The 242,491-nt window shown below is 29.9% G+C and overlaps 2 protein-coding genes across 2 annotated transcripts; one reads left to right on the forward strand and one right to left on the reverse strand.

The window, feature by feature from the left end:
• Window positions 1-1,337: 1,337 nt before the first annotated feature.
• Window positions 1,338-8,408, reverse strand: GlnRS (Glutaminyl-tRNA synthetase). The gene has a single exon (XM_075382069.1). It carries the CDS (start codon window positions 8,267-8,269, stop codon window positions 5,921-5,923), a length of 2,349 nt encoding a protein of 782 aa, XP_075238184.1. The 5' UTR covers window positions 8,270-8,408; the 3' UTR covers window positions 1,338-5,920.
• Window positions 8,409-9,075: 667 nt separating this feature from the next.
• Window positions 9,076-229,819, forward strand: Cep290 (Centrosomal protein 290kDa). The gene is made up of 41 exons (XM_075382073.1): window positions 9,076-9,416; window positions 46,070-46,175; window positions 53,050-53,159; window positions 56,178-56,381; window positions 59,106-59,241; window positions 63,643-63,779; window positions 69,405-69,527; window positions 72,966-73,084; window positions 76,300-76,438; window positions 80,857-81,047; window positions 84,822-84,963; window positions 87,436-87,532; window positions 89,360-89,482; window positions 93,149-93,314; window positions 96,710-96,944; window positions 101,034-101,308; window positions 103,905-104,067; window positions 106,304-106,444; window positions 111,192-111,332; window positions 113,090-113,189; window positions 122,845-123,026; window positions 124,464-124,629; window positions 125,334-125,514; window positions 129,314-129,554; window positions 134,816-134,977; window positions 135,651-135,938; window positions 139,516-139,782; window positions 147,416-147,591; window positions 151,259-151,477; window positions 161,930-162,176; window positions 165,533-165,672; window positions 167,319-167,448; window positions 167,801-167,993; window positions 176,771-176,943; window positions 187,982-188,121; window positions 200,468-200,513; window positions 202,570-202,707; window positions 204,638-204,752; window positions 209,483-209,583; window positions 218,355-218,428; window positions 229,577-229,819. Exons 1-40 carry the CDS (start codon window positions 9,237-9,239, stop codon window positions 218,418-218,420), a joined length of 6,399 nt encoding a protein of 2,132 aa, XP_075238188.1. The 5' UTR covers window positions 9,076-9,236; the 3' UTR covers window positions 218,421-218,428; window positions 229,577-229,819.
• Window positions 229,820-242,491: the final 12,672 nt, after the last annotated feature.

Consider the following 242,491-nt stretch of genomic DNA (forward strand, 5'->3'; position numbering starts at 1 on the left):
GTTAATTGATATAATTATTAAAAATTATTACAATTATATTTATTCTTTATAAACATATTCCTTTTATGAAGTGGAGACCCAATAATACATGTCTACAACTAATTTTTCTTTCATCAGGCAGTAAACACCTCCCTAAAAAAAAAAATTAATAGTTATGGGAGATTAGATTTTAAAGCAACCCGAGAAGAAACAAATGAGAGTTAATAAAAACTGGTGTTTTATTAATATACAAGTCAAGTACTATAAAACATAAGTCTTAAGTTAATGTATTTTTTTCATATTACTGTATTCATATTTGATTATTTATCACAATTATTTTTACTTTTAAAAGAAAATTTCAATGTCTCATGTTACTTTGTTACTTCTAATCGTTGGGATTTAGCACTCAGGACCATCAGTCAGTTGTAAGGAATCACGACTTTGAAATGAAATAAATCATTAGACTGAGTTTTATCTTCCACCATACTTCATTAGAAGTGCTTTTATTTCTAAATTTGACCAATATAATTAATTTTTTTTTTCCAGGGAATAGGATTTAAAACAAATAAAACATAACTCTAAAAATTCTATGAAATGAATGTATATATGAAGGAAAAGTGTGATCTTGCAGAAATTCAGGCTGACAAATTCATTCCAAAGAAATCGGTGTTCAGTTAACTTAATAATCAAAGCCAAATAGTATTAGGCATTCAAATGTAGTTATTAGGAAAAATGTTTGAACACATCAGTAGCACCTTAAACACTAAATACTGATGATTTTAATCACTTAATTACTCTGCCGGCAGGTTAATATGAGTACTTACAAGCTAAGTAATGTCTTAGCAGTGAGTCATGAATTTACCATTTAACAAATAGTATCATTCAGATATATGATTCATTTTATTAAAAGCTTTTATTTAACTCGCTTTAGGAATAATCAAATCTTGAAACTGCTAGCATTGTTTTGATATTGTAACAGATAGCAGCACTGTGCAAATTAATACACAATTTGCATTCTTTCAGTATTTTTATTTTTAAATTTTTATTATGCAGTAACAGAATTATTTCAATCATGACTGAGGACACAGGATCCTGTGTATTTTCATGAAAAATTAAGGTAAGATATGTCTTATCTCAATATTCGGTACTAGGTGGTTTATATATATAAATTATTACCATTTCTTCAATGAAGCACTCTCATTAGATTTAAAATTAAAATTTTTTAAAAATATTTTTGGCCCTGCTAAGAACTGTTAGTAGTAGTTGTACATATACTCAGCACTAAACATTTTTAATAGAAATCTCTGTATTTAAATTAAAATTATAAAAAACCAGGAAATATATAAAAATTAACAATATAAACAAAATATAATTTATTGATAAAAATATACATGTTTAATTTACAAATTTCAAGTTTTATAAGAAACAAATTTCAGATTATTATAAATATGAGCATTTTGTAATCAGATGGATATATTTTTTTACTAGGAGCAAATTTGTTAGAATAAGTAACTTTATTAAACAATAAGTAGTATTCATAAAAATAAAACAGTACTGTTAACTGTATGAGTCGGACAATTGATTTAGAAATTATTTCATGTTCCAGTTCAGACATTAACCAAGTGCAGAATTTTCTGACAAATATTGGTAACTAAAAGCTGAACACAAATTAGACAGCTACATGAATTTGAAAGAGCGCAATCATATGCGATTGAAATACAAGTAATACATAATATAATTAGTTGGTTACAAGTACAAATTATCAAAAAAACAATAATCAACAGTTTACAGAAAATAAATATTAGAGCATTAATATAAGTGAACAGAGAAAATGATCAAGAAAAGAAACTGTATAAACAATACAATTTTTTTTTTAATGTAAAAAACTTTATATTAATTGCAATAGTTATCACTTTCTATGTGTAAAACAGTAATATTCTGTAATACAAGATTCCAACTGACAAGTGATAGAAATTCAATTAGCATACATACCAATGAAAAAAAAAGCTACTTTTAAGCAAAAATTCACAACGTAAAGAAAACCATAGGCAATAGTCTATAACTTGTAACACTCAATAAATACAATACGAGGTACACAGGTCCATGACAAATGTCATGTATTTTCAGGATGTGCATTTAACACATATGCTTATAACAATTTCAGATCTTGCAAGCAAAAACAAGTTCAGATACCTGGAATCTTGTATTGTACGGTATTTTTTACAAATCTCAAGTCCAATGCAGGACCCTGGGGACTTGTTCGGCACTGTTCAATTTTGTAACGTTCAATAAAATACATGGTTGATACTCTGGAAAAGACAAGAATTATCTAATCATACTTAGCCTCAAGCTCATATGGCATAAATATATCAGTATAATTTGTTGTACATACTCAAGAATTGCTTAAGGGTGCTGATAACTTTATCTCATATTATTTTACATAAAAATGGAAATCTATAATTGCAGTAGTAGTAACTACCTATAACAGATTGTATTTAAAACATGTAATTTAATATGAAATATTTAGTGTCTATACATTTTTCACATCACATTACACTGTATAATTATCTAATATTAAGTTTTTGAAAGAAAGTTACTATTTTTCATTTTTGTTTTTTTATGAATATAAACTTTGAAATATTAACAAAAAATCATATATTTTTTTAGTTAACATTATAATTGAATAAAAATAATATATGTTGACTTTTTTTTATTGTCACAATCTAAAACAGTACTAGCGTTAACCACAGAGCATTGCATCTTAATCATTTGTATATGAGTTATACACAAGTATCATATGCGAGTTAATCATATCCATAGTTGATCAACGTACTGGTTATAATTAAGAATATTTTCTGTAATTCTACTTTTACAATATGCATACATGCTTAATAAAAATAAACAAATATTTACACTATATCATGAGAAGTAGATACATACAAACAATTGTTGTCTACTACAGAACTTAAAATCTTATTCAGTCTAGCTTCAATCGTCTATACTGTGTGTTTTACAGAGTTATTTGTGTTCTGTCACATTTTCATCAATTCTTTATAATATAAAAGTAATTTTTTTCATTTTTATTAGCTACAACATGGCTTCTGCAAAAGTTTGTGGATGTTCAAATCACCCACACAATTTTTGTTATATCTGAGGTAAATTTAAGCCTAAATCTCAAAAAAAGACTATTTCTAAACTGATAAAAACAATATATAAATTTTATTTTGATTGTGCACTGGGATCAAGATAAAATCTGGGCACCTCATGTTATTTGCATATTGTGCTTAGTAAGTCTAGTTGAATAGTTGAAGGGGAAATGACAAGATTTGCTACACTGATGGTTTGATGTTAACTTCATCAATCGCTATTTTTGTGTGACAAATATATTTGGATTTTCATTCAAATATAGAAAGTTCATAAAATATGCAGGTATCCTCAGCTATAAAGCCAGTATCACATGGAGAGGAGTTACCTGTACCTCTGTACCATCATCTAATCTGACGCTGTAAGAAAAACAATCTAAAAATGAAGCAGAAGATGTAGAGGATTTTGAAGAATTTCATCCGATAAGAAAGCTCCTCATTTATTTCAACAACATGAACTTACGATTTAGTTTGCAATTTAAAGTTATCAAAGTAGTAAGGTGAACTTCTGAGTTTTTCAGAATCTTTTGGTGGAAAAAACAAGTTACTATGTTTAGAACATGAAATAAAACTCTTTCAACTTATTTTATTATGAAAAATTCATTGTGCACTTGTACTGATGTCGATGACCTTATGAAAGAGCTTGGAATTCAGTATATTCCTGAAGAATGGTGTGTCTTTTTGACTTCTAAAGTTAGCATAACAAACAGCCATCCATTTCATTAGCTCTACAGTCATCATAAAAGAAATGTATGAAATATGGAATCAATAAAATACAAACAGTATATCTGGCAAGTTTGAAGTGATCTGAAATCTGTTGCATTACTTTTTTGTTTACAAGGTAGATTTATGAAATGTTGTTGTTTTCTTTGCCTTTGGGATAGTCGTGATGCAAAATGTCATTGCACAGTTAAAGAACTGGCCATTACAGCAGAATGTGGCTGGTGCAAAAAATGTAAAGCACTGAGTGTGGTAAAATCATACTGCCACCACTCATGTAAAACTCAGACTCATGAAGAATTTTGTAAAGGCACTAGGCAAAGATAGACCACGATTTAATCATTTAAAAATAAGTTTTTCTAAATTCAGTGTTGGTAAGCTAAAGAAGGGTATATTTATCGATCCGCAAAGCAGAAACTACTTAAGGACTCAACTTTTAATGACAAACTTAGCAAATGTGAACTACCTGCGTGGAAGTCCTTCAATTGTGGTTTTTTAGACTACAGAAAAGATAAAAACAAAGTTTTTTTTGGTTAATAAGCTGTTAGAAAACTACAAACACTTAGGATGTCACTAAAAATTAATTTCCTACACACCCACCTACTAGACTTTTTCCGGAAAAATTTAGTTGATTTAACCAAATTTTAAATTAATACATATAAATAATACTTTTTTTTTAAATATTGATTTCAATGATTATGCATTTGTTGGTAAATGAATCGTATGTATCTAAAATGGTGAAGTGTTACACAAATTCTGATAAGTTTTGAATTCAGCACCCATAATTGGTTAAAATCACCATGTACGATTCCACATACAAGAGAAAAATTTTTTTTGTTAACTAATGTTATTATTGTATAGTGTACGTTAATAAAAAAAAACTGCTGCATCAATGTTAAATAGTTTCGTACTGAAGTACAAAATGATTTAAAAAATAATAAGGTACTTTAGACATATGCATAAACGTAAGTAATTTTTCTCACAATCTGCATTTCCTCATAAAAAATGAAAAACACTGCTAACAATAATTAAAAAGTGAAGATTTATGAGAATATTTTCCTAATTATCACAGGTTTCCAATTGTTAATTATTTTCAGTCAATTTTCTATTTTACTCATCTTTTCTGACATTGTTACTTCAAATACCTATCAGTCCTTTAATAAGAAGGATAAGCTCCTTTAAGTATATGTATCCAAAATGAGTAAATATAATGAAGTATAAGTGAAATAACAAGTAAAGTAATGGATAAAAATAAATAAAAAAATACTATACAAAATTCATATCCGAAAAATTTAATTTAAATCTTAATATATGCTGGTAAATTTTATAGAAAACAATATAACAAAAATGAAACACAAATAAAAACTTTCTCAAATGTTGCAAAATACATTTATAATCAACATTTTATTTATTTTAACTATTATTTTAAACTATTAATTTTTAGTGATAAACCAAATTTATCAACAATTTAAATAAATCTTATTCAGTTCATCATTCTGACTACATTTATAAATTTTTATTTTACAAACAGCACGTACTTTTAACTGAAATAAAACAACTATTAAGTGAAATACAAACAACTATTAAACACATGTTGAATTTACCTGTCGTGCAAAGAAAAGCAATTGACACAACAGTTAGTAAATCAGTTGACAGAACAACTTGAATTATAAGTTCAGCAATTTTTTAATTACATCTTGCCTGGGCAAAACATAACTTACAGAAGTTTAAAATAATCAGATTTGTCACACAAAAATTAAAAATAACTAAAAACAACAAACAAAAGTTTCAGACTTTAATAAAACTATATTGTAGAAATGAACGAATTAAAACAGATTATCAGTTATAGAAAAAATTACAATAGACTTAAAGCATTCAAAGTATATAATACTTTTTTAGGATGATCTATGATTGGTAATAATTACAGCATTATATAGTTTACTTTTAAAGGCATACAAAATATTTCTTGGGGAAAACTTAAAAGTTCTCTCAAATAATATGTTATTTTTACGATTCTCAACAAACACAAAAATTTCCTTCTATTTTGTTATGATTAATCAGCCTTTCATAAATATATTTTATAAAACTTTACCAGAATCTTCTTTTAATGTAACAACACGATTGAAAATGATTTTATCAGATGAATCAGGATCTACAGAAAAAAATCCAATTCGTTCAAACTGAAATTTGTCAAATGGTTTTACTTTCAGAATTGATACATCACCAAAAGCATTTAAAATGCTTAAAGAATCTCTGTTAACATCAGAAAGGAAACCATCAGGTACTTCATTTGGATCTTCTGGATTTTTATGATTGAACAATCTTTCATATAAACGAACTTCTAATGAAATAGGTTTTGCGACCCAATGAATGAAAGCCTTTGGTTTATTATTTTCAGAAACTTCTTCAACCTTAACTTTAAGTTCCTCAATTGCACCGGATGAATTTTTAACTACTGTTACTACATTTACAACAAGTCCTGCATATTTTAAACCAACAGACTGGTTCAATGTCAGTCTTCTGTAACCTTTAACAGTATTTTCAGAAAAATCATTATCATCAATGTAAAACACACAATCGAATTGTACGGTATGTGAACCTTTACTGAGATCAGTAGGGAAATCTGGTACTGTCACCAAAGAAGGATAGTTTCCTTCTAAAATTGTAACTTTTAAAGGTTTCAAAACAACCATTATTCTTGGAGCAGAGTCATTTAACACATCTCTAACACAAGCATCTAATGCCATAGGATCAACCACAGACTGTGCTCCTGTAACACCCATTTGGGCACAAAATCTATTTATAGCATCTGCAGGAACACCACGTCTTCTCAAAGCTGTAAGAGTAAATAAACGAGGATCATCCCAATCTTTAACGATTCCTTCTGCAATCAATTTTCCAATCTTTCTTTTTGATACTACTGTGTAATTCATGTTTAGTCGTCCATATTCCCATTGTACTGGACAATAGATATCAAGTGCATTGCACAGCCAATAATATGACGAGCGCCTTGACTGAAACTCTTTGGTACATAAAGAATGAGTAATTTGTTCAATAGAATCGCAAAGGCAGTGAGTATAATCATAAGTGGGATATATACACCATTTGTCCCCAGTACGATGATGGGGAAGGAACTTTATACGGTATGCAACTGGATCTTGCTTTCCTTCCTCAAGAGTAATTTTCATTCTTAAAGTTGCTTCTCCTTCATCTATCTTACCGTTTTTCATATCCTGGAAAAGTAACAGACTTTCTTTTACAGGACGATCTCGCCATGGTGATGGAGGTGGATTGAAACCCTTCATTTCTTCTTGTTTTTGATGACAAACATACATTAACCCCTTATTAATCAAAACAATTGCCCATTCATAAAGTTGATCAAAATAATCTGAAGAGTGTGTTACCTTATATGGAGTGTAACCTAACCACTCAACCATATCACGAATTCCAATAAAAAACTTTTCTTCTTCTTTTTCTGGATTAGTATCATCATAACGAAGAAAACATATACCACCCTTTGCAGCAGCATAACCAAAATTAATATTAATAGCTTTAGCATGACCTATATGCAAGATTCCATTTGGTTCTGGAGGAAATCTTGTTCTAACTTTCCCTCCAGTAATTTTAAGATGTTCTTCAATTAGCTTTGCAGTATGTTCAGTAACAATGTAACCATTGGTTTTAAAATTTTCTCCAGGTGCATGAAAGCTTACTTTATTTATCATTTCAGCAATAGTTACTGCACTGGAACTGTCCAAACCATTCTGTTCAGAACTTTCCGCAAGCTTGCCTTTACTTTCATTTTTTTTTACAGCAAGTTTCTCTTCTTTACCTACTTTAGATTGTTTTGCTGATTTTTTGGGGGCAGGAGCCATATCTGCTTCAGTTTTAGGACCAAGTAAAGTAACTATTTGAAGATCAACTTCACTCTTAACAACCTTACCATCAGCCCACTTTAATTCTTTACGAACAGCTTGCATCAAGTTACCAGAATTGAATTTATACCTTTTTTCAATTATTTCATCTTTATATTTTAATATAAGTGTTTCTACAGCTTGTTCAATCTGTTCTGGAGCCACAACGATGCCTACTCCACAAGCGTCTTCAAATTCATCAATATTCACACTACCTTTTGCGTTAGCCAAAATATATTCCAATGCTGCATCAATACGTTGAATATTGTCAAGTTTCTTGTCGATGATATATTTAATAAGTAATGGTAAATGGTGAATTACCTGATTCTTAATTTTTGTCGCCGCGTGATAAAGAAGCACCCCGAATTCTTCCAGTGCAGCACCTGTTTTCAGAGCTTCATCGATGGCCAATTTCAAATTTTTTGTCACAATATCATTTTTTAAAGTCTCTTTTGCTTTTTGTTCATTCAATCCTAAAGAAATAAATAATTCAACATCTTTTTCTTGCGACATAGCTAAAACTCACATAACCTCAACCTTAACACCAGCATAAACACACTTCAACTAACCTACAACTACATGTGACAAGTTCCCTAATATTCGCTGCCAACGTGCCACGAAGTATCAACCATATGCGCCACTGTTGACAGATGTTGGCAGCTAATGAGTGATGTTGGAATTAATTCACCAAAAAAAATGAATGATTTCGGTAGTCATTAAGAGAAGACATTAATTAACTAATTTTAAGAAAGATTTATTGTTATCAAGTTGTTACAATAAGTTTGTTGATATTTAAAATTAAACATTTACATTACTGATAAAGATAACTAGTATACCTCATAATTAAATAAATAAAGTAAATGCGTTTCAATAATTATTTCGTTCTTATACACATATAATAGAACTTAAAAATTCCAATGCAAAATGTGTCATTTGATTAAGATATATTAGTTATTTTAATGAGTTTGCCGTAGAGATTAAACATTATAAAATTTATAATATTTAATTTTTTTTATTACATAAATAAATAAAATTGGTATACGTAAAATGTGTATAATATAAATTTCGGGAAGATGAATGAGTAAACTTTTGCATTCACCTATGAATTTACGAATGGAATATCATCGTATACAGAAACCTTTGGGTAATGTGGTATTTAAAACTACTAATCAGTTTTATTTTTTCATTTGAAACTTGGATGATCTCAATATTAATGCATAAGTAATGGAGTGAAATATATCAAATTGGCATTGTTATTTTTGTTGACAGGTGTTGCCATAGCAATGCCGCGAGGTATGCTGGTGAACTGGTGAGTAGTCTGTGATCTCGTATGCGTAACTGTGCGTAAAATACTTGTAATGTTAAATAGTAAATCGTTTTTAAAACATAAATGTCTTTATTTTTGAAAGAAAGGTTACCTTTAATGTTAAAGATTAAAATTTTGGATAGTTGATAGAGAATCCGACTGTAACTTACAGTCATGGTATTATTAGACTGGAATAAAGTTCTAGCAGTAACTCCAGAAAATTTAACCGAGCAGGAGAAAGAAGAATACTATGAAAAGGTTGCTTGGCATGAATTGGACCCAGAGATACCTACAGATCATTTGAAGAATTTATTTCTATTATCACAAGAAATTCTCAGGTTCAAAGGAGACCAAGTTAGTATGTGTTTTTTGTGTTTGTGTACACACACACACACAAACACACATGATTTTATTAATATGATATGACAATATAAATAATTCATTCTGTTCAAAATTTACCTTCATTCATAAATGTGTATTTATGTCTCATAATACTTAAGTTTATTTACCATGTCTGTAAATAATGAACTTAAAAGTAAATTAAAAAAAAATCTTTCTTATATTTTTATGTGTTCTTATGTTGTACAAACCTCTAATTGTATTTTTATTTTGTTTGATCAAGGGTGATGGGTTTTCTGCAGATTGTGGTATTTTATATAATACGTACAGGATACAAATATACATAACAGAAATAGGCAAAAATAAACTAATTTATAAAAACATTTTTGTTGAAAATATGAATAAAGAATAAAAAACTTCATTCATTTTGAAAAAAGAAAACAAAGTAAACTTAAGAAGTATATTTATTATTAAGTTATAACTATAGTTGTATAGGTAAGTTATATTAATAGAAGTAGAAATAAAATGTTTAATTTCTACTATATTGAAAACTACAATAAATCTTTTGAGTTAATTAAAGAGAATATTTAAATCATAAGAAATTTACATTATATGACAAATTCAATGGAGTTGTCATTTGCAGAATCAATTATAATGATTGTAAACAAATATACATTGATAAAACTTCTGAACTCCCTTGAACAGAGTTTTTCAGTCCTGTGATCATAGAATATGCAGAAAGGAAGTTAGAAAAGCTATAAATAATCATAAACTTAAATATTTAGAAAAATGCTATGTTTATAAACATTATTATTTTCTCTTTCATTGGTAACAACAGGCCTTTGCTCTAATACTTCTTCTATGATATAAGTTAATTTTGTAGTCTGTAACATAATTCTAAGCATGAGTGGAATTCAAACCCAGATTCTTCTATGTGAAAGCAGAGATGCTTCAATCTATCACAGAACTTAAGCAATGAAGGTAAATTTTGAACATGAACATTTTTTGAAAGTAACCAATATTTATTTAAAGGGATCATGATAACTATCAGTTTTTACTTGCAATGATGATAATGCATTATGTGATGTATTTTTATGACTGATGATGAACCTATATACTTTATATAGCAAAGTTACATAAAAAACTTATGTAAATTGGAAAGAATATATATATATTCTTATATACAACACATATGTGTGTATTACGAAATTCTCCTGACTTTCATAACCTATTCTCCTGAAAATAATGGAATAAGTACATATAAATACATGTCCTAGAATGGTTAGTTGGTGAATTATAGCTAGTGAAAGATTTTGTTCTGATTTCGTCAACCACAATGAAGTGAGGTCGTACTGAAATATTTAGGATGTTAATTAAGAGGCAGAATTAGTGATTTCTTATGGTTTTTTACCTGAAAACATGAATAAAATAGGTTCCAGTATTCAGTTTCATGTCCTCCTTATTAATGTTAAAAAAACTATGTAACTCTTAACTCTTCTTACTTATATGTAAGGTTTATAATAATATTGTTAATTAATTCACTTCAGTTAAAGATATATTAACAATCAATTCATGTACTGGAAGGTACATTTAGGCAAAGTTATTAAAAAATTTTTTTATTGGTCCTCTGTGCCATGGAAATGTGAAGATTTGATTTATTGTGGCATTCTTCAGTTAAAGACAATCCACATTATTTGTTTTACTAATCATTCAACATATCAATCTATGGTTCATCAAAAAGAAGTTATTAAGGTTGCCATTTGTTAAATGAAATACAGCCTACAACTTATATCTTACTAAAAAAATTACTATCAAATAATTTCATTTAATTACTTTTTATTTAATTTTTATTAATATTTATCATTATTAATTAAGACTGTTAATTCATAATGAACAGAGAACAGTTAATTAGAGAGGATCAATTAAATCCTCTATAACAAGAATTGGTACATTTATTGAAAAATATGTCTCTCAAATTAATATTCATTTTTTGCAAATTAAATTAAGAAACCTTCAAGAATTGTAAGGCAAATATGATTCCATTCAAACGCAACTTGAAACAGAAGATGATGAGGATATTTATTCAGATCGTGTACAGGTTGCAGATGATTTATGCAGTTTTGAATGTAAATTACAATGTTTAATAAATAATATTAAGCAAACAACAATTGATCAAGAAATTAATGTAGTTACAGCAACTAAGCAAACACAACTACAACCGATTAATTTACCATTTTTCAGAGTTAATGTTCTTGACTGATAACACTAGGTGATTTAATACATAGTAGAAATGATTTAAGTAATTTACAAAAACTTCTCATTTAAATACCACCTTGAAGGACAAAACGTTAGCTATTATTAAAAATTTACCAATTACGAATGAAAATTATACAATTATACTTGATCTATTAAAAAGGCGGTACTTACGTATTAACGCCACTGCAGCTACAGCTTTATTTAAAAACAAAGTAGTCAATCGGATTTCGGTGGAAAATGAACAATCTCTTTATTAATTCTAATAAATGGTTATTTATATTTATTTATTTTATAAATGTAATTTAACCAAACTTAACCTACGTTCGCTTCGCTCGCTAACCTTGACTAATTAACACCGTAATATTTTGAGTATTTATTTAATAAATTCAGTAATTATTGCAATTATTTATTATTTAAATAATCAAAGCCCTCCTGTTAATTAGTCAAGGTTAGCGAGCGTAGGTTAAGTTTGGTTAAAATATATTTATAAAATAAATAAATATAAATAACCATTTATTAAAATTAAAAAAGAGACTGTTTTGAATCTATGTTAAACTCTATATCGGCCCATTTTCCACCGAAATCCGATTGACTCCTTTGTTTTTAAATAAAGCTGTAGCTGCGGTGGTGTTAATACGTAAGTACCAAAAAGGCATTTTGACCATAGATATTTAATTGCATCTCATAATGCAGATTGTATTTTAAAACCAAGTTCCATAAAGGGAGAATTTTTAGATAATTTATCCAAATTTATTATCAAAGTATCTTTATATGTCAGTGCTCTTGAAGCAATGCATAATTCAATCAATAAATATGAATTTTTTTTGTTGTTCAGTTGTTGACATCAAAGTTAGATTGCAATACCTCCAGATTATGGAAGGAGAAACTTTCAACTCAAAGGTTTCCCACTTTCAAAGTTTTCATAGAATTCCTTGAATTTAGAAGACAGATGCTTGAAAATATTAATGCAAACAAGTCAAACCATCAAGACATCTCAAGACAATTCCAAGGGACAGCAATTCCGCAGGCTTGCATGGTGCTTGGAGAAACATGGCTTTCTTTCTTCGGAACAGTGTGGTTTCCAACAAGGAAGATCTTCCATTGACCATTTAGTGTCAGTGGTGACAGCCATACAAAATGCCTTCCTGAACCACCAACACCTGTTGCTATCTTCTTCAATATAAAAAAGGTGTACTACACAGCCTGGCAACGTGGCATTCTTAACACTCTTAGGAGATGGGGAATCAGTGGCAATATGCTTGCTTTTATCCGGGGATTCTTAAATCGCCGAACGTTTCGTGCTCGTGTAGACGATTCACTTTCAGACAGTGTCGTCTCGGAAAATGGAGTACCTCAAGGTAGTATATTAAGTGCCACCCTATTTTCTGTGGCCATAAACAGAATTACCAATTGTGTACAGGTCTCATGTTCTCTATTCGTTGACGATTTTGTTATTTACATTGCGAACAGCTCAACACCCACTGCAGAGCAACTGATACAGAACACTATATTTCGCCTTGAGGCTTGGTCAAGAACTACTGGTTTCACATTTTCACCCAACAAAACGAAATGTGTAGTTTTTTCTCGGCTACGGAACTCTTCTGTTCTGCGGGTTTTCTGAACAGAGAGCTTATTGCTGTATCTTCTTACGTCAAGCTTCTAGGTTTGCTTTTTGATAGCCGTCTTACTTGGGTCAAACATATAAAGGAATTGAGGACAAAATGTTCCAAAGTTTTAGATAAGATGCGGGTCCTTAGTAACACCAGTTGGGGAGCTGATCGGTCATGTATGTTACGTTTTTACTATTCCCTTGTTTGTTCCCGTTTAGATTATGGTTGTGTCGCCTACACTTCAGCTCGTCAAACCGTGCTTAAAATGCTGGACAGTGTACATCATGCTTTTCTTCGGCTTGCCACAGGTGCGTTTAGATCAAGCCCTATCGCAAGCTTGCTTGTAGAGTGACGAGCCATCACTTTGGGATAGACGAGACCAGCTTTTGTTATCTTATTTTGCCCATCTCAAACGACAGCCAAATCACCCAGCATTTGACCCAGTTCTTAAGAATCCTAATTTAAGGAAGTATGAGGACCGTCCACGCTGTACTGCGCCTGTGGGTGTCCATACCCGACGTCTGCTGCAGTATATAAATGTTAACACTCCCACGTTCTTTCCATTATGTCCGTGCTCATATCCTCCGTGGAGAATAAGCCTTGTAAATTTTACATTTGACCTTACAACATACGATGAACGATCAACACCACCTACAGTTTTCTAGCAAATGTTTCAGTATATTCTCACCAAGACGAACCCGGACGCAGTGATAAACACTGATGGGTCAAAACAAGACGGTACCGTTGGTTGTGCTTTTGTTGTCAATGAAAGGACTAATATGCTTGGCCTACCCGGTATTACGAGTGTGTTCACCGCTGAACTACTTGCTATAAATAGGGCTCTAAATATCGTTAGCCCTAAATATAGAAACATTCTTATTTGCAGTGACTCGTGTAGTGCTCTCCAGGCGTTAGAAAACTTTTATTCCAAACATCCTGTCGTCATTGACATTTATGATGCGATTGCTGAGTTAGGTAATCACAACACAGAGGTAAGTTTTTGCTGGATCCCTAGCCACATAGGGATTCTAGGAACGAAAGAGCAGATTATGCTGCCAAAGAAGCGTGTATTCAACCTCCTTTCACCACCCGAGTTACTACCTTTGATTTTATCAATCATATAAAACAATCACTGAGAGCAAGTGACAGGGCGACTACCGTCGATAATAAACGGATTGAAGATTCAGTGTTGCCATGGGGATCCTCTTGCAGAAAATCTTGTCGTGAGGAAGTGGTCCCCCGCCGGTTACGGTTAGGACAACGAGGATCACACACGAATACCTAATGTCAGGAGAAGCCCCACCCCTATGCACACGATGCAACTGCCGCATGACTGTGCACCACATTCTCATGGACTGCATAAGTTATGCGTCGTCAGTTTAATCTACCTAGAAACATCCGTGGTATCTTGTACAATAATAACGAAATTTTGGACGGGATGTTTCTCTTTTTGCATAGTACCAGGTTACTGCAAAACATTTAATATTATCATATATATTTTTATGCTAGAAGAGTTTTTTTAATAATCTTTAACCTTTACTCTCAATTTTATTTTTTTTTGGTTCTATATTATATATTTAATTTTACTATCTGGGGAGGGAACCTTTTGCACAACCCATCGGAATTAGGTAAGTTTTATATAGTTTCTTTATTCGATTATATTAACTTTTATATTTTAACGACTTCGTCTGTGGTATTAGTTTTGAGTTTTATTTTGCCTTCTTGACTTGTTTTAATAAATTGTTATTATATGATTAATATTACTTTTACACCTTATAAACTATATTATTTTGGAGTTATTTTACCCTTTTATTAATAAAATGCCGAGCGATGATAATGCCGACAAACGTTTAATATAAACAAACGCCTACACTAAACGTTTAATATAAATGCTAACAAGCAATATAAGGCAAATAATTTTAGCCGTTATTCAAAATTTAATTATAAACACCTAGTTTGTAATTCTGATCATTATTTACATTGTAAGAAATTAAAAAATTTTTCTGTTTATGAATGAAAAAACTTCTGGAACATCACAATTGTTGTTTCAGTTGTTTAGTTACAGGTCATTCAGTTAACGAATGTTATTCTAAAGGTGTATGTGAGTTTTGTTCTCAAAAACATAACACTCTTATTCATATAAATAATATGAATTCTAAATTAAAAGACAATAAGTCTGAAAACAATAATCATTCATCATTTAAATTGCAGTCAAACAAAAACATAATTTTATCTACTGCATTATGTATTACCAATGATGGACATGGTAAGACTCATACATGTTTACTAGAGTTTACTAGACTCCAACACTCAAGTGAATTTTTGTACTTATAAATTCACACGAAGGTTGGAACTTCCATTTATAAAAAAATTATATTCCTAAAATAGGAATAAGTAATACACTTTCTCATTCTGAATATAGTGTTGTATTGACATTACATTCTTTATATATGAAATTTTCATTTCAATTGAAATTTTCTATTTTAACAGAAATAACAGATAGTGTACCAACATGTACCTTTGCTTTGATATTTCACATTTTAATTTGCCTCATAATCCGTTCTTTGCAGATCCTGAATTTAATGTAACAAAAACTATACATGATTTTTTTTGCATTGAAGGAGGAAAAATCTTCAATCTGAAGCCAGCAGCCTGTACTGTAGAGTGTATGGGGTTTTCCACTGAAGGTGGGGACCCACTAAAAACCCTCCTCCCTGAAGTGGTGATGGATCACCATTGGGTTTTGCATCATCACCACCTGTGACCTCGGTTACATTGATATCGTCCTCAACAGGCAGCTTTCAGTGTCTTCCAAGGACACCCAGCAGTGACAATCCTGTTGGACTTTCACTGCCCACCCCTGTTAGCTGGCATTCCACCACCCCCTCGAACTGTACACAATCTAATCATCTCACTTCTTCTTCCATCTTTTTAGAGAGGACTCCCCGGAACCAGCTTACACATCACATAGGTCTCAGCCCTCTCTAGAGCTTGTCATGATTCCCATTACTTCTTCAGGAGTGACCACCCAGTCAAATGGTCTTTTAGATTCACATCTGGGGCACCTTAAAAAGGTGTGCTTGACATCATCTGTTTTCTCTAAATATTGACTCGAGGTAGCTACCTTCTCCTCCTGGAGTGGAGGTAGACATTGAATGACCGATGTCCTGAAAGCCATTGGCCCGTCCAAAAATCGACCTCCCCATGTCCTCAGTCGAGCCAGGTCTTTATATATGGGATCAACCTGTACGTCCATCTGCCTGTGGAGGCCGCTTTCCACCTCTCTTACCACCACCTAATCAGTGCAGTCCTGTTCTCTAAGAGCCTTACCTCTGTACCTCAGAGCGTTCCTTGACCATCAAATTGATTGGAGGCAAACTGACCAGCACCAATATAGCCTCAAGTGACTGAGACCAACCGGTATGCCTGGACCACTCTAAGTGATAATCTGCAGTAGATACTAAGCATCCTAACCCTGTTTCTCTGAATCATTAGGGTTTTGACCCCTATAGGAGCCACATATAAAATAGTGGAGAGAACTGTAGAAGCAATCATTCTCCTCTTCGAAGCTCGAGAGCCCCTGACGTTCTTCATTAATGTAGCAACTGCAGAGGACACCCTTTCCATCTTCCTGCACACCTCCATGATGTGAGTAGTGAACCCCTTCATCTCATCGAACCAAATACGTAAGTATTTGACTCTCCTAAAGGGGGGGTTCACATCCACACCCTCCAGTGTAATGGAGAATCGAGGCATCCACCTCCTAACCGTCATCAGGAGGATCTCAGTCTTCTGTGGTGACACCATCAGATCTCATGCCAAGTTGCCTCTACAAAGTCCCCCAGGGCTTGATTTACACGAGTCGTCACTTCTCCGATGGTCCTCACTGTCACCACCACAGCGAGATCATCCACATATGCCAACAGCTCAACACCAACAGGAACACTCCTACATAGAAGGCCATCGTAGACCACAGCAGTTTCTCGACCTGTTGGGTACTTGGCACCTGGAAGCCTTGTGACCAAGGTCCCTACATCAGTAGCACCTTTCTTGCTCCATGTTGGGCGTCACTCTACAGGACACCATCCTGATACGCAGGCACCCCCTCTGCAAAAGCTTCTCCACTTCGCCAAAACTAATGAACACAGAAACCACCTGTGTGCCTGAGTGGACCGGTCTCAATCGTATGGTCTGCTCTATGTCCTATTCCAGATCAACTATATCCCTCACCGCTTTCACCACATCCCATCTGGTGGTAAGGGCATCTAAATCTCTAACAATGATACTTCGATTTCTTGCATTTGATTGTAGGGCAACCTGCACATCCCGAACCTCCTCCTGCTATTTCTTAAGAAATCTCTGCAGGCCCTCCGCCTTGTCTTTAACTCATCTCTGGATCTCCATCCTTGATTTCTCCTTTTACTTCTTTAAGTAGGTCTGTAAAGAATTGTTTACATTGTTTGTCTGTTGCTTTCACCACAAGGGTTGCCGTATCAGCAGGAGCCATAATGGCAGACCTGTCCCTCGTAGTCTGGCACATGGCCGACTGTCAGTTTACACCTTCGGCTACACCAGCTTCGTGTCCCTCCTAGTCCTGCTTTGATTTGTCTTGTCCACATACTCGTTGTCCTATTCGTTCTGTGACCCATGTATTCAATCACCCTCCTCAATCCCAAACACAACATCTTGTTTCGTCTGCAGAAACACCTCTGCCACTCCCTTCCATATGTGGGAAATGTTGGCTTCCCCTGCCAACGAATCTATCACAATAGTGAAGACATCGCCGTTCCAAAGAATCGTGGCAGACTCTGTGCACCTCAGGAGCTGACTCGCCTTCAAATTCCCCTGCAGCGCCAAATCCTTCACCCTCGGGCCGCCCTAAGATCACCACTGAGAATCTGCTCCTCATCTTCACAAGGTCAAGTACTACTGCAAGATCCTTTCCCTTTCCAGAAGCACTGTATCTTTCAGTTCTACCATCTTCTAAAATCGGTCTTTATGCCATCGACCTGATACAAGAGCGATACAAGGCCCGAGTTTATCCAAGTTCTGGCAATTTAATTGTAGATGTACATACAACTAATGGTTCACTAAAGAGACCTATACATAAATTGTTTTTTACCAACTTTTAAAGATTAACATAAATTTTATTATTTAAATAAATAATTAGATAATTTAACTTATGATATTTTCAAGATATATTGTTTGATTTAATACATTATGTTATTGTGATTTCATGTTATAATTGTAATCTAATGTTATGATTTAATTTGTTAACATATTGTTACAAGCTAGATGCATATCAATGTAACTATTACATCATGTTCATATTGCTTTACACTTTTAAACAGTTTACATACTACATACATGTACGACCACATACAACATATACATACCCAATCAGAATATATTCTGATATTTACATATTATTTATCAATTACAATCTTAATAGATTTCTGATATTTATGCATTATTTACATACACTAAATCTTCACTGGAGTGAGATGCTTACCAATGAATACACCTGGATGTCATAAGGACTCATGAACAACACTTTTAAAGAAATCCTTATTTATATATATATATATATAAGTTAGGTACAATGATTTACTCGATGCTTGCCAATGAATACATCTGGATGTCAAGAACTCACAAAGACTTCTAAATCCTAATATCTATATAAGTTAGGTACAATAAGCGGTATAGATTGCCCAAGTTACTAGAAAAATGATTATTAAGATATATATGTAGATTATTTATTACAAAGAAAATATTTCTGATAAGCAACTTATTATATATCCGAGCTCTTATTATTATTATTATTATTTATTATTCATTACTATTTATTATTGTATTATGTACTAACGATGTGAACATAATTTGAAACTATTGATTCAATAATTTAACTATAAGCGATATGTATAATTAATTTTGTTTTCTATGATATTTATATTGTACAATATACATTTAAAACATTTATTTCATGTTATTATCTGTAACTTTCCTTCAATAATCATGTTATTATACAGCATCTTAGATTATCTTACTTGTGTAATTCAAATTTAAAATTATGTTGTTAAACTTGTCGAGATTATAAACAAAGATTATTGATATTATTTCATGTTATCACTTGTATTTCATTATAATATTATATAGGAAAAATCCTCGGGATTTTTGACTAGCAGTTATGTTCAGTTTTATGTCCTCCTTATTAATGACAAATAACCTATGCAACCTTTTTCTTCTTACTTATGTAAGGCATATAAATATGTTAATGTAGTTGAGTTCAACAGCTATTTTATAATATATATTTTGTCTTTATAATACAATTCTTAATTAACTCACTTGAGTTAAAGATGCATTAATAGTCAATTCAATTCAGTTAAAAAAATCAGTTCAATAAAGGATGTATTTAAAGTTAATTCAGTTTTGTTAAAGATGTAACTTTGATGAGAAGCTAAATAAAATATTATAATATAATACTTGTTAAAATATAAATAATGAACAAGTACATCATAAGTAACCTCAACAATGTGAAATAAGTTACTGATAATACAATATTAAAATGTATCTAAATCTGTTATAAATTACATGTAATAAAACTGTAATTGATCACACTAACAAGGTATTTATTGAAGTTATTATTTCCAGTGGCATAAGTTCTTAATACTGGAAGGTCCATTTAGGCACAGTTATTCAAATACCCAGTACCATATCTGTAGTAGCTTTTTTAGAAATCTGGGGGTTAAAACCAGTAAAATGGGGCAAAAAACCATGTTTTTTTATGTGTGATATAAATAACTTTGTTAAATGTGTAATAAACACATATAAAACTTTTAAACAAAATTTGTACAGGATTTAATTCTGAACAAAATGGTATGAGATAAATTGAATAAAACAAAGAAACGTTAAAAAAATTCGAATTTTATTTAGAAATAGTACACTAGATGTGCATTATATGTATCCATTCATAATAAATGTTCAAAAATGAACAAAACATTGAAAAATCATTCAGCACATTTCGTGGCATGCTTCTGAAGCTTTTTCTGTTTTACCCCACATTGGTTTTTTTACATTGCTTATTAGTAATTGCTCATGTTTAAACTAATTAGTCATGAACGTGTCTGGTTACTCAGTACAACATTGCACAATATTACTAGACATTGATGTCGCTGCCTGTAATCAGTCTGCATTGATTTTATTTAAACATGAATCTTCCAAATGTACCTTAGAAGGTTCAATATAAGCCATTTGCTTATAATTATAATCTCCAAACTTAACCTACACTCACTTCATTCGCTAGCCTTGACTAGCGAGCGTAGGTTTGGTTAGATTATATTTATAATTTTTCAGGTTTAAGTAAGTTTAAACATGAGCAATTAGTAATAAGTAATGTAAAAAAACTATTGTGGAGGAGAAACATGAAAGAGACCCCGTTTCTTTACTGCTTTTGTGCTCCTTTTAGTTCTTCAAGGCTGTCCTTAAGTTGCTCAGCTGCATCCATAATGCAGTCAATGTATCTTTCTTTTGTGTACAGTATTTTTAATTCATCCCCAGAAGCAAAAATCTAAAGGTCAGGCGATCTTGGTGGACAGGAATGTTACTTACATGACTGATCCATTTCTCCGAGAAATGATGATTTAAGTGGGTGGAAATGGCATAAGAGATGTGTGGAGATGTGCTATCATGCTGGAAGTATATTCTTTGGGTCTCAGCGTTAGAGGAACATCTTCAAACAGCTGCAGCAATTCTTGAAGAAAGTGCTACTAGTTCTCAGCAGTGTTAGAATTTCTTTGCCTGTTCTTTGTTTTATTCAACTTATCTTACACCATTTTGTTCAGAATTAAATTCTGTATAAGTTTTATATAAAGTCGTAAGTGTATATTAACCATTTAATGAAGTTATTGAAGTCAAACATAAAAACAGGGTGTTTTACCCCAGTGTATTGCTTTTCACCCCAGATTTCCCAAAAACTATTGCAGATACGGTTCTCGGACTTATTTTATTCGATTCTTCAGGTCAAAAATTGTAAGTCGATAATTTTTCCTCTTAATTAATATTCTAAATATTTCAGTACGATCTCATTTCACTGGGGTAGCTGAAATCAGAGTGACATCTTTCACTAGCAAAGCAAGTATTTTAGAAGATATGTTTATATGAACCTTTTCCATTATTTTCACGTGTAGAATAGGATATGAATGTTTTGGGAGAACTTAGTGGTACATCTGATTATGTATATTCTTGCCAATTTACATAAAAAGCTTTTTTTGTATAATTTTGCTATAGAATATATAGATAGATCATCATCAGTCATAAAAATACATCACATAATGTGTTGTTATTGTGTTATTATTTTGCAAGTAAAAACTGATAGTTATCATGATTACTTTAAATAAATGTTTAAATAAAGTGCTCTATATGTGTGTGTGTGTGTGTGTGTGTGTATATATATATATATATATATATACATACACACATGTGTGTGTGTGGTGGGTGGTGGTTGTGTCAAGATGTTACCACAATTGTACAGACATAAAAAATTTTACAAAAATGTCATACATTACTTGACTATATGTTTTTACTTTATTTAAATTGAAAAAAATATTACACACACTTATATGTATTATCATAAACACAATAGTTTGTGGTGGATTCTGTCTGTCTGTCTGCTTGTTTGCAACAGCATCACCCGAGAACCAATCGACCGACTGCTTTCAACTGTTCAGGATACATTCTTGTCATCCCAGGGAAGGTTTTAACCCATAAACTGAGGACCTAGCCCCCTTGGGGGTGAAGTTTGCTCAACAAAGGTCTGTGTATTTACATTTTATCATGTTAAAGCCTTTTATAAACATTTTGTTCATCGGATGTCTTTATTATTCAAGATGAGTATTTTGTAAGAATTGCTAGGTAATGTTTTACTCTACCACAGGCTTTTACTGTAGCACACTGTATAACAGTTTTTAAATTTTTCTAGGGAAGATTGAGATATAAAATCTTAACATGTACAGTGGGTAGGTGTAAGACTATCCTGTCCCATAACAGAATTTGGGATGGGAAAGTGGTGGAGTTAGGAAATAGTTAAATCTCCATCTCATTATAATGGAAATCTCGCTGTAGCACCAAGTCCCTTCACTTTGCTATAATAAAGTATAGTTTACGGCCGACAAAATCCCACTAATCTCTCTATGGTGGCTCTAACGCGACTGTCTCTTCTGTCCAGCCGCCTGCTTTTTTTACGTAAAAGTGAAAGGGTTCACTTTCATTTTGCGAAGGCAAAGAGCGCGAGTGTTGAACCATGGCAAGTAGTTGGCCTGCTGCTACTGAATGCAGTATTACAGAACATAGGTTATTTTTTCGGTATTTTACATTGAAGAACGGGCGATCAGTGTACGGCACTTTCCGCCATTTTGCCTTTTTCAGGAAATACATATCATATCACAACGACTGAAATCAGGTGGTTTGGCCTGGCCAGTTGTTTGTTTTGAACATTAAGCGTGCGTTTAAATTAATGTACGGTATTAGTTTGTAGGTTGTATTTTCTGTTAAATAGTTAAACCGTCGTTACAGCTTATAATTTTTACATCGTTTAATTCAATTTTTTTATCAACCATCTAGTCTAAGCGTAAAATATTGTCTTTGCAAGAAAAAAGTGGAAGTCATTCTTGAATTTAGAGAAAGTTGTCGAAGTTTGGCGGAAGTTTAACTTAGCGCGAATAGTGTAAAAATTCCAGTTCTGGAATAACCTTGACATTTTAAAATCACCCTCACCCCGTTCAAGGTTATACACCCTCGCTCCCCCCACTTTCAAGGTTATATCCCCTCCAACCCCCTATTACGTTATCGGCTAAAAATAAAACATTAAAGCATTGGCCAAAAATAGATTTCTAAGAATAAAGCATAACGTCATCGGCTAAAAATATATTTATAAGAACAAAAATAAATTTCTAAGAAGAAAACGTGACCTTATCGGCTAAAAATGTTTGAAAGACAAATATTAGTAATTAAATATTGCAGCGTGTTGTTGCCACGTGACCGCTTGAACTTACTCACTAATATGAAAAACAAAAAAAACCATACGCAATAATATTAAAATAATACATTGTGCTGTTTGTCACTTAGTCCCATGCATTGCGTCTGTGAATAATGCACTTACGTCACACTTGTTTACTTGTTATTTGAAAAACAAGGAAATAAATAATTGCATATAAAACTTCCTGTGCGTGTTGAATATTAAATGTGTTGTTGCCGCGCGACCGGTCAACCCTTGTTTACTAGTGTGAAAGTCAAGAGATGCATAAAGCAGCATCTACACGTATGTCATACCTGTTTACTTGTTATTTTAAAAACATAGAAATAAATAATTGCATGTAAAAATTCCTGCGCGTGTTGAATATTAAATATGTTGTTGCCGCGCGACTGGTCGACCTTGTTTACTAGTGTAAAAGCCGACCGGTTCATAATGCATCCGCGTTTACATCATGTTTGTTTACTCGTAACTAGAAGGACGAGGTTAACCGTCGTATGTAAATCCCGCGAAATTTTATCGCATTTATTCAACGTTATACTGTGTCACACTCCGCTGTCATAGTGTGTTGCTACTCTCTGCTGCGTTCATTTACGAATTCCGTTTCACTTTCGTATCAGGTGAGTTGAAAGATTATTTTACTTATAATTATTAAAATACTTTAAACATTAATAATATATTTATGTTTTACTTTTAATTATTAAAATAATAATAATAATAAATATATATATTTATTTAGCGTATAGCACTAAAACATAACACCAATAACAGTCAAAATTATAAGCAAAGATTTAACAAACTAATATATGCTATCGATTCTGGAGTGGCCATCAGGAAATCTTCAGGATTTCCTTCATAAGCTGTCCTAGAGCAAGTTTCTGTGATGTGTCTGAGTTTGATTTTCACCACACTCACAAAGGGGTGTCGTGTTTTACCCCATTTATACAGGAAAAAGGCGTACCTACCATGCTGTGTCCGTATTCTGTTAAGCGTTGACCATGTCTCACGTGGCAAGTCAAAACCCAGCGGCATTTGAGTAATACATGGGATGTGGTTTTTCTGCTTTGTGGTCCAATCTCAACGCCAGGCGTCAATTAGGTCAAATCCGTCCTCTGTGGAAGCAATTACTGTTTTGATAGGTGGCTTTCTAGATCGAAGGCGGCCACGATTGGCATCCTCAATGTCCTCATGTATTTGGCAGGTTTCGATTGTCCATAATCTTGTTGTATTCTCTTACAAGAGCGTTCATACGGCGCAGGTTCGGGGTGGTATGTGACTCAATACCGGGAGCCATTCCACGGGAGTAGTCCTGATAACCCCGGCAATCATTCTCATAGTGTCATTAAGTTGAGCATCAATTCTACGAACATAAGGACTGTTAAGTCACACTGGCGCATAATATTCAGCAGCCGAGAAGACCAGGCTCAGAGCCGATGTGCGCAAAGTGGAAGCCGATGCGCCCCACGTCGTTCCACAGAGTTTATGTATAATGTTGTTTCCCGCTCTCTATTTCCCTGCAGTTTTCATTAGGTGCTCCTTAAATGAAAGCGTTCTATCAAGTGTTACGCCTAGGTATTTCGGTGTCTTATTGTGAAAGAGCCATGTATCCTCAAATAGAATTTTAAGCTCCGTATTAGCAAACTTGTTACTCAGATGGAAGCACGACACCTCTGTTTTATTAGCATTCGGTTGGAGGCGCCATCTCCGGAAGTACCTCCCCAGTTTCTCCAGGTCAGCCATCAGGACCTCCTCCGACTCTTCAAATGATTTACAATTTATTGTTAGCACTCAGTCATCAGCGTAGCCATGCTTTTTAGATCTTGTCTCTGGCATGTCCGCAACATAGAGGCTGAAAGGAGAGACGAAAGTACTGACCCTTGTAGCAGGCATTCTTGAGTTTCGGTGAGCTTATATCGGATTCCATGATAACTTAGAACATTCTGTCGTTCAACATGTTATTAAGGAGGCGAGCTTTTAGTTTGCATGGGATTACACGGAGGACCTTACAAATCATGCCTTCCCTCCAGACAGTGTCGTAAGCGGCTGATAAATCAACGAACGCAGTAGAGGTTTTAAGATTTCTTTGGAACCCCGCTTCATTGTACGTTGTGAGCGAGAGAACCTGGTGGGTGCAACTTCGTTTTGGCCTAAACGAAGTATAACATCAATTGTATAATTGGTATAACATTATATAACTTGTTCAATTGGTATAACATCATATATCCTCTTGACAGATTCTGTTGTAGATAAGCCTTTCTAGTAATTTATATGTCACTGATAGCAATGCTATAGGCCTGTATTTGAGACACCGCATTTACAAGTGTAAGTTAAGTTTGATAGATTATTTTTAAATACATAATCCAGTATGCAGTGTGTTATTTCACTCTTTGTTTTACAAATGTTGCAAGATATATTCACACCTGTCGATGAATTAAGGGAGGCAGTTGAAGCGGTTCTCGTTGATGATTCTCCCAGCAGCAGCAGTACAGATATATGTTTACCCGTGTCAAAACGAAATGAAGTAGTGACTTTCATTGTTCGGAATGCACCACTGAAAAAAGAAGACGATGAAGATGAAGATTGCCTAGATCTTAGCAAAGAGGTAGTTAATAGATGAATATTATGGAAAATATGTTTACAAGAACATAGAACGATAGTGTTCATGCCGTGTGAACATTGTTCATATAGAGTATGTGCGTTAAAGTTATTTATGCCCTCTCCAAGTAAGAAGGAAAAGCAGTGACCATTTTGTAGAGAGCGTGTAGTATTAACAAATAGAATCCGTGAATGAATTCGGCCAAGTTGTATCGAGTTAACTGTTTTTTTATAATAAATGTTTCTGTGAATAGAATATGCATTTTATTCTACCATTTCTGTTTTCTTTTCAGTACTACTCTAAAACACCTGATGGGTTATACAATGTGTGTCAAAAACGAAATGAAGTATTGACTTTCATTGTTCGGAATTTATCACTAGTGTATACAATTTTGTTTTACAATAGACGAATTAAACAGCAGATTGCAAGCATTTAAAAAGCAACTGGAAAACAGAGTTTGATTTAAATCTTTATAAATTCGGTAATCGTGTTGGGCAGTATTAATTTCAAAAATGTTTGACCCGTTTGCAACACTAAGCAAAAGAGTGAATAATTTCTTTTCTAGCTTCTTAACGAATGTGGATTAATCCGCGGTGAAAACGGAAAAATAATATCATGTAAGGAATGAGAATGAAATATTTCCAATAAAACTAATTTATTACATTGTGCAATTAATCATAAAATATTTTTATTATAACAACTATTAATATAATTTATTATATTAACAGTATTTGTAAAATTGCTGATGAATTATGTGACTGTTGTAGATTTTTAAAGAAAGTTAAAAATTGTAGAAATTTAAAGAAAGGAAACATTTTCCAAAAGCGGAGTCTAAGGTGAAAGCCGGTTTTTATTTACCGGCATAGTGAACAGTGTTGCTTGTCTCGATTGTCATATAGAGGTTTTTGAATGGGGACACTGATGAAATTCCATTGGATGAGCACAGAAGGTTATCTCCGAACTGTCCAATAGTGACAGTTCTCCGAACTGTCCTTTTACCGTGTACATGGTAAAAGGTGGGTAAGAGATGAGATTTTATTTAGTGGTATATAACGAAATAAGCAAGTATATACTTGCTTACATGAATAAGTATACCTTATTCATGTTAGGTGTATTGTTTCAGGTGTCATCGTGCTGTGAGAAACGTTAAATGCCGCTGTTTAGAATCGGATCTTTGTCCAGCGAGGAAGAAAAAATGGATATATCGTTAAAACGTTCATTCGTATCATCATCGGACGAAGAGGACACGACTAGCAAAGCAAGTCTTAGATCGTCAGTTATATTACGGGTGGAAGAATAATTTCACTTGATCATTTAACCGACATTCTTAAGAGCAGATTCCCAAACTCGAAAATCAATATATTAAACAGATGAACATAATTTAGGTGTACAGAACGGCGTAGTGGAGTTAGAAGTTGAACATTTAATTTCATTTAATGAATTAAGTTTTGAATTAAAAGAATGGCAATATTATTTAGTTTTTTATTGTTGAAAAAAAAGTATGTAAATTAAAAGGAATAAAGCTTAGAAAGTGTTGTATTAGAATTTTTTTCTTTTTCCTGTTATATTTATATCATGTACAAGTTGATTTGTATGGTAGTACACATTCAGCAATGAGTGTGAAACGGGATATAACAAAAGAACTTCACAACCAAGCTCGCAGAAATTTCCCAACTAGATCTGTCGAACTGAAGGGAATACACGATTTGTACCAGGCAGATCTAGTAGAAATGCAACGTATTCTACAGTGAACAGAGGATTCAAATATATCCTTACACTTATAAATTGTTTTTCTAAATATGCTTTTGCTTTCCCGTTAAAGAGCAAAAAATCTGATGATATAAAAGTAGTATAACCCGTAATTCAAAAATACAAAATGAAAAACTTCCAAACGGACGATGGCGGTGAGTGGTTCAACTCAAAGATGAAAGCTTTGCTTTTTAAGTTTAACATGAATCATTATTCAACGTACTCCGGTAAAAAGGCCTCAATAATTGAGTGGTTCAATAGAACCCTTCAGTCTAACATATGGCCAAAATATACCGAACAGAAAAACTATAGATGCTTAAGTATATTAAACGAATTAATCGATAAATATAATAACAGGATGCACAGGACTCGTTTTTAAACCGAGAGACGTTTCTTACAAAAAATGAACGCGAAGTATTGCTAAATATATTAACGGCTGCACGAAAAAACCGAAATAGTACGACCGTCAGCAAGTTAATCATAGGAGATCAGGTAAGGATAAGTAAGTATAAAAGGACGTTTGCAAAAGGATACTTTCCGAATTGGACGAATGAAGTTTTTACAATCTAGAAAGTGAAAATGACACAGCCTATAACGTATGTTCTTAAAGATGAAAAGGTGTCACTAGTAAAAGGAAGTTTTTATGCGGAAAAACTTAGTAAGACTAGGTATGATGATGTCTACTTGGTAGAAAAGGTATTAAAAAAGAGGTAATAAATTACTTGTTCGATGGTTGGCTTTTCATAAGAAAAAAGATTCGTGGATAGAAAAGAAGGACCTTATAAAATAAACTATGCTGTTCAAGTACGCCTAGGTACAGAGATAAACGGCGAAGAGCAAGATTGGAAGTTAACAGTAGTTAATTTTGAACGATTAATAAGCGATTTAGTAGATTTTAATTCGAAGAAGAGATAGTCCTCTTCTTCTAGATAATATCAGATGTTTGGTTGTAGGTCCTTCGAATTCCGGTAAGACAAATGCCGTCTTTAATCTTTTGTTTGATCCTAGCGGGTTGAGGTTTAGCAATATATATGTACTTTCTAAATCTTTGTACCAGCCTAAGTATTTGTTTCTTAACGATTTAGTGTCAGATGTTGAAGGGATAGGTTACTATCCATTTAGCGATAATGATGTTCTCGTAGCACCGGACGAAACAGAGCCGAATTCTATAATGATATTTGATGATGTAATTTGCGAAAAAAATAACATAACCAAGTATTTTAGTATGGTCCGAAACAATAATATTGACGTGTTTTATATGAGTGATAATGCTATTTTTCTTATGGTTTTTCGTCAGGACGAAAGAAATCTAAGGCATATATACCACGATCATGTTACGCCTGATATGACGTTCGAAGAGTAAAGGAATATGTAACGAGGCCTGGAACCGGACAAAAAACGTGTTTTTACTGATCAATAAAGAAAGGGATATCAATAAGGGTCGATACAGATTCAATTTCGACACCTTCATCAAAAAGCGAGCAGACTAGCGTGCAGGCTTTTTTAAAGTGTACTTAAAGGGGGTTAACAGACAGTATCGGTCAGATGAAATGTAAATTGGTACCGTGGAGGATCGCGATAGAATGATTCACTGAAACACTGAATTGACGAGAGGAAGGATTGAAACAGAGTTGAAGCCTCCTGCAAGACTTTAAACCTCTTGCTGAACCTTTGATTAAACTTGCCGAACAAATTGGATCTGAAGAGGGTGAGATAAAACATAAAAAGAGAGAAATATAATCTAAGCCACAGGAAATTTATCCTAAATCACGTCCACCGCCGCGGATGACTACCGAAGAACTGAAAGCGAAAGAAGAGTATAGGGAGTTTGAAAAGAGGATCGGCATGAGTACAATGACGGATCAGTTAACCGAAGAAGATAGGATGAAATATGGTAAGCGATCAGCGTGGAAGCGGTGACCAATCGTTCTTTTGGATAGATTGGACAGGGAGGTAAACGATCGTTCAGCGAGTTGCAAAGAAAGATGGATGCATTAAGCCCGTACCCTCTGGGATAGCTCACCCGTTTGACTTGGCCGAGGATGAAATGGTGGGAGTGAGACGTCGGCATACTGCTAAGAGATACATGCATCCTTATGCAGCTTGCCGCCACGCCGAACGGGTTGACGAGCGCGAACCGAAACCGAGAATCGATCCTGAAGCGTTGTATGAAAACAAAGAAACCATTGTAAAGCTATTGAAGACGTCGGAAGGAAAAATGAAAGCTAGCAATAGAACGAGTATTCGGGAAGGGTTAGTGCAAGAGTACATGCTTGACACTATCAGAGATGTAGAAAATAATATGAATAGTGTGTATGGTATTCCACTTTGATGATAATCTTCTGAAAATCGGTGGTGCAATCGTCGACCTTTGACTGACAGCAATATTATTATAAGAGAAAGAACATATCCTGCGACCCGAGGACGGTACGAGTTGCTTTTCTAGAGAAAACCAGGATTTTATACAAACCCTGGGTTTTTATGTTAAACCGGAGAAAGAGGATTTGGATCAGTACAAACAGATCCTTATGGCGACAAACGCACATACGGGAAACAACTCGGCTATGGAACGGGTGAAGACCCATCCGGAATAATTATGTGGACATAATCAATAAGCTTTTTTCATCGAGTGCAATTAAAAAACTGGGAGATCTGATCATTACCGCGATGACTGTAAACAACCAGAAAGTCGACTACATCTATTTCGACAACCGTAATGAAATTTGTGAAAGGTTAAAACTATTGATCGCTTCAAAAAACTGGTAATACGACAAATGATAATGAGATTGTATCGATAATTGAAGAACTGAAACAGCGAAAATTAATACAAGGAGAAAGTGCACCGTTAGCTCATCATTCGAAAGATGCTAGTCAACAGACTAGAGTCTGACAACAGACTAGAGTCTGACAACAGACTGAATTCGGTGCAAAGTCCCTTTCAGAATCACTGACGAGGGGATATCGACGTTTAAGAAAAACGAATATGCAATCTCGCGAGTGCCGAAAATTATGACCTATCAGTTAATTTAGATGATTGTATGTAAGTCATTGAACAATACATCGAAGAACGAGATATCGTACTACGTGAAAAACAGAACTATTTTAAAATCGTCGATTTTAAAGGGGCTCGCGCTAAAAACTTCTTGACTTCTCCGGACGACAAAAACGATTTGATAACACTAAGATACACTCGCTTCCTTAACCAGGAGAAATTTGATAAGCTTGTCTCTCGAGTTGAACGTATGATAGGGATAAATGTACTAGATTCAACTTCAGGTAACCTACCATTGAACCGAAAATTGAAGCCGAGAAATATATAGATATAAATACGATTGGATTGACTGAAGAATTTTAGTTTAAATATAAAATGAGAAGGGTAAACAGGCGATCAGTCATTGAGAAAATGCAAAGCGGTTTGAAAAGTTCGAATACAAGTCTTCCTGGTAAAGCAGTTGGCGTCATAAGTTACGTTACAGGAACTGTACTTAATCGGACGGTAGACTTGCTTCCTTTCGAAGCCCAAATTCCGACTATCAATACTGCAGTCCTGGAAACAAACTCTAAAAACAGATTGCGAAGAGGAGATCCTGGGATAAATCCCTTAGACAGCCTGCAAGGAACACGATATAACATACAACACCTAAAAGGATTCTCAACGCAGGTCACAAGTGGATAACGTATTAGAAAGAGCTTGGCAAAGGGTGATGGCTTTCGATTTGAGCGTAGCGGAAAAGGCTGCCGCGTGGGCAGTGATAAACGGTGTGAAATCGAAAAGCAAGTTTGGTGGAAGATTAAAGAGACCTTCCACGAGAAGGCAACTATAAGAAAAAGAGGGACGGGCTTTTACCTCGAACCGATAACGTTCAAAAAACAGGATACGGGTTAAAAAGACGTCTCACGGGCCGCAAACGGCACCTCAGGCGTCGTCGTCATGGCGTAAGATGGCGTTAGAACTATTACACCGTCTTCCTATTCGTCCATTGACGGATGTTAAACTGTTACGGTTTGTGCAGTAAGTTAAATTGCCTTACTTTAGAGGAGTTTTCATGCGCGATACTCTGCCAGCCGAAATGGGAATAGTAAACTTAGATAGAGTCATTAAACTTGGTACCCACTGGGTATGTTATATAAAACGGGGGAATAAAAGTTATTTTGATAGTTGTAGCATCTTGCACCCTCCTAACGAATTGGTTAATTACTTTCAGAGGTGGAAAAAAGATCACCATCAGATATAATTTAGACCGCAAACAGGAATTTAATTTAATCGTTTTGCGGACATTTGTGTTTAGAGTTTCTGATATGTTCTGTTTGAACGGAAAGTCATTTACGTTGATGGCTGAATTTTTTCCGCCGATAGAGTTCAGCGATGCAGCGTGGGAAGTCGGTTTAGTCGATTTCATGTCCTACAACAACATCCCCAACGTAGAAAAGGGGAAAAATAACTTGTTTTATTACGGTGAAAATAACGAATCGATATTGCTCGTCCCAGGAATGTACGAAATCGAAGACCTGAGTTTGAAACTAAAAAGACGGGATGAACAATTGCGAGGATGATGAAGACAAAGAAAACATAAATCCGAACATAACAGACGATGAAAAATGGAAACAAAAGCATCGCGGTAAGAAAATACCGTCGAAATGTGAACTAAAAATTAAGGATTGATCCTACGTCAATGAGATCGTAGCTTTTATGTTCAGAAAAAGTGGATTTTACCAAACCTTACTCAATCCGCACCATTTTAGGGTTCAATGAGGGGTCCTGACTCCGAACATGTGGCACACACCCAGTCGACCGGTTAGTATTTCAACTGTGAACGTGATCCGCATAACCTGCAATATCGTCCGCGGCTCATTCTTACGTTGGGAGGAAGGTCACATAATTCACGTATTTTATCCAAAAGTGACACGTGGTTATAAGATAATCGAGGTCCTAACAGCGTCACTTACTTGCCGATCAACACCAACTCCATACGAAACATAACGTGTGCAATCAAGATTCTACCCCGATAAATTTTGGTGACGAATAGCTGACGGTAAGGTTGCATTTAAGAAGACGAAACGATAGGATTGATTTTTATCGATAGTAAATATAAAATTATTTCGGCAGACTAGATCCTTCGCCAGACTATCGAAGGACGAAACTTAAACGGTTAACGCAAGAAAACGTGCGCTTTCTTAAGTCGTTAGGTTTTACAGTGTTACAACAATGAACGGACAAATAATAAATGTAGATTCAGTGAATGCGGTGTTCGACGAAACCATCTCGGGTCAGAACACCACACTCACTACCCTTACTTGGCTTCAACGTTTAACAACAGCGATGAGATAAGAATTCCCGTTCAACAACAAGACGAAGCCGTGCAACAGTTATCTATACATTCACGGCACGTATGATAATGGTAAGGGAACGAGTGCTACAATTTCGGCGCTTTTCTGTTTGATGAAATCCGGTTCGAGATAGCAAGTCAGGAAATTAACAGGGTGAGAACCCTGGATGTAACATCTACAATGAAAAATTCTTTATCCCTTAGGGGTTCGGAAAAAATTAAATCCACTCAGCTGGTTGGTGGAGTACGGGTGTAGACGAGATCAGTACGTCTAGTGGTGGTTATATTACAAATGATATTGGAAAGATGTGTGTTATCTTCCGCTAAAAATGCTGTTTGGATTCTTTGAAGACTACTACAGAATACTGCTGAAAGTGAAACAAGAACTAATCCTGCTTCGGGCCTCAACCGATAATAACGCGGTGGTCGTTCAAGCCGGAAAAACGTTCGCTTTGAAAATCATAAAAATCATATGGAAAATGCCATACGTGAATGTATCCGATGAAAGGCGGTTGTCGTTGCTTATACTTGTTGACAGAGATGAACCTGTATCAATGGCGTTCAGAAAATGGAACTTGTACGAGTACCCATCACTTCCTAATGGAAAGGATACCTATGGCCTGTGATAACACTAGCGGAAAAACTACGTTATGTAATCATCGGATTCCAAACCGGAAGAAAGGGAGATGCCACTAAAAGCGCGTCAAAGTTCGACTCCATTTCTATTTATAACATTCGCTTGTATTTGAATTCAATCTATTATCCTCTTGAAAACATTCAAGGAGACCAAATCGTGTTGTACGAGATTTTTAAAAGCTTTTATCGGTCTTACTTCAACAGAAGGTCTGATGGCACCATCATTGTTCCGGATAGTTCTATGCCATTGATTTTCATAGACTGTTCAAAAAAAAACGATACTCTTAAAACCGGTACGGTCGATATTAAGATCGAGATGGAAACCACCAGTTCCATCCCCGCCAACATTGTGTATGATGATAAGCGATTGCATAATGCAATACACACCTTTACAGGAACAGTAAGGAGCGTTTCTTAACCAGTATAGTTTGTAGTTTGTACAACTCAAAATGTCATCCTTCATAGCCGACTTTAATTGTTTTCGCATATTTGATACCAAAGAAAATGTCATCGTTTCTCTGGATGGGTACTCCAATTCGATCATTATTTATTTAAACCGCCTTTCGATTACCACGATATATTGTCCTCTGCTACCAGAGCTACTATACAGAACCTCCAAAAAGAAATAGGCCGTAATTGGAATTCGGGATTCATTTCATATTAAAGTTGCCGTTCATCCTTAAAGGTTTAGGGCATAATTGTACATTATATGTAAAAGGTGAAGACAAAAAGACTTTGTTAAACCGTATTTTGAATGATAAACGTAACAAAGTGGAGATCTCGACGTGTACGGTTGTCCTACGATCAACATGTTTACCTGTAAAACGGACAAAATCTGTCCTTTTAGCGATCATCACGACTGTCCTATGCACAAAGCAATATGGCTGCACATGTGGTGGAGTCAGCACATCAAATTCTACAATATGCTGGAAGCGGTGGGGGCCGTATGAAAAGAGCGAACGAGTACCGTTTAAACAGTCTCGAACGAGAGGTCCTTCGCTACCTTCCCAAATGGTTCATCATCAACCATTATGGGCGGGCCGTTCCCGCAAGGGTGTACGAAGATCTTCCTGGTTACTACAGCAAGATTCTGACATCAAGGTTATCATCCGTATCTAAAAGACTGTGAAGACGAGTTGAAATTGCTTTTATATTTAAAACAACGCGTACCTGTTTTTACACTGTATCTGTAATTGAAAAAAATAAAAATATGTACTTAGATTTACAATGAACAATAAATTGATTTGTAAAACAAATTTGTTTTCATTTCTAGATTTGATAACCTCGTTTCCCCCAGCGATAAGTTTTGAGGTGTATTTAAATGCGGCGTTCGAGATCGATGAATATTCTTTCAAAACGGTCAGGACAGATCTCGTTTATAATCTGTTCCCAGGAATACCGGCCGATATAGACGGGGTTATGCGTTTTAACAACGGATTGCTTTATTTTTCCAAAACGAAAATTTTTATGAGATCGAGTTTTTCAAAAAAGTGACTGGATTCGGAAAGAAAAGTAATGAACTCTTCGGTTTGTTGTATTACAGCAACACCGTTCTGAAGCAGTTCATCGAGTTTATCTGTAGACATCACGTGTTTCCTAAGCATAAAGGTTAGAGGGGATAATACGCCTTCGTTATAAATAGGATGAAACGTATTGTGTTGGATGCTTTCGACTACACGTACGAAGGAAGAGGACGAAGATTTCATGAAACTGTTAACAAAAGCTTAAACTCGTCGCTTGTAAATACGATAAAGACGTTTCAATTTACTACTAGAACGTAGTTATACCGGACACACCAAGTACTGTATTCCGTTCGATTTACCCGATAGTTTATACAACGAGGTAAATTGCACTTGTGACTTAGTAGGTAATTTAATTCATCAAATGAGACTATTATTAAGAATGCGTACGATGCTATACGTCAAATGTAATTGTTGATGGTATGGTAGTTGTCGCGGAGCGCGGCTTGTAATAGAATTTAGTTATGGACTCAAAAGACTTTCTGCGAGGAGAGTGCCCATTCTACAATAATTTTATATACAATAGCATAGATAAGCATTTGTTGTATTCCTATTAGAGAAAATAAATGTATTTTTCATTGAACTTAATTTTTTATTTACTTGTTCCTTTATCATCACAATCAACATTAATTTAAACCAAAGGTGAAATAAAAAACTGAGTAAACTTTGAAAATATTTATTACTTACATATTAATAAAAGTATTTACAAGCATAATATAAATTAAAATCAAGTATTTATTTACTTAGATTTTAATAAAGTATTTAACAAGCGTAATATAAATTACAATCAAATATTCATCTATTTGTATATTATTAAATTACAATCTGATAAATACTTTAAAAAAGACTGAAACGATTGTTTCACATTTTAATTTTGTGAGTTGCAATTACTAATTTACACGTTCTTAGCCTTGGCTGCCACTCCTTTTGAAATTTTGTGCAGGCTGTCACACCTTCAAACATACTTCGACCTGGCGCAGTAATAACTAGTCCCAATCGTCAATCGAATTCATATCACTGTAATCGTCCTCTGTTCCGGCAGCGATCGGATTTCCGATTGGCTGCAACTCACTGAATTCCGTTTTGAGGAACGGACGTCCGATCATCACATCGATCATTTCATTTTACCGCCCTCACGGATAAAAGAGGCAGGTGTTAAACCGACATCGGATATGCTTCGGTATCCGTCGGCAGCGAGGCGAACAAAACGCTTTACCGTAATCACCTCGCCATATACGCATGATGTAGCCACACGTGGTGATCGTATTTCCTGGTCGATCACAAAGATCACGTGAAAGCAATCGCCTATTGTTCGAGAAATACGATTAATGAGTGCTGATAATGTGATTGCCTCATTATTACAAATTATTCATGATGCGCACCCGTTGCATCATGAAGAATGCTCGCAAAACATTCGAACGATCGGGGCATTTGCATAGTATTACGCAATTTTCAGTTTCCATTGCCGTTCGTTAAGAAGTATGGGCTGAGGGGGTGCTGAATTAGTTGAAGGCTCGGTTTGGTAACCTGCACCTTCTTTTTAACTATCGGCACAACTTCAGCTACCGGCCGCCGCTTTGACGATATGTTAAATCGTGTGAAATTAGTATTTGCCTGCTGTACCTATGTACGAGCGGTTCTCACGTCAACAGATACAATTTCAGGCGTGAGAACCGATATTTCAGTGTCTTTTGTATAAACGGACTTTCGCTTACTGTGATTCGAGAATTCGACTGAGTTTCGCGAATAGTTATTACCCTGTTACCCATTCTAATTTTAATGGTAACCATGTGAAAAAAAAAAATGTGACTTCACTGAAAGATTTTACAGTAAATTAAAAACTTCTAATTATTATCTTGTTTGAATTCACTGTAGACATACATATTGAAACTTAATTCATTTCAATCTATTAAAGAAAAGTGATGTCTCAGTTCATCATCAACGCCATTTCGTCATGTATTATTCTTTCCACCTCTAAACCGACATAATCTACCAGTGATAATGGTTAACGGTTCTATATATTTGAAGATTGACTTAAAATACATATTTCACTGAAAAGAAAAAAACAAAACTACAAATACTTCATATAAATTTTAACATAAATCATGATGATGTACATGTTACGTATGTAATATCCGTTGTAGCTCTAAAGGAATATCAACATGTCCACAGAAAAAGGTTTCGCAACGCGTTTATTAAACATGGTTTCAACCATATGTTTTTTTGAGTGTATCAGCTTCATTTGAACATATTGGTCGCTGTACGTATCGTCGCCGTTCTTTCCTAACAAGTTTTATAGTGATTTAATTGTAATGATTTTTTCACTACGCTTTTCTTTATTTCTTTAGCTTTTTTCGTGATCCCCTTTGTTGTAGTAAACGTATATAATTTCGCCCGTAACCCAATAAACTCTAATACGGATACGATTACATTCGTTTTTAAATTTGCCTAACACCTTTTTATTTTTAGTAGAAAATAAAGGATACAAAACAGGAAAAAAGATACTCTATTATATTTCTCTCTTGTAAATCCCGGTAGAAATTGGAAGTTTCCGTTTCATAAAAAGGCTATCTGTATCCATATATAGAAGATTGATTTTTGAGTTAATGTTTTACTCTTCTAACACAGATAAACTTTCATAAAGGGGCTTTTTGATCTTTTCTTTAGCACACTGAACCGCACACAGATTTTCCCTGTATATTATCCAATCTTTAAATATCGGTTTCGTGATGAGTTTCATCAACCTCTTTTCTAATGAAACCAATTCTAAATTGATACATTTCCTAACATTCTCCATACCGAATACGGCATTACTGATCAGTTTAAAAAGATGTTTTTCGAAATCGTTCGTCGCCGACTGTCGGTTTAGAGTATTCAAATTTATATAACTTTTCAGCCACGAAGATTGAGTAAACTGGAGTACGTTATGCACTTTAGTGCATAATGTTTTAAGTTTACAAAATGATAAATATAATTACGTTTGTTTCTTAATGTTATTAATTTGGAAAGGGATGAGCAAAGAGGAACCTCATTAATCGGAAGAAAAGGAAGGTCACCATGTTGCTTATGAAGACATTCGGGATACTCTACGTCAACTTCAAGAATGATACCTATTATGCCATCTTTCTTAATGGATAAAATATTTTCCGCTATCAATTTTTGAATTTCTTTTTCTTTTTCGATCGAAAATTTTATTTTGGTAAATGTTTGCTCATTGCCCACCTGTACAAATTGTTCGCATAAAGGTAAGTTAAATATTTAGAAGATGAGTTGATATCAAAATAGTCAGGTAAGGAAGGATTTGTTCGCTTTTGCGTACTTTTTAACGTAAACAGAAAAAAAATAATAAATTGCGCAAGTAAGTAAGCGCAATCTAAACCATACTATCTTAAATATAGTAAACGAAAATTTTCAAATACATTTTTTCCAAAAGGACATCGCATTTTAAGAAAAAGATTTAGGTGTTCACCTAAATTTTTAATTTTGAAAATAATCCCATACCGTTTTAGTATGAATATAATCTTCTTCCTTAATGTCTTCTCCCGTAAGTGAACTAAAGAATCTCTCTTTTCGCGGTAATTCGGTCTCTTCTAAGACATACTACTACAGTAATCTGGAACCTGTGTACTCGTAAGGGTAAATTCCTTTTCGAATTACTAGATGGAGATCATATTGCTTAAAAATTTGTTTAAATGATTAAATTTTTCTGTGGGTAACGTCTTAACCAAATAATCTAAACATTATGACATAAAACGAATTGAATCTACAAAACGAACGGACATACGTTTACCTATACTTTTGACGAATGAAATATATTTTTCAGTAGTATTAGGAATTAATCTAATTTTTTCTCATCTCCTTTCCAGCTTTCCAGCTTCTCCAGCTCCTTTACAATAAAATACGAATCATAGTTCGAATTGTTACGCAAAAAAAAAAACGGAAGAAAGGTTTGGTCTTTGTAAATTGCATTTTTTACACAAAGTGGCTCTATATCTACTCGTTAAGTGGCAATGATCACGAACAGATATTATTTGCGAACTAAATTTCTCATTGCACATCTGACAACAGGTAGAGGATTCAAATGAGATTCTTTCTTCATCCGTAAAGATAATTTGTTTATTAATGTCGGCATACTTTTCAATTTATAAACAGATATCAATAAGCACCGACATGAATTTTTGCGTTGCTTTTCCGCTCTATAAAACAGGAGATGAAGGTATTACATCGCGTGTTATATTTGAAAGTAATGAAACTAACAAAATATAAACAAACACTCATCGATTCTATGAAATAAAACAATTCTAACTCTAGCAATATTAAATAAATACATAACTAATTCGCTTAAAGAATAACATACTAATGATCTTTCAACTTGATTCGAAACTGTAACGGAATACGTAAATGAACGCAGCAGAGGATAGCAACACTATGACAGCGGAGAGTGACACAGTATAGCGTTGAATAAATGCGATAACATTTCGCGATATTTATATACGACGGTTGACCTCGCCCTTTAAGTAACAATTAAACAAACATGATGTAAACGCGGATGAATTATGCACCGGTTGGCTTTCACAGTAGTAAACAAGGTCGACCGGTCGCGCGGCAAGAACACGTTTAATATTCAACACGCGCAGGAAGTTTTACATGCAATTATTTCCTTGTTTTTCAAACATCAAGTAAACAAGTACAAGGTTGAATGCAAAGTAGGTAATCCTATAACAACATAAGGTAATATTTTCATATTAAATACGTGTAGGAATTTTTACATGCAATTATTTATTTATTTCCTTGTTTTTCAAACAATAAGTAAACAGGTATGACATAAGTGTAGATGCTGCTTTATGCATCTCTTGACTTTCACACTAGTAAATAAGGTTGACCGGTCGCGCGGCAACAACACGTTTAATATTCAACTCGCGCAGGAATTTTTACATGCAATTATTTATTTCCTTGTTTTTCAAATAACAAGTAAAAAAGTATGACTTAAGTACGCCGGTATTCACCGGCGTAATGTAAGAGGCTATGTGAGAAACAGCAGAAGGCATTATTTTAATATTGCGTATGGTTTTTTCATATTAGTAAGTCAAGCGGTCACGTGGCAACACCACGCGGCAATATTTCATTACTAATATCCTTGTCTTTAAAACATTTTTAGCCGACGAGGTCATGTTTTCTTCTTAAAAATTTCTTAGAAAATGACGTAATGTTTTATTCTTAGAAATTTATTTTTAGCCGATGACGTAATCTTTGTTTTTTAGCCGATGATCAGAGGTGGTTGGAGTGGGTGACCTTGACAGGAAAGATGATGAAGGGGTTGATCTTGAAAGATAAAAGATCAATGTAATTCAGAACCGGCATTTTTACACTACTAGCGAGCTCATCCGTAAGCAAAAAATGGAAAATAAAGAAAAATTCAGTTAGCTTACTGAGAAGGGAGTAATTATTTTAAAATATTTCTAAAACTGGTTTTTGAACAAATTGATCAAGCTTTTTTTTAAAGAGGTTTTGACAAAAACTAATCTTTTTCCCAATAAACTGATCGTTTTTACGAAGTCAAACAGAAAGATCGGGGAACGATAAATTTAAAGCTACTGATGGTTGGGTAGACAAATTTAAGCAACGATACAACATTTCCTCCCTAAAATTAGTGGATAATTAAAAGATCAATATCTTTTAATTATCCACTAATGACTGGTTAAAAATTGCGTGTTCTAAACCTTGTCTCACGAAACCGAAACCTTGTCTCGCAAATATAAATATGAATTCAGTATGTATGAGTAATATCTCAGTAGTAGTTGAGACTGAGAAATTCTGTCACTCCCTTTTGCAAGTGCAGTTACACGTATAATAATGTATTGTAAGCTATCACTAGTTTGGCGCCATGGAATTCTGATGATAGCAATTAAAAATTTTGTTGAGTCTTTGTTATTGATATTTAGTAACGATAACATTTGTAATGCTATATACCATTATTCAGTTCAATAGAAGAAAGTATTTCAGTTATCGTGTTAGTCTGTACGGTACGATACAGTTTTTTAGTTCATTTTTTAACAGTTTATTCCGTATTATTTTCATTAATTTTAATTTATTATGTGTTTTTGTGCCAGTCGGGTTTTAACAATAAGAGGTTCTGTCGTGAGGCAGAACTGGGAAAACCGTTTAGAAACTCTGAAAAAAATAATCAGCAACGTATATAAATTTAAAACAAGAATAACTCTGAAACTACAGTCAGAGATATTGCTCGGAAAGCAAATAACATAAAAACCATTAGCGAAAGAACAGTTTTTAATGTAATAGAAACACAAAACTGATGGCAAAAATTTTAGCCCTAAAACGATTCGTAAAGTTGGACGATATTACTAAAACCGTCATCAGAAAAAAATTCATTCGATTTATTTCAGTAACGAGCTTCGTAACTTAACCAAATTATTAAATGCCTTGAATAACAATTCTGAAGTGTTGGTTTTTTACAAGTATAATATTACATTGTTTTAAAATCATTGATTTTCGTTTTATGTCCAAAAAAAATTCTTTAACCTTTAAATGCGAAGATATTATTTCGAGGCGTAGGGAATATTTAAATGAAATTAAGCGATTTCATGAAGAGGGTAAAATAATTTATCTAGGTGAATCTTGGTTTAATGTGGGACATGTACTGGAAAAGAATGGGTAGAAACCCAACCCGGGGTGAAAACCCCGGTTGGAAAAGGTAAACGATTAATAGAATAACGCACGTAGGAAGTGAAAATAGATTTTTGGACGGTGGTTTATGGATATTTGAATTCAGATCTTCCGAAGAGTGAGTATCACGATGAAATGAATAGTGATAATTTTATGCAGTGGTTTAAACATTTTCTACCCGAAAATCGAAAATTGCTGAATGTTGAAGATAATGTTGAAAAATGTTGAAGATAATCGCATACACCGAAGACGTATTTAAAATACAACTTTTAAAAATAGTAAAATCGGTTAAACAAAAATATAGTCATTATAAACTAGATGAAATCGCAAAAGCAATAAAATGTCTCGTGTTGCGTCTTCTTCCATACTACTGCAATTTTAACCCGATAGAATTGATATGGTCACAAGTCAAATAACACAATATTTAAGTGATGTAAAAAACACGCTTTGCTGCACGGTTTCTTGAGACCAGGTTTAAAAAATGTCATGGTTATAAGAAAAATGATATTCATTGCTGATGAAGCATGACTCCTTTTAAAGCGCTCCCGATAAAACATTAGAATTCAAAGGAGAAAGAAAATGTATAGGCGTATAACTTTCAAAAGAACGAATCACTGTTTTTGTCTCTACTAATATGACAGGGACTGGGAAATGTCCTTTGTTAGTTATCGAAAAATCTATAAAACCGAGATGTTTTAAAAATGTAAAAACCCTACCGGTCAAGTATCGCAAGAGTAAAAACAGCGTAGATGACTGCTAAACTTTTTGAAGAGGAAATTCGTTCTAGGGAGAAAGAATTTATTAAAAATAATCAAAAAATGTTATTGCTTTCAGACAATCTTGCTTCTTATATCGACGTTACGGGTTTAAAACCTTAAAGACTGTTTCATCTACCGAATTAATAAAAGAACGCAATTTATCTTATTTTTTCACTCAACCACGTATAGTACCTTCAGGCACACCGAATTCCGGGGATAAACTGGCTTTCGAACGACCTGCTTTAATCTTTTCAATAATTTCTAATTTTTCCTTTACAGAATACGTTTTTTGTTTAGACTACATGCTAGGAAAATATGAACGAAAACAAATACTACAAATTATAATAAATTAACCAACTTAATAAAACTTAATGATACTGATATAAACACAGTAAAAACAGCTTGACATAAATCACAATACGTTATAACATTCAGATAACTTTTACAGTCAGCACATTGATGGTCTTATCGCTATTACAGGAAATGAGTCACGTGCAGTATATCATAAGAATTTCTCCATTACTGTATTAGAATCGTAATTTAGTTTTATTATATCATGTTTTTGGGAATTCCAAGGCTTTAAAATTGGTTGTGACTGATTGACAGATGTTATATTAGAAGCGTGTATTATTTACAATTTTAAAGGATTTATGGTGGGTTTTATACCGATATCGAATATAGCGGTAAGGTGGATAGCATTTCTTCATCCTATTTTATTTTTTCAGATATTCACATATTTTTTTGGGAACAGGTTATAATCCGCGTTACAGCGGGGCTGTATTGCAGTTAGGTATGACGTTAAACGGGCCAAATAACATCGCTTGTTGTTTAAAAACATACAATTCTGTATCTCTTTATTCCATTCCCTCTGTAACTGAAATTTATTTTTAGCTGCGAAAATTCTGAATCCCTTCAAATCCGTTGTAGAGAAATTTGACTGTATTAGATTTAACTGGAAGGTGTTTGCTGAATTATAGAATAGGAATAAGAATAATAATACAAAATGTTGATAGAGCTTTATGTAAGGACATATACGGTAGAGTACAATAGCTAGTCAATAAAGAGCATATTCTCTTCTAATACTGAATCTTTTTCCATAGAAGCCCAGATTTTTGAGTCTGAAAATTTACCAACAGTTTTTAAAATCTACTTGTGGTACGTGTAATTAAAACAGATAGCACATGAACTGATTCCTTCAGATGAATAAAAATCAATTCTTTTTGTTAGTGAGATGTGATTTCTGGTTTGAATTTTATAATGATGATATTTATACTTTTTCTCACAAGAGTGATTACACTGAAAGAATTAGGAATTGAAGATACTGAAGGAGAGTCTGATGATCACTTCACTAATGATAAAGACGTTGGTGTTACAGAAATTTCCAAAGAAGACAAGAGGTAACATTATTTGAAAATAAATGATTGCTGTCATCTTTATGAGTTTTATATACGTGGCATATTCATAAAGTAAGAACCGTTTGGTGATTAAAAAAAATCTCTCATGAGTTAGAGAAAAGGTTTTTTTTACTTACAGTTTTAGTTTACAACATATCGACGTACTCTTTTTTTGTGTTTAGCTTTGGAAACCACCGTTAGGTATTACTTCATAGGATGACTGAGAATGATATGTATGAATGAAACTAAGTGTGGTCTTGTACAGTCTCAAGTCGACCGTTCCTGATATGGTTGGGTAGAACCCAACCACCAAAGAACACCGGTATCCACGATCTAGTATCCAAATCCGTATAAACGTATCTGCCTTCACTAAGATTTGAACCTTAGAACTCTCGACTTCGAAATCAGCTGATTGGCGATGACGAGTTAACCACTAGACCAGCCCGGTGGGCACTACATATCTACTACACTTTTCCACGTAATCGCCATTCAGTTCTAAGCACTTTTCGTAACGCTGCACCAGTTTTTTTAATCGCTCTGAATAGAAGTTCACCTGGGGGATTGAACCAGTTGACAACGGCAGTCTTGAGTTCCTCGTTGTTTTCACACCGTTGTCCACCAAGCCGCTTTTGCAAATGCAAGATGAGGAAGTCGCGAGGTGCAAGGTCGGAACTATATGGAGGGTGGTCAAAAAGTTCCCATCGAAAATCTTGAATTTTCTTCTTGGTTAAGGCAACGATGTAAGGTCGCACGTTGTCGTGAAATAGGATTACGCCGGACGACAGTTTCCCGCGTCGTCGATTTTGAATCGCACGTCTCAGTTGATCCACGTTCCGTGAAATCAACCAAAATGATGCCCTTTTCGTCCCAAAAAATTGTAGCCAACATTTTTCGACTCGAATACGGAGATTGCTTAAACTTTTTCGGTTTTTGGAACTTGAATGGCGCCACTGCATAGACTATTTCGATTGTGCGTTGATGTAGGAGGATATCCACTTCTCATCGCCCGTAACAATGTAGGAAATTCATCAGTCAGAACACTAATCGTCAATCGCCGATCACATCGCAGTTTTCGCTTTACATTTTCAACGATTTCGTCGGTCTAAATACTGGGCCTGCGACTCCGCTCTTCGTTATGCATATTTGTGCGGCCATTTTTAAAGTCTCCACACCATTGTCTCATCTTTCCTTCACGCATTACTGTAGGTCCATACACTAAGCACAACTGCCGATGAATTTCAGCAGCTGAAGATCCCTTTTGCGCACAAAAATTAATTCACAGTGCCCACTTCACATCTGGCGGGAGAAATAATTGTCGCGAACATTGCAATCTGCATTGCAAGAACATTGCGACCGGCAGGCAAACGACTACTGAATCAAAACACAACTGGAGTGGCTTCGTAAATAGGCGATAGATGGCCGTACATGCATGAAACTTTGTTCAGACCCTCCAGTATTTAAATATAAGCCGACGGCTCCTACTTTATGAATATGCTTCGTAGTTAAGTAAAAAGTAGGTGAAACACTACCAGCCTGAAAACCTTGACTAATTCCATGAAAAAGCATAAAAACAGCTACATGTCCAGATTCTTAACTCCATTTGCATTATAGAAACATGAAACTCATACTAGACCTAGAGATTGCAAAACCTGTGAAAAACTGAACTGTGATTGACATATTAAATATAAATAATTTATTTTATTTTGTGGGTAGTCATGAAAATAGATTTCATGAACATCATATGTAAACACTAAGGTATCTGTATATGTGGTTTGTCAGAGAACAAGTTGAAACTGTTACATAGTTGTGATTGGGAAAAGATCTAACATTTCAACCCACAGTAGAGTAGAACTTTACTATTTCTGATCACCTAAAAGTTTCTGGTCAACTTTACTAAAATCAGCTAAAGAGGCCGGTTACATATTTTATTTAAAATACTGTAACTGCATTTATTTAAACAGTCATTGGTGATGCACTTTAAAATCTATTCTTCATCATTATATGCCCTGAGACACCACTTATTTTTTTTATTTTTTTTTATTTTAAACTTTAATACAATAGTGTAATAAACATATATAAAGCAAATAAAGCTGAAAATTTTGTTTTTGTAGGTTGAATATTTGGTAAATGAACTCGACAACCTAGCTGCTCGACAAGGAGAAGAAGATGCTAGAAAGCAAGATGATGAAAAGTTTGAGAAGCAAAGATCTTCTCACAGTACGTTCTGCTACATTCTAAAGTTAATCTAAAACTTTACTTTTTTATTCTACCTAACCTTTTTGTACATTTTTATTACCTTCATGTTGCACATGAATATTTTAAAGTTGAATTTCCAATTAAAAAATCCAAATGTGCTGTACAAATCAATTTGTCTCACCTGTTTGATAAATATTATTTGAACAGTGGAATATTGTTCAGTAGTTGCTGAATGTGCTAAAAATATCAATCATTCAAAGTCCAGATTACTGGATTTTTACCATTAAATTAAAATTTTCTTATTTTAGCATTTGATTATTTAGGTTTTCTCTAATTTTCAGTCTTTCATTCACTTGTATATTTATTTAGTAGCTATATTATTAAGTTACAATGGATATATTTATCGTCTAATTTTTAGATTTTTCAACTTGAAATATTTTTACATTTATACATTTTTACTTTCCTGGTTATATCAAATATATGTTGATATGGCAGCAGTTATAGCTATAATGGAAAGTATGATGAGTCAAAAAAAAAATTGATGAGTTAAAAAATTGGTCTTCTTTTAAGTTCTGCGCCTTAAGGACACATTAAAAAAATAGATTTAAATAAATTGTAAATAATCTGCAAAAAAAAAGTGTAATCCAATGCTGCAAAGTCCATAACAAGTATTTTTGTCAGACAGATGTATGTGCATATGTACATATGTTTGAATACATACCTGTATTTGGTATTATAATTCTGGACCCCATCTTTAAAGTCGGTAGACGGGCACTACATTTAGGGGGAAATAAGGTATTAAATATTTGTAAAAATTTGAAAAAGGGGTAGGGGTGGGGTGATTTTCAAATTTAAAAAATTTCAAATCTATACTGGGGCACTTTATAAAGATTTTATTAGAAAATTTGAAGTTTTTTTATAAAGATCACAAATGACCAAAAAACCTTATTTAATATTCACCCCATCCCAAAAAATTACTTTTTATATTTTTCTCTTTTTAACTAAATTTTGTTTCAGAAAAGGAGTTAATAGGAATTTTTGCATGTATATACATTTTCTACATCAATAGGTGTTCTGTATAAAAATTGTTTGCCCATCCCCCTACAATGGTCTATGGTAACAAAAAATATTTTTTTAATTAAAAAAAAAAACTTATTTATTTTAAATTTAAATCATTTTATAAGTTATCCATTGCATTTAAAATCTAAAAATCTTAATCTTTTTATAGCTCTTACGAAAAAAAAATTAGCGAAAACTTATCATCCCCTTTGTAGAAAATTACACCTTTGTTTAGAATTATGGCTGTATCTTTGTATTTTTTAAACACCTTTTAAAAGTTCTTTTTTAAATTTATTATTGCTTAAGAATTATTTTCTTAAATATTAAATTTACCTGAATGTTTCCCCTTGAGTTATGGGAGCCCCCAAGATGAAAACAAAACTTTTTTCATAATTTCAAATTCTTTAATGCTCAAAACGTACTTTGTTAAACAATAAAGTCACTAAAATAATTAAATACCCTCCTGACACTCAATACCACAAACCATTACCAGTTAGACTTTATTAACAAAATAAAAGAGGAGTGCAATGAATTGCATAACTTGATCGGCATAGCCACTTTGTGTCTCTTAATGATGCATTATAAATATATTACAATGATTTATTAGAATTTCATCTTTGATTTTAGAGAAGAAACTTCTGTTTCTGGTAATTATTCTTATAACGTAAAGCCATGGCAACGTTGAAGTGATTGGAATTCATGACTTCCAAAATATTATAATGTAAATTTCTTCCGTTTGTATTATATCTTATGCTTGTGAAGGAAACATATGTACTCAAATATATAAAATTTTTTATTTGAATTGTACAGTAAACCGATTTTTCATTGTGATTAAGACCTTTTTCAATAGCTTTATTTAGTTATTGTTTAAATTTCAAAATTTTACTGTAGCATTTTGAAATTTTTAAGATTTAAAGATAAGAAATTTTTAATTCAATGCTCCCAAGTCCAAAACAAGTATTTTTGTATGTACATACATACCTATACAGCCATTATAACAAGACTTGTTTTAGTTTTTTTTTTTTTTTGCAGTATCATGTAAGAAGTTTTTTTTAAGAATCTTATGAGGTTCATAACCTCATAAGATTTGGTAGGGTTAAATGTACTTGTGTTTTTTATAAGCATAAATTTCTGTAGTAGATTATTTTCCATTAATAAATAGTTTTTTCCAAATTCAAATAATTTTTTCACTCTCAAAACTACCCTTTCATTGTCAAGTTTATTATAGGTATTGCCTTAAATTTGAAGAAATCCTTTCTCCTCCTTCATTTATTAAAAAAAACAACAAATATTCACTTAAACAGAAAATGGCTTTTCCTTTAAGGTATACAACTTATTTAAATGTGTTTATTAAGCTCAAAAGACTTAACTGCCATATTACAAAAAAAGATCAATACTAAACAATTATTGAAATAAATTGGGAAACAAGAGAATGCAAATAGTTTATTAAAACAATTTTTTTCCTTAAAATCAAATAATAGATGTCCATTGTGATTTCTGAATTACAGTAACCACCATCTTTTTCCCTTAAAACTAACCCTTACATAATTAACAATTGAAAAGATGAGATTTTACAGATTGGTGTAATTTTGATATCTTTTGATAGTGCAATATCTCAGCAGACCAGTCTAGGAAATTTGGGAGATTCTGAATGATCGGTTGATTACCTAATCTAATAGCAGGCCATTAACACAAATGTTTATATGCAAGGTTGAAGTGGCACATGCCAAATATGCATACAATAAGATATGTCTAAATGATTCACGTGCCATATGCTTGGAGCGCGGAGTTTATGTGTTTTGTTAGTTCATCAGTACATGTTCCATACTTTTTGCATATGTTATGTTTTATATCATATTTCTATACTGTATGTTTAATTGTTTTACATCTGAGCTTGTGTTGTATTTTATGTTTTAGAGAACATCCTATAATATTTTATAATTTCAGAATATAATTTTTATTACATTTATAATACATGTAATATTCAGTCATACTTCATTTAATGAAGAGGAAACATTCCACAAAATTACATTATTAAATGAAACTTTGTTATTAGAGAAAAAAATATTATGTTCGGGATGGGTTCAAGTTCCTTAATAAATAAAATACATATATATCTTTGTAACCTTTAAGGAAAGTAATTTTCATTTAATCAATTTTAAATATGTTAAAAACATCAACATTAAAAAAAATATATTTATTTTAATCTATAAGAAAAATTATCTTTTTTTTGTATATTTATAAAAAAAAATTTGCATCGGAATTGTGTAATAATCACATACATATTTAGGAAGTAATATTATTTATTGTAAAACAATCAGTTATTACAATTGCAACTTACGAAAATACGAATCTAAAGTTGATTGTTTATGTTCCTGTGTTTGTAATTTTTCATTTAATAATTGCTTTTATTGACCTATTACATTTGATTCTGATTTTTTTTGCAAGAACACGTCTATATAAATCTGGTTCATTTTCACAAAAAAAAAAAAAAATGTAAATGTTATCTTCATCAAAACATTTTTTTCAAATCTTTTTGTTAATATTTTTTCAGTAGGAACTTTTTCTACCAGACAAATTTCCTTGCTTTTTTGACTTTGTTATTCACCAGATTTTATAACTCTTAATGTTTATTGGTCTACAGTGTTTTATTTTCATTTGCCCTTTACAAATTTTTTCATAAAATAAGATTTTAAAATAACCAAAAAACATTATAAATTATGGATTTTGTTATATAGAGGTTATAGTTGTTATCAGAGTTAACTTGTTAAACGAGCTATGACTGTATAAATAATTTCAGTTATAGATATGTGATACTGGAATAAAGAATTAATGATGACTATAGTATTTTACACATGCCATCTATGTTTTATGGAAAGTGGGCACTAAAGATCATATGAACCGTAATTTAAAAATCAATAAATATCAGAAACTTTATTACTGGCTAACCATAGCAGACCAATATTTATTGCCTTTTAGAATTTTAAGTTTATTAAAAATCATTTTGTGAAAGTTTTCTGACATAGGAACATTAAAAAACTGCTATTTCTCTTTACATTTTGTTTGTGGAAGGAAATATCTGTTTAATTAATTTGAGGTTCATCCTACCTTGTGAAAGTTTCCAATTGACAAGGCGCTTGAATTTAGGTCATGATTGTCTGTCTGAGCTAGAGATTTCAGTAGTTTACAAGTTTTGAATGTTGTAAGCTTTTGACAGGGATGTCAGAAAATAACAGTTTGTACCTTTTATTTTTACTCTATTAATGCTGTTTGAAATACTCATTTTATAATGTTAAACCCAAGTATTGTTAATTTGATATTTAATATTTATTATTATTCCTTTCATTGATTATTTTTTCATTTACTTTTCTAAATAGTAATTCCTCAGTTTCTTCTGGCTGTGATTGTTTAACAATCAAAATGGCTGTTTAGTATTATATTTTTTCTTTATTATAATTTATTCTGTCTCTCTAAAGAAAACTTCACACAGCTTCTTTACAAAAAAAAAAATTAAAACTGTTTTATTCAGTCATTGCTTTTACCTTGTTTGGGAATTTTTAAATGTTTTGAAAATAATTTATTGAATTTTTGTGATATAAAATTTTGATGTATTATAATGTAATTTTGATGTAATACAAAGCATAAAGCATTAGGAATGCTTTATGCTTTGTATTTTGATATTTATTTGTTGTTTTTAATTGTGTTATTTACATTTAAATAACAAAATAACTGTAATAATAAAACCCATTAACTGCTAGGTATAAAAATGTAATTAATCAGCTAAATAGTTACAGATAGTATATAAAGATAACAACTAAATAATATTGCATTTAATAACAATTCACATCACAAATATCTCAAAAAAGGAAATAGGAACATATTTCATAGAGTGTAATGAATTCCATTGGGCATTGCTGCAATTAAATGAAAAATAGAAGTTATTTAATACATAAATAATTTAATAAAAAAAACAACTGAAAACTTAGTAAGAAAAACATACAGTAAAGAGCTTTATAATGTGTTAATAAAACTTGAAAATCATTTAAAAATGTTTTTGAACCTGTGATATGTTTAATAAATGTGATATGTGTAAAATAAAGTATGATCTATGTGAATACACTTACAAGATTATTTAAAACAATCATTGATACAATCATCATTGATTGTGTAATAATACATACATACAATCATTGAACAATGATTCAGTGATTGTAAACAGATAATTAAAAACAAGATCTTTAGAACATGTGAGGATATACAAAATTTAATTTGTAAAAAATCTACCATAACTTAGGCACCCTCTTATAAAACTTAAGAAATTGCCATTTTTCTTAAGGCTATTTTTTGTTTAATTTTACAAGTAGAATCCGAAGAAGTATATAGTATAAGAAGTATAAGTCTATATAATATACACACACAGAATGCATCATGAAGTTTTTCCGGGACTTTCATAACCTACTCTTGTACTCGTGAAAATAATGGATTAAGTTCACGTAAACATGTCTTAAAATGCTTTGTTTGCCAATTACGGCAAGTGAAAGAATTTCAATTGGGTTTCAGCTATCTCGGTGAAATGAGGTCTTAATGAAATTTTTAGGACGTTAGTTAGGGGCAAACGATTGAACTGAAAATCTAATAAAATAGGTGACAGAACTTTATCTGCAGTAGTTTTTAAGAAAGCCAATAAATTGTTTGACGTACTATAACTTTGTTAAATGGATAATAAACACGTAAAAAGTTTAAACAAAACTTGTAGAGAATTTAACTCTTAAAAAAATGGTGGAAGATAAGTTGAATAAAACAAGGAAAATTTATAAATATTTGATTGAGAAACAATACACTAGATCAAAGTCCATACGTACCAGTTTATAATATATATTCAAAAATGAAATCGCTATTTTCAACACATTTCTTGAGATGCTTCTGTACTGTTTTTTGTTAGTTCTTCAGCGTTGCCCGTAAGTTGATCAGCCGCGTTCATAATGCGGACACTGTATCTTTGTTCTGTGTACAATAGTTTTAATCTATCCCCAGATGCAAAAATGAAAAAAGTGTTAGATCAGGTGATCTTGGTGGCTAGGAATGTGGACCGCCAGGGCCGATCCATTTCTCAGGGAAATTTATGGTTTAAGTGAGTGAAAACGGCACAAGAGAAATGGGGGAGGTGCGCCATCGTGCTGAAAGTATACTTTGCGTCTCAGCGCTAGAGAGATATCTTAAAGCAGCTGCGGCAGTTTTTGAAGAAAGTGCAAGTAGATCTCAGCATTTAAGCGGCCAGATAATATGAAAGGTTGTTGAACTAGCTGTTTATAATAATGTTAAACCTTGCTTTCAGTGTCCTCCAAACCATTGAATGAAAAACTCCGATCCGCTTAAAAAGATGTATGCTGACGCCTGGACTGCGCTGAACTGCATCGATAATAATTTCATCAATAATGGCCTCGTATTGGACAGATCGTTCGTAGCTGGTACGAATACTAGGTAGTGAACTTGTTTCCCTAAGATAGCAAAAAGTCGCGTTAATTGTCTTGTGATCCGGAATCCTGCGATTCATATTCTATTGTAGCATTACCATTATAGATACTCAGAATGAATACCATGTCAGTGTATTCCTCTGTATAAGTACGGCATTAATTCAATGGCAAATCGATCACGTCCTAATCTTTCGCTAGACGTAGCTCGAAAACAAAGCGTTTTCAGACCTATGTCTATATGAACTTTTTCCATTATTTTCACCAGTAGAAAATATTCTGAAAGTTTCTCCCTTTATTTGTGGTATATTTCTGTATAATAATTATAAAAATAAATCTATTAAAACTTTTCCGATTTTTACTAGATGTTAATATCGAAGAGCTGGTTAAACTTGAGGTTCAGAATGAACAGCTTGTGACTGAATTACAAGCTCGGGAGAAGGAGTTACTTGATGAAAAGAGGGAAGTTGAAAAGGTATTAAAAAAATTGAATATTATTAATTGTAGAAAAAATATTCTAATAAAATTTTTAATATTTCTTTTAATTTTAATATATTTAAGTGTATTTTCAAAAACTACCATAATTCAATAAGTAAAAGATTAATATCTGATTAATATCTGTTAAAAGTTGCTTTTAGTTAAAATCTATATTTATAATTATTATTTTATCTTCAGAAATAAACATTGTTTTTGTATGTCTGCTGAGATCTATAATAAAAAAGTGTTTCAAATTCATTTATTTGTAATCAAATTTCTTAAATCATTTGTAGATGTTATAGTATTTTTCATAGTATTTGCTGATTAATTGCGCTTCTGCTTTGTATACATTTCATTGAATTTTTTACTCTTAAGATGATGAATCTAAACTTTCTCTTAATTATTTGAAAATGGTATTTTCATAAACAACCATTTATACATTTTCTTATTTTTTATTACATCCATTACTTTACAAAAATACAAAGGTTTTGTTTTATTTAGAATACATTAGACCAGTGATTAATGACAGACAAAGTTCATGCTTTCATTAAGAAGCTTGATATCTGGATTATTTGCCTTCAAAGCAAAATTTTTTTGTTTGAACTCATTTCCAATTTAAAATTTGGATAATGAAGACAGTAATATTCACCACAGTCTGGGTAGTATGAAGATGAATTTGCATGAACTAAAAATTCAGTTGGTGGAGTATTTCTTGGAAGATAAAAATGATTTCTTAAAGAGATAGTACTGAATCCATTTAGTGAAAATGTTATTGTAGCTGCTGTACCAGTTGAGATTTACAACCAGCTCACTGAAATATCTGCCGATAAAATGTTACAACTACAATTCACGTATGAAGATTAGATACATTTTGGCTTGCTTGTCGAAGTAAATTGTGTGGAATGTATATATTGTAAACACTAAATATATAATGATTTTCAATTAAGAAGCTGCCACAATTGGAAACTATTTTGAGTAAAATAAGTACTCATGTTAATCTTGAAAGGAATCTAGATAATCATGTTTTTTAATTAGTATTATTTAAAAATTCATCAACAGAGTAATATTGTTTCTGTAAAAGAAAACTTTTTAGTTGTATTTTAAATAAATTGGTGGAAAGACTTTTTCATATGGTTGGGATAATTTATTAAAAATGTCTATGAAAGTGTAATAAAGCGTGTTAAATATAATAAGTCTATTAAAATAAATTTAATTTTCTAAATATAGTTCTACAAGGTTCATACGTATGGGTGCCAGATGATGAATGATCTGACAGCCCATTTTTGTATTTTAAAAACGCATTCTAACTTTTTGAGGGCGATGAAACTTTATATAAGAATATAATTATGTAGGATTAATAAATTTAATAATGATGACAAGCTTAGCATTTTATAAGGGGCTTCAGGGCAAAACAGTATGGCTTGATTTTGTTACAGATGAAATCAATTTGAATCATCCCATGAGAGAACTTATGAATCATCCCATGAGTAAAATGAACTTAAAAATTTCACTTTGTGGGCAACAGAAATACTATTATTATTGCTAATGGGAATTCTATCCACATGATCAGCTATGTTTCATCTACCTGAGAAGCGCATTGCGCAATGGTTTATAATGATTTAGATGGTCACAGTCCACCTAAGGCAGGTCCATTAATAAACAATAAAAAAAGCAAGGGATGTAGAATACTTCTCTGAGGCATTCTGCATTCTCTATCTTGAAGTGAGGATCTAAATTTTACATGTGTATTTTTACAAAAGATAAAACTTCAACTACTTGTTTATGATTGGTAATGTATGACTTTATAAGCAGCTCCTCTGATTCCATAGCCAAAGTTTTTTCATCAGTAAAAAATGTGTAACTAAATTGAATGGTTTATATATATATAAATAAGAATTATTGAACTTGTATAATTATGAGTTTGTTAAGCCTGTTTAAGTCTACTAATGAATAAGCTCAGTTTTTAATTAGTGCAATAAGACTTGCGACTGAGTGTGACACTTATCTGTAGAACACTGAATTCTATTGAAAATTAGCAAGAATAGTTAATAGCTAGTGTGTGCATCGCCACGCTTATGTTTCTGAAAAAAGGAATGTTGATTATGTTAAATAGCTGTTAAGAAAAGATTATTACTCTTTTCACACATTATAGAAAAAGTACTTAATGTAATTTTAAGTACTATAGCATAAAAGTAACAAAAAAAAAAAACAAAGGCTCAATTATCACAGGGCCCACTAGTCAGTATATGCCTGGTTATTCTTTTTTTATTATTAAACAATAAAATCGTAACTTTGTTTAAATTACTTTAAAATATTTTTTTTGCCCAAAATAACATTTTTTTGAAATGAATTATGAATAATTCAATGTTCTTATTTCTGTGAAATAGTAATCTGATACACTTTGTGCACTTGATTGCAAAATAAAAGTTTGTGTGAAATAACCTTTACAACTACTGTGATTTCAAAACTACTCAATGTCAGCTTTTTTTCACTCTTCATTTTTCATGAAATATTAATTTATTAAAAAATTAAATATATTGCTTTGAATAATGTTAAAAGTGACATCATTATTAAATAATGTCCGTTTTTTATATTGTTTATCTTCCCAGGGAGTTTTAGAACATTTGTTGGATTTAGAACTAAAAATTTGTTACATGTTGCAGAAAATATTTTTGTAGTAGGAATAGTTCAATAAAGTTTGTGCATCTAATGTTTATTACTTGTTCTCCATTGAAATAAGTTGTTCCTCTATGTTCTTTGTTAAAATGCTTTTATAATTTCTTGTTGATAGTTAGATCAGTTTAGTTGATGATACTTAGCTAGGAATATTATTTAACTAAAACTGCTGAATTTGTGATATGAAACCTATTTCAGAATGTTTTGTTTTATTTTGTACATATTGTATTGCAGTAAAAGTAAGAAATAATTTTTTCTAGTGACTAAAATAATTCATTTAAATAAAAACATTTAAATACAGTTCTGACTTGAAGACTCTATACTCTTTATTTCTTGTTAGTTTGCAGGACAGGTGATGATTTTAGAACAGGAAAAGAATGAGTTGCGTCGAGAATTGTCTGCTCTTCAAAGGGAAGCTCGAGAACAGTATGATTCTAGAATGCATTCCAGTTCTCCTGAACATACAATAGAGAAGCTAAATGAATTGACTGAATCTGTTAAACAAAAAAATAAACATATTACTCAGCTTCTTAATGACATTGAAGTTAGTTAACCTCTTTATTTGTTAAATAAGTATGTGTATGAAATTATAAATAATTTATTTTATTTCAGTTATTAAATATCCAAATGCATCATAAATATGCTATAAACACTTACAAGATACAGCATTTGTGAGAAATATTCTTATAGTTATGATAAATAATTAAGAACACTCACAAGTTAAAATCTTACCTATGTAATAATGTAAGATGTCAACATTAACTTTGCTGTAGCAGATTAGAATGGATTAATCTTGAGTAATAAATATACTCAGAAAATTCAAACAAAATCCAGTATTATTACTAAAATTGCTTTGATTATTAAAAAATATATTTTTTTTGAGTTTGTGATAAAAAAAGTTACTGTAATATTTTTTTTTTTTGTTACTATTTAATTCTAATATTTCCATTCTCTTTTCTGTATTAGTTAAATTCATTCTTTATCGTAACTTTAAACCTCTTTAAAAATGTATTTTTCCTAATTTTGTAGTTTAGTGTTCTGACAATTTATTGTTAAATCATGGTCTGATGTGATTTTACCTTTGCAGTATTTTTTACTAGAATACAAAAACAATTTGAGAATATATTCTGCTGGTGAAAATAAACAAAAAAGAAAATATAATCACAACTCCAGAAATTTTTTCACGATACGGCTAGTAAAATATTTTTCCCTGATTTTTTTCTCACTCAATAAATTGAGATTAAGTTTATAATTGTATATGTTTTTATGTACAGACTATCAAAAAGGGAAATCTAGAACTGTATCTTCAGCAATTTCTTAGAAAATAGTTTTAAACTCAAAAGAAAATTTTTTTTAGATACAACAAATTGTAAAAAAATGAATTTACTTAATTAAAGTGAATAATAAAGAATCAAAAATTAAATAAAAAATATATTAATTAGCAATCTTTAAAGTTAATCACATAAAAATCAATTATGAAATGCTTTCATGTTCAAAATTTAATTTAAAAATAAAGCTATATAACAAATATTTTTATTTTGTAAGTTAATAATATAAGTAGTTCCCCCAGTTAAGTTTTGGGTATTGTATTTGAATGTTTTTAAAGGTTCAGAAATGAATAAAATATAGTATATGCATAACACACTTTCAAGTTGCTATTCCAATTTTTTTAATGAAGAATATGTGAAAGTAATTTTTGTTTAGAAATTTTGTAACCAAGAATTTTGGAAATATAATGACAATTTTGGAAACTGCACATTGTGAATATCAAAAAATATTTTCTTGAAAATCTTTGTTCATTATTTCTGTTTAAATATGATTGGTTAATTTCTGTCGTCTCCCTATCTCAAGTGCCAAGAACAAGCTTTGTTTTGATAAAGAAAACATAATTCAGTATGTTTAATGTGCAAATATTGGCCCGTTCATTTCTAATGAATGTCTTTCAGGAAATATGTAAGTAACTTTCTTTTAAAATAATGTACCACTTTTAGAAGATAAGTCAATGAATAATTTCCCAGTTTGATGAGGCTCTTCAATATCTTTGTAAAAATCCAGGAATTACATGGATACCGAGGAACATCTTGGATCCAAGATGTTCTGGTCTAATATCACTGAACTACTATCTACAATAGGATCATAAAAAAACACTGTAGTTTGTAAATATAAGAAAAGAATTAGTGATGAAAATTTACATCACAGAAATTATATGTTACTACAATACAGAGATACAATACTGAGAGCCATTGAAGAAATTTTGGTAACCACCAATATTACCCTATAATCTGTGTCCAAGAATTTCAGTAGATTGTTACTGTTGGTGCAGATATGAGGGCAACATTTTTCACATTCTGTGACTCAAAAACAGGGAGTTTCCAGACCTAGGTTTGTATGAACTTTTTTTTTATTTTCACCAGTAGAATATATTAAAAAATTATTTAAATTTCTTGATGGGATACTCTGTATTTGATTGCAATTATTATGTTTAATTTTACAAATTCATGATAAATTATATTTATTAAATTTTGAGGATTTTTTTGTTGTTTATGATTAGTTGAAGTTTCAGTATGTGCATTTGTGTTTCTATTTCTCATAATTAGTAACATTATCAGTAGTATTATTGGATTTATATATTGGATACCTATGTGTTACATGTTATATAATTTCAGATTTTTTATTAATGTTGTGCAGCTTTTTTTTAATATTTGGTTGTATACTTGTGTATGTTCTCTGTGTTTCTTTCAAAATTACTATGTAACCATTTTGGGTAACATTACTTTTTAATTAAGATTTATTTCTTTTGTTATTAGTGTAAATAATGGCTTGATGATCGATATTATTTATGTACATGTTCAGATGTTCATCAGTTAATGCTATAAAAATATTTGTGTTATTCTGTTGTGATTTTATTTATTCATTTATCTTGAGATAGTTTCATCATTATTAATTTTTTCTTTTTTTTATTAATATGATCACTTCTCTTTTTTATTGATTAAATTTTTAATCTGTAACACTACTCTGAACAAGAGTTTTTTGTGGTGGTTTTTATCCTATCAAGTGAATGATTGTGCATTTCTCTCTTTATAATATGCAACAGCAAACCTGTCTGTTCTGATATGAATGAAATATTTTTTATTTGTTGTGCTTGAGTTTGCTTTAATGCTTTTGATGATGGACAGTTCTTGTTATTTTAAGTATTAATAAGCTTATTAAAATATGTGTATTCTTTTAATTGACTGTTGTGTGTAGAATATTTATTTATGTTCACCAGCTCTTAGAAAAGGAAAACAAAATATTAAAAGAGAAATTATCATCAGTGCGAGATGAACTTGAAGATGCAACTCGCCAGATGACTAAACTTGCTGGGGATTCATCCAGCTTGCATCATTCAATTCATGAACAGCAAGGTTAGTTCTAAAGTGATATGTAAAAATCTTTCTTTCTTTGAATCTTCAATACTTTTCCTTCTTTCTAGTATTCTGCTCAGTAATATTAGAAATGAGAAAAATAATAGAAATGATCAGTAATATTTAATAAAGAAATTATGAAAAATGAAATACTCAAATTATTTTTGTAGATACTCTTAGAAAACTGTGAGAAAAGGATCATTCGTAGTAAAGTTAAAACAGAATTGTAATAGTCATAAACAGATATTATATAACAATGTTGTTCCACAAATACATAAAAATTATTTGGACCATTGTATTGTATTTTGACCAACTGTGTATGGTTACATATTGACAACATTTTGTTGTAAAGTCTTCATCTATAAAATCTTCATTCAGCATGTATACCATTTGGAAAAACATGATTGCAGTCAGTGGATCAAATATTGTCTATAACTATTGGAAAATAATGCATTAGCCATATAAATTTTCTTTACTGATAAAGCAATATTTACATATAACGATATTAACAACAATAGAAATAGCCATATTTATTCTCATACAACTTCTGAATCAAATGTCCAACGCAATTTTTCAGTAAAATCTGGTGTGGTGTAATAGGAAACATTTTGATCGACCTTCATTTCTAATCATTAATCAGGGGGATGACATCTAAATTTTCTACAAAATGAGCTTCCTCAGTTTTTATGTATTATAATGTTATCATGTATGAATGTCTTCAGTATTCTTAATCTTTGGTTTTTTAATAAATGTGTGTTTATGTGATCACACATGAATTGAATTTGGCCAAGGGGAACAAAGAATGTAGCCAGCCAATCTGATTTGAATCCTTAGCTACTTCATATATTGGAACCTAAGAAACCTTAATGAATGTTCAAAAATGTGGCAGTGAAAATAAAATTTTATACAGAATCATCTTTGAGCTGATGAATGTTAAAGAAAGCAGCTAGCTACATTCATAAATAATTATGCTGAGACACATTGACATTGAAGGTGGATTTTTGAGATGAAATTTGGTTTTGGTAGAAAATTGTTGGAAAGACGTATACTTATCTTTTAACTCATAAATTTTAAGTTAGTGCAAGATTATCAGAATTTTTATTTTATGTTTAGTTTTCAATAAAAATGGATCCTTAAAAATATTATTCTGCTTTTCTTTTTCTTTTTTTAGCTTTAGTCACACCAACATTTTCAGAATTAAATTTTCTACAAATTTTATTGTGAAGTTTTATTTGGTTTGCTGGAAATTAAATTTGATAAATTTTCAATAAAGAAAAACATATTTCTAACAAAATTTGTACAGGATTTAATTCTAGAAAATAATGTAAATAGAAAAATATTACAATTTTCAAAATTACATATATTACAATAAATGTAATATAAAATGTAACATATATATTATTATATATTACATATTTATTTGCTTATAGAGTCTTAGAACACAGAATTTTTCCTGGTAGATTGCTTCTATGTGATTATAGTGCTAAGCAACAATTTTTATATGAATCACTCTTTAAGCCTAACTTTCCACTCTTATTTGATGATGTAGACTCCAGTTCCAGTAAGTTTTCGATTCAATTCAGAGATCTAACTTGAATAATTTCTTTCATTTTTCTTTAGTCTAAAGTAGCCCATCAAGCCCATTAGCTAAAAAAATAAAGTTGTAATTATATTAAGAGAAGTGAATAAATTTGATGTGTGTGTTGAGAAAAGTTCCTCACAAAAATTCTGTTGATTAAACATTTCCATATCTGATAGATGTGATCTGACCCAACTGTATGTAATTGAAATGAATTTCTATTAATACAGAGTGGAAATAAAGTGGAAATATCCTGTTGCAGTCTTGTGGATGAAACATATATAAAAATCTGGTTTGGATGAAATAATCCTAAGAGATTTTTGGAATCAGTATTTTGTAATAAGTGAATTATTTCCCTGTGAATTATAAAATCATTCATTATTAACACTGGACTACAGATTGGAAAAAAAAATTTGGAACAGAAATGCCCATAAGTGAATATTATTCTTTTTTGTGCACTGAATCTCAAAGTGTAGTTTTTCTACATCATCCATCACATTTTTTGTTAATGCACCCTTCAGAAACTGCTAAATAATGAAATTTTTAAATTGATCAGTTTATAGGTATAATAATTTTGTAATGTTATATATTTTCAATACTCATATTTTATTTTGTTAATTAAATTTAAAAAAAAAAACCTTGTAGAATATAATATATGGCTATAACAGATAAAACCTACCAAAAATGTTTGATCAATGGAGCAAGTGAAATAATAAATTAGTTGTTTCGTTTGTCTACTGTAGAATTCTCTCTTTGTAGAAACCAACAGTAGTCACTCATCATCAATTGATCCCATCTACCTTTGCAATGCTGTTCCACTTAAAATGTACGGTGGAAGTGTTCTCGCTGCTCATCACTTACAGCATCCAAATTTTGTGGGAAAAGTCATAATAGAAAAGCAAAAAATGAATTTTTAATGTCATTTGACATTTTATAAATTTTTACAGTTCAACAAAAGCTGTTGTACTAAAAGATCACTCTATTTTCTGCTTTGTTATATTTCCAAGAAAATTATGGACTAAATCCTTAAATGACTTCCATTCTGCTAGTGCTTTACATTATTTTAACTTATTGTCAAAATTTCCATCTTAGAGTAATTTTCTAATTTGTGGGCCAACAAATATTCCCTCTGTTAATTTGGTTTCATTTAACTTAAGAGACACTTGTGTTAAATATTTAAATCCTTCTCCTTCTTTACTTTAACAAAAATTTTTCAACCCCAATTTTATATGTAATGGTGCTAAAATAACATACTGAGTGTTGACTTAAGGAACATATTTAATATTTATTGCCCAGGCATCAAAGTGTCTCTTTTTGGCCACTCTTTAACCACTCAATGTTCACTTGTTGCACAATGTTCCACAAACAATAGAATTAGCTTATTTTGTAAAGCCATCTTGCAGATCGATATGAAGACCAATCAATACATTTGACTTTGCCACAGATACCGCCATAACTGATCATCATAATTGATTGCTTTCTGAATTAATGGCACACATTCATTGTTTTTTCATTCCAACAGCATGTGCTAATGGTACAGAAGGATTCTTGTCTGAATTATGCAGTAGCTTTGCTTTTAAGCTTGCTTTTGCCAAATCAACGAATAGCCATCAATCATCAGCATTATAAGCAATACTAAGATCAGACATCAACCTTCTACATTACAACAGGAACACAGCCTTTCATAGTAAAATATTTCATCAAGTCTTTATTTCTGTTTCTAAAATATGAAATTTTGGTATTCGTAGTCAATAAATTCCATAGGGTGTATGTAAAATTTGTGCTTGCTGTTTTGATAAAATCAACTCACGAACCAAATTGTTCAAGTTCTACTTATGAAATGGAATGTGGGACTGTTGATTTTTCTGGTATGAAATTATCTGTTGAAGCTTATGACACCAAATTATTTTCAGAACTATCCTCTTCAGAATCTGAAATATCCTGCCAGGAAGCTGGGGCTGTTGGAATAGGTAAATCGTCTCCTTGAACAATTGGTTTCATAATCAATGGAATATGTGGGTACACTATATTACTTTAATTCTTTGAAGAGTGGCGTTTGTTTAAGCAGTTGTCATAGTGATTTTGTTTGTGCCAAATCCCAGGTATAGCAAAAAGCAAATGCTTCTTTTTCCCTTGTAATCATTGTGTGAGCTTAAGATAACACCTAATACATGTTGTATGCTATGCCCATTGTTTGTTTAGTTCTCCCAGTGGACAACCAAAATAAAGCCCATATGCAGATTTCATCAGTCTTGAAATTGGCATTTCTCTTTATGGTGAACTCACCACAGACATAACAAAAAACATTTGGAGAATTTTTACAGAAACACGTTTGCTGGCTGACGTAAAAATCCCACTATTTCAACATTTGATTAATTTATGAAAATAACCTAAAACTGATGAACCGAAAAAACTAATGGACAATAACTAACTCAACTTGCACAATTTAACATGTTCTACTGCACAAGTTTAACCATCAATGGCTTTAGCTACACTGCAAGTTTAAATGTTTTAGAAATATTATTTCACGATGATTCATTAGTTAAACTGTGGTTAGGGTGCTGTCATATTTTTAATGCAACTTTTACTTATTCTGCAATTACTTACACTAATCATATTGTGCATAAAAAATGGCAAGATAACTCAAAAATATGACATGATAAAACATTTTTAATTACAATTTCTTTTCAGGATAAAAATACTTTATTAAACTTTCATTAACAAATCTGTTCCAAAAATTGTGTAGACAGCCCTTTTTTATTACTTTATTATTTATGATAACATCATAGTCTATATATAACATTGATTAAAATTTTTTACAGAAAATATTGAACAGCTGGAAGAGCAAAATGTGGCTTTACGTAGGCAGATAGCTGAGCTTGTTGCAGAAAAATGCAGCAGAGATGAACAGCTTGATCAGTTGGCGTTAGCTCTTGACTCCAGATTTGAACAGTGGGAGGTATGTATTAATTATTAGTATGTATGTAATACCTCTTATTACTTAATAGTAGTAGTATGCGTGAATTATTCATGTGGGAGGTATGTACTTGTAATTAATAGTTTTTTCATTATTCAGCAAACAAAAATTAGTACTGGTATCAAGATATTTATAGTTGTAATAAATATTTACAAGACAACCATTGTCAAAACTTTGTAACTTTTTTAAACCAGTGCAATTTGATAATGAAGTAAACTAAACAAACATTATTTCAAATTTTTGTTGTTTGTTATTAATATAATAACGTATATTGAAACATGTGCCTTAAGAATTGAAGCTGATATCAACTTAGTTTTCATGTTGGTTGACGCTTTTCCTTGAGTTTATGTACTGATGTATGAAATTCATTCATCAGTATTTTATTTTCAATTCATACATCGTATACCTGAAAATGCATAACTAGTAATTACAATATTATAAATTAAAATAAATACTATGAATTTTTTATGATTAATTTTTTGAAGTAAAGATTAATTTAATATTAGAACTTATCATATCTGGATTTTCTCACATAATGGGAAAACCAAGAATTGGAAAAAATTATACAATCTTTTTTTTTTGTACCTGTAATTTCTTTTATGTTTTAGTTCTAATAGAAATTTGGAAAACTAGGTACTTAATTTCATTTTGTCATGTGAACAAACGTATTAATTCAGTAGTAGTAAAAGTTTACTGTTTTTGTGATTTATACGTAGGAAAATAAACTAGTGTCTTTAGACAGAGTTGCTTGAATGGCTTTGAGAGAAGAACTGAATCTGACATACATCAATCAGTGTTCTCTGAAAATAGTGAGTGTTCTATAAGTAATTTCAGGTTTAATTCTCATCTGTTCAGTATGATGAGAAGAATAAAGCTGGACAGAAAAAGAAAAAAAAACTTTATTCCCTTTCAGGAAAAATCTAGAATGGAATTAATATGAAAAGTTGTGTATCAATATATATAGTTGTGTACTATATATATAGTTGTGTATACACAACTATATATATAGTTGTGTATACTATACTATATGTGTATAGTATACATGTGTATTGTATACTATATGTATAGTTGTATATAGTTGTACACAACTATATATAGTTGTGTATTTATATATATATATATTTTTAGTATATGTAAAAAAATAAAATATTTTTATAAACAGGCTGTCTCACAAAAAACTGAGAAACTTTCAGGACTTGTTCTACTGATGAAAATAATGAAAAAAATTCATATAAACATAGGTGTGGAAACACTTTGTGAGTTATGGCTAGCGAAAGATTTCACTTTATTCTAGCTTTTCTAATAAAAAAAAGCCCTATTGTAATTTTTGGGACCCAAATTAAGGAGTAAAGTTTGGTGATATCTTATGTAATTTGAGCTGGAAATAGGATAAAACAAGTCCCAGAACTATAACTCCAGTCGTTTTTAAGATATCCAACATAAAACACAAATTTTTTTGTTTTTTGGTGTTGTTCAATTACTTTGTTAAATGGATAATAAGTGCGGAAGACTTTTTAACAAAACTTGTTGAAAATTTAATTTGAGAAAATTAATATAAATACACCCAGTTTAAAGTTAATAAAAACTTGTAAAAATTTGTTTTTTATTGAAGCAAAACAGACGACAAGTAGACAGAAAATCATATTATTTTTTCTGTATCTAATAAACATTCTTTTGAAAGCATTCTTTTTAACCTTTCTTCGGTGTATCAGCATTTATGAACAAAAGGGTCATTTCCAATTCTTCATTTTCTGTTGGAACGCCAAGTAAATCATCGTGTTAATGATGAACATGTGTGATTCAGCATATTCAACATAGTCCAGGCACTAGTACAACTCAAATTTCATGTCGCACTGGTTTGTCAAAAAACAAAGTATGGCACATACTACAGAAAGAAAATCTTCATCCTTTCTGCCTGCACAAGGTTCAAAATTTCTAGCCAAAGATTACCCCCCGCAGTTAAACTTGTGTTAAACTTGGCTTCTAGTCAACACTAATAAGGTAAATTAAATTTTATTTACTGATGAAGTCACTTGAAGTCACTTTTATGAGAAATGAAGTCTTCAGTTCTAAAAATAGTCATTTATGGAAAAAAGACAATCCAAATGGTACTGTGGAAATCAGTTTCCAACATAGATTTCTCATTAATGTTTGCTTAACATTACTTATGTTATGTGTATACATTATATGTTATGTGTAACATTATTTATGTTATGTTTTATATAAAGTTTGGGACCATTTGTTTTCAATGAAAACCGTATGGGAAATGCATATTTTCATTTCTTGAAAAATAATTTGCTGGGTTTTTTGGAGGATGTATCTTTAGAAACTAGATTGCCAATTACTTTTCAGCATAATTGTACAATACCAGATTTATTTTTAATAGCTAGAAATCACTCAATGCTAATTTCATAAACTGGATTGGACATGGTGGACAAATCAATTCTCCACTACGATCACCTGACTTAAAGCCATTAGATTACTTCATTTGGGGTCACATGGAAACAATAGTAAACCAAGAAAAAGGTAATACTAAAGATGAGTTACTCATTAAAATAAGAAATGCTATTGAATTTATATGAAACAATCCTGAGATAATAAAGCCACGGGAAATATTTTACATTGAGCAGAATGCTGTATACATTGTGAAGGAGGGAATTTTGATAATTACTGAAATGAGGCTTGTTATTTTGTTAACCATTTACAGTTTCATATACTTTATTTTTTGTTTTGCTGTATTAATTATAATATTTATTAAGTACAGAAATAATAATTCAATTTCCTGTCTATTTTTTGTCTGTTTTGCTTCAATAAAAAATTTATTTTTAAAAGTTTTTATTTACTTTTTATTGGCTGTATTTACATTAATTTTCTCAGAATTAAATTCTGAACAAGTTTTGTTACTAACTCTTCTACTCTCTTAGTTACTTAAGAAAGCTACTTTACTACAAAAAAACTTTTTACTATAAAAAAACTTGTTTTTCGACACTGAATTTTGTTTTATGTCAGATACGTTAAAAACTACTGGAGTTACAGTACTGGGACCAGTTTTATCCTATTTCCCAGCTCAAATTACATAAGAAACCATCAACTTGACTTGTTAATTTGGGTCCCCAAAAATTTCATTAGGGTTGCTTTTTATTAGAAGAGCTGAAATCCAGGTGAAATCTTTCACTAGCCGTAACTCTAAAACAAAGCATTCCAGTCTTTTGTTTATATGAACTTTTTTCATTATTTTCACCATTTTTTTTTTTGTATTAAATCAGGAAGGGTTGTAATAAAAAATTTTGTTTATATTAATGGATAATTGAAGTGTAAAGGATTCAAGTTTTCTTTGTTGATAATTTATCGTTATATCTTTAGAAATATATATAAATGGATATTAACAGGTGATTTTAAACTATGGAAATGGCTTTTCATAATTCAAAACTGAGATATACTAGGAGGTAGAAACAAGTGCAGATGTATAGTTACAAAATTACTGTACTACTTTATGGTGCGTTTGAAATTTTTGTTTGCAATCTTAGATTAAACTTTTTTCTTTTTTTGTAATTGGATATGATTCTTAATATTAACTTTATGAGAGACTTTTGACAAAAACCATCTCTTGATAAAATGCCTTCATTTTTGAGTGATAAAGATACAAAAACAGGAAACACTGAACCTGAAAACAGCAGTAGTAAAATAAGATACAGAACACTCTATAGTTACTTTTTTATTTCATATTATCTTCAAAATTACAACTTCAAAAAAAAAAAACTTTAAACAGTTAATTTTGGAATAAATTAATTACATTTTTTATATATATGTATATTACTGAAATTAATCTTTTTAAAATCCGTATTATTCCTCTGGTACTATTAAATTATATTTTTAATCCTATTAAAATATACCTCCTAGTACAGAATATTGAGATAAGACATAGCTTCCTTAATTAATTTTACCATGAAAGTAGTTTCATGGCATCCTGTAAAATAATGAAAATGGATAATAATTTATTATAAGAGTGCAGCTATCTGTTGCAGTTTTTATAAGAATTTTAATTTTTTGTAGGAGACAGTCCTACAAAAACTGTAATAGATAGCAGCACTCATTTAATAAATTAATACACAATTTTCATTATTTTAGTATTTTTAATTTTTAATATGCAGTTACACATTTTAACCATGACTCAGGATGCAGTTCCTATGAAAGTCCTTTCATGGTAAAATTAAAGTAAGATATAATTATGACTTACCTCAATATTCTATACTAGGTGGTTTATTTTAATAGAATTTAAAATGTATATATATATATATATATATATATATATATATATATATATATATATATACATTTTTGCTTTTCAACCTTTTATTATAGGGTTTTAAAAAGTGACATTACCTCTGATCTAAAAAAAAAACTTAAGGAAGAATTATTTAGTTTAAATATTGCCACCTTTTCTAGAAACAAAATAAAAAACATATAAACTTACATTTTTGAAAGTTGTATCTGATCAACAGGCTGCCATAGATTTATCTAAAAGATGAAATAATTTTGTTAGGTGGATTGAGATATATCTGAAAATCTTATTGAGGATTTAAAAAAGGGTATTTTAGATTTATGCTGCAATGTCATTAGAGTAGAAGATGCAGATATTATATTAAGATATTGGAATCAATCTAAAATGGAACTCGTCCAAATTTCAGTATCATTTATTATATACAAAAAAATTGACTATCCTTTCCAATGTTAAATAAAGGAAAGCAATATTTTTGTTTTTTTATAATTTAATTACAAAAGCAAACAAAAAGTGGGCAATGGTATTTATCAGAGTAGAATTTTACAAAGGAAGTCATGAAATGGTGTAAAAAGTAGAGAGAATTTAATTATCAATTGTGATCAAAATTAATGTTTGCTTTTAGATGCAGTGGATTATTGTCCATATTTTGGTTTTGAAATCTCATCCTAATCACTACACAGTCTATCTGATACGTCCTTTTAGTTCTTGGCCTTATGCATGTTTGTTTGTTGTGATTTTGTACTAGGGTTTTTTTCAGTTACTAGTTAGAATAGATAGTCAATTAATTACCTCTAGAAAAATGAGAAATTATAGATCGAATTAATATGACGGATAATATAAATTTAAAGAATTTCATTTTCATTAATTAGTCATAAATTTATAAAAGACCAATAAAGGTATCAAAGCCAGTTCATCTCAAGTAAGGAGTGTTTTCATGAAGGAAGAAAAATGAAATTCTTAAAAACATTTTTTGATGGCTTATTATACACTAACTTGGATCATAGGAGATCCAGAAAGTTAAGTAATAAAGGTGTTTCAAGTGTGTAACTGGAAAGTTTTGGAGATGTTGTTGAGTTGATAAAAGTTTATAAGGTTTTGAAGTAACTTGCAGAAAAAGGTGACCTGTAGCAAACTCTTAAAGAAGTTAATTGGTTGATCATTTACTAAGGCAGTAACGATAGGTTAATTAAACTTAGTAGGATCTTGAAAGACAAAGATTAGAATTATTGTTGTAACTAAAAGAAAAAAGCGCATCAGAACAGTCAGTTGATTGACAAACAAGAAGATTTGTTACTGTATTTTTATTTTTTTTTTTAAATGTATAGGATATTATGAAAAAGAAAGATCTCGAATTAGAAGAAATGAGACAGCAACTTTTACATGCATCTGCTCATCCACCAAATTTACAGCTAGATGTACAAAATCAGCAGCTAGCTGTTCTTACACAGGTACTTTTTTTATTTAAGTACATTATAAAATTTATTGTTTCTTGTTCATAAAAATATATACAAAATTCATTGTTTATAAATAATATGCTTTTATAATTAAAATTATTCTAAGTTTTCTGTGTTAATTATCTCTTTATTTTTCAGCTTACACGTTTCTTACCTGTAACTGACTCATGTTCTCATTAGGTAGTTGGAAGTATTGTATTTTTCCAAAAATACTTTCTAGATTTTGATAAAGCTTGATAAGGTTGGAACTATAATGAATTTATATAGTAGATTATGTAATGAATTTTCAAACATTTTTTCCAAATTTATTGAAATTTTCATTAAAGCACTTTTATTTGACTTTTTGCCTATCTTCAGTGACATTGCATACATTGTAGATGCTTCTAAGAAGTGATCTTGTGTAAGGATCTTCTAAGATCTTGTGATCTTTACGAGTCCAATTCAGTAATATATTATTACAGTAACATTTGTAATTAAATATTAATAACATAAGTAATTATTTGGTTGGTGTGTCTAGAAAATTCTACAAGGTCTTAATTCAGAGTTCAAGATATCAAAATTTTATGTTTATGAGTTGTGACATTCTGTTTTCTTTCAGATTATGATACAGTGTTATTCATTTTTGTATGAGGAAGTGTATTGAACTATTTTTTTATCTCTAAATCGCACAAACTTCTGGGATATGTATTTTTTTTATTAATTTCATTGAATTCAGATATTATTTTTATTTGCAGATGATAAATAAACTGAGATTAAACAGGTGATAATATTAATCAATGATTAGGGGGAGTATATTTGTTCTTCTAAGTTACCCCTTTTTTTGCTTGTAACTAATACATGATTCATAAATATCTTTAAAACCTGTAATTCATGTTTGTTTAGTAATATAATAGTTAACTGTTTTACTTTTAACAGATTAGTGCAATTTTGAAGAACACTGCAGCTGTTTTTTCATTGATTAGCATTACAAAATTTGATATTACCTTCCAGTAATTAAAGATTATAATTAACTTTTTTCAAATTCTTTTTTTTATAGTGCTCAATCTGAAGATTGCTTGGCAGCCATTCTTCAACTACTGTTTCTAATGATTTATTTCTTCAGTTTGTATAGCTTCCACACACCCTTCATCTTTCAAACTTGATGAAAATATGTTACTCTTAGCCTCCATCGAGATCTCCTCCCTACAATACTTTAATTCTTTTACAAGTTTCTGTCTTATGTAGATACTGTGGCAATACAGACTGTTCTATTAATTATTATAGATCAGGTAATTGCCACTTACAATTTCCATGAATTGAATTTCCAATAGTATTTTCAATAGTTCTTGACAAAAGTATTTCATCACTATTGCTTACTGAGGTTGCCGAGCTCATTTTACTTCAAAAATATGTTCTAATTGTTTTATTTGTCTTTTTCTACATTTTATCCAGTTTTCATTTTTTTCATTTTTTCCTTAGATATAACTTTCTTCTCCTTTTTTTGACACCTTGATTAATAGCATTCTTTAACTTTATATATTCCATCTGATCTTGCAAGCTAGTGGAATTTTTCAACTTCCTTCTTTCCTCCATCATTAGTAAAAGGTTTTCCAAATCTAATTTTCCTGTTGATTTCAAATTTTATTATTTTCTTATCCACTATTCCTCTGCTGCTTGCAGAATCTAATTTTTAACCATTTCCAATCTTGACCTATATTTCTTACTACTTGTTCTTGTATCTTGTTGCTGTACCTGAAAAGTACTTGTGGTTCATGTTTAAATTATTTCATTAATTTGTGCATATTTTGGTAGTTTTTCTTCAGCTCTTTCTTTAGTAACCTTCTTTTACTTGTTTTCTGAATTTTTTCTTACTATAGTACAGTTCATTTGGTATTTGCATAGCATTTTCCTTGTTCACCTTGAAATATTTAGGTGCTGCTTGAAATAAGTATTTACACAAAATGTTATACAGACAGTAGTGAATAAGTTTTCTCTTTCATTTTTTTTCCCATGTCCATATCTGCTACATTTTCATTTACACCCTTTCTAATAACTGCATCCATATTACCTACTATAATTAAATCTTTGTCACTCTTTATGCTCTTAAAAAATTTCATTATTTCTTCAAACATTTTCTCTATTTCCACGACTGCTTGTCTAGCTTATGGGCGCTTACATCTGAATTATCTGTGCCCTTTGGTTTACTGTCTTAACTTAATTTTAAAAAAAAATTTCACCACCACATAAGCTTTAAGCTTGTTCATGGGTTATGAAAAATGGAATTTTGTATCATGAGAAATGCCATGCCTGATCGGGATTTGAACCCAGGACCTCAGGATGAAAGGCTGAGATGTTATTACTCTGCCAAGGAAGTCAGCAAATACTGTTATTGTGCACTTATACTTTTACCTATTTCCTAAATTTGTGATTAGAACTACTACACCTGCTTTGCCAGGTATTCATCTGCCTTTATAGACAATTTCTTGCCTGAAGAGAAATAGGATGCCCTGAAACTTATACCTGTTCATCTAATCTCCCTGAAAAGGCTGTTGGCACCTGATACCGAGAGACAATTTATACCAGTAGTCACTCAACCATCAGAGTCTTGTCTGTGTTAACAGTTACACTATTTAGCAAGCTTTAGGTACAATTCCAGAAGAAAAGGAAGAGAGTTATGTGAAAGAGATAGTTTGAGATGGTTTGTAAAATCATATATTTCACATCCTTTTTTCAGATTAATCAGTTATTAAGTTTTTTATACATGGCACAGTTTGTACATAATATTTTTTATATATAAATAAATGAGCAATTTGTCCGCAGTCTCCTTTCTAGTAGTTTCGGTCATTCGACCATAAAAATTAATCTTCTTGAAGATTTCCTGAGGATGGTCGAATGACTGAAAGTACTAGAAAGGAGACTGTGAAAAAATTGTTGGTAACGTTGTATTTCATTTATTTATATATAAACAATCAGTTATTCTTCAAAGGCCTTTGAGAGTAATTAATAAATGATTATCAGTACCATCATTTATTATTAAGCGAGTAAGTTATTTACACTTTGTAATATTTTCAAGATTCACCCATTAAATTTTACTTAGTCAAAAATAATTATAAGTATTATTTGTTTATTATAAGTAACTGTATTGTAGCTTTCCTATGAACTCTAACATCATTCTTAAGTATTTATCATATTGTAACAGTGTCAGTGTTATAGTGTCTGTTTATTACTTATTACTATCTCATGTTGTTAGCAAATTTAAAAGAAAAAATACAGAGGGTGATGTGAAAGACTTCAACCAATGACAAACAAGTAATAACAAAACTATTTTTAATTTTATGGGTGTATCAGTTTTTATTTTCTTCTATTGAATTCTAATATAATTTTATATATTTTATAGTATATATATATATATATATATATATATATATATATATTTTTACAATTGGATTGTAGGCTATTGAAAATAGAGATGAACAGATAGAACAGCTGCAGAAACGTCTTACGCAAGCGACAGAAGATCTTAATAAAAGTGCAGACATTCTGGAGGAGTATAAAAAAAAATTAAAAGAAAAGTTGGTATTTTTTTCTTATTTAATATTTCTATATTATTGCTTATTAACAGTTTGTAGTTTATACTGATGCATGATCCTGGGAAAAATTTTTAACTGCATTCATTTACAATATTTTATTCCATTTATCTGAAAAATAGCAGGGAAACTATCCAGAAAATATAAAAGGATGATAAAGACTAATGCCCAATGATTGCAGGTAACGTGTAGAATGATTTCCACAGATCACTGTTAAGTAATGTTTGGTGTAATTTCAATTGGTTGCGTAACTGCATTCAGTAAAGTTTTTTTTAGCTGATAACATTTGTGTCATTTATTGAAAAAATAAAATAAATTGATGTAAGTGTAACATTTTATTATGAATGGATGTATTATTGCCTAATATGCTAAATAGATTAATACTTTATTTAGTTCAAAACATAGTTATGCTGGGTGTACAAAAAAGAATATTAGGACTTTAATTTGTTATAATATCTATTGGATGAGGTGTACAGTATTGATTAAAGGCTTGAGTCAAAAAGAAAACAGGACAGTGTTAGTTGTATGCATGGCCCTCAACTGAATACCTATCTTTTCGTTTGACAGTGCCGCTAGCAAAAACAGCAACTCCTGAACAGAAAGATTTCTGTATTTTGCAGTTTGCTGGATGTGAATCTGTAGTACAGTTTAATGTGTGTTCCATAAAAAGATAAATTGTGGTGATCCAAGTTACAATAGTGTTGGTCAGTTGCATAACCAGTTTGAAACATCAGATTGTCTGTGTAAAGGGAAGAGTATGGGACGGCCAAGGGTGCCTGAAGAAAATGTTGAATATGTCAAGAAAATGTTGAAAGTGTTGAGTCTTTCCTGTATAATTGCAAAAAGTCTGTTAGGAAGACCAAACATGAACAAGCAATGCCAGTGATGATATGTTTTAAGGAAATATATACATATGCATCCGTATCATTTACAGTGTATCCATATCATTTATAGCTACTATAGACTTTGAAGCCTACAAACTGTGCATGCATTCCAACTTCTCTATCAAAATGTTGCAGCATGAAAATGATGCTTAACATTTCATCTTAGTGGAAAAGTTAACACACATAATGTCTGCATCTAGGGATCATAAATCCCCTAAAAATTCTTACTGTAAAAAGGACTTCCCAAAATTAAATGCTTTCTTTGCAATATCTCAATGGCAAGTTTACAGGGCATTCTTTTTCGCTGAAGTAAGCGTAATAGGAGTTTCTTATTTGGATTTGCTGTGTACATGGCTCTTTCCTCAACTGCAAGATGGAGCAGAGAATTTTATTTGGCAACACGATCATGTACCTTCTTACTGGCATTACTGTATGGGGTTGGTTGAATGATATTTTCCCCAACCTGTGGATTAGATTGCTTGACATAATGCTTGTGGTAGCCTCCAAGGCACCTTATCTGATGCCATGTGATTTTTCCTGTGGGATTTGTGAAAGATATTGTTTATGTGCCTCTGATACCTACTAATCTATTCTGTTTGAAGCACAGGATAGAAGCAGCTGTTGGTTCCATTACTCCATACATGCTGGTTAAAATTTGGAGCAAACTATCCTATCAATTGGATGTGTGCCACATGATGAAAGGTTTGAGAAAGAAAGACTTTGATTAATTATTTTAAGTCAAAGTTAAGAGATATTAAATAGCTTTAAAACCCCAATATTCTTTTTTTTATACCTTGTATATGTCAGATTTTGTAAAGAATGATAAGTAATTTTATTCTGTATGTAACAAAAAAGAACTGCTCTAGCATTTTCCAGGAAGGTAAACTGTAGGAAAATCCTAATCCAACTAGTTACTCCTAATGATAAAAATTAATTTTTTAGCTCATGAAAAAATGCCAAACCTGATTGGGATTTGAAATCAAAATTTTCTGGATGAAAGTGATAGAGATACTACCACTTTGCTGCAGAGATTGGCACAATCAAAAGCAAAAATACTTTTTTTTAATGATGGGAGAAATAAATGAATAAAATCAGTACTGAATAAAATAATTTAAAAATTGTGAATAACAAATATTTCAGTACTTATTTAAACAAGTATGGTGAAAATTCAGGATTATATAAACAACTAGATAGAATAAACTATGTTTATTTATTACCATTAATGATGTACAGCATAGAAGTCATTATAGTGCAAATTAAATAGATTGTACACTAATTAATATTTGTAAATGAGATGAAAGCAAAATGTTATACAAAATAAAGTTTTCTAAAAGCATGCAACATTTTATACCTTGTATGCACCGGTAAGTTGAGTAGTTATGTGGATTTTACTTCTCAAAGTAGACATTTTATTTAAAGTCTGTTGGTTTGAGGTTTTGAGAAAGAGTATCTGTTACAGTTGATTGCTTTTGTGAGGGTGAGGTAAAATAAAATCTAATTTTTTGTTGTGTTTATATTCATGTGTGAAGTTTAGTAATTATAGGAAATAAAACTATAATAATAACATAGTAAATTTAATGTATTTAAATAAATCATAACATCCACTACTGTATTTCAAAATTAAATGTAAATTATTATAATATAAATGCAATTAAATTATAACATTTATTAATTTGAAAAATATCTCAGTTAATATTTTTTTTTTTTTAATTAACCTAAACTAATCTGATTTTTATTAAACCAAAAAACTATTAATTAAACTAAAAAAAAAACTTGTTTAGTTTTCTTATCAGACCTTACTTAATATTTGTATACATTAATGCAAACAAAGTGAAAAATTATTGGTGTTGGAGATGACCAAATACTGTTTTAAATGAGTTCATATTTAAAATAACATATGTTTTAAGTTCTTATGTTTTGTTTTGTTAGAATAACTTAAAAATAAAATTAAAAGTAGGAAAATATTAATCTCCAAAGTTTCTAAAGCAAGTATGAGATTTATTTTAATTAGTCATTAACTTATCTTATGATGTGATGTATGTTCTTTTAAACATTTTTCCTATTTTGTAATGATTTGGCAACAACTTTTGTAATGATTTGGAGATCAACAGCACTCATCTAAGTGCTGTTGCCAAATCAGATGAGTGCTGTTGATCTACATAAATAAGTTATGCAGAAAATAATGAATGTTTACTTTTTATTCAATTGTTATAAAAAAATAACATTTTTGAACATAAGAAATCCATCAAAATAGTACTCTATTTAAACTAACATTTCTTTGTTTAGAAATGTGTTTTTTTACATTTTGTGTTATAGGCACTTAAAAGAAGATACCAGGAAGCCATCTGCTATTAGTATATTACAGCATCAACTACAGGAAGCTCAAGGCAAGATAGCTCTTTTGGAAGCAAAGGTTAGAGATGCTGAAGAAGATGCACAGTCAAAAGCTGAAGAGGTGAAAATAATTGTTTATCACATATGATCACCCTTTTCTTGCTTATGTTATTTATTATTATTGTCCTTTATGCATTACTATATATGTAATTTTTTAATTTAAAAGGTCTAATGTAATTTTTATGGCTAGAGCTTATCATTAACATTAAGATATCTCTGTAAAATAATAAATAATAAAATGGTGAATAAGATTCAACTGAAAGTGTAAATTAGTTCAATTATGGACTTATGCAACTTTTGTGCTTGTATAACTTTCTGAAACAGTATTATTTGTTCTATAAATATTTTAATATAATTTTATTCATTTTTTAAAATATGGGTCAGTTTATATGATTATAAAGAAAGAAATTGGTTAAGACACTTTTATATAGTCATGATATATTTATTTTTTCATACAAATTAACAGTAGGCTGACAACTTCTCCATAAAAAAGGATGATGCGTGTGTTTGTTTGTTGTATGTGCTCACATTTTTATTTTAGCTGCTATTTGTGCAGAGCAAACCAATGATGGTGCACCGGGTTGCTGCACGCAGTGCATAAATGATTCATTCATTTATACTTCTCAACGATTCATTCATTCATTCGAACAATTTATATTTCTTAATATGAACAATTTATATAAAATTATATTTGTGTTTTGAGGATAAAAAAGGAAACCATTAGTGTTGAGCTGTGTTAAGAATCACAACTCAAAAAACAGTAAAAATGTTCAGGATTTTGAAGCCTTCATTGCAAAAGATTTGTTGTTGTTAGTAGGATAAATTCACGAACATTAATTTAGTTACAATTTGAAAAAACATTCAACAAAATCATGTGTAATGAAACATAAACCACATAAAATTTTCACAGTTGGCAGTAGGTCTGCTTTTTTTCTAGTCCAATAATAATAATTACTAATGATTTTTGTTTCATGTGAAAATACTTGCCCAGGGCTTGAAACCATGAACTAATGAAAAATAACTATTATATATCGGAAATTTAAAAATTAACATGTTTAACTCAATATTTCATAATGAATCAAGAATGTTTAGTAATCCAAGTGACTCATTAAACATCAGAAGAATTACAGTTGACAGAAAATAAACTGAAGAAATATAAAGTGGCGAATGAAATTTAATTTTACCTAAAGAGAGTTCAAGTTGTTAATTCAGTTCACTTATCAATTTATTATTAGTATTGGAATGTGTTATAAAATGCAACCATAATAATTTGTTTTACATCTTTATATTTAAAAATAATATTATTAAATAATAATATATTTATTATAAATAAGAATATTAATATATATAATAAATATAATATAATATATATATTTAATATATTTTTATAATATAATGTAAATATTTTTGCAAATATTTAAGTTTAATTTTTTTTCTTCTATTTTGTTATTAATTTTATATCATTTTTGTCTGGCAATGATAATTATTATTTAAACTATGAATAAATTATATTTAAATTGTAAATTCCTCACTGAAAATATTGATTTTAGTATTGTTTATATTACTCCATAAGTACTTTTTTTTTATATTAAATATACTCATACTTTAAATCATTGAGACTCAAACTTTTTTACCCATCGCCCACTTTGAGAATCAAAAATTTTCTAGCGCCCCCAAAATGTTTAAACTTATCATCTGTTAAAAATAATAATTACAATTGGTGTTTTTAAGATGCGCTCTTTAAAACAGCAATTACATTATTGTTTTTAAGAGTGGCATATCCTATTTCTAAGTTAAAACTTACATTCTAAATGAGAGCGATTAAAATGATGTTTACTCCTATTTTGAAGTATTTTTGTTAAAATTGCTTTCAAAAAGATTACAATTCAGGTTTCTCACAACTAAATGTTGGTGATGATTGACTTAATGTACAGCAAACACTTCTGGAACTTTATTTTTTAAGTATGCTTTGAAACCTTTGTGACACCCTGTCATAGCCAGCTGGAGCGCCATCAGTAGCAATTGACATATATTTTTCAAAAGAATTTCATTTTCATCACATAACGTTTCCAGTGTATTATGTATGGTTTCTCCTTTTGCATCTGTCTCTAAATTTCTAGTTCTTGCCATTTTCTCATCTTTGATAAACCTCACATATGACAACAGTGCTTCATTAGTTGGTAAAGAGGACTTATCCAACTGGAATGAAAACTGGCAAGTCTTCAGATGATTGCATAATGATTCTTCAATATTTTCAGCCATCTCATCAATTCATCTTTGCACAAAACTATTGTTCAAAGGAATTTTCAGATAATACCTGCCGCTGGTTTATGGAGCACAGAGGTTATTACTTCTTTTACTGCCGGTAAAATTAAAGCTCCAATAGTGTGTGGTTTGCCTGTTTTAGCAATTAACAATGAGATATTGTACGAAGCTTGAAGTCTGTCATTGTCTTGCTTGGAAGCCTCTAAAACACATTTTTATATAATTGGTTGAGCTACGTACATCTTTTCTAGGTTTTGAAAATGGGCCACATCTTTGTCTTTCTTATCTGAGTGGATTTTATTAAAATGATCTTGTAGCCTGGAAGGCTTCATTTGAAAAGGTTTTTTTAAAAAATAAGGCACATTGGTGTTGATGGATTTGTGGGATTTTCGATAAATCTGTATTTAATATATTCCTTACTGTACTGCAATTTCTTTTTTCTTGCTTCTGAGAGGGTTTTAATTTAACAAATATGTGAGTAAAAGACTGACTTTAAAAAAACCTGCTATCGATTGCATGAGAAAATACTAATGAAAATAAAAGAAACAAGTACTGCCTTTATATAGGTTTGAAATTCAACATGAACCGATAGGAATAAACATGTAATTACTCATTTACTGCACGTGACAAAATTCATACTGAGCAAGTTAGAACAAGCACCGATAATCCTGTCAATTCATGCAGGATAGGATAAATCACATTAACAAGTCATATGAAATTGACTTAAACATTGATGACTTAATCATTTTAATACATGTTTGAGAAATTCTACATGATTTATAAACTAAACGGCATTTTAAACAGGATGACATAAGCTGTAAATTGGTATAAAAACATACAATATCCAATAATTGGTTTGTTTATAATTAGTGTTCAAAAATTAAAAATATGTTTTTTTATTTTTTTCTACTTCACTTTTATTTTATGTTGTATTTGTATTTACTGTCGCCCTTTTCTTCATCCCTTTGTTGATAATTGAATAATAATGCTTTGTATATAATAAATACTCATTTGTTTTGACTTATGTATTATAAGTAGTCATCAAAATGTCACATTTGTTGACTGCTACACAGAAGAAAGAAAGGTTGGAACTTGTGTTAGTAAAGTGGCTGTATAACAAAAAATATAAATCAGTTTTTAATTTTTTTATTTCGTACTACTGCTACATTATACACTGGTGCAAAAAATTAAAGGGACTGCTATATATTATGATTAAAAATTATTATATTCAAACTGTTTTAACTTTGCAACCAATGGGCTTAGAGAGATGAATAAAAAAAAAATTAAAGCTTGAATACTCAACTTTTTAACAGTTTACTTCAGATTTCAAAAATCATCAAATTAAAAAAAAATCTGTGAAAAGAAAAGTTTTAAAAGTTTGTAACTTTTTGTTTGTGTTGATCAAGCACAGGGGGGAAACAAAATTTTTTGCAGTAAACTGCATTAAAATTGTTTGAAAGCTTAAGACTTTAGCTTTAATTTCTTTTTTTTATATGTCTACAATTTTTTTAAATGGAAATATTCCACTTTAAAGAGTAAAGGCCACTTTTGTCTTCAATGCTGCATATCTCCTGATCTAAGCTACATATTAATGCAAATAAATATGGAAGTTAAAGGATTTTGATGTACTTTAATGAAAAATTGTGAGGTATTTAATATAGGGTTGCAGTTTTTGGATTTTGTTCAATTTGTCCCAGATATTGAAATCTTTAATGATTGAGTCTGCAACATGATGTTGGGGTAAGCTGAGAGCAGGTGATACATGTTCTTGTAATTTAATTTTTTTTAATATAGGAATAAGTTCATGATCAAATAATAAGGTCTGATCAAATACAGAAGTGACCATGTAAATTTTGTTTGGATTGCAGTACAGACTTAAGGATTGAAAGATTTGTCATTTCATTTATGATTATTGTTACTAATTAGTGTGTATGTCTCTCTCTCTCTTTCTCCTTGCTCTGTGTGTGTGTGTGTGTGTATGTGTGTGTTTGTGTGTGTATGCCCTATATAAATGTATATTACATAACTCAAATTTTATAATGCAGAAGTCTTTAAATTTTACCTTTTTGTGCATTGCATAAGAATGTTATTTCCATTGTTAAAAAATGTTTCTGTTAAATGAAATAAAAAAATGTTGATATTCCTGTATTTAAAATGACTTATAGGAAACCTTATGATTTGTACTTCTTAATTAATTTATTGTTTTATTTGTAGATGAGTAACATGATTATACAACTGAGAGAGTATGAAACTGGTGAATTTGGTTTAAGTCAAGCAATGGAACAGATTAAGGAGCTAAGAAAACAGAAAGCTGTACGTGATAAACACATTGAACAACTAGTCCAAGCCGGTAATCAGTTGCAAGAGGAAGCTAACCAGCTGGAAGAAGAAAACTTGATCTTACGGTATTATTAGTTATTTTCTCCAAACAGAAATTTTTAATATTTATTTACACTTGTGTGTACATATATATTTAAGTATGTGTATGTAATATATATATATATATTGTGTGTGCGTGCGTGCGTGTGTGTGTGTGTGTGTGTGTGTGTGTGTGTGTGTGTGTGTGTGTGTGTGTGTGTCTGTGTGTGTGTGTTTGGGGGGGTGTCTGTGTGTGTTACATATATTTAAAAAACATAAAATGTTATGAAATTATTAAAAAAGAACAAATATGGATAGCATAATTTTTCATGGGCATTATGATAAAAATATGCACTGCCATAAAAAAAGGATATACATTTAACTTCCAAATTTAAACTGCACGTAGTGCTATTTAACATAGCATTTGGAACCTGTTTTCTAAATGTGATAATCGCACATTGTAGCCTTATTTCACACCTTTTTTTTTATTTTTAAGATGCATTTCCGTCAGATGTTCATGGTATTATGAAACTAACAAATTTAGAAGGGATGTAATTTAATACCTTGCTTGCTTATTACTAAAAAATTAAAAATAGTTGACTGAAATTATGCTTGAAATCTTAATATTTTTTATCTGTAATCTTTTATTTAATTTGTTTTTTCTGTTTAATGTAATCTTCAGTAATATAAGTGAAACATTTAGTGATAATTAAAAAAACAAAAAACTACTTCTTTTTTTATGCCAATTTATGTTATTTTATGAACCACAGAAAAAAAAAAACATAATTCGTTTAATTAAATAAAAACTATTGTATATGAAGGATTTATGTAAAGAAGTTAAGGGAGAAATATCTCCTTAATTAATAGGCAAGATAGAAAACATACATTTTTTAATGATATTTCAATTCTTGGTTTTAATTCTTTTACCTATAATATCTAGATAAAAATATTGTACAAAACTTTATACCTTGTTCAAATTCACAAAATGTTTAGAGTAGTTTTTTCTTCATCAGTTTTATTCATCTTTTTGTCTGCGTTCTTTGGCAGTTCATTTCTTGACTCCTGCAGCTGGCTTTATGTGATCTATTCATTTTAATAAATATTTTTATTAATGTAAACTATTTTAAATGTTGTTTTAAATGATGAATGAGAAATTTGCAACATAAATCTATTTAAATTATAATGTGTGCTGATAAGTATATTCGAGTGTACTCAATTTAATGTAATATTGACATTGAATTTACTACTATAAATACTAAACGTTCCTGAGTTTAATCATTATTAACATCTCTTTCCTTAACTTATAGTTCTGACATTAAAATTTAATTTATTACTTGCTTTTCTTCAACTTGCAATGCTTTTTTTTCATGTTTGTCCTCAAATCTTGTATCCTTAATTTAACATACTTCTTGAACTTGCCAGTTGATGAAATTTTTCACAATTACTAAGGTCGGGTGACAATACAATATTCTACCATTACTTTTGCAAACATCCCTTCGTACAGGGGTAAATTAAGGGTGCAAGTGTAATAATTTAACATACTTCACTATAAAACTTCATTATGCAAAAACTTTACTATTTTGTTACTTTGTGTAGTAAATGTTTGATTGAAAATTTGTTTGATATTTTTTAAATATATTAGAAATTTCAATAGATGATGTTATCTTTTGAAATCCAAATTTAACCTACTAATTAAACTCATGTAATATATGATAATAATTTGATGTATGACTAAAAAGTATAAAGTAAATTTTTAAAAATTTTTGTAATATTATATGAACAATAACTGCCAATCACATTTAAGAAAAGCAGTATATTAAAATATAGGAAAGAAATTTTTAATAAAAAGTAGGAGCTAGTACATGTTACCCAAATATACTAATAGACATTTGAAGAAACCAAAAATTTATTTATTCATTTAACATCAAATTATATATTTTTTGATATGAGTAGTTTGTATGTTTACTATAATAATGACGTGTAAAATATGATTATTTATTTTAGTTGAAACTTGTGGATCTTGCAATTTAAGTAACAGTGAAACAAGCAAAGCTGTGTATTATTAGTGAAAAAATATTTATAATCGAAAGAAAACAGAGGATTTACTTTAAAAAAGTATTTTTTAAGTTGAGCTGTTGAATTAAACAAAGGGTTTTGACCTGAACTAGATATTAGTGCAGAAAATTGGCAGTTACTTATAAGGAAGGTTTTTATTCTTGGTATTACAGTAGTGTAGATGCAAAGCTTGCATAAAGTTGTATCAGTAAATTTCACAGATATACTGTTTGTTGTTATTGAGCCTTGTAAAGACAGATCTTTTACTAAATAGAGAACATCTGTAACTGAACATCAGTTCTCTATTTAAAAATAAGAAATGCAGTTATAGATCTAAACTTGTTGAACCCGGGATTATCTTCAATATTCAGAATTTATAGTCCTGGAACTAGTGCACTTTTTCATGACTAATTTACATCAGGCTGGTAATGTGTTAAAATTTTAGTTTAGTAAGCAACAGACAGAAAATATGAGTAGATTGTGTAGATTGTGCAGTTGCTTTTATTCATAAGATGATAGTCTTGTAATGGTTTGTGTGATTTTTTTATTCATTTATAATACCTACTTTTATTTTTATATAAATTGTTGGCCACAACTAACACAGCACCAATGAGCAGACATTTTTGTCAACTCAGGATCATGGTAGATGTCCTGATACTAAATTTTTGTGATCTGTTTCTAATTAAATAACCATCTGCTGATTGTTTTTAATGCTTTATATGATAAAATCATGGGAAGTAACAATAGCAAATGAAAATAAAGTTATTGTCTGATTTCTTATGTTTTATTTATTATTTTTGTTAAAAAATTATTTAAATAGTTTTATTAAATATGTTTTGTTATTTTTTAATCTATTTCAAAAATAACAATGTTTATTAGGTTACTTATTTTTACATTGAAATGAAGATATTGTAGTGGACGCTGAGAGAACCTCCAAATGGACCATTGTGGCGAGATGGAATTGCATTGTAAAGATCACTCGTAAATCATCTGACCTGTGATATTAAACCAATAAAAATGTCTGCTGACTGTTTATGTGGTGTTTATTTTAGGTCAATTATAAATTGATAAAATTAAGCCAAGAAAATTATGCTAAGTCTAAAAATAAACAAAACTTTACAGGAACATGATGCTACAAAGTAATCATGAACTAACCAAAATATCTGCTGATTGGTTCTTTGTTTTTGTGTTGGACTGATATTTTGAGTAAAAAAAAGAATAGCTTGTTATAAATACATAAAAAATCACACAAAACATTAGAGGATTATCATTTTATTATCAATAAACATAGTTGCAAAACAGAATTTTTTACTTATCTTTTCTGTCTCCTATTTACTAAACTAAATATTTAACGCACTTCTGCTATTGTGAATTAGTTATAAAAATGTGTGCTAGCTACAGGACTATTACAGTCGAGAGATGAAATTAATAAATAAATAATGTTTTAGTTGTAAATGGCAATGTTAATAATAGTTGTATGAAAACATACACTTAATTAATTTGCTCTGGTATTGTTTTCTTTTTGCTTTAACAAAATTTTTAATTATAAATATTATTATAATAATTATTTTGATATACTAACCTAGAAAAATTGAAGTATCTTCATTTTTAAGATTTTAAATACTTTTAATTATAAGTTGACCTCTTGATTTTTTTTATTTTAAGTTCCAAAATGTTACATATGCCACAATTTATGGCATTTTATTTATTTGTTTTTATAAGAACATTTTCCAATCACTAATGTATATTTTTTAATGGAATTTCAGAGAAAAATTAGGTTTGGATGTGGATGAAGTTATTCGTGTTGATGGAATAGTTGCTAGACATAAACAAGATAAAGATAAGATACTAGAATTATCTCAACTGGTGGAAAATTCAGAAGATTCACAGATACAGTTAAAATTAACAGTAAGTGAAGTTTTATTTGCATTGGAGAGTGTTAAAAATTAAATTCTTATTAGAAATTAGCTTTGGTTTTCTAATATATCTCTTTTCTTACATATTAACTTAAGTTGTCCCCAGAATTATATCTTTTTTAGTACTTGAATTTTTTTTCTACTTATACTGAATAAAGGCTATTTACATGATACATCTTTTCTTGACAGATCTTTCCATCAAAATGATATATTAATTTTTCAACAATAATGTTAATTTTCTTTCTTGTAGCTAATAGCTTATAGTCCGCTATGCTAATTTTCTTTCTTTTATAGTTATTGTGATTTACACAAAGCACCTGAGGTTCAAGATACACTAAGAGTAGTGATATTTGATGTACAAACAATCCCTGTGGTGTAAAAAGGGAAGATGTCACTTACACTGTTGAAAATTTTCCTGCATTTTGGTATGCCAATGTGCAGCAAAATGTTTGATTCTGTGAAGCAGGCCATAGGAAACCAATTTTCTCCTCACTTTCCTTGTATTAGTGCTTGCTATTTAAAGAAAAGCTACGCTAGTTGTGGGAGTGATATGTATTTCATGTCGATCTCAACGTTTTTAGTTATGGTGCTTAACACATACTCAAGGTAGGTTTAAAAAGTTTCTGGAATTGCATCTTATAATTTAAAGTAATAAGAAAATTTTTGACTTTTATATTGGCAACAGTCAAGGTGTTAAGATATACTTGCATCACATGTTTTCTGTTTGACATACAGCAATAGTAAAGCTGTTTGTTTCATATCAAATAGTCACATTAAATAATGCCAGCAACTGAACAGTACAAGAAATAAAATGTTGTGTTTTGCTCAAAAATCTCTGTTGGAGATATTCATATCAGAAGAATTGACAGTGAAGAAAACAGCAGAACAGCAGTTCATGGTTTGCATTAACATTTTAGTGGTGGTCATGCTAGTGAGAAGATGACATTTGTAGCGAGACCTCAACAAATGAAGAAAATATTGACCGTATTGAAACCGTTGCCTGAAGTGATAGAAGAAATATTTCCTGCCAAGGAGTAGCATCAATAGTTGTCACAGTCATAAAACATAAATTATGTGGATCCCCTTTTCCTGATATGTAGTAATATCAGTCAGAAATTGCCATAATGCTTTCAGTAATGATCTGAACATACATTGCATTGTCAACACATATTCCAAAAATGTGTTGTTTGCAGATAAGAAAGAAACTCACGTAACAATGGCAGGAGACCTTGTCTCTATGGTTGACCAGTCTCTGAGTAAGATCATAAAATGAGACATGGTGCTTTTTGTACGATCAAAGACAAAATACCAAACGTCAGATTGGAAATCATCATCATCTCTGCAATCACAGAAATTTTGTTTGGATAGCAAAGAAAAATTATGTTGGAAGTTTTTTTGGCATCTGTTGTTCAGATTCATTCCTTGCGGGAAAACAGTAAACAAGGAAGTTTATGTCAGTACCCTTATAAGTTGTAGTAGGAATGAAGCATCCTAAAAAATGAGAAACAAAGAATTGGATTCTTTTGCAAGCACCAGAACATCAATCCCTGCTCATCAAAGAATATTAGCACAATACCATGTAACAACTCTGGAGCATCTCCTACACTTTTTTGACTTGGTTCAGCTGTTTTTTACTTGTTTCCTTACTTGATAAATGCTCTGAAAGTAAAGTTACAAGAAAGCAGACAGTCTGATGTTCACTCCAATGAAGTAGTTGAGGGTGATATTTCCAAATGGGTTCCAGAAATGTTTACAAAAACTTTGTAGACATTGGCAAACAACTTTGTAGACATTGGCAAAGGAAACTATTTTGAAGGAAATATACTTTAAAATATTTTTACATAAGCATTTTTTTAAAAATACTAATTCAAAAACTTTTTGAACCTTAGTTGTTGCATACACTTTAAAATCAGTACTATAAGTATGATAATTATAGAAATATCAGCCAAGATGAAAATATAAATTGCTTTACGACATTGTTTTATAGTATGAAATAAATATCTTTGAGGAGGGGGTTCTTCACCACGTATGTTTATAAATTATCTATCTCATTTGAATACTTGAAGAAGAGATTTTTGTAGGCTATGATATCTAATGGTATAACGTATTTTATTTTTTAATTACTTTAAAATAACAGAATCCTGAATTAACTTGATTTCTTTTTGTAAAATTAACAGTTTGGAACAGGCAGCATTCTCTGAATTTTGTGGATTATCTCTCTTAATTCTGATGAAAAAAAGAACAGTGTTGATGAACTAAAGTAGAGTTGAATTTCTGAAGTTGACTGAAGGAAATTATTTTTTAGTCAAATTGACTTTCTACAATACTGAAAAAGGAAGAATTATCACCATAAATTAAATCTACTTTTAATATTTACTTAAATATTTCATGTAATATTCTTAAAATATTTTTAATAAATATATAAATATTTTACTTTTTATAATAAAGTGATATTCTATTTTAGAACAGAGAATTGAACAAAACAATAGAAGAGCTGCAGACTCGTTTAAAAGATATAGGCAACCAAACTAAAATTGAACTAGTTCTACCATTACTTCCAGGTAAATGATATTCATTTTATTCTTATCAGGATTTATATATATCATTTTTTTAATGATGATGTTCTACTTTATAACAACTTATAAACTGAATTTCAGAGCTGGTAGAATATTTTACAGTGCATTTAGAAAATCGCTGTGCAGTAAGCTTCAGAATTATGTGGTGCATTGTGTTCTTTTGGCGTTAGATTGGTCGTCCTGTGGGTTCATTGGGCATTGCTCAGTAATAAACATACATGTCAGTTGTTGAATTGTGATTGAACATGCTCATTTCGTTTTATGTTGTTTTGTTTGTTGGAATTGGATGGTTGCGAGAAACGTAATGCTTCTGTTGGTAGAGGTACACATTTTTTCATTGAACACACCTTTCTTGAAGGTGAAGTATACTGATTTAGTAAAGCATATGTTTTCTGAAAAAATTCCAAATACTTATGTTTCTCACTGTAATAAACGATCTATGGGTTTTACCTATATATATAAAGCCAGATTTTATGAACATTTTAGATATTATAAAAATAAAAAATTGGGCTTTTCTAATGTTGTGGATCATCATCTTATAAATAATAAACATTCTATTTCTGATGTCAATACTAATTTGGAAATACTGGAAATTAAAAAAGGAAATATAAATAAACATTTAGATATTTTAGAAAAATATTATGTATATCAGTACAACCAAAGAATCAACTTAATCAGACAGATCTTGAAGGAGATATACTCGTAAAAGCTGCAATACATAGCAGCACCTTCCTAGATAATACATGAAATTTCCATTTATTTAAATAGCACGGTATTAGTATTTGGCTAGCCACATATAGGTTATTATATACTTTTATTTTGTTTTACTTATGACTTCATCATATGCCTTTGCATATGTATATGTAATTTTAATATTTTATTTTTAATATATAATTGTGTACATATGTTATATACGACTGATGATGCAGAATCCTGCGAAAGTACTATCGTAAAAATTATTAAGAAAAAATAAAAATAATAAAATAAGGTAAGATTTTTTTTTTTTCTGTACTTGGGTGGATTAAGTTGATTTATGTTATGTATCTAAATTATTAGTGCAGAGGTGATATGGGTTTTGAAAGAATTGATTTTAGAAAACTTTCTATATACTTACACATACATATCAATACACAGTCTAAATTTTAACATTATGATTTCCATACATGGGAAGTTTATACTTTTCAATTTTCATTGTTACATATTTAAGAGGGTGAGATAATATGAGGGGGATTGTATAGCATAACATAACACTTCATGGTATTATATTCGGTAAAGTTATGGAAAACACTGCTGATTTATTTTTTAATGCTAAAATGCAATTTGAAAAAAAGGATTGAAATATTGCATTATTTCATGTTCTGTTAATAGAAAATCAGGGGAACTGAACTTGCTGAGAACAAGAAGGTTTGATCCTCTCAGACATCTATACGTTTTTTAATCTCTGAAGATAAAACATATTTTGAAAAATAACCATTTAAATATTGTAATATGCATTTGTAGTTCAGACTTTTATTTTCTATATACATATTACCATGAAAGTGTACCAAAGGGGATGACATTTTGGAATACAAGAGGGGTTATGTATTTACTGTAGCCCATGCCATTTGGAAACATATAAGCTTTAAAACTGTAGAAATATTTTGTGACTTTTAGTAGTCCTCCAAATTTACCCGGAACAAACTCTGTCCTTACTGCTGAAGGTTGTTTGAGATTAATTTAACTGTTCTAAAGATGTGTATAACTGTATTTAATTTTTCTTTGATATTATTCAGTTGTGTTCATTCAGTTATAGTTTTTTTCTTTTTTCACCAGAAAAAGCTGATGCTGATAAAGACATAAAAGAGGTTAATGAAAGATTAAAGGAAGTTATTGATGAAAATGAAGCATTGCGCAAAGGGATGCATGAAATTTTGGATAGTATTCGTCATCATGATGGTTAGTTTCTAGTAGAATTAAATTTTTTTTTAAATGTTAAAAATTTTATTTATGTATAAAAGCCAAGCAGGCCATTGTTGATAAAAAAATTATTTGGAAGGTTGGTCAACAAAATCCCTTCTGGCTTGTACCAGTATTTTTGTACTTTTTCTTTTCCAAACTGAGTTATATGACTTTCCATTCCTGAACACAGTTCAATATTGTTGGAATTTAATATAGAGCATTAACTTCATTACAGTTGAGATTGCATGTGCAATTTAAAATGAAACATATAGATTAAAGGATTTTACTGATGTTATCCCCTTCCTGTTTATATTTTGTATATTTAATCTATGATTAAAGATTAACTCTCTCAAATTGAGAAATTTTGAAACTAAAATTAAGAAGCATTACGCTCATTATAAATATATCAAAGCAAAGAAATGATTGCAGCTCAGCATTTCTTGGAATCTGGTTACAATATTAATTTATTAAAAACGAGTTAAAAAATGTGCATAATCAAAAGGAACTACATAGTTTGGAAGTTATTTTATGAATAATGAAGCAGAAATGTCACTGCTGAATAGTAGTGGGGCCCAAAATCTAATCATTTTTTGGAATTTTTATATTTATAAAAGATATTTTGAAAATTTATTATAAGATACTAAGTGATTATTCCCTTCCGTAAATGTTGTTTTAGGAAGGGTATTGTTCTTTGTTTGGTTTAAGATTTATGCTATCTTTATCCTTTTTGGAATAGATTTTTATTTATCCAAATTATATAAAAGGTGTGCGTTAGGTTATAGTGATCGAGCTGAGTTGAAGATTTCTGTGATTTTTTAGATGTTTTTAATCTATGTTAAGTTTCTTCAGGATTACCTTAAATATCCGTGGTTGTTTATATTTTTCTACTCTTACCCTAAAATACTGTTGAAAATACTAATTTTATGATTTGTAAGTTCTGTTTATTTGTCAGTTTCATTTATTTATTATTTTATTTACTAATTTTTTTCATATATACTCTCTCCACATTATCTACTAACCGTTGTCATATCTGGTTAATAGATTCAGTAAAATTTTTTACCATTAACTGGCAAAATTTTTTGACCATAATCCTGTTTTCTGATTTATTTTAATAACCTTTTATCTTAGTTTTTTATTTTTAAGAAGTTGATTTGCTAAACATTTCAAACTCCATTTGTCTATATATTACTGCAAGTGAACAGTGCTTGTTCTGTCGAAATAAATATGTGGTTTACATATGACAATACGATTCTTTGTAAGGAAGCACAGAGAGATTTTCTACACAGAATTTTTAAAAATTTTTGGTTTTTCAATCGCACCATTTTATTGACTTACTTTCAACATTTGGATTTAACTGTTAAAATTGTTAAGTTTTATTTTCTTAGAAATCACATTTTAATTAAATTTTTCATCTCATTATTACATCAGTGAATACCTAAGCTTCATAGAGTTCCATTCTCTTGCCTTCCAAATGTTTGAAGATGATATAAGATTTTATTTAAATATCATTCATTAGTTATTACTGACAATATTTTGATTTTATACGTATTTAAGTATTTCCTGATAGTGTGAGAAAAATGACTGAAATATGAAAGCAAAAAATTTTGCTGACTGATTTCTCATGTAATGCTGATGGAACTGTGGTCTGCATTACTGGTAGTGAGGTTCTTTGGTAGTTGGATTCATCTTTGTGCTGAAATTCATTTAAATTTTAACTGATTAATTTGCATATTCACAAATGTTAAACAATGCAACCAGTTAGGGTTTATTATAAGAAATAATAACTATTATGAAAATAAAACATCAAAGATCTAAATTATTCACCAATAAGAAATAAACTTTAGTATACATTTGTTTTTGGAATCCTTACTATTTTAATTATAAAGACTTTTGAACTCAGGATAAGTTCCTTCAGTATACCTATACTTTATAAAACTCAGTCTTATCTACTCAATCTAAAAAAACTGTATGTAGTTTATGAATACCTTACCTTAAATATTATAAAATATTGAAAAATGTAATCTGCCATTATTACATAAATGTTGATTATACTTGCCAATGTTTCATAACAAGAGAGTGATGTTTACTTCCCATTCTATTTCTATACTTCATTGGTTCCCTTCTTTAACATCATTGGTTCTGTGGTAACAGCTCTGAACCCATCAGGGTTCTCCATATATTAATTCATATTTTTCTTTCCTAGAATAAATACAGTGTAATTTTTTATATAAACAAGTTATCTGTTCCATGCTTCTTTTGTGCAACTAAAAAAGCAAACTTTCATTTTACTGCTTCATTATTGTATTTTTATTCTGCAATAAATAATTATTAATATTAACAAAAGATGTCTCTGTATTAATTTTTTCTTCACCTTAGTTCAGACCGTTGTATATTTGTTAATAATTAGAATTTATTTAATTTTTATTTGTTTTTGATAAATCTATTTATATTAGCTTCTACACATTTAATGAACTTTGTTCTTTCCAACCAGTTTTCCAGCTAATGTAGTGTCTGGGTATACTTGTATAGGCAAATTCAATTACTGCTACTGGCTGGCCAGGCCTGAAGTAGCTGCGTTAAAAGTGTAAATGTACTACTAGTAAACATGTCTGAAACAGATTCAGGTCAACCACTCCTGAGACATGTGGTGAATTGAAACCTAACCACCAAAGAACACTGCTACCTACAGTCTAGCATTCATGTGAAAGCAAGTCCCTTTACAGCAACTCAAACCTTAGAACTCTCAACTTTGAAAATCAGCTGATTTTGCAGTGATGAGTTTATATTATGATTGTATATGATAGATCATTAATTTAATTTTTGTTTGTGTTTTTTATTTTTATTGGACTGTTATTATCGTATATTTTACATTGAATTGTAATTATTTATTTATAGATTATGTTTGTGATCGTTTAGTTTTTCTTAATCATTTTTATATCATAATGTATTTTATTACTTATTTCTTAAGTAAACAAATAAGCATATTTGATATACTTCATAATTAACCCGAATAAAATATTAGAACATTTTATTAAGCTGTTTACTGAAGATGTGTACAGGCTGATGATGAATTAGGTCAAGCTGCACCATTCTTAGTTTTAGACTGCAGTACAGATTCACTAGTTCTAGAAGTAATACTAATATCTTATACTCCAACAATAAATCATTTACTTTATCAATTATTCATTATATTTGTTTATATTGTGAAATGATAATAAAATGAATAAATATTTTTTAGTCAATTAACTTGTAATGACTGAAAAATAATAGGAAAGTACATTTTACTTTACTTTTTAAATGTATTTAATATACATTATCTGTGATTTTAATGAAATGTTGGCAAAAAGCCAGAATATTTGCTAAGAAAGTTTTACCAAAATTGAATGAAATATTTTCCTACAGATAATCCAGGAAAGGCTTAACAAAAAATATACAGTTCTTAAATCCTGGAGAAATCAGGCTTTTATATAGATTTTGGGCTATTATTATAAAAATATTTTAAGCCAAATGATTTTTTTTTTATTCTGTATATCTGGTAAATAATATTATTCATGTTTGTAAATTTGATGTCAGTATTTCTATTTAGTTTACACTAATCATATTTATTTTGATTAGCATAGTATGATTGGAAAAAGTTATGTATTTTAGTGAGTTTGTTTTTAGGTTCAAGCATTATACATGTAGAATCAGTGTGCCTTGAGAGGCTACTGGAAGCATTGGACTCACGACATGTCAGTGGTTGGTATCATCCAGCAATGCGGTTGCAGGCTCAATTAAATTCATTATATGGAACCAATGCTGAATTAAGAGAACAGTTGCATATAGCTAGGTAATTATAGTAATATTTACTAGCTTTATTAATTATTTTAGTTTTAGTCCTTTATAGATGCAGAACTGTGATTTGCTTTATCTTAACTGATAAACTGTGTTTTAGTGAATGACATTTTTCAAATGGTAATATCCACAATTTACCATATTAAATGCTAATATCTCAGATAATAGCATTGTATTATAAATATTCATATATTAATATAAATATATTAACATAAATAGCATTCTACAATAAATACTAATATCTCAGATATTAGAATTTAATCCCGCAGTAATATATATTGTTTGTAAAAAAATAATGTATGAGGTATTTAAGTATTTTTTGATGATCAAAATATTCATATGTTGTTAAAAAGCAGTAGAAGTTACTTATGTATTAGCCCATCAACCAATAAATTGCAAAGTTTTGGGTTATTGTTAATATCACCTGATATAACCATTTTTTATAATTTAACCAAACTTAACCTACGCTTGCTATACTCGCTAACCTTGTCTAATTAACACAGTAATGTTTTGAGTATTTAAATAATAAATTCAGTAATTATTGCAATTATTTCATATTCAAATAGTCAAAACATTACTGTTAATTAGTCGAGGTTAGCAAGCGAAGCAAGCATAGGTTAAGTTTGGTTAATTTATATGTATAATTATAAGCAATAATGCTTATATTTTTAATATATTAAATATGTTAATACTTGGACATATTTTCAAAGTTACAGGATCATTATGGTTATGGTTGATGGGCTAATACGTAAGTACCCAGTAGAATAAGGGATTGAGATAAGAGAACTAATGACAAATAAGACAGATTAAAAATCCAACTATAGTTATTGTAATGTGTAGAACTTAAAATTGAATTAAAATAAAAATTATAGTAAAAAGAACAATATTGGAGTGCATTAACAGTATTGAGACAAGAATTACCAGTCTCAGATCCCTTGTTTGGAAAGAAAATGCTAATTTAGGAAATTGATAATAGGTCATTTAACAACTGATATACATTTACAAAATTCTGTAGCATTTAGAAATGTTTATTCTCTTTTTTCATGGGTTCTGAACCCCTCTACACTGTGGGTAGCTCTTCCTTTTTCACCATCCATCCCTGTTCCATACTCTTGATTCCTACTTTAACATTATTGGTTCTGTGGGAACAAGTCTGATCCCATTAGGTTCTCCACATTAAGGATGCCAAAACCTGAAGAGTATCATTGTTATTATGTAGAGAGATTGTCTGGACCAACTGGGACTGCATAACAAGCCTAATGGCTAAAATACATAAATGGGTAAAGCTGGTCCTCCTAATCTCCCCTTCCAGTAATGAATGTGCTCTGTCAAGATGTAATACAAACTGGGCAGTTCTTTTTTATATTAGAAAAATTTCAGTTAGAAATCAGATGTTAAGGCTATAAATGTCTGTACTTTCTGTACCAAATCAAAATTAAAAAAAAAACACATTTTCAGATTTAAAAAAATGGCTATCACTGTTCGGTTGAGAATTTAACAAACTAAATTTTGATAGAATATACATTACACTTAAAAAAGCAGATGTACAAGATTTTTTTATTTGTTTTATATCTCATTATAAAAGTATAAGCCAACCAACCATAAAGATAGGTTAATCTATGGCAGCAATGACTATTTTTTAACATAAAATTAAATTTATGTTTATTTTGAGTTAACATTCAAACAGTTGTAACAATGAAAGTAATCATAACAATATTATCAAATACATGTTATATGCAAGAGGTTAACCAGAAAGTAGGTTCTGAAGAATTATTTAAAATCCTCAAGAACATACTTGTGCAAAATACTACCTCTCTGCCGATCTCTGATGAAGAAGTAGCATTTTGCCTTTCATCCAGAGGTCTAGGTTTAAATCCTAGTTAGGAATACCATTTTACATATGCTAAAAATTTCCATTTTCACATTCCTGCATATGTACTGCGACACAAGCCATATATTAACAACTTCTTTGATCTCATCGTCATCATGGAGCTGTTACCGAGCAGGGAGGATTTGAATACTCAGGAACAGATTTTAATAAGTATGAGAACTCAGACTGTATATTTCAAGCATTTTAGTTTCCTTGGATTCAAAAAGCTGATCACAGATCAAATTTCACACCATTGGGTGTCTCAGTTTTCTTAAACATGATAAACAGATACTAAGAAGCATACGGACTAGAAAATTTAATTAGAATGGTGTCAATCCCTTTGTAACTTATCAAGTGACTCAGCATGCATGTATAGAATCAAAATCAGTGTGTAGCAGCAATTATTTAGAAACAGAAGTTATTTTCTGGATATAGCTCATGTTTGATGAATATCTATTGGAATTAATTTAATTTTTATAAATGAAAAAAATAATAATTGAACAAAGAAATAAGAGTAATCCACAAACTATCAGTAGCATTATTCCAAATGGCTTCAATGGTTTTAATAAGGAATAATATGATTTTACTTATGATTGCCAATTACTAAAAAAATTATAAACTGTGAAACATTTACTATAATAACAATTCAAAAAAGTCATACCTTAAACCATAATTGCCCAAATCAGATTAATTATATTGCCAATTGCAATTTCAAAATTACAAGAACAACTGTAGGAATAAAATAAAAAATAAAAAGAAAGAAAGAAACCATATTAATCTACTTCAAATTTACTCTAGTAGCTGTAATAGCATCAATATCAGAATTTCAGTTTATTTCATTTTTTATGGTGTACTTGATAATTAGTTTTGAATCTTAATAAATATAAACAGAAGTTTAATTTCATCAGCAAAATGTTTAAAATAAGGTCTCAGGAATAATATTATTTATAACAGTGTCAATTAATTATCAAAAATAATGGTTGGTCTTCAGGAATTTCCCACAACCATTGATATTATTCTCACAATTCTGAAAGCTGGTGTTTGAAAGTGTAGTGTTTGATCTGCATGATACAGTAAACCATTCCAAGTGACTGCCATCTACCAAAAGTTATAAATTATTAATTAGAACATTTGTATCCAGTTTTTTTTTTTATCACTTATTGACCGATACTGTAAATCTTCTATCATTCTTTGATTAGCAGAAAGTGGGTTGTACCTTTATACAAAAAACATTAATTTAGAATCTATTTTACCGGTAATAATATTTCCAACAGATACTTGTAAATACGTGAAAAAAATAAGTAATGGATTAATTATTAACAAATTTTACAACACAAAATCATTGTGTAACTTTTTATACAAATAGTGACCTACATTGTAGAATAGGAATTTAGGTGTTATAATAGAAAATAGCAGTCAAATGAGTAAGTTTAACCATACATTTATTTCATGATGTATTTTGTGATCATTAATGTAATGTATTCCTTGTAATTCTGTTTATTAAAAATATGAAATTGTAGAGAAAATGAAAGAGAAATTTTGGCCGATCTCCAGAAAGTAACATCTCATGTAGAGGATTTAGAAAGACAATTAGCAGAAATCAAGTTGCAACCAGAATCTGCTGATGTAACTGATGAAGTTGAAGCAAGTTTTGGTGGTACAGAAAAGACTGAGGAACAATCTGTTTCTAAAGGATCTGTCAGAGCAATTGAATTCATTTCAAAACTTAAATCACACCACAAAAATGTTCAAATGGTCAGTTTTTAACTTTTCTTTTTTGGCTCTTAATAATAAAGATGTGTAAATTCAGTTAAAATATAGTATAATTAAATAGTATCAGCTTATGTAAATGTGATTCTACATTTGTTTAGATTTTTTTTAGGTTCTCAATAATCATTATAATGAAAAAAAACAATTTGTAATTAATAACAGCTAGCCAATTAATAATATTATTAATTTTATTGTGTTGCCTGTAGAGGAGGATAGTGCTTAGAACTGAATGGTGACATAGTCACCATTCAGTTCTAAGCACTATTCAAAATGCTGCACCAGTTTCTTTAACCCCTCTGCATAGAAGTGAACCAGTTTACAACGGCAGTCTTACAGTTCCTTGACATTTTCAAATCGTTGTCTACTAAGCCACTATTTCAAATAAGAAGAGGAAGTCACTAGGTGCAAGGTCAGGAGTATATGGAGAGTGGTCAAAAATTTCCAATGAAAATCTTGAATCTTCTTCTTGGTTAAGGCAGTGGTGTGAGGACATGTGTTGTGAAGTTGGATTACGCTGGACGAAAGTTTCCCGCATGTCGATTTTGGATAACATGTCTTAGTTTGATGAGCGTTTTGCAGTACATGTCAGCTGAAATTGTTGATCCACGTTCTATGAAATCAACCAAAATGATGCCCTTTTCGTCCCATAAAACTGTAGTCAATCTTTTTTTTGCTCTAGTTCGGAGATTGCTTAAACTTTTTCAGTTTTGGGGAACTTGAATGGCGCCACTTCATTGACTGTTGTTTTGATTATGCGTTAATGTAGAATATCCACGTCTCATTGCCTGTAACAATGTGGGAAAACAACTCATCTCCATCTTGTCAATAGTAGCCCAAAAACACTCATCCGTTGCACATTCTTTGCTCTATGTGTTTGTCAGTGAGCATTTTCGATAACCACCTTGCACACAATTTGCGATATTTGAGCTTTTCTGTGCCAATCATGTAGAAAAAGGTGTTCCAACATGTGGAAATTCATCACCCAGAACACTAATTGTCAATCACCAATTACATCGCAGGTTTCAGTTCATTTTTTCAACGATTTATTGGTCTGAATACTGGGCCTGCCACTCTGCTCTTCGTGATGCACATTGTGCTGCCATTTTTAAAGTCTTGACACCATTGTCTAACCTTTCCTTCACTTATTGCTGTAGGTTCATACATTAGGCACAACTCCCAATGAATTTCAGCAGCTGAAGATCCTTTTGCACACAAAAATCGAATCACAGTGTGCACTTCACAATTGCTGGGAGAAATAATTGTTGCAGACATTGTGATCTGCATTCACCAGCAGGCAAACAACTAGTGAATCAAAACGCTTCAGAAATAGCCGATAGATGGCCCTGCATGTGTAAAACTTTGTTCAGACATGTTAATATTTAAATATAAGTCAATGGCTCTTACTTTATGAATATGCCTTGTATATATGACAGTTTGGAAGTAGTTATGCCAACCTTCACTTATTTATTGTTTAGATAAAACCTGTAATAAACAATAAAACTTTATTATACTAAAGTACATAGATAAGAGGTGTGGCTATTAAATAACAAGGCTAATGCTGCTACAGAAGAACTGCGCATGCACCAAATTCATAAGACCAACATATGTGTAGCATGAAGCCTTCTTTTGATTGTTGCCATTCCAGTTTCTGTAGACATATTAGTCTCGCCATGGCCTTCATTTGGATAAATCTGTTTTTTTTTGTTTTGCTGAAAAAATCATAAGTATTTTATTAAAGCAAAAAATTGTCATGAAATTTTATATGAAACTTGGAAAGACTGCTACTGAAACTGTACTTTTATTAAAAAAAAGTAATCACGTGTGCAGGTTTTTAATGGTTAAAGCATTTCCAACATGGCTGACAAGATGTTGAAGATGATCAAAATTCAAAGTGATGATGATTGTTTGTTCGATATTCATAGGATTGACTACCTTCTCTGGGTTCCTGAAGGTCCTATTAATCAACATTACTATCTTTAGGTTCTTACTCAAATCCATGAAAAAATAAGAAAAAAACGACCCGAATTGTGGAAGAACAAGTTATGGGTTCTTCATCAGGACAATGTACTGGCTCATTCTGCATTGTCTGTCAAGATGTTTCTAGCCTAGTAAAACATCCCAGTCTTAGACCATCCGCCTTATTCACCTGACCTGGCACCATGTGACTTTTATCTGTTCCCCAAGGTCAAATCTCCATTAAAAGGAACAAGATTTCAGACCGTTGAAGCTGTGGTAGAAAAAGCAGCACACATCATGAAGGAGCTCAAAAAGAATACTTCCAGTACTGTTTCGAAAATGGAAAATTTGCATTGAGCATTGTTAGGGATAGAGTAGGTATGTATATTGAAGGGGATAATACTACGAGTAAATATGTATAAATTTAAAATAAAATATTTTACAGCATTAGCCTCATTATTTAATAGGCATACCTTGTATACTACTTAAAAAAAAAAAAAAACATTATGGAACTAAATATACCTTGAACATTCCATATTAAAATCACATGATCTTTTGTGAATAATTCAAGATTTTGGTGAATTGAAAAAAAACTCTTGTGTAATTTTCTGTAAAATTTTGAATTAGGAATTTTCATCAGCAAGTGAGCTTTGAAATCACTCAAAATTGATTTAGAAAGGGTATTTAGAGGAGCTGAATCATGAACAATATTCTCCTTAAGCAAAAACTGATAATATTTATCTTGGCAGTGATAAGTTAAAAATATAAGTATTGATTTCGTGAAGAAACATGATATAATAACAAATATAAATAAATTATCTGTTTTTAACATTTGTAGACCATCCTTTCAAAAGATTTCTATAAAGCAAGCTCATCCCACAAATGTACAAGGTGTGTAAGTAAAGTAATAAGACTAGTTCAGAAAAATATTTTATTTGAAATTCAATTATACATGAACTCCTATTGCCTTCGAAATAGTTCCCTTGCGAAGCCATGCCACGCTTCAAACGGTTTTCCCACTCTTCATAGAAGTGTTGGAACTCAGAAACCGGAATATCCTTCAGATGGTTAGTTACATTTTTTTAAATGTTTTCTGCTGTTCCAAAATGGTGTCCTTTGAGGTGTTTTTTTAAAGTTGGGAACAGGGAAAATCGCAGGAACTTAAGTCAGGTGAATAAAGTGGTTGAGGAATTACAGAAATGTTTTTCTTTGTCAAAAACTCATTGAGAGTGCAGTGTAACAAAGTGCATTGTGATGATGCAGCATCCAGTTGTCTTTGATGGCTGATCTCACATGCGCAACTTTTTCACAGCCTTTCAAGAATTTTTTGATAAACATATTGATTTACAGTCTGTCCTATAGACAAAAACTCCAAAAGTCTCGGATTCGCTCAACATTGTTGTCACTTTTTGACATTAATGGTCTTGCAGAGCGTGGATCATTCATAACTGATTCCCGGTCAGCTGAAAATGCTTTAAACTACCTAAAAACTTGGGTTCATGACAGAGCATCATTTTCTTATGCCCTTTTGAATTTTGATAAATTTCAGTAGCATTCTTACCAAGTTTAACACAAAAATTGATTGCACAATGTTGCTCATAATTAGTATCACTCATTTTTGTAACTCACAACAAAAACTCGTTTCACAAAAAGTTTTTTTACATCTCATGTGGCAACAATAGACTAAAAATATTAATACGTAATATAAATCAGCTGTTCATATAAGCATATGTTTACTAGTAACTTTACAGTGTTGCCACTTAGGCTGCCAAAAAAAAAAAAATAAGTCTCATTACTTTATTTACAGACCCCATATAACCCCACTCAGTTTTCAAAAAACTGAATCTATGTAATATGAAGTACTCTTTTATTGTATTATTGGCCTTTAGTATTAGTTTATTTATTTCTGTATTCAAGTTAATGATTTCCACGTTTAATGATTTTACATGTACATGAACCAAGAAATATTGTACAATATTAAATGAAGAACTATTCTGTAGTGATGATTGTAATATTTTATTTAGTAATTGTAAAATTTTATTCAAAAATTATTTAAATGTAACTTCACTTCTTATTCAGTTGCATAAGTGGATGTTACAAATGAAATTTTTTTTTTAGAACACTGTACAGTCTATTGAAGTGAATCAGGATGTGATAAAATTACTGGAGAAGATAACAGAAATGGATGACCTGATGAAAGAGACAAATGAAAAATATGACTCTGATAGAGAGAGTTGGATGACTGTACGTTCAGGATTGGAAGAAGAATTAGAAAATACTAAAGTTAGTGAGTCCTCTCTGCAGAAGCAATGTACTGAATACATAGAACAGTTAGAAGCTGTCCAACAAGGACCTGATGAATTACAACAAAAATTAGCTGAAAATGGTTTGAGGTAACTAGCTAAGTTTTTCTTTATTTTTATTTTGCCCTGTGTCTATTTGTTTTTAATTTTTAAAGACACTATGATGTCTGATTATATAAAATATTAGTGAAAGAATAAATAATAGTGAGTATATTTGTGATTTTTATTCTAACTGAAAATTTACATTTTATTAATTTTGGGAGCCAGCAACCATAATCTTTGGTTATAGGTACAGCCCCATTTAACTACATGACTGACCCAGTTACCTGTTGACTATATATTGATCCCTGTAGACTGTTATTTTTTTATCCTTTCTTATTCTCTGTTTTTGTCTGAAAATTATAAATAAAATAATAAATTTGACCAGTTAGATTTTGGCAAAATGTGTAATGAAAAAAACCAGTCTAGTCTATTTCATGCATTTAGCGCAGATATCAACAGAAGTATTTCTTTGTTACTCTTTACGTCTCCAGTATTTTATATGTCTCTATAAAAAAGAATTTTTAAGAGATAAATTGTTTTGAAAGTAATAATTTAATTTCTTGGTTTAATTAACTCAAGAATCAACACTAGAATAGATGCTAAACCATTTATATTTTAAGTTAATAAACTTTTTTAACAGTAATCTTTTTCTTTGAAAAAAAAAATATGTTATATATTTATCCATTTTGTAACACCAATTTGAAAAAACTTAATTCATTTTCCATATTAATTTATTGTGATTCTATGAATAAATTGGATTATGGTTAAATGGCCATAAGAACGAGATCACAATATAAAGCTGAAACAGTGTGAGTTGGCACAGATATTTTAGATTGTTCATTAAATCATGAATTCATGATATGGAATAAAACCTAAAAAAACCCATCTTTCATACAAATTTCTGTTTCTTTTTACATCTGTGCAAATAGGTTTATAGGTATTTAATTTAATTATCAAATTTCATAGTCCAAACATCAAAGAGCCGCTAATTTACAATTTTATTCGTAGATGTAGTAAATAATAAAGATGTGATAAACAGAAAAGAGTAACAGTAATATTAAACCAGTTAGACAACTAAGAAAAAAAAGTTATCAAATGTATTTTTATAATTGTTTCAGAAAAAAAATCACAGATAATGTTTGTAGTATAACTGTTGTAAGTTGTGATGATGTTATATAAAAGTGAATATAGATGAAAAGAAATATAGGTTAGTAGCTAATCAAAATGCCTTTAGTAATGTATGTTATAACATTTTAACTCAAATAGCCTGTAAACATTTCAGCTAATTTCAATTTTTATAATATATTATAAAGTATGTATACTGCATCAGTGGTTAGCTATAAACTTACATGATATTTAGTTTACAAAAAGTTTATTCATGAGGCATGTCATCTTTTTAAAAGGAATGTTAAAAAAACTCATGAAATTATGAAGATGATAAAACAGGAAGACATTAAGATGATTACTGATCTGCTATACACATTGATGCAATAACATTGAGTTAACTCAGTGTTAAAATTCACTTAACTAATTATATGACTTTGTTGTAACTACACCAGTATTATTTAGAATTTAAAAGATTCTCAAATCATGAAAATTTTCCCATAGAATTTGACAGTTATCCATAATCATATTTTTGGAAATCTAATTTTTTAGGCACTACAAAAAAAATCATTTGTGGGTGAAATTTTTGATTAGAAAAACAATAAACCCACTGGGTTAGTCTTAGTGGTTAAAATTGTAATCACAAAATCAGCTGATTTTTTAAATTGAGAGTTCTAAGGTTAGAGTCCTTATAAAGACAGTTGCATTTATATGGATTTGAAAGCTAGGACTGTGATTACTGATGTTTTTTGGTGGTTGGGTTTCAATTAACCGCATGTCTCAGGAGTGGTCAGTCTGATTCTGTTCAAGACTATATATATTTACTCTTACACACCAGACTGTGTACAGATGCCTTGGCATCTCTGCAGAGTACTGTTGACATCATGTCACTGTGCTGTTACTTTGTTCTGGTATGCATAAAATAAAATAAATAAAATTGATGTAAGATCATTTTCGTTTCTTGTATTATGTGTGCTTCTGAAAAATGTAATTTGTGTAAGTGATATTAAAAACTATTTGGTACATTATTAGTATTATTAGAATTTTTTTTCATTTTTAATAACTTACTCAACTTTAACATTGGCCAGGTTGGTAACTATTTCACACACATTTCAAAAAAAAAAAACAAACACACTTAAATGTTCCAACACACAACCAAATTATTTTACATATTTAATAACAGATTATACAATTTACTTTTCTAGGAAAAAATCTATACATTAAAAAATGTTTAATTATACTAAACAGCTAACAATACAGCTAGCTTAATGATAAACTGTTTTCAGTTCACTCACCCTATTTGATAATATGACAAAATCAGAATTTAAGAGTAAAGCCCTTTAAATTCTATCTATATCATTAAGAATGTTTAATATTAAAGAAAACGTTCATATTTAAGAAATCTTGAAGTAAAAGTTCTTGCAAAATTAACATAAAAGTTTCAATTTTGTTACTTCAAGTTTTGGAATTAACAATACAGAATTAAGGCAATTGATTATATCTTTAAATATAAATACTATATCTCTATAATTTTTCACAGACTAGGAAAACTTGCTTCAGACAATGAAATTTTAGACAGAAAAGTCAAATCAGTATTGGATATGGAAGGAAGACTCAGGTCAAAGTATGATTCTTTGACAGAAGAATTTGCTACATTGCAGGCTAGTTCTAGGGAAGCTATTGGCCAGTTAACAAGAGAAAAGGTAATTATAATTTAGGTGTATTTTTACACATTATTACTGTCTTTATTTTCCAGTTTCATTCTCATTTCCTGATTTACACATGTTAACAGAATGAAGTGTAAATTTAGAATTAATAATATAATAATTAATAGCAATGCTCTAAATGTCAGCTGGTGATTCAGGCCAACTGAATTATAACAATTTTATATAGTTTTGCATAAATAAGAAGAAAAGATAGTTCTTTATCTACAATTAATGAGGAGGAAATGCTACATCTGAATAAATGTCTTAGTAATATCATTATGAATCTTTTAATAAAAGAAATTATCAAAAAAGTAGAAAAAAAGGTTACAGCATTCAAGTTTTTTGTGAGAAGGGATGGCATAGCTAACCCGTTAGGCAGTAGTTAGTTATAGCATAGATAGTTTAACATCATTAGGTATAATGAATTTTAAATAAATTATATTATTTAGTGTTCATCTGTTTAGTAGTGATCACAAGACCCTTAGCTGACTGCTTTACCCAGTAAGCACTTCAACCATTAGGTATAATGCAGCCAACTGACAGGAAACAGAGTTTCCAGATTAGTCCACAGGCAGCATCACCAGCAGATCAGATCAAGATTTAGTCTTCTAAAAAATCTCAGCAAATATTAGCAGGGTCTAACTCACTTCCACAAAACCCAAAATTGAAGAAAGAGGATCAGAGAAATATTGAATGATGAGAAATAAACCATAAAGCTTGGAGATAAAGAATCAAGCTTGGGACAGACAATACCATCCAAAGAATATCTTGAGTCCACCCCAAAATGTAGAGTGAATTTTCTCTCACCTACTGTTCTGCAGAATATTAGCACATTTTTACCCAAAATGGGAGATGGATACTACTAATCAATGATTTTGTGTTAACTAGGTTAAAACAAGTTCAGGTTTCTAAAAGGGACAACATTGTCAATCCTTGGGATTTTATTTAAAAGAAACCAGGTGAATTATGAACTACTCAGCCAGATCTCTGCTGGAGAGTCTTTGTGAATTTATTTTAGGCTTTAAATGATAAGAACTTCAACCCCCAATTGGGCATTTTACACAGCTACTAGATCAGAAACTAAGTCTAACTTGGTCTGTTGGTAGAATTCCCTGACCAACCATAAATATACAAGAGACTGCCCTTAAAAGTCCTATGATTTGTGGTATATTATACCATGATTGTTAAGCCAAAACCTATAGAAGATCATAAAGAATAAGTGGATCAAGGATAAAGGAAAAGAATGGATGAGGAAAACACTGAATTTCCCTGTTGCCCATAGAAGGACTGTCAAATGAGAAAAACCTTTCAAAGGACTGCTTCAAGGCCGGCCTTATCCTAGTATTGGGTATGCATCTCACCTACAATCCCTTGAGAGGTGTATTTAAATAATATCTTTATAATATGGAGGCAGCATATTATAGGACAATGATTTTGCATTGAATAACTAAAAATATCTTTGAAGGAAAATTTTCAGTTATATTTGATTTGTTTAAAATTAACAAGTTATTTTTGTTTAATTTTTTTGAAAACAGAGTATTTTTTTCTAAGTTTTTTGCATTAATTTTTATTGAAAAACTATTTTTGCTAGACCTTACTTCCTGAGCCTGTACAGAAATCTTGTTACGTCATATCCATTTTGACACTGTGTTATAATTTAATTATTATTAAAAATTTTTAATAAAATTTAATAAAAATTATTTAATTATTAAAAATTTTTTAAAAATTCCACAGTCTTAAATATAACCATTGGTTGTCAGAACTGCAATACTGACAACCAGGAAAAATTATAATCAAGAAAACATTTGTCATTGAAGTAATGAGTAATTGCTGGTCAGAATAATAAATAAACTTCCAAGATGAATTTTCATAATTGAGTTTTATATATCCTACTCTAGTTTACTTTTTTATTAACTGAGAAGAGTAAATTAATATTCCATATATAAAATGCTGATATGTAAGCATCACTGAACAAAATGAAGATAGAAGAAAGAAAAAAATATCTGTCCAAATTAATTTAAATATATCATGAAATATTTGAATACATTAATTATATATTTCAGTTAGATATGTACTGAAAACTATAATTATTAATTTATTTTTAAATTTTTTGATTTACTGATTATTTGCATTTAGGCCACTTGCAATTAACTTAATTTACTGTTTTTTTTTTAATGTTATTGCTTGTTACATAAGTAATTATTTTATATATAATAGCATTTATTATTTATAGGACCTGCTGGCTTCTGAACTTAAAATTGCTGAGAACAGCCTGCAAGATTCAGTACCAATTACTGAGTTTGAATCTATCAAGAATGAAATGAATCAGCTTACTGTCAAACATAGAAATCTTGTTAATCAGTTAGCTGCTTTGGTAATATGTAGTAATTATATCACAATTAATTTTAACAATAATTTTTCTATGATAGAGCTATTCTTTCAAAATGACTTTTTAAGCTTTTAAGGTACATTTTAACGTTTTTTATTTGGTGGCTTCAAAAACCTATTGTTTAAATTAAAAAAAAAAAAAAAAAAAAAAAAAAAATATGAATGACATCAGTTCTATTAAAGGGAACTATTGAGAGTTTTGATAATTCAGTAGCTGCAAACATCTGTAAAAGTTTACAATAAGACTAACTTATTGAATATTTTTTGCTGTACAATCTTACTAAACACCTATTCCATCACTTTCATAATAACCAATTTGTTTATAATTTCTTTGTAATGTGTTGTATGTTTCACAATAATGTGTATATGGGTTGTACTTATGTATATCTGTGATTTTACTATCACATTAATTATGGATATGTAGGGTTTAAGGAAATATAATGTAAAAAAAAAAAATACATTTAATGTAAAAACAAAGAGTTATGAAGAGTTTTGAAAACTCTTAGTTTTCAAAATAAAAATATGATAGCCTATGAAGTTATTAAAAACACTTATATGCACTAGGTACAAGTGTTTCATTCTACTAAGCTTTATGCTCTCACCCAGATACAATTTGAGAAAAAATGAGCTGTAATAATTGTATTACATTGTATCAAAATATTACATTATATATTGTTTATTTAGAGCTATGATAGTTGTACTTAGCCATTGATAGGACCATCCAAGCCAGACATGATGGAGCCAAACTAAGAAGTACTTCATAGAAGCATAGAATTTGTTCCTAATTTTAAGGGGAGCTTCAAAACAGTATCTGTTCTCAGAACAACATAATCAGCATTTGGCCCCCATGTTAGAAGCAGCTGATTTGTTGATAGAAAACAACAGAATATCACTGCCAAATGATTCTCCATGATACCAGTACGTGGCAGAGTCATGTTCTGTTAAATGTTGTAATGTTAAAATAACTTCACATTTCCATATTCATCAATTGGGAAGTTAACAGTCAATTATTAAAGAAAGGAGTCAATAAGAGATGAAAAAAGATACGAATAGGCATGGAATGTATGAGTACTTCTGTTAGCAAGCAAGTTTGAAAATTAAAAATCTTTTGGAATGGCTACCGGCTGTGCTATCATATTCATCATTATATTTTCCTAAGTCTCAAATCAGGATCCTTTCAATGGTATTTTCGGCTTGGAAAATAACTAGAAATCACATGTCTGGTAAGTAAGGAGCCTGGTGACTTGAGGAATTTCATACATGACCAAGAAATCCTGGATTAAATATGATAAAAAATGGATGCATTATCATGATGCAACTGCCATTTGTGATTTCTACAAGTTATGTCTCTTATGTCAAACTGCATCAATAAGATACTACAGAGTCTTTAATTAGTTTTGTTTGTTAAGAGTTTGGGTTAAGTTTGTTGAGAGTTACGTCTCATATGTATTTGTTACATAGAATCTTTGGTACTTAAAAAAGAAAAAAACACAATCAGCGTCAATTTCACTTTTTTGGTTGGCCTTGGGGATACTGATGACTTCCATTGCTGGATTGTACCTATATATACCAAACATTTAGCACCAGTTATCACAATTTTAAGGGGGTTAGGATCACCACTATTACACTCCACCATGTCCTAAGCAACATCAAAACGAATCTTTTCATGTTGAAGTGAAAGCAGTTTTGTCACAAATTCATGGTCACTCTGTTCATAATCAAATCACTTGTTAAAATAGTTTAATTTCGAACTCCTTTATCTTACAAATTGTTTCACTTTGAGTATCACCAAGCTTTTGGCAGAACTTGATGTAGTTGCTCAAAGCATTCCATCATTGTGAACAAAATAAAAATATGATTAGTGCTTGTTACAATAACATACACTTTGGCTTCTGGGCAACTTACATGCTCTATGAGGTTATTAAAAACACTTATATGCACAAGGTACAAGCGCTTCATTCTACCAAGCTTTAATGCTCTCACCCAGGTACAATTTGAGAAACAAATAAGCTCTCTTGTATTTATCTCTTAAAAGATTAAAAGAGTGCAAAGGAATTTAAAAAAATTGCAAGTCTGCATTATATTAAAAACAAAATTTAATAGAAAATGGGTTATTTACAAGATATTTATACATTTGAATATTTTGTCTGAAACCTGCATTGTTTAAACAGAACAGCTAAATTTACCATATTTGTATACAAACTATTTTTCTTTAATTTATGACAACTAAAAGACCTATAGATAGCAAATTTATGTCTTGAATTATCAGTATGGATACTCATCCTTGAAAATAGTATCCATATTTGATTTTATATACATTTTATTATATCTATAAGTTAATTATTATTTTTATATGTTAATTCACTAAACAGTAATATACTATGCTCTCTTTGTGTCTTGTACAGAAAAATTTTGCTCTACTTTTAATATCTCAATACATTATAAATATGGAATGAATGACCCCCAAACTTAAATACCTTTAATCAAAAAGCTCTAAAATGAATTATAAGATATACAAAGAGTGTTTACTATATTTTGTAATTTTTTTAACACAAAAGAGCCTTGGAAAGTTTAGCACATATATACCCAATATGTGATTTCCACTCCAAATCAGATCAAAATGAAAACTCAGTGACCTAATGCTACCCAAGTTACTGTTGCATACGAGGGTTGTCTGAAAAGTTTTGAGCCTAACATAGAAAGATGTACGTATTTTTTCTGTCAAATATACTTTAATTTTTCAACAAAGTCTCCTTTCAAGTCGATACTGTTTTTACAGCGATACTCTAACCTCTTTAACCCTTCTAAATAGTAGCTGGCATCTTTCTTCGCAAAATAGGCGTTTACATATACGATAAAATCCTCATCCAATGAAAAGCTCTTTCCTCCAAACGAAACTTTAAGGTTAGGAAACAAGAAAAAGTTGCTTGAGTCCAGATTTGGTGAAATACGATGAGTGGTCAACCAATTCAAAGTGCAGTTCATGAATTTTAGCCACGGCGACCGTCAAAGTGTCAGCAGATGTATTGTCCTGATGGAAAAGCACTTTCTTCTTCAAGTGTGGTAGTTTTTTTGTAATTTCTGCCTTCAGCTTGTCAAGTAATGATGCGTAATACTGTCCCATTATTGTTTTACCTTTTTGAAGATAATCAATAAACAAAATTCTGTTACTAACCCAAAAAAACAGTCGACATCACCTTCCTGGCCAATGGAACCGTCTTCGCCTTTTTCAGAGCAGGTTCACCCTTGACAGTCCACTGTTTTGACTATTGTTTCATTTTAGGAATGTTGTGGTGGATCCACAGTTCATCTATAGTTATGAATCGGCGCAAAAAATATGACTCATTTTGCTTAAACTGCTCCAGCAAGGCCTTGGAAATGTTCATTTGAATGCATTTTTGGTCCAAAGTAAGCAAATGCAGCACCCAATGCATGAATAGCTTACGCATACCAAATCTGTCACTCAGTATATGAAAAACAAGTTCTTTCAAATGCCCATAGCCTCTGCTATCTCTCTAACCTTAATTTGTTGGTCATCCAGTACCATTTGGTGAACTTTTTCGATGATGTCGGTGGTGGTTGCAGTTTTTGGCCGCCCTGAACACTCATCATCAACCAAGCCGGTATGACCATATTAAAATTCAGCAGCCCATCTTTTCATAGCAGCAGATGATGGGACCATGTCCAACACAGTTTTAATTTGCATAGGCGTAATATTGCTTTTCAAATGCAAGTAATGTAATCTTGGCACGGTATGAGATTTTTCCATTTTCACAAAAACACTCACAATGACTTACTCAAACAATTATCAAACAACAACTGAGTGTCCAAAATGATTGAGATTTTAGTGTGTACCTTTCAATGTATGCGTGAATACATTTCCTGACCTTTGTTGATAAGTGCTGCCATCTTCATGTTGAGGCTCAAAACGTTTCAGACAACCCTCGTATTTTCAAACCCAGAGTCAGTTGAGTGTTATTCTCATTCAAAAACGTGCAAAAAGATATCACCTTTTTGCCTTTTTGTGAGAATTAAATTGAAAAATTGAATATTTTTAAATTCAAGTAGTGCCACCAAAGTAATGATATCATCATATAAAATTGATTCTAGTGATAATCTTTTCAACAAACAAGACCCCAAAATGTAGCTCATGGAATGTCATAATCAGTGGGTATGAACTCAGGATAAACACCTTACATGTGTACCTGCTTCTTACAACTCTGTAAAGATAGGATAACATAAAGTTAAAGAAAAAAATATATAAGTAAAGTACATTTTCCAATTGTTGGCCAATTACAACTTAGTTATAAGTGCAAAATCCTAAAATTTCTCTTCAGTATATCATTACCAAGATAGTCGATAAATTAGTTGAACTTAAAATTAAGTTTATAGTTAATAATTTAAAAACTGAAAATGTCTTTGGCTAATGAAAATTTTTTTTGTGTGATTTAGACCCTTGTAACTTTCAATCAGATTAGTACCAGCAGCTACTCTATTTGTCACATCAGCCGAAGGTTCAGTTCAGTATATGAGAAGTCCTCATTTCTTTGATGAACTTGAGACCTTGGTTGTACCATTATTAATTACTGATTTATTAATTTACTGATAATTTTTTTCTATGTTGCTTTTTTTTAATAAAAAAATTATAATTAGATAGAAATCTTTCATCTTTTATGAATAATAAATTTAATTTTCTTAACATGTAGTTTCATTTAATTTTTGGTATTATTTAGGAAACAAGTTCAAAGAATCTTCAAGAAAGGATTAGTGAAGAATTGTCTTACTGGAAGGAACAGTGTGAACAACTTAAGACTGAACTGGTTAATGAGAAAACAAAATCTGTGTTGTCTACTGTTACAGAACATCCTGAAGAGGTAATTTGATCAAGTTCTGCTTTGTTATTTACTGTTTTTAATTTTAAGTATTTACTATTAACGTCATATCTCATAAAAAGTTTAGATAATTTACAAAATATTATTCTGAATAGATTATTTAGGTTAAAATGTAAATTGTTATCTACCACTATTCTGATAAACAAAATCTTTCTAACAAGGTCGTCTTAATCCACAATGCAAATAATCATTTAAATAGCAATGACAGTTTTATAGAGGAAGTTTGAAAGAGCAATTTTAACCTCTCTGACAAAAATAAAAATGTCCTTTGTATACATTTTTTAAGTTTTGATGTTTAAAAAATTAAGTAGTTTTATTTTTATTTTTATTCAGCTTTTCATAATAATAAGCATATCTTTCTTATGCAAACATTAATTTTTCTTTAATCATATTTTTTTATTTATAAATAACAACTTACCCAAAATATTTACATTACACATTGACTTATATCTAACATTATATCAAAACCATTGGGTTTATACGAATCAAAACCATCAAAGCTTGTTTGCTTGTTATTACTTTCAGTAGCAGTATAATTTATTTTTTCAGATAATGTGAAGTTGTAATAAGCTAGTCGACTGTAAAATATAGGTGCGTGAAAAATGCAGATAGATCCTTTTACCTGTGTGGAAAGTTGATTGTATAATATCATTGGAAAAATATCACACCTACAACTAAAAAAGCTTGTCTCTTGATTTGAATATAAAAAACTGATTAGGATAAATCAGTTGAGCCCATAATCAGGATTATGGGCTCAGAATTTCATCCGATTTTTAAATACTTGCTTTTATGTGTTCTGGTTTTTTTATTCATTGTTTATTTGGTAATCAATTTTTGATAAAAAAACAACATTTTTATATTTTATTATAGAGAATGAAGAAAACGTTAGATTTTACATACAAGCAATTAAAACTCACTGGATCCTCCTAAATGGGAAAATATTTTTATTAATATTTTTCTAATATTAAAAGTTTATTTTATTTTTAAATTTAATATTTAGTAATTTTTTCATAACAAAATGAGATTGGCAGCCCTAGATTCGTATAAATAAGGCAGAAATTTTCAGATTTAAAAAATGTTAAAAATGGGGGTTAGGTCTACAAATAGGGAAACTGGATAAAATGTTTGTTTCTATACCAAGTGATGCAGTATTCACTGCTAGATGTTATTTAAAGATGCATTTAATGTTTCTAGGTGTCAGTAAATCAAAAATTTATCTGATATCATAAAAAACCTCAGTTCATGCATGAGCTGTGATTCTGAACATTTAGGCATCTCCCTTCCAAATTGTGGATCAAATGAGAAACAGAATGAATATTTCCATTAAATACTTATTGATTGAAATCTATTGTAGAGGTAAATTGAGTTCTTATGTGCTGATTAATTATAACTGGATTTTGTCAGCAGGTACCTGATGCTGCTTAGAAAAGGACAGCATCAGTCATGTTAATTAAAACAACTTTTAATATATTGTTTCCTTTAAACTGAGAATGATAAAAAAAATTATATTTGAATTGTATATGCAATCGATATAAGAAAATCTTTGTACAAATGTCTAAGATAAAAAAAACATATCTCTAGATCTCAGACCAATAATTTTTAGTTATGCACATTGCAGAAGCACTTCAAGAAGAAATATAAATAATAATTTAATTTTATAAAATTTATTGTTAACGTGTTGTGTTAGTGAAATATTTTGTTTTCATAATTACTTAAAGACCTGATGTTATGTTTTGAAGATTGTAGAAATTTCAAAGAAGTTAGCTGAAAGCCAGTTGCAGGAAGAAGTTGAAAAGTTGAAATTTGAACATACTGAACGCATGTATAAATTAATAAAAGGTACTGATTCATTCATTACTATAGTTAATTAATAATTATTACTTTATAAATGATAATAATGGTGTGAAAAGTAAGGATATTCATATAAAGTGAACTAAAACAATATAAAATTTTAATAAGATGAGTGTTTCTGAAGAAATTTTTGCAAGATTCTAAATAAGTTATCAGGAAGTACAGAATGTAACTGAAAAACTAGATAAATATTTCTACATTTATTTATAGTATAGCTGAAATTAGTTAAAAATATTTATATTCCTTAGGCTATTAACAGTTGATGGCAGTCATTGCAGGTTGCACTTTGTTACTATTGACTTGGATACTAGGGGTAATAAACATTGCATGTAGGACTTCCTAGAAGAATTTTGAGATGTGACAGTTGGTTTTGTTTGTTGGTTTTGTTTATTAAAAGATCATTTGGGTTAAGTTATAGCATCATGGAAATTTTAAGGATTTAAAATAACAAGGTTAAAAGTAGAATTTGCATTACATAAACCTATCTGTTGATGACTAAAGTTGAACATCATAGGATGCAGTTGTGTCTAGAAAGCCTATTGAAATAATTGGGTTTCTTTTTGGGTTGTATTTATTAGTGTCTAATAAATAAAAATTCACAGTCATAAGGGATTGTGATGAATTAGGTAGTTTTTATTTTTCCTTATTCACTGAATTAAATACTGTTTCATATCTTACTGCAGTAGGAGAACGTGTTCTTAGTCTTATACAAGAAGTATATCAATGAAAACTTACAGAGGTGACGGGCTGCCTTGCTTGGAAACAAACTGTTTCATTTAAAACATAATGTTATGTAGGCTTTCATCAATCTGTGATAATAGACATGAATTATAACTAAAGTCTGGATGGGCGCTCTTAACTCGTGGATAATGGTTTATAGACCACTTGATTTTTTTATCATGTAACTCCTGCTATTTTAATGTTGCCATTATCTTAGAAACTGCAAATTGTAATTCTTTAAAGGGCCTTTTTTTTAATTATGGAATTGAAAGTAGCAGGTCTCAAACACCTCAGCATGAAAGATTTTTTGTAAAATTCATCTATTCGATTTTCATAGCGAAAAAATGCAGTTTAACTTACAAGCTCAGACCCTACGCCTAGAAGAAAAACTCTAAAGACCAAATTTATTTTATATTGAAGGCCCTCACATTTTATGAAAGTGGTTTCATTGGACTATTGAAATAATCTGTATACTCTCTACAGAGTATAGTCTATAACTTCTCTATAAAGTACGGTAACTCTCAGATGAAATCTGAGTTACCTTGCCCAGACAGGAAAAGAAAGTTATAATTATAACTTTCTAAAGCCACGGTCTGCTTAGTCTTAAGGAATCAGCCCTCACATTAGCCTCCTGCTTGACTGTGTGCTGTGCACTCAGTGCAATTCTAAGTCATTAATGGATGAAAGGTCTAAAATTGCTTATGGCAATTCCAGACCAGTATAGACCCAAACTGGTTTGTACTGAGAGCTTTAGTGCTTCCTGACAATCTGAACATAAAATTACACATCTATTAATATAACTCTTGCCATTGCCTAGCTATTGGCAAGTGCATCCATTTGCTGATAAAATCAGCAAATATATGCCTGAAAGACTACTGTATTTCTCCAAAGCTCAAAACAAGATATTTTGTAAGCAATCATTCTTGTATCAGCAAAAATGCTAAGGTCAAGTGAGTTTTCAGCAGTGGAATTTCGAGAGCACTGTTTGTTTATTTTTAAAACATCTAGATAAGAAGACAAGGTAATCACTAGGTGTGCTTCCTTCTCCTTGGTTACTACTTGAGGAGTTTTATGCTACCAAATGATTACCTTAAACATTAGCTATGTTTTAACTGTAAACTAGTACAAGCCTAGGCTAAAGTCCCAGGATTTACCAACAAAGCAGTTATTAACGCCAAACATGATCACACACCTTGATAATACATTTATGTACATGAAAGCCTGATCAGTCTCATACTAAAATAATAGCTAAATTTGACCTCATAGAAGATCTAGCTAGTTCCCTCAAGGAAATTCCACAGTTTTCGTTTCAATGTGAAAGGTATAGAACATTATTTGTAAAGTACTTTGTAAACTACTCCTAACTTGAATATCAAGATCATCAACTTAGTCTTGTGTACACATTAATATTAACATTAGATTATTATTAGATTATTAATATTAACATTATATTAATATTAGATTATCTATGATAGTGGCAGTTCTATTTCATTCTGTGACATTCCTTAACTGCTGAAATCTTTGCCTTCTTTCTGAACTAATTTACCTGAGCAGCCTTCAAAACTGCAGAGACTTTAACCACCTTAAAATTATAATATCACCATGCTCACAGGTCACACACAAAGTAGAGTTAGAGGTGTTATTGAATGTCCTCTGAAATCAAGAAATGCTCCAAGAACAACTTCTTGTCTCCTCAATCCTCCTGTGAGCTGATGCAATGCTGTCACAAGATTTACTGGGTTGACCCACATATTGACATTTTTGGAGAAGTACTTAAAGCTACATGTAGTTCTCTGTCACTTTCTCATCCAATAGCATTAAAACAAAGAATGATGGAGAAGTAAGTTGAAATATTATAAGATTAGTGTGACTGTATTTTTCAGGTTTCGGAATAAAGACTACTCCACTAGTCTTCCAAACTGGTATACATTCAAAATTAAGAATTGCTCTAAAATATTTTCAGAGGAGATGAAGCAATGAGAGTGGACTCTAAAGTAGTAATGGTGAAAATTTCTATAAAATCCTACGGATTTAAATACTTACAACTTCTTTATTGTCCATCTAATTTTAAACATACCAATAAATGAACCTAAATTCAGACCTCCGAGATACTAACTTCTTAGACCACCTTAGTTCCAATTATAAGATGGTAACATAAACTAAGGAGAGAGAGTAATGTTTAAAACTTCTCTTCTTAACCCAGTTCTTAACAGTAGTTCTTTTCTGGCTCCTACTATTCTGAATTTGTATATTTGTCCAGGGTAATATCAAGAATTACTAAACTGATTTGAAAAATATGTACACTGTTTTAAGCTTACTTGTAAGAAGAAGGAACCCTTTACTTCCCAGAGGAATAAGGTTCCTCAGGGTATTTTGAAAAACCCTGTGGTTTGAAATGTCATAGGCTATATAGTAATAACATAATCCTCTGTATAAGCCCCCAATTTTGCCCTCGTGCCCTCTTTGATGTGCACCCTTCATCGTAATAATAATTACAGATAAAGATTAGCTGGATGAATGTGTGTAAAAAATGTTTCTCTTGTATCACATGAGCCATTTTGCAATCAAAGGGAGACAGTGATGGTGGATGTCAAAACATTTGAAGGGAAAAATGAATTTTAGGAAACTAACCTTATGAATTCAGCAAGTCACAAGATCTATATAAAAAATATGTTGCTTGTTTGGCCAGATTCAACATTAATTGCACCAGTTGGCAGTTTGAAATTCTACTTTTTGTTGCTGCACTCAGCAATAACCATTTCCCTTAAAAACATAAACACAACATTTTTTTGTGGACAGATAAGAGCAACATTCTGAAAAAGATGATTCTATTTTTATTTGGTTTATTTGAGGTTTAGTGAGAAGACTACCAGAGAGCTTTCCAAGGAAATGGATAAATTAACTAAAATTTCTAATGCATAGAGAATTTCATTAAAAACTTCAACAAAACTATAAACCAAATTTTTGTGTTATCATTGATGAAATATTAATAGGTATTTGGAACAAAAGCTCATTTAGACTCTTTGTGAAAGCAAACCAAACAGATGTGGTCTGAAAATTATACTAATATGTGATAACAGTATAATTATGTGATAAATGCTTTTTGTATTTAGGCAAAAGAACAGTGCTGCAAAAAAGGCAGCAAAAAATTTTTGCTGATGAATTAATGGTAACAATAAAAGGCTACGACTACTAATAATTGGTTCTCCAATTTACCATTAACTAAAAGACTTGAAAGAAATAATTAACAGCTGTGTTGGAAATGCCTGGCAAATTTCAGGAGGAAACTGTCATCTAAAGTTTACCAATAAGAGATATAACCGTCATAAAACTAGGACAAGTCTCTTTTTGTTGTATGGAAGTATTACTCCAGTATCATACAAAACATAACAAAATAGATTTGTAACAATAATCTTACAACCCATTCCAAACCATCAGAGAATACTTCTTTAAGAAAGAAAAGACACTTAATCAAAAATATAAAAATAAAAACTGGGGCCTTAATACAAATTGCTTGCCTCACTATCTTCTGTGTGATATGCTAAACACAGCAATAACTGATGCTTATCTAGTATACCTGCACAAGTTGTAAAGAAATAATAATAAAAGCTAAAACTTCACCAGTAACTGACAACAAGATGGCAAACAATGAGGTTTAGTATACCAATAAGCTCTTTGGACTTGAGGGAAATAATAATCAGAGGTATCTCTGATTAAAACTTCACCAGTAACTGACAACAAGATGGCAAACAATGAGGTTTAGTATACCAATAAGCTCTTTGGACGAGGGAAATAATAATCAGAGGTATCTAAAACAGCAATGAAAACTTTGAATTATTCAATCTGCAAATAAAAATAACAATTTTGCATTTTGCTTCTAAATGTTGTAGCTTTTGCGATTAAAAAAAAAAAGTTGTTGGCATTGACTTATTGCTCATGTAGAAAAGCTACTTATACTGAGTACCAAATAAAAAATTGTCCTGAGTATAATTAACAATCTTATATCGAGGATTATGTATTAAAAAAATTAATTTTCATCTTGTCTTTTAAAATTGTTTTATATAAATAATATTCACATATTAATTTTATTTCCTTGCAAGTATTCTAAATGTTTATAAGAAGATCTTACTTGAAACAGTTTTATTATTCACTTAAAAAAAATACAGAATAAATAAAAAAGAATAAATAAAAAGAGACTAAGGAAGATAAGAATGAAAATTTTATTACAGTAATAATGTTATAATCTTCAGCTAAATTCTATGTATGTAAAATTTGTATCTAGTAGAAATGAAAGGACTATTAGTAGGTACTAATGTTCTAAGATCAACAAAAATTGAAATTGGTAATATGGTAAAATTGGTAACAGTTCTTTTTTTAAAAATGTATGATACCTTCAGAAAATAATTACAATACAAATTAAAGAAGAGGCTCAGACATTCTTGCCATCCAGAGAGCCCATACCTTGTTATTTGAGACTTTTTGTCATTCCAGGTATTCTTAGGTTTCTTAAATTCCTTCAATAACAAAAAAATTGTGATATTAACTTTTTAACCAACTTCATTTATAAGTATAAAAACCTGAAGAATGTAGAAAAAAGTTAGGAATCCTTGTCACAATCAAGGTCTTTATAATTACTTATTTCCTCCACCCTTCAAAATATAAAAGTTATTTTGATGTTCTAAACATTCTTTTCAAAACTTCTACTTCTAGAGCAAGTAAAAATCTCAATGATCATGATATATATATATATATATATATATATATACACATAGGGTCACTCCTTTTCCTAATAATCTTCAATTATAGCAAATTTAATTGACTTCATAATTAGCATGATATGAATATTTAAAAAAATCAATTATTGTTGAAATCTAGATATATAAATTTAAACTTCTGCTTACATATTACCATCAATATGATCTTTCCATGCCATAATCCACTTTGTAGTACTTCTATTAGTTAATTTTGTTATATGATACAAACAATACCTGTTTTAATAATTTGTAAGGGAAGTTACATCATAAATCACGTTAAAATATATTGTAACATGAAATATTTATGATATGGCACTCTTATCCATACAAATTGAAAAGTTTCCCTCCTTTGTAAAATAAATTACAAAAATTGTATTTTGCACTTATTTGGTCGTATGATATTTTTCTGGAAATAATACCTACCATTTATATGTGTAATGGTAGAACATAATCAACATAGTACTACTTCTGCTAGATTAGGAGTATTATTTATAAGAATTATAAATTATAATTATTATAAGATTCTTTAATTATTTATAATTATTTATAAGAGATTCTTATAATTATTTATAAGAAGAAAATTTAGCAACAGCTCACCTTTACAACAGGTGCCAATAAACATGATAATTTAAGTTAAATGAGTGACTTTTTCAATTCACAGAAAACCATACCAGATCAAGTTCTCTCATTGCCAATCCTTAGTATCCGATGGAATATAAACTGAACTGAAAATTATGTTTGTCTTCCTAATATCAGAAATTTTTTGAGATTATTTACGTGGTTGTTGTATTTGTGAAAGACATCAATTAGTATTGTTAATCAATTTGCATTGTTAATCAAATTGTATATATTGATGCTAAGTTATTATGTGTCAGCTTGCTACATTATACTACCCTTACTACACTATAATACTTTACTAAACTATACCTATACTATACTCTTACTCAGCTGTATGTATCTACTTATCCCATGTATTTCCTAACCCCCTTAATTTGGCCTGGGAAAATCTTTAAGGGCTAGAGTGAACTCTTTATATAGTTGTGGTGTAGGTTTACATGAAGGATTTGATTTCTTCTATCTACTTTCATTTCTTTATCCACTCTCTTGAGAATATTGTAAGTAACTCTTCCTATCCCCAAGAATAAACTTAACATGCTAGAAGACTTTTCTGACATCTTCAATCTTCAGTAATGCATGAAGTATGGTAATAAGTTTTCCTGAAGGGTAATACTTACAAGCTCCACTCAGATATTTTTATCTGAGCATTCAGCATTACATTCTGAATGCTGAGCACATTCAGGATGTCAAAAGGTTCACCATTTAAAAGAGTTTTGGCAGCTCATAATAACAGCAGTCATTCTTCAAATACTCTTGCACTCTCCTGTCCAAGATCTCTGTTCTCCTCAGGTTTACTGTAGGATGTTATTTCCTCAATTCATATTTTAATTTCCTTATTCACAGCAGTGTTATGCAGCCATCCATGGTACATACAACCTGAGAAATAGAGAAAATTTACCATGCTCCAGTTTTTTTAATTTAAGCCATGGTTTTATTTATAAAATCAGTCTATTCAATTAAGAACTACAATCTATAGGGACTCTTTTCAACTTAGAAAATTAGTGTGTCTGTACAGTTTCCATAGGAAATAAGATGCCTTGAATGAATTTTCTTCCTGCTTGGACCTCCTATCATCTACGTCAGAAGTTGGACTTCTATCATCTAAGCAGTTACGTTTAGTGCCATATGCTTCTCTCACTCTGGTAAACAAGGTGGATGTTTTCTTTTTGTTCTTCCTCCACTTGTGGAGATCCTATTTGATCCCTTTGTATTTCTTTCAGTACTTTTTTCTTTTGCACCCAATGAATGTTCCATTATTAGCCAGAGTCAAAGTGGCTGGATAGGCAGTAATGTGCAGCATTAGACCTCAGCAGAGCAAACTCATAAACAGTTCTAATCTTCCGAAGAGAAGGGATTCATCATTCCCAGTCCATATCCAGCTTCTCACCAAATAAAAATTTAAAAGAGAATAAGATAACACGTTTATTTTAGTTTATCATTATCTACCATTTCCTTTGAAATATTGCTGAAGAACAGTTAGTTCACTGTCATTAGGCATTCAAGAAGGGAGTGTTGGGAAACATGTCACCACTAATCCATTTACCAATTTTTGTATAGCTATTTATTATAAAAGTGTTAAAAAACTACATTTTGGTATTCATTTTTCTTTAGTTTAATAGATTGAACATTCCTTAAATAAAAAGAATGTTATATATTTAATATTTATTCATTTATATTATTATTATTTTAAATTATACTACTATAAACCACCTAGTACAGACAGTTGAGATAAGACATTTCTTACCTTACTTTTATCATGATAGTACTTTTACAGGATCCTGCATCCTCAATCATGATTGAATTCTTTTTATTAAATTACACATTAAAATAAATATATTAAAAATATTGATATATTAATAATATTTGTAATATTGATATTGCTGCATCATTAAAATAAAATCATGGTTTGTGCACATGGTACAGCACAGTCACAGTGCTGTAACAAACATTACATCATGTGGTTTTATATTAATAATGCAGCATATTGTAACATTTTAATATTATTAGTATTTTTATTTTAATGTTCAATAATATGGATTCAATCATGACTGAGGTGCCTTATCACAATTGTTTATACTAAGTGGTTTGTTAGTAGAATTTAAAATATATAATTTAACAGTACAGAGAAATAAGATGAATCTTAAAAAGATTAATTTCAATAAAATAATAGTATATTAATATTATATATACTCATATTATATATATTATATTTGTAAGTTTATTTTTCTACATATCACACAGCATTCATTTGTGTATTTTTTTATTTTAATAACATAAAACCAAAAGAAGAAAATTAGTACGTCATAGAATTTCAATTATTTAGGTACAATTTTTTTCAGTAGATAATCAAACTTTAACTGTTACAGTTTGTTCATTATTTCTCATTTATGTTACGCTAACCAGTGTTTTTCTTTTCATTGATTTGTTCCTATTCCTACTCATTGTTAGGCTTTACAGTGCTGTAATACTACTTAATCTTTTAATTGACTATAAAGGATAGAATGAGTTAGAAGGCTTATACATTGTAATATTTCAAATTGTTGAATATTAAGAAGGATAGGGAATGAAAAATGCCTGGTTCAAAATATTTGGAGCGCATAAGATTTTACGGCCTTCAATTTTTAAAAAATAATTGTTTTAATAGTAGAAATCTTTTTCTGTTAATTGAAAGAAGCTAGAAGTTCATGGCCAAATTGTAATTCTAAGAATTTTTTACTCTTGAACATGAGTGGTTTGGGAAGAATGTTTAAAATATTTTAATTTTTTGTAATTGAAGAGAATTAGATGTCTGGTAGAAGGAAAGTATGTCTGAAATGAAATTTTTTACTTCATTATTGAGTTTTTTACTTGTATTTAAAGAAAGAATGTATTTTTGAAATTTAATATTTTTAATTTAATTAATTGAAGGCAACTAGAAAGCCTGGGAGGCACGGAGCCCAAAGTTTGTTACCTTAGGTGTTTACTTCTCCTGGAAGCGTAGGGTACATTTAAAAAAATGAATAAAACATTTTTATTTTTGTTAATTTGGCTATATAGCCTGGAATCAATGAAGTTTTTGTAGGGCAGTGCAAAATACACAAAATTTCATTTCGGTTGCTTAGACAGTTGGAAGTTAATTTGCAACGCTTGTATATTTAATTCTACATGAAAGTTATTAATTACAGAATGATTTGCCTCTTTCATGAACATCAGTGGAGAATCTCTCAGCATTATGAAGCTGCATGTGATGTTTTTATGAGTAGTTTTTATTATTGGCTTTTTTTTATAGAAAAAAATTAATTCATTTAACACACAATAAATAAAAGTTCAAAACTTTGTTAAAGCTATATATTTTTTTTACTTTCATTCACATAAATTTTCTACAGAACAATCTTTCTCATTTTAATTATATTAGGTTTGTACTATATAAGATTTATTTATATATTAGCTGCATAAGATTTGTTAATAACTTGTCTCATTCTCTATAAATGTGATTGCTAATAATTTGTAAGTGTTCAGATAAAGTTATGTCAGTTAGTAATTTTATTCTTAGGTTACTTTTTCTGTTATAGAACAGGTCACAGAATTAGAGGCTAGATGCAAGCAACTAGAAACTGATAATGCTGCTATGGTACAACATAACCTTTCAGCTCAACTCCTGGAAGCAGAGCTTCGTAATCAACTTGTAAATAGTGTCTCTCATGATCAGTATTCACAATTAAAAACAAATCTGTTATCTACTGAAAAATACCTGGTTAGTAAAGTAAAATACTGCTATTTTGTTGTTTACTAATAATTAAGCATTTAATCTTATTCAGAGATAGATTTACTTATGGTGAAATCAACTTTTTTCAGTACAGAATTTTTATTTTATAATTGAGAAAAGATTCAAGTAAACAAATTTCCTGAAGCAGTTAAATTGCTAATTACTGCTCTCATTATACTGCATTGCTTTTGAAAGTAGAATATCTAACACAATATTCATTGCGTGTTAGTTGTTTGAGGTATTTATTTACCTCAGTTTATCTTGTTGAAAATGTAACAGGTGTCTCACTTTAGATTCTGTTTATGTTAATTTGAAGGTGAAATTTTATTATACATTGGCTGTTAAGATTATGATTTCAGATATGAAGCCTTTTTTAATTTTATTTTTTGGTAAACAAGTATACACAGTTTGTCTGAAAAGTTTTCTGTAGTCAATAAATTTCTGTAGTCAATACACGTAGCGGCATCTCTTGAACAACCAAGGAACTATGTAGTACGATGTCAAGTGTGTGTACAAAATTTAATCATGTTTCATCAGTCCAGTCACAAATTATATTGACTGTGACATTGAACAGGGAAGTGCAGTAAAATTTTGTGTTCGACCTCAAAAATCTTTGGTTGAATCTTATTCTATGTTACAGTAAGCATTCGGTGATGAAGCCACATCTTGTACTACAACATACACTTACTGGAAGCGATTTAAAGATGGTAGATAGTCGTTGGATGATGATGAATGTAGTGGGAGGCCGTCAACAGCTGTTCATGATGAAAATGTTGCAAAAGTGCATGCGCAACGGGTCAAACTGTCCCAACTGGTCAAACCATGAATTCTAAATTCAATTTGGAAGTAATAAAATGCCTGATGCGTCACATTTGTCAAATGCAGCCCGAGTACCGGGATCCAGGCAGTTGGACTCTCTTGCACAACAATGTCTTAGCACACATGGCAACAGTTTTAACACATTATTTCGTCACAAACCAAAATACCATCTTATCCAACCCAACTTGGCTCCAGCAGACTATTTTTTACTCCTGAAAGTCAAATTGAAGATGAAAGGCCACTTTTTCGATGACATTCCGGCCACCCAAAAGGCTTGCACTGAGCAGTTGAAGGCAATCCCACAAAGTGATTTCTCCAGAGCATTTGACAGGCTCTACTGGTACTGCAACAAGTGTATAACTATAGAAGGGTTCTATCTAGAGGGCTGATGTGAGTAAATTCGTTTATCTTTAAATCTGTATTTGTATTTTGATTTCAGACATACTGTGTATATTAATTGTTAATATTTATTTTATTGATGAGTGCATTGTTAAAATATATTCATGTTATACTGTATAATATGCTATACTGATTAGTTTATAATATAGTCTAACATTCACATCTTCAGAAATGTTACTTGAACTGCAGCTGCTGGATTTATTACAGGCTGAACTGAAAGCTGAAAAGTCTAAACTTTTGGAAGAAGTAGAAATTGCACTACAACAGGTGAAAGCTTTAGAAGGCATACGAAAAGCGCATGATTTTCAACATGATGCACTTCAGCGTCAGATTCTAGAGTTAAGTGCTGTAAGCGATGACAAAGCTACCATAGGCAAGTATTTACAATATGATTTTTTTTGGAATTTTAAAATTATCTCCTACTATTTTTATTTTATTTTTCTGTAGTCTGCTGTAATTGATTACTGTGTTTTAACAATGATAATCTGTAAGAAAACGCTTATCTGTTATTAAATTGAAAATAAATCAACAATTCTTATAATCTATGACTGTTAGCAGTGAGAATATTCATTTTCACCAGTTCAAATTTTAAATTAATGGATATATTTCATCTTATTGCTTTTTTTCATTCATTTTTTCTGGTTATTTGCAATGATGTTTAGTTTTGCTAATTTTGGAATTAAGAATACCATAGTGTTTTATGATTTTCTGTAAGTCATGTACAGGAAACAATGTACATGACCTGTAGGTCATCTAATATCTTTTTGAAACAAAATCACAATTCAATGTTTTCTTTTTGCTTTAGTGATCAAATGCAAAAACTTGTTAAAAGTACAAATTCTGATTCCAAAACCTGTCTTCAGTGAATGCAACAAAAGCATGTATTTCATTAAATTCATTATGAGACTATATGACACTTAATATTTACTTAATTTTGTATTATATGAAAAAATTTATTGAATTGTGTACAATTTTTGTTAGAGATTATGTTATTTTATTAAGGATCCAGTTTTCTTGATTTAAATCTTTTTTTTTTTATATTGCAGTTAGAGTTATACATATATATATATATTGCAGGTCGATTAACTAGAGAGTTGTCTATGGTTTATCAGCATGAAACAGCATCAAATGACACAGTTATAAAACAGCAAGCTAAACTACTGCATCTTGAGACAGTTAACTCACAATTACAGGCACAGATTAAAAATTTAGAAGAAGAACATGAAAATATTACAAACAACTTTCTCAGCAAATATAGGTTGGTACTTACTCTTTATATGATTCCATGTAGGTGATTGATTAAAAGAGTTCTTGGTGTTTTATGAAATTTTCAAGAAGTTAAGGTGTTCAATGAATGTATGAGAGGTTGTCTTCTCTGAAGTAAAGACCATTTCATTGTAAAAAAATCTATTCTGAAAACTTTTTTTATTTATCTTAAACTACATATGTTATATTACTTTCTATAATTGCCACATGAATTAAGACATTTATCATAACAATACATCAGCTTCAACATACCCTTATCGTATTCTTCTGCCTTCATTCCATTTAGCCACTGATTAACAGTATTTTTAAGTTCATTGTCACCTGTGAATTGCTTACCACTCAAAAATTCTTTCAATTTCCCAAACAAATGGTATTCAGGAGGAGTCTGGACTATATGGTGGGTGATTGTAAATTTCCCATTCAAATGTTCTCAGTAAATCCATGTTGGACCTGCAACATGTAGATGTGCAGCAGGACAACACCGTCGGTTAGCCACCTACATCACCGATTTTGAATGGCCTGCCATAACTTACATAGAGTTTTACAGTACGCTTCTGCATTTCTGGTTATTCCATGTGGCATGAAATCAATCAGCAGTTTGCCAAACAGATCCCAAAAGACTATGGCCATCAGTTTGCATCCAAATAGCTGTGGTTTGACCCTTTGTTGGTCTGGTTGGTGATTGAGGATAATGCCATTCACTTGACTGCCGTTTTCTTTCTGGCATGTAATACGACATCCATGTTTCATCACCGGCAACAATTAAGGAACTCATCACTTTTTTCTGTTTAGTGCATCAAAAATACCAAAGCAGATTCCATTCAGATTTTTTTGTGATGTTCCGTTAAGACATGTGGCACCCAACATGCACAAACCTTTCTGAAGCCTAAATGGTCTTGAACTATGCGACTGACAACAGCTCTTGAAACATCAGGAAAAAGAAGGGTTAGATTGGAAATCATTGAGCAACAATCTTTTTTGATTTCATTGACGCATTTCAACAAATTCTCTGTGATTATTGAGGGCTTCCCCAAACGTTCTTCATCATGCACATTAATTCTGTTATTTCTAAACTTTTCACACCATCTTCAGATATTTCTTTCATTCATTACATTATCACTGTATACAGCAACCAACTGCCTATGAATTTCAGCTGGCTTAACATTTAGATGGTTTAAAAAACATATGACTCCATGTATTTAGTAGGTGACAACATAGATTTTCCTATTCATTTTATAATGTAATAATTCACATGTAATCAAAGATATTGCTACACGACAACTTACAGACAACAATGCAGTGTGTACATAACTAATGTGGCCTTGAATGATACGGGTTCACCAAACTTAAGGAGAGAAATTTGTTGGTGGTCTTTACTTTAGAGATTGTATAATTGCATTAATAACTTAATGCTAAAATTCACACATTGAATGAAATTTTAAAATGTCACACGAAATTGATTTTTTAAATGATACATTGCCTTTTGCTACTTTCAACCATATACCTGATATGCATGTCTAGTGTTTCCTTGTAACTAAGAATTTTTTTTTTATAAGCAGTCAGATTTGCTTCACATTATTTAAATATATGAATATTATTTTACTTGAAGATCATAAAATGTATTTATTTCATTTCAGATTGCTAGGTTTGATTTTATATTTCTGAGAAAAAGAATATTTTTCCTTTTACATGTTTGTTGTTATAATTATAAACATGTTTTTATTATGATTTGTGTTAATACCCCCCATAATGAGTTTTTAACATTCTGAAAGTCTTACAGATAAATGTTTCATATTATTAATTTATAATAACCTAAAAACATTATAATAAAATGATTACTTTTTGACGTATCCATATTCTGAGAAGTACATAGTAATCAGTAATATATAATTACTAAATTACTGTCACAGAATTACTGCTATTATTATTATTATTATTATAATTATTATTGTGTTTCTGTATGTAGTTTTTATATTTTATGTAATAAAAATACTGTGATTATAATAAATAAATAGTAGTTACAATAATAAATATTAATATTATAAATAATATAATATTATATTAATATAGTATTGTAATAAATAATTACTACAACTACATGATGTAAAAATAATATTGTATATACTTCCATGATTGTTAGTAAATATGCTGAAATGCTTAATTTACATGTCTTGTAAGCAAAAATTCAATTATTTGTTCTATCAAATTTAATTTCTTATAACTTGGATGAACTCCTTCAATTATATTTTTTAAACTATAAGATATGTGGCAAATATGTAATATATGATAAACAAATTTATCCCAATATTTTATTTATTATGTTTCAATATAAAAATAAATACTAGTTTAACATTTTTGCACTGACTATTACCAGATCTTATAAATGCGCTTCCGATTTTTTTGGGGTAAAATTGTAAGACAGGGGTCTTACAAGATGACCCCTGTGTTTTTGGGGTGAAGATGATGACCAACTGCACATTTATGCAAATTTAATTGCTTCTGAAATGTTTCATTTGTTGTTAGGTTATATAATTTTTCTCCATAACAAGTCATCATGCAAAGGTTAAACTTTACTATTTTGGTTGAATCATTTACTTAGAAATAGAATATTTTATCCCTTCTTGTTACATTTAACATGATATTTTTTCATTGGTGTTATTCAACTTCAGTTCTTTGGCCTTTGTTAACGATCACATCTATGCTCTCTAACAATGGTCAGTTCAGTATGTTGAACAGTTTTTTAAGACATATCGATAAGTAACTCTTCATGTAATCTCTCCCAGTTTTTAATAATGATTCTATGCATTACTTATTCATTAGTGGGTTTCCTGTTTTGTCCATTTATAATATTATATCATCTTTGTGAAAAATAGAGATTATTTTTTAATTTTTTTTTTTTTTTATTTTACAGAATTTTATTTCTAATCTAAAAGCTTGACTTTTTTCAATTAATTCTTCAGTTATTTCTGAGTTTCTGAAGTCTTCAGAGAGGAAAACTATATCATGCTAATTGAAGACTGCTCAATCTCCTCCTCTAATTTCATTGCTTAATTCCTTAAACATATGTTCCATTTTTCTGGAAAAAATGTGAATTAAAAGCCCCAACCTGATCCATCTTAGAATTTTGAATGATCTAATTTTCAAATACTATTGAAGCAAAATTATTTCTATATAAGAGTACATTACTTCAGAACTAGTATCGTCTTCTACTACTACTTCTACTGCTACTCTAATAGTATCAAACATCATATATTATAGTAGATTAAAATTACCAAACTATTTTATGATTGTAATAATTTGGTAATAATATTGTGTGTTAACAGTATGAACATTTTATTCTTCCTGTGCTCTTTGATGTTTGTAGTATTTGCTTTAAAAATAGTAAATAAATGAACATTACCAATATATACTGTTTAAAAACTCTAAAAATGGGATTTCTGTACTATTTTGAAAATATTAATCTGTGAAAAATATTTCATAATGAAGTACTAGTTCATTAAGTAAGATAAGAGAATCTATTATTTCATGTCTGTGTAATTAAATGTGCATGTGTTTGTGTTTTTGTATGTGTGTTTATACAAATATATGATAAAAATTGCCACTCTCTGTGGCAAAGTAGAGCATCTTGGTCCCCCAGGTTCAAATCCCAGTTAGGCATGACATTTTTCATACGCTACAAAATTCCATTTCCATATCCCACATACACTAGCCTCAGGTTTGTATTTTTCTAAGAATCAGGTGTGTATTTAAATGGATTTATTTTGTTATTAATTTACTTGAATTTTTTCCAGATTATTAACTGATGTCATACATGATTTACATCGCCGTTATCTTGGTAGTATACCTCTGGTAACTATGGACACAATGGGAAATGTTATAATACATCTTCAACAAGAGTGCCAAAAGCTTAAAGACTCATTGTTTGAAAAGTATGTTTTAACTTCAAAAGAATTAGTCAGAGCGCAAATAAGAGACAATGATGATATTGATGACGAATCTAAAAAGAAAATTCCTTACAACTGTAGGTTACAGGTATGTTTCAACTAATTCAATATTGTGTATTTGTAAATTTGTTTGTAAATTACATTGATTCAGTATTTAATTGTTGATTAAACTCATTGTGCGTGTATTCATTAAAGTTTATATATGATATTATTAATTATATATATATGGTACGTATAAGTATATGATACTTATGATACGTTTATGAACTTTGGCTAAGAAAAGAAGATAAATGACTTTGAGTGTTATAATATAACTAGAAGTTATGAAAACATAATAATAAACATTTTCTATATTCAGTTTAACTTCATCAGAAACATTTTGTAGAACATTTAGTTAATGAATGCTTATTAAAGTATGGACGTTTATTACAACAAATATTTGGTAATCAGAGGAATTTGGTTGTTATACAATAAACCTTAAATATAAATTTTATTTTTATTTCTAGTTGTTATATAAAAAATTATGTTTTAATACTAACAAAACAATTCTGCAATAGAATTAATTATTTTAAAACTTTTCTTAACTTTTCTTTACATAGTGAAAGCATATTCTACACAAGTGCAGTTAACGAGCCAGTGATGAAAATGTTAGGAACTGCTTTTAAAACCCAGTAACATAGATTTTTATGGTTTTACCTTAGTATTGGATAAAATAATTTTAACTCCAATTTAATAATTAATATCTGTAAATAAGTTAGATTATTATTGTAATATTTTTGTACAACTATTTTTATTTATTTTACATTATTTGGTATTGGAAGTTTAATATTTGGTTGAAATTTATAAGAAGATTTACTTTGTGTGTACATATAAGTAATTTTTTTTATATTGTAATGTCATAAAGTAAAAAAAGTAAATTAAATGATATACCGTTTTACAGTTGAAACAATAGGTATGTTTATCTGAACATCAGAGAGTTGGTGTATATAAGAATTAGCACCTATTACGATTATTCATATAAGTATTGCTCATTTAAATTCAGAGCATTCCATCAGTCAAATTGTTCTTAGAAGATAGGAACTTATTCTATTAGTTATTTAAATATCAATCATATTATCTGTATAAATAAAAATGTAAATGTTCGTTTAATCAAAATCCTAAATCTCCAAAAGTTCTTCACTGATTGCTTTGAAATTTTGACATGTACGTTGTATTCGAATATGTACGTGTTTTTATATACCTACTCTTTATATTCCTAAAATATCATACTTGTGACTGGTAAAAACATGCTTTTTTTTAAAAACAGCACTACCTGTTGGATGTAAAAGCAACACACGCTATACTAAATATTTTACAATTTCATTTTAATGTTTCCGATATGTGTGTCCACTATAGACTAAAAAACTATTGGACTGATTTACGTGCAAGGAAAAAGGGAGAAAGGGAAAAATCAGAAAAGGGAAAGAGGGAAAAATTGAAAGAGGTAAAAGGAAAGAAGGGGAAAATGAAAAAAAGAAAAAAGGGGAAAACAGGAAAAGGAAATGGAAAGGGGAAAGGATAAAAGGGAAATGGGGATAGAAGAAGGAGAAAGGAAGGGAAAGCAAATGGAAAGGGGGAGGAAAATGGGAAAAATTTTAATTTTGTGATGTTCTGTAATGTTCATTTTGTTAATGTTTTATCAAACTTTCAATTGTGTTGATTTAATCTATATATATATATATATATATACTCAAATCTAGCACTAGCGTGGCATTGCTGGGTTTGCTAGTTACTGATATATTTTTGATAACAAGATCAGTGATCAGTAGATCAGTGTACTTGCATTTAATTTTTCAAGAAATGCAAGCCTCAAAGATGTTCAAGAAGTATCTGACCATAGGCTATGAAAAGGCTTCCTATTCTAGTCTTTTAAAGTAGTCCTCTTGTGACTCCCTAAACTTAATTCACCTAGTTGGAAACAATTTTCGTATTCCTCTTTTGAAATCTTTATCAGCTGCACTGCTGCCATTCTAATTCATCATTATGCCCTCTTCACTATCAAATTGGAACCCTTTCAGTTCTATTTTCAGCCTGGATTACAACCAGAAATCTCAAAGATCCATGACTGATGAGTAAGGAGCTTGGCAAACCAGAGGAATTCTGTGACCAAGAAATTCTGGATCAGATGTGACAATGAATCTTGTATACCATACAGTCGTATTCTTAGTTAAAAATAGCATTGTAAACTTTTTTAAAAACCACATTATATGTTGATTTTATGATCTATTGTCATTACACTCATTATCATCTGTCAAGTATTTACTTCAAAATAACTTGTTTTTCATTAGGAGGTTGGGCGAAAAATACTTGTTTACAAACAAGTATAATACCAAAATTATTTTAAATTGGAAAAAAAAATCAGTATCACATGATTTAGAATCACTCATGTTGAAAATGCTGCTTGAAAAGTGGAACTATCAAGGAAATATCATCAACAGTTGAGATATCAGCCAGAAATTCCCAATATTCTCATTAATGAACTAAACATGTATCATGTTTGTAAACACATTGTTCCAAAAGTGTTGTCTGCTGATCAGAAAGAAACTTCCATGATATTGGCAGGCGTTCTCATCACTATGGCTGATCAAAATTAAAATTCTCTGATCAAGATCATAACATTATCTGAGCAGATGAGAGATGGTGATACACTATCCTCAGAAAGACACCAGACGTCAAATAAAAATCAACATCATGTCTGCAGTTACAGAAATTCTATTTTGATAGCAACAAAGGAAAAGTTATTTTGAAGTATTTTATGATTCATGGGGTACTATTCATAAGAATACATTCCTAATGAGCAGACAGTGAAAAAGGAGATATAGCAGTATCTTTTGTAGTTTATGGGATCTAGTAAGAAGGAAGCATCCTGAAAAATGGGAAACAAAGAATTGGATTATTTTCCACTACAATGCACCAGGATATTGACTCATGCTTTTCAAACATTATCTGGTGTAACACAATGTAACATTTCTGGAACAACCACCATATTCTCATATCTTAAAGCACCAGCTGATTTTTATTTGTTTCGATGCTTGAAAAATGCTCTGAAGGAGAAAAGATAAAGAGCACCAATGACCAGTGTGACGAAGCAGTTGAGGATGATACCACATAGTAGGTGCCAGGAATGTTTTTAGCAACTTTTCAGACATTGGTAAAAATAATGTTCTTTAACTTTTTCTTGCAAGCAGTTTTTGAAAAATAAAGTAATTCCAAAAATGTTTTGAATCTACTTATAAATAAATATATATGTATATATATATTTATTTATATCAGAATGAGCTGAGAGGTTTTTTCTATACTTAATAGAAAATGAGCAAGAAAAAATGATTTAATGGAATAAGAAAGGAAACATTTGAAACATCATTGATCCTTTTATCTTCAGAGCTGCATAGTTTTTCTATAAAATCAACATGCCTCAATAGACTAACATCATCACACTAGTTTTTGAATAGGAGTCTGAATCAATAGAAATCTGAATTTGACTACAGGATGAATACAGCAGTAATGAAAAATCCAGGCGTTTAATTGCTGTGTTGATTTGATTTAATGCAGTATAAGTTTCAGTATAACATTTATTGTTGTTTTCCAAAACATAAAAACTGATTGCTGATTTCTTGAACATATTATTTTTTAATAAGTCCAGAATTAAAAAAAAAGATCTTCCCAGCAGAAGCTTGAGTTTTGAATTTCTGAGTTTCTTGAGTTTTGGCTGGGATGGTTTCTTGTGGCAGTATTTCATGAACTGCTTTTTGTCCTCAAGGTCATAATAATGGAATCAAGTATCATCAATTATAATGATCTTTAAGAAGTCCTCACCTTCTTCAAAACATTTCAGGAGTTTCCAAGAAATTCAAGCTCTCTTAGCTTTTATGTCGTCAGACAGCATACACAGTACACATGTGGCAAAAACTTTGTGGAATACAAGAACTTTAATAATGTAGCCCATTCTCTCGATAGATATTCCTAATTCAAAAGCAGTTTGATTCAATTTTTGTGAGGATCAGTTCAGCAAGAGCTTGATAAAACTGATCATTTATAGCCACAGGTCTCCATTTTGTGGTAAACTGTATATATAAATATATATATACAATATAGTATAATATATAATATATTATAGAATATAATATGATATAGGATAGGATAGATGTCTCACTATCTGTCCTATCCTATCCTATACATTTAAAATTTTGAGTTGCCCACTTGGTGTTGGCTTGGAGTGTGGGAGTCTGATTGTAAAAATTGTAAAATAGGTAATTTCAAGAAATTCATTAAATTTCATTTTTCTGTGTTAACTGCTAAAAAGTTATGTGTTTGTCTATACTTTATTAATGTGTGGATAAATTACTTGTAAATAAAAACATTGTATTAGAATAATAAGTGAATATATTTGTACACATTTTAGGTGCATGTTTGTGTGTATATATGTCTATGTACATAAAGATTAGTCTATATATGCGTAATCAATTGGTATTTTTTGTTTTGAGAGTTATATTTATTCTCATATTACTTTTTTCTAACTGGATTTGGATTATTTGTACCAGAGTGTGAGACCAAAATCAAAAGGAAGGAGATACAGATAATTTCTGGGCCTAAAAATCAAACCACAGAAATTAGAACTGGCACTCGGTTTTACAGGTTATTATATTTATGACAAGAAAGCTTAAAAATTGCTGAATTTTAGCAATAAACTTTATTATTTTATAAAAGCAAATGATATATTCTATTTTATAAATAAGTGCCTTAATCGTCAAGCCATTTTGTTATAATTGAAAATCCTTAAAAAACTTTTTTTTAAATTTTGTCAAACAAACTTGGACTGTAAAAAAATAATTTTAATTTAGATGGCTTTTAAGGTAAACTGTTTATATGGCATATCAAAAAATTATATAAAAGAATTTATACGTACAAGGTGTCTCATAAAGAAATGCAAAGAATTTCAGGAAATTCATTTACTTTTTATATTATACTTAATGACGTTTAATGAGAAATTAAAACAAAACTGTTCTGTGTTACTTTTATAAGCATATTTATACTTTCAGATTTTTGAATGTCATAATTTTGATTTTACAGTTAAATAGAAAAAAATTGTTATTAATTAAAGAAGTCTATTATTATTATTATTCTTATGCAATATATAAATTAATCTTCAGATGCTTTTTATCTCCCATTAGATAATTAAACAAAAACCTTCATTTTCATGTATGTTCTTTTTTAAAATTATTTACTGTTCTATTGTGATTTACTATACTTTCATAAAAAAAATAATAATAAAAGCATTTTTTAGAAAAGAGTAACATGTTTGTTTCTTAGGAATTAAGTCAGAGAATAGAAATAGAAGCATTAGAATATAGAGTAAAACATGCTGAAGGCCGAGCAGAACGACAAGAAAAATTGTGTAGAGAGATTCAGGAAGAACTAATTTCAATGGACACATCATGGGAGAGAAAATTACTTAAATGGGAGGAAACACAGGTACGATATATGCGTAATGAATGGTAATGTTAAAGAATTATATCACATGTTAAAATGAAATTCTTTTCTATTAATTTTTTTCCTTTGACTATTAATTTATATAAAACAAAAAACTAAATGAAATTTAAAAGTTCAAAACTTCCTTCTTATTTTTTTATTATAACTTCAACTTTTTATAGATTTTGCCTGTTTTTATTTGCAGAAAAATTAATTTTTATTAGCAGAGTTGTTTATTTGTGTTATTTTTATTATTGCAACAAAAATGTATATTGCTGATTATAATTTGCAGTTCATTCTTAATTTGAAATATATTAACCAGCAGCAATATTTTTTAAGCAGTTACAGATCCCTTATTAAATAAAAGTCTGCAGCCTAACAAGTTAGTGTTGCAGAACACCACTACTTCTAGTTATTTATTTATTTATTTTTTGCTTTTTTATATATTATTTACTTGCAAGAGTTAAATTATCTACAAGGAAACACTTAACATAATGTTTAGATTTTTTTTTGTTTTTGTTACTGCATTGGCAGAGAAAACTTTTTAATGTTGTAGACTTACAAAATAAATATCTAAAGAAAGAGAATTTTGATATTTTTTTTTAACTTTGTTTTCATTACCAGTATTTACAAATTTAAATATTTGCATTAGATATTATTATTATAATTATTTCAGTTCGAAATGTGCAAGAAACTTTTTGAACCGCCGCAGGATATTGAGACTTCTCAAGGAGATATTCATTCAACTCCTTCATCTCCACCTCTTGTTTCTACACCCATTCCACCAACTTCTGTTTCCCAATCTCCTGTTGAATCACCTAAAGAAGTAAAGTCTTCAGTCGATACACCAACAACAGCTGTAGAAGTCCCCAAATTACAGCTAGACCCAATTAGCCCTCAGAGTGATGCACGAATTGAACAACAGATTTCTATAATTGCTTCTCTTCAAGATCAGCTGTCTCAGGTTTGTTTTTATTTTTTATCTTCATTTTTTTTTAAACGAATGATTATTGTGTGAATAAGTAAGTATACATTATTCATTAAATTTAAGAAACATTTTAAATAATAGGAAAACTTATGTAACTTTATACTGCTTTAGATATTGACTGAATATAGATGACATCTAATTTTCTGTATTATTTCTAAATTGAAATTATTGATACTATTTGCTGGTTATAAAATTAAATGATTTTAAACATGAAAATTTTCGATTTCATTCAACTACAATGGATATTCAACAAGCATAACATCAGATTTCAGTGTGACAAGAATTTTTTAGCTGATTGGATAAATTTTGTGTAAATAAAACTTACAAATTCTTATGTACTCATATTATTGTGATTTCATCAACTGTTTTCATCTTGAAATATCTTTAAAGAATAGATTGTGACTATATTATTAAAAGAGTCTTTCTTTCATGGCACAAATGTCATTTGTTTTTTAATTTTAATAGTAAATGGTCACTTTTCATGACCAATTGTAAGGAGATGTTTATATATATATATATATATATACAAAAGCTGTTTTATATATAAAAATGTCAGCCAGTACTTCAGTACTGTATTTATATTATTAAAGCAAAAAATGTTCCCCTAAATCTAGGTTCATAAATGCCTATTTTATACATTTTCTATATTTCAAAAAACAATTTTTAAATATTTAAAACTGATTGAGCTATTTTAATGAATTATCTTAAACTTTCATTTCATGACAACTCAAAAACTACTAGTGCAAGTACTTGTTTATTAGCAATCTTAAGTATTTCAGTATGAAGAAAATGACTCCTTTTTTCAATTGAACTTTTTCAGATGAATTATAATGGAAAAATGTTAGTGTAAGTAAATCTTGCTAGAAAATAATCAAATTGCAAAATAGTTTCATGTCAGTTAATTTTTTATCTACTGCTTAATTATATTAATCAATACCATTCAATTATATATGAATTGTTACAGCAAATCAGTGATATCATCCTCTCCAAGTTATCAAAAAATTTGATCTGGACACCACATGACTTTCTTGTATGCCTATTACATTACATACACCTTTTTTTAAAAATGTATAGTACAAAAAACTTTGTTTATTAATAACTGATACTTTTTCATACTTTTTTTTTATTATTATTATTGAATTATTATTTAGCGTAATTTTTTTTTATAATCAGAGGTTAATAATTATTAATAAATCAATATATTTAAATTTAAAAAAATTTAAAAAATAAAGAGATGAAATCTGATTCAAACCAATGTGCCGTCCCCTAGTAAGATCCAAATATTTCAATAATTAGAAATTTGTTTGGCTATAACTCTGGAACCAATGAAAATAAGTATCACTTATGATACATCGTTGAAAAGCTCTCAATGAGGACTTATTATTGCAGTTAAGAAAAAGTCCAAAATCCTGATTTTTTTGGGCTTTGGGCTTTTTTAGACACTTTTGATCCAGACATTAGCAATCAAAAGGGGGAGTACACAACTAGTTACAGCAGTACTACATCAAAAATTTCAGACATCCTACGGCTAATAAGTTTTGAGTTATGCGAGATATTACATATGTACATTCAGACGTCATGCTGAAATTAGTCAAAATGGATATTTCCATTGAAATCTGAAAAGCAAAATTTTTCACGATCACAATACTTCCTTTACTTCGTACAAGGAAGTAAAAATACCAACTGTATATAAGTCAAATATACTTCAATCAGCTCTTTAATAATTATGTTTTATAATACAATATAATATATTAACTCTTTGTATATATATGTCTTAGAATATTTATAAAATTAAAAAAACAGTTGATCATAGAGTTTTTATGTAGAATAACAACACATTGATAGATTATTGTGAATGTATATTATTTTGATTATTTTAAAAAAATTTGATATTGCTACTTTTCTGTGAGATATGGCAAATTTGTACATAAATTGTGAAATGGCTGATATGCATTGATGTATGGAGAAACAGATGGTGGATCGTTCTGCCAAACAGGGTCCACCTTTATCACAAAGCTTATTTGGATCATTGGCCTTCCTGAAAATGTTCTTCAAATTGACAACAATTTATAAAATTGGTACCTATGAGCCTCTTAACTCTAAGCAAATGTTTATGATAGACCGAGGTTTGTCTTCACGCTTGAATTAGAAACACAGGTGTTGAACAAAATTGAAAAGTCAAGGATTGTCATGTACAGGATCACAGTCAGGAAGGTATTTACAGTAAGAGCTTCCAGCTCTTATTGGCTGATTTTCAATGCAGAACAGACTTGTTTTTTCTAATTTTATTGTTAACCCTAACTACCAATACTTTCTAAGGATTAAATTAATATGTCTTTTTGTATTTTAAAATATAAATTAAATTAGTTTTAAGAGTACAGTAAATATTTTTATTTTTTTTATTTTGTGATAAGGATTATTGTACTAAAATGTGTGCGTGTTTATATATATATATATATATATATATATATGTTTATATATATATATATATATATATATATATATATATATATATATATATATATAAATAAAGGCTATTCAGAAAGTAAGGAACGTTTTGGAATTTTAAAAAACCCAAGTACAAGAAAAACTTTTTATTATATACATGTGAAAGAGGGACTAAAATACTACTTTTCAACATAATCACCATACAAATTCAGGCACTTATCATAGCAGTGGACAAGCTTTGAAATTCCTGTGTCATAGAATTCTGCCGCCTGTGATCTCAACCACTCAGTGACGCACCCATCTTGCACAAAATTTGTGGTAGCCTAGCTTCTGTGAAACAATTTCAAACAATAAAGTCCGTGAAACTTGTGGGAAACATAGAGAAAGCTCAGTTATTGTGAAATGGCGGTTTTCACGAATCTTTTCGTCAACTTTGGAGACCAGATCATCAGTCACAATGCTCGGACGTCCACTCTTCTCTTTATCGTGAACGTTTGTTCGGCCATTTTTAAACTGGATGCACCACTTCCTGACAGAACTTTCACTCATTACGTTGTTCCCGTACACTTCACACAGTTCCCGATGAATTTCTATTGGTTTTAAGTTTTTTGCCAACAAAAAACTAATCACAGACCGCACCTCACAACTGGCGGGATTTTTTATTGCAGCACACATTTCAAATTTGTATATTAAAAAAATGGGCAGTGCGGAGATGCCCCCGTTGTCACAGCTGGACGCTGACTGAGGACATCCACTGAAGTCCTTTTGGTGCTAACGCTACATAGGCTAGCAGGAATACGCCACAACGGGTCACTAACTATATGGAGGGAGCAATGCACCCCCTGAGGTGCTGAACATGAGCACACCAATATATACGCGATTGGCGTGCACCTGGCGGCTTCAGGGGGAAACGTTCCTTACTTTTGGAATAGCCCTCATATATATATATGCATACATACATTATATACATATATAATGTATAATATATATAATTTATTTACATATAAATACATACATACATTGGTAATGATGTTAACCACTTTCTTTACAAGACCTTGCTTCTTTGTATAACGTATTGTGTTGTAATGAATGATTTTTTCTCTAGGCTAATATGTCTCTAAATCAGCAGTCAACTAAACTATTAGCTTCTGAAAAAATATGCAGTGATCTTCAAATGCAATTAGCTGTGATTAATGCAAAATTAGAGGAAAGAAATAATCATCTGACTGCTTTAAAAATTCAACTATCTGAGAAAAACACTCTACTTTTGGAAAAAGAAAAAGAATTGATTGAATTACACAAAAGTCCAGTTGTTTCTCCCCAGTATGAATATCAAACTTCTCATGAAAACACTGAAACATTAGCTCTAAAGGTTAGAAGTTTTTTTTTATTCTTAACTGTAAAATATTGTGTTAAATAGAATGTTTTATTATGCTTTGGTGATTAAAATCGTATTTCTACAACTACTGAATGGTTTACAAATGTAAAGGGTTTGTGAATTTTCCAGTATGCTTGTAATATTCTCTATTGTTTATAATGATTAAGAATTGTATTTTGATAATTCTGATTTCATCGATTTAGTGATAATATTTTATTTTTTAATTAGTAAATAAATTTTAATGACCAAATCTGAATAATTGAATCAAAGGGTGTATCATATTAATGATCTCATTTAGTTTTCAAAATTTTTCCTTATTTTGATCTGATTGCTTTGCTTGTCTGGGATCTTTTTACCTACCACTTCATTCATCTTATTTTTCTTCATAATATGTATGTTTTGGAAGTCTGAAGTCATAATACTGAAATAAATAAAAAATATGACCTTATGATTTCTCAAATAAATGGCTAGTTAGATTGAGCTTACTGAAACTTGGCCAGTATCTAAAAGATATTTTAAACAAGGTAAAAAATTGAAATGTTGGTAGGTATATGTTGTGTTGACCTTTGAAGCTTTGTAGCAGGATCCTTCAACAATAAAAATTCTGCAGTTTATTAAACTGCAGTTTCCAGACCATTTACTAGAATATGGTATCCAACAAGACTGTTAGTGTTAACTTATTTGTTATAATTGTAAATAATGTAGAAAGTGCTTTAAAATCCTGTCATTTATTCACTTCATGTGCAGATGTTTTGTTGTAAATAAAATGCAAAAAAAAATAATTGAAAATAAACTGTTTGTTTATTAATTATTAATTTTATTTATTATATTTTGATTTAAATTAATGATTAATTTGAATCAATGATATGGACTTAACACTTAAGAGAACTCAAAAGTTGTGAGTTAAAAATTGTGTTGTTATGTTACATGTAGCCAGTAAAAGCTTTTAGGTTGTAGATTGAAGATGTGTATTTAAATTTTAAAAGATCTTGGTGAGACCTAGACTGGGTTGCGGTTCAGTAAACTTCTACACCAGATAAATTGCTTTAGCTTTTATATAAATATTACATTCATTTTAGCTTGCATTTTTTTAATATGTGGAGCCCCTAAACATCCCTTACTATTCATTTTCTTTCGACTACATACTGGTACTGTAAATCTTATTTGTGTGCTTTAATGGCTTAATGTTCTTGCCCAATGACTTATGTTAACTCATGGTTATGGGTGTTACCAAACGATTTCATGAGAGGTGATCTCGGTATTGCAGGTGTGAAACCAATCTATATTCTTGCAATAGAAAGGTATTAAGCTGCTAGGAAGTTGGGTAAGTTGACTTGTGAAAAAATCCAGGAGATCAAGCAGCATGGATATGATTTATGGCAAGCAAGATAGGATGAGACGGAAAGGGGGCGGTATATGCATGATCTTTTCCCAGATATTAGATGCTTGCAGCGTGTCTCTTGAATTTCCCTGAATTAGTATGTTACACAGTTTCTTTCAGGACATAATGCTTTTAGGGGCAAGCTGGTGCAATTCGGCCTGCTGGATGCAGGTTTGTGCTCGCAGTGCAGGGTTCTGGATGACACTTTTCATGTGTTCTATGAGTGCACAAAATATGATGAGAAGTGTACCGAGGTGATTTGTCATCTCTACATTCTGACACTGGATATACAGCAGAATTGGAGTTAGCAGGTCGAATGGTCAATAATTGAGGAATTTATGATTTACCTTGCAAAAGAAAAGCAGAGTCCTGACTGGGCTTCCCTTGTTTCTACTGTTTTCGCATTTCTTTGTTACTTTGTATTTGTTGGTTTTTATGTTAGTTGTATTGTGGTTTTGTTTAATGTTTCACTTTTATGTTTTCACTTGTTGGTTGGTTTGAGTTGTGTATCAAATTCACTTCTACCTGCTTGGGTAGGTGATTTCAGTTCCTTCATTCTACGTTTAGGAATTCAATCTTGTTTAAGACTATATTTGAGATGTTTTGTTACTATGAGTTCATCTTTGTTAGTAGTACATAGATGGGAGTATCACTTGTGGAATTCACATTGGTGGCATACTAGCAAAGGTGAGACTAATATGTGAACTGCCGAGGTTTCTGAAGATGACCTCTGGTAAAGCCCTCAGGTCTAGGTATGGAGGAGGTGGTGTGGCAGCTGGAAATATCACATAGTGGGTGTCTTCCCCTACAGGATCAGGATGTGTGCTTTAATTCTTGTTTCTTTTGAAGTTTTCAAAAAGATTAGTCATTTGTTATAAATTTTGGCTAAGGCTAATTTTGGTATTTTTATTCTTAGAGGTATTTTAATCCTTGGTTGCTCTTCCTTGTTGCAATTGATTTCCACATTTTCAGTATTCTGACAAAGAATTCATAGAATATGACACTTTAACCATATATGTAACTGCTCAGTAATATGAGAGTTAAATCACATTAGAATTATTATCCTGTAAATGTTATATGGAACATGGGATTGAAACTTGTTTGAGGATAAAAAATCATAGAAATGGACAGTCAGATTTTCAAACATAAATAAAAACATAGTTTGTTCAGTTTCAGTTTTACATTTTTTGATTGCCATTAAATTTTGTTAAATTTTAATTTTAAGAGCTTTTCTTTTTGGTAAATCAAAAAAGGTTTTGTTTTTAGAGCTTTGATTTCAATGCCCTACTTTGTTGATTGTATCATGAAATTCATTAGTGAACTATTTCAAATATTATTTATAATATGAATGAAAAAATTTCATTGTTTCATGACAGAAAGAAGTATAATAATCTGTTATGTTATGTAATCTTTTCATTGATATGACAAACCCTAAATTTGAAGCACTTGAAGTACGAGAGAACTAGTTAAATGTTATTTTCTTTGGTAGTGTGGTGTAAAATATATAGCTTTCTTATATGGTGAGCAGGTTAAAAGTGTCACTTGTAGGTTTAAATATAATATAAATTTTTTTAACTTGGTATGATGATGTGCTGCAACAGTATACTGAATTTTGGCAACAAAAAAAAGGAAAACAAATTTCCTTCTCAATTTTTCTAGTAAGCCTACCACTATATGCTTATTATTGAGCCTGGTTAGTCATGTTCAGAAGTTGCTTGCATTCCATGTGGTCACAAAGCAACTCCTGGCTTTAATGACTGAAGCCAGTTTTTGTCATTTTGATTTTTTACACAGATAGACAGAAACTGAATGAATGGCAATTTAACATTCTTTAATTTTTTTTAAAAATTCTTTCTAATTTTCTAGTAACAATAAGTATTGCTGTTAGCAATAATTATTTTAAACAGTAGCTTTGATGTCAGGTGTAATAAATAAATTACCATATTCAATACTGGCCAAAAAAAAGAAAATTACTGTATAACTAATTTTTTTTAATATTTAATATTTTTCCATTACCAGACCCTTAAATTAAATAAGAGTTATTTTCATTGTTGCTTTTAATTTTTTTTTGTATTTTTTAATAATGGGCATCGTGATTGTCCATACACATTGGTGTCTATAATCTTAGTGAGTGACATGTATAATTATCATAATTCATTTTAAATTAATATATTTTATATGAATCAAGGGGTAGAAATAATTAACCAAGGACGTGGACAAAGTTGCATAACGTAACATTTTCATTTGTTATGTTATTATTAAATGAAATATTTGCATATATTGTTTAAAAATCTAGACTTCTTATGTGTAATCTTGAATACATAAATGCAACATATAAACAACATACATATACATTAGTAGTAAAAAAAATGATTAAATATAAAAAAAATTAATTTCATGACACATTGAAATAACAGAAATGAAATAAAATACTAAAAAATAGGTAAATGTTGTTATAATAAAATACCAGTTGTTTCAAATATCGGGGTTTTAAAGCTATGTAATGTTTTTCAAGTTTTATGAACATTGATTAATTAATTATATGTTAAATGAAAGATCAACTCAAACAGTTTTCTCATAAACTGTTTCTGGCTCCTTGAAAGTGCTAATACCAAAGATGGCGACTCCCCCCAACCCCCAACAGAAAGTGTTCTGTTTTGCAGTTTGCAAAGTATGAATCTGTAATTACCATTTAAGATGCATTCTGTTTGAAGTTCTGTTATGATCTCCCAAATGACAGTAACATTCGTAGATTGTATAAACAATTTGAAACCATTGGCTGTATTTGTAAAGGGAAGAGTACAAGATGACCGAGTGTGTCTGAAGACAATGTTGAATATGTATGAGAATCTTTAGTGCATAATCCTAGGAAATCCTAGGCTATGCTACAACTATGGCTCTTTCCTCAACTGCAATACAAACACAGAACTTTATTTGGCAACAAGATGGTGTGCCTCCTCACTGGCATAATGCTGTATGTGATTAATTGAATGAAATTTTCCCCAATTGCTGGATTGGTCACCAGGGACCAGATAACAAGGCTCGTTTGATGTGGTCTCCACGTTCGCCTGATCTAACCCCCGTATGATTTTTTCTTTGGATATTTATAGAAGATCAAGTTATGTGCCACTGTTACCAGCTGACCTACCCGACTTGAGACACAGGATTGAAGCAGCTGTTGCATCAATTACTCCAAACTCGCTGATTAAAGTATGGGATGAACTCTCCTATCGGGTCGATATGTGCCATGTGATGAATGGTGCTCACATTGAGCACTTTGCTCACTAGGAAAAACTGGTTTGAGTTGCTCTTTCATTTCATGTATAATTTATCAAGTAAACCTTAATAAATATTACATAACTTTAAAATCCTGATATTCATTTTGAAATGCGCAGCATTTTTATGTTAGTCTTCAAAACAATTATTCAGATTCAAGCCTGGTAACCATTACAAACCAAACACTGGCATATACTGTTTTTTTGGGACTTTTTACCTGCACATATACTGCATTTTTCTGGGACACCCTCTTTTGTCTTCTTTATGTAGAAAACCTTGGGACATATTGGAGAACAGCAGTACTTTTTCATTGGAAGGAACAGTTGGACGATGATGTACAGGATTAGTAATATAATTAAAGAATTACAGCATTTTTTTAGGAATAATTTTGATTTGTTTTTAAAAACAAAAAGTTGCTGTTTGTCAAAATCAGGTGGCATATATGAATACTCATTTTTTTACCATTTAAGAGTTTTTCTTTCAATAGGCTGTCATCTGATCTAGATGATCAATGCCTCCCATAAACTAATTATATTTTACCACAGCCTCTGGTTTAAGGGTTTTACCCCCTCATTTATTACCAATATTGATAATTTCATTCCCAAATTAAAATAACATCCCTTTACGCTTCCACTTCAACACACAAAGCCTCATCTGAAAATAAGGCTTCACATTTATTTAATTTTTCAGTACCTACACTGGACTGGTTTCCTTTTCAGTTTGATTTAAAAATATTTATTTAGTACATTTTCCTCTAAAAGCTCATGGATCAGACAAACACTTTTGTGATAGTTGTCCATAAAGAGCGAGTTCCCATCATGCAGTGAACCCCCCCCCCCCCCATGAGCTTATATACTACATTTTCTTTGTGGCCAGGGCCACCAATTTCTTTATCATAAGCTCCGGTATATATGGCACACCTTAAGACCAAACCAGAAGGTTCTGTAAGCATATATGTTTTTACCAATGTCTCTTAGCTTTAATATAAATATGAAAAAGTAATCTCCCTCTCCAAAGTACCGCAACACATAAATTTTGTGCAGGGATAATTGTTTTATTTATTGTTTTATGGAAAAGGTCTAATAATGGTCATACTTTGTATAGTCTGTCAGTTGGTATTGGTTCCTAGAGTAGATGTTTCAGCAAAATGTAATTACTGCAATTTTGCAATAAACTTGTCACAGCTCATTCAGTTCCTGAAAAGTGACATATTATATAAAATGTCAGTACTCCAGGAAATAGAAAGATGTGGCATTAGAACTGTTCCCACCCATATGAAGGAGCATTCCTATAAATAAATTCCTCAGTTGTTAGGCATTTCCATTTTTTTATTCTGGTGTATGATGATGTTAAATATTTCATAATAAAACCCTTGTTTTTTTGTCTCTGACATTATTAGATAGATTATTTCATTTCTAAAAAGCAAGTCTAAAAATTGTCTAAGGTTACTTCTAACCAGTAAAATTTCAAACCCAAGCATGTTAGTAGAATTGAGATCAGTCTTTGTGACAGTTTTTTACTGAATTGTGGTGTCAGTACTGTAATCCTTTGTTGTGTGGAAGTGGAAGGAACAGCGACTGAAGGTGTGTTGATATTACCTGAAAGGGGTTGTTGTGGGTTGTCAACAGTTTCCCCATAATTGCTTTCTAAAAAGTTAAATTCACCTACCATTCATTTGATGAAATAGAGATATCATCATCTCTGTTAGTTGTTCAATACTTTGAATTATATCTCTTTCATCCTGAATACTTTGTTGAGATGTTAGAGGTTATAATTTGTGATGTCAGTGATACTGGCTCAGATGATAATAAATTTTTAATTTGGTAGTGTGATCTCTTTAACCCTTCTAAAAATATTAAAAACTGATGAGAAAATAATGCGAAAATTATAAAATAATATTGTCAACAACAAAAAATTTAATTAATATCATTTAAGTTAACTTTTCTTCTCTTAAAATTAAATTTCTATCAATATTCTTGAATAATTTTCACTAAAAATACATTTCAAGTTTATGGCACAATAAATGGAAAACTGCACAACAAAATTAAAAATTTGAAAAATGTTTCATAAAAAGTGAAACTGCAACACTCTACTTATAAAGTAAATGTAACTGATTGATTGTACATATTAAATAACCTTATACTGATGACAACATCTCCACCAAAGTGAATATAATGTGCACAGATACAAGGACTTCAATGGGAGTCCACATCCATCCAGTAAGTCAGTATGAACAATGATTATAGTTCATAGCGTCCAATATGTTAAATAATAATACTTATGTGTTGTTTTTTTTTTTTAAATAGCTAGTAAAAGGATTATAATGATAAGATTAATTTGATTAAAAGCCAGTAAGATTTGTTAAGATATATACATTTTCCCCCTGCAGAATATCTGAATGTTATGGAAAAAATTCAAACCAATTTAAAGCCAAAAACACACAGAGTAGCTGGGTAGGTGACTGATCTTTCTTGTGTTGAAGAGAAGACTGCTTACTGTTTAATTTCAAAAAATTATTTCCAAACATTTACAACTGTCTAGCTATGGAATTTAACTGATAGAAAATTCTAAATATTGGCAAAATATATTTGAGGCAATTTCATGTTGGATAAAAAAATGTTATTCATAAATTTGTAGTAATCACTTTAATTTTAATGTTAAGAGGTGTTTAGACATGTGGGAATTCCATGGAGTTGTGAATAGGTGCATCTCTGCTATTCCATTTGTACATTTATCGAACTAAACTGTGAGTGCATCATTTATTTAATAAATTTAAGAATGGGTTTAATAGTTTTGGTCTTCTGTTGATGTACAATTAATTGCTGCAATTTAGTCATGTTACAATTTCAGTTTACTGTGATTGTTTGTTTTTTAAATTTGTATTTTGTATTACATTAGGTTTGGCTTTACAAGTTTTATATTTTATTATTATTTATCAGTAATAACTGTAATACAAAGCCTTTTTTATAGGCAACTGTTGCTAGCCTTCAGAACATAGTAAATCAAAAAGAAGAAACTATTGGAAGATATCAGATCCTGTTAAAAGAATGTAGAGAAGAACATAATGCAGCTGTTGCTAGCCTACAGGAAGAAATTAGTAATCTACAGCAAGTAGCGTTTGAAAAACAGAGTCAGCTTACTCACAGGTAACAATAAAAGTATCCAACTGAACTGATTTTTTCCATTTTATTAAGTTAGATTTTCTGTAATCCAGTTGCACATCCACATCTTAGCACAGTGATATTAACATGTCTTTGTAATGCTGAATTTACTAAATTTCTTCTTTGTTTAAAATAGAGAATATTTTTCTATTTGCTGGGCTTTTACTGTCATTACTCAATAAAATTACAAATTTTATTTTTGCTAGCAATTACACACTAATTGCTAGCAAAAATAACAAATATTATAAAATGTGTACACCTGTTTCAGTTTCCTAAGCGTGGATAGTTTACTATTAACATATTCTCACTCTCAAAAAACCCACTACCAAGCATTTGATTTGAAATAATATTTACTTATTAGAACATGTGCTAAAACTACTTAGTTAAAATTTTCGGTTAGTAAAGCAATTGTTCTACACTTTTCTATTTTTTAATGATGTAATAATTTAATTATTGTCAGATGAACAAGAAATTTTAGTATCTCACCATGTAAGATTTTTAAATCATTTTTATAACTGACGTGGAATAGATATTTAAGGCAACCAGAATTAATTTTTTTTTTGTTTTTAACACCAACATTAATTTCTCTGAAATTCTATCTGAGTATGATTGTTTATACCTTCATGAAATGAACAGCTCTAACAATATTAAATCTCATCCATAATAACTTTTCTTTGAAATACTGGTATATTCTGACTTCGAGCTTCGTTTGGTATTTTAGTTAATAGCTTTATTTTAGATGGTTTATATAAATAGAGTAAAGATACAGCCCCAATATTCTCTGTATACAATATTGTTTCACAAAATGACTGTGAACTTTTTAATAATCTTTCCTTTCTACATTACGTATGAATGTTTGAATTCATCGTGGATGAAGTGTAAAACATCTGAGACTAGGCCCTTAAAAACACACAGAACATAGCACATGCATACCGTACAGCAGTGATAAGTACCTTCATGAGTCAACATGCCAAGTGTAGAATGCAAATCTAAGGACATCTGTATTAACATTACATGCTTATTGAGAGCTGTATGTAAAACCACATAACAACATTTCAGTGTGCCCTGTAAAGTAGAACAGAGAGGTTACATCCACTTTTGATCAGATTCAGGAAGTGCATGATTGAGACCTTTGAAATGCTGCAGCAGGTCTACAGCAATGAGGTAGTTAGTCAAAGTAACAGTTTTGATTAGCACTTGCACACAAAAAGAAAACAAGGCAGATCAGGAGTGCAACCAAGATATGGTCATCATTTTCTCTGGCATTCAAGGGGAGATTGTACTTGATGAATTCATTTCCACAGTTCAACATTGATGTAGAGTTCTGCTGTAACTTTCTGAATCATCTGAGAGATTGCATTTAGTGCAAATAACCTGAATTGTGGCATGATAGCACTGTTGAACAATCAAACAGCTTCCAAAATTTGCAAGTTTTAGACCGTAAGTACATGATAATCATTTTACACATCCTCATACTCATCAGACTGATCTTCTGTGACTTCTTCCTCTTTCCCATGAGTGAACCTCAAGCTGAATGTTTGCCACTTCGATATCAAACAGGAGATCCAGTATGAGTCTCCAGGTGCATTTCACACTTAAAAAACAGGAATTGCTTTTCCACTAATGGGAAAAGCATTGGAATCAGTGTAATGTTATACAAGTGGACTACTTCAAAGAGTCTGATTGCAAAATTTGAATTTGGGAATTTTTTATAGATTTAGTCTCAGAATCGTTTGATTGTATCTTATGTTTTCTATACATGGACTCAAATTATCAAATTTGTATGCTGTTCATCTGTTTCTTAGCATGGCAACTTTTTAGTTTGATATTCACCTTAAATTAAATAACTTCTTTAAGAAGACATTAATATGTGAAATTCATAGTGAATATAAATAATTTTTGTATTTCAAAATATTAATATGATTATTGTGATAAATTTTATTCAAAATTAATTATAAATATTCATTATATTTAAAATGAATATTAATCTAGAATATTAGCATTTTAGTTTTTTTTCTAACCATGCATTATTAACTCATTATGTATGTAAGTAATTTCACCTTCCTAGTATAAGATCATGTAAATAGACCTCCAAGGTCATAAATAGATAAAACTAGTACTGTCTAATTATCTTACACCTGTAAGATAATTAGATTATATCTTGTCTCATCAACAATAAATTTTACTAATACTAAATAGTCTCTCATATATTCTTTGATAGTAATTGAATATATATATATATATATATATATATATATATATATATATATAATATTTATAATATTTATATTATATTTAAATAAAATTTTATTTAAATTTTTGTTGATTTTGATTGTTAAATTTACAATAACTTTTTACAAATTTGCATTGTAGTAAAAATATTTACATATTATTGTTAAGTTTTAACTAATTTTCTCTTTAATTTTTGTGAACAATATGTTAATGTTAATTTTACAAAAAATATGACCTCTATCTTCGATCTTGTTTCTGTTATTTGATCACTAAAATGTGAAAAAAACATTGCTAAATTGATAATTCTACATTTCTGTGCATGCTTATTCATAATATACTGTCATAGTTTCCATTATCATTAAAAGGAAGCCGTTGTCTCTGGTATTCTCACTGTGGCTTACTGAAGTAAGTCAAAAATAAAGTAAGTGAGTTCATCTAAGAATTGATCTGAAGTTAAGATTACCAGACTACTTTCTTTCTTTCTTTCTTTTTCCTGTTTAGCCTTCGGTAATTACCTTTCAGGTAATACTTCAGAGGATGATATGTATGAGTGTAAATGAAGTGTAGTCTTGTACAGTCTCAGTTCAACCATTCCTGAGATGTGTGGTTAATTGAAACCCAACCACCAAAGAACATCGGTATCCACGATCTAGTATTCAAATCTGTGTAAAAATATTACCAGACTGCTGCCATCTCTTTAGTCAACTCTGAGAGCTCACTAATCAAACAACTCTTTTAAAAGCTTATCTATTAAGTTTAATACCACGCTGAAACACCTCTACTGCTGAAACACCATAATAGCCAACTAACTAATGGTTCATTTCAGGGCAGCCAAGTTTCATAGTGCCTTTAAGCCTTTTATCATTCTTTACAGTTCTTTTTTTAACAAATATGCCTTAGTTATCTATTTTAATTAGATGAATAAACTAAAATGCTCAAACTTAGTATAGTATGAGTGTAATACTGAAGTTTCATTACTATTCAAAAAATTACTTTGTGGGGACAGAAATGCTACTAGCTATGTTAGGCAGTAGTAAATAAAGCATATTTACGTATTAAGAAAATGTTCTTTAGCAAATTCAAAGTGAAAAGAATTTACTTAAAAATTTTACATTTTATTTTAGACATAAATTTCCTGAAGGGTTTATAATTTCTTAATCTCAAAAAAAAATTGTGTGAAATTAGGTCTTTAGTTTGATATTTTTTCTTTTCCCCCTATATTGGTTCACAATTGGTTTTAATATTGGTTCACAATTTAATTGTGAACCAATATTAAAATACTTATCACCAAAAATATATTACTTAATTATATTTTCATTTAAATAACTCTGTGTGATATGAATTAACCATACATTTATAAAATCTGTATTTCTACTTATTTACTTTATAAATTATTTTTACTTGGTTTTTTTTTTTATAGAGAAAAAGAAGCCACAGAAACTGCTAAAGAGAAACCTGATCATGTTCGATCTGTAATGGAAAAATATTTAGTTAAAGTACATGAACTGGAAGATGAATTAGCTCAAGCACATGATGAAATCTCACAACTCACTAGACAACTGATTGACTGCAAGAAGAATGTGGATAGATTGAAATCTTTGCCTAGTGCTAGAGAAAAGCAGAATACCCCATCTCAGTGGTCAGTCAATAATATCTGGTATAAATATCTTATGTTGGGAGTTACATTCATAAAGCACACAAATAAATAATTGTTTAAAAAGTTTTTCAAGACATTTTTAAAAAATTAATGATTTAATGATTTCAATTCAAAATTTAAAAAAAAATCATACGGGGTCTTTGGGATCACAAATCCTACTGATATTAAAATCTTTAATTCAAAATGATCGATCCAATTTCCACTTTTAATATGGATTGTGGTTGTTAAGGTGAGTTTATATATGCTTACAAGACTTGTTGACTATATTCCCTTCGTAGATCCAAATAATCAGATCCCCTAATCTGATGTTTGTATGAATTAACTGTTTCTCAAGTAATATTTTATTTTTTACGTACATTATACCTGTCTTGAAGGAGCATCAAAAGGGATTAATAAAGGAAAAATAGGTGAACCAACCAAATTCTTATACAGCCTATGTCATTGAGAAAGAAGTAAGCTTATAAACAGTAAAGGACTTCTTGAAACTGGTATGATAGTTTTGAGATTATCCCAGACTAACAAGAAAACAAATAAAATCTACTTTTATGTAATGTATAGATACGTAATAATTATTTAACACTCCCTAATCTAGCACCTTAATTATAAATGAAGTCGCTCAATATTTAATTTAAAAAAAATAAAAATATTATGCTAAAAATATAAGCGATGGTTACAAGTATAATTTTGCACTTTTTTCAACAATCTCTGTTTCTCTAAAAAAAAAGTAGGCTGAAAAAGATATATATAAGCTGGTTTTCAAAATTTATATATGCAACCAAAATATTAAGTTTTATATGCAGCCAAAGCAATTTCTATCAAAGAATAGTTTTATTGTATGCAAAATTCCTTTACCTGCCTAATCCCAACTAAGGTAAGTGTTCTAGGTTTAGGGAAATTAGAAGATTATAATTTTAGTTTAGCTCTTGACTCAACTGTATATAAATTCAGTATTTAGTCACCAAAAAAATAATTATTCTGGAATGAAAACATATTTTTTTATGAAAAGCTAGTGCGTCAAAGATTGGCTAGTTTTATATTTTTAATCTTCATATTTTTTGGCAGTTTTATTGTAAAACAAAAATAAATACATTTACATATATTTAAATATATAAGTGTACATTTTAAACTTTAAAATTGTTTAGAAAGTGTGTAGATGAATTGACTCACTAGACTTTTGCTTTGAACGGGTTGAAATAGAGCTATTATGTATTTTATTCATTATGCACTATTCTGTAATTGTTTGAACATAAGTAAAACTTTGTGAAAAAATGGTTTGTGTAAAACAGTGATTCTCACCCTTTTTAGTTCAGCAATCCCCAAAAAGTAAAAAAAAAAGAATATAATGAATATTTCATGACTCCCCAACTCCAATCCAATAAAACCTAGTTAAAACTATTTAGCTGTATTGATAGCGACTGGTATGAACAAGCATGTATGAACAAACATGAGCAATTTACAGGTTACAACTTGATGTGTACATGCTCCTTGTAATTTGGTCTGCTTGCATAATATTTACTGTGAGAGTGTCATGTTCAAACATGCATGTGATACAACATGTCGTGCTCTCAGTAATATAAAAGAGACAAGGAATTGCAGAACGTCTGTTTGCAAAACAGAATGTAAGTTTGTAAAAGCATAGTTTCATTGAAAATAATAGTAATTGAAGTTTTGTTTTTTTAATTTGTAGTTAAACAGTTAACTCTGTTTGACTACACACATTTGGAACACCAATACATTGTTTGTTTTCTTTTTCCAGTTGAGGTACACACAACACATCTTCATTAAGGTTTGAATTTCTTTCTAGTTGGGGGGATTCTTCTGATAAAATGTCTATCAATCAATCTGGACAGTGGTGGTTTCATGGATGTTCGATTAGCCTTCAGCCTAGTCATTGATGATCCAAATGTTTAAAAAATTTGTTCAATTAGATCCATTCTAAATTTTAAATTGTCTATTTCATTGGTAAGATTTTAATAACTTACAAAATGAATTGTGGATAGTTACATTTAATAATCTTTTAAAAAGTGCACCACTTTAAATCTTTTCTTCTTTCCAGCAAATAAAGCTGAATCATCTGGTCTTTTAAATCAACTTCTCCCATAAATTTATTATAATCAACCAGAAGTTCTGGCTTAGATGATGCCACCTTCCCATTATTTTGAAAAAAAAAACAGTTATCATACTACTACTGTGGCAAGTAGAAATAAGGGATTGATTTTTTTGTTATGCCATTTCATTAGTATTACTTTGCCAGAATATATGGCACAGCTGTCTCCTTTTTTCAGTTCTATTTTCCTGAATGACTTTTTTTCTACTTTTTTCTTTCCTATAATCCTTTGAGTACCTATGCAGTCTGTATTGTTTTCTTTTAAAAAATAGGTCAGTTGTGGACTATTGTGATAACTGTCCATCCGGACTGCATATCCTTTTCCTAATAAAGGTTCAGTCAAAGATAAGACACAAGCAACTGCTTTTGGTAATATTGTGGATCAACCATTAAATTAAATTGTGTTTCTTTTCTGATGTAAAAGAAAAAAATTCCCCAAGTAGGCACTTTTAGATTCACACAACTCATAAAATTTTATTCACTTCAGCTGCCTTTAGAGGAATATATTGCTTCCAGCCAAGACGATCCTTCCATAAATGCAACAATTCATCAATTTGCAAGTTTCTTTCAGGAGTATACAATAATTAAAATTTTTCAAGCAAGACATCTATTACTGGTTGAAATTGAAAAAGTCTTTTGGGACCAGAAAAAATTATCTATTGAACTGACGTCATTGAAATGGAAAAATTTTGTTAATTAAATCTGTCAATAGGGGTCATAACAGAAAAGTCAGGTGTCTCAAACAGTTCTTTTTTGGAGTAATATAATTTTACAGGTGGTTTTTATACAATACCCATTTACATAATTACGGCTAAGTATATATATATATATATATATATATATATATATATATTTCATTAAATGTTGTTTCAGTCCATTTATGAACCCTGAATTTTGGCAATAAAACAGAAGATAATCCAAATTTAGAAGCATATCGGTTAGTCTCCTCTGCAATTTTGTTTACTAGTGTTTCATCAAAAAATTTCAAAAATACATCCAGAGGTGTTATAATATAGCCTAGGTTCCCAAAAAATCTAAATTTACTCCACTATTTTTGGTAAACTGTCATGACTGACTAATAAACTTATCTACTTCATTCCAACTAAAATTAATATCCTCATAAACTGTACTATTATCACCAGAAGGGCCAACATTAGGAATAACCTCATCATTTTCATTCTCACTAGATTCAAACAGATTGTTTATTATGTCATGATTAGAAAAATCTGAATCAAGATTCAAATTCAATAAGTCTTCAATTTCATTGTCAGCTAAATTACACAAACATCCAACCACTGGAAAAAAATAAACACTGTACTAAAAATTGATGTAAAAATAATGCAGATAAAACACAAAATTCCAATCCGATAAAATATAGTAGTAATTAAATATAAAATTAGAATACTATAAAAATAAAATTAAAAATAAATTAATGGAATACACAAATAAGTTCAAGTAAACAATGCACGCATTTAGCACATGCAGTATAATATACGTACAATATATTGTTTTCAATACGACATAATTGTTAAAAATAAGTAAATTTCAACAAGATAAGATACAATTATAGCCATTAGAGGGTCACACGTGATAGCACTACACTGAATGTGAGTATCTCATCAGTCACACTGGGGATTGAAAAGTTCTTGATGACAATGTCACTTCAGTCATATATAAATTGTTAAATATGGTCATTGAATGGAAAGCCACAACATAGTTTGCTTTCAAGTCCCTCTTCAATGAAAGCATGAAACCATCAAAATTAATTTGACACTTGGAAACTAAACATCTGGATCATAAAAGTTTTATCAACTAGATATACATCTGGTCACTTTTCGAAAGAAAATTAAACTTTGAGAAATCAACAAGCTTCTATTTGTAAATCAAGTCATACTGATAAAAATACGCTTGAAGCATCTTATCTTGTAGCATTTAGAGTAGCTAAGATGTCCGAATCCTGTACAATCACAGGAAACCTCATGTTGCCTGCTGCAATTGATATGGTCAGTGTTTTAATGGTGTGGAAGAAGAAAAAAATTGAAAAAAATTCCACTTTCTAATGACAGTATCAAGGTGAATCAATGACATGGTTGCCAATGTTTGCAATCAGATAATTCAGCAAGTGAGTCTAAGTGAATTTTTTAGTATTCATTTTAATGAATCAACAGACGTGGCAAACATTTCTTTCAGCTCTTATATTTTATGAGATGTGAATGCGATAGGGACAGATCAATTAAAGAAAATATGTTGTTTTGCAAATCAGTACCTGGTTATGCAACAGAAAATCATTTGCAATATTTTTTAAGAAGCTACTAAAAACTATAACATAGATTGGACAAAACCTATTACAGTACTTAGTTAGTGATCGTGCAAAGGTAATAACAGGAATGAACAGTGGATTGAAAAAAATTAAAAGATCATCTTATATCAAGGGCAGAGTGAACAGACTGCTGCCTCACAGACATGCTCCTGCCACAAAAAATATGCTGGAAAATCTCAAACAAATTCTTTGAAAAGCTGTAAAAATGGTTAACTTTATTAAAAGTCGAGCATTACAGAATAGCTAAGCTATGCTAATGAAATGGGTGAAAAGAATATTTCTTCTTTTCCATGCAGAAGTCATGGGAGTGTTAACCCAGTTATTGGGATTGCAAGATGAATTAGTAATATTTTTCCAGGATAATCAAATGTCATTCTCTTGTTTCTACAGAATAATGAGTATACGTTGCTGTTGGCTTACTATGGTGATGTGTTTTTGCATTTAAACAATTTAAATGTGAATTTACAACGATGTGATAAAAACAATTTATTATGACTGACAGACAAAGTTCATAATTTCATTAAGAAGGTTGATATCTTGATTATTTGCCTTCAAAGTAAAAATTTTGATATGTTTCCACTTACTTCCAATCATACTGAGAAAAATTTGGTTAAAGAAGATGCTATTATTTACCACAGTTTGGATAGCATGAAGATGCATCTGTATTAGCAGAAAATTCAATTGGTGGAATATTTGCTAGAAGGAAAAATGATTTTTTAAAGAGATTGGTACTGAATCCATTTAGCGAGAGCATTGTTGCAGCTGCTAAGTTACCACTTGAGATTCACAACTAGCCCATCGAAATGTCTGTGATAAAACATACAACTACAATTCACATCTGAAGATTTAGATATGTTTTGGCTTTCTCGTTGAAGTGAATATGGAAATTTAGTCACAGAAGCATTGAAAATATTAATATTTGCCACGTAACTCTGTGAAAATTTTTTTCATCTATGGTTGCACTAAAAACTAAATATAGGAATCGTCTTTTATCACTTGAAAACAATTTGCTTTTATGTATATATAACATAGATCTTCATATAGATAAACATTTAAATGGAAAACAAAAGCAACCATCTCATTAATTTATTTTCTTTACGTGTGTACTTATAAAATTTAACTAAAATGTTTATAATGATTTTTTTTTGTAAAATGATTTCATTCTTGTTTACATGTAAAGTTGTAGACTGATTTTGCAACCCCCTTTCATATTATCATGACCCTAAGCAGGTTGTGACAACCAGGTAGAAGTAATAAATTGTTGAACAACATTGAAAACTTGATAATTTTAAGGTTCTAAGTATATGTTGATGCACCACAATTACCATGGCGGACAGTTTAAAGTAGTAATAGTCACTTTTGCTTTGCTCAGGTGTTAGCATATAATATTGTGATCACAATAGCAGTCTCACAAGAGTAAGTACTAAAGTGAGAACCTCTATGCCATTCAGGTGTATGTGAGTTTTCATTCACTACTTTTAAAACAATTGTTATCACAACTTTTTACTTTTTTTATTCTGTATTTTGAAGTAGTTGTTTTCATAGCTCTTACATTTTTATTATTATATTTCATTATGTTTCATTATTGGTAAATATTGTTAATTTGACTAATATATTGAAAGCTACATTATAATTTTACCAGTTAATCCATCAGTAATGCCTTCCATGTTGGTCTTCAGAGTGATTTGAAATAGAAATTTTATCAAAATACTGTTTTTAGAGAAAAATACATTCTCAAGAGTATTAGAATCATTTAAACACAGCAGTCTCTACAAGAGTGGGTTTCCTCAATGCTGTCAATCATGCCAAACCCAAAAATATTTTACCCTCATTAGTGATTCCAGGAAGTATTCCAGAATATAAGACATCTGTTTTGTAAAGGGAATGAAACAATTAAGTAGTTTTCATGTGTTAGATTTCTCTTTCAGTGATTGAGATTACTTCAATCACTAACAGACAGATATTGAAAAGAGATTAACAGGCTCTCAGTGTTAAGGAGCTGCAGAAATCAAAATAATGTAGTGAGAGGTGCTAGCTGATCATATGCAAAACTTCAGAGCATCTTGATACAATTAAGGTTTTGTAAATTGTCAGTTTGAGGAATACATCATCTGTTACATTGTTTAAAAAGTCAGGCTCATTTTTATTTGTAAACTAGGGTCATCAGTGTAGAGCTTTTGCAGTTGGAATCTTAGAATTAAAAAATAGCTATATTTATGGCTTTTTTCAGCATCAAAGTCTTCATAGCAAACTTAAAATACTCTTCAAGAGAAAGCATTATCTGTCTAGAGAGCACACAAAATTAGCATTTCCATATTTTTTGAGATCATTCTGAAAAATATATATGCCTCTTACTCCATGTGATGATGCAGGACACCAGCCAGTTAGTAACCTTATTGCTAAGTAGTGGATGCTGTCGAATAATATCCACCTTGGTGTACTACCTTGGTTTGGATTAATTATTCTTGTATTTAAATCGCTGGTTCAGTACTAATAAATTTATACATTTATCACTTTGTATTTATATATGCTTTTAATGAGTCCATAAATTTATTACATTGTTAACAAATATGATGTAGATGTAATGTTAACTGCATGAACACTGAATAAGGACTAAACTATACAATAATAAAATATCAGTTTTGTAAAATGTCAGCTGGTGTGTTAAGCTAACTGAATTATAACAAGTTATATACTTTGCATGAATTAGAAGAAGGCAGTTAGTTTCTTTATTTATAAAATAATGAGGAGCAAATTATAAACGAGTGAACATACTACCCGCCAAAAATCAGATGATGATTTTTTGATATTGTAATGAAATGTTACAGTAATAATATAATTGTAAATGAAGGTATTATATAATGTTGTCAATGGATAAATAATGTAATATACAATCCTGCAAAGATTATACCATATTACAGAACAATAAACAAAGTTTAAATGTGCATATCTATTAAATATGATAATACTTATAATGTTTACGTATAGTAATTAGTCTGTAAACTGTCTAATAGTAAAAGAGAAACATAAATACGAAAAAAATATAATATAAATTTACAAATTACGTTATAAACAGTGATACAATCTTCACGAACACAATAACAATCATATTTTTGAAAGAAAAAATCAATGAAATTACAATAACAATAAGTGTATAAATATCAAATAAATCATATTGTGAGATACATATTAAATGAAATTGTAATAACAATAAATTATGCAAATAGTGAACTCGATGAATACAGATTGGTAATAACCACAATTTATGCACAGATCTTCATAATCAATGTATATTTAGATCAAAACCCTAACTAGTAGTCAGAACTCGGATAAACTTGGGTGACAACTTCATGCTTCCAATGCATGAGTGCGGAACTTTTGTTGGTATTTATCTCATTACCAAAATGCATGGATTGTTGATTTGTTGTAATAGAAAAGTAAGAGTATGTAGTTAAAGGACCAGAAATTTGTTCAAACTGACTTGATTTAAGATTATGAATAAATCTGAAACAAAAACTAAATGTGTGGAGTAAAGTGTATAAAGATGAAAATCTTTGTGTATAATCAAATAAACAACAGATATGCATGACATTGACATAGTTTTGTATTTTTCTAATTAACATTCTGGATTCAAATTGCATTTATTAAAATAAGATTATGATTATTTGGCCAGCAGGGTAAAGATTGTGAGAGCCAAAGCAGACCATGCCACCAAAGTGATATGTCAATTAATTTATTTGGTAAACAACCTCTGAACAATAGGTGAGCTGGATTATCTGAAGATTTGATGTAGTGCCAAATAGCAATTAAGAAATACAGCTACTTAATTGCAGCCTGATTATTCAAAAAATGAAAAAGCAGATTTTAATTTTCAGAATCTTTTTCTTAATGTGACAACTATATCAAATTTCTGTTTCAAATTGAAAATATTTAAGATGGAATCATTACATTCCCTGTGTTTGCTTTCTAAAGTTAACATACATATTTTGTGCTTGCTAAATTGGAAAAAAACTTGTAACTTTATTGCAAATATATGTATTTTAAACTTATATATGAAGTTGTTTTCAATTGTCTCAAAGTTAAAAAATGTTTACTATGCTGGAAAAGATGTCTTCTAAGTCACATAGGTGAAAATCTCCTCTTCCACCCTTGCACTTATATGTCAAATCAAGTCTCTTTGAAAATACTTAAATTACTATCATATTATTTCAGATTCCATACATATGACACCTGGATTAAATGCTTTGGAACGACCAATTTATAAGACTAGATTGTTTGAATACTCTAGAATATGCTCCTCGTATAAGTAAATAAATTAACATAAAACACTGAGTCTGAAATTTTAATGAGTAAATTTAAGAAGTTTTCATTGAATTTTATTAAAGAACAGTGTTATTCTGTTTATATAAATTTAATGGGTGCATAAAATAAATGATTCTCTCACGAGTTTTGTTGGTATATTTTGTTCAGTAATAAAAATGAGATTTTTCATAGTGATATAGAATCATCATTATTCATTTTATGTTAATGTAATTTATAATTGTCATATTATAAAAATCTGTATTTTTGAGTAGCATTAATATTTTTTATTTTAACTGACATGTAATCTACAATAAACGTTTTGGTGTAACATTTATTAAAAAATTAAGTTTATAATTCAGAGTAGTTTGGTAATTAAAAAATATTTGCACACTCATCTTTAAATATTGTAATAACATAGCAATAAAAGAAATGTTGTTAGTGAAAGAAATTATCTATTTGAATATTCATTTTTAAGCTCCATTACTAATTGTTAGAGGTTTTGCAATTAGAAATATTTCTATAGTATATTTAAAAATGTTTAATAACAATTCTTAATAGAATTGAAGTTACTAATTCTTTGGAAGAGTTTATTTTTAATAGTTTCCGGTTTATTTATTAATATATGGTCCATTTTTAGTAAATTACTTTCTAAAAATCTTAATTTATGTATATGTGTTTATAAATTGTTTCTTGAAGCCCTGTAAGGTTTATGTAAAAGGAAAAAAGATAATATATTTTTAACCTCAATCACATCTTTATGATGCTAGTCTGTAACAAAAACTAACAATTCCACATCTGGTATAAAATGTAAAACTTAGAAGTTCGTAGATCAGTTTTAGTCCCATTCTCTGTAAACTTCTAATAAATAAGGAAGTACTTAACAGTTATTGAAATTAACTGAAAAAAGAGCTCAAAAGCAATAAAATAAAAAAATTAAGTGAAAAATAATTAAAATTAATTATACTTGTTTGAATGAAAATTGAAATTCTTGTATTAAAAAAAAAAAAAAAAATGGAGAAAGAAAATTTATCTCATTTAGTGTTTATTGTAGCTGTAAAATCATATATATTGTGATTTCCATTTGACACATTTTGAATTTTTATATAGCACTGTCCACTTCTGGCAAATTTATATAGGTCAATGCTGTTTTACAAAATTAATATGATTAGTTTATTTTTTATGAATTTCTCTATCATAAGTTTATTCTTCTATTATTGCAATTTTTTAATTTAAATTAGTATAACTACTTACATTTAAAGTACATTTTTTATAATTCTGATTTATATAACTGATATTACATATGAAAACAAGCATTTCGAAGTAAGTTCAATTTATGGTACTTGCCCTGTATCTTGATGATCACCTCCTAACTAATTCCTTAGTGTTTTTAATAATAAGTGAGGAGTTCCGTTTAATTATTTTTGAAAACAACATTTAATTTTTGCCCAATTATTATGAAAAGCTTATTAATACAGAAATATAGCACAATTCTATTATTTTATTTTCTTATTATATCCTCTGGTATTACAATGATAAGTAGTTAATGACTTAAATTGTTGATGTGGCTATAAATAGAAGTATTAAAAAATATCAGCGACAATTATTATTTCTTATTTTTGGTATATTGGTTCTTTAATTAAGAAAAAATATATCTTAATTTATAATCAAAATTTTATTTTTGTTTTTAATGTTAATTTTCTTGTAGGTCAAGAAAGAAAGAAGAACAACAAGAAGAAAAAGAAAAAGATTCTGAAGAAGAAAAGGTGGATAGTGATAAAGATGATGGTGATAACAGTAGTGGTGGGGATGGCAGTAATGTTGGTGATGGTAATGAAGATGATGAAAATGTAGAGATGAAAGAATTAGAAACAGCTTATGCTGGTCTTGCTATGCAACTTAAGGAAAAAACTCAACAAATAGAAAAACAGAACCAAACTATTAGTGAACTGAAGGTAAAAATGTGATATATTTCCTTTAGTTTTGAATATTGCAGCCATGGGTTTATTTTAACTTAAAAGAAGTAAAATTACTGATTCTTGCAGACTCTGCCTAATCTCATCATGTATATTTATAAAAAGCACAAGCAATTAAATATATGTTACTAATGCTCTAAAGGAAAATAAATGTAACTTTTTAAATAATTTAATCAGTTTTCTGTGAATCTCTGAATTTCTATTGATACAAGAAATGTAATTTCATCTTAGGTGCTATTTATTTATTATATCTAATTTTATCAATAAAAATATAAGTAAATGCTAATCATTATTTATTAATCTACAACTTATTTCTGAAACATTGTTAATGGTAAAAGAATTATATTTACATGATGTGTACTATTGCCAAGAAAATAAAGTTTATTTTCATAGCCGATATGGAAAGTAAACAACATATCAAGATTTCTTTAATGTAATTTCTTTTCTGTAAGGCAGTTTTGTTCCCTATTTGCAATCAAGAGAATTGTCTAATGGTAATTAGATGTCGCCAGATTTTTTTTTATGCAGTACTATAAAATATTTAATATTATATAATAAAAGCAAACCATGTGACAAAATATCTACAGTTATTATACTTTTTTCTGGTATTCATAATGAATTTGTCAGTAAATTGGACAAACAACTATATACGTAAACACGTAAATATTTTAGAAGTTATTGCCCTACAACATTTCTTTACTCTTTGTAGTGAATAAAAAGAAAAATTAAAATTTAATGTAAATCATAATAAAGTTTTTTTTTGTTTACTTGGAATTTGAACATTACCCATGAGAAGGGTCTAGCACTTCCTAGTAGATGCTAGATCACAAGTTATGAAATTAGAGGATTATCTGTTACTATTCGAGATTTTATTTTTTGATAAAGTTATTGTAATTATGTTGCTGGCTTCTCTTTTTATATGAGTATCTCTGATTTAATTTTTGATTAATCAAAAGGTTAATAAGAAAGTTTGTATAGAATGCCATTAACTGGAATCGCTTCTAGTTAATAAAACATGGAACTCTAAACATGGAATGCATTTCTAAAAGATCTCTACTAAACTAAATAAATAAATATTTTATTTAGAAAAATAAGAATTTAAAAAAAATTAGATCACATCAGGAAAGGGTAGGTATGCTGCTCTATGGATAAAAAAAGGAACTGTTTTAGTATTTGCCTAGACTTAGACAGATCAAAGGAAATTGTAGTTAAACCTTTATCACCAAAGCATTACAAAAAAAATTTAATATAAAATAATAATTAAAAGTGGTTAAATCCTCTTCAATGACTTAAAGCATAACAAAAAGTAAATAAAATATAAATAAATCTGCCACGCCAAACTCTGTGATGGAATGGTAGTGTCTCTGCCTTTCATCCAGAGGTCACAGGTTTGAATCCCGGTCAGACATGGCATTTTTCATATACCGCAAAACTTCCATTTCATATTTCCATGTATAAGGTTCAAGCTAAAATGATGAATTAATCATCAAAAAAAATTATATATATAAAGCAGCTTGTCCTAATGACTGATTGATTCATCATCGCCCAGTAAAAACCAAAAACTACTGAAGATAAATTGATAAAAATTTGTATACATGTTCTTCTTACAGTGTAAGTGCACATTAAGAAAGGATTTCTTGAAATTCTGAAGTAAAAGTGTTAAAATGGAATAACAATGAGCTTTATTATATTTTTAATTTCTCTGTAACAAATGAAGATATCAACTTCATTTTTGGTGTCTGAAATCTTCATGTGAATATCTAAAAACCAATTTCTAAGTTTTTTGAAATTCGATCTTGAAAGGGGTGATGAAAGGTAAAAAAAGTTTGAACAATGATTGCAAATTTTCCTCATTTCCAACTATACTAAACAAGATATTCACTAGGTTTGGGCTTGGAAATACTCTTCAGATAAATACCTAAATTCCATTCTGAGGTCTTTTGAAAGAGGTGCGACTATATACAGTGCGGCAGCTCAACCTACACAAGCACTATTACTGAAGATTTGATGCAATTGGCTGCACTTGCCTCTTGAATAAGAAACATAAAATAAAAAAATATTGACCACAACAGGAAACAAGTAACCTCATAGCGCAGCCAAAGCCGTATATATATATATATATATATATATATATATATATATATATATATATATATAAAATAATACAGGAATTAAGAAGCCGTTAATAAAAATTGAGTACCTACAAGCATCTGCTTGTATTTATAGGCATTTTAAACAAAGATGCAAAAAGTAGTATTATTTTAAAACTTTATTTTACTTTTAAGTAGTATTATTTTAAAAATTTTAATAAATTTATTAAAATTGCAACTGCAGTTCCATTCTTATAAACTGAAGTATTGTGTTGAGTTATATAAAAAGATTTGTTGTTTGGTTTGATAACAGTGGATATTGTTATTTTTTTGAGAATAAATAACTGTTGGCTTTAGCAAAGGTTGCACTTTCATAAATATAAATACAAGAGTAAATTTTAATTTAATTAATATCAGTTTAAATGAATCATATTTATGGGGTTCAAACAATGATCTGATAGCCCATTTTTGTATCTTGAAAACTCATTCTGATTTTTTAAGAGATCCCCAAAACACAATGGACACTTGGACACTTGACAGACATAATAAACACTTCAGATGGAATTATAACATAGCCATAAGAAATATTTAATAATAATGACAAGCTTAGTGTTTGACCAGATGCTTCAAAGTAAAACAGTTTGGTTTAATTTCATTGCAAAAAAATTTTTCTCATAGGAATGTTTCATCACTCAGAAATTTCACTCTGTGGACAGCAGATGTATATATTTTTTATCACTAATTGGAATTCTATTTGTGCTATTAACAATATATTATATCCAGTTGAGAACCACAGTGCAAAGGTTTCATCCATATTTAAAGTTTTATGCAATTTTTTTTTTTTTATAAACTGGAGGATCACCTGCAATTACGAGTGAAAAATAAATTAGTCATGGGTGTACGTAAATTATACTACAAAATAGTTATTATAATAAATCAGGACTTAAGTCAAAAGCATGCAACTGAAATGTTCAATTATAAAAGGCAAATTTGCCTGTATGAGAAAGAGGGAAGGAAGTAGATAATAAAATTTGTAATACTTTTTTGCAGGTGATTACCAGATATAATTAAAATGTCTATCTTCTGATAAATAATCTATTTTTATTCCTATTTTATTTTCTATTTTATAGGTTTGAACTTACGGCCAAAGTGCTACATTATTTTTAGTTGTGGGCATATCATGAACCAAAGAGTTATCGTAGAAGAAATTGCAATAAAATCTTTACTACTTTTGATTTTTTACAGAAAAATAAGGCAGTGATATCAAATAGGGATCGTCTTCGGGCAGAACTTGAACGTAAGAAGAGAAGATTGGAAATGCTTGAGTCACGTCATGAAGAAGATAAGACAGAAATAAATAGGCTTCGTCATCAGTTAACAAACAGGTACCAATATAGCACAAATAAATCTTAAGAAAAAGAAGAATTTGATTTGGATCAGAAATATAACAGCTGATTACAATTACTTTTAATATTTGGCAATGATATTGCTGAACTTGCCTTTGCTTACCAACTTAGTCTTTATTATTTTGTCAATAATAAATTTAAAAATCATTACCTTTTTTTATAACTTTGCTTATTTTTTTATTTATATACTTATTTGCTTATAAGAACAACAAAAATATTCCATAGTGATTTGTTTAAGCTAAATAAAAGTTAGAATAATCAACGTAAATCAGTATTGTGCTAAGGTATTCTGATTATTAATTTTATCCTTTACCTGTCTGAAAAAGATTGTAAACTGCTTCCATCTGTTTTATGCTGGCTTCATTTGAGAAAAAAACAATAAAATTAAAAACTTTAAAAAGACAAGAAAATTTATAAAACTTCTACAGGGGATCCCTCTAATCCTCTGAGAAGGTTTGAAAACTGTTCCCACCCATATATTGCCTTTTGAGTGGCCATACTTTTTCACTATAATGTCATATGTAATATACAATTATGCTTTCTCTTTCTTATAAAATATTTTTTATTAATATCATATAAAAAAATTTTACATTAGTCACATAACATTTGAGTAAATTTTAGCATTTAGGAGAATTATGTATAGTTAATATTAACACATTTTGGACATTAGCTTTATTTTTTATACTAATGTTACTCATATTTTCTCATAGGTAGGTTTTGAAAATTCTGAACAATCATTGTTGTTATAAAGATGATCACTGACTGTTTGAAGTATTGACTAGCAAATTTTAAAATGGCAAATAATTAATTGCATTATTTATCTTTTCTTACAGAAATGGTTCTGCAGTAAAAAAACTTTATTATAAAAAGCATAATTTTTTTTCTATAAAATATATCTGCTTTTTGTAAACCATTCAACATAGCTTCATTGTTCTTGTTAACATAAAATAAGAAGAGTATTGTTATATCTTTAGAAAATATAATTTATTAATTAATATTTTATTATTTATAGTTTATTAATTCATTTATAAACTTATAATTTCATTTTAACACCCACATTAATACTTATATGGTTTTGGATTTACACATATTGTACTTTATATTGAAATGGTTGTTAACCCTTTGATTTATAGTGGATTTATTTTCCAGTTCTCACCAATTCATGCTTCACTATTAATACACTGAAAATATATTAATTGGATAATTTTTTAAAATTGAATCATACAAAAACACAGATTTTAGTGTAAAAGATGACATGTTCATTGGTTACTGAAAAGTATGTTAGATGTTTCACAGACCACCTCCATACATTAGTTAGGAGGTATGAAATATACTACTACTTCCTACCAGAATATTGTACCTAGATATATGGAAACAAATCCTATGCTCTGCCATAGCAGAGGCTTTTTCCCCATAGTTTAAGGTATATTCAAAATCATACATTCCATATCTTAGCTTCATATAATAAATGATTATCCCTTTATCTAGAAAAAGGACTTATCTTCTTTTCTAATGAGATTAGTTTTATTCTGTAGAATTACTTTTACCTTAGCCCTAATTTTTGGATTTCTGTAAAATTTATTTTATTAGTGATATTTAAAATGAGAAACTGTTTCCTATGTTAGGCCTTCTCGACCAGAAGGAGTAGCTTCAATTAGAGAGGAGCAGCTTCAGAGACGAATTAAGACACTTGAGGAACAACTAGCCGAAGCACAACAGCGTGAAGAGAAGGAGCAAGAAAGTCATCGATCCAAGGTGTGATTTATTATTATGAAGCAAAAGTTTTCTTAATAACCTCTGTCTGTTGTTACACAGTATTATAGTAATTACATTTACTTTTCACTGAAACATTAACCACAACATCTGTTGTGATTGATTAATGTAGTTTAACAAATATTAGTTCACTGAAGAGAAACTAAGTATGCAAACTATATTCTGATCTTAGCTAATTTCCCTTTAATTCAGGCTTAATGCAGAATATGATTGTAACATAATTTTAGGTTGAACCACCAGCAGTTCACTTAATTTTTAATGGTACTGTTGTTTAAATTATAATTAGTGCCTTGGAAAACTTAGTTTTAACTGTTGGAAGTTATCTTTCTTTCAGTGTGCTGAAGAAGTGGAAAGGTGGCAAGAACGAAAACGCTGGCAAACTACGAATGAAAAACTTCGTGCACAAATAAAAACTCAGACAACTCAGATTGAAGCTCTGAAATCAAATCAACAGCGTTTGCGAGATACTATCAGTCGGTTAGAGAGAGATAGGAACACTTTGGAGTATAAACTAAAGTCTTTGAAAGGTATGTGGAAATTTTTAAAAATATTATATAATTATAAATATTGAAGAAATTTTTTGTTTATTTTTAATCTGGTTGCTGAGCTGACCAGTATTGCCACAGTTTAACATTTTGCCATATATTTGTTTTAAAATAGTAGTACATTTAAATGGTTACCACAATTCCAGTATTTATTATAAAATTCCTGCAAATCAACTCTCCTTGGTGCAGTCATTAAAAAACTTTGTAAATCTTGGTAGAAATAGTAGGTGAGCTTCAATTATTCAAAGAATTTGAATAATGCTTGAATTAATAATATTTGAATAATAAAGCACTGTTTATTATTTTTGACCCTTCTTTCTTAAACACAACAGATTAATGTAGCTTTCATTCTAACTAAATCATTATAATATAAAGGATTCATAAACAAATATGATTCAAAACAAGCGATCAGCATTTTTATTAAGTAAAAATACTTTCATTCCACTAAAGATCAGCAATGAATTGTAACATTGCAAGTAAGATGTTCCAAAGAAAAAATACCTTTCATTGCTACACAATTAATAGTTATTGTAAGTAATTTAATGAGAAAAATACACACTGATAAAGAATTTTCTGTACTTTTGAATGTCATAATTCATTCAAGAAACATAATTGTCAAAAGTCAGGATTTACCATATCATAGCCAGTTTGTTAAGCCAATCTAACTGAGCTTTCTTGTGCTGAAGCACTTTTTTTGTTAAACTGAAGTATGTAATAAATTTTTAATTGAACTTTATGTATGATTTGCAAATTTAAAACTTGCATTTTGGTTGTTAAACCCCTTGTTATTTTTTTTTTTTTTTTATTACCCAGTAGTATTGTATACTTTTTACCAACACTAAAAATTTTTTCCTTTATAATTTCTTGCCTGTCACTGATCCACAAGGACTGCTTGAAGAGGAGCACTTTAAAAATCTTGTGGAAAATAATATTCCATGTTTAGAAAAAAAGATTAGCAGTTAAAAAATGTATTAGTTCTTTCTGAGTTAGAATTTGTTTTTTTTTAGCTAAAATTAGTTTTTTAACAAGGTTTTTTCTTATGGCCAGTCATTAGGGGACAGATGCTTGCTCTGTCCTGTTAAATTTGTCCATAATTTTTAAACATAAATTATAGAATTTTTTTTATGTTTCAACAAGAAATTTATGGTGATGTATTTTAGGTAATTATTTCTAAAAAAAAATAGATAAAAACACTGTGGGTTGAAATGCTTGATGAAATGAAATTTACTTTACACAATGAAGGGTTTGCAAAAACTAGTTGTAATGATTGTTTAACTTATCACTGTTTTTAATCCAAATTGTCATATAATTTTAGAAAATCAATACATTTTTAAATCTTAAATTTATACAGTGCTATTTATGTATGTTTCCTGTTTTAAGATTGATTGAATCTGCAAATTAAAAGTTATGAATAAATTTTAATTTATTATTTCTAGTCCTTCATTTTTATTTTACTTTGGTTTTATTAATATTTCAATATTCACATTTATCAGATATTATTTTGTTTTCAGTCCTTAATTGTGTTTTATTCTGTTAAGAGTATAATTTATTTTTGTTTTAGTAATTTTTTCTGTAAAAAATCTTAAGAAAATATTGTACTTTGATCTTTTAATATATGAATGCATCTTAAAAAGGAATTGTTGAACTTGAAAGTTTCTGACCTGAGGGTGTTCTAATCTTGGTCTCCCATCTTCGAAGAAAATGGAGGCTTTAATCATATGACTGCACGTCACTGCGTACCTTGATGTGGTAAGCTAAGGGAGGAGACAGATTTTCTCAAAAATGTTGCGGAGGTATTGTTTCTAGGCAATAGAAATTTATTGTTAGTAGACAATAGAAGTTCACTTGAGGATGTAAAGTGCAGCCAGGTTTTGATTGCAAGTTTGTGTGATATGATTCTTCTGTTGGTTCTGATTCCAAATTGGAAAAGAAAACATTTGAATATGATGACCTCATTGTCATCTAAGAACCACTAAACCGTGCAAAATCCTTTTGCTGCTTGGTGACAGTGATGCACAGTTGTTTTGGGTCGAACTAACATGTGACTTAAGTGGTTAGGCCACTGGATGGGGATCCTCTGTATTTTGTACTTCATGAAGCAGATGATTTATCTAAGGATTTTTCTCCAGCGAGGGGGAACATCCATTATCTGCGGTATGAATATCATTGATAGTTTGCCAGTGCAGCTGCTTGGTGTTATGCCTTATACAATCTCAATAATATCTCTTTATCTGAGCCCCAATTAATGTTCGATAAACATTTTATAATGTTTAGGGCTTTTTTTCATCTAACACTCAAGTCCTGTATATGTAATCCCCACGTAAGGGATTTATCCAATACTAGTCCTAGAAATCTCACGTTATCTTTATATTGTATTGGATTATCGCCAGTTGTCAACGTAGGACTTTGATGAGGAATTCTCTTCCTACAGAAGTGTACACAGCACGTTTTTTCTGGTGAGAATTGGAATCCATTATTCCTTGCAACTTCATTTAGAGCGTTAATCGCTCGTTGCAATTTGTATTTCACCATAGCAGTCTTGTTGCTGGCATACACAATTGCCAAATCATCAACATAGACGCTTTTGCTGATTTCTACTGGAATGACTAATATCAATTTATTAATGGCGATGGTAAACAAGGTACCGCTCAGCGGCGAACCTTGTGGTATGCCATTTTCCAAAATTCTTTCAGATGAATATTCATTGTTGACACGTACTTGGAAGGTACATACTCATATAGTTGCTGGTAGTAATACTGGCAGATTGCCACGAATGCCCCAATCATGTATCTGGAGGATTATACCATGTCGCCAAATCATATCGAAAGCCTTCTGAAGATCAAAGAAGACTCCGACACAATGTTTCCTTGTAACAAAGCTGTTATATATAATGTTCTCTAAGTTGATCATTTGATCAGTGGTAGAATGGTATTGCCGAAAACCTGCTTGATATGGTGATATCAGGTTTTCTTTTTCCAAAACCCAGACGAGTCGATTATTAATAATTTTTTCGAGTATTTTTCCCATAGCGCACGTCAAAGAAATAGGACGATAGCTATTGGGATCTGTTAAATTTTTATTTTTCTTCGGTACTGGAACAACATGTGCTTTTTTCCACTGCTGCGGGTACATTCCTTCCCGCCATATTTGATTATACAGTTCTAATAATCTGCGTTTTGCAGTGATATTCAGCTGCCTGATCATATTATAGTGGATTTCATCCGGACCAGCAGCTGTGTTGCCTGCTTTCTCCAACGCTTTCACGAATTCTTCCATTTTAAATGGTACATTATATGAGTAATTATACTCAGTTCTGAAGTTTAGTAGTCCTTCAAGTTGTTCTTTTTTGATCCGAAAACCTTCTTCGAAGAAGTGATTGGACAATAGCTCTGCGATTTCGTTTGGAGTGTCTTTAGTTTCATCTTCATCGTGAAGGCTAATTACGGGAGCAAAATTTTTACGCCCACAAATCGCCTTCACTTTCCTCCAAACGTCTGATGCAGTAGTACTTCTGTCAATGGATGACACGTATTGCTGCCAGGATCGTTTCTTAGAATCTATCATGAGACGTTTTGCATACGCCCTGTATTTCTTAAAGGCAATGAGATTCTCTGTTGTAGGACGTTTCTTAAAGGCGTTATACGCTCTTTTCTTTCTTTTAACAGCTTCACTAATTTCATCGTTCCACCATGGAACGTGTCGCTTCGTAAGTTTCCCAGATAATTTGGGAATATATCTCGATGCCGACACAATTATTGCATTTGTTATGGCGTCGACATCGTCTCCGATAACTCCAGTTGTTTCAGGGAGTATCGTTCTAGCTGTGAAGCTCGTCCAATATGCCTTATCAAATAACCATCTTTTAGAGATGTGATATGTTTTTCTTATAACATCAGATACAATTTGCACCGGGAAATGATCGCTTCCATGCAAATCCTCTAAAACATGGAAGCTGTATCTCGGTGCTATCGATCCGCTTATAATTGCAAGATCTATAATGGACGTCGATCAATCTCTGGCATTGAAAAAGGTTCCTGACCCATCGTTTAAAAGCATAAGTTCAGAATTCATCAGGAACCTTTCCAATTCTCTTCCACGGGGATCTACTCGATCCGATCCCCAAAATTATGAGCATTAACATCACCCACCAGTAAGACAGGTGGGGGAAGCTCAAAAATTAATCGCGCTATGTCATCTCCTTCCAATCAAAATACGGCAGGTATGTGCTGCAAACTGTGACCTGAAGCGGACGCTTCATTCTAATGGCGACCGCTTGTAGATTTGTATTTAGAACAACCGCTTCGATGGTAGCTCTAGCCGATATTAATATGATGGCTACTCCACCTCTAACTCTTACATTTGGCGGTTGATCTTGCCGAAATATATCGTATCCTTTTAATTAAAAATTTTCATTTCGGCTGAGATACGTTTCTTGCAGACATATAGAAATCGGGTCTACATCATGTACCAAGCGTTGGAGCTCATGGATGTTTGAAGAACATCCATTGATGTTCCATTGTACTATCGACTCGCTGATTTTAAATTAAATTATTGTCTGGGTTTGCCTTTCGGCCATCCTTTTTTTCTCCATATTGCGAACACCTACGTGTTGGCGGAGAACGTCGTCGCCCATGTAGCTTCCGGTCTCTGAATCGGATACCATCGAAGCCGCCGATGACGACGGGCATGGATCGGCGCCGGTTTTAGGCGCCGATTGAGAGGCGGCAACCTGGCCGACCCCCGACACGGGAGCAGCACCGGTCACCGCCTGTGGAAGGGGGGACACTCGCCCCCCTGTGTGGTTTTTGGTGGCCTTTGAGGCTTAGAGGCCACTTCAGTTGTAGGAGGCTTGGGAGCCTCCATAACGGACTGCGAAGCAATAACATTCTTCTGATCATCTAATATCTCACTAAGTCGAACTTGAACTTCTGGTTTAACGTCCGTTTTCTTTTGGTCAGGAGCAACTTTCTGTTTCGAAGATGTATCTGCAGGAGGCTGTACAATTATTCTTGGCTTAACAGCTTCGTGCTGCTGAAAGGCTTCATTTTATTTTCAATGATCCTTTCAATTAAGCCAGCCAAAGTAGGCGCAAGTATGTTAATGATTGCATTCTCATCAACAGTAACTGGAGCAGGAGCAGGAACAGCAGCCGCAGCTTGAGCATAGGTTGTTGTTGCTCTAGGTCTGCGGGCATTTACAATCTTCTTTGCTTCGAAGTAGCTCACCTTTTGCAGGGTTTTTACTTCCTGCACAGCTACTTCGTCTTTGTATACAGGACAGTTCCTGGATCTACAGGAATGCTGTCCTTTGCAGTTAATACAAGTAGGGGCTCCTTACATGGCTCTCCTACATGTACTTCGTCATCGCACACGCATATCTGTGGTCTCTCACACCTAATAGCGGTGTGGCCAAAGCGTTGGCACTTAAAATATCGCATTGGTTGCGGGACAAATGCTCGCACGTCTAATCGATGTATGCCCGCTCTTACCTTCTCCGGCAAATTTGGCCGGTTAAAAGTAAGTACATGGGAGGCTGAAGGTAGGACTTCGCCATTTCTTCTCATGTTCAACCTCCGACACTCTAGTACTTCTTGCAGTGCTAATTCTTCCACAATTTCCTGCTCCGTACAGTTAAGAAGATCCCGACAGACCACAACACCCTTGAAGTGTTGAGCGTGCCGTGGGGATCGACGCGTACAGCAAAATATCCTATCTTTTGGAGCCCTAGGTTCTTCTGAGACTGTGCATCATTCACAGTCTCCACATGAAGTCCATTAAAGGTTTTTCTTATTTCTTTCACACGGCCTCCAGCGCATTTAGTTATCTCCCGAGCAATGAGAAAAGGACTCACTCTCGAGAAATTACCATCCTCCTTTGTAATGACCAGATACTTAGGCTTTGGAACATTACTATTCTTAAAAAAAGCTTTTTGTAAGCTTTTTCTAGCCTCACCTTCAATTTTCTTGAACTCCACACTCTTTCTCCGTTTTGCCTCAGGCGAAACGGCCTTCTCGTTCTAGACGAGGGTGTTTACGTGAACCCTCTGCCACGTTTGTTTTTTGATCAGTTTGCATGATCGTTGATCCCTTCTGTAGTAAGGCTAGCCGCCGGGGTACACCCCACTCCAGGGCTACCATCCCTGGAGGTCCGTTCCGGTACTCCGGTGGAACCGGCATATGTCTTGGCAGAGAGCAGATGCGCAGTCTCTGCACTGACTCCAGGTCCCTACACACCGAGGTTTTCAGGGCTCCTATGCCCTGAAAAACATGGGCACCTTAACTACATGCTTGCCGTCGCGGGGAGCATGTGGACAACGAAAAGCCTCCGTTATACCTGCAAATAACTTCGACCGTGGCTGCTACATCACCAGCTCTAATGGTGGTATCAATCCATGTCCGTAATCGTTAATAAAGTCGTACCTGCAGGTGGCCGTGAAACCCAGTACTTAAACTCGGCTGTAGATGTAATTCGGCCGAAAATGAACATTACCGAGAACAATACTCGGAACTCCGTTAGCCAGCTATATGTAATGTACGTAAGTACAGCTAATGATATTCTGAATGATATTAATTCACATATTGTTAACTGTCAACCTGATCCTAATCTTCATAAAATATCAAATTTTGATTCCACCTCTCCAAAAAGCTTTAAGTTCCCTAACATTAAGATTTCCATATAAATATATAATGCCTAAGTAATAAAATCGAAGAAGTTAAAATATTTATTTTCAATGAGACACCACACTTGGCATGTTTTTTATAACATTTACTGATCAAAGTAGAAGCTTCGTAATTTATAGCTTGTTGAAGCTTTTTATAGAATTGCACATAAAAATTGTGTAGTTGGTTCAGTCAATCTCTTTATAGATAACAACTTTATTTACATCTGAAGAAAATGATTAAAAATTGAAAATTCTAGCAGTCCAAAAAATTATTCGCTAAGTGGATTATAACTATCTAATTTAAAATGTGGATAAAAAGATTGTGTTATCCTTATCAGTTAAACATAAAATTACTGATCTTGTGAACAGAATTAACATTAATGATAACAAAATTAAAAAAAAAAATTAATTATAATTATTAATTATTATAATTAATTCAAAATTAAATTTTGAATTAGCCATTAATGATAACAATTGTATTTCTGTTGCCCATAAAGCAAAATTTCTGTTTTTTTTTTAAATAAATCTCAATGTCCCCCTGGCCCTAGCCTATTCAGCTTTACGTCCTACTATATGCAGAGTTGCTGAAATTTTTACACCATACACATATACCACATCACAAACACTACATAAATTACAACATATACCTTTACACAGCAACACAACATCTTACTCTGATCTTTCTTACACTTACACTCGGTGGTGTTACAACACCTTACTTAATGCAACCATAATCCAAGGTGGAAACTATCATGCCGACAGATAGATGGCTCTAAGTAATGAGTCTCAAACTATGTCCTCTGGGAACCAGGATGAACCTAGTAGTATGCAGCCCTAGCTCCAGTATACACATGCATACATATAACATCTGGAAAGCCAAAGTGACCTGCTGTTCCTTGGAAGATTTTTTTTTTTATTCACATTTTTATTGTGTTCATACATATTTTTGTTTCAAATTAGGAAAACAGAAGTTCATATAACAAAAAGAGACCATATAGTTCTTATTTATAAACTTATAGTTTTTCTTCATCACAAGTTTTTATTTGCAAGTTAATAAAAAATGTAATAATTTTAATTACATCTAAAAATATTAAGTTCACATTGTTTTAATGGATTAGTAACTTTTGAATCATTACAATACTTATTTAATATTAGTTAATCATTTTTGGTTTTGGGAAATTATTATTTTTACCTTTATCGTAGAGTTTTTTACATTAAAGAAAATAATAACAATGATTTAAAACAAACTTGCAATCTAAATAGGTTAATGAGTTTGTCTATTGTTATTTCTAAAAAAAAAAAAAAAAATATATAACATCATCATAAGACTTTTGAAAACTTATTTATAATAATAACAATGTAATTTTTCAAAAATTTTATTTCTTATTCATACTTTTTTTGTTACTAATTTCTTTGTAATAGCTAATCACTACATCTTTACTGTGAATTCTTATTAATATTTATTTTTATTAATAGTATTTTGGCATATTATAAGTGAGATTTCTTAAATAAAAATGCATACATTTCAAAGGACTTGTTATTTGTATTTTGCTAATCACTGACATGCCTTCAGAAAAATTATTATAAGTAAACATCCATTAAAAAAGAAAAAATTGTTATAAGTAAATATCCATTTTAGAGCCAAAAAACACCATGCCTATTTATTTATTAAAAATTTGAAGATACATAAAATCTTATAAGAATTTTTTGTAAAAAGGTTTGATGACGATAGAGATACCTGTACTTAGAAATCAAGAATTGCTGAATTAGAAAAACTTTAAACTGGTCTCCTAAGAATGTGAATTTTTGTCCTTCACTTCTTGGCTACAGATATTACCATGTATTTGCAGATTATAGTTAAATAATAAAAGCAGTGTGAATTGCAGTTTGTCATTACATAATACGTATTGTAACATGATTTTCTCTGATCACTTCTAAATTGTAAAACCTTTTCTGGACCCATTATTGTACTTTTTTTAGATTTCACTGTACAAGTATAAATTTATCATTTGGACATTTAAAACTACTTTGATTCTTCATATATATTTAATTTTGTTTTGTTGTCAGAATTAATGTTTGAGGTTTTATCATTTTTTTAGGATCAGCAGTAACTCAAACTCTAGTCGAGGAGCTGGAAAAAGAAGTAAAACAACTAAAAGCCAGAAATGAATTATTAAAGAAAACCAGTGAATTAACATCAGGTTCTTCTTCTCTTTCTGATGTGATTGAATCTCAACAACGCAAGATAGAGGCTCTGCAATTAGCACAAAAAGTATATTTTCTTTATTTACCTGTAAAATCAATTTCAGGTACAAAAACCTATTACATTTAATAATTGGGGCTGCTGAAATGTTTTAGCATCATTCTGTGAGAGAGAGCATATCACCCAAGTTGCTTTCATAGGTAGTTTTGTGTCTAAAACAATAGCGGATTCTTTTAGCTATCTCTCCTCAATAATCATTCATAAAATAGCTGTTAAACAGGCAATTTTGACTGTTTTCAATTCTACACCATTGCAGTTTCTATTAATCTTTTACTTTTAAGTTTCATTTAATTTTGGAGGCTCTAGAGGTAAAAAAAAATTGACTTATTTTTTGGTATGCAGTTATTTTACTCTAAATTTATAGAACCATGACTGTGATCAAAATGACATTGTCTCTTGTGAATAACCGATACTTTTAGATAATGATTTAAGAATATTTAGGTTGTTTTTTCCTCTCAACAGTTGGATTTTTGTGAAAAGTAAAACAAATTGAAGAAATATAAATGTATGTACGTTTATTTTAATGTGAAGACACATTTGATAATGTACAATATAATTGAATCTTGGTGTTATTAAAAAAAATATATGTAGATATGAGTGTCTTATATATGTAGAAAATGAGGAAAGGCAAACTGCAATATGGAAAGGAATGAAGGCTTTATGTCCTTTACTTTTTAATTAAAGTAGTTAAAAAAATTTGCGATAAATATTTTAAACTATGAAATATAAGCGATATTTATGAATTAAGTATTAAGTGTAAGTATCAAGTATAGAGACAGTGCTTTTTCACACTGAAACATTGGCAGTAGAAAAGCTGGTAAAATAAATGGTAAAGTCTTTATCACAAGGAATATTGAAAATTTGATGGGTTTATAATTTAAAATGAGGACTTAAGGAAAAGTTGAATATTGTAATGTTGAATAATGTGTTGAAATCATGCCAGAATCTTCTACAAAGGAGTAGTCTGTGGATATACTAAAATACCCAGTATTAGTGATTTGGGTAGTTGATAAAATGGGTAAAGGAAATGAATTATTTGAATATAAGAAATAGTTAATAGAGATGTAGGAGCTATCTTGAAACCAGGAGATGAGCATAGAATAGAAAAATAGAAAAATTCATTGAACTAGTCAAACAACTATAACAAAAACAAACCTGTTATTTTATGACAAAATAATACATGGCATAATATGCATGCTCCTCTCCTATGTTCTTGTCCATATGTTGTACGTGATGATATTGGTTTAAACTTTTATAATGACAAAGAACCAAAAATTTATTAAATATTTTTTAAGACTTTACATCAAATCATTTTATTAGCTAACAGAAATTTTAATTTTAATCTTATATTCATGCTTTTGGTATCTTATTGTAAGTAGATAAAATTCATACCCTGTTACTCACTCAAAACTCATCATCAAAAATATCCACTTAAAACATTTTATTATTGTATTTAAAATTTTTATATTAATTTTAAAGTACTTTTTTATGTAACACATTTATCATTAGTCATTTATGTATGACTCCTTGTGTTTATTCTCGCTCTATTCATTTATTTTTTAATCATAACAAATATTTGAAAGCATACCCACCTTAATCAGACTTCCTTTCATGATACATATCTTTAGTCACAGTGAGTACAATGAAAATAAAAGCTGTGTTGGGGAAAATCGAGACTGCATTATTACCAAACCTGAAAACATTTACACCCATCTAATAGGACAACAATAATAATCATACTTTTTTATTTATGCATGTTTAATTTATTATTATTTTCATGTTTTATTAATTACAGTCCATTATTACTTATTTAGTATTAATAATTCAATGAATAAAGATTGCAAAAACAAGAATTTTAATTTAGTTGTACTTTTAAACTAAAAAATCATAACTAATGCTTGAATGTATATTGTATCCGTAATTACACTAAATTAGTTGTACAATTATTGTAAAATTTTTTTTGTATAATCTTTAGAATTTTGAAATATTTTTTTGTACAGTGTTTTCATTGTGGATTGTACTATTATTATTGTTATTAACACTACTTGAAATTTGCATTTTATGTCCTGTTCCTGTGAAAGTTTACAATCTTGTCTGTCTTCATTGTAACAATCACTTTCACTACCATTGTCTAGATGTATGATAAATTTATCCATCATTTCGTCAATAGTGGTACCATCTAGCTTTATTTTTACATATTCTCAATATGGTTTTCAGTCATCCTTATTCACTTCATTCATTTTTCCCTCGGCTAATTTTTTAATATCTAGCATTAAAAATCTTATGTTATTACTACCAACATATCTTTTCAGAGCCAACCTACATCTTTACCAGATTTAAGTCAGGATGGTAAGGTGAAATCGCAGAACATAATGCCCACATTTTTTTAATATTTCATAAAAATAATACTTTATTATTGAATTTCTATGTGGTTTAATTATGTGTTCTTTAATTATGTTCTGTGTGATTTAATTGTATTTTAACATTACTTTATTAAACGGAATATTGTTGTTTTCTAACCAATTAATCATGCCATTTTTCCTCTCATTTAAATTTGGAGGCTTCTCTAGAAGTGGATTGTTATATGGTACATTATTGATAACTGCTGACAGACTGGGAAGGAACACCAGGAATTCATTTTTCAGATGCCCATTTCATGAAATTGTTCTTGTTGACGTTTTCATGATAGTCACTGCTTTTTGAATTAATTTTCCAACACAATCAGGTTGAACTCCATGTCTCCTCCAGCATGGATCTCCTTAACTGATCTGATTAACTGATCTCCTTTATTAATCGGTACATTTACTCCTTCACCACTGTCAACTGTTGTTGAATGGGACATTATAATATATGATTCATCCAAATAAACAATCAAAGAATTTTATTTTCTGCAATTGGCCATTTTACTTAAATAGCTTAGCCTTTTTCACCAAATGTCTTCTTTCTCAATCAGAAGTTTACTATTATTATCAGTTTTACACTACTTAACTACTAACTCTTTTAATTAAAGCTGCTAGTGTAGTTCTAAAGTTGAATACTCTTTTGAAGTTCACTTAGTTTATTTAATGTACGCAGTTCACATTATATTTTGCGTAAAACTTGTTAACTGTTCTTGCAATGTCTTGATCAGAACTCTCTAATTCATTAACTGGTTTTGAATGTTGTTTATAGTTTTTTGGTGTGCTGAATGAGCACGACCATGATTTAGACTTAAGAAGATCCTGCTTTTCTTTTTGGAGTTGTTGAACTTGTGATCTTGAAATATTACAAGCTACAGTGGTTCTTTTTTCACATTTTTTAATGTAAATAAAATGTTTGTCATCTTCTAATTTTCCTAACTTTTTAGTTTCTTTCTTCATAAAATTGTATAATTATTTTAACTATTTCATGAGCTTGGATATAGATTTTTTTATTATTAATTATGAATTCAATTCTGCTATTGCAAAAAAAATTTACTAACAAAAATTAAAAAAACATACAAAATAATTAATACACACAACACATTAACTAATACATCACACATTACAGAAGGAAACAATCATATAGCCTGTCCAAGCTGAATTGGCACAGATCTGGTCTAGGCGATGGTTGCCTAGCTAGCTAGCGTCAGGCTAGCTAGGCAACCATCACCTAGCTACTTGTGGAAGACAATATATATATATGGTATAATAAATTTTATGGTATGCATACAATATATATATTTTTTTATTTTATAGTAATTTTTTTATACTAATTTACGGTATAATTTTTTTTTTTAGTATTTTTTATACTAATGTAATTTTACACTAATCCAATCAATAAACAAATTCATTCATAAATTTTTAGATTATTTTTAATCATATGTTTATATAAAAAAAATAAATAAATTCATAACCAAATAAAACAATATATAAATATTTAACTAATTTATTTTTAAATACTTAAAGTAAAAAAAATTGAATATAATTATTACGTCAAAATGTAAGTATTTCTTGTTTTTCAGTGTTTTTATAATTGTTTTTACTAGCTTGACAATCCTTTTTTCAGTAGAACATTTACACTTTACATTATAATGTATTTTGTTACAAATTTTATAGCTAGCACTGGCATAATACAAATAAATAAAGTAAAAAATTACAAAGTTGCAGAATATATAGCACTGCTCTCCCTACTGCATGTTTTCGTATTCTTCTGACAGTTCTGATGAACTCTCGCTTCCCAAATTGATGATTACCCATTCAATTTGTTGCTCTAGAGGTCCTTACAGCTTGCAATACTCATCTTAGTTTTTTTAACATATTCGCAACATTTTATCCCGTTCCCAACTGAGAGTTCTACAAATGTTTTATGACAAATTTCCATTGTTACAGCTGTCATAAATTGTACATTTTCAGCTGTGATTCGGTTCTTCACTCGTACCCATATAATCTCAATGAGATTCAAATCGGGATGATATGGGAGTAGGCATAAAACAGGGAACCCGCCTTCCTCCAAAATCTTATCTATCTTACATGTTTTCAGATGACTTTTATTTTTTTTAACTGACTCATACAACTGAACTTTTATCAAATTTTCATAGAATGGTAAGCTGTTAATCCGCAGCTAGTCAATCATTGATTTTTTTGTTGATGCTAAATTCAGTGCTTGGCTTTCTTCAACATTGTGATAAAAAGCATTATCTAAAATAACGACACTGTTTACTGACAATTTAGGCATTATTTTTTTCTTATCCATTTTAAAAACATGTTGCAGTTCATCTGAGAATGATAATCATATGAGGAAGATTTGGTTTTCCATACTGTCAAGCAGTTGGGAACGAATTCCATTTCACCACCGGTGCAGATAAATATTATCCTTACTTCTTTTGAAATTGGCACAGCAAAACACTCAGATAGATTTGAATGTTGCCAACATTTCTGGTGGCAATGAGACCTTAAAATATAAATCTCATCTATGTAGATGATTGGTCTTCCTTCAACTCTATATTCTTCAATTTTATTCAAATACACAAACTGTTTGTACTGAATGTCATGTTTTTCTATAAGAATTGCACTGTTATTTCTGATTCTCTAACATCTGAAGTCCATACTTAATAAAAGTATCTGTAAGCTACTCTTTTACCCATTAAATACCCCATCACTTATTAGTTTTGCAGTAAGTTTCCTTAGAGAAGGCAAGCGCCCTCAGTTAAGTAAAATTTTAACACTTTACGTCATATAGCATTCCGATCAAATTATCCAATTTGTTACTTCCTTTTTGTCTTTTATTCCTTTGCGAGAACTTAATTTTATTTCTAAATCTATTTCATCAGTAATTTGATAAACTCTTCTTTTTAAGACTCCTATGGAATACGCAACATGTTCTACAACTTTTTTGGGGTCACTAACAAACATTCCAACTGCAACTTCTCCTGTCATGTAATTAGAAACATTGTGTATAATTTCTTTCACTTGGCAGTGAATGTCTTTTCCATGTAAATTAGACATAATATGCAAAGTAATAAAATCAGTTCACTACCATAACAATAGAGCTGACAAAAATTTACTAATTTAACTTGAATAAATTATTTTTTAAATTTCATTTAAAACTTCAACTACTTTCAAGAATTAAAACTTAGAGAACATTATAATTGGACAATAACTTTACTTTTCAGACACACACAATTAACTGGACAAGTTTTAATACATAATGAGTCTCTGATGGCTGGTACTAGACTGACCAACCACATTAGAAAAATTCATTAAATAAGAGTACAAAAAAAGTGAGAATTTATTTAAAGAGATTTAAATTTTAAAGAAAAACCTTAGTCTTAACATAATTGCCCACCAAAACTCATTTGAATCATGTTATTGTTTATAATAATTTAATTTATAATATAAAAAAATAGTTATATATCATGCAACTGCAAATACAGTATAAACTAGAATGGAATCATTTACAAAAACAAGTTAAATCTCTGAATGAATCAGGAACGGTTTGTGTATATAGAGATTTAGTATTTCATTTGAATGTTTAGAATGACACATTGTTCGGTTATTATTTATACAAACCTGAATAAAGAAATTTTTCTTATGTATGACTCATTGCCTAGGCTAGCATACGGTTGTTTGCTACTCCCAGAACAAAGGGCGGAGACCGTAGCATAAAGAGTAGACATTAATCTTGTGCTTGTTTGGCTTGTATATTGTATACAGTTATAAAACTATAAATAAATATACTTTGGTCTAAACACTATCTGTAACAGCTGATTAGTCTGCATAATATTTCATAACATATCTATTTCGGTATCTAATAAAGAAATAAATTATTAATTTAATAATATATAAACTCAGGATTAAATAAGTAACTAATTAATATAAGATTTGAATTCATTTATCGATTGGAATAAATAATAGTCATATATGGATACTGTCTTTAATTAAATAGTATTATAAACCCGTGCTCGTTAGGCAACAAGATATCTGACTTCAGCTTCATCAGATCTGTGCCAATTTGGCTTCGACAAGCTATACAAATATAGCCATTATACAAGTTAGTGGATTAGACAGTTTTGATCAAGATATTGCAAGAAGAATAGTTAACGAGTTTAAATAGTTAAAAGAGTAGGAAAATATAATGACTGCATACATTAAATAAATTATAGGAAAGAACTTCAAAAGAGTATTCAACTTTAGAACTACACTAGCAGCTTTCACTAAAATGTTAGGGTTTAATTGATGTAAAACTGATAATAATAGGAACATGCCAAGAATTGAACTAAATCAGTTTACTGAAAATTAAAAGTAAACATTAGTGTTGAATATTAGTCACGATGCTAAAATAAGATTATTTAGCTATTTTATGAATACATATAAAATGAGTAAGCTATTAATAAATTATACTGATCAACATAAAATTTGGAACTGAAAAGGGAATAGATGTTCTATATAGTATTCTATATGCTGAATCTGATTATGTACTCCAAAACAACCCATCATGTAACATTCTTAAGTTACAACCCCTTAAATTTATTTGTTCTATCATTCGTGGAATAAATAATACAAATAAGTACGTCTGTATGTTCGCTTATTCACATCTGATTTATATTGTGATTCATACTGCAGACCTATATTTGATACATAACTGTCGAATGATGTCATTTCATGACATGTCAGTGATTGAAGTAATGAGGAGTAATTCAATGTGATGAAATTTTCTTCAGTATGAGTTCAGCTGAATATGACTTGTGTTCTTTAGTTGTGGTAGTGATTTTATCATGCACATATTATAAAGATTGTTTCATAAGTGATGCCATAAATTTAGTGAAACATTTTTATGGCCGAACAGCTTTTGGTATTATTTTAATGAACATCGAGATTTGTTAATGCGCATGTGTGTTTCATGCTGTGTTTTATTGCCCTTTATGGTGAAACAATCTTAATGAAGTATTTTAAATAATAAAGCATTTATAAATTAAAGCTTAATTATTTTTATAATTAAGTATGTATTTCTGTAATATTTCATTTTACTTTCATTCATTAAAACATTTTGAATTTTATTATGACTTTGCGGAGAATTCACCATGAAAAGTCAACAAAACCAGTATTGAATCTGCCAAAAACTGCTTACAAACATTATTTTGACTGTCCCTTGGAAGTCCAAGATAAATCTTGGGCTCCACATGTAGCATGCATCAAGTACTACATTAGAACCAGTGGTTAAAAGGAAAAAAAGAGAATCTGCCTTTTAGAATATCTATGATTTGACGAGAGTCTACTAACCATTATGATGACTGCTATTTTTGCTTAACAAATGTTTCTGGTTTCAATTCAAACAATAAAAACAGTATTGCATACCTAGATGTTTGTTCAGCAATGAGACCAGTACCTCATGGTGTTGATTTACTGTTTCTGATTGCTCCAACTTCTTGAAAAGAAATTACTGATTCCCCAGATGGTTCAACCAATAAATCCTCAACTTCAATAGATATTAATTACATTCCAGAAGAATCAAATACTGAACCTCACCTCATCACACAAGCAGAACTGAGCTAATTCATATCTTGTATTCTCAAAACACCATACAGAACTCCTAGGTTCACTTCTTTAAGAATCGAATTTATTAAACAAGGATATTAAAATTTCAGTGTATAGAAATTGAAACAAAAATAGAAAACTTATATAGAAACGAAAATTTACTGAAATACTTTAGAAGAGTCATTTAATTTGTTCCTGCCATGGTGTTAGGGTGCTAATGTCTGAACTGGACATTGAATATATTATTCATGATTGGCGTTTATTTAAGACTCATCAAAAAAAAAAAGCTTAAAAGCAGTGTTGTTGCATAACTTTAATAAGTTTTCTTCTATACTGGTAGTATATGCTATAGGAATGATAGATAAATATGTCAAAAATTTTAAAAGCTATTAAGTATGATGAACACTCTTGGCAAATTTTTACTGACCTGCAAGTGATAGGTTTTCTTCTCGATCTCCAAAATGGCTTTACAAAGTATATGTGTTTCTTGTGTTTGTGGGATAGTTGAGCTAAGATAAACACTCCACAGTTAAAGACTGGCCAAAAAGAAATCAGTTTACCCCAGGAAAGGAAAATATTGTCAATATTTCCCATGTTGAAACAGATCATATTATTTTATCTCCTCTACACATAAAACTAGGCTGATGAAGAATTTTTTAAAAACATTTGATAAAGATGGAGACGGCTTTAAATATTTAGCTGAGATTTTTTTCGTAATTAAGTAAAACCAAATTAAAAGAGGGAATATTTATTGGGCCACAAATAAGAAACTTAATTCATGAAAATATATTTAACAGCAAACTGAATCCTAAAGAACTAGCAGCATGAAAGTCAATCAGAGATGTCATTACTGTTTCTTGGAAATGAAAAAGCTGAAAACCATGATCAGCTTATAATAAATGAACTACAAAAATTTAGGCTGCAGAATACCATTGAAAATTCATTTTTTACATTCTCATTTGGACTTTTTCCCTTTGAATTTGGGTGAAATCAGCAATGAACAAGGAGAAAGGATCCACCAAGATATATCGCAGTTGGAACAACGTTATCAAGGCAGGTGGGATGAATCTATGATGAGCAACTACTTCTAGATAATAAAAAGAGAAGACTTCACTGAACACAAAAGGAAAATAAGAAAAAAGAAATTAAGATAAATGTAAGTGTCTGCAAAATAAAGGTAGGAATTTTAATTATTATTATTATTGTATTATATTATTTAAGAAGCTTCTCAATATTTTAAAGGGTCATAACTAAAAATCTGAGGGGTGATGAAAAACTGATTTCATTTTAAGATTCAACATAAAAAATACATTCTAATTCATGTACTTTTATTTCTATAAACATCATCAGCAATACTAATATCCATTACAAGTGTATATGAGGTGTGGCTATTAAATAACAAGACTAATGCTGCTACAGAAGAACTGCGCATGCGCCAAATTCATACGACCAACAACTGTGTATAGCATGAAGCCTTCTTTTTCGATTGTTGCCACTCCAGTTTCTGTAGACATATTATTCTGGCCGAGGCCTTCATTAGGATAACATCTGTTTTTTGTTTTGCCAAAAAAATAAGTGTTTTATTAGAGCAAAGAATTGTCATGAAATTTCTTATGAAACATGGAAATACTTATGTTTCATTAAAAACAAATATATGGCAATGAATGTTTAATCATGTGCGCCGGTTTTTGAGTGGTTTAAGCATTTCCAAGATGGCTGAAAAGACGTTGAAGATGATGTAGCCCGAGTTACCCTTCCACATCAAAAACGGATAAAAATTGGTAATCTGATCGTCAGTTAACTATTCTTGTCTTTATTCAAAGTCCTTGCTCAACTCCGTGAAAAAGTCAAGAAAAAAACGATCCGAATTGTTGAAGAACAAGTCACGGGATCTTCTTTTATCTGTTTCCCAAGATCATAGCTGCATTAAAAGGAACACGATTTCAAACCATTGAAGCTGTGAAAGAAAAAGCAGCACACGTCATGAAAAAGCTCACAGAAGAAGTCTTCCAACACTTTTTCAAACAATGGAAAATTTGCATGGTGTTGTAGGGATAGAGGAGGGGGTGTATATTGAGGGAATAATATAACTAAATATGTATAAATTCAAAAAAAAGTATTTTGCAGCATTAGTCTTGTTATTTAATAGCCACACCTTGTATAAATGAAATATTTTGACAGCCTTTATTCATAAAAAGTGGTCATTTATTTTAGACTCAGTTGATGGAGGAAGTGTAATAATAATATGTTAATACTAGTGTAAACTATTCAGTTTTGTACTGTATAGAGTAAGAAATATTAATAAGTATACTAAATATATATTTTTTTTAATTGTTTGAAATTAAACTAAATGATAATAAATTTTAATTTTAGAAAGAATTTTTGCTATTTATAAAAATAATAACACACTGTCTAGAATTCAGAGAACACTCTGTTTCTAATGTTATGAGAAAAGAGTAATATTATTATGCCTTGCACAGCAACTGTCTGCCTGACGCAAACAAGTTTTTATTTTCATTGTAAGCACTATAAAATATTGTATGAGACATAAGCAAAGACAACTCAAATATTTTAATTTTACTTTTATTACTTTTACAAGTATAAGTTTGATATTTTATTTCTAAACTACTAATTGGAAAAAATTCTACAGAGTCATTCATTCAAAGTTGCATGGTTATAATTATCTCTATTTAATTTTTTTTCAGACAGAAAATTTGTACGTGTTTTTGGTAACATTAGTTTTATTAAACTATGTATTAAAAAATAACACCATTGATATTAATCCCCATAACAAGTTGTTTAAGAAATAATTAACAATTAATATAATCCACCTTACCAGCTGTTGATGTGTTCTCTAGATCTTTCAGCTTACTTGGAAGCCATTATCAGGAGTTACAATTAATGCATTTAAAGTCAAAAGTTTTAAAAATCATAGTTAAAATTTAAAAACAGGCATGACTGTCCGTTCCTACTAGTGTACTCTAAGTTATACTCTTACTTTACTCCTAATAAGTTGTTTAAGCTCTAACATAATATACCATTAATGATTGTAGGGTGAGTCAGCGCTGGCAGAAGAGGTTGAACGTCTGCAGGAAAGAAAGAGTCAGCTACAGAAGATAAATTTAAAATTAGAAGGGGAAAACCTTAAATTAAAACTAGAACTTGAAAAATTCAAAACTCATCAGAATGATTCGTAAGTTGTGAAATAAAAATGTATGCATCCATTACAAATCAACGAGCATTTTTGACCTGTTTCACATTGTCAACTTAGGGACAAAAGAAAAAACACAGGAGCATGCAGCTTAACTGTTGTATGACTGGCTGTTGAGCTATATGTAGTGCACAAAATATAACTAGTATATTTTTCTGTTTCAACTCAGGTGGCAGTGAAGTCTATAGTACAAACTGTGATAGACTATGCATTGATATTCCTGATGCAGTCCTCAGCTGCCACGCCATGAATGGTGTTCCTAAGGTGGGGCATTTCCCAGCATTTGATGAGTCCCTTCAGAGCTTCTATCCTTCATATAATGAAGGATAGAAGCTCAACTTGAGCAAAGTAAAAAGTGCATTTTGGTGGGGTTGGCTGTACCCAAAATTTACACTGGATTCTAGGTTCATCTCCCACAAAGATCCATTGCCCTTAATATAACTCTACAATGTGTGAAAAAGACTGACTCACACATCCTTTAGTAAGGAACACTCATTGTGTTCTGAACTTTGACCTACAGCTGAAATGCACTGGTTGAATGGCACTTAATTTCCCATCATAAGATTTGAATAAAAAATGATAGCCTGCGGTTTCCCAAGGTAAAAGCTAATGCTGAATACAAGAGAGGTTTGGTTCTTCTGGAGGTATGTGCATATTGTTGTTGCACAGGGAAATCCACAAGAATGCATTCTCCTTAATTCAACTTTAGTTGAACAGTAATTTAATTTGGTCATGTTTTTTTTCTATTGCACAGTGTTTTGGTCTCTATTTTCAGTAATGTAAAAGTATCAAGTATTATATTTGATAGATTTTTGTGATTATTAGCAGATTACATTAAAACATTATCAGTGGAATTTTAATATTAATCTGTATACTGGACATGGATCTCTATTCATAAAGTTCTTTTTGTACCATAAAAGCTCGATGAAGTAGCTTAGTTGTCTTGGAGAGTAAAATTTCCATATAAATTCAAAGAAAGAAGAAAAACACTCAGTAATTAAGGAAATTCAGTTTTTGCATGTTGTTGAAAATGAGTATGATTTAAAAAATTCTGCTTAGTTTATGAATATATATCAGCTTGTTTTCTAGAAGTAACATATTGTTAATAAATGAATCATTTGATACATTTCATTTTTACATTTTTGGTGAGTTTAACAAAACTTTCTGATTAACTTTATTATGCAGTATTTATTTATTCATCTTTATTTTTATTTAAATAAATAGTCAAGTCTCCTGGGATGATTAAATAAATCTTTCCATAAATTTACTCCTTAATATTAAGTTTCCTGTTTGAGAGTTACTCAAAGATTTGAGTAGAATTTGATCCTTATTGGATTATGTTTCATTCTAGAGGTCTTATCTTGTATTTAATGAAGGAAAGCTGTCAAAATTAGTTGTTAAATATCCTGCCTGTACAAATTTGCCAGAACTTTCAATTAACTGTTCATGTATACTTTAGCTTATAAATCGCAAAAGTTCATAATCAATAAATTCAGTTGATAACAAAGAGATGTATTAAATCTGGTACAAAAAAACAGAACTCAGAGCTTTTAAAAAAGTAGCATAGAAAAATGTCTAATGTGGTAGATCATTTATTAAAAAATAAACAAATGTTCTATGAGAATATTGAAAATAACGAATCAGAAGGTATGAAAATAATAATTTAATGGAGATTTGATATATTTATAAAAAGTTATAATACTTAAAAAAAACTTACATTTACCAATTTAAAAACAAATTAATAAACTGCCAGTCAGAATTTGAAACTTGCTTTAGTTTCAAACACTAATAACATGAACTGCATGGAAAAGATAGTTGCTTTCATACATGATTGTATGAAAAAGATACTTCCTCTGTTCAGATTGATTTATCTAAGAACAAGTCTTAATGATTTGACGTTCACTGCATTTAAAATAATGTATCATGTTACGCAAATATTTTAATTTGCATTCTAAAAAGTAAAAAAGTTTGGGATTAAATTATTTTTAGTAATACATTAATTTATAATAAAGAGATATTTTATAGATAATAAAGTCCCAATTTTCTCCTCCCACTTCGTTCTCAAAGACTATTTATTTATCATCTTAAAGTTCTTTAATATGCTTTTAATTAATGTTTATTCTCCTCAGTCATCAGTTTCTCTCCATTTTTTTATCTTATCCTATTCTTTTCTCAAAGGAAGTTTTAATAGGTTTAATGCATTCCATATTTGTTTTTATTTTAAACTTCTTAACAGTATCTAATGAAACTGCATCATCAAGCAAAAACTATAGATCAGCAGAGACTAATTTATTGAATGTGAATTCAACTATTAGAATTTTAGCATTTCTTCACAGCTTTTAATTTCCAGAATCCTGTTCCCTGAGATCTTCCAAGTAATGTGGGATGTACCTTTTTTTTGTAAAAGTTATTCTAAATTAATAATCTATTTAATCTAAATTTATAAAGATTATTACTTTGACTTACTAGTATTACAGTTCAAATAGATTAAACAAGCCAATTTCTGGACAGATTGATGTAAAAATCTTCTTTTTTTTATCAAAAGCAAGTCCTAATCACATTTTTTTTAAATAAATCCGATTAAGTAAAGTATCCTTTTGTAAAGGTTTAAACATTATTTTACAGCTGCCAGTTCTTATCTAAAATAATTGGTTAAATTTAGAAAACTAGTTAGATTTTTGGGATTAAATTCATTTATGGTTAGCCTTTTGAATAATTACTGAAATAGGTTTTTAGAAACAAACCCAGTTTAAGTGAAATACTTTTCTTTTAATCAAGATGGATTTCCAGTTCTCCTGGACAAACATCAGAAAATCAAATAACTTGTCCAATTGTAAATTGCAAAAAATGTTCTTTTCTGTATGTTCCTCCACCCAATAATAAGAAAGATTCAGCAGCAAGAGACTGATTTTTCCAAGTTGTGCAATGAATAGGGGACATACATCTCCTGATATCCTTACATCCAATACATTCAGATATCAGCTGGAAGCTTTTTCTTTTTACTGAAATATATACATCTGAAATACATCTAGTTCTACAGAATACTAACCTTTTCCTGATATTATTTCCTTTTCATGTTTAGAAAAGCCTAAAGAAAAACAACATTTATTAAAGACAATTGCACAGAATCACTTCGAAGAGTTTTTAGTGTATCATTAGAGACCAAAGAATTTCAGCTGTCCAGTCTTGAATGTTATCATGAAAAATGAAAATTCTTATTTCTGCTAAAAAATTCATATATATATCAAATTAAAGCATTTACACTGGAAATTGCAAAATGTATAAAAGTTCTTTTGTTAAAAAGTAATATCTTCTTTTAGTTGTTACTCTAAAGGTCACTTTTTATGTAGATCTCTACAAAATCAAAAAAAAAATGTTTAATCAAAAACAAATTTTGTTACTATTTTTAGTTTTTATAGCAATTTATTAATGCAATTTAAAAAACCTGTACAAGTAATAATTTAAAATAAATTTACATTGTCTAGTGGTTAGTAAAAGATAAAATGCAAAATTTAATTCTCTTCAACAGTTTGGAAAATTTTTACTTTCATTCTGTATTTCAACTTTTATGGAAAATCTTTACTGTAAATTAAAAATAATAGGATAGATATTCAAAAAAGAAACTTCAAACCTTCTAATTTTAAGTATAACATGAAATGAGTATCACCATATTTCTAGAAATGGATTAGGAGCACTCTTCAAAATCCCAAAATACTGTAAGCGTATGTGAGAGCATAAACTGAAATCTGTTGCCTGAAGCTAAGGAAGGATGTTTCCATTGAATTGAATCGTGCTTTGATTGAGAGGGATGAATGATGCCTCATTGTTACAAGCCCATTTGATTTGTGCTGTGTTCCACAATAAGTTGTCAGAGCACCCAACATGGGCATATACTTTGGAAACTCAATTTAAACTATCATTATGTAGGCAGCTACACCATATAAATACCATATTGAAGTTAATGTAATTACCTTGTTATTTATTTGTTATTTTTTACATACCTTTCAACTGAAATAATCTTCTCCATATGACAGTTAGTTCTGTCACAATATGAAGGCAGAACAGCAAAGTTGGTCTTCCAAGGATGTTGGATGTTGATAAGAGAATTTATAACCCTAGTTTTGCAGTATTTTATGTAACAAACATTTTTCACCATAAATAGGAAGAAATTCCTTATTAATAAACTTTGCAGGAACCAAATTGTTAAAATAGTACTGTATGTAACTGTAGTACAGTATTGCATAATAATATTATATATACTGTATATAGTATGAGTACATGCTTAGTATGAATGTGAATATATTGCATGTATTTTTGCTCACAAAAGTACGTTTCTCTTCTAATACACATTCTTAAGCATGGTTCCTATTTTTAATACGAGCAGTTCAAATATGCATTTTTTAACTGATAGCAGAGATTGATTAATATTTTAACTGTCACACCCTCAGTTTGTTGTGACCTATTTCTGGCTTTCTAATAAATAAAAAAATGAAAACATAATTCTTGTACTAGTTAGTGAATAAAATTGTTGTGAAAAAGATTAATAAAATAATCATTTAAACAAAATAACAACATATATTTGCCCAACAGCAACTGTGCATTGCATGAAATGCTACAATACTGTTTGAGGTTAATAAATCTGCAAAATAAAAATTAATTAATATCTTGAAAGATAGAGCTAAGTTGTCAGTTATGAGGTATTGTGAATCACACAGAGTAACCCAGAAGAAAGAGTGAGTATAAAAAATGCTATACAAGGTAAAATAATAAAATGGAAAGATCCAATTCAACTTCCTGATTCTCTTATCTAGTTAATAGCCACCAAATAACAAATAAATCCAATATTATCTTCCCAAAGCATCACAATTTTCCTGTTACCCTAGTCTTCCTTTATTACTAATTACAGTCTTTTTATTATCAAACATTATTAGTTAAATATTATTTTATTTATTGATTTTAGACTATACAAGAAGACATTATCTGTCTTAGGACATTAAAATTTTATTACAGAATTTCAAACTTACCTTCACGACATATATATTTATAGTTCATTTGTATCTCTACCAGTTAAGCTCATTACATTTTCTAGACAGGGCTAAACTGGCTCATTAGAGTAATAAAAATATTGGATGAAAAATGTTCTAAAATATGATAACATGCTTGTACAGTTGGATGATTCTCGTAATTAATAAATCTGAGTATCTTTAATGAAAGAATATTTTGAAAGCATTAATGTTTATTAATAACAGGAAGAGAGATTGCATATATGTAGATCTGTAATGGGGCATGCATGAAATGCATGCCCCATTACAGGATGCATTCCTGGATGCATGCATCCAGGAATTTCTGGCTAGTAAAAATATCAAAAGAATTGTTATATCAAGACTCTGTCTTGATAACTTGCATCCAAATGGCTGATTACTTATCTTATAATGTTTCTATAAAGACATGATGACTCAATTACATTAGCATGATGTACTTACATGGAAAGGAAAGCATATATATTTATATAACAATAATATGAGTCAGGCCAACACTTTTGCATTCTGTGCTTCCACGTCCAACTCATAAATCCTTTAAGACAATACCTGTGTAGCAAATGAGTGACACATTAACATGACCTTTCAAGATATCTAATTAATTTTTATTTTGCAGATTTATTACCATCAAATAGAATTGCTGCATTTCATGCAATACACAGCTGCTGTGTTGGGTTAATACATGCTTTCCCTTAAAATTATTATTTTATTAATCTTTAACACAACTGATATATTGCCTGAAGGTGAGGAAGGAAGTTTCCATTGGATTGAATCATGCTTTCATTGAGAGAGGTCGTGATGCTCCATAGTTGCAGCCTTATAAGTTATCTTCTTCATTGACATACTCAGATAGATGTTACTAGTCCATTTGATTCGTCTTGTGTTTTGTAATCAATATATGAAAATCTGATGCAGACACCAAATGACTTCCTTGTACACCTCTTAAATTATATATACACATTTTTTGCTTCAAACTTGTTTCATTTGAAAGTGAGATTTGATCCTACATTCTTTAATAAAGTGTACAGTTACACAATTGCTGAAATATTAGTTCTTATTAACATCAAATATTTACAAAAGTAAATTATTAATATTGTTGATTAATTCAACAATCTTACATGAAATATTAAGATAGAGTAAAAGTCCCTTTATTACTAGATCAGTATTATTCGTATCTTTGTGAGTTGTTGATCTGAAACAAAAGTTTCAGATTTCTGATGTGTCACATAAATAAAAGTCAATAATGATTAAACTATTCTGTTTATTTATATACTGGTTACAAATGTTAATTTCAACCTTACGATGTAAAATATTCAGTTTTTATTATTGGATTATTTGGTGAATAATAAAAATGAAAAAGAAACAATCATACAGGAAAAAAAATAACATGAAGAAGTATATAAAAAAATGACAAGATGAATATGAAGAGAAAGAAAATATTAAGAAGGGAAGAATAGAAAAATTAAGAGATGATAAATATAAAGAGAAAGAAAGTGTTAAAACCAAAGAAAGAATAAAAAGATTAAGAGAAGATGATAAATATAAAATAAATTTGAAAACTAGAGAACATGTACACTAATTAAGATCAGAAGAATTATATCAAACCAAAGAGTGATTAAATGATTGGCAACAAAAAACAAATAAATGAAATGATGATCAACTCCAACTTAGGAAGTATATTGTCCGACAATATCAGAGGAGTAATGAACAAAAAGATAAGAATTTTTGCATTTTATTAAAGATCAGGCATCTATGACTCAGTGAGGGTCTATGTTGATCTTGTGAGGGTCTATTTTTCAGTCACTATGTAGTTAACTTTAATGTAGATAAAATTAAACATAAATTCCAGAATAATTAAATAAAATTAAACAGAAGTTAAACTAGAAAATTAAAAAATAATACAATTCTAAATTATAATTTAAAAATATATATATTATATATATTATATTTAAATTTATAAATTATAATATATATATTATATTATATATATTATATTTAAATTTATAAATTATAATTTATAAATTAAATAAATCAGATGTTTCACCAAATATATTACATATACACACATATGTAATAATGTCTATTAAGTTATACATACATATTTTTTAAAGTACATAAAATTTTATTTCACTAACTTCTGATTTTTTTAATTTTTTTACAATTACTAAAAAAAGAAGAAGTCTGATTTGAACTGATGTGCCTTCACTTCTAATATCCAAATATTTCATTAATTAAAATTGTACTTTGCTATAACTCTGGAACCAATGAAAATATCTACCACTTATGATATAATGTTAAAAAGCTTTTATCTACAACTTATTACTGCACCTAAAAAAAGTCCAAAATCCATTTTTATTTTTGGCACTTTTGGTTCAGTAATTGCAATCAAAAGTGGAGGTGCATAACTAGATGTTACAACAGCCCTAAATCCAAAATTTCAACATCTTACGGCTAATAATTTTTGAGTTTGTATGTATGTACGTATGTATATATCTCACCTAACTCAAAAACAATTATATACTTACATACGTACATACAGAAGTCACTCTGAAACTAGTCAAAATGGATTCAGGAATGGTCAAAATGGGGTACTTCCGTTGAAATCAGCAAAACAAAATTTTTCACGATCATCAATACTACTTTACTTCGTACAAGGCAGTAAAAATTTTGTGGCTGAGATAATCCTGTTGAACAATCCTAATTATCCCTGCAGGATAATTGATCCCTTCTGAATTATCATAAATGCTTGAACATAAATAATTCCCAAACTCAAAAATCTTTCCACTTACACCTTTAGACCCTAGTTTATCTTTAATCTGACATAATTGAATCAAATGCCTCACAAATATCCACAAAATCTCTTAAAGGGACTTACTACTGGAGCAAAACTGAATTAATTTTCAGGTGATCCTCCTTCAGTTTTTTATCCATTAACGTAATTGGGATGTGACTATTTTTGACAATGTACTAATGAGTAACACATTTATTTGGATCACTTCAATTTTCTTTTCTTTTTTTTATTATGCACCAGGATTTAAATGTTCTTGGCTCTATTCTACCTTCCAAAATGATATTTTATATAAAATCACCAATCCTTTAGGGCATGTTGTGGAATTCATATAGCATTTGGGCGTTTTTTTGTTTTTTTTGAAAAAATGTTTTAAATACCTTATCATCTTGGTAATCAAGATTTCAGTCTAGGTAGTGTGTGTTGTTTTCACACTCATCATATGAACAAAACTGTATACCTGTGTCATCACTTTAGCATTCCCCCATTATGAAATGAGTTGCACTCCGTCAATCAACAACTAATTTTTTGGCATAATATATTTTAATCCCTGCTCATGAAAATATCTATATAATTAAGTTCACCTTCTGCCACTGAACTAAATTTCCTATTTTTGTGTTAAAATTGCCCCTTAAAATTACTGGTAACTTGAATAAAAATATATTAAGCTCCTCTATATAATCTGCCACCTTTTTTACAATTGACAGAATTAATTCTACCACAATATTTACGCATTGATTCTTAATTTAGAACAAAAATGTATAATTTCTTTCATTAATTTCTGCTTTAAAAGTATTTTTACATAGTACTGTAAAATTCTCCTTACTGCTTTTAATATTTTTGCTAACAAAATAATTTTGTATTAAATTAATTTTTTTCAACAAAACTTCCACCTGTACTAGGTGGTTTATATTATTAGAATTTAAAATGTAATTTAACAATACAGAGGAATAATATGAATCTTAAAAAAACAAATGATATCCTCAATATACCAAAGATTACATTTCTTTTCTTAAGAAATACTTTTGAAATTTCCATATATTTTAAATTAAATTATAATTAATCTAGATATTTATTATAATTGATTGATTCCACTTTTTCTGATCTATGTGGTTTTTCAATTTTCTTTCACTTATGAATAACATAATCTATGTTATTGCATCTTCTCTTAAGTTTTTTGCTATTTTTTTCTTCGCTGTAGAATATTAGAGTTGATTTACCATAATGATTTCTTAAGTTTTTATTTTTTTATTAAGTGCATATATTTTTCCATCTTCTTGCAGTTTCCATTTAGTATTATTATCTGTTAATTTAAGAAATAGATTGTGTAAAATTGGACACTGAAATTTTTATTTCACTACCATCTGATTTTAAATCCCCCTACAATCCAATTGTTTGCAAGCATCAATATTAATGATCAAATTTTGCAGCCTAAGATTTAGTTCAACATAATGAGTTTTGAATAAACATATTATAACTGTATTAACATTTTCTCTCAAAAAACTGAACTCTAGGACTTGACATATAATTAAAATATAAATTTATATTACTACTGCACCATAAATTCAATGCACACTTAAATGTACTTTACTTGTTGTAAATGACCTGTACCTGCAAAAAACATGCTTTCATTTACTTAATGTACATGCTTTATGTGTTCTTTGCATATCCTTTTCCTTCAACCCTGTGTTCATCTTCAGGTATACAGAAATATAAATAGCTAATATTGTAAATATTTTAGGTGTCCTGATGACAAAATCATTTTAACATTTGGTAAATATATCACTGAATGACTGAGGACAAATGTTACTGATTTACAATGGAAAATTATTACATAATAATTTAACTTATTGTAGAAAAAAAGGAAAGCAAAGCAATTCCTAATCAGCTTTGTAATTTGTTTTAATATTTTTGTTGAAATAGACTATTCCAAAATTCAGTATTTTAATGATCCCTTAAATAAAACCTTTTTGGTGGTAGAGAAAAGAAATGTTATCTGTGTAGATAATTCTACCCTACTAAACGACATTTGTATGTGTACCTGTCTGTGCATCCCTTACCTTAGTATCATAAGGTACCGATCACTAGCGGAAAATCCCAATTCGTTAGTACGTGTCTCGTGATGGTCAAGTGTATACTTATGTTATTATATATCGAAGTTTTGGAAAAATTTAGTACTTTTAACCGGATCCAATTTTCGGACGAAAATCGCAAATATCTCGAAAACGCCTTAAAAAATTTTTCGACCCTCTCGACGACGCCACATCCGTGCTCGTAGAATGATAATATTTTCAAGTGCCCCAGGGCGATGTTCGGAAATTCGAGAGGTGGTGCGGGCTACCGTAATAACTCGGCAACTGCTCGTACGATTTTCACGATTCAAACGGCGTATGTATCAGCAGGTTAATTGCTAACTGTTTAACGCATCGGGTATAATCCTGATCGACCGGATCTTGATTATCCGGAAATTAAGTCGTTTATCCCCATGTTTGTTTGCACTCACCCACCGTAAATCGTACCGCCCGATCTTTCGCTAAATACCCTCAAACTTGTACGCTAGCGCAGGTGTAAAATATAAACTTACGAGGACTAAAAAGTAGAAAATATAATATATGTAAAAATAAACACCACTCTTAAATTAAACGCACTAAAATGTCAAAAATAATTTTAGCACGGTATCTCAGAATGGATTTGACAACAAGCTTTGATGGTGATATGTAAGATTATGTGAAAGTCATAGCTTCAAATTAAAAATTTGATGCTTTTGCCAATTTTTTCTTATGCGTGCTTGCACCCCACTCTTTAGGCCATTCATCACGCATAAAAAAGAAATTGGCAAAAACATAAAATCTTTCATTTGTAGCTGACTTTCACATAATCTTACATATCACCATCAAAGCTTGTTGTCAAATCCATTCTGAGATACCTTCCTAAAATTATTTTATCATTCAAAAAAAAAAAAAACTTTTATATAAGAGGTAATCAATTTTGGACAACTAATAATCCCATTCCGAGACCCCACCCGGAGGGCCTAGCTGCGGAGGCCGGAGGCGTGCTGTAGGCATGCCCTGCAGCTAGTAATAGTTATAAATGTGACAATTTTATATTTATGTCTATTTATATATTTCTAATTTTCTCTTAGGCAATGCAATAGTAAAATAGCATTTTTAAAATAACATCAGTTACAGAAATTACCACAAACTACATAGAAATGAAAACATTCAGTAGTATTTATTATATTGATATACAACAGCAATAATACATTAGCTATTATTTGTTCATTAGCTGATTCATACATATTCCCATATTAACATATTAAAAAAATTGTTCAGTTAATGAAGGCTATTAAATTAAATGTTTTGAGCTTTTTGTTTTTAATTTTAAGCTGTTGTACTCATAAGACAGTTGTAATAGTCTTTACTGTTAACATCAACTATGTGGATCAATATTAGCCGAAGATTTGTCTTGATTACTGTTTACATACAGAGTGTATTATAATATACAGAAAAGCAAGTCTGCCCAAATATGTTGTAAATAAATTTATTCCAACATCCAACCTGAGGATCCAGTGATGTTTGTTCTCTGAACAGCAAAAGTGTTGCATGTGAAGAATGGCTCCCCACATTAGTACACTAAATTTATATGTTATGAGTATGTCCAATATATGCAATTTTAAAACATTTAAAATAACTGATCCTTATGTTGCAAAATGGATTAATGGAATTGATGATATTTTTATATTGAATTCTGTGAGTAAAGTCAAAATTAAAACCAGGCCAGTTTTAACTTCTAAAAATTTTATATATCTTGGGTTCGAAAGAACATTACAATTTCTCAAACTGAGTAACACTAAATTAGTTTTTTTGGTAAACATAAATTTGTTATCGAAATAGTTCATTGATGGATTCAGTTTTAACAGTTGCGTTGGTATCATCTACAAAACGTACAGAGTGAAAGTTAAATCATAAATTAATATTAAATTAGCACTGGCCAAAGGACTGAACCTTTGAGTGCATCAGCTACTTCTTTTAGAATGTTTGATTTCTTTTTGTTATAAAAAGAAGAGAAAATCCTTGCGTGATTGTATTATCTATGTAATAGTTATCAAACAAGCTCATCTTTCAAAAAATACAACAGACTTTGTTTTCATTAATAGATGTGACTTTCTGAGTTAAAAGCTTTTCCATAGGTTTTATTTGCATAGCTTTTCTTGCTCCAAAACAATATTAAACAATATTAATAGTAATTAATAACACTGGTTTTTAATTAATATTCTATTTACATATGATTTCAAAATAACTAGTTGCCTATCGAAGGTGGTTGTTATAAGAGATTCTTTTTTAGCATAACATTCCTTTTTTATATAATATTTGTTTTTAGTGTTTTTGATGAATTTATTAAAAATATATTATAATAAATTTGTAGTTTAATTAAATATTAAGAATTTTGCCCATATTTATGAGCACTGAAAATCATAATTTTTGTTTTTGCTTATTTTTAGGGATGTTACTCCAGAAAGTGATAATAGCGATTCAATAGTAACAAGGGTAAGTATACTTGTTATTTGTTATCCCTTTTTTTATACTGAACATAAACCCCTCATTCACTTGTCAGTCATTTTGCCTCTCTGAAAATTGATAATGTATACCAGCAAAACTAAACATGAAAACAGCAAAAACATATAAAATATTTACTTTGCTTTCTTCCATAATATATTTTTTCTTTTCAAATAAATTAAAAAAAAAAAAACCTGAAAAAATTTTATAAAAGAAATTATTAACTTATTTACTTAAAATACTGTATTCTTAAGAATAAAATTCTATTTTGAAAAAAATGTGCAATTAAAAAAAAAAAAAATCTTTTTTGTATTTAACTTTTTAAGAGTTTAAGATCTTTTCCTAGTTATTTTTCAGAAATTTGTAGACAGAGTTTATCACTATTAATAAATGCGAGGTGTGATCAAAAATTTTCCAATCTTGGCTCATAAAAACAAAAATACTTTATCAAAAAAAAAACAAATATTTTAATCACTTCTCCCTTTAAAAGTAGACCAATTTTGAAGGGGCGTCATCTGGCACCTTCTGATGTAACATATATTAATCCCATATATTTATTATTCACAATGTTCAGCAGTGGAACAAAATATCTGGAAGGTAAGGGCGACACTGATTACTGGATTGAAAGAAATGAATTGATGTTAAGTGGAGAATCTGGAATACTTTGAAGAAGGTGATGATATCTGAGGAAGAATGCCACCAAAGCTAAACTTGTGTTTGTTACCATCAATCAGAAAATAAAGCATTCATCATGTAGATCATTCTCTTTACTGTTATAAAAAAACTCCATAATCTACCTTTGGTGGGTAGGTTATATTGATTCTCTTTTAGAATGAATGAAGAGTAATTCTGGAGCACCCAGAGTGAATATTGTTACTAAAGCAGCATAAGCAGATCTCCCCAAGAATTACCTGCAATCTGCATTCAGCTCCAAACAACATGGACCTCTCAGTTCAAGATGTTTGCAGTATGAAAATGTTCAAGTCTTTGGTCTCCCTTTAGTTATTCTATTCAACCAATATGTGTCTTTTCAAGTGTCTTCTACGTCTGTCGTATTCATCAGACCTTCCCTCAAGTGATTTTCACTGGACAGCTAAAGAGGAGTTTGGGAGATAACTGTTACAGGTCCAACAGAGGTGAAGCAGGCAGTGCATGTGTGGCTACACGTCTTTTCTAAAAGTATCCATAAAATGACTTTGGTACGTACATTTTGCATCATACACTTTTGAATATGTGGAACATTTACCTGCGTGTCATGGAGACTACTTTGAAAAATTGGGAAAGTATATCCATTAAATTACAAATTAATTTTAAAAAAATATTGAAGGGTTTCATTTGAGTTCCCTCCTATTGTGAAATAAACAATTTAATAGCCTTTAATTTTTAAATGAATTGTAGGACCAGTAAGTTGATGACATTATCAAGAAAGTGACATCTATCAGAAAAAATTGAGTTAGAATGCTAGTACTAAGTTATATAGAGAAATTTGCTGTTTTTTTAGATGTACATGAATAAAGTAATTTGTTTTATCTCAGCAACTTATTTTTGAAACAAATTGAGGGTTTATTAGCATGATATCATGATAGCAGGTCCTTAATCTATTTAAAAAGTAAAGTTACTGTGAAAAAAATACCGTGAATTAGCTCTTAATACATCTATCTGTTATTTGGTGTGTGATTGATTCCACTGCACAGACACCATTTTAGCAGATCCTCACATTGATAAAAAAATTAGTATAAGGAGAAAACAAATCACTAATTGATTTATGGTTAAATCAAATTAGATTTTGATAACTTGATTTTACATTTTACTCTAACCCTTTGGTTACTCTAAATGGTCTGACCCACTTTGTATCAAGTTAATAGACTCTTAATTTTTTAAATAATTAAACAATGAAATATATTTTTATTTTACGCATTTTTTTGGCAAAATTCTCCACTAGTTTAAGAATTTTCAGTGATCTTGCCAGATACACTCTTTTAGAAATGCCATTGTAGACACTGTATTCAAAATTGATTCATTTATTTAAATTTTCTATGAAATGTAGGATACTGGAAGTAAAAAATCAAAACGCACCTATGCTGATTTGGAACGAGCTGTCATAGTGCTGCGTCGAGTGGTTGAGAAATTACAAACAGAAAATAAGAAATTGCATGGCTCTCAAGTTCATAATCTAAAAGATAAGGTAAAATGAAATTAATTGTTAACTTTGTTAAACATGTACATAAATAATTTTTCTGGGTTTATAACTATTAATTTTTCTTGGCAGGGGCTATGTGTTTACCTATTTAATATAAATATCTTAAGTAAAACATTGGTTTAGGTATTATTGCTTCCTTTTTCGTTATTTTTTTTAACATTTAAAATATAATAAATTATATACTTTGTAACTATGAAAATAAATGAACTTTTCATTTCTTGAGATGAAAGAAGATATATAAGGCATTTTAGATGGTCTGGGCTATAAGGGAATTGATCAAAAATTTCCTCTCAGAATTAAACTGCTGAATCTTCTCCTACCTGTGCATGAATGCTCACATAAGTTTTGAATACAGTCACAGTCATTGCTTATTCCAGTTCTATAAAATTCACCAAAGATAATCTTTTTAGCTGTAGAAGCAGGGATAAATGGATATCCCTAAGAAATCCTCTGTATTCAATCTGGAATTGAGGTTGTAATATTAATATTGCAGATATCTGTGCATATCACATAGGATTTACATCTGATTTATAATACAAATAAATAAAAAAGTTAAATATTTTTATTGTTTTAAAATTAAATTAAGTTCTGAAGAACAAAATATTTGGTGTTAAAAAAAATCAAAGAAACTGTGAGTAAAAGCATTGTTCTACAGGAGTCTACAAATGACAACTGTCATTTGTAATATATCATTTGAGGGTATTTGGTTGTTACTTTTGTAATTACATGATATCTAAACTGTCAATAGACTTAAAACCAGTAAAGGGATCAATTGCAGTGCTTACTGTACTCTTTTTATTCACATCCACAGAGAAAATAAATGAAGATTAAATACAGTGAATTTCTTAAGAATATCCAATTAAAAAGGACACCTTTCAACCATAATTGTACATTAAGTTGGCGTTAAACTTTGTTGTTTTTCTACAATGCATCATTCAAAACTAAAAAATATTCTAGTAAACTAAAGTAACAAAAGATGCAGCCCCTGTTACTACAGCTACAAAGTTTACTTGTGGTGAATTTTATAGAAGTGGAGTAAGCAATTACTATGACTGTATTCAAAACTTATGTGAGCATTCACACACAGATAGGAAGATTCAGCAATTAATTGTGAGAGGAAATTTTTTATCAATTCCTTTACAGTCCAAACCATCTAAAATTATACATCTTCCTTCACCTCAAGAAATGTTTTACTTAACAAGGTTCAAGGTGGTTGATAGGTTGAAAATTGCAATGCTAAACTGTCTGAAATCATTGGCTTTATTTTATCTATGCCTCTACCAGATAACAACACAGATTACATGAATTGTTTATTATACTTATTCTTACATCTGCATTGTCTGATTATCTAAATGTTGTTCCAACACCGCTTCAGTTTACAGGGGGGGAAAACGTAGTCTCCAAAGGAAGACAGAGATGGAGTCTCCAAAGGGAGACTGCTGTTTCTGCATATAAACTTTTATTTACAAGTTTTGATGGGAGTTTGACTTAATTCATTTTAATTGTAAACAGAATTAGCATAAAATTTAACATAAGTACTATATTTGATTCTTTTGTTATGTTAATTCGTTTATAACATCAGCAATGACAAAATCTAGCAGTTACATCAATTAAAGACAAAGGTAAGTGGAATAAAATTGTTAAAATTCTGTTTTCTGAAAATCATATTTCAGAAGTTCAGATATATCTAAAACTTGAATTAGAAACAAGCACAATATAATGATGAAAATTTATTTACTTTTAGACTGATTTTGGATGTTTTGTTATCTGTATATTTAATGTTGGCACCATCTCTGGAGTGATAACTCTGAAAATGAAAAAAAACCAACTGGAATAATATTTAATAATGTCGGTTTGCAGGCTGTTAGTAAGGATAATTTCAATATAACATTTTCCTTCTTTTATTTTGTTGTAGAACTATGTTGAGAAACTTCAAATAGAATTGCAGAAGGCACAAGAAAGTTACATGGATACACTGGACAAAGTGTCTTCTCTTGAAGCCCAACTTCAGCAGGAGAAGAGTAACTGTCGTTAGTAATTTTAACAAATTTATTTATATTTTATTTGCTTTTGCACTTTTTTTAAGAAAACAATCTATTCAAATGATTCAAAGGAGTAATTTTTCATTAAAAATTACTCCTTTATTTCTTATTTATTTTATTATATACTGCTCAATGATAATGCTGATAATTGGTCAGTATGTTTATGAAAATTGTATTTTGACTAAATGATTTTATTTTTATTGATTTTCAACAATTATATATTATATAATCAAAACTATATATACTTTGTTTATATTTGCTGAATATGTACTGCGAAATATCTATTTTTATAATCCATTAATCCAGTATTTTGTTAGCTTTTATTTAAGCTAATTTGTTATGTACTAGACACCAACAGTTTTCAGGTATTTATTATACAACACAATTTTCTTACAGTTCCTAGTTAGAGATAAACAAACTGTCATAATTCAGTCATCAATCTGTATTGTATTATAAATAATTAGAAGATTTGACTTTGCCTGAAATATACTTCAACATCAGGTTATGTTTTTGTTTAATCACAAGTTAAAAAACAGAATCTCTGGTTAGAGCTATACATAGATTTCTCCCACCAAACCACATAAACTACAAGATTTCACTACTTTTAAAGGTATCCAGGTCTATTGCACAGATATAGTGAGCATTTTTCCCTTAATCTGTAGAACCATTGGGAAGAATGAGATAAAGAAATAAGAGGATTAAGAAAAAAATAATTTTTCTTCAAAGAAATTTAGCTCAAGGCACCCTTGGGCATCCATCCCACACACAATTCCTCTGTAGATTGAGGAATCTTTGTCAAGAAAGGAAACAGCTCAGTTATATGTTTCAATTAATAATTTTATGTCCAGATACACCTGAGAAGAGGCTCAGGCTTCCTTAAAAAGACAATTGTTCGACATCATAATCATGTGTCGAATCAATTGTCAAACCAATGACAAAGAATCCAATCAAACCATGTAAAAAATTCAGTCATAATTCCCAAAGGAGGATAGATGTTGTCTCTGTAAAACATTATTTCATTGTTTTTCATAGAAATAATTAAGAATAATTTTATGTTTTAAACTATATTTGCAAGTTTGTTAATGTAATAAAACTAATTTTAAATTAGTTGTCATTATAAATAAATGTAATAACTCTTTCAATTTATAAATGTAAATTAATAATTATGCTTAAATGAATTGTTAGAAAACATTAAATAATTTTAACGTCAATAAAATATTTTTATTTCTAAAATTATAATGTTATTATTATGAAATGTCTTAAGCCGTATAATTTTAGTAAAAATTGTGGTTAAGTTTTTTTATCCTTTTTAATTAATAATAACCTTAACATAAGTTGTTCAAGCAATCCTTTTCAGGAATGGGAATTGTTAACTGAAAATAAAGCTATTAAATATTTAAGAAAGTTAATAGTTTGTTAAGTTTTAAGATTTTAACTGAATAAAGGAAGACAACTTATCTTATAATGAATTATATAAAATATGACTTGGGATGCACGTTGCAGTAATTGCATTAAGGTTAAAAATTTATTAAAAAAAGAAGAAAACAATCCACCCAAATGATTCATAGAATCATTCCATACAATGATAATTCATGTATATAGTAGATTTTGCAAAGTGTATAAACTGTAGTGAAGCACCTTCTAATGCCCAATTCGTTCATGATTGAACAAATTTTGAAAATGTAATCATTCAAAAAAAGTACTATACCATCATGCAAGGTATCATCAAAGCAATTCTGGTCAATTGCTTTAAATATGTATTCTCATATATATCTAAATTCTATTAACAAAACCACTTAGTTCAGAATAATGAGGTAAAACATATGTTAAAATAAATGTTCATGGAAGTACTATTACAGATCCTGCATCCTCAGTCATGATTGAAATAATTTCATTATTAAAAGTTAAGTTTAATTTTAAAAATAAAAATACTCAAGTAATGAATTTTGCATATTAATTTAAATGAATGCTGCTATCTGTTGCAGTTTTTATAAGACAATCTCACACAAACATTGTCTGATGGTTTATCAAATTGAAATTATGTTTGTATTTATTTATATGTGTAACATTTTTCTAATATATTTTATGTCATCTTTATTAATTTCGAATATTTCTAAATATGTGTTAATATCAGAAATAAAATGTTAATTGTTTATCAGATGGGCTGCCATATTAGATAAACCTAATTTTTATTTTTGTAATTTCTATAATGTTCAAGAAATCTTGTTTTAAGGGATCTGTTTGTTTTTCTTTATAAATACCATTACAGCCATTATATTTAATATAATAAATTCCACACAGATTATTTATTTTATTATTATTAGTTTTGATTTTTAAATATTTTATTCTGTGTTATATTAGGTTTGTATGCTGATATTAGATGTGTATCATATTAATTTTCAACTGTTTGAAAAAATTCATAAATTAAACATCCCAATGCGACCTTTAATCAATTTTGAATCTATCCCTGTTATGTCATATCCAAAATAATCTATAAAATTCTTAGGAATAAAATGAATTTACCTAATACATTCAATATAAAAAATGGTAATGAATTAATAAATAAATTAAATAGCTTAAATGTAAATACACTAGAGCAGTTAGTTAACATAACTATCATGTATCATAGAATACCAATAGACCATACCATAAAAATAAAAAAGTAGATTAAAAAGTAACCAAGAAGATCCAATACCTTATTAAAGGTGCCATCTCTATTATAAGAAATATACATCAACAAAACTGTTTTGAATTTAATAACAAATATTATACACAAAAAATACCCTACCTATGGGATTTCCACTATCAGAAATATATTTACAGGATTTTGAGAGTAAATTTGGGCTTCACTCATACATGTAAAGTTTTAATGTGGACATGAAATGTTGATGATATTCTCATTATACATAACCCATTAATAAACAGTGTACATCTAATAATATATGAAATCAAATTCTTACAATGAAAATTTAAAATTCACATTTGAAATAGATAATAGTAGAATGTTAAATTATTTAGATATCAATATTGAAATAAACAAGGACAACTAAATTGAAACATCAGTTTATAGATTCATAAAAAGTCAGATCACCCTTGGTCTCATTAAATTAACATATTTACAAATATGATTACTAGAGCAATCAAATACACATAATAACAAAGAAAAGCTAAATAATAAAATACAACGTAAAAATATATTGGTTGAAAATGGATATGAAAATACTTTACTTTAGAATTTTTATAAAAAAATCTGATTTGCACATCACGTGACTTCCTTGTACGCCTATTAAATTACATATACACATTTTTTTTTTTTTTTAATGAAAATACATAAAATTTTATTTCACTAATAACTTCTGATTTTTTCAATTTTTTTTTTGTTGTTGAAATTATTTATTGTAAAGTTTTTTTTTACAATCAGAGGTTAATAATTATTAATAAATCAATATATTTATATAAAAAAAAAAGAAAGGAAATGTAGTTGATTTGAACCTATATGCCTTCCCCTTGTAAAATCCAAATATTTCATTAATAAATATTTTATTTGGCTGTAACTCTGGAATCAATGAAAATAAGTGTCACTTATGATATTTCGTTGAAAATCTCTCAATGAGAGGGCTTATTACTGCAGTTAAAAAAAAAGTCTAAAATCCAGGTTTTTTTGGATTTGGGCATTTTTGGTCAAGTCGATTGCAATCACAAAAGGAGGTGCACAACTAGATGTTACAACAGTCCTAAACTCAAAATTTCAACATTCTACAGTAATCGTTTATGAGTTATGCAAAATATATACGTACAGATGTCACAGTGAAACTAGTCAAAATGGATTCAGGGATGGTCAGAATGGATATTCCATTGAAATCTGAAAACCAAATTTTTTTGCGATTACAATACTTTCTCGTACTTCATACAAAGAAGTAAAAACTTTCAAAATACAATTACAGAATAACTGCCTTATACACCAATATAAAAGACACAGAAGAGAGAAAAATTTTACATAAAGTATTTATATACTAATAATAATAATAATATTGAAAACATTACTAAAACATATAATAATAAAGAGATTTTTAAACCAGCATACAAACCTAATACTTCATAATAAGATATTTAATAAACAAAATAATAATTAAATAATCTGTGAAATTTATAAAATTAAATGTAATGATTGTGATGGTATTTATATAGGAAAAATAAACAGATCCTTTAAAACTAGATTTCTTGAACATTATTGAAATTACAAAAGTAATAAATTAGTTTTATCTAATATGATAGACCATCTAAAAACAATTGTCACAAATTTAGAAAGATTAGAAATTAATAAAGATGACATAAAATGGAATATATTAAAAAAATATTACATGTATAAATACAAAAAAAATTTCAGTTTGATAAACTATCAGACAGTGTTTGAGGAGACGGTCTTGTAAAAAGTGCAACAGATAGCAGCATTAATTTAAATTAATATGCAATTTTCATTATTTTAGTACTTTTATTTTTAAATTTATATTATGCAATGATGGAATTATTTCAATCATGACTGAGGATGCGGGATCACAAAAGTACTTTGATAAAAAATTAAAGTAAGATATGTCTTATCTTAATATTCTGTACTAGGTGGTTTATTTAATAGAATTTAAATATTAGCAGTTCAGAGGAATAATTCTTCTGAAATAAGAAATTCTGCTGTTAATTTGGTAAAATCTGTTTGTTAATAGGGATGATTCAAGAACAATTGGTACAAAAAGCAAGACTGTTAACAAAGTGCAAAATTCTTTTAGAGAGAGCTGCAATTAGAGAAAAAGCACTTAATGAACAGGTATTGATTTTTTGGAAAACTGCATTTAATGCACAGGAGTTTTTTGAATAATTTTATTGTTATTTAATAATTTTTACATCATTTAGATATCTTTATCATTTAGAGAGTAGTACTTACATTTGTAAAAGTATAATGTTACATTAATGCAATAAAAAGCCATTTGTTGAAGTGGCACAGTTAACTGATTTACTTACCAAATTCCCCTTTAACTTATGTTAAAGGGGAATTTGGAATTATATAATAGTTACCACTGTATGGTTTACTATCTGTGCTACGATAGATTCTTTGTGCCACGTTCTTATCCATATTCTGAATTATCTTATTTAAGATTTAATATTTAACTTACATTCATTCACTCCACCATTAATTCATTTTATTCTTTTCCATTTAGCATTCTCCAATCTCTTTCATGACCACATTTCAAATACTTCCAGCCTTCCTTTTTCCTTTTTCTTTACTTCTTTACAATCATACAGAAATTCTCTTGTATTCCAACCATATTACTTATCAAGAAGCTTCTTCAAATCTTACTTCATTAAATTATTTCTTTCTATTAATTACATGTTCAGCTGTTGCTGCTATTGTTTTGTTTTGTTTTTTCACAATGTAATACTGCCTTACTTGTGATGTTCTACTTGTTCAAACAAAATGTTTTGTTTAGATATTCATTAGCTTATTGTTTCTTTTCTCTCCTTTCCTCATTACTTTTATTTTTCTAACACTTAATTTCATGGTATATTCTCTCATAAGGTCTTCTGATTTTGAAATCATCAATTCGAACGATACTACCTTAAAATTTTTGAACTGGTAAAATAAATAGAATTAATTTTATTAGTATTTACTAGCTTCTCCCGGCGAGCCTACAGCATATCCTCTGCAGCTAGGCCCTCCTGGCAGGTTGCCCTGGCGGGTGGCGTCTCTGAATGGGATTATTAGGTGTTCAAAATTGATTACCTCTTGTGTAAAAAATTTTTATTTGGATGATGAAAATTGATCAAGGAAAAGCAAAAAAGTATCAGCAAATCTTCCCAATTAAATTTGGTGTAAATCAGTTTAGGCATAGGTGCAGGAGTTTTAATTTTTTTTTGGAGGGACTCAGCGGAAAAAAGGAAAAATAAGGATAAAGGATAAGTTACAAAATATTATATAGCATAATTAAAATTTTTTATAAATATATAAATATAAAAACTCAGACAAACAAAATCACAAAGAAATCTATTTATAAACATACAAACAAAAAATCTTGAGGCAACTTTTTTTTATATTTAAAATACTGGCCCTGAAGAGGACCATTGGGTTCGTCATCATTCAGTTAAGCACCCTTCCTCATTAGGAAATAAGTTTGATCATCACGCTATCTAAAACCAAAATAACTTCAAAACAAAATATCCACTTGCACTTTTAAACTTTTCTCTTCAATAAACAAAAGTAGATAAGTTATGGTCTAGATTGATAAGTTCCACTTATCAATCTAGACCATTCAAAATTTCTCTAAAAATAACATTTTTCACTTGTTTATCTCTATGCCCTGAAGATAATTTCACTTTCACTCCACTTCACTACATACTTTTACTCTTGATAACGCAACATGCAACTGTCCGTTCCCAAAAACTTCTCATCTCAAATCAATACCAACCAATTCAAACGTTTGCGCTTGAGACTTATTAATCGTCACACAAAAAGCTAATCGCACAGGAAACTGAAGTCTCTTCAATGAAATCCCTTGTGTGCTCTCATCAATCAAAGTTATTCTTGAAATACAAACTTCTTCTCCTTGCTTATCTCCAGTCAAAATTTTTCACTTTAAAACATTATTCTCCATTCTTGTAACTATGAATTAAATGAAATCAGAAAAGAATGGTCAGAAGAAACAGTTTTCCAGTTGTATTATGGTTAATTTGAGTAATTTTGGTTATAGTAGTATTATTTATGAAGAAAAACAATCACATAAATAAAAAATATTGATATACATTTTGCATATGTATTAAAGAAACAAATATATATTACAAGTATAGATGATAATAACAACAAGTACAAGTAATAAATGTGTAATAATATAATAAGTATACACCTGACCACCACAAGTCGTCATGTACTAATGAATTGAGATTTTCCGCTAGTGATTGGTACATTCTGTTGTCTGTTATCACATTATTACTTACTGTTTTATGGAATGACATCCCTCAGACTACTCGTGTTTTATGCGCTAAGCTAAGGGGGAAGGACAGACACACATACAAATGCCCTTTAGTAGGGTAGGATTAATTCTAAATTACATGGCTAATAAAGATAAAAATTCTTCAAAATAGAGTAATAGATAGAATAATAAAATAGAAATAGATAGTGATTAGATCATCTGTTTTTCATAAAGTCTGAATTCATTCAATAACTGTGCACGCTTCATCTCTGTAAAGATGTCAGCCCTATTAATGTCATAGTGATGACATTCAGATGCAGAGGAAACAGTATTAGGAGCAAAATTGTTTTCTGTGTTGAATCCCATACATGTATTTTATATTTTGAAAAAACCCTTTCAGTTGTTAGTAAGTTAAAACTGGATTTTAGATGTTGTTTGCTGCAGTTACAAAACTATGAAAATAAATTTCAATGTTCTATATGAATCCCTTCAGCTTACCTTTAGAAGCACAAGTTATGAAACACAGTCAAAAAGTTGTTTCAAATCAAACAAAACAGTACAAACTATTATGGCAACGTTAATCAGTTCATGTCAAAACACATAACTAAAAACAATACTTAATTTTTTTTTTTTTTTTACTTTATAGTTATTTAAATAAGACAGATTTATAAAATGTAACTTTCAAGCTCTTTACTTAGTACTGACGTTGTAGAAATCATTGTAGTTGACTTATTTATCTTATAAATCAACTTTTTTGGAAATTGGTGTACAAGAGTATCAGAAAAAGTGGTATACACTTTTTTTGATATTGAAATAAATAGAATGTAATAAAAGAATTAAAAATATATTCTTACGCTGTTTTAAAATAATATGCAAAATATCAATCTACCTACAAAATGGTTTACTTTTAAAGTTGCTGATTGTTTTTTTAAGCTTATTCATGTATCCCAGAAATATTGATGAGAGGATATGTGCATTTACTCTTGACACTTTGCTAGGAGAAGCAGGCTGTACCAAATTAAACTTGTCAACCATTTTACCAAGTCAAATTTATTTCCTCATTATCTGCTTGAAGTAGGTAATGGTAGTTTTTCCAATTTAATAGGTATATCTCTCCTTGTTAAAAAAAAATTGGGTCCAATCTATTTGTAATTTTTTAAAACCATAATATATTCTACTTTAACTGATCATTGTTTTTTATTTATTTTTTAATTCTGTAATCAAAATTTTTTGTAGGACCTTTTCAATCTAACTTTTTCTAATTTTACTCGTATTATATTTATTTCATTTTTAATTTGTTTCTTTTAGTTTATTCATTGACTTTTTCCTTCTTATTGAAAAAACCTATAATGTATTTTTCCTGAATATTCCTAAAGTGAATAGGACCACCTTTTATCTACACAACAAATTTGATAAGCTTAAACAATTTTCTCCTAATTCTAGAAATACAAAAAAATGATTTAGATAATAATGAAATTTTTCCAAGTATAAAAAAAATATCATAAGTTGATTTATTTGATAATACAGAGTGGTTGGGAAGTCACTGTACCCCCTGAAGTTGGAACTAAAAATTTGTAATGAGTTAAAAATGAAAGATGTGATATAATAATGAATTATTTTATTTACTCACTTAATACGTAGTATTAATTTTAATGGTCCAGTGGGTCTGTGTGTTCGCCCTCATATTGCACACACAATTCTATATGTCATCATGTTCTCTGTGACATGCGACAGAGCATTTCTGGTGTTATGTTACAGAAGGTGTCCCTCACAGCATCATGCAATTCTTAATTTGTGGTGTAGTAATGTGCAGATACAAGTACCTTCATAATTCCACATAATGAATTGTCTGGTGTGATGAGATCAGGACTTCGTGGTGGCCATGTAACTGAGCTGGTGACGCTGGAGTACCACATCTAATTCAACATTCTGGAAATTTTTCATTCAGAAAAGCGCAGACTGATAGAGCAAAATGTGCAGGTTCTCCAACCTGCTGTAACCACACACATTCCATGAGTCCTTATCTTGAAGCTGTGGTATTAACCACGTCTCCAACATCTCTAAATAAGTTTGTACATTCATTGGCCTATCAAAAAAATAAAGACCAAACAAATGATGAGCTGTCATTCCAGCCCATATTACGACATGTGATAGATTTCTTTCCAACTCTGTCTTGTAATAAGGATTTTTTTTCATTACACTTCATTTCACTTATACATTTCTGGCACGCAAACTGTAATAGATTATACATTTGTCACTGAAAAGCACCTTTTCACAGTGCACTGCAGTGGGGAATTTTTTTTAAAAGCCCGACAGGATGCAGGACAACATTCCATGTTTGCATTTGACAGCTCATTGATGAACACTGGACAAAATGGCCTAACTTTCAAGTCCTTTTTCATATGGTCTTGCATTGTCATCTGCAGAATGTAAGTTCAGCTGGCCGTTTACGAGTTGATTTCATTGGGGACTGTTCAGTGGAAACTGCAACAGCAGTATGTTTCTAACCGTGTTAACTTTCATCCACTCAGTGGCCTATCTTTAACACTGCCTAATTCAAACGTACATTTTTCCCAAGCCAACATTGTTGCTTTTCATGGTGGCAGCTTATTAAACCATTGCCAAAACATATCACTAATTAGTTTCATTGTTTGATTCGTATGTTGTTGTTCATAAACCCAATTGTCACTATCTGCTTCTCGACACTGTAACTACTCGTGTCAGCCATTTTAGCACAACTGTCTTTTACTCAGTGTGTGATGTAAAAAACTGTTGCCAACCGACCCCAACGAAAATACCATATGTTCTAAACACATATCGTATCTCATATTTTTCATTAACTTTAGAGGGATGGTGACTTTCCAGCCGTTCTGTATATATCCTATTGCAGTTATTAAAGTCTTTTCTCAAAATATCTAATGTATGTATCTCCACATATCATATCTGCTCATATTTTATATTTATGAACCTTGATATCGAAAGCAATTTTCTGAAGGTGAGTCATCTTAATAGTGTATAGAAATAATCCCTTATGTTGTACTCTCCAAAATCTGAAAGCAAGATTAAAATTGTTGATCTTATAATATTTTATTTATTCTTCATGAAGACCATATTTGGAATTGAAGCATGTAACCAAGAGAATAATTATTCCTCTTTGTTGATAAGGTACTGGATGTAATGTGCCTGTTTAATTACGATTAGGTGTTTGGATGAATGAATTTATCAGTAATTTCTGTGTATTACATTTTTCAAAGTTACTCTGTACTTGGTACAAAAAAAACTGATTCCTGTGCTTTTCAACTGGGTAAAGATTGTTTGATCTGTGTATGAGCTATACTAGGTGTGTCTATTTTTAGTTGAATTCATAAGGAATCTCAAGTAGTTGTGATCATTTTCCATAGAATCACTCTTACTTAGTAGTACTTAACAAAAGTAATTTAATCTTTGTCAACAAACACAATAGCAACTGATGAAAAGGACATAAGGCTGTCTGGAGTGTGTACTGTTGATTACAGTTTTATTTTATTTAATTTCCTATTCAAGTGCAGGCCACAATTCATGCAGTATGTTTATTCTTGTGTTCACTGATTAGAAGTATTTGATATTAGTTCCTGCCACAGATTATTACACATTTATTTATTCTTTTATGCAATTATATCTTAGTATAAAAAAATATTTCGGTAATAATTTGTTTTTAACTTGATTATAATCTATCTAAATAATCAGATTAAATAAAAATAAGAATAAGTAAACCTACAACAATAAAATACAAAATATTGAGAACAATTTAGTAAGATCAGTTATAAATATACGTAAAGTAAGTTTATGACAATATCCTGCTATCTTTGTTTTGTAAATTAGTCAAAGTAGATTGAATATAATAAATTAAGAAAGTAATCAAATTAAATTTGATATTTAGGAATATCAAATTCAAATTTGATATTTAGAAATGTAATCTAAATATAAATATTTTATTTATATTTAGAAATAAAACAATTACTTGCTGAATAATTTACTTATTGAATAATGAAAAGAAGATATTTTAATTTCAAAATTAGTTGTAGACTCATACAGAAAACTAACATAACAAAGTATTAAAAATATAAATTCGCCTCCTCAATGGCGAGAAAAATTAGCAGCTCTTCTTAGTACATAGGGAAATTTTAAACCAAAAAAATGTAAACATAGGAATGAGAAACATTTGCTTGATAAATTTTTTTTATAGAATTAATAAAATAAATGTATACTTATATCACACAATTTCTCTCTCTGTCTGTGTGTTTGTGTGCGCGCGTGCGTAAAAAAATAAAATAATTTACAAACATGTATACTAAAATCTAATAAAAAAATTAATATAAATAAGACATATAATACACATTTTTAACATATGAATTTCATATTTAACTAATAGTAAAATTATTAATTGAATAAAAAAATAATAGTAATTTAATATAAGTTTTAATACCAATCATATTAATTAAAGTTTATTTATTTTTTATAGTGATTTTTTTTATGCATCCAAGTTTTAAAATAAATCTATGTAAATAAAGGACAATCTTTGTTTTGTGTGTACCTAATAACTCAAAAACTGCTAAACCAATTTCATTGAAAATTTCACAATTTATTATTACTTGTCCTAGGAGTGTTTATAAGCTATTTGTTCCATAATATTTAATAATTTGATCATGTAATAACTGTCTGAGAAAGTCAAAATTGACATAGATAATGATAGATATAGAAGATTTCTCTCAATAAATATGACATTAAATTTAGTGAAAGACGTTTTAAGTTATTTATTTATACATTTTTTATTTATTATTTATGTAGTAATGAGATTGGTGAGGTTTGAACTGTGATAAACATTCTGGCAATAGCAAAGCATTGCCGGGTTCACTATAATAGATAAGATGCATTTGACTTATATTTTTCCACTTCAACTGGAATTTTTGTTAAAATTGTAATATTTCATTTTATGTTGGCAACTCTTTAGTATCATTTATCTTTAATAACTTGACAAAAATCAGATAAATGTTTGACTAACAGTGACCATAAATTTTTATTTTTTGTTCTCCTGCAGATGTTGAAATCCCAAAAGTTGGACATTTTTTTTCTCTACAAGATTGGTATAAATTGATTTACATTTGATTCTATTTGCATATAAAGAAATAAGGAAAACAGTTAATGAAGTTTTTGAGCCAAATAGAAACGTCAGTTGAAAAAAAGGTTCAGGGAAGAACTAGGAATGGATTTATATTCATGAACCAGATTGCTTCTGCCATCTGCCTTTTAACTAAGTGGTTGGGTGATCTGTCACCATCTCAACTCACTACTGGCAAATTGCACTTAAGTTTTCATATTTCATTTTATTAAAAAATAACCTAGAGACTGTTTCCTATATTTTATTAAATGTTCATCAATGTAATTTGTTTAAATTATGCTATGAAGATTTATTTAAAAAATATCCAAATTTTTGGGCTCCTTTCTCCCAAAAATAATAGAAGCCCACAGGACATGTGATGGCCAAGCCATTCATCATTGTAATTTATTAAAACTTTTTCCTTTTTTAAATTCTGTGATTGTACTGATCAGTCTCAGAACTGTGCAATCAGATGATACAGAAGATTAGTGTTTGACTGTTGAGTTTTAGTTTAAGATCCAGTAATCTAGTAATCCAATGATGAAACAAACTACATGTACATTCACTACTCAAAGTGACTGACTGGCTGCCAACAAGCTCTGCATCAACAAAGTTTACAAGACATCTGGAAACTTCTAGAATATAATGAATTAATTGTCAAATTATAATGACAAATATTGTTTTTGTTTAATATTTATAATTAGTTTTATATAATTTTTTTTTTAATTTGTATTTTTGAATAAATAAATGAATAAAACTGATATATTGATTGTGATTACAGGTTCATAACCAGTTGTGATCATTTATCTCTCTCTCTCTCTTTCTCTTTCTATATATATATAGTGAGAGAGAGAGAGAGAAGAGAGAGTGTTAATAAAGTATAATTATCCTTAAATACTCGGAATTTTTCAACAGTTAAACATAGAAAAATAAATAGTGGTTTACATAGTACCTCTTAAACAATTAGTAAAGACCAAAAAATCTTTAAAAAATAAAATTTATCAAATGGGCTTACCTTGAAAAAGTCTATTTTTTGATATGAGACCATGACTCTCTAAAGACACTTTGGAGAAGACAACTTAAACATTTTAGATGGAAAGGGTAGGGTTGTAACACATCTATTTTGGAAAGTATTGAAAAAAAAAACATTTTGATGTAAACCCTTTTGAGCTACGTCACCTCTAACCAATATGGCGACAATTTATTATTTTTCACAGCTAGTTTCAAAAAGTGGCCTACAGTACATCATAAGTAGTGGTCTCATACAGAAAAATAATCTTTAAAAGATAGCAACAGTTGATAAGATTTCCTCTTTTTTTGTTAAGTGGCAGGTTTTGCAATCAAAACCTGACTTTTGTGCTATTTTTTTCAGACATGTTAGGGCAATGAAATAAATAATGATTGTGTTTATACTCAGGCTTTTATATGATACTTAGTAACTTAAAAAAACTGCTCTTATAGGAATGTTGATTAATTAGTGACATTTTTCATTACTAGGTATCTGATTTACAAAAGCTTGTTCCACCTGAAACACTGAGAGGAACATACCATGAAAGTAGATGAAGCTATTGGTAAGTTGTATTTTTTTTTCAAGTAATAGTTACTAAATAGAAATAATTAATTGAGAATTTCCCTCATTATCCAATGGAATGAAAAAGTAATAATCATTCTTTATTGGCTTTAAAGAAATCAGAAAGTTGTATATTAATCCCAACTAGTAAGGATAATTGTATGTTTGTTATCAATTATAATCAGTCAATCAGACTTGTATTAGTTATAATTTAAAATAAAGCATTAAGAATTGATAATTAAATAAGTAATAATGCAGTAAACTAGACCAGAAAAAGGGAGTAATTTGAAACCACCCCCAAAAAAAAGAAATTTTACCATTTGCATTTTTTGTGATTTTCTTTACAATAAAAAAAAATTGAATTAATGATTTTCTTAAGATTTTTTTTACAGTATTTCATATTTCATTAGAATTATCATAATTGATTAGAGAGTTATTTTCTGCCCTTCTTTTGGGCAGAAAAAATGTTAACAGTTCTAGGAAGTCCAGTCCAGTCCTAGGAAGAGCAGAAAATAACGCTCAAATCAGCAATAATTTTCTTAGGATTTTGAATTTTTTTACCCCCTGGGCCTTAATGTTTTATAACTGTATTCATGAAAAGGCCTGATATTTTTATAATTCTATAAATCAAAATTTTTGGATAAATTAATAATATAAAATGCCTTTTATATAAAAATTTTACATATATACTCATGCTACAATGCTAAAATTACATGAATACACTAAATTGTATAAATTATATTAAACTTCATTTTTTAAAGAAATTATCATACATTATTTTGGTTTAATGATTTTTATTAATATCGTTTTATAAATATTAAAAATGTTAACTTATATAAAAAAACCTCTTATTATGAAATATAAAATTAAAAATACTAATGCTGCCCTTTATTCCTGTCTTATAAGTAAAATGTTAATAGATTTTTTTACTGAAATCAACATCATGAGTTAAAAGAAAATTATGAAATAATTAATTTCTTGCATATCTATTAATTGCTAAATTTTGAAGGTGCAATAAAGAAAAAAAACACATGCTACATAGAAGTAAAATTTACATAATAAATTTCAAACACAAATTTCATAAAAATATTTTTTTATTAAAGAGCAAAATAATGCCGAGAATTTTATTGTCTTAAAAAAAGTCTGATAACATTTACACCTTATAAACTTTATTATTTTGGAGTTATTTTACACTTTTATTAATCAAATTCTGGGCGATGATAACACCCAGGCGTTTCGCCCCCACAAAAAAAAAGAAAAAAACATGATTTTTTTTGTGTTAATGAAAAATTATTTAGGAATTAATAGAAACCTCATTATACCATTGTCCAACAATCTGGACTGACCTGTTCTGTTGACTAACTCCCTAATTATTTTACTCTATATTTATTTTTGCTGTACTGGACAGCTAAGGTGTGAAAAAATGTCATTAATAAAAGGCTTAACTTGCTGGAAAAGACAGTATGTACTGCTTCTTAACTTTCCCTTTTTTTGAAAAGTTGTCAGGTATGTTGAGCAAATATTTATTTCTCTCATCTTATATGGCACTCTCGTCTTCAAAGTGACCAGTAATTTCAACTCCAGATAACTTAGAATTCTGCAACTTGTAGGTCCTGTAAACACCATATCTCTAGAGCCAGCAATGACTCATTCTTGTGCTTAAATATCATTCCATTATGAAACCAAACAAATTGTATAATATTATTCCATTGTAACTGCTTAGTCTTGTTAAACATTTTCAGAATAACAGGTGACTAATTTCATTGATAAAAGTTGGCAGTTTTCAAAAGAGTTGTCAGTATAAGTAGTGAAAATATCCCTTTTTGGGCCCTAAAAACTCCTGTTCATCTAAATGTCTTAGAAACTCTAATATTATCATGTGTGAATGACCCTAACATGATCTTTTTTTTATATCTTCTATTTTTCTTATCTATACATGACAGGAAAAACTGAAACCAATTAAGCAAAGTCATTTTATTTCGAATTTTAATCAAATTTTCATTAGCAGTTATAAGCAAGGTCTCCCTCTTTGAATCATGAGACCTTGCCGATGGTGAGGGGGCTTGAGTGCTTAGTGATACAGAGTAGCTGGACTGAAAGTGCAATCATATCGGTGAGTATCTGTTGAGAGCGAGACTAAGCAATGATTCTGAAAGAGAGCAGCAGCTCTTTCAGTGCATGTTAAGGGCGTAGGTCAGGAGGATTTAAACTGCCATATCAACATCACTGAGTTATCTGAGTACTGTACAGCTGAAAGCAATGAAAAACTACACCTGTTTTTTTTCCAAGAAAATGTAGCTCTCTGCATTTTCATGTAAAAAAGAGTGAGGCATCTTCCTTGGTAAAATATTTCGGAGGTAAACTAGTCCCCCTGTTCAGATCTCTGAGTGGGGACTACTAGGGAAGGGGTCACCATAAAATTAAAAAATAACATTCTACGAGTGGGAGTGTGGAATGTTCTAAAAAAGGTTGTAGATTAGAAAAATTGAAGAGTAAAATGGATAGGTTAAATGTAGATGTAGTAGATATTAGCAAAGTTCAGTAGGAAGAAGAAAACAACTTTTGGTCAAGTGAATTTAAAATAATCAACTCAGCTTCAAATAAAGGGCAGGCAGGAGTAAGTTTAATAATTAACAAGAAGATAGGGAAGAGCGTAGAATATTTAAAAATGCATAGCGATAGAATCATTGTAATAAGGATAAAATCAAAACCTAAGCCGACAACAATTCTTAACATTTATATGCCTACAAGTGTCCATGATGATGATGATGATGTAGACTGTATATACAAAGAAATTTATGAAACAATTAAACAGATAAAAGGGGATGAAAATTTAATAATAGTTGGAGATTAGATTGCAAGCATTGGAAAAGGCAAGGAAGGAAATATGTGGGTGAATATGGGCTGGGCAAAAGGAATGAAAGAGGGACCGACTTATTGAGTTTTGCATGAAGTATAATTTGGTAATTGCCAACACCCAGTTTAAAAATGGTAATAGAAGAATACATACATGAAAAAAGTCAGGTGATACGGCAAGGTATAAAATAGATTATATCATGGTTAAACAAAGATTTAGAAATCAACGTGACTGCAAAGCTTATCCTGGAGCAGACATTGACAGCAACCATAATTTAGTGATAGTGAAAAGTAGATTGGGGTTTAAAAATCTGAAAAAAAGTGTCAGAAAAATCTGTGGAATTTAGGGAAGCTTGAGGAAGAGGAGGTAAAGAAGATTTTTGAGGAGGACATTGCAAGAGGTCTAAGTAAAAAAGATAAGGTAGAAAATATAGAAGAAGAAGAATGGGAGAATGTTAAAAAGGAAAGTCTTAAATCATCAGAAGCGAACTTAGGCGGAACAAAGGAACCTGGTAGAAAACCTTGGATATACCTTGGCTGCAAAGATATATTGCAGCTAATGGATGAACATACAAAGTATAAGAATGCTAGTGATGAATAAAGTAAAAGAAACTATCGACAATTAAGAAATACTATAAAGGATATACTATAAAGAGCAAGTCGAAGAGGATGAAAAGGGAGATAAAATACTGAGATCTTTATTTAAGAGACTATTAAAATATTTGAATGATAGAAAGGCTGCTGGGATAGATGGGATATCTGCAGAATTACTGTGCAGTGTAGCTGAGGAAGCAATAGATAGATTATACAAACTGGTGTGGAATATTTACGAAAAAGGGGAACTTCCATCAAACTTCAAAAAGAGTGTTATTCTCATGATACCAAAGAAAGCAGGAACAGATAAATGTGAAGAATACAGAACAATTAGCTTAACTACTCATGCATCAAAAATCTTAACTAGAATTCTGTACAGAAGAATTGAGAGGTGAGTGGAAGAAGTGTTAGAAGAACAGCTTGGTTTCAGGAAACGTATAGGGACAAGGGAAGCAATTTTAGCACTCAGATTAATAGTAGAAGGAAGATTAAAGAAAAACAATGATTCCTGAAACCATACAAACATAAACCACAAACTGAAACCATACCAAACATACTTGGCATTTTTAGACTTAGAAAAGGCCTTTGATAATGTAGACTGGAATAAAATGTTCAGCATTTTAATAAATTTAGGGTTCAAATATAGAGATAGAAAAACAATTGCTAACATTTACAGGAACCAAACTGCAACATTAATAATCGAAGAACATAAGAAAGAAGCCATAATAAAAAAGGGAGTCTGACAAGGAATGTTCCCTATCTCTATCTTTACATAGAACTAGTAGTTAATGATGTTAAAGAACAATTTAGATCCGGAGTAACAGTGCAAGGTGAAAAGATAAAATGCTATGATTTGCTGATGATATAGTAATTCTTGCTGAGAGTAAAAGAGATTTAAAAGAAACAATGAATGGCATGGATGAATTCCTACGCAAGAATTACTGCATGAAAGTAAACAAGAAAAAACGAAAGTAATGAAATGTAGTAGAAATAACATAGATGGAACACTGAATATAAAAATAGGAAGAGAAAAGATTACAGAGGTAGAAGAATTTTGTTATTAGGTAAGTAGAATTACTAGAGATGGACAAACAGGAGCAATATAAAATGCTGAGTAGCACAAGCGAAATGTGCTTTCAGTTAGAAATATAATTTGCTTACATCAAAAGTTAATTTAAACATTTGGAAAACATATGTTTATGTTTTATGTTTTAAACATATGTATATGTTTGGAGCCGTAGCATTATATGGAACTTGGACGATTAGAGTACCTGAGAATAAAAGATTAGAAGTTTTTGAAATGTCATGCTACAGGAGAATGTTAAAAATCAGATGAGTGAATAAAGTGACAAATGAAGAAGTGTTGTGGCAAATTGATGCACAAAGAAGCACTTGGAAGAATATAGTAAAAAGAAAAGACAAATTTATAGGCCACATCATAAGGCATCCTGGAATAGTCGTTTTAATATTAGAGGGACATGTAGATGGGAAAAATTGTGTAAGCAGGCAACGTTTGGATTATGTAAAACAAATTGTTAGGGCTGTAGCATGTAGATGGTATACCGAAATGAAACGATTGGCACTAGACAGAAAATCTTGGAGAGTTGCATCAAACCATCAAAGACAAAAAAAAGGGTCATTTAAAGATTTAATTTTTGTAGAACAGTTATGATTTACATCAATCACATACATAATGATTCTAATTCACTTTTAAAATTTTTATTTCCTGTTTTATGCTTGATATTTCTTAATTGATTTTTCAGAAAAACTTTTAATGGAATTAAAATAATCATTTATACCACATAACACTACTTTTATTTCAAAACTGTTAACAATTGTCATAGAAGTATCTTTACTTTGTGCCCTTGAATTATTGATATAGTTTCTTACAGTACTAATAGCTTTTGATAAAAGACTCAAAATGCGATAACTTCACCAATGGCCTCTACCCCACTGCTATTGGCGGCACAACATGAGATGTAGATTGAATACCTGAATCCCCTCCAAAGTTGACTTTGATAGCCCTTCTGATTTGGAGGTGTAAGTTGACTTACTATTTATATAAGGGGAAAATAAAATGAAGTTTTATCAAATTGTTACAGTTTGTCACAGAATTTAGTCTAAATCATAATAAAAAACAAAAATCAGCCACACACCTATAACTAGTACACTATACATTAATAAGGTATAAAAAAAGTTAGAAACGTAATTAGAAAAGAAAAAACACTTAAAAAAATGAAAAATACAGACCTAAAAAATACATAACTTTCTCTGCACCTTTAGCACCCTAGATATTGATTCAATAGAGATCATGTCAGGCATTGATAGATTTTCTGCACTTAGTTTGTATGCACAATTTTATGTTTTGAATCTATTAGCTAAACAATCACAACTGTAATGAATCGATAACAATAATAAATTTTCCATGTTTTAATGAAAATGAATTTTATATAATCAGAGTTTTTTATATAATCAAATTTTATATAATCAGTTTGTTGAGGTTCGATTTTATTGAGGAATGATGAGATAAAATTACTTTTACTTTTAATAATAAACTGTACAAATTTTTCATGTGGTTCCATTGTTAAATAAATAGGGTACAAAGGCTGTGTGAATTAATGGACATGAATATTGTTTAATTATACCCTAATGGCAGTGGAATGCAGCCTTTGTAAGTTAAAGCAAACTTGGAATCCTCAAGATATGCCCAATCTGTCGCCAATTAACTGATCATGTAAAACAGCAGCTATGATTAGATTTGCTAGCATTGCTTTGATGATAACAATTCATCCTCAAGTGCATGTTGTATTGTTAAAATCTCCAAGTTAAAATCCCTACCAATGCTACTGTTCCAGTAGCAGTTGAAAGTGGTAATTTTATTCTGTATTTTTTTTATAAGATTGATAATTTTACTCAATATTTTTGTAATTCAGCAGTTTTGGATGGTGTACCCTTTGAAGTTATTATGAGAGTATTCAACTTTTAAAAATATTATGTGAGGAAAAATGTTTACTTTTCTTATACGGATAAAATAACTAAATGTTCTAAAAAGTATTTAGTACAAGTATTACTGAACATATTTAGATCAATAGCCTACTAAAGAACTCTTCTGCTGGAGCCTTTTATAAAACTAGACAAGTCCTGTATATAATTGTCAAGAATTCTTCTGATCAATTATATAATTCTATTTCTATTATAAGTAATCTGCTAAATTGTGTACGTATGGATTTTTAAAAATAAAAACTGTACAATCACCATCCTTTTATTTGTAATTAATGACATTAGTTTAGCCATAACCCAAGATTCATAATTTTAACATTATTAGATTTTACCAAATGCTTGACTGTATTTGTCACCCTTATTATTATTATTAATATTATTATTATATTACAAAAGATTGCTGGCTGAGGATATTTACCAGCAATTACATTTCAGTTTAAATTTCACCTACCTGATAGGATTTAGCATTATTAAAAACCAAAACTTCTAACTGGGATTAACAGCCAGAGAGAGATTTACAAATGTGCCACCTATAGGTTGAACCAAATTGCCAGCTATGCTATATTTCTTACAAAACTAAAAATGTGTAATCTAATAAGGAATATAAAAGTTACGCAAACCTTTATTAGAATCTCATAAAATGCAGCAAAAACCTTTTTCCAACAGAATATAAAAACTTATATATAATATATTTACATATTGATATTCAACTAAATGGAAATTACCTTTCTTTTTGCTTGCATTACACTTTTTGTCTGAATTTATTCTCAATAAAAATTTTAATCACTCATCAAATGAAATCAAATTTGCAGTGTTAGATTCAGTTGATAAAACTGCTAAATTGTTCAATCTGCTTTCGGACATACTTGAGCATAAGTACGTTTTAATTTGTTTCAGTGAGAATGAATGTTGAAGAACAATTGCTTACTGCCTTTGATTTGTAAATTATTAAAACTGTATCGATATTAGGAAAAATATCAAGCAGATTACGATCTCTAATCCAGTTCCACATATTGTTTACATTTACAGGTTTTTTTTATCTTCTACCAAATATTCTTTGAGGTGCAAAATCTCTTCAACTAGATTGTTTGAAATATCCTGTGAATAAACTTCACAAAATTTTAATGCTTCACTCCTTATTTCTCCAACAGAGAGTTTGCTATATATTCAATATATATTTTTTAGTGGAGGGTGGAAAAAATTTCCACCTTTGAAAATTTGCCGCAAAAGGCAAATAGCCTTATTAGGTTTTTTTTAGAAATCTGGCACTGTTAACAGCATTTTTGGCTCTTTTTATTTTTTGAGTATAAAAGGTATTTGGTCCTTGTTCAGTATTTACATAGATTTGTATATTTTTGATATTAATCTATTCAAGATGTTACGTCCATGTAAGCAGTTCTTAATTGTACTGTCATTCTTCTGTTTGCAGTCTGAATTATGCAACTAATATTAATAGAAAGTAGTTATTATTTAAACAGGTAAAAAACTCATTATCTAAAACTCAGCCCTGAAACATTTAGTCAGTTATTGTTGAATCCAATAATAATTGAGTTAAGAGTAATGAATAATATTAACATCAATATTTGACCTGAAGTCATGTTGAATGGACAATAACTGAATGACTTGGATAAGTTAAAAACTTTGAAATTATATTTTTAGTAAAAATTTATCATGGGGCTGGTCATATTGTTATTCTAAATAATAAACTATTTCCCGGTACTCATTGCCTAAAAAAATTAGAAAGATCACTTCTTCTGAATATAAAAAATTCTCATGAAAACTGGTATTAAATATACACTATACTGTACTATACTATACTATATACTATATTGTATTCAGTTAGCTTATAGAGTGAAGAATAAACAGATGTTGCATTTGTATGAGTGAGTTTATCATGATTTTGTTGAGTCAAGTCCTTTGTATCAGTGCTGATTCACAACACAGCTATATCTATATACAACATTGTAATCATTAATCATATATTAGTCACTGTATAATAGTCATATAATCAAACGTATGTATAATGTTATGTCAGTTCTATTAAAACATTTTCATGTGATCACTTTTTTGTTCTCGTGTCCAATTTCTGTGTTTCTGTTATTTATTTATATATAATGTTATTTAAAGTTAATTTAAAGTTAATGTAATGTAACTTTTTGCATTATTTTTAATAAAAATCCTGCAGGTCAATTGAGGAAAAAGTTGACAGTTTTGATAAAAATGTGATTTGTAAAAAGAACACAAATTTTATTTTCAAAATGAATTGCCTACAATAGAGTGTTACAAGTTGTAAATGATGATAACAATCTACCATATTTCCAAAGAACAACTTTTTTTAAATTGTTAAAAAGTATGAATTTTAAATACCAAAAACAGAGCAGGAAAAGTGCTTTAATTGACAGAGATGAATGATTTATTGTGAAGACATTACCTCACTGAAACAAAAAAAGTGAAGCAAGAACATCATAGAATATATTATATGGATGAAACTTGGGTCAATGACGGCCAGACAGAAAGTTTCATATGGAATATAAAGCTGTGAGTTCATCAAAAGAGGCCTTTCTGTGTGACTTATCAACCGGTAATAAAGCTCTATTGGATAAAGGTAGGTGTCCCATAATTACGCATATCAACGATGATACCAGGATTGTTAATGGTGGCCTCTGAATTTTTTAATCTAAATTTATAGGAGACTATCATAATGAGATGAACTATCACAGTTTTTGAGAAATGGTTTAGCGATCTGTTACCTCTTCTGGAAGATAATTCAGTTATTTGTCTTAGACAGTGCCCCTTATCATTCATGTAAAAAGGAAAAAATTCCAGCCGTGTCTTAGAAAGACAATATCAAAATGTTCCAAAGCTGTGATTTTTGAAGAAGATGAAATTATTACTAATTTAATAAAAAATTATTGCAAATTTAAAAACTTTGTTATTAATTTTTAAGGTTCAGTCATTGCAAAGGGTTTTGCGTATTAAAAGTAATTTTAATGTGTATAAAATTCATGAGTTAGCAAGATCCAGTGGTAAAACTGTGCTTCAATTACCTCCCTATCATTGCGAACTCAACCCATTTGAGTTAATTTGGGGACAAATCAAAAGTTACATAGCACCAGAAAATATTACTTTCAAAATATCTGATGTTAAAAATTTTTCCTTAAAAGCTATCGACAACATGAGCAAGCAGGAATGCTAAAACTGTATAAAACACATAATGGATATTGTTAAACTAAATTATTGGGAACTGGGTAATATAATAGAAAACAAGATTGTGCCTATCATATCTCAATATTGACAGCACTACTATGGATTTCTTGCAATCAGATGACAAAAACTGAATTGAATTTATTATTTAATATCATAAAAATTTAATCTAAAATATTAGTGAACTTTTACTGCTTGTGAACGATTGACAATTTCATAACTCTTAAAAACTCAAGGAAACTATAAACATTTTTAATGAATAAAATACCTCATGGGTTATCAGATGTGCTAACAAGGTAAGAAATATTTATTGATCATTTTACATATCTTAAATTATTTAAATTTAAAATGTATGTATTTTTGTAAAATATAATTGTACGGGGTTACTGAATATTAATATCACGTAGTTTCTTTTATATGCATCAGGATTTACAGGAGATACGTGTGTGTTGGCCCACACCAGTGCACTCGTATGCACAGTCTGTTTACTTGAACTCTATAAGTTAACTGAATTAGATATAGTTTATATTTATGTATTTATAAAACTGGTGAAACTTATTTTACCATGTTTGTAAATTGAGATTTTATTGATGATTGTTGAAGGGATTAAACTTCAGAGGATTAAAAATGATTGTATTAGACCAAACAAAGAAGAGTATTATAGATTTATATATAAACAAAAATTACTTTAAACTAGACAAACTAATGGTGGACTTAGCCTATGAAATAACTGATAACCTTGAACTCCTGTACGGATAGGAAATGTGCGATGCCCTGTTGGTAGTTCTAGTACAAGGAAGTCCTTATGCATTTATAATCTGGTATTTCCCCTATTCTTGAGTAAGAATTTGAGTTCACATTAGACATTAGTAATACTGTAGTAGATTTACAAACATTAACTATTTCTACATCAACCCTCAATTTGATATTAGTCAACATGCAAACAAAGAATCTTTTGCCTCATAGTATCAGTACTATGACTGAACAGATTTCTTTTTAGTCATAGAAGGTAGTTGCTCAAGATTCTTTTTTTTTGGATGGTTAATTTATATTCCTACAGAGTTCAAATCTAGAATCGTCTGGATGTTACCACTCTGCTATACATATCTGCTTCATTGTAGTTGTGTGAATTGTGTATACATAATATTTATTATTATGAAATAGTTTTATTTAATTCTTCGATAATAAAAGTAATAGTATTGTGTCTAGGAATCCTGTGTAACTTTTATCCTTTTTTTTCATAACTGTGATTTGTAATCTATTTATTTATTGTTCTTTAATTATTTTGTTGCTTAAATTTTAATGTTTCTTTATGTATGGCTATTTGAAGGCTGGATGTCAAGAGGAAAACTTGTCATTTAATTATGTCATTGAATAACCATGAGTTATGGTGAATCAGTTAAAAATATAATTTAATTCAATGTTTAGATTAGTCAGTGAGTTTTAAATAAAAAATTATATTAAAATTACATTAATATTCAGAATTTGTTTTCAGATTTCATGAGGTGGTTCCAGTGGTAATTACAGCTCATAGCAAGACAAGCATGAGTGCAATTGTAATTAGGTGTGTTAGTTAGAAAATATGAGGATTAAACTATGATTTAATTAGCTTGTCTTATTTTGTACAATAATTTTAAAACTATTATGATTCTACATTGATTTTAATTAAATTACTTTTACATGATTGATTCTAGTCTTTAAGGAAGGAAGTTTTTTATATTTTTAAATAAATATATTTTTAATTTATAATGTCAAGGGCTTCACATTGGCTTTATAAGAGTTTTTAAAAATAAAATTCATTTTACATAATTAATTCCTGTCTTCTTGTAACAGGTAATTATAAAAAAAAAAAACAACATAACTGGATAGATAGAGCTGGATGCTTGTAACAGATTAATCAAAATATAAACAATCAAGTCTGTTTTAACATTTTCTAAAATAATTCAACAATACACAAATTATATATAAATACGTGATATATTCAATAATAATTGTGGATTTTTAATCAACCATGTCTAACAGTTAGGTATCATTATCTGTTCAATAATCATTATCAGAAATCTGAGTGGAAGATAAGTAGCTGGTGGAAAGCCTGAATGTTCGGAAAATTTTGAGGAAATTTAAACCATAAGGTCTGTGTCCGCCAATAAAAATGAGTAGCATTTTTAACATTTACAGATATATACATTTCAGCACTTGTTAAATCAAAGAGCTTCAATTATATGATGTTTTATGATAGGTTTCATTTTAAGTAAATTTTGTTTTTATTCCAACAAAAATAGTAATTTATAAACATGCTGTTTATTAATTTTTTCTTGGTAAAACATTTTTAAAAATAGTGAATAAAATCTGTTTAAGAAAAACTTTTTGGAGGCAGAACTCACTCTTGCTTTTTGAGTGACTGTTCTCTGCTGTTGTCTTGGCAGATTTTCAACACATTTGTGCCTTAAGCATACAGATCAAACATTTTAAAGCCTAAATATCAAATTTCTAAATAAGGGATAATACTAAAGGTATTTTTAAGACAATTGATTTATTCAAGAAATTAATTATCATTACATAGCAAAAAAAAATACCAAAAACAATCCAGATTGTCAGAAAAGCTGTTACAAAATAAAATTCAGGTAAATCTAAACCTAAATCCACAATAAAATTGTGATTATTTTCTATATTACTTAGTAGTAATAAATCCTAATAGATTCAACACGTAATTGGTGATAATCACACAATTCAGAAAGCCTGCATTTAATATTATCTAGGAAGTAGTTATTTGAACGGATTATGTTTTCAAAAACTGATGTTTTTAAAAAATGAATTTTGGAAATGCTACTTAAAATGTAACAAAAAATTTTGAAAGTATTCACCATGTATCTCAATACAGGCCTTTATCATGCTACTTGGAACATTAATTTTGTCTCAGTGAAATTATAGATGTCATTATTCGATTCATTATGTGTAGGAAGGAATTTATTAGAATAAACATTTTCTTTTAAAAATGATCACAAGTAAATTGCTAGAGATGAAGATGGAACAATCAAATATTGTGCAAATTTGCACAATTTTCAACAATTTGTTGATTTTGTTATATGAGCTATTGTTCTACATCATATGCACTAGTTCCATTCATCAGATCCTAGTTTTGGTCTAGATTTTTACGATTACACTCAATCTATGAGAAAAAAACTAGGTCCAATAATTCTTAACAGCAAATGCCAGTTTTCACAGGGTGAAGTGTAGTTGCTCATAGAAGAAGTGCAGGTTCTTAACTTGCATTAAAATGAGCTGATTTCAATGTTCATGTACTTACTGAGATAGAACTATATTTTATTAGTAAAATAAACTTTATAGTCATTTCTAACAAATTTTTATTTAAAACAGATCTCACAAGTTGAGAGATGTCTTTCAGTCCTCAAGACTATTTTCATTCTTGATTCCCAATTATAAATTATAGTAAATAACTTAAAATAGTGAATTATTAATGCAATAAATTTAATAAAAAGAAGGAAAACTGATTGTCATATAATCAAATGTAGATCTTTTATTGATATAATATTTTAATCATCATAAGGAGGATTTAAAGGGAATTATTGAAAGATATTTTCATAGAAAGTGTAATTAGTATCCATCTGACATTTGAGTGTCCATCCACAGCATGTTAGAAATATCCACAGGAGTTTTTTTACCTTATTTCATCATTTTAATCATTAAAAGGACATTTCATTTTTACAGATATTGATAAAGTTACTTATAAAATTGAATTTTAATTCTACCTCACTTAGGTCATAAAATATATGTGCTAGTTGTAATGTAAGGGTGGAGTAAGATGTCCAACCTTAATCCAACATAACCGTTGAAGAGTGGTTTAAAGGGAAAACTCAAGATATCTTCACAAAATATTGCAATTATCACTTGAGATGAATTTCAAGTTTCTATCAAAATAAGTTTAGAAAGGAAGTAGGTATTAGTGAATAGAACTTTTATCCCTGTGATCATTCTTAGGGTTGACTTTAAAGAAAATTCCTAAACTTGGAATAAATATTCCTGCCCTAATGAGTGAGGAAAAATTATTTTTTGGCAGTAGTTTACAAACCTCAGAAGTATTGCTATCAGATTTCAAGTTTCCTGCTTTTTTGGCCCGAGGACTCGTTAAACTGCTATTTAATTTAACTTCATTGGGATTAGAATAATTTGTTCTTACTTTCCCTAAAGAAGCCCCCTTGGGAATACAATTTTCAGCTGACCAGCAAATGGGAGAATTATTGATGTATAAGGCAGTGAGGGCATTTCAAGATTTTATTGTTAATTTAATGTCATAAATATCTATAATAGCATAATGTATACATATATAAATATATTGGATGATATTAAACTGTTTCAGAATTTAAAACTGAGGGATATTAGTAGGTAGAAACAAGTGTGGATCTACATACTTATAAAATTAGTACTTTATGGTTTGTTTAAAATTTTTATCCACCATCTTGGAAACACCACCTTGAATCAAACATTTTTTAGAGGTACATATGATACATGACTTTGATGTTAAGTTTTATGAGAAAAATGAGAGCGAAAATCATTTCTCAATAAATGCTTTCATTTTTTAATTATAATCAGTCAAATTTACAAAAATGGAAAAATTGCAGTTACTATGAAAAAAAAAAGGTAAAGCATGCCCCATTGTAACTTTTTTATTTTGTATAATCAGAAACTACATCCAGTGACAAAATTTAAACAGTTTATGTTGAAATTAATGGTTTAAACACTATTAACAGCCTTACAATAAATAAAGTATGCAATAACTAATAATTTGCAACACTTACAACATTTGCAATAGCTAGATCAACCTGATATTATTTATTTTAATTGTCACAGTATTTAGTTTTAAATCTAGTTAAATGTTTTCACTCCTAAATTACTTAATGCAATAAATTTTAGAATAAGTTTAAACAATTAATTTTAATTGTTTAAATTTCCAAATTTTTAAAAATTTGGAAATTTAAAAAATATATTACAAATTAGTAAATATTAGTAGTAATTCAGCTGTTACTTTACAACAATGCAAGTTAAATTAAATTCTCATTTTGGCTTCTTACTTCTACATACTTTTCTTTTAATTAATTATCTGTTAGAGAATTAACTTGTAGTGGTTCAAATATCTGTTCTCTAGAGCAAATCTATTATCTTGTTTAATGATTAATATTATAATAATAATATTATAATATGAATAATATTTTGAATTATAGTTAATACATTTATTCTATTTACATGAATTGGAGCCAGACCAGTAGAAGAACCATATATTATTACAGGACAAATCCTAACCACAATTTACTTTTCATTCTTTATTGCCTACCCCATGTCCACAAAGATATGAGATAAATTATAAATAAGCTCAAAGCAATGTAACTTGAAATTATATGAAAGTATAAAATACTATTAACTTTTTAATCACCTTAAAATAATGAAAAACAAAAAAACCCTAAAAAAAATAAAAACCAAATTATAGTTTAAAGTAACAGGTAATATCTCCTTCAACACATATATATTAACTTATCATAATGATACTGAGGAAATTACCCACGAACCCAAACAAAAAAATAAATAAGAAAAATAACCTTAACAAAAAAAAAAATTTTATACAATCACCCCCCAAGAAAACTAAACAAGTAAAAAATCTCAGAAACATCATATTTCTATACTCAGATAAAAAAAATAAAGAATATCTGAACGATATATACTCAACATTAAATCCAGAAACTAACTCAGACTCACCTTCAGAAAAATCAAATGGAGAACGATTAGTTTCAGCCAAAATACATGAAAGAAAAATTATAAATAGAGGAAAAGAAACAAAACAAATCAAACATCCGACTGAAAATAACAAAATAATTTAAATTAAAAGACTCGCAATATAAAATATAACAAAAAATAACCAAAAAAAAAACAACTTCATAAGAAATTCTTCGTATACAGCCCAATAAAGAATATACAGAATTAGAAGATCACCCAGCAATTATAATAAAATAAACCCCCGAACCAGAACAAAAAAAAAGAAGACAATAAGATAACCCAACAAAATTAAAACTAAAAGGAAATATTAATCAAAAAATCAAAGAAACAGAAATACCTAAAATAGGTACAAAAAAATAAATTAAATAATTTCGAAAAACAAGAAAAAAAATTCCCTTCGAAACAACTTTAAAGCATCTCTAAAAGGTTGTAATAAACCGACCTTATTAGGACCTTTACGAAATTGAATATAACCTAAAACCCAGCGTTCAAATAAAGTAAAAAAAGCAACAACACCCAAGAGAATAAAAATAAATAAAAAAAAAGAACTAAGAATAAACATTTACTAACTGTAAAAATACATTATTAAATTCTAAATTTAAAGCACTTAAATCTGCCAAATTAGTAAATAAATTATTACATTAGCAAAAATCCTTTCGTACCAATTAGAATAACTTAAAAGATAGAAACCAACCTGGCTCACGCCGGCTTGAACTCAGATCATGTAAAATTTTAAAGGCTGAACAGACCTAAAACTGTAAAACCTGCCCCACAGAAACTTTTAATCCAACATCGAGGTCGCAAACAAATCTATCAATAAGAACTCTCCAGATTTATAACGCTGTTATCCCTAAGGTATCTAAATCTTTTAATCAAAATAAAGGATCAAAACTTCATATATAAATGTAAAAAAAAAATAAAGATTAAAATTTTATTTATCACTCCAACAAAATTTAACTCACAATAATTTAAGAAATAAACTAAAAGAAAAATTTTGTAACCAAAATAAGGATCTATAGGGTCTTATCGTCCCTCTTCTAAATTTAAGATTTTTAACTCAAAAATAAAATTTTAAAAATAACGTATAATTTTCGTCAAACCTTTCATTCCAGACCTCAATTAAAAGACTAATTATTATGCTACCTTAGCACAGTCAAAATACTGCGGCTATTTAAACCATTGAGCAGGCCAAACCTTAAATAAATCACAAAAGGATATGTTTTTGATAAACAAGCGAAATTATTTTTTGCCTAATTCATAAATAAAATGTTTAAATCTACTTACTTAAATCATAATTAAAATCCAGTAAAAAAATTAATAAACAAAAAATTTAATTTTAATCTACAAAGAACTTTTAAATGATGAAAGATTCTAATCCAACAAGAAAAAAAAATTTAAAAAAAAAAAGAGCTTCTCGATTAAATCAATTTATCAGATAACCAGATAATTATTCTACAATAAAATACAGATTAAGATAGATCTTCATTATTCGGGAAAAAAAATAAATTTAAAAAGTTAATTAACCCTGATACAAAAGGCACTAAAAAAAATTATTATTATAAAATAAAATTTATTAATCCAATACTGTACAATTAACTAAATTTAAAAAAATCAAATAAAAAAAAGAAAGACAAAAAAATTAAAAAAAAAAAAAACATATCAGACTCAACTGAATTGAACAGTAAATAAGAATAACCCAAAATCTGATTCTAGGTGAAAGTGAATTAAAAAAATTACTATTAAATTCAAAATTCAAATTTAATCAAGTTAAAAAATCAAAAATTAATGTAACCCATAATAACCGTATTATAACTGCATCTTGACCTAACATAAATCTTTAAAAAAGAAAAAGAAAATAAATTTTCATTACACTCAACGACAGAGATATACAAGAAAAAAAAACGTGCAAAAAATCGTGGAATATCATTTAAATTACAGGTTCCTCTAAAAAGATTTAGAAACCGCCAGACCTATTAAATTTCAATTATAAAAAATATACTACCTTAGAAAAAATTACTAATTAAGAATAACAGGGTATCTAATCCCGGCTTAAATTCAAATTTGCATAGAAAAAAAAATAATCATATAAATTTCACCTAAATACAAAATATTAAAATTAACCAACCGCAAATGCTGGCACAACATTTTTTGGTTCTAAAAAATATAACTTAAATTGAAAGATTAAATTAAAAAACTTTAACACTGAAAATAAAAATTAACCATTAAGGATATTTAACCTAACAAAAATTTACATGCGTTATAAATTTAATGCCAAATTTTAAAACAAAAATCAATTTTTTTAAAAAAATATTACAGAAGGAACCTTAAAGCTATATTAATAAATAATTAATAAAACAAAATACACTCAAAAAAGGATCTCCTGCCCTTAATCAACGATAATAACTGAAGTCACCCCTAACTAAAGTTAAAATCAAAACAATGGTTTAAAATAGATGAAAATAAACTTAAAAGCAAATAATTTAAAGCATCAAAACCAGAAGATAAAGCTACCCCTAACATTATCCCAATTTAATACAAAAAAAAAACAATGGTCCAAAATAGATGAAAATAACTTAAAAACTTTAATGGAATACATTTGATTTTAATTTAAAAGATGCCACTATTATAATAACAAATTTGTTTTTAAGAAAACAAATATAAATATTTAAATAAAACATATATAATTATCTTATTAAACTGAAACTTAAAATAAAAGTTAAACACGAGGTTTTTTTTTTTTTTAATAATTATGTATTTTTAAATATACTTATTCTAATATAATTATCTTCCTTAGGTTTTTTAAACTTTAAAATTTATTTCAATGTATTAAATTATTTTAAATAAAATCCTGTTTAATTTAATTAAAAGTGAAATTAAATTAAATCCTCATAAATTAACTATTTAACTAAAATTAACATTTATTTTAATTAAACATCTAACTGATGTATTTAATTAAATAATTTATTTTAGATGATTATCTTACAAAAACTATTTTACATTAAAATAAAAATCTATAATTAAATATAAAAGGGTATATAATAAAATACATTTTTTAATTTATATAACACTTATATAAAACTTTATATTTAATAAGATTAAATATTAAAGGGAGAAATAGTTATATTTAAATAAATATATTACTATATATAATATATCTTTTTTTCTTTTTTGTAATATAATAATTAATCATTTGAATGATATAATATAAATATCTTATTATAACAAAAAAATTTTTTTTCACTACTACTGCAACTAGTGCAACGAGATAGATGATGCTGAGCACACCTTTTTTGAGTGCAATAGGTGGGACACTCTTAGACATAATAAGGCACTCACAGGTATAACTCCAGAGACGACAATTGAATACATGCTAAGAAGCCAGTTGAATAATATTGCTAGTTTTGTTAGACAAGTCGTACTACAGAAATACTCTGATGAGAGAAGACAAGGTGTTGGCTAGAATAGGACTGGGTGGACAGCCTTGCTGGTGAGGTCCAACATGCTGCGGTGTGTTAGCACTGATGACCCACCAAGGACTCCATGGGTAACAGCACACTGAATACCGAAAAGACCCGTCACCACGTCACGACACACTAGGTATGGCGTGGTGTCCAAAAGGGCAATAATAATAAAGAACTCTCAAAAAGAGCTAACCGGTAGACCGACCTGCCATGCCGGTAGGTGGGGAGGCCTATTTGAGTTTAGACATTCCCCTGGGTGGCGTAATACCAACAAGTCGGTCCGGCCCAGGGGAGCTGAGAAAAAAAAAGTTTTACCAGGAAGCTTTAATGATATGTGGCTTCTTTTTATCTTTCTAAAAGTATTACTGAGCCTTTGGCTATTTATTATTGTGCTAGTGATATTAATTGCACATTTAATCAAAGTGGACACTTTTGTAGTGGAAAGGATGTACCCACTAATTAATTGTAATGTATGGTCAAGGCAACAAAGGGGCACAATAGAATGCTGTATGAAGTACTTTTGAACAGCTGCAAAAACCTTGTATAAATTTTTGGTGTTATCTACCATCACCCCATCATTACCAATAGTTTATGGGGCATACTGGTATGGAGATCATGAAATTGAAAGTACCTTCAATACGAATGTTGCTCCATTCCAAATCATCAAATGAGTCTCCTCAAATATTGAAAAAATTCTTTCCACAGTTTATACTCAAAAAACTTAATAGTGCTTGGTAACATATATAGCTCATGCCATCATAATATTTGCTTTAACTTGAAATAAATAAATTTTCAGTCGTAAAGTGACAACCCTACAGTCAGTGGCGGCTCACGTATAGGCACTGTGGAACTGTAGCATCCTCTATTTCCACTTGTATTCACGACAAACAATATTACCTTGACCCCAAAAATATTAGCTTGCCTGTATATTATGTGGATTTTCTAGAAGGTAAGAATATATATAGATTTAGCAATAACCTGTTGACTTTCTCTCGCATAGAGTCAAAATAATTAGAGATGAGCGGACCTACATTGCGAGTGAATAGAGGATAGGGGACTTCTGCTCCTTGATGTAGATAAAGTGATGTTCTCTTGCTCCTTGAGTTTCTCAACATCCAAATCTTCCACACTGAGTAGGTGATTTTAAATGTTTATTCATTTTATGTAAAAATTCGTGTTTTGCATCCACTGGCATTTTAAAACATTTTATCAAACGAGTGGCTTTTCGAAGCATTCTTCTGGAGGTACATCTACCCATTGCACCTTAAAAGATAACAAAATAATTTAGCATTAATATTGTTGATTATATAATTAATTAGTGAATGACATGTAGTGTTTGATAAATTGTAATTTTGTTGGCAATGCCATATAACAGATAAAAAAGTGTATATGTATTTTTTAGTCTTAGTCAAATGGTATACATCAATAACTGAATATTAACTACTATAATTTATTTACTATTTTAATGTTAGTGATTATTTAAACTTTATATAATACAATTCTAACAGTTGTTTTAACAAACATAACATTTAAACCACATTCTTTAGGAATTAACCTTTATAGTGGTCGACCAACTTCAACTAATAATTTATAATATGTCTGTGCTTTGTCCTACATTGTTGTAAAATTAACCATTAATAATGATGTATGAAGTTCTTACCTGCTAACATGCACCTCCTGTTTGTCTTTATTATTATTTTGAAGTGTTCCCATGGGGAGTAATTTTTTCTTCCCATTTTTAAACAGCTTCAAAAAAGTGTAGAACAAAGAATTGTTGAGTGCAGATTTAGACACAATCACTTAGATGAAAATTTATTATACACAAAGTTAAATCCAAGTTATCATGATACGAGGCAGTGCTAACCGATGAAGAAACTTGACACAATGTTTTTTATGATGATTGCGGTTCCTTTTTGAAAGCAGCACAATTTTTGACGAAAATGCATGAAATAATTAATGAAAGACTGAACTGATGTGGATGTGTGGTCATCACATTGGTTAATAGAAATATTTAACTAGCACAATGATGCAAGGGGTTGGGGTTAAGACCTATTTACTTGTATATATAACAGGATGGTATCTGGATTAGTTCCTATTGTTTTATAAATGACTTAAAACAATAACCCTAACCTATTTTCAGTGTATTGCATTTTCACTCTTTGTCAATTCTTTTTCATTCATTTGTGTAGATGGTCCGGGTCGTATTATTAATCACAAAACTTAGCAAGATGATTAAGATCTTCTTCTGAACGTTTTGCCCAAGGTGTAGCTTATAAGGGTGAAAATTATTGTTATTAAGAATTTTATTAACTGAAAAATAACTAATATCTTGTTGGCAAAATATCATGTTGACAGTTTTCCAAATCATTGAATGAGTATCACTAACAAACATATGCAAAATATCTAATGATTTTACTTCATAAGTGGTAATTTTTGGTCTCCCAAAAATTTCCATAACAAAATGTGCGAGGATTATTTCTTACAGCACCGGTTTCTTCAAATCTTTGTACTGTCTTGGATTTAATTATTGGTTCTCTATTGCGAAATAAATCGCATACCTCTTGTAAAAGCCATACTCACCATACTCATAACACCATATCATCATACCCATAAATCTTGCAACAGTTATTTTTTCGGTTACAGTTAAAAGATGAATTATTATTTAATAAAACTAAATCAATGAATGAAAATAATAATAACATTTCTATTAGAGAACAAATATTTGAACTACTACAAGTAAGAAGCTAAAATAAGAATTTAATAACTTGCATTGTTGTAAAATAACAGTTCATTTACTACACTAATTTTTTTTTTCATAATGTATATACTGCAATCTATTCAACTAGTGAACAATAAGCAATGTCGTCTTTTTTCCATAATGTGTTACGTAAAATAGTACTAAAAATATTTTAAATAAATTTTTAAATTAAATACTGTAATAAAGTAAATATCAATTAACCTAGCCATTTAATTTGTAGTGGTGTTGCAAATTATTAGTTATTGCATATTACTGTAATTTATTATTGTGAAGGCTGTTATTATTAGTCTGAATCATTATACCAAAATAAACTGTTTAAATTGTGTCATTGGATGTAATTTCTGAAGGTAATACAAAATAAAAACATGAACAGGGAGTTTTACTTTTTTTATTACTACTGCGATTTTTCCATTTTTGCAACTTTGCTTATAACTTGAAAATGAAAGGATTTTTTTTCTCTCATTTTTCTACTAAAAGTTTACATCAAAATCATATACCATATGCCCACCTACCTGCTTTCAAAAAATAAGTCATCAGATTCAATGTATTTCGAAATGGTTTTCTAAAAGGTTTCAAAATGATGAATAAAGATTTTAAACACACAATACAGTAGTAATTTTGTAACTATGTAGATCTGTGATACTACGTAATACCTGTGATCCACACTTGTTGATACCTCATTTTTAAATATGAAGCAATTTACATACTTTAATATCACTGTGCATTTATAGTCTGAAATATATACGAGGTGCTACCCAAAAGTTCGGGGAATTTTACAATAAAAATAAAATACCTTACCATTTCCACTGTCTCCTTCCAAATAATCCCCTTGGGCATTGATACAGTAATCCCAGCGTTTTTCCCATGATTCCATGCATCCAAAGTCTGCAGATGTAAGTGTTTGAAGCACGTTCTGCATTTCTTACTGAATCTCCTCAATTGTGTTAAAACTACGGCCTTTCAATTAAAATTTTATTTTCGGAAAGAGAAAAAAGTCGCACAGGGCAAGCTCAGGTGAATATGGTGGGTGGGGAATCACTACCGTCTTTTTGGAAGCCAAGAAATTCCGAATAGCTAGCAATGTATGCGCGGGCGCGTTGTCACAGTGCAGAATCCAGATGTTGTTAACCCGTAGATCTAAACATTTGCGCCTAATGCTTTTACGTAATCGCTTCAAAACTTCACAATCGGAAGTTGCTTGTTTCACCAAGAGGAACAAATGCCTTATGGATAATGCCTTTGATGTCGAAAAAACAATGGACTTCATGTTGCTGCGAACTTGGCATGCATTTTTTGGCCGCAGTGAACTTGGCGACTTCCACTGCAACTACTGCTGCTTAGTTTCATTGTCATACACGTACACCCACGTCTCATCACCGGTTATGATGTTGGAGATGAAGTTAGGGTCATCTCTTACTGAATTTTTCAATTCACTACAGACAGCTACGCGATTTTGTTTCCGGTCGCTGTTCAAGTCTCGGTACGAATTTTGCAGCAATGCGTCTCATGTTCAAATTGTCCGACAATATGCGTTGTGCTCATCGACTGTCGTTCGTCCATCTTTGAATCATTTGTACCACAAAAAAGTTTTACTTTTACTCATAGCATTGTCACCAAATGCTTCCACAAGCATGCGATGGTACTTTGCACCTGTTTTTTTAAGCATGAAGCAAAATTTGATGCAGGTTCTTTGCTCTTTAAAATCTGCCATTTAGAACTTCGCCTTAGCAGTAAAACATAACGTTACACAACCCCACGAAAGTCAAAAATGCAGCCTCTCAACGTCACAGCTGTTGGAACACTGATTCACAAAGAGTACTGTTAGCCACATCTAGCGGCAGCAGGTCGTACCAGCAATGGTTCGTGTGCGAAATTCAAATTCCTCAAACTTTTGGGTAGCACCTTGTGTATATATATATATATATATATATATATATATATATATATCTCACACATTTCTATATATATATATGCACATAAAAACTTGGCTTATTTTTTACATGAATGACGCTTCATGTGTTCATATCGAGACAATTTATGAATGAAGAGCTATTCTCTGACTGCAAATTCCCTAATCCTATATTTTTTGATTGCAATACATTGTAAATCAGGCTGGCTCATTTGGGTATACCAATGCAACATGGTTTTCTATTATTATTCTCTCTGGTCATTATTGTAACAAGATACATAAATGTAGTAGGTATCTAGTTTACAAGTATAATACTGTACAATGGTATAGATACCATTGTACAAAACAAAATTAATTAATAAAGTAAGTTTATACAATACCAATTCTAACAGTTGTTTTAACAAACATAGCATTTAAACCACATTCTTTAGGAATTAACCTTTATGGTGGTCAACCAACTTCAACTAAAAATAATTCAACTAAATAACATAAATA

The sequence above is a fragment of the Lycorma delicatula genome, chromosome 1, assembly GCF_047948215.1.
Source record: "Lycorma delicatula isolate Av1 chromosome 1, ASM4794821v1, whole genome shotgun sequence".
Lineage (NCBI taxonomy): Eukaryota > Metazoa > Arthropoda > Insecta > Hemiptera > Fulgoridae > Lycorma > Lycorma delicatula.

What these genes read in the sequence shown, in the direction of transcription:
- GlnRS (XM_075382069.1), bottom strand. Translation starts at nt 8,269, where the DNA reads ATGTCGCAAGAAAAAGATGTTGAATTATTTATTTCTTTAGGATTGAAT.
- Cep290 (XM_075382073.1), top strand. Translation starts at nt 9,237, where the DNA reads ATGGTATTATTAGACTGGAATAAAGTTCTAGCAGTAACTCCAGAAAAT. An exon ending in TTAGCTGAAAATGGTTTGAG is followed by an intron (nt 101,309 to 103,904) that starts GTAACTAGCTAA and finishes AATTTTTCACAG; the next exon opens with ACTAGGAAAACTTGCTTCAG. An exon ending in TTCAAGATCAGCTGTCTCAG is followed by an intron (nt 135,939 to 139,515) that starts GTTTGTTTTTAT and finishes TTTTTTCTCTAG; the next exon opens with GCTAATATGTCTCTAAATCA.